General features: G+C 39.6%; 4 protein-coding genes across 10 annotated transcripts; 1 reads left to right on the top strand and 3 right to left on the bottom strand.

The window, feature by feature from the left end:
* The first annotated feature begins 50,420 nt into the window (after positions 1-50,420).
* On the top strand, positions 50,421-258,943 carry LOC309841348 (uncharacterized protein). Of its 3 annotated transcripts, none has more exons than XM_082684237.1 (9): positions 50,421-51,532; positions 150,633-150,776; positions 159,129-159,229; positions 195,477-195,585; positions 196,983-197,534; positions 201,887-201,940; positions 223,312-223,409; positions 242,745-242,815; positions 243,867-244,186. In XM_082684237.1, exons 5-8 carry the CDS (start codon positions 197,495-197,497, stop codon positions 242,811-242,813), a joined length of 261 nt encoding a protein of 86 aa, XP_082540363.1. In that variant the 5' UTR covers positions 50,421-51,532; positions 150,633-150,776; positions 159,129-159,229; positions 195,477-195,585; positions 196,983-197,494; the 3' UTR covers positions 242,814-242,815; positions 243,867-244,186. The 3 variants fall into 3 exon arrangements, with proteins under 3 accessions (XP_082540363.1, XP_082540362.1, XP_082540364.1); XM_082684236.1 differs by having other exon boundaries at positions 243,864-244,186; XM_082684238.1 differs by lacking the exons at positions 195,477-195,585; positions 196,983-197,534; positions 201,887-201,940; positions 242,745-242,815; positions 243,867-244,186 and adding exons at positions 211,896-211,949; positions 255,640-258,943.
* BBOX1 (gamma-butyrobetaine hydroxylase 1) lies at positions 138,458-199,188 on the bottom strand. 3 transcript variants are annotated; one of them, XM_082684226.1, is made up of 9 exons: positions 198,879-199,188; positions 198,361-198,623; positions 190,570-190,976; positions 189,267-189,381; positions 172,264-172,462; positions 152,277-152,382; positions 147,922-148,118; positions 140,700-140,866; positions 138,458-138,992 (listed from the first exon to the last, which is right to left on the bottom strand). In XM_082684226.1, the coding sequence occupies exons 3-9, from the start codon at positions 190,786-190,788 to the stop codon at positions 138,832-138,834; spliced, it is 1,164 nt and encodes a 387-aa protein (XP_082540352.1). In that variant the 5' UTR covers positions 190,789-190,976; positions 198,361-198,623; positions 198,879-199,188; the 3' UTR covers positions 138,458-138,831. The 3 variants fall into 3 exon arrangements, with proteins under 3 accessions (XP_082540352.1, XP_082540351.1, XP_082540353.1); XM_082684225.1 differs by lacking the exon at positions 198,879-199,188 and having other exon boundaries at positions 198,361-198,810; XM_082684227.1 differs by lacking the exons at positions 198,361-198,623; positions 198,879-199,188 and having other exon boundaries at positions 190,570-190,999.
* FIBIN (fin bud initiation factor homolog) lies at positions 240,615-242,719 on the bottom strand. Its single transcript, XM_082684234.1, has one exon. The coding sequence runs from the start codon at positions 242,254-242,256 to the stop codon at positions 241,621-241,623; it is 636 nt and encodes a 211-aa protein (XP_082540360.1). The 5' UTR covers positions 242,257-242,719; the 3' UTR covers positions 240,615-241,620.
* Positions 258,944-262,709: 3,766 nt separating the features above from the next.
* Positions 262,710-282,352, bottom strand: LOC309840547 (uncharacterized protein). 3 transcript variants are annotated; one of them, XR_014298659.1, is made up of 5 exons: positions 282,084-282,350; positions 271,644-271,722; positions 269,187-269,353; positions 266,981-267,144; positions 266,674-266,877 (listed from the first exon to the last, which is right to left on the bottom strand). XR_014298659.1 is itself a non-coding variant. In XM_082682714.1 (4 exons), the coding sequence occupies exons 1-4, from the start codon at positions 282,150-282,152 to the stop codon at positions 263,043-263,045; spliced, it is 342 nt and encodes a 113-aa protein (XP_082538840.1). In that variant the 5' UTR covers positions 282,153-282,352; the 3' UTR covers positions 262,710-263,042. The 3 variants fall into 3 exon arrangements, 2 of the variants coding, with proteins under 2 accessions (XP_082538840.1, XP_082538839.1); XM_082682714.1 differs by lacking the exons at positions 266,674-266,877; positions 266,981-267,144 and adding an exon at positions 262,710-263,069 and having other exon boundaries at positions 282,084-282,352; XM_082682713.1 differs by lacking the exon at positions 266,981-267,144.
* Positions 282,353-288,358: the final 6,006 nt, after the last annotated feature.

Here is a 288,358-nt window from a genome sequence, read left to right as displayed (position 1 = left end):
AACATGTTTAAGTCACATGGGCACAGGCACAATAATGAAAGACAAACAAGAAATGAGGATAGTGAAAAATGCTTTTGACAATAAATAAAGTCAAAATCATCACAAATAGAAACAAATAAATCTACAGCTCTTCTGTGTTCTTCTATCCTTCCCTTTTTTTTTTTTTAAATATTTTATTTGTTTATTTGACAGACAGAGATCACAAGTAGGCAGAGAGGCAGGCAGAGAGAGAGAGGAGGAAGCAGGCTCCCTGCTGAGCAGAGAGCCCGATGCGGGGCTCGATCCCAGGACCCTGGGATCATGACCCAAGCCAAAGGCAGAGGCTTTAACCCATTGAGCCACCCAGGCACCCCTATCCTTCACTTTTAATGTAGACCTCTAAACCAGAGCATAAACATTCTTCATAGGAAATGTCTCCTGGCTTAGACTGAGGACTGATGAACCATAGGTTTTGGTTCTTGACCTCATTTTCATCCCTGACACTTTGGGTGGCCTTGGGTGGGAAAATAACTTCCCATGTCTATAGTTTCTCTACCTCTAATATGGGTCTAATAATGCCTCCCTTTAAAGCAGTTCATGGAGGCTAATTATCATAAAGTCATTTTTCGGTGTGTGCTTCTGATCTACACTGGAAACCCAAAGGGCCACCCAGATTTCAGCCCTGTGGTAAAATCTTGGCTTCTCTTGGACAGAGACAAGAGTATTGCTTCTTGGTGGGCTTCCAAACTGTCTTGCTGTCTGCTCTTTGCACAGGGCAGTGCCGGATCTCTTTTTTTCACATCAGCGTTACTTGAAGTAGGTTACCATAAATACCCTGTGGTCAAGGAGTAAGTGATACCATTTATTATAAAGTTACTTGGGAAATATTTTCAACTAATAGGGATCATTAAGGCAGTGATTATGTCACCTGATATGCTCATGATCCAGTGGGGAGAATACTGTTTAACATAGGAAAAACTTACATAGGATTGACTTTCAGTGGAGAGACCGTGCTCCTGTAGATTGTAGGGCCTCCTTCTCCATGTGTGGTCCACAGTCTAGCATGTCACCTGGGAGCTTGTCAGAAATGCAGAATCTCAGGCCCCATGCCAACACTAACTGAATCAGATTCTGCATTCGAACACCATCCACATGTGGGTGGAAGGCCTGCGAAAGCACGAGAAGTACCACCTGCTTGGACCAGTAGCAGTGATGACACAGTGTGTTGTGGAGCTGGGAATCCAGCTGAGGTTTCAGATGCCACTGCTCACGTTCTATCCTCTCTGCTGCTCTGTGCCCTCTCAGGTCATGCAGGTAGGGTTTAGTTTATTGCTGAAATGCACTCTCACCTTCTGGTAAGAATTCTGACCATGGCTCCTACAGTGGGGTATGTACTCCTCAATTAAGAACATGTCTTGATAAAAGCAGCTTTTATCACAGTATTTGTAGTCTTGTTACATTTTTATTTGCTGCCTTTAGTTTTTAAAAATCTCAAGATATTTTCTTATCTGAAAAAACAAAAAGTAAGAGAGAGGTGGGGGGGAAGGAGGGTAGGAGGTTAATAGTAGAGGAAGGAAAAGAAAGAGAGATAAAAGAAGAGAAAGAAGAGGGTGCCGGGGTAGCTCAGTTGGTTAAGCGACTGCCTTTGGCTCAGGTCATGATCCTGGACTCCTGGGATCTAGTCCTGCGTTGGGCTCCCTGCTTGACAGGGAGTCTGCTTCTCCCTCTGACCCTCCGCCTTCTCACGTTCTCTCTCTCTCTCTCTCTCTCTCACACACACACACACACACACACACACACACTATCTCTCTCAAATAAATAAATAAAATCTTAAAAAAAGAGAAAGGAGAGAAGAAACAAGCATTTAAAGAAACCAAATATTTAATAGTACACATATCCATCCTAGTTGTGGGGTGTATTCATTTTTTTGGTTAATCTTCAAGGGTAGATGCTTTATGTTTTATTTCAAAAATTTTAAATGGAAATCTTTTTCTAGTAATTGAATAATATCAGTGAAAGTGTATGCCCAATTTTTCCTTTTATTTCTTCCCATTGAGTTTGTTTATTTTATTATGTATGTTAGTCACCATGCAGTACATCATTAGTTTTTGATGCAGTGTTACACAATTCATTGTTTTCATATAACACCCAGTACCCCATGCAATACTTGCCCTCCTTAATACCTATCATTGAGCTAAACCATCCCCCCTCTGAAACCCTCAGTCTGTTTCCTGTAGTCCATATAGTCTCTCATGGCTCGTCTCCTCCTCTGATTTCCCCCCTTTCATTTTTCCCTTCCTTCTCCTAATGTCCTTCATGCTCCACATATAAGTGAAACCATAAGCTTTACACCTTAAAGAACTGGAGAAAGAAAAACAAATAAAGCCTAAGCCAAGCAGAAGAGAAATAATTAAGATGAGAGGAGAGATCAATGAATTAGAAGCCAGAAATACAGTAGAGCTGATCAACGAAACTAGAAGCTATTTCTTTGAAAGAATTAATAAGACCGACAAGCTACTGGCCAGGCTTATCCAAAAGAAAAGAGAAAGAACCCAAATTAATAAAGTTACGAATTAATAAAGGGAAGAGATCACATTAACAACAAGGAAATAGAAATAATTATTAGAAATTATTATCAATAACTATACACCAATAAATTAATCATCCTGGGGAAGTGGATGCCTTCCTGGAAATCTGTAAACTACCAAGACTGAAGCAGAAAGAAACTGACAATCTGAATAGACCAATAACCAGTAATGAAAGTGAAGCAGTGATCAAAAACCTCCCACAAGGGATGCCTGGGTGGCTCAGTTGGTTAAGCAGCTGCCTTCAGCTCAGGTCATGATCCCAGCGTCCTGGGATCGAGTCCCACATCGGACTCCTTGTTCCGCAGGGAGCCTGCTTCTCCCTCTGACTCTGCCTGCCAATCTGTCTGCCTGTGCTGGCTCTCGCTTGCTCTCTCTCTGACAAATAAATAAATAAAATCTTAAAAAAAAAAAACAAACCAAAAAACCTCCCACAAAACAAGAGTCCAGGTCCTGATGGATTCCCAGGAGAATTCTACCAAACATTCAAAGAAGAAATAATACCTCTTTTCCTGAAGCTGTTTCAAAAAAATAGAAACAGAAGGAAAACTTCCAGACTCATTCTATATGAGGCCAGCATTACCTTGGTCCCCAAACCAGGCAGACACCTCATCAAAAAGGAGAATTATAGACCAATATTTTGACTAGCTCTTTTGTGCTCTTCTATCCTTCACTTTTAATGTAGACTTCCAAATCAGAGCATAAACATTCTTCAGAGAAACTGTCTCCTGGCTTAGACTGAGGGCTGATGAACCATAGGTTTTGGTTCTTGACCTCATTTTCATCCATGACACTTTGGGTGGCCTTGGATTGGAAAATAACTTCCCATGTCTATAGTTTCTCCACCTCTAATATGGGTCTAATAATGCCTCCCTTAAATCATGTCATGGAGGCTAATTATCATAAAGTCATCCATAAAATGATGCCAAAATTCTCAATAAGATCCTAGCTAAGAAGATCCAACAGTACATTAAAAGGGTTATCTATCATGACTAGGTGGGATTTACTCCTGGGATGTAAGGGTGGTTCAACACTTGCAAATCAATCAGTCTGATAGAACACATCAATCGGAGAAGAGACAAGAGCCATATGACCCTCTCAATTGATGCAGAAAAAGCATTTGACAAAATACAGTATCCTTTCGTGATTAAAACTCTTCAGAGTGTAAGGATAGAGGGACCATTCCTCAATTTCATGAAAACCATCTATGAAAAACCCACAGCAAATGTCATTCTTTTTTTTTTTAATTTTATTTATTTATTTGACAGAGAAATCACAAGTACACTGAGAGGCAGGCAGAGAGAGAGAGAGAAGGAAGCAGGCTCCCTTCTGAGCAGAGAGCCCTATGCGGGACTCGATCCCAGGACCCTGAGATCACGACCCGAGCTGAAGGCAGCGGCTTAACCCACTGAGCCACCCAGGTGCCCCACAAATGTCATTCTTAATGGGAAAAGATGAGAGCCTTTCCCTTCAGATCAGGAACATGACAAGGATGCCCATTCTCGCCACTCTTGTTCGACATAGTACTAGAAGTCCTAGCAAGAGCAATCAGACAACAAAAAGAAATAAAAGTTATTAAAATTAGCAAAAAAGAAGCCAAACTGTCTTTCTTCAAAGTTGACATGATAATTTAACCATGTCTTTAACTCAAAAGACTCCACCCTAAAATTACTATGACTGAACTAACTTATTTTTATAGACTATTAAGGTAAGCAAGCCATGATGAAGTACCCCAAAATCTTCCTGTCGTTCTGACTTGGTCTGGATTGTTAGACTCATGAAGCAGCACATAGCTGTTGCATTTATTCCTTTTAAAGATAACTTGCACTATAGCCAGAATGGTCTTTGAAGAATGCAAGTTTGAACTCTTGATAAATTATTTTTTCTAGGCATCAGTGACTATTATCATGAAATGCAAACAAGCAGGTATTATATCCCTCCTAATGGAACTGTCACCTGGAAAAAACTCTTGCCAAAAAGATAGAAGCTGAATTTCATCAAGATTCAGTACCTAATTACCAATGTACAGGTAATGTAGAAATCACTTAACTGTAAACTGGGTCTTTTTGGAATGTGTGTTCTTGGGTCAGTCTGTCTTGGAATCCAGCTGCCATGCATGTTATGAGAAGCTCAGATCACATGGAGAAGCTACATGTATTCACTTTGGTTGACAGCTCCAGCTGTGCTCCCAGCTGATGGTTGTCATCATCTGTCAGCATGCAAATGCACCATCTTGGACATCTAGCTAACACATGATTACAACTGCATGAGAGATCCCAAATAAGAACAACCTACCTGATCCTGATCCCTGTCAACTCATACAACCAAGAGAGTTAATAAGAAGTATTTTGAGGCACTAAGTTTCAGATGATTTTTTAAATAGTGTTATGGACTGACTATTGTCCACTCCCCATTCATTATGTTGAAGCCCTAATCCCCATATGATGGCATTAGGAGTGGGGTCTTTGGATAGTAATTAGGTTTAGATGAAGTAATGAAGACAAACCCCCATGATGAGTTTAGTGTCCTTAGAAGAAGGCGAGAGACCAGAGCTCATTCTGTCTCCCTATCTATGTGAAGACAAAGTGAGAAGGTAGCCTCCTCCAAGTCAGGAAATGGTTCTCACCAGGAACTGAATCTTCCTGCTCAGTGTGTGTGTGTGTGTGTGTGTGTGTGTGTGTGTGTGTGTGTGTGTGTATTTTCAGGTGAGCTATGATAAGAAGTTTGAAAGTTACTGGATTGGACTAGGAGACTCTGTTATAAGTCTGTGAGTGATTGTCCAACAGTTGTGAAAATAAAGGAATTAGGGATATTATTGCAGTGGAACACCTTTGGAATAGAAACAACCTTCTGGTGCTACAGGCAGTGGGGGTGGAGCTGCTTCTTCCCACTTATGCCAAATAAAGCAATTGAACCCATACTTATTTTCTTCTTCTCTAGCCTAACTTAACTTAATGCATTTTTCTTCTTCCCTTCTTATCTCTCTCTTCTTTTCTTTTTCCTCTTCCCTTTTCCCCTTCTACTTTCCTCTCAGTCTATCCCCTTATATTTTCTCCTCTATTCCCCCCTTTTTCTACTTTTCTTTACACCATGTTGCTTTTGGGGTACATATTTAATTGGAAAGCTTTCCTTCATGTCAGCATTAAAAATATCTAAGATATCCTTAAGCCTTTAAAATACATGCTATAGGCTTTTTGTACTCAAAATGTGTCCCATTGGCCAGCAGCCTCAGCGTCACTTGGGAGCTTTTTAGACTGTAGACTCTCAGGCCCTGTGCCAGACTTACTGCATGTTAACAAGACCCTATGTTCAAGTACGAGAAGCACTGCTATTGCATTCATCATCTTAAAACAACCCTTTGAAAATCTGTCACCAACATGGTCATGGAAGGTGCTCCTCTCTTTGGAAAATAGATGGGGTTAGAGGTGCGGCAGGTGTATATATGTGAGGGCTTGGATGCCTGGAATGGGAGGTGGTAGCTTTCCCTGGGACTCTGGACATAACATGTTTAGTCATAGAGGCAAATGTCTGGCCGTCCTGATAAATATCAGGTCTTTTCTTGTTTGTCAGGGAATGCTGGATGATTTGGTTTGTGGTTTCAGGACATGTTGTACGTTGTTAGAGACCAGCTGGAGGACATGTTGGTTGGTTTCAGTTGGCTCAGAAAGGGACGTCATTCCACTTGTTTTCTTTGGGAAAAATGGAGTGAGTTGGAGGTCATCCACAGAGAATGCATCTGTTATAAGAAGGATGGCAAGTTCTGGATTTTCTGGGACCATATCAAGTTAATACCTGCTACCCAGAAAAATTGATAGCATCTACTTTCACTAAATTGATAGTATCTACTTTCACTAAATTGATAGTATCTACTTTTACTTACCCCAGGGGGGAGCAGACCTTTCTTAAGGACTGGTTAAAAATGAATCTAACAAGCTGGAGAGATAAACACCTTAGATTCTATTTGTTGCCAAGGCACGAGGCCAGGAAAAAAACTTCCCCTCAGTCAATAGCCCAGACACTAGATATTTGGAGGCATTTTGGTCACCTGGAATGTTTTGAGCAATTCCCAGATTGGTGCTTGTTCCAAGATTATCCTTTGTCAGCTTGGTCTAAACTTTGACTTGTCCAGTCATGGTTGTCTTTCTTGTTATACTGCCTCAACCTGGGTCCAGATCATTTGTTTTTTACTTCTTTGACCTTCTCTTGCCACCCACAACACAATGAACAGTGCATTTTTGTGAATCTTAGGTGACTTCTTTGGCCTTAATGTCTCCTGACTCATACTTAGGATAGAGGAGATCGTGTTCCAAGTGGTTGAAATTCCTTGCACTCTGGATTGGAAATAGAAGGCTAATGTATTAGTGGTAGCAAGGAGGAAAAACATTTTTATACCAATTTATTTTATTGAAATTCTGAAACTAAAACTAGATTTGACACCAGATGGTTAAGAGTGGGAAGATGGAGAGCTATCAAGACATAAGCTTTCTAGAACTCCCCAACATATTAATTTTCAATTTTTCCCAATGCATTTCAAGGGCCATAAAGTAGGTCACATAAAGCAGATCCAAAGCTCTAGGCTCTGTAACTCTTCTTGCTCTTGGCTCCTGCATATTTAAGGTGGGGCTCAGAAAATGCTTTTTCTCCTCCTGTTCCATCCAGAAGCTACTAGGCAAACATTCTGGTGGTGCTAATGGAATTTCAGAGCTGAGTTTTGTTTGTCAGTCCTGGGGCAGGACCTAGCAGATCTGGGGTGAAGGAGCATAAACAGGTGGGCTCTGAGGGGTGTCCACACTTGGCTGGAATGTATTGTGATGCTGTCTTGGGGAACTGGTATTTGTTTTTCCAGTCGTGCTTAGTCCTGGGAGGTGTTAGATTTCTTTAAAGCCTTCATGACTCATGACCCCAGGAGAGCTCATTTTCCACTCCCTACCTCCTCAAATCTATTTGCCTTGCTCTTCAAAATGAACATAGCAAAATCTCTTAGAGTGGTCACTTATTGAAAGGATAACTTGGGGAAAGCTCTTTGTAAGCTCAAAAGCACCACACAGTTTGGAGGAGGGATTGTCATTCTGAGGAATTTGTGGAGGTTGATTTTCTACACATTTTCAAATGAAAAAACAGGGCTTATCTTTCAAAAAGGTCCCATTGGATGCTTTTTTCCTTCTTCCACATTTGCTACCAAAATGTTTGCAATTACTTTCTGAGCCAGTTTTGGAGACACTTTAGAGATTTGGTCTCTGTCAAGTTTCACTTCATTTTTGACCTTATCACCCCTGTTTGACTTGGTCTCCAGGCTCGTTCATCAGACTTGATACAAAATGCCAGTTGGCTTTTCCGACAATCAGAACTTCCCTCTGAAGGTTGTAGTTTTGCTGTTATTGAAGAGCTCCACTAGAACATACTGAGACTTTTCAGGCAAGTTCCAAAGAGGGGTTTTAGAAATTCACTGAATTATTGCTATGTCTTTGGGATAATGGTCCAGCTTGTAACAGGTTACTAGTATGGAAGGCAGTACTTACATGGAATATATACACGCAGAACAATAAATCTATACCAAAGATGTCAAGTCATTTCTCAACATTTTCCTAGTTTATTAATACACTGTTTTTTAAATTTGTTGTTTTTGTTTATTGGTTTTGGCAGGAGTAGTCAGTAAAGAACCAGGAGTTTGTTTGCTAACTCATTTATTAATAAATAAATCCATCCATTCATTCAGTTAAAATCCGGTTGGCATTTGACTTTCAATGGTAAAGAAGATGTGGTCACTACCCTCATTCAAATGGGAGATAGTTGATCATTAATCAAAGAACCACCCAAATAAATGTAAACAAAATGAAACCTAATATGCTAGGTGCTAAAGAGGAGAGGAATCTATATAGAGCTTAGAGTGAGGTTGAAGGACAACTCTCCTGCTCGGGAAAGGTCTGGAGTGGGAATAAAATTCATCTGGCAGAGGGGGGGGAAGTGCAGGAATTTTCCAGCTAGCAGGGCAGCTTATGTACACCTCCACAGCAGAAGAGATGCTGGAGGGGTGAAGGAACAGAAAGAAGTCCAGTGTGGCTGTATCTCAGAGCATGGCAAGAAATGAGGATGAAAAGAGCATATGGGGCCTTGTAGGTAGGGGGGAACACAGAATTTATTGTCCAAATGGAAGCACTGGTGAGAGTAAAATGAGGGGTTTTTGATAATAACCACAACAGTCATAAGTCCCAACTATCTTGGGCAAAGCAGGACATATGCTCCCCTTACTTCAAGACCATGCTAGGGATTTTGGTCTTCATCCTAAAAGGAATGCTAAGCAGCCTTTTAAGGTTGGGATGAAATGAGTACATGATCAGATCTGCATTTCGAAAAGCCCTTTCCAGGTACACTGTACAGACAGGAATGGCAGTCATTCCCTTAAATGCCAAGAGTCCTGGTTTAAGTCGGATAAATCATCTTTATGCTCCAACCTCCTTTCTCTGCTCCCATCCTAGTGCTCAGCCCACATCTGTGTAGCAGCTGCAGAACTGGGATTCCAGAGGCTCTGGCTAATTTGTAGAATTATGAGGACGGTGCCTGGCAAGGGAGTGTTCCCATTAGTGCTGCTCATGTTCACATTGTAAGCTTGATGCCTTCCACATGCTCATGTTTTATTCTGATCCTCCTAGGGCCAGGCCAGTAATTAACTCTTTGGAGGAATTGGGCCCAACCTAGGGTCTTTCATTGCTAAAATTTTTGTAAAAATGGGGCCTGCGCATGAAGAGCAATAGGAAGAAGGTCTTGGATCCACAAAGTGCTTTGTTCACATGCCAGTCTCTCTTCTAGAATCTGTCTCTTGAAGAGGTGCAGAGTTGGAAGGGGGTTTACGAGATTAGAATCCGATCAAGGAGTGGTCATCCCAGCAACGAAGGGATGCACCAGGCACCTCATGCACACTTCCTCCTAGGATGCGGCCTGGCTTTGCTCACTTCTCTCCATCTGCTTTTCTACCACAATGAGCTGAGCCCACATCTTCTCTCCCCTAGACCACTGCAGTAGTCTCCTAACGGGCCTGCTGCTTCTTGTTCGGCCTCTCTCTAACCCATGCTCCACACTCCATCAGAGTGCTCTTCTAATAGCAAAACTCAGTCAAGGCCGTCCCTGTTTAAGGCTCTCCAGCGACTTCTCATTGCCTTTTGGTTAAAACCTACTCTTCTTACCATGCCCACAAAGCCCGTTGGCTGCCTATTTCTCAAAGGTTCTCATTCACCATCTCCCTCCTTACACACTAGGTTCCAGCACCATTTGCCTTCTTTTGTTTTTTCCAGACACACACAGTTATGCCCCAGAGCAGTTGCCTGGAACACTCTTGCCATTACTGTTTACGTAACTGGCTTCTGCTCATGCTTTAGTCTCTGTTCAAGTGTCAAGTACATGGAAAGGTTTTTCTTGGCCATCTGTTTACAGTGCATCCCTCTTACTAATCTTTATCTCAGGCCCTTTAATTGTTTATAACACAGAGTTTGTAAAAAAAATTTTTTTAGCTTATTTGATTGTTTTGTTTTGTTTCATCTTCCCTCTTTGGAGCCCTTAGGGCCACCCTGAGGTGGGCATCATGCTCACCTCTTTTACCACCATATCCTCAGTGCCTTGCAAGACACTCACACCTAGTAGGTGTGCTCAATAAATATTTATGGAGGGGCGCCTGGGTGGCTCAGTGGGTTAAGCCTCTGCCTTTGGCTCAGGTCATGATCTCCGGGTCCTGGGATCTAACCCTGCACTGGGCTCCCTAATGAGTAAGGAGTCTGCTTCTCTGTCTGCCTCTACCCCTCCCCCTGACTCATGCTTTCTCACTCTCAAATAAATAAATAAAAGATTAAAAAGTACATATTTATGGAAAGAATTAACAAATGACAGTGGATTATTTTTGTTTGACAGATTTGTTTTTATTCTATGTGTTGTGAGGTAATTTTTTAAAATTTGGGCCTTAGAGTCCTGGTTATCTTTTATGATAGTTCTATTTGAAATTCCCTTTCCATAATAAAGACCCTCAGCCCCCAGTCTGGCCCCAGATATTTCATACCATGATCTTGTTTATTCTAAAGCTTCTTTTCTCTAGTAGAAACACTCTTAGTCATTTTAACTCTCACTCTGTGAAATGCTGTCCTGTTTGAGTCATCCTATCATTCTTTCACCCTATCAGATTTTTTTTGGATTCAGAATTGGTCATCTACCATAGTTGTTATGCCTCCATCTCATGGGCCACTTACACATTTGATAAATATGCTAGCTATGTCCTTTTCCAACTCACAAGCAAATGTGTTGATTGTCCCTAGAGAGGGTCCTTTTCTTTAGGCACTGATAACTTAATGAGCCCATGGAAAAAATTAGCGACCCTTGTATTAAATAGAAAGTAAAGAGCTGAATGCTTCAACCAAGAAACACATTTTTCTGTAGCTGTCTAAATGACATTCCAACTGGATGTGTTGCTGCCTTCCTATACTCAACCTATTTGAAAGATTTGTAAATTATGATATATGATACTTGGCCACTTACATGGTGGTTTTGAAGGCTATGAGAAACATAAGATGATTCAGTTATGTGATATACAGCAAATGGAAAAAGGACAATGCAAAGTTATATTATGAGCAAATTTTCTTCTCTTTCGAAATATGTGGTTTTACATTTATAATGAAAAACATACATTTATAAAAAGACTTTACTACATCACTGTTCTAAAAATCAGTGCTTTCTATTAAGGAACCTTCTATTCTGACAGAAATAGGGATTAGGAGATGTCCTGTAAGTAACTGAAGGCATACAGTCTTTGGGGGTTTGGAATAATCAACCCTTGTCTGTCTTGATCACCCAAAGGGCTTAAAAATATGTTTGCATCTCATTTTCTAAGTTTGTGGCTTTCTTTTAAATGATACTGATAATGTTTTTTTATGAAGTTTATTTTTAGGAAAAAATATGAAATAAAGTTTTTTAAAATTCCTCTTTTCTGTTACCTTTCCTCTGTCCTTTGATAATGACATCATAGTGTCCTTATGACAGCCACCTCTTTAAGTTCAGACCCTGGCTTCAGCTCTCCTGACCTACGCTGAAGCTTACTTTACTTATCTTGAATACTATTTACTTATATATCCCATCGCTATGCTATTATGGTTATATCCTTGACTCCAAAAGTAATATTAATTATTATCCTAATCTATAAAGGTCAGAAAAATATAAAGAAGACCATCACCCACTGCTCAAACACCCAGAGAAAGCCCCTCTATTTAATAAAAATCATATATTAGAAACCCATTTGGTTTATGGAGTTTATGGGTGGTAATACCTTAGTTCCTTCTTCCCCTGTGGTTACTCTTTTTCATTCTAAACTAAGTAGTCTTTATATTCCTGAATTTCAAGGAGTGGCTATTAGTGGACATTTTATTTACTGTCACGGAGCTGCCAGAGCATTTTCTTAGCTTTCTTCAAATGAAACCAGCAAGGCAGGCACTTACTCTACCTTCTTGGAAATGCATCCCTTCTCAAGATCCCATGTGGAGAAGATGCAACTTAATACTCTTCCCCTATTTCTTCATTCATTTACTCATCCCAGTCCTCATTTCCCACTCCTAGGCAGCTCTCCAGCTCCCAATGATGTTTATTAGGGACAGGCCACCCAGCTAGTCTCAGTCTTCTCTGATGAATTCCTATTATATTTTATCATCTCTTCTACTTGCCTTTTTCCAGCCTTGTATTTTTCTTTAGTTTTTCTTATAAAGAAGGCCTGCCTTTCATCCAGACATGACTCCAAGGGCCAGATCTATGGCTTACACAGGAAAATTTCATTTAATCAGAATGCTTAAGTACCTCAGAGCTAGTATGTTTTACTGTAAATGTATTACTCAAGATTAACCGGAATCCCCCCTCAACCCGCAGAATACATCTAAAGCAACTTCAGTCTTCTTTCATGTTCTATAATAAAGACTAGAGAATATCTGAGATTTTCCAGTACTTTTTGAAGTACATGCAGTTTCAGCACTCGGGAAAGGGTTCTTATGGCCAAAATTGAACTTTTTTTTTTTTTTTTAAGATTTTATTTGTTTATTTGACAGACAGAGATTACAAGTAGACAGAGAGGCAGGCAGAGAGAGAGAGAGAGAGGGAAGCAGGCTCCCTGCTGAGCAGAGAGCCCTATGCGGGACTCGATTCCAGGACCCTGGGATCATGACCTGAGCCGAAGGCAGCGGCTTAACCCACTGAGCCACCCAGGCGCCCAAAATTGAACTCTTGAAGCAAGAATATAGGATTCAGGCGCCTGGGTGGCTCAGTGGGTTAAGCCTCTGCCTTTAGCTTAGGTCATGGCCTCAGGGTCCTGGGATCGAGGCCCACATCGGGCTCTCTGCTCAGCAGGGAGCCTGTTTCCCCCCACCTCTCTCTGCCTGCCTCTCTGCCTACTTCTGATCTCTCCCTCTGTCAAATAAATAAAATCTTAAAAAAAAAAAAAGAATATGGGATTCAAGTTTGCATCATTTCTCTCATTCTTTATTCCCAAGACTTGACCTTTGGTCATCAGCCACATCTGAGGTATCTAAGTCGACAATGAAAGTGATGATGAAAGACGATGGCAGTGAGGCAGAGCATCTCAAAGTCATGGCAGGAACTCCTCCTGTGATTAGGAGGGATATTAGGACAGCAGCTCTATATCAAGAAGGCCGATGCACTGAGCTTCCAAGGAAGAGAGTAAATCATGTTCAACCTTTCATAACACCCAGTTGATGTGAGGCATTATAGTGCTGCATCCCAGAGACTCAATTATTTTATTTATTCATTTATTTATTTTATTGATTTATTTTTTTATTTGACAGAGAGAGATCACAAGTAGGCAGAGAGGCAAGCAGAGAGAGAGAGGAGGAAGCAGGCTCCCCGCCGAGCAGAGAGCCCGATGTGGGACTCGATCCCAGGACCCTGAGATCACGACCTGTGCCAAAGGCAGCGGCTTAACCCACTGAGCCACCCAGGCGCCCTAAGATTTTATGTATTTATTTGACAGAGATCACAAGTAGGCAGAGAGGCAGGCAGAGAGAGATAGGGGGAAGCAGGCTCCCTGCTGAGTAGAGAGCCTGATGCGGGGGCTCAGTGCCAGGACCCTGGATTATGACCTGAGCCGAGGGCGGAGGTTTAACCCACTGAGCCGCCCAGGAACCCCCAGAGAATCAATTCTTAAACTAAGGAGAAACTCATCTCACTGATTTTTTTTTTTCTTTCTCCCTGCTGTCCCCCCAACATCTATTCATTCATTCTCTTTTCAACTCCTTTGGGCATATGATTGAGAAGCTATTGTTGAACATGTAATGGGTGAAAATGTAGAATAAAGATTCAGAGTCTGGCACAGAGGAAGAATTCAATAAATGTTTGGTGGCTAGATGAATTAGCACACAGATTTGAATCCTGCCTTTGCCTCTAATTTCTTGAGTGACCTTGGAAAACTTCTTGGCCTCCCTAAACCAAGTTTTGCCATCTCTAAAATGGGGGTGCTTGTTTATAGAATTGTTGTGTGGATTTAGTGAACTAACGCAAGTAAGAACATAGTAATTTTTAAAAAGTAGAATTGGAATAGCAGCAGTAATCCCCATAATAATCATTATTGTTGTTTTTAGAATCCAGTGCATAGATTAACTCTCCTTCTAGTTATATTTTGGTCTATTAAAGTTTTTTTTTAAGTTTTTAAAATTTTTTTTATCATACTTCTCCTCTATTGTCACAATCTCATTGCTCAGTACATGTCTGAATATATTTCAAGGCCTCACTAAATGTTTGTTGTTGTACCCTTCCAAAGGCAAAATTAAAATCTATTCCTTTCATTCCTCTAGCCCTTCAGCCCATACAGCCTCCCTCATTATTCACTGGATTACTGAATGAATCTGATTAATGGTGGCAAAAATGTTTCATATATGATGAATGCCAGACAAGTCCTGTCATGCTGAAATTGCCATTATGTCATGGGTGGATTTCTGCGGAGAAAATCTTTCATGATTTTTAAGAGGTTGGTCTGCCCCAGCCAAAAGCAATGACCTCCAGTGACTTGATGGGATTTAGGGAACAAGGAAACAGGTTTCTTGAGAGAAAGTGGTTAAGTTCTGCAGAAATATTTTAATCTACAAATTCCTGTCTCCATTTTGTACTTCTTTTTCTTACCATGAGCCATACTTCCTGGCGTTCATACTCTCGTGTAGTCCCTATCCTCCACCTAGATTCTGGGCTTGGCCAAGTGACTTTCTTTGGCCGTTGGGATATTAATAAATGTGATGCAAGCAGAGGCTTGATAAATGCTGCCCATGGGAGCGTGTCCTCTAGGAATACTTCCTTTTAGAATCTAGGCTATGTGTTGTAAAGAAGCTCAGGCTAGGCCGCTGGATGATAAGAGGCCATTTGGAAAGACCCTGAAGGATAAGAGCCAATTTAGACATTCCCATCTCAGCTGAATGCAGCACTGGAGTGATCTCTGCAACACTATAAAGAGTGTTTATCTAAACCTTCCACTTCAGCCCAGTTAACCCACAGACTTGTAAAAGGTAAGAATACATTGTTATTTTAATCTATTAAATTTGGGTGGCTCCTTTATGTAACAATAGATAATGGGTACATAGTCTTTTTCCTCCCTTCCTCCAGGACCCATGGGCAGACTAAATGGAAACATCCCTTGATATATCTCTAAAAAATAAATTGGTGTGTTCACAATGATCAGCCCTTGTATAGCCTGGGAAGAGATTTTTTTTTTAATCCACTCAGATGTGTTCATTTTACAAACGCAATATTGAGGCTCAGAAGTATAAGTTACTTATCTAGGTCTCCTGATTCAGCATGTGATATTCCTTCCATGAAGAGCCATTGTAATATTTTTAGTTTCAAAGGGAGTTTTTAAAAATTTTAATTCCAATGTAGTTAACACACAGTATTATATTAGTTTCAGGTGTACAAGATAGTGAGACCACAATTCCATACATTAGCTGGTGTTCATCACAATTGCCCTCCTTAATCCCCATTGCCAGTTTAACTCACCTCCCCACCTCCCCTCTGGGGACTGTCTGTTTTTTCTCTATACTTAAAAGTCTATTTCTTGGTGCCCCCCTCTTTTTTCCTTTGCTCATTTGTTTTGTTTCTTAAATTCCACATATGAGTGACATCATATGGTATTTGTCTTTCTCTGACTCCCTTATTTCACTTAACATTATATTCTCTAGCTCCATCTGTGTTGTTGCAAATGGCAAGATTTCATTCATTTTTATATCTGAATAATATTCCACTGTATGTGTATACCACATCTTCTTTACCCATTCACCTCTCTCTCTCTCTCTCTTTTTTACAGAGAGCACAAACACATGCACGTTCAAGGGGGGAAGGGCTGGGGGCAGGGGAAGAGAGAGAATCTTAGGTAGGTTCCACACCCAGTGCAGAGCCTGGCATGGGTTCGATCTCACAACCTGAGATCATGATATCAAGAGTTGGACACTTAACTAACTGAGCCACCCAAGCACCCCCATCCGATCATCTCTTGATGAGCACTTGGGTTGATTCCATACTTTGGCTATTGTAGATAATGCTGCTATATGTATAGGAGTACATGTATCCCTTTAATTAGTCTTTTTGTATTTTGGGGGGTGGATTCCTAGTGGTGCAATTACCAGATTATAGGGTAGTTCTATATTTAATGTTTTGGAATCTCCAGATTTGTTGTTTTGTTTTTCAGAGTGTGTACCACTTTGTATTCACACCACTCATGTAAGAGGGTTTGTTTTTCTCCACATCCCACCAACACTTGTTGTTTCTTGTATTTTGATTTTAGCCATTCTGACAGGTATGAGGTGACATCTCGTTGTAATTTTGATTTGCATTTCCCTGATGATGAGTGATATTGAGCATTTTTCATGTGTCTGTTGGCCACCTGGATGTCTTCTTCAGAGAAATGTCTGTTCATGTCTTCTGCTTAAAGGGAATTTTCAACCAAAATCATGTCATTTGTCCAACTTATATATAACACTTTTTATCTACTTACACAATAATCTCTATTGACTAGACATGATTATTTTCTAGTTCAAAATGATAATCTAGATACCTCATGAGAGTGATGTCCATGGAAATTTGTAGCTAATTTAGCTCAGGGAGTAAGGTGCTGGCAAAAATACAAATGAATATCTTCGGAAGGAATAGAGGCATAATTAATACTAATTCTTGCTAAAAGTTACATGAGGCCTTTAAGAGTACAGATTATGCCTCGCCTAGTTCTGCAGACTTACTCATTCAGTTCTTATCTATTGGGTACTTCCTCTGTGTGCCATGTGTGAGGTGGATACCAGGATCTATCCTGAATGATACAGTATCTGCCCTCAACAGCATTTGACGTATAGGTTAAGTGATTTATTCAGGCTCACATCATTAGATAAGTATTAAATCTGGGGCTATTCCTGAGGGCTGGTCACCCTAGTGGCTGCCAACCAAATGCCAGATTGACTTCTAGAGTTGTCAGCCATGTTTAATTTTAGTAATTATGGTTTTATAGGTAATATTTTCTTTGGGTGCCTATCTCCTTTTAAGATCATAGTTGTGACTTCTGAGGGCTTCGCCATAAGATTCCCCTTTACGTGTGAAGGAAAGCTTTCTTAAGGATTATATTTAGCTTTTTCTGTCTTCATTGGGAGCAGGGATAAGATCTGTGCTATAGTATTATAGTTGCATTCCTAAGAAGTCACTTTTTATTAAAAAAATCACTTAAAAAGAATTATTTCAGAAAGCAAATATGGGATTTGGGTCTGGTGCATTCAGACTCACAATAATAGAGTAATTTTGCCTGAAGGCATTTCAATAATACTGGTGTTTTTATAGCTTTAAGTCTATACTTATAAAGCTAAACATCCCTGGGAAAATCCAGCCTTGATTACGTCTAGCTTTTGATCAAGAGTAATGGCCTTTGTTTTTCAATCCTCCCCAAGACTATCAATGGCACAAGTCTTCTTAGCCATTTTTATCACATTTTCACCCATTGTTGGATAAATATATCCTGAAGTCACTCAAACAAAGCAGCTGATAGCAAGTTCTTTTTTTCTCTTTGTCTGAGATAATGTTAGTTCTAGCATTACAACTATGTGCATAATGAAAATCATGTGTTGCATTATTTATTCAACAAGTATTTTTTGATACCTACATGGTGAGGCACTGGGGATGTAGTAGTAAGCAAGAGAGACAAGTCCCTGTTGCCATGGAGTTTGCATTCCAATACCTTCCAATTCCAATTTCCATAAATCGATAAATACACAATATAATATCATGTGGTGTAAGTGATATGGAGAAAAATAAAAGAGTGAGAGAGGGACCAGTGGTTGGATCATGCTGAGCCCTGGGAGACATTGAAAGGACTTTGGATTTTATTCTGAGTGTGATGGAAACCATTACAACTTTTTGAGCAGAGGGATGACATAGGATGCTTGATATTTTAGGAGACCTGCTCTGGCTGCTGTAGAACAGATTATTGACCGTTAAAGGGGATTGTTGGGAAAAATTAGGAGACTGTCGCATGGTCTGGTTTCCTCTATAAATCTGAGTCTGAGGCAAGGGCTTGCGTGTTGGTAGTTTGTCTTGGAAAATGATCCAAGGAACATAAGTGGAAGACTAGGAAGTGTGAAATGACAAAGAGGGCAAAATGAATCCACTTAAACAGAAGATGTTGATAAATTCTATAGAAAACTGGATGTATATGTCACCGGGGACCTCTAAAAGGCCAGGTGGGAATATACCTCTGAATTGTTCAGCTCTGACCCCATTGATCCAGGGTTGCCCATTGAAGTGTTAACTCCCCTGCATACCAGGTTTTTGCGCGAGGCAGAATGACTAGTAGTTCCTGCCGTCATCCCAAACATTCCAAGTCAGAGTTCCCTCAGGAGCGAGAGTTCTGTGGAGCAGCTGAGGCATAATGAAGACAGGTATACTCCAGAGGTACCTGATACAAAAGCTTGTGCAGTAGAGATGATGGGAACTTGGATTTGGAAGGCAGTAGCAAGGTGGTGACATGTGGACAGATCCATGGATTATATCCAAATTACTTAGTGAAACTTTGCATCAGAAGAGAAACACCTGTATCTTCGCAGTGAAACAGACTGCTAATCTCACTCCATCTTGTATCCATGACGTTATATTTCCATTTTGTAGTCCTACTCTTATTCCCACTCACACAGCTACCCATTTTGTAAGCATCAACATTTACCATTTAACACAAAGAAATTGATGAATGAAGATTTAATAGCATGCAAACAATATGTCTTTCACCTTATATATCTTCTGTGTTTAACACATTTGATAGATTGTAGAGGCAAACAAAAGTGATGTAATTGGAACAAACTTGAACTTGCTGTATGTTTGGACAGAAAAATGCACTTTGCTTTAGACACATATCTAAAAGGGTAGAAGACTTATGGGCAATTTAAAAAAATGTCTATTTAAAGATTGAAAAACAAAAGATTATTCCTCCACTGGTCATGGTTATTTAAGTTTCTTATATCATGCTAACCCAAGGCCAGGAATAAAATGTTCATGGCATGAAACTCAACATTTTGAAAAATAATATGCAATGGAGTGTTTTTAAGGAAAAGAAAAAACATCTGTCACTTGTTTTGAAAAAAATCTCCTTGCAGATGAAGGTGCCTAGGAGAGTGATTCTGGAGTAGAATAGTGCAAAGAATGTTGCCAAAAGCCATAATGAAAAGGTTGAGTAGAAATGCATTATGGTGTGAGAGGTTGCTGTATATTGTCTGGGAAGCATCTCAGAGTGCTCTCACGGAAGCTTTGTCTTCTTTGCCTAGAACTTGGCTCTTTGCATTTTTACCATTCTCTACAGTCACTGTAAACTTTCTATTTAAACTCATTTGGGCAAAGTGACAATACTACTACCACTGCTACTGCTATTACCACGTGCTATGGTAGGAGTCCTCTTTCCTGCCAAGCCCTATACATATGTATGCAGTGATAAAAAACACATGTTTTCTTAGTAGTTGATGTAAGAATGTTTTGTGAAGAGAGACATCTTTAGCATAAAATTTCTTCAATCCACTGAAATATGGAAGGAAGCCTCTGGGGTTGGGGGTGGTGGTGCCAGGCTTAAAAATAAGGAGAGATTTTGGTGTTAACACATGGGGATAAAAGGGAGAAGATGGAAGGTCCAAAAACTGCTGTATGGAGAGGAAGAGGGAAGGCTGCCAGGCTGTGGTTTGGGGGTGATGGGGTTTCACTATCTATCACCATCTCTCCCACATGCACAGCTCTCACCTGGTTTTAACCACATCAGTCTCTTCCCCTGTCCCGTTAGGCCTAGAGGTGATAATGACTTTCTCTTGGGTAGTCCCTGGATCCATCATTATACTAGTTCCCTTAATTCTGCCTTCACCTTTATTAAACATTCTGTTTCCCCTTTGCATATGCTTACCTCTCTGATTAATTATTACCATGAGTGGCTTTATGCAATTTACTTAACTGTTTTGGGCCTCCGTTTTCCTATCTGTAAAATGGGGCTAGTATTGGTATATAGAACATGGAATTGACTGTTGAGGGGTTAAGCAAATTGTTATATCTAAAGTACTTTGCATATAATAAGTAATATAGTAATAATAAGTATATTTCTTATTATAGTAATGATAAGAAAGTAAAATTTCTCATTGAATCCTTCAAATAACTCTATAGTATAAGTATTATTTTCCCTATTTTATATAGGGAGAAACTAAGACCTAGAGAAGTTTAGATAATATAGAGTTGTGATTCAAAAATCAAGTCAGATGTAAAGCTGTTTTTCATTTCATTGCACAAAATGAGATTTCCCACTTAGTTAAAGGGGAGAGAATAAATAGTAAAATTAGTAGCTAGCAGAAAGCATGCTGTCCTACTCACAGATTTTTTTTATTTTTATTTTTTCAAAGATTTATTATTTGACAGAGGGAGACACAGCGAGAGAGGGAACACAAGCAGGAGGAGTGAGAGAGAGAGAAGCAGGCTTCCTGTTGAGCAGGGAGCCCAAAGGGGAGCTTGATCCCAGGACCCTGGGATCGTGACCTGAGCAGAAGGCAGATGCTAATGACTGAGCCATCCAGGCGCCTCTCATAGATTTGTTTTTAAAGAAACCAATCCCCTAGAAGTGATTTTGGACAGTAAAAATGACATTTATCTATGTTATACCAACCATGCCACGAAATATGGCTTTTTTATTTTAATTTTTAAAAAATTTTTATTTTTTGCATCAAACAAGGTTTGTCACTTTCATTTTTAGTTTTTTGAGCCAATTGACTTTTCTCCCCCTATGGCTGCAAGAAACTTTCCCTTTTAGTATCCTTTTGTGTTTTCAAGCCTTGACTGCTAAAATAACTATTTTTCATCTTTTTTATTGCCCCACTGAAAAGATCTGAAATCTCATGATTAATGAGACAATTCTCACTCTCATTTTCAAAGGTAGGTCTTTTGTACTGAAAGTAGTGTGGAAAAGTGAAACTGGAAAGACTCAATTTCACATTAAACCCTCATTTAAAACCCTGACTATTGTGTAAGGGGAGACAAGGAGACAAAGAATGTAATCAAACTAGCTTTGTCTAAGCCACTGATACAGCATCTCCTAAAACTCCTTTTGGAGGAAATAAATTCCTTTTGGCTTCTACAGCTTGGGGGAGGTATTATCTTTCAGACTGAAAAAAAATCATGGGCCCCAGACAAAGATAACCAGTAAACTGTGTACCAAGTTTTATTCAACAATCTCTGCCAGAGCAGCTGGACCAGAGGAAGAAGTGCAGTGTGTGTATGTCAGGGAGGAGACTGGCCAGAGGTCCAGAATGATGGCTCTGTGTGTCAGCAAATGTCCTTCATTCATATGCCCCCTCAACAATTTGTCATCAATCCACAGAAAGCACCAAGAAACCCGGGAAAAGTGTCACCTACCCATGCATTGGGTAATAGGCATACAGAAGTCAGTCCCATCTGTAGCTCATGCAGTGTCCCATGAACTGACTCCATTCCCTATTGGTCATGGTCTAGAGCCCTGGAAGACACTTTCTTAGACTCAAGGACAAGAGAGTCTTTGTGGATACTTAGGAGTCCAGTGGAGAAATTCCAGCACACCACTAGAGCAAAAAATATATATGAGTTTGGATGTATTGGAGAGGGTAAGAAGAATAGTTCAACTTGACTCGTGTCACCTTTCTTTCAAGGTAGCACAGCTCAGTGCCAAGAAAGACTTTCTCAATTATAACTTCTCCTTTGGGAGAAAAAGAGAGCATGTAAATGAGCACCCTTCTTCCCCAGCTATGCAGAACTCTACCAAAAAGGCTCATTTCTCTCTCATCCAATACAGGAGGATTAATATCATTGAAATATCCATACTACCCAAAGCCATCCATAGATTTAATGCAATACCTGTCAAAATTCAATGTCATTTTTCACAGAAATAGAAAAAAAATCCTAAAATTCATATGGAATCACAAAAGATCCTGAATAGCTAAAGGAATACTGAGAAAGAAGAACAATGCTGGAAGCATCATACTTCTTATTTCGAACTATATTACAAAGTTATAGGAATCAAAACTGTATGGTCCTGGCATCCTGTTCCAGTGGAGCTATTGTGAACTAATTATTTGACAAGGAAGCCAAGAATATTCAATGGGGAAGGGATAGTGTCTTTTTTTTTTTTTTAAAGATTTTATTTATTTATTTGACAGAGATCACAAGTAGGCAGAGAAGCAGGCAGAGAGAGAGAGAGGAGGAAGCAGGCTCCCCGCTGAGCAGAGAGCCCGATGCGGGATTCGATCCCAGGACCCTGAGATCATGACCTGAGCCGAAGGCAGCGGCTTAACCCACTGAGCCACCCAGGCACCCGGGATAGTGTCTTTAATAAATCGTTTTGGGAGAATGATAATCATGTGAAGATGAATGAAATTGAGACCCTTATCTTACACCATTCATAAAAATTAACTCAAAATGAGTAAAATACATCAATGTAAGAAATCAAACCAAAAACTCTTAGAAGAAAACATAGGGAGAAGTCTTATTGACAACATGTTTTAAATGTGACACCAAAAGCACAAGGAACAAAAGCAAAATAAATAAGCAAGACCATATTAAAAAAAAAAAAAACTTCTGCACAGCAAAGTAAATGATGAACAAAATAAAAATGGAATCAACTGAATGGGAGAAAATATATACAAACCATTTATCTGATAAGAGGTTAGTATCCAAAATATGTAAGGAACACATACAAGTCAATAGCAAAAAAAACCCAATCTGGTTTAAAAAATGGGCACAGGAACTGAATTGACTTTCCCAGCCAGGAGGTACACGAAAAGGTATTCAGTGTCACTAATCATCAGGAAAATGCAAATCAAAACTAAAATATCACCTCACACCTGTTACAATGACTGTTATCAAAAAGACAAGAGTTAACAAGTGTTGGTGAACATGTAGAGGAAAAGGAACCCGGGTGTACTGTTGGTGGGAATGTAAATTGGTGTAGTCATTTTGGAAACAGTGTAGACGTTTCTCAAAAAATTAAAACTACAACTAACATAAGATCTAGCAACCTCACTTCTGGGTATATATATCTAAGGAAATGAAGTCAGGATCTTGGATGTATATCAGCATTCCCATGTTCATTGCAGCATTATTTATAATAGTCAAGATATGGAAACAACCTGAGTGTTTATCAATGAATAAATGGATAAAGAAGGTGAAGTGTGTGTGTGTGTGGTATTATTTAGCAATGAGAAAGAAGGAAATCCTGCAGTTTGTGACATGGATGAATCTTGAGGGCATAATGCTAAGTGAAATAAGACTGACGGAAAGACAAATACTGTGAGATGTTACTTATATGTGGAATCTAAAAAAACTGAGCTCATTGAAACAGTAGAATTGTGGGAGGAGGTTTAGGGAAATGAGGAGATACTGGTCAAAGGATACAAACTTTCAGCTAGAAGATGGATAAATTCTGAGAATATAGTGCACAGCATGGCTGATTATAATTAACAATACCACATTATATACTTGAAAGTTAGAGAAAGTAGATCTTAAATGTTCTCATCACTAAAAAGAAATGGTAATTTTGTGAGGTATGGAGGTGCTAACTGTACTGTGGTGGTAATTTTCAATCTTTGTGTGTCAAGTCATCATACTGTATACCTTAATCTTACACAGATTATTTCTCACTTATTTCTCAATAAAGGTTGAAAAAATTATGCTTCTATCCAAAAAAGTCTGTTAAGTGTAGAAAATTAGAAATTACCTAAATGCAAATTGGGAAAAAGACTATATAAATGTGTGTGTGTGTGTGAGTGTACTATAAACATATACTATATATATGCTATATAGATGTATGTATATGCTATATATAATATATAATATACCAGATATATTATATAATATGTATATTATTATATATCTCCCCAGGAGAAAAACAAGAAAAACTTGGGTCCTCATAGTTATGGAAAATATCAGATAACATGAAGAAAAGGCCAAGTGTAATACATTTGATCTGATAAGACTTTGCACAGAGGTCATCATTCACTTGTCTCTTTGTATAAATTCATACCCAACTCACCAACATCTTTCCTTTTAAGATTCCCACCAAACTTGGCTAGTGTGGAATGGTGCCTGCATTAGCACATATAGACTAGTTCAATAAGAAACAATCTTCCCATCTCAATGACAAGCATAATAAAGTTTATTTCCTGTTCACTTCATGGTCCAATGACAACCACTAGACCATATTCACAAGATTTATTTTTTTTTGTTTAAAAAATCTACTTAGCCAGACTTTTTCCTCTTCCCCTAACTGGAGGAGCTCTACAGTCAGGAACAGTCATTGTCAGTGTGGTCTTCCCAAATTCCACATTTTTCTTCTAATATGTAGGACCATTCAGTTTTCTTCCACTTCAAACTCTGCTTCATGTTCACCTTTATGAATCCGAATCCATCAAGATGCTCAGAAGAGCAAGAGGACTATATTACAAATTCTAGCTTTCTTAGAAGACAGATGGTAGAAATTTCCTCTCTAGGACCACTCCCATGGAGAGACTGGGCTCATTCCTGCAAGGACCTAGCAGAGCCTTATATCAATGCTAATTGTAGTCCAGCATCACACACCTCTCCTAGTAGACTGAACCAAGCAGATTCCCTGGAGACTAATTTTGCTGGTCTAGGTCCGGGTCTCTGCCTTCTGCTACTTCTGGACTAGGCTGGAGTTTCTGGAATCCAGGGGACTGCGGGCTTCTGGGCTCCTTAAAGGGTACTTGGCACCCTGTAAAAATGGCTAATTAAAGGAAATGGTAGGACTGCTTCCCTTTTTATAGTCTAGCCATGGAAAGTTTGACCCACTGGGGGAGGTTAGAGGTAGAAATTGTAGACTTTGAGACAGTAGGTTGAGCATGTTTGGCAAGGCAGTAGCAAGGTCTCAGAGAGAAAACATGGGCCCTCCAGCCCTGAGGCTAAGTTCCTGGTGGTCAGGAAAGCCCAGTGAGGGCTCTACAAAAAATAACGACAGCAGTTAAGACATTCAAAGGTTGAGCTTTGAGCTGAAATTCCATATTTTGCTTATTTCCCCCCCCTTCTTCACTCTTGAGGTTTGGCTCACCACTTTTTCCCCCTCTCCTGAGACATATGAGTGTTATTAAGGCATCTGGAGGGTGGAGTGAATGGTGACCATGTCACAAAGGGAGGCTAATTGGCTGGAACTCCCCCCTCCCCCTTCTCTGGCCGGCCTGAATCTCTCTGGTTTTTAGTACTTCTTAAAGTGTCTTGGCAGGGGTGGCCTGGTTCTATTTTCAAAGTAATTAAAACCCAAAGAATTAAAATTACGTCCTTTCTTGCTGCTAATGCTGTTTTGCCATAGTTTGTGAGGTGGGGACAGGGTGCCATTGAGACATTTTGGTTTCCTACCTGGACCTGTACCCAATCAACTTCTCCTGCAGAGTATGCCCAGGCTGCAGTATCCCCTAAAACATGAATGGCAAATTCTTGGCACATGTGACGCTCTTTCTATTCCCAAACTTGTGGCAGAAATTACTAATGAACCAAGACTTTTTTTTCCCTGTCAGCTGAGCCTAGGTAATCCCATGATCCTCCTTAGTACAACTTCCCCAGCATTTACTAACAGTACTTGAGGTTGGCTTAGTGACTGGAATCCACTTAGCATTCTTATCCTTACCCTAAATTGCTCTGAGGCCCAGAGGCATGGTCTTCTCCATAGGCGCTCAGCTAAAGGCAAGTGTAGTTGGATAAATTGTAGGTTTGATTCTGCATGCCAAAGAAGCTCCTTCTCAAGCCTTCAGATATCTTGCACCTTCTCCCCGCCCCCACCCTGTCTACTTCCATGCTTCCTCTTCTCAGAATGCACTCTGGCCTCCCAGGAAAGACTCTCTGCTTGCTATCAGTGCTTGGTACTTGCTATCAGTGCTGAAAGGGCCCACCTAATTCAACTGAGACTCTCTTAGCCATAAATTTACAACACTTTTAGCAATTCTTTTGGGTTAGGCCTTCAGTTAAAATGAGAAATATGTTACCTAGAAGAAACTGAGCTGTCTGGAGTTTCTGGAATGTTGAGTGGGTGGCAGTTGGTTGACAGAATGGTTGACTCAGGGTACTAGGGTAGATAGAGCTGAACTCAAATTGCTGCTAGACCACTTACTTGCCAGGTGACCTTTGGACAGTTAATTGAACCTCTTTGAACATCCATTTCCTCATCAGTAAAACAATAAATTCTTATCTGATGTTGCATTGGGAGGATAAAATAAGTTCATGCCTGTAAGGCACCTGGCACAGTTTGGCAAGTTCTGAGTACACTTGAGGTCCCTCCCATCCCCACCCTGGTGGCAACTAACATTAATGGACCAACACACTCAATATATTTGTGCTGATTTTATCCTCTGTTTATTGACCACTTGACAAAGAGATGACATTAGTTGTCCAAGGTCACACAGCTTGTAAATATCAGAACTGGTTTTTGATTCTAGGTCTACAGGAAACTACTTTGATGTTTTTTAACTACTGGTTGACCTTAGGCAAGTTACTCTAATCTTCAGTTTCCTGGAGGAAGAAATCATTTTCTCACTTGTAAAATGGAGACAATATAACCTATCTTACTGAGTTACTGTAGGATCAAATCAGTTGGTGCTTATAGCATAAGACTTGATCTGTTATTAATGTGTGCTTTCACAAATCTGTTATCAGTGTTGTCCTTCTTGTCCTCATTACTGTTACGTTTTTTTCAGAATCTGATCCCTCCTCCCCTGAATCCAGTACTGTAGCTAGCATGTGACAGGTGTTTAGTATGTGAGCAGCTCTGTGAGGGTAACATATGGTATTGTTACTCTAGGAAGGGAGGAGAAATGAATGACTTTTGGGACTGAGAACTCTGGCTGACCTCCTGGCATCCTAGTAAACAATTCCAGGAAACCTCTCTCTAGCTACCTTGGGAAAAGCCTGAAGAAGGATCTTGGCTGTTTGTGGGTATCCTGCGGGGGTTGGCCTTCTAAATGGCCAGTAAGATAAGACCTGCTCTTCTTAAGTTCATGAGGGAATATCTCCTGGGTCTCCTGTGTGTGGAAGGAGCAGATGACTGGATCACGTAGGAAAAGAGAGCTTATTAATAGCTGTTTTTCTCATTTTTAACACCAATGCCTGAAATAGACCACTCTTGTTGAGATTGTTAAGAGAGGTGTTTTTGTCACCAAGAGTTCTAAGAAAATCAGAATTCCCTGAGCTTTGGCCTGAACTATCCCCAGACAAATGCTAACATAAGATTAATTCTCCAGAGTGTCATACTTCCCCATCCCCAGTAGGGAATCACTGATTCAGGCAGCCTTCCGTAAGCTCTTAGTGATCATTTCCTTCTTGAAAACATGTGAGTTCCAGTGATCACAACTTTATATCTCTACTGGCCAATTGAAAGTGGTATACCATGCTTTTAATCCACATATATCTGTTTTTCCTCATGGTTCACCAATTAAAAAAAAACAAAACAGAAAAAAGTTACAAAGATAGTACAGATGGTTCTTATACACCTTCACCCAACTTTCCCTAACATCTTACACAATCATGGTACATTTGTCAAAACTAAGAAATTAACATTAGTACCATGGTATTAACAAAGCCATAGCTGTGTTGGGGGGAGGGGAGTGTGGGGGTGGATTTTACGGGTGTTTTCAGTAGTATCTTCTTCTTCTTTTTTTTAAGTTCCATGATCCAACCCAGGATTTCACATTGTTTTAAATTGTTGTGTTTCTTAGTCTCCTCTGATGTGTGGCAGTTTCAGAGTTTTTCTTTGTTTTTCATGACATTGACAAATATTTTACAGAATTTATTTCTATTTGGGCTTGTCTGATACACCTATTTATTTAAATAACTTTTAAATTTTGTGGTAGTTTAAGATTTACAAAAATCAAAAAGATAGAACAATTCCACATATCCCACACTCAATTTTTCTTATTATTAATATATTACATTATTATGGTATATTTTCATAGTTAATGAACTGATATTAATATATTACTTCTAACTGAGCTCCATTGTTTATTCAGATTTCCTTATCTTTGATCTACTGTCATTTTTCTGTTCCGGGATCCTATCCAGGATACCAAATTACATTTAGCTGTCATGTCTCCTTAAGCTCCTCTGCTCTGTGGCAGTTTCTTAGACTTTCCTTATTGTTATTGTTTTAAAGATTTTATTTATTTATTTATTTATTCATTTATTCATTTATTTATTAGAGAGAGAGAGAGCATGAGTAGGGGAAGGGCAAAGGGAGAAGCAGATGCCCCATTGAGCAGGGAGCCTGATGCAGGGCTCAGTCCTGGGACCCCAGGATCATGACTTAAGCTGAAGGCTGGTGCTTAAGCAACTGAGCCATGCAAGTGCCCTTTCTTTGTTTTTCATGACTTTGATACTTTTGAGGAGTACTTGTCAGACATTTTGTAGACTGTTGTTCAGTTGGGATTTGTCTGACATTTTTTTTTTATAATTAGGCTGGGGTTATGCCTTTTTGGGCAAAGACTATAGAGGTAAAGTGCCATTCTTATTATATCATATAAAGGATGTGTACTATCACATAATTTATGACTGTTGGTATTATTGACTTTGTTACCTTGCTAAAGTAGTGTTTGTCAGGTTTCTACACCATAAAGTTACTCCCCCCATCCATACTGTACTCTTCTTAAAAAACTCACTATGGACAGTCCATCTTTTTTTTTTTTTTTTTAAAGATTTTATTTATTTATTTGACAGACAGAGATCACAAGTACGCAGAGAGGCAGGCAGAGAGAGAGAGAGAGAGAGAGGGAAGCAGGCTTCCTGCGGAGCAGAGAGCCCGATGCGGGGCTCGATCCCAGGACCCTGAGATCATGACCTGAGCCGAAGGCAGCAGCCCAAACCACTGAGCCACCCAGGCGCTCCTGGACAGTCCCTCTTTAAGGAGTGGGGAGTTATGCTCCACCTCCTTGAGGGTGATGTGTCTGCATGCATTATGTAGAATTTTTCTGCATGTAGAATTTGTCTTCTCTCTCCCATTTATATGTTTAAGCATTTATTTGTGTTAGTATGGACTTGATATTTATTTTATATTTTGACTAATCATCCACTATTACTTATTTTTTTGCTCAAGTCATTCCAACTTTAGTGTTTGGGAGCTCTGTCACTTGGCTCCTGTATCCCCAAATTTGACATAGTTCTATCATTTTGTTTTATTTATTTTTTAAAAACATTTATTTATTTATTTTAGAGAAAGAGAATATGAGCGGGGGTAGGGGGATGGAGGGAGCGGGAGAAGGAGAGAATTTCAAGCACCCTCCCCGCTGAGTGTGGGGTCTGGAGCAGGGCTCAATCTCATGACCCTTATATCACGACCTGAGCCAAAACCAAGAGTCAGAGGCCTACCCAACTGAGCCACCCAGGTGCCCCTTATTTTGTTTTATTTACTTATTTTGGTGAACACTACAAGATGCTTCAGGTTTATTTTACATAATTCTTGCCCCAACTCTAAAGTCAGCCATTTCTCCAAGAAGCACTGTTCCTTTTATTCCTCTAATGATATTAGAAACCAAGATATTGGGGTTAAATGTGCTCCTCGCTATGAAGTGTTGTTCCTATGTCCTCTTATCTGACTGAACAAGGAAATATATGTTTATGATAACCCATGTTTTTAAAAGTATTTCTATATTAAACCATCTGTATCTATATTAAGCCAAACATGAATTCATACTGATACCTTTAATTCTAATGCAGTTTCCTCTTTGCTAATTTATAAACTCTTTCTCTAACAGTAAGAAACCTGGATCCTACCATCTGCCATTCATTTACTTAACTGTGAATTCCAGTAAACATGTATAATGATTGGAGATTTGTTGACCTATAACCTTATAGGAAAAAAGTTTACCAACTAGAGTACAATACTAGTTACAATTACCTTTTCCCTCAGTTATACAGAGTCTACTTGCTTCCAAAGTCCCTTAGTCAGCACCTTTTCCCTATCCCTTTTAGTGAGGTTTGTTTCATGCATTCCCAGCTTAGTTAGAGTCTTTTGTCACATTCTGTATTTCGTCTGGGATTTCCCAAGACCTCCTAAGTAATTTATTTTTAATTTGCACATATTAAGTTCACTCTTTCTTCTGAAAAGCTCTACAGATTTTTGACATATATGTAGTTCTATCCATTTGTTGTTTTCTACTTACTGCTAAGATATAGTTTTAAAGAATTTTTAAATTACTTTTATACAAATATAAGATGTATCAAAGATTATATTTAACTCATTAATCACTGAAAAAACTGTAAAATATTTAAACCAGTCCAAAGAGCATTTTAAAATTTTTTTTATTTTTAAAGATTTATTTATTTATTTAGAGAGAGAGAGAGTGCATGTAAGCAAGGTGTAATACTATTAGAATCTTCAAGTAGACTCCCCACTAAGTGTGGAGCCTGTTTTATTTTGGGGGCTTGAATCTAGGACTCCAAAATCACGATCTGAGCTGAAATCAAGAGTTGGCCACTTAACCAACTGAGCCACCCAGGTGCCCCCAGAGTATTTTAGAATCTAAGTATCCAATATTAGATTAAACATATTAATTAGATATGCTACTGTTTTTTTTTAAAGGTTTTATTTATTTATTTGACAGACAGAGATCACAAGTAGGCAGAAAGGTAGGCAGAGAGAGAGGGGGAAGCAGGCTCCCTGCTGAGCAGAGAGCCCAATGTGGGGATTGATCGCAGGACCCTGGGATCATGACCTGAGTCGAAGGTTGAAGCTTTAAAACACTGAGCCACCCAAGTGCCCCAGGGCCATAAACCATAAATTCTGAGATTATGTGTTCCACTGGAAGGGAATTATTTCCATCTCAACCAGACACAAAGGTACAAGGCACCCTCTGCCCAGCAGAGCTGTAAACTAAATAGTTCAGACAATAGATTGTCAAGAGGAACACTGTACTGGGAGAACATCCAGCAGTTCCTTTGCAAGTCTTAGATAATTTTTCTGATATTGAGTTGTTGAAAAATGAATTTGAGGTATCTAACAAAGCTACATAGTTGGAAAAAGTGCACAAAATTGTTAATGAGGCAAATTTAAGAGAGAAAAGTAAGGCTAGTGTTAATCCAGGGGCAAAGTTCAACTTGGAAATTCGTACCTGAAGATCTTATACAGCTTCTAAGAAAGGCTAGCAGATTTGACTATGTGCTTTCTAGCTCTTGAAGCAAAGAGGGAACCAGGGGACTCTTAAAATTTGTCATGTTCAGAGATAATTCTGAAACAGACTTTGGGTCTCTTTTTTAATTGGGGAAAGAAGACCCTGAAACATATTAGTTAAATTATTGGCAGTTAAATTGTTGGCTACAGTGCCACCTGAAGCTATAGCTTCACATGCTGAGAAATTTATGGGATTAGGGTTCTATGTGACCAAAGACTCTCACGCTTTTTTGCCAAACTGCATTTTCTCTTGGGTTGTTCTAGCCAGAGCCCTTTTCTAATTAGACCAAGGCCATGGGTCTAAACCTGCTTATAAGCCAAACAAAGAAGAGATTGCTCTCTGATCTTGCTCTATATAATGTGTTTGGCTGGGTTAATTTTCTATAAATATCATTTAAAGAGGTGATAAGGTTGTACTAATGGTGGTAGAATGTTAAATACCCGCAAAACTGCCTTTCCCTAGAGCTGATACTCCCAATTTCCTGAATGATACACACCCAAGAGCCATAGAACTAAGAATTTCTAAGCCTTAAAAGCAAGCAACAGGGCTCAGAACAGAACAAGTCAAACACGGAGGAATCAGAAGGCAGCTGTCAGCCTGATGGTGCTTCTACATTGTTTTAACATTTTCTTGATTAATCTTCCTATTGTGTTTCAGCATTTTAGGCAGAGGTCCTTTCAAAATGTCCATACCTTTGTTCCTTTTGTCTTCATTTAAGCCTCAAACACAGGGACACACTTAGTCTCTGTAGGTGGCAATGGAAGTATCACGAGAGAAATCCTATGAGGGAGGAAAATACTAGAGGCCAAAAGTTGAGGTTACTTGTGTGGCTGAATCCTCTCTAATGCTGAATTGCCAAGGAGCAAATTTCTGCCCTAGTTTTAAAAGGAAAACTTTGTAATTGGTCTTTTAAGGGTAAGGGTGATTCTCTCACTGTGTCTTTATGTAGAGTTAGAGTCAAGCTCATTTTTGCCTGAATCATCATCTCTCAGTCAAGAAGAGGTACTGTAGGATTTCTTCCCTATACAGAATTAATGGAAAATGGCTTTTCTTTTTGAAAGTGTGTTGGAAATACAATCCCTTCACTGGTCTCAAGTTCAGGCAGATCATTCCAAGATAAGTATTTTTTATTGAACTGTTTTCATTTTCCCAGTGAGGTCACCACTCTGTCTCCCCGGGGGGCCTCCCACACAGAGAACATCACACCATCTCACTCAGCCTTAGAGATCCTGTCTGGCTGCCCTGGCACGTGTCCCAAGCCTGAGACATGGTGAGAGCAGATATGGCTCCTCCTTGTCTCAACCACAAAGATGTAAATCTCAGCACTATGAGTGACAGTTTTGTGGTTTACAGATGGTGAGAAGTACTCATGGAACTGAAGGAGCACTCATTTAATCTGAAGGTGCTGTTTAAACCCTAAATATTGGGTTTAATGCTACAAAAACTTTGAGTAACTTTCCATTTTCATCAGTATTTATTTATTATAAATTTCAATAATTATTAGCTTCTGGAGGTCAGGTAACCATGACTTTCTTGACCTTCAGTTCTGAAGGCCTTTCCAAGGAGAGAAAATTCAAGCATGTTGTTTAGCTTCCACATGTTTGTGTTTTTTCTAGTTTTTTTTTTTTCTCATTATTAATTTCTAGTTCCATACCTTTGTGTCAGAAAAGTTGGTTCAATCTTCTTAAATTTATTGAGACTTGTTATGTGGCGTAACATGTGATCTATCCTGGAGAATGTTCCTGTGCACTTGAAAAGAATGTGTATTCTGTTGCTTTTGGATGGAATGTTCTGTATGTATCTGTTATGTCCATCTGGAAAAGGAGAGAAAATTCTACACACCACGGAAGTCCACTGTCATCTGTAAGCCCAGAAACTTATTTTTTCATTATTTACATCATCACCACCACCACCACCACCAAACCAACAAAACAAAACTGCCTGTAGCACCTAAAAATGTCTCCTTTATATTTCCTGGGATTTGACTTTTAAAAGATATTCTGAGTTGAGAAATCTTTTCTCTACTGTTAGATATTATCCTTTAAATTGATGCACATAAAACATCATTCATGCTTCAATGTTGTTTAATTCTAATTCTGTAACTTCCTTTTTTCCTGATGTCCTTCTGGTCAGCACGTAGAGAAATGGAAATTTTGGGGTGCCTGTGTGGCTCAGGGGTTAAGTGTCCAACTCTTGATTTTGGCTCAGGTCATGCTCTCAGGATTGTGAGATTAAGCCCTGCATTGGGCTCTGCGCTAGGCATGGAACCTGCTTAAGATTTTCTTTCTCCCTCCCCCTCTGCCCTTCCTAAAAGAAAAAGGAAAATGAGAATGACAAGGAGAAGGAGAAGAAGAAAGAAAAAAGAAGAAGACAAAGGGGAAGAAGAAGGGGAGATTTAATTGGAAAGTAGTAGTGTAGAGATGGGAAGGACTTAGAGTGGGGAACACTAGACCATATCTAAGACTCCTATCAACCTTAAGACTATTTTTTTTAAAGATTTTATTTATTTATTTGACAGACAGAGATCACAAGTAGGCAGAGAGGCAGGCAGAGAGAGAGGGAGAAGCGGGCTCCCCACTGAGCAGAGACCCTGATATGGGGCTCCATCCCAGGACCCTGGAATCATGACCTGAGCTGAAGGCAGAGACCTTAACCCACTGAGCTACCCAGGAGCCCCACGACTTGACTTTAGTTTGAGATATCTTTTCTTTAAAACATTATATGTCTGATATTTAAGCCCATCCAGGATATAACAGGTGGCTATATTAATACACAACTGCAGATAGTCACCTAACAAACACTCAGCCAATTCAGTTTAGGTAGTGACAAGAGAGCAGTTCCCAGTGAATGGCTTATTGTTCCAGGTCTAACTTTTAAAGAGATTTCAAAGAGATTTTAAAGAGATTGGTGGCTCTGACCATAGGGTGAGTTAGGAAGGTGGAAAGGAAAGTGATATCCTAATTTCTGGGGTGCTCACAGGCAACAAGTATAAAGTATACTCTGCAATTCCTTTAGCTCTATGACTGTCACTTTTCTACACCCCCTTCATCAACTCTCCCTGAATAAAAGTTTGACCCATTATAACACTTCCTCTCCTTCATTTCCAAGCAGTTATAAGTTACATTTTTTTTTTTTAAGCACAAGCAACAGAAGCTGACTTTGACTAAGTTTATTTAAAAAGGGCTATATTGGAAGATTAAAAGGGTACTAAATAACAAAGTTGTGGTAGTTTGCACATATGACCACTTTTTTGTACCCCTCTCTGTATCCACACCCTTCACAATGTGACTTTGCCACTCCTCCCACCAAGGAGTAGGTCTTAGTTCCCACTCTCTTGAATTTGGTCCTGTGGGTTGCTTTGCCTGATGGAATGCAGTGAAAGTGATGGTGTGCCTTGTCTGAGCCTAGGCCTCAGGATGTCTTGTATGCTTCTACTCTCTCTCCTGGATTCTGTGCAGCTGCATGTGAATAAATTCAATGGAAGATGAGACACCATGTAGGACAGAGATAATTCCACCTGAAGTTACCCTAGATCAGCCAGCTTCCAGTTCACTAATGCTGATTGTAGATGATGTATGAATCCTTCCAAGACTAGGAGAGAGGCCCAGTTTAGCCAAGTACAAATTACTGACCTCCAGAATTTTGAGATAAATAAATGGATATTATTTTATGCTACTAATTTTGGAGATTATTTGTTATACAGCAAAAGCTCACTGATACGAAAGCCTTGAGAAGAATAGAATCCAGGACCTGGGTCCCATGAGTCTACTCTGCAGAGCTGCCAGAAGATGACATAGTTTCAGTTGCCTTTATTATTTTGGGGCTCTGCCCATTCCTGGGTAAAAGAATTTGCTAGGTTCATCTTGGGTCATGAGCCCTCCTAGGACAGTGGTGGAGTCCTCTGGTTTAATAGCTTTGCCTGAACCATAAGGAGTAGAGAAGGCGAAGTTCCTTGAAAAGGAGGGTAGTACCCATTTCCAAGAACAGGAAGAGGAGGTCCTAGGTAGATAAAATGCATGTCTATTATATGCATTTATTTTGTGTACTTACTCAAGGAGGTGAAAGACATTCTCTTTTCATCAAAGAGGTCTTGGTATAATGGAGGAGTCTGGGAAGCAGCAGTGTCAGGCAGGTAGTGGTGTGGTTACTACTGTCACTGAGCGACCAGAGGTAACCTGGAGCCCAGAGGATGGACATCTAACTCCGACTCACTACCAGGAAAAGATTCTTGGAGGAATCAGCATTGGAACTGAGTTCTATGAGATATATACTGAGCTACATGAGGAGGCAGGAGTGGCAAGCAGCACTGAGGTCCTTCCAGGCACTAGGAGTGGCATGAGGGAAAACCTCTAGAGTCAGAATTTTAAACTTGTCACCATAGACCAAAAGTACATAATGCTTATGCCTAGTGTGGCTCAGCTTCCACTGAGAGAAAAAAAGAGTTCTTAAAACAAAACAACAACAACAACAAAAACAAAACTTTTCACAAGTTTCTATTGTTTTATCTCCCTGTCCTTAGACATGCTTGTTAAGGAATGTATGTTTTCTTCCATAAGCAGCGAGGAGCTATTGCAAGTACTTGAGCAAGGAGGGTGGTTGGGCTCTTATTTGTGTTTGAAACAAGTTGTGCTTACAGCAGAGAGAAGATGGCAAAGATCAAGAGAGGAGGCAGGGAGACCAACCATGAAGCTGTTGTTTTCTAGACAAGAAGTAATGGCTCCCATTAAGGGAGTGGAATGAGGAAGTGGCAAGGATGGGATGGACCTTTTATAATATCCTCAATGGATATATGAAGACCCCAGTTGCTTCTATCTTTAAAAGTACTGTTGTTCCCTTAAAGTTATAATGAAAAAGGCCTTTGTGTTTGATAACAGGTCTTCCTTTATGTCAAATAAGACACACCTGCTGTGAAGAAATTGGTGATAAGCTTACATCCACATGGTGCAAAAAATCCCTCCTTGTTCTTGCTTAGGAAAAACAACCAGGTCTCCTTGGATCCATTCAGCCTGCAAGAGAGCCAAGCAGTCTCCACACCCTCCTAGAGCCATGGTGTGAGACGAAGGGCCGTCAAAGGCCAGCCCTGAACTAGAACCAGATGGGAGAAGATTCAAGCCAGAGACCATCATCCAAAACTCTTAATTTTCAGTGATCAGGAGTTGAATTTTCAGAGAAAGTGCATTTGATGGCTTAGTCACAATTGGATCAACTGAAATAACAATGCAAGGAGGTATCTGCCCATGGAGGGATGAAAAGAACAGCTGCCAAGAGATCTTTGCTAGCCTTCCACAGAGGGGAGGTGGAAGAAGGGGTGCTATCCTTGCTTAAAAGGGTTGGACAGAAAGCTAAAAAAAAAAGGTGATTTGAGCTTTCCTCTTTTAATATGATAGAGTAGACTTGGAGAGTTGATGCAGATCTCCAGGGTATGTGCAAGTTGGAAGATAAAAAAATATATGCATTTATAGTGGAAAGTGTATTTCTGTTAGCACTTTAAAAAACTTGACATTTAAAAAGTATCAGTAATTCAACTGGTAGGTTACATGTTTGTTATGAGCATGAAAAGTCACAGCAGACTATATGACCTTTTCCCTTCCGTTGGGAAGTTCAGACATTTGCATTGAAAAATGCCAATATCAATACGAGGAATAAAGGCTAATGGCAATCATTAGCCTTTATTTAAAGGGAGGAGGTACCCAAGGAAAGCAATTTGGCAATGAAACCCAATTTTAGACTTGTTTTTATCTCTAAATGATACCATTGACTTGCAGAGCTTCACTGACATGACTGAAAGACTTTGTACATGGAGAGCTTGACAGCATAGTCTCCTTTCCAGGCCACTTTGCCTACACAATGTATGCGCCATACATAATTTGTTTTTCATAAATCTTGATCTATATCATCAATTGCATGATTTTATTGTATTGTGGTTTTACATGTGTATATGTGTTTAAAACCTTGATTTGTTAAGTGAAACTTTTCAAATATATCATGTTTTGTAATTCTGTTTTTCCATTTTTCTATTTTTATCTTACTTTTTTATTAAACTAGGCAGCTCCAGAAAATGGAAGTCATCTTGACAGTGGAGAACTCCTGCTTTCGATGCAGGAAATGTTAGGGAACTCCCTGGTTAATTCCCAAATAACAGTGATTCTCTTTATCAAAGCCCTATTATAAGCCAGTTGCTTTACCCATATCCTTTAAAGTTAAAAAAAAAAATTTAAAGCAAATGCATTATAGCAGACACTATAAAAAGTCAAATGAGGAAGAAAATAAGTTACTTGCAATACTGCAGGAAATCCCATCACTGGAGATCCATGTTAAGAGACAACCATATTGTCTCAGAGTCATGATATCTCAAAGTTGGATGAAGGGCCAACACTGCCTTCCTCCAGGTGATGGAGATTAGCATGGCAGAAAGGTAAGGAGGACACTTTTTAAGGGACTGAAGTTGAGAGACATCTCTGCAGTACTGGGCATGGCTCCTTTTTTTTTTTTTTTAAAGTAGATGGGGCTTGAGCTCATGACCCTGAGATTGAGACATGAACTGAGATGAAGAGTTGGGTGCTTAACTGCTTGAGCCACCTAAGTGCCCCTCAACACTGCTCCTCGACAAGGGAATGTAATTCTGAGGTGCCAGTGAGGGGGCAAGGGCCTCATGGACCAGAAGTGGGGGCTGTCATTGGGTGACTTCTTGCCTCAAGGGGGCTGCCCTTAGCCTTTGCTTTCAGATGCAGTCCTTTTCTGGTGAGATGTCGCAGGACTCTTCTAAACCATCAGCCCCGCCTTGCTCACACCTAATGATGAAAGTCTGGGTGTGAGGGCAGTGTAAGCCCTGCCCAGAATTCAGAGGGCTGGCCAGCTGTGCCATTGCTCAGACCCAAACGAAAGACCACGTGGTCGCTCTTTTCCCTGTGATTTTGCTCCTCTGTGGACCTGTTTAGTGTATTTTCATTATGTCTCTCTTTCTCCCATTCCTGCCAAAGGTCAAGGGGAGTTATTTCACTTGGTGAAGATCTCTCCTTTACCTGGTGAAGATATCTCCTAGCACTGAAATGTTTCAGGATAGCTATAATTTACAGGTAGTTCAATGCTGTGTTTAGAGCAGGACCTTCATGAGCCCTGCATGTTCTGACTTTTAGGGTCCCCACCACACAAAATATCAAATATACCAGCTACACCCGCATCCCACATTAAATATACTTTTTTGTTTTAAGAATCTTTGTAGTGTTTTTATATTTGTGCTTTAGAAATTATTAGGCTCCATGTTATACATTTAATTTATGATTGGTTATGAGTTCCCAACAATTACCGTGGACACTATGAATAGGGGAATTTGTGAAGTGAGAAAACTGAACCTATAAGTTGTATTTGATGGAATTAAATCCTTAGGAATGCTGAATTTAATGGTGAATGAAGCTGGCATGTTGGTACATTTTGTAGACATTTAATTAAACATTTATTAATTTTTACATTTATTGTTTTCTTTTGTAGACTTGAAGCCAACAACTGTTTTTCTACCTGGGTCTCGTACATTTTTCTAGGCTTCTAGAAGCTCTTAGCTCAGGGATCTCATTGCATTGGTAAGATTCTTACAGAGTAGTAACTCGCAAACACTTTGGCTTCAGGACCCTTTTATACTCTTAAATATTATCAAGGGCCCCAAAGAACCTTTTTATTTTTAAGTGTGGGTTATAGCTACTAATTAATTATTATATTAGAAATTACAACTAAGAAATTTAAAAATCAATTATCTACTAATTTATTTTAAAATAATAATGAACTGATTAAAACTTACATAATTCACATTTTTTGGTGATAATTATATTTTCCAAAAAAAAAAATTCAGTGGGGACAGTGACATTTTTGCAAAACTCTTTAATGTGTGACTTAATGGAAGACAGAGTATCATAACTTCTTCTGTATTCAATGTGTTGCCATAAACATATGTTTTGCTGGTGTTGTTAAAAAAAAATTTAGCCACTTGCAGATATGTAGTTATAAAAGGGAAAGGTACTTTAATGGGCTTCTTTTTAAAAAGATTTTATTTATTTATTCATGAGAGACAAAGAGGCTGATTCCGAGGGAGAAGCAGGCTCCCTGCTGAGCAGGGAGCCAGATGTGGGACTTGGTTCCAGGACACTGGGATCATGACCTGAGCTGAAGGCAGAAGCTTAACCATCTGAGCCAACCAGGCGCCCATTTAGTAGACTTTTTTGGTACTAAATCAAAACTTGACTGCCGGTTTCTTAAAGTTGGTTATAATGTGGAATCTGAGACCATATCAATTAAATTTTCATATTATGTTACTTTAGAATCCATTGGCTATTTTGCACTGAAGTCAGTGTTTTGCCTGTGTATAATTTTGCAACATGATGTATTGGGCATTTGGAAAATGGTGATTAACTGAATTATGCAGATCATCCAGGTGTTAACATATTTCTTTATATGACATCAAAATATCACTTTCATTAATGCCACCACAAATCCCATCAGAAAAGGCTTTACGTATTGGAAAGCTGGAAAGTTAATGATGGCATATATATTTTCCAAAATCCTATTTTCCATGCGAAAGCTTGAATGTTACTATTGGCAACATATACTGTCAGTTGCTTTCCTTTACATAACAGACTCATTTACTTAATTTTTGAGAACATGCCTGCCCATTACTCAAGTCTGAATGCCCATAGTTTTCCATTTGCTCTTTCATGTACAAATGGTAATCTGTGAAAAAAGTTTAGTTTGCATTGCAACTCCAACAATTGAGCTGATGCCTTTCCTTAAGACAACCATGGTACTTGGACATGTGTAGAAGTACACTGATCTTCCCATTTCCCCATGTAGAGTCTTTATTATTATTATTATTATTTTGAAAGAGAGTAGATATACGTTTGAGTGGGGGAGGGGCAAAAGGAGAGGGAGAAGGAGAATCTCAAGCAGGCTCCAAGCCCAGGGTGGAGCTCAGTGTGGGGCTCGACTCACAACCCTGAAAGAACGACCAGAAGATCAAAACCTGAGCCCAAATCAAGAGTCAGTTGCTTAACTGAGCCACCCCATTGCCCCTCATGCAGAATCTTAAAAAGACATGTGTTCAAGGGCTGAAATTTAATAAAATTAATAATTTTTCTGCTTCCTCAAAGACATGCTTAAGTGAAATGACATTTTTTTTTTCTCCTGTGAGTGGGTGACATTGGAGAATGCAATGGCCACTAGCATGGTTTGGTGGCAGCTTTGTGCACCTTTTCTTTTGCACCAATGTGTAAATACATTGGAAGAAAAAAAGAAAGTCTTGGTGTTATTATGAATACTGTTTTGACTTTGTGGGTCCTCTGTAAAGTTCTGGGATCCAGAGTTCCACCAACCTTACTTTGACAGCTGCTGTGATACACAGCCCTGATGTATGTACCAGACAGTGGCGGGTACATAATACATGTTCAATCACTTGTAGCTAAAGCCATGTTTTCTTTGCCTTACTAAGCATCATTTTGATATTTTTTCTTAAAAGATTTTATTTATTTATTTATTTGAAATCATGAGCCAGGGAGAGGGACAGAGAGAGGGAGAGGGACACACAGACTCCTTGATGAGCAGGGAGCCCAATGCAGGGCTTGATCTCAGGACTCCCAAGATCATGACCTGAGCGGAGGTCAGATGCTTAACCAACTGAGCCATGGAAGCGCCCCTTCATTTTGCTCTTTTAAAAACAAGGCTACAGGGCACCTGGGTAACTCAGTGGGTTAAGCTGCTGCCTTCTGCTCAGGTCATGGTCTCAGAGTGGGATCGAGCCTTACCTTGGGCTCCCTGCTCAGTGAGGAGCCTGCTTCCCCTGCTCTCTCTGCCTGCCTCTCTGCCTACTTGTGATCTCTCTCTCTGTCAAATGAATAAATAAAATCTTTAAAAAAATAAATAAAATAAAATAAAAACAGGGTTAATATTACTCACCTCAATAGGTAGTTGGTTGTGGAGCTTAGAGGAATCAAAGTCTAAGCAAAGATGCCTAGAACAGTGTCCAGTACATAAAATATGTGTGATAAATGCAAAATATTCTTATTAATATTGCCAGTAATAGGTCATATAAAACTTTTCCTAGAGAGTACCAGTAGGATCCCTTCATATTTCTACGGCCAGTGCTTGACTGGACTCTCTTTCCTTTTATTATTTATTTATTTATTTATTTATTTGAGAGAGATAGAGGGAGCCCAGAGGATGGACATTTAACTCAGACTAACTATCAGGAAAAGATTCATGGAGGAATCAGCATTGGAATCGAGTACTATGAGATATATACTGAGCTACATGAGGAGTATACTTGAGTGCTACATGAGGTGTGTACTCATGTGCACATGCACTTTGAGGGGAGGGAAGAGGGCAGAGAGAGAATCAGAGAATTCTAAGCAGGCTCCACTCCCGGCACTTGATCTCATGACCCTGAGATCATGACCTGAGTGGAAATCAAGGGTCAAATGCTTAACCAACTGAACCACCCAGGCATACCAAGGACTCTCTTTCCTACTGAGACTTGTACATGAGTACCTCTTTTTCCTTTTTATATTCATCCTTCAGGCCAAGGCTCCTGCTGCTTCTGGGATTTGCTCCTGTGTGCTCTAGGACAGGGCCTCTACCAGGAATTCCCACTTGTTCGAGGGCCAGCTCTCGAAATCTAGTCTAGACACCCTAACGAGGTGGAGGATGTAATTACACCTTGAAACACTCTGTGTACCAGTAACCCAGCTCCTCAACGTGTGTGATTCAAGCTCCAAGAGGTCAGTGAAATCTAATGATTCAGATAAAGTGAAAATAGAAACCTTGAGGTCCAGGGTCCAGTTGCTTTTAGGACACAGTATTTTTTTTTTTCCTCAAAACCAATTTCTCCATCAGTTCAGTTGAGTTTAGAGCAACAAATGTGTCTTGTGAAAATCCTAGACACACACGCTGTATATGCTTCTCCGTGTACCACACCGTGGCAGCTGCTGGGCGGATTATTCTCTGGGCTGCCTCATACTCATCCCTGCCTTCCCCTGCCCTGCCCTGTGCCTGGGAGGCCATCTTTATGGCCAGCATCCCCATTCTCTTCCCCTCTGGCCTCCTGTTGGATTCCATCTATGGCAGGGACTAGCAGGACAGAGATTAGACAGAGGAGAAACAGGTCACTGCTCCCTACTCCTAGCTGGTTCTCCTTTGACCCTAGTTTCTGTCTGGTGACTCCTCTTCCACCATTGCAGTTGGCGATCTCTCTCACGTAATCTGGTAAGGCCATTTTCTGCTCTTGTCCCTTCCAGGGGGTTACAGCCTCCCTCCCTAGCTAGTCCCTGGCACATTACTACCCTCTGCCATTCTCTTGTTCCTGCCTGCCCACATCCCTGAGCCCTCCTTCCTGATGCTCTTTCCAGTGAAGTCTTTGTGCGTGCCTTTTGTTCTCTGGCTGGACCCTGACTGACACCAATAGGATCCTGCCCCCCAGAAGCTCACCTTCTTTGTTTGTTACCCCAAATCTCAGTCAATTGTATGCCATGTCCGCAGCTGTTCCATCTAAGAACTGGCTCCCCTGCTAGTGCACAACTGTATCCTACTTTGTTTCAGGTAAAAAAGAGGCTTTTATCACCAGCTAAATAGAAAATGAATATACTTCCAAAATATAAGACAAGGATAAAAGAACAATTTTGTGAAAATCAGCCCCAGGATTATTGTAGTTAAGAGCCCATGTACAGATGCTCTGTTTAGGCTGGAAACTTCCCAGCTATATGACTGTGATGAAGTCACGTAACTTCTTTGTGCCTCAGTTTCTTCATCTTAAAAATGAACACCATGATTCTATCTACTTCCTAGGGTGGTGAGGCTTCACTGGATTAATTTATGTAAGCATATGTAAAGCTTAGAACACTGGCAGGCACACAGAAAGCGCTGCATGCATTTAAGCCACCACTGTTGGATGACGACGATGATGGTATGGTGATGGAGTTATCTGACTCAGGTTCTGAGCTGGAGGGTTATTAGCAAGGGGGTGAGACTCATCAGCCCCAGACTGTGGCTCTCTCCCTGACATAATAGGAGTTTGGAAAGGACTGTCTTATTTTGTGGCTCCATGTTTTTTGTTTCTTTCTGTACCATCTGAAATTATTGATATACCGCAACAATTTGTCCCGGGGACCAGCAGCTGAAATGCCAATTGAATATTACCCCCTATTTATCGTTTTATGGCAGTCAGGGGTGCCTGAGGAATGCTACACATATGGAGGGGAGCGGGTGAAGGGGGGGGTGCAAGGCGCCAGCTTTTGCTTTGTCCTCAGCCAGCCTCCTGCTCCTTCACAGCGGATCATCTCCTTACACTTTAGGAAACACGGTCAGGGAAACTAATAACCGTTATGTCACAGCAAACAAAGAATAAGCAAAATGTAAGAGACAGCACAGAGGGATGAGTGACAAACATGGGGTGGAGATCTGAGGGGGAAGCCACTGGCCAGGCCTATCAGAGTCTGATTTGGGGTTGGAAAATGCAGAGAAAGTTTTCTCAGGGATAGAGAGAATAGCCTCTTTTCAGGAAGGTGCATAACTTAGCAAGGTATGTTAAAAAAAGGACAGTATTCATAAAGAAGTAATGACTCCTTAACAAAAAGGGGCAGCAATGGCGGAAGAAGAACTATCTAGAGCAGCGGTTCTTAGTATGTGGTTCCCAGAGCTGCAGCATCAACAAGACTTAGGAACTTGTTGGAATGCACATTGCCAGGCTCCCAAACTTCCTGAATTAGGAACTCTGGGGATAGGACCCTCCGGGCAGACTGGGAGTCTAAATGTGTGCTAGAGTTTGAGAACCACTGGCCTAGAGGAAGATGGGAGAGTACTGGCAGTAACGGAGCCCGAGATTTTGCACCCAATACCAGTGAGTGCCCCCTTTGATGAGCACTTTTTCTGTGGCAAGTTTTGTGCTAGTCACTCTACCCGTTCTGCCTCCTGTAATCCTCACAACAACCCTGACAAGTAGATATACTCTTATGCCTATTTTATGAATGAGCACACGGTATCTTGGGTTGGAATTTGATGACCATTTCTAGGCAATAGAACCTAGAAATAATAAGGCCATTGGGTGGTTGAATGAAAGCCAGAGGATGACTTCAAAGTGATTGTCAAAAGATTGCCTAAGGGGGCACCTCGGTGGCTCAGTGGGTTAAGCCTCTGCCTTGGGTTCAGGTCATGATCTCAGGATCCTGGGATCGAGCCCCACTTTGGGCTCTCTGCTTAATGGAGAGCCTGCTTCCTCCTCTCTCTGCCTGCCTCTCTGTCTACTTGTGATCTCTATCTGTCAAATAAATAAATAAAATCTTTAAAAAAATGGCCTATATGTGGAATTTGAGAAACAACAAAAATGATCATAGGAGAAAAGAGAGAGGCAAAGCAAGAAGCAGACTCTTATAGAGAACAAACCAAACTGATGGCTAGCAGAGGGGAGCTGGGTCGGGGAGATGGCTGAAATAAGTGATGGGGATTAAGGAATGCACTGGTGCTGGGTACCTGGTATTCTATGTAAGTGTTAAATCACTAAATTGTATACCTGAAACTAATATTGCACTGTATATTAACTAACTAACTTTAACTCATTAAATAAGCTCCCCCACCCCCCAGAAAAGATTACCTATAGCAGCATTGTCTCATGAACTTCTGTGATGGTGGTAAAGTTCCACATCTGTGCAATCTGATATGATAGCCACAAGCCACGTGTAGTTAGTGAGTTGACTAATGACTGCTAGTGTGACTACTGTCACCAAGGAACTGAATTTTACATTTTATTTAATTTTAATGAATTTAAATACAAATAGCCAGATGGGGCCAGTGGCTACCATCTCAGACAGTATGGATCTAAAATCATAGAGCAAGTAAGTTCAAGGGCAGGACTTGACCTTAGGTCTGACTCCCAAAGTCATGGGTTTGTCTGCTATTGCTCCTAATAACATAGAGCATCTCTTGCTCATTGTCTGAGAAGCCCTGGGATCTTTTCCTGGTGAAGGCCCCAGGAAATTACCTCCCTGACCTGGGGTGGCTCTTTGAGTACCATATCCTTAGCTGATTAGTGTTTGCTCCATGGTTGCAAGTAAAGCATAGAAACTAGTCACACAAGCTAACCCCAAAATGTTCCCCATGTTATGGGAGACCACTGACTGGTGGCTGTCAGATCAAAGAGGTTGCATACTGACATTGTCCCTTCCTGAGATTTTTTACTGTGCTTCCCACCCCAGCCCTTAGTTCAATATTCGACATTGGGTGGCCCAACTAGAGACTCTAGGAGGTCTTCTGGAAAAGATATTTCTTAAACTGAATTCCAGAACTCGAGCACATTTTATTTTTGACTTTCTTGGTTCTCCGTGGAGCTGATGGAACGTTGCAAACTCCTGCTCCCAGGAATTCTTGGCCTCCTCAGCCCTACAAACTGTCCAGATCCACTCCCTGCCTTTCTCTCCACCATCCAATGACCTCATTATTCTAGGCCAGGAGTTGGCAGAAGTTTTCTGTAATGAGCCAGGTAGTAAATATGTCAGACTTTGGGAGCCATGGAAGGCCTGTTTCATATTCTTCTTTGCTTGAGTTTATTTTTCCCCCATTTTTTTTTTTTTTGTTTGTTTGTTTGTTTTAAAGGCAACCTTTTAAAAATGTAAAAACCATTCTTAACTCTCAGGCAGAATTTGGCTCAGCAGCCATAGTTTAATCCCTGTCCTATGCTCTCTTGGGAACAAATATTTTTCAGACTTCAGCAGGCACCAAGGATATTCTAGGCAAGCTCATTGACACCATAGATCCCTGTGTTCCTCAGAGATCATGGTTTAGTGGCATTGAGCTAGAGTGCAGGAACTGTATGGTCGGTAAAACGAACATTGTAAACAACAGTTCTAATACAAATGGCCCACGGTCCACCTTTTGAGAAAACCAGTCAGAGGTGCAAGGGCTGTTTGAGCTCATTCAGTGATCAGCCCCATCAATGGACAGATCAGGGAATCAAGGTTCAAGCCAGGGAAGGGAAGGGACCTGGCCTGAGACTTCCTGCTTTGGGGCCCCAAAGAGAGTGAGCTATAGGAGGAAGATGGCGCCGCCAAAGGCAGAACAAGAAAATGGAGAGAAACTTGGATCTTTGGTGATTTAATTTAGCTGCCAGGAGCAAGCCTCCCCTGAAGGTCGCCATACCGAGGCGCTTTCAACAAAACCTCCTTTATTGCTTAAGCCACTTTGAGTCCAATTCTCTGTTGCTGGCAGTTGAAAGCTCCCTAACGGATACAGACCCCTCTTTCCACCCGTCTTCTTTGATCCACCTCTTTTGAGAGAACCGTCTTTGAAGGAAGACTCCCAAGGGATCATCCAAATGTTTAATCCTTTAAATGTCAAGGCCTTTGTAATAGGCTGGGTAGGTCACACATACCTCCCTGCACCTGAAGGCAGAGTGCGCAGAGTTGAATTGAAAGTGGGCCAGGGCTGGAATTGGGAACATTTGGCTTGTAATCTTGCTTCTATCATCACTGTGAGTGTTTGAAATGGGCAAATCACTGAATTCTCCGGGCCTGGCTTTCTCATCTGGAAAGTGAGAAGGGGTGGAAGGAATAGTTTTTGAGGCCCCTTTTGTTCTAAATATTCCCGTTGCATCCTAATTGTCAACACTCTCTCCTTGATGTTTCTAAACTCACTCCTTCCCTCTCCCTCTTCCTCCCCATCCATTCTTTGTATTATTTCTCTTCCACCCTCTCTCTCTCTCTCCCCCTTCCTTCCTCCTTTCCTCTCTTTTTCCTTCCCTTCTTTATTCCTCCCTCCTTCCTTTCTTCCTTTTTTCTTTCCATCTCTTTCTTTCTCTCTCCTTCTCTTCCCCTCTTTTTTTTTTTCTTTTTCTTCCCAGAGAAGAAACACAAGAAGCCCCCAGAACATTGACTTTGGCCCATTCTATTCTTTCCGGACAGAAATTATATCCCTGAGGGGCTCATATGTATTTGCATTTGAATCAACAACCCTCAAAGGTTTCTCTAGGGAATTTGAACATTTCCTTCCTAGTTTGAAGAATGGAGCTAATGGACAAAACATGAATTTTGATCAGGTGGAAACACATTTTTTTTCCATTTGGTAAAAAAAAAAAAAAAAAAAAAAAATCAGACAAGTCCATAGCACAGCAACAATGATGAAAAAAAAAAAAGAGAGAGAGAGGCGTTCACAGTTCAGTGTGGCAGTGGTGGTGGAGTCCCAGACCCTGAGAGAGTAACCACCCCCTTCTTGGCCGCTTTTTCTCTTTGCTGAGGGAGGAGGACTTTACCTCGTTCCACCTTCAACATGTTGTGACAGGAGCCAGGGAAGCCTGCATGGTTGGAGCTCACACTCACGTGAAATCATTCTCGTTTGAGTTTTAATAACGTTTATTCTTTTTTCCTTTAAATCCTAAAGTATTACACATTCAAAGCAGAAAATGAAGCAAAAACACACAAAAGAAAGAAGAAGAAACACAAATCACCAGTAATCCCACAACCCAGAGATGACCACATGTGGTTTTTCACTATTTTGTTTCAACAGTTTCTTTTCCAATCACTAAAGCAATATACGCTCAATGCTCAAGCAAATGCTAAAAGGAAAAATTAATCACAGCTAATCCCATGGCCAATGACAGTTGCTTGGAGTCTCTGAATGCCCCACCCTGCCCAGCCCTCCCAGCCGGGCCCCATGCGCCCGGATTTCATGTTCTGAGAACTCAGTGGGCATTGGCCCTGGCAGAGGGGCATAGCATATTTGTTTCAGTGCTTTGGAATGATGTCCCCCCGAGGACTGGACCCAGGGGAGGGTCTGTGCACATGAAAACCAGCTCTGCAGAAACACACAACCACCAGGGCTCCCCTCCCCGCATCAGAATTTAAACAGTGTCTGGAACTCTCCCACAAGAGCTTTTTCTAACTGATTGGAATGCCGCTTGTACTCCTAGGCGGCAGTACGGCCTAAAACAGTTTTGTTGTTGTTGTTGTTTTAGTTTGCAGAGTTAGCTTCTGATGTCATAATATAATTGACTCTCTTTCTCTTCAAACCGTTCCTTTTTCTGTCTTTGTTGCTAAAAATGAACCATCAATGTATCTAACACCCAGACTCTCATTTGGCCGCATCCTTTCTGCCCAGAGAAAGTCCTAACTCTTTTCCTGCTCGGTATATGATAAAGCGTAGTGGGATAAGCATTCCACTGGCTCTGGAATCAGTTTGACTTGGATTTGAATTCTGCTCCTGCACTCGGCAGCATGTGAGCTTGCGTGAATTAATTAACCTTCTTGAACCTCTTTTTCAGGTTCTCTAGAAGGTTTACAGCAGTCATGAGTAAAAGGTTACTATGTGCCTAACACTTTTCTTACTGCATTGCATATATTAACTCATTTAGTCCTCATGACTACCTTATAGGTATCACTATTCTCATTTTACTGGATAGAGAAATTGGCCCAGGGAGGTTAAACCACTCACCTCAGTTCACACAGCTAAGTGGCCAAGTCAGAGTTCAGACTCAGATAGTCTGTTATGAACTATTCCTCTACTTACCCCTCCAGTTTACTCCAAAAGGTATCACAAGAGTTGAGGAAGACGGTATATATAATGCCTAAAGCCTGCCCAATCCACATGCTTCACTTCTTTAAAAAACCTTAGAGAAAATTTTCCTTACTAAATACTATTATCCTGTCATTCCCCGCCCCCTGACCACTTTTTTTTTTTTTTGGTTAGAGTGGCAAAATGGGAATTTTAGGAATGCAGATGGTCTATAAATTTTTAATGGCCAGGTCATAAAAACACGATTGTATATTCTGCATTTACTGGGTTCCAAGTACTGTGCTAAATATTTTAAATAAATGATCTCAAGGAGTCGTCTTGGTGACCCTGTGAGGTTTGCACTGGACGGTCCTCATCTCACAGATGGCATGACTCTACTTGGTATGGTTACGTAACCTGGCCAGGTCACACAGGTGAGGGACATAGCCAAGATTCAAACCGAGGCTGCTTCACCTCAGATCTTGAAATCTTCATCAGTTTGGCTAAACGAACACTGTTCTTTGTGGTGATAAAGCTTTTCTCCAATGGGGGTAGAGTTGGGAAGAAAGAGAAGGATTCTTTCTGAACGTATGTGAAATGGTCCTCCCAGGAGGGATGTTGGTAGATATTACGGCATCCGAGGATGGGGGCATCACTGCAGGGCCCAGTCATGCAGACAGCTGATGGAGCAAGGGTGTGTACGTGTGGCTGAAAGCACTGGGGGGACTTGTCAGTGTACCCCCCGCCGCCAGCCTTCTCCTTGCCTCACCTCTGAGCGGTCCTGATAGACATAGGGGAGGATTGGACTTCCAGATATTTTCTTAGCATGGGGACCCAAGTGTGGGGGGTGTCGGGCTCAGGGAGTGAGATTAGGAAATGAAGGTAAAATCACAGTCAACCTTGAAGGGAGTGTGGCTTAAACTGCAAGGATTTTCTTCCTCTTTCCTTCCTTCCATCTTTCTTTTCTTTTTAAATATTTTATTAATCGTATTTCCTTTGCCTAGTGTGAGGAGTAAGGGGGAAAGATTCAAATTTATAGAGCACCTTCTGTGTGCCAGATGCTCTCTACAGACATTATCTCTTTTCAGCCTTACGAGGATTTTTCAAGATGGATAGCCCTAGCCCCACTTCGGAGATGGGAAAACCAAGGCCAGGAAGCCTAGGTTAGGACAACAAGGAAATAAAATGGTGGAACTGGAATTTGAAATCTGACACTTGTGACTCCAAAGCCTGCTCTCTCTCTTTCTCTCTCTGGAGCCTAGGAATGAAACGACACGAGTGTGACTGCAGGCCAACAGACACGGACCAAGTGCTGTTGTCATGCAGCGAAGCAAGCCCTTGGAGACCAGCTCAGCCAAAACACACAGTCTGGGGTCAAGACTTGTCCTCCCCTGGGCAAGAAATGGAGTTCTTGCCATGTCCACACTGTTTGCTCAAGTGGTTTTTTCCCCAGAGATGACTGCTTGCTTGTTTTCAATTTCCACTGTGACACAATAAAGAAAGCTCTAAATGAATGTTAGAAAATGTTTTCAGGAAGCAGAACACAGTCAGTGCAACGTGGTGATCTTGGTGGTAGTGAGTGACCTCACAGGAAGCCATTCTTTCTTTCTTTCTTTTTTTTTTTTTAAAGAGAGAGAGGGAGTGTGCGCAAGTACTGTGAGTGAGGGGGCAGGGAGAGGGAGGGAATCCCAAGCAGACTCCCGCTGCGGGCGGAGCTTGAAGCACCTCGATCCCCAGCCCTGAGATCAGGACCTGAACCGAAATTGAGAGTTGGACCTTTAACCGACTGAGCCACCCTGGTGCTCCTCACAGGAACGCATTCTTATTGGAAATTTCTTCAGTTCCAACTCTTCCAGCTTCTGGATGACTCCTCCAAGAACGGCACCTCAGCGGCCCTCCTGATGAAGTCCTGCCGGATACCTTTCCTCTGATTGGGAGGAACCCCATCTTGGCTCCTGCCTGCAGACAGTTGGGGCAGTACAACCCAAGGGACTAGTGGGATTTGTGCCCAAGCCAGAGCCATCTGCCCCCAGCGTGCAGGTGTGCGACTTCTGAATGACCCACTGCCCTGAGACAGACAGCCCCTGGGCCTCTGCACCCTCCCCTCCGTCTTCCCGAGAAGCCAGCTCCCTCAGGCCTGGACTACTTCCTAGAGTCTCTCTGCTTACTTGGTTTGGTGGGGGAGAGCCGGGGGCAGCCTGCAAGTTCTCCTGGGGAGAAGGAACGCTAGGCCACACAGCCCTTCCGCCGCAGGCAACCGCACGTGGAATTTTCCCCGACGTCTGTGCTGTTCTCAAGTTTCCCGACCTGCTCACCAGTGCTTGGAGTTTGTTTTCCAGCTCAGAGAAAATACTCAGAGCTGCTGGGCCACCAGTTTAGCCTTGAGGCTGTGACTAAATAAATAAGAAGGACAGCACCCCCCCCCCAAACTGGATCAGTTTATTTTCAAAGAAAGGGCTTTCCGCACATGTCCCCACGGAGCCAACAGGAAGGACTGTGGGCAGCGGACTGCCGTAGCCACACACGGGCAGCTGCAGGACCCTCTCCCTGACCTGTTTAAGTCATGCCGTGATTGATGATGGCAATGGAAAAATAGCAACTGCAGATGTACAGGCAGCGGGATAAGCAAAAAACAATAGTGCTGCTGCTGGCACCTGTCCCTGGCTGAGGTGGACGAGGCACTCTAAGTCGTCTGGTGATGAAAAACGTGGGTTTGGGAGGCGGACAGTTTGAGTTCCAATCCCACCCGCATCCCTGCCAGGCTGGGTGAGTCGGGGTGGGCTTGTATCACTGTTCCTAGTCTCCGCTTCCTGGGGCCGGAAGGGGAGCTGGGGGGTGGGGTGGGGTGGGTTGTGGATTGTCATGCCCATCTCAGGGCTGTTCTGAGGATTGAATGAGCTAAGACCAGGGAAGGTACTGACAGCAGAGCCCGGCAAATAGCTGCGATTGTTTTCTGGTTGTATATAATACTCAGCCCAGTGCCTGGCACCACGGAAAACCACCTCAGTACGTGGGATCCTGGAATGCCAGTGTTGGGAGGGAACTTGTCTGAAGCCAGATTAATTTCATCTGCTGCTTGGATAGGTGAGGGTCCAGAAGACCAGAGAGGGACAGTGGCAGGTCCAGCATCCCACTCCTCACCGAGGGCAGAGAGAGGGTGGACCGCATCACACTCCCTGCCTTCTCTCCCTTTGCTCATCAAACTTAGTCTGGGGTTTGACAAGTTAGGTCTGCCGGGAGAAATTCTGTTCTGCTGTGTTGCTGTGAAAGGGTCCAGCCTGCCAGTTTCTTTTGGTTTGGGAATCAGTGGCTTGGTGGGAAAACAAAAGACACTAGACTTGGCAGCTGCAGAAATGGGTTTAAATCTTACCTGCAACACATCAATTCTATGGCCACAGGCCAGCCCTTGAGCCCTCTGAGACAGTTTCCACAGCCCTTCCCAACAGGTCTGTCTGCCTATTTTTGGTTGCACAGGTGGGTGAGAGTCCTCCTGAGTCCCTTGGCGTATGGTGCTGGTTCCCACAACTCACTGAAACATCTTTGTTTGCAAACGGATGTTTAACTTGCTGTGAAAAAGGGGGAGAGAATGGAGGAATGTCTCCTGTGGCCATAGTGCTGATATCGCTCCCCCTGAGACTCAGTTTCCTCTTTTGTAAAATGGAGATTAAAAACTGTACCTACTTCAAACTCTGTTGGTGAAGAGGAAATGAGTTAATACAAAGAGCTTAGAACAGTGTCGGGCACATTTTCTTCAGTCAGAGTCGCTGCTATTATAATTAAGGGTCAGGTTGCAGGGTTAGGGACTTGCAAACTCTTTCCCTGCCCCTCTCCCCACCAATTTAGTGCCTCAGTGGCTGGATTGGTGGCCTTTGTCATGAGAGAAGGGGGTGGCAGAGCTGCTGCTGGGTGGAGTGGTGGCATGGGAGTTACCCTGGATTCGTGGGAACAAGAGAGCGCTGATTTGCAATCCTGGCATGAATTTGGGGTAGAGATCTGGAAGTCTGGACTTTCTCCATGGCTGGTGGCTGTGAGAGCCACATATTACGTCATTCCTGTAAATTTGTGTGTGTGTGTGACTGGAACAGAGCAGAGGCTTTTGGTTCCAACAGGAGTCACGGGCAAGGCCAGGCAAAGAAGCAGGGCAGCTGTTGGGAGAATTCAGGCAGGAGAGGGCTCAGCGCCCGGGTCAGCAGCCTGTGACTGGGAGGAATGTAGTGAAACGTGACATCTGCTGCCCAACCGCATCCCCGCACAGCCTGCCCTTGTCCAGCTGCTTCGGAGAAGGAAGGAAACCAGCCTTTCCCACTGCTATTGTGTACCTGACAGGTTCATCAATCTTACTCAGCTCATCCTTGTGACCTCTCACGCTGGTCATTCTTTCTCTTCTATGGATGAGGAAGAGGAAGAGGAGATTCAGAAGTGTCCCAGGGTGCAGGGAGGGGGCAGAGCCAGCGTACAGGCCTTATTCCCGAGTCCATGCTCCTTCCCCCGCTCCACATCGGGCTTATCTCTCATCAGAGCCAGTGCTGCTAGAGGAGACCCAAAGACGTGAGGCACCCAGCTCCTGGCTTCAATGGCCTGAAGACAAGAGAAGCTTGAGCCCAAGACCCCTTCCTGGCTCAAGTACTAACCCCTGCCTTTCACCTTCCTGCCCCAGTGCCCTAGGCAGACCTTTGGCCTGGAGGGGCACCCTGTCCCAGTGCCAGCCCAGCAGGCTCGGCCTGAACAACAATAGCCGGAAGGGCCTCTTAGAGCAAGTACTTCCTGAAGTGCCCAGAACAGCCACTGTCCCTGCAGCTCAGGAACAATCACAGGTCAGGCAGCTTCCTCACTCCTTGTGGGCCCTCAGCCACTCAGGGCAGAGCCCCTGGGGCTGCTGCTTTCGGGAGGGACAGGCAGATGGCAACAGCAAGGCTCTAGAGTCCAGAACACACCTTGGGATACATACATATTTTTTCCCACATTGAAGCTGGAGGAAAAATTCCGGATTCTCACTTTATCCTTCCTGTTAACCAACAACCTCATCCTTGATCTCTGTAGAACTGTTATGGTTTTTTTGACCTTTTTTTTTTTTTTTTAAGATTTTTATTTATTTGGCAGAGAGAGAGAGAGACCACAAGTAGGCAGAGAGGCAGGCACAGAGAGAGAGGGAGAAGCAGGCTCCCTGCTGAGCAGGAAGCCCAACGTGGGACTCGATCCCAGGACCCTAAGATCATGACCTGACCCAAAGGCAGAGGCTTAACTCACTGAGACACCCAGGCGCCCCTCTTTGGGATTTTTAAACAAACAAGGAGAAAGAGGCCAGGGAAGCCAAAGGGAAAAATAAGTTCTGGAATCAGACTATACAGTCACTTGTTCATTCAGCAATATTGAATGAGGCCTACTATGTGCTGTGCACAATTGGGTACAGAAAAGAATCATTCAGCATTCACTCATTAACTCATGTATTTATCTGCTCATTTCATAATAATGATAGAGCTGTTGCCAAGTCCCAAGCATTGTGGATGTATCTGGGACTTGGCAGCGTGGGCCCTGCCCCATGTGGGAGGTGTCGGGGAGACCAGTTGACTACCCGGCTTATTTGGTGAGTGCTGAGAAGTTGAGGGCTGTCAGGGGCAAGAGCAGCAGGGCCAGTGGATCCTGACCAAGAGTCCTGGAGGAGAGACAGGACAGAGCCTAAGGGAAGATGAAGTCAGGCTATGGGCTGAGAGAGCCTATAGGAAGAGGTATTAGCATCTCTGAAGACTGGAGGCAAGAGAATGCACATTTCCCAAGAAATGTCAAGGAGGTCCTAATGGCTGGAGAGTGGGAGGAAGAATCCCCTCTAGTGGTCGTACTTGGTGCGCTCTAGCTTGCCTGCCTGTGCCGCTTATTAACGTGGGTCCTCTGCCCAAGCTGCTCACCTTGCCGTGACTCACTTTTCTTGTCCACGAAATGCAGAGGATGAAAATGATAGTACCCACTTCATAGGTTGGGATAAAAATGAAAACGAGCCAACATCCATCAAGTGTGCCCGGTGTGTGGTCAGCGTTACAGAAGTGTCAGCGGTGATTAGGTGGGGATAGGCGGGAAGTGGGGCGGGGAGTGAACTGTCCCACCCGCCTGCAGTGAGCTCTGGGGGTGGACCAGCACGGGGCCGGCACTAACAAACCAAGCAGAATCAGAAAGACTCAGCTCCTGCCTGCAGGGAACTTGCAATATTCCCTGCTGTTAAAAACTTGGACCTGGCGTCAGAGAGAACCAGATTCCAATGTCATCTCATCTCATCTCATCTGTGTGACCTTGGGCAAATGATTTGCCCTTTTGGAACCTCACTTTTCTTATCTGTAAAATGGGCATAATGATAGTCCATTCCTTATAGCTTAAGGTTAGGGTTAACAGAGATAATATATGTAACGTAAATAGCATAGAAAGTACAGGGTTAGAAAAATTATAGCTATTAACACAGTATAAAATGAAAGAGAAATAATAGATGGGAAAATATCTTCTAATACCCCAGATGGTGATGCCCTTGGGTATAGTGGCTCTAGCTTCTCAGCGTCTTCCCATTGCTCTAGAACAAAGATGTGCTTAATTCACAGGCTTCTTTCCTGTCTTCATCTTTCCTGCTCTCTCTCCACGTCATCTATCCTGCATGTGTGTGCTCTGTCTAGAGGTTCCACTCACAAACCTTCAGATCACATGTGACAGAAACTCCTTTAATAGGGGAAGCCTTCCCCGACACAGATGTGCTCAGGTATGTGCCCCTCCCCCGTCTCATACCGCTCTTCGTTTTGGTTAGTGCCTGTCGCCCCATTTAGAGCATAAGATCCATGAAACCAGAGGTCATATCTGCTTTACTTATTCTCGGATCTCTGGCACTTAGTCTGGTTTCCATAATAGAAACCAATAAATATGTACTAAATGAATAAACAAGAATGCAGTGCAGGATTAAACTCTTAAAAAGGGAGAAGCTGGAACCTCTTCGGAAAGCTCAGTCACCCCTCACAGAGCCCATTTTCCAAGGCCCCTCTGCATGCTCTAAATCAGAACAGCAGACTCAGAGACCCTGTTTCTTCTCCCGCACAGCGGTGTAATCGAGACATCACCCAGTAATGAACTGGAGGGCTGATTAAGAGCTTATGTGAATGTTGAAACCTCTGGCTGCAGTCACTTCCCCCCAAGTTTGCTGTGACTCAAAGCACGGGAATTTTTCAAAAGAGAGAGCTTTCAGAGAATATCCACACCCAACGGTGGAAACTTTAGAAGAAGGGAGTGTGGGGGAACGTCCCTCGGTGAGGGATTAGGGGTCTCTGAACAGGTTTTAAAGGCATATGGAGACAAGATGTCAGTGTGAGCTTGTTTCTCTGACAGAATCTGAAATGCTTTTAACCAGCCAGTTTCCAAGAGGCTTTTAAGTGAAGAGGTTAACGTTGTAGGTTTATAAATAAATGGATGTTTGTGGTGACTTCACCGTGGTTCATGTGACAGGGCGACCTGCAGGGAGAGATTACGCCTTGGATCAACAGCTTAATCGCTTCTTCTGCCTCTCTGTCCAGTGAGCAGAAGGAGCCCTGGATGAACAATTGGGAGACCTTCCTTTCTCATCCTGGCCTTGCCTCCAATGAGCGATGTGACCATGGGCATGATAGTAACGTTTGCCTGCCTCAGTTCCTTCATCTGTGCAATGAAATTAAATGAGACCTCAGTGAAGCGTTGTCACATTGACTTGTATTAACAGTCCCTAGAACTTATTGTGCCCTTACTATGTGTTCAGTGCTTGTATGAGCTCCGCAACAGCCTGTGAGATGGGTTACTATCATTGCTGCTTTTTTTGCACGAGGACACTGAAGTACAGGAAAGCTAAACACCTCCCTCAGGGTCACACAGAGGGTAAGTGACGGAGCCAGGATTCGAATGCAGGCTGCCTGGCTCTGGAATCGGTGTTAATGACTATGCTATAGTATAATTTCTTTCTAGGTAGGGAGTGTGTGGCTTGGGGAGGGCTTTAAGAAGAAAAACACCCCGTTGCTTGTTAGCTGGCCAGGATGTCAAGAGTCTTCAGTGGGGAAGGAGGAGAGTGGAATGACTGCCACAGGGAGACATGAGGTCTCTGTGGTAACTGTATGGTGGGAAGGTGAGCTTTCCATGTTTATGGCTAGTACCAGGGAGGGGAAGTGCAGAGATCCTAGGCTTGAACACAGATACGGATTTGAATCCAGACCTATTACTTGATGTGTGACTGTCAGGGTAAATTATTCGTAGCTCCTGGGGAAAATGGCACTATCAAGGTTATAGAGGGTTATGTGGGTTACTTGAGAAAATGTCTGGCACATAGCAGGCACTCAGTGAATTCTTCCCTCCCCTTTTTTATTATGGTCCCAAGAAGATGAATTTATTTAATCAATAACTTAATCAACTTTAATCAATTCACTTGATTGAATTTATTAGTTCAATCAAATCCTAGAGTTGGCTTGGGTTATGTTTTTATTCTCTGGGTTCTTCAGATAAGCTGCATTATTTGTTGAAAGTCTTTTTCAGGTCAGGTTAATTGATAGTTTTCAGATTCACTTCCACACTCATATTTGTCCATCAAAGAGCAATTTCCTTGTGCTTTGATGTGAGGCTATAGCCATTTTTTATGAGGTTTTAGCCATGTTGCAGGTAGAGTCTCAGACCCATTCCAGTGATGAGCTATAAATGAACATGAATGAGACCATTGGATTCTCTATACTTGGTTTCTGTATACCTGGGTGTCATTTCTATGCCAGCTTTTGAACCCAGGGCTTTGGCTGTTCAACCAGGAAGCCAGCTGCATGGTTGGCTGTGGCCTTGGTTTGGGAACTTGAGGACCTGATAAGGCTTGCTATTAAGGAAGCAGGAAACCAGAAGAACTGGTGAGATAAGCCCAAGCCAGAGTCTATGATGGCTACTTGGAATCATTCGCCAGAAAGTCCAGAAGCAAAGTCCAGTGAGGTCAGGACAGATAGGAATTATACATAAAAATTGAAAAGGTGTATTGAATCTGGAGAAGGTCAAGATCTGATTGAGGAATGTTCCAGATAAGCCCAGGTAGAGATATATGACCTGAATTTATCAAAAAGAAGGTACATGGTGTGAAAGAACGTACAGGTGTTAAAGACAGAGGGTGGAGATGAGGTGTAGGTGGTACATTCAGCACTGGAAGGCAGCCAAATAAAATCTGGAATTCCCTGGCCACACCAGCCTGGGGGCAAACATTCAGGTGGGGGTGGGGTGGGGTGGAAAACATTGTAACAGGGAGGAAAACTGACTTGGGTTCTCAGACTCTGCATAGGTGATGATAATAATGTTTGTATATATTGAACACCTACTGTGGGTCAGGAGCTGTGAACATATATTCTCTTTTAATTGAACGCCTACTGTGGGTCAGGAGCTGTGAACATATAATCTCTTTTAATGTCTACTGTAAGCCCATTATGTTAGGACTTATTTTCTCCATTTTTTAAGATGAAGAATACTGGTTTCAAGAAAATGGAGTAACTAACTAGTTGGTCAAATAGAAAACAGGAGGCTGGACCAGTGATTTCTGATTCCTTAGCTTTCCCTTGGTTTTCTGGGCTCCTGAGCTTTTTCTTCCACATCCCTTCCCTGGCAGGGTCCTGGAAGGTTCTTATGGTCTGATTGGTAACCAGAAAATTTTGCTGTCTATTTTCATTTCTCCCACTTAGGGGTTCTTATCAAAGAATTGGTATAGCTTCTCTTCCTCCACTAACTTTGGCCACCTCCTCCTGAGGAGAGCTTCCCTGACAAGCATTGGGATTTCAAGGGAGGTGCAGGCAAGATATTAGGTTTAAGGACGCTTGAGTAGCACCATGCAGGGTCCCTCACAAATATGACCAATCCATTGAGAATTAATGGCATTTCGGGACAGAACCTTGAAGCTTTTAATTTATGTTCCCATTGAATGATATCCTTATCCATTGAGAAGTCTTTCCTGGGGGTTGCCTGTTCATCTATGTTCTACAGCATTCGTCCCAGGGCTCTGGAAGAAGTCTGTCTGTCCTGGTGTCCTTGTAGCATTTTACTCAAGGTTGTTATGCAAATAGAACACCTCAAGCAATGCTCTAATCACCACTTAGAGGTGGGAGGGAAGATTGGAAACCCCTTTTTTGGACAAAAAGCTTAAGTGTTGATAAAGAGTGAAACATTCTATGAATTGTGTCATTAAGGCTTGAGCATCTCCTTACTCCAAAAGGGATAGTCAAATTCACTGTACTAGTGGGGACTGAGCAGAAGTTCAAAACAAAGATGAAAAATTCTAACTGAAGACTCGTGTCTAAAATTTAAAAAGGTGAGAGCTCCTCTCTTCCATCTTCCTCACACTCAGCACTGGGAAGACCTACTTGGGTCTGGTTAAATTCTTCAAATCCTGATTGACACTGACAAACAAGAGGGTATCTAAAAGAGGGGGTCACCAAAAGGTGGAGAGACTTGAATTGTTGTCATATAAGGCATGCGTTGTATTTTCAAGGGGATACAATTAGCCAGAGGCATGACCATAAGAAGACTCATATCTTGCCCAGGACAGAGTAGACCTCTATCCTCCTCTGACTTTTCCACACACATTCCAGATGGAATGCTCTAAATTATGACTCAGAGTCATTAATAACATGACCACTTGTGCAGCCCACAGATTAGACAGCCAAAAGCCTAGAGTCTGTTGTGTTGAAGTGGCACTGGGTGGGAAGCACTCTCTCCAGAGACTGGGGCAGGGTATGACTTGCCAGAGGAGGGTTCATAGAATGTTTAGACTGTGACTCATGAAGGTCTTAGATGAATAAATAGCTCTCTTTCTGCTGTGACTGTTGACAGGGCTGGTGACAGCTTACCTTTGCAGTTGCCAAGGAGAATCTGACTCTGATTTTTGACAAGTTCAACTTTCCTAACCAGCCAGACCCTTCAGAGGGACCACCTTGAGCACAGACCTAGCCAAATGAAAATAGCAATGAAGCAAAGGGTACTATTTGGAGGCATAAAATCAGAAGAGCAAATATCTCATCCCAGCCAAGGAAGAGTAATCATTGGGAGGGGAGGAGTGGAAGAAGGAAGTTTTCTGCTTCTAGGATTGGAGAAGTGTTAACTTACATCTTCATGTAGCTACTTGGTCATAGACTATCACTTTGTTAATAGTGATATTATCAGGGCTTCATAATTCTGGTGAGAAGAAAGGTGGTCCTCTTTCTGGAAACATCCTTATAATTTAGGATATATTTGACAACAAACAACAAGAAATCTGACTGATAGTGGACTTAGCCATAAAGATGTATGATTATCTCACATTGTAGGAAGTCTAGAGGTAAGTAGTCTAAAATGAGAATAGAAGCTCAGTAGGGCCATCAGGATGCCAGGCACTTCTCTATCCTCTTGAGGTATGTAGGTCACTGATTCTTCTCCTGGCTGCCTCATGGCTACAGGATGGCTGCCATACCTCCAAGCATTACAACCATATCAAAGTTATAAAAGCAATAGGGGTAAAAAAAAAAAAAAAAGTGATAGGGGTAAGGATGTGCTATGGCAAAGTGTTTTTGTCCTAGAGTGACTGTGTCATTTCATCAGTGAAGAAACAAAAATATCTCAGAAGTTTTCCCAGCTGACTTACACTAAGGGTAATTCACCACAATATTATTAATCAGCACTGGGTCACATTAGCTGTGAGGGAGTATAGAAAAGTGAGTGGCTGGCAAATGTTGATGGAATAGCAATGTCTGACTTAGACCCATTATGATTCAACCCCCTCATGTCTGGTCATGAATAAAACGGATGTTCTGCTGGCCATGGAGAAGTTTATTGGAAGCAGGGAATGGTTTCTTCCATATACACTTAGAATGTTAGTTAAGCATTACACTATGAAGGCTCACCATTAATACAAAATGAATACCCCAGAGATAGAGGTGTGGATTTGCAGAATTTTCAAGGCAGGAAAGTCTATTGGAATCTGGAAGAATCCAAAGACTGTAAGTGGATGTCGAAAGAAAATACTCATCCTTCAAGTCCCAGGTCTTCACTGGCTCTGTAACCCTCCCATCCCCCACAGGTAGAGCTAGGTCGTCCTTCCTCCTTGCTCCCTTTGCACACACCTTGATTATAAGAACGAATCACCACACTGCATTCAGAGTCAGTAGATATTTACTGCATCCCACTTTGTCCTGGCCCTGTGCTCGGTGTCCTGTGCATCAAGGAGACCTTCCATGGCTTCCCATTATTGACTGGTAATGAGTGTCCATAGAAGGTAAACTCAGGTGAATTTTTAACTTAGCTCACAAGACCCTTTGGATTCACCCTCACTTTCTTCTCCAGTCTCACCTCTCCCCATCTCCTACTCTTCGAATCCCACTTTCATACATTCTCAAAGTGTAGAGGCTGCCATTTCTTCTCTCCCTACCTTTGCACTGCTATCCTTCTGCACAGAACACTCTTCTTTGCCTTCGGTGCTTGGCCAAATTTTACTTACCCTTTAGGCTTAGGTGTCATTTCGTCTGAAACGCTTTTCTGGCCCCCAGGACTGGGCAAGGCAGCATTTCTCTGTGCTTTTTCACACTCTACTTATCACAGAGTGATAGTCACTTCCTGTAACTCCTGCACTTCCTAGCGGGGGACCCAGGGTGTGTGCACCCCTTCGGTGCCAATGCCGCTGCAGTACCTGATCCATCCTGGTAGATTCCTATTGAATGGCTGAGTGACAAATGTGCATCATTGCATATTTCGTGCTGGGTCATGTGGCAGAGCCCACAGTTGCAGCCCTGTCCAGAGAAGGAGGTCTCTGAGCACTGCTTGAGGGGGCTGGGCCAGTTGCCCTATCACTGTGTGATTGAGGACAAAATGAGTCTCTCTCTCTGGGAACTGACATTTTACCTCTAAAACAAAACAAAAGTAAGAGATGAAGAATTAGTTTTCAACTTATTTTTCTTTTAACAGGAAAATAGAAAATCACAAAAAATGTAATAGTGGAGGGACTGACTGAAGCAGGGATAGTCTAGATTTCTGTTGCCACTATAGCAAATTACCATAAAGTTAGTGGCCTAAAGCAACATGAATCTATTCTCTCATAGTTCCACGAGTTAGAAGTCCAAGGGGTCTCACTGGGCAAAAATCAAATTGTTGGTGGAATGCATTCCTTCGTGGAGGCTCTAGGGGAACATCCATTTTATTGCCTCTTCCTGCTTTGAGAGGTCACAGGTCTTGGCTCACAGCCCTTCCTCCATCTTCAAAGCTAGCAGCGTTTCATCTATCTGACCATTGTTCTGTAAGCACCATTCCCTCAGAACACAGCTGGGAATGGTTCTTCATTTTTAGAGCCCTGTGTAATTGGATTGGACCCTCTTGGATAATCCTGGGTAATCTCCTTGTCTCAGGGTCCTTAACTTAATCAACATGTAAAGTCCCTTTGCTCATGTAAGGCTACATACAACAGGCTCTGGGGGTTAGAGCATTGACATCTTAGGGGCATTATTCTACCTGCCATGAAAAGGAGAGAAAAGCAAGGGGGTAGGAGCTTTTCTCTCTATCTCTCCTTTCTTGGTCAGCTCTTTCCCCCACAGTTGTCCCTGGAGACCCAGAGCTGAATTTAAGACCGCCCTGGTCTTCGAGATCTTTTCTGGCTTTAACGGTGTGGCTGAATAGCTCTGTGATCTTGAAAAGTTACTACTTCTCTGTCCCTTCATCTTCCCATCCGCAAAATAGAGATAATAAGTCTATCACCCTGATCGCGTTGTACTGAGGTTAAAGGAGACAGTCTATGCAAAGTGCTTAGTCCTGTGCCTGGCACGTGGTCAATGTTCGGCAAATGTTAACTATTTTCATTATTAGGTGCCTAAGGTTCCATTCCATTCCACTATCTGGTTCATCACCTCAATTCAAAACATGTCTGCAGCAGCAGATGGGATGAAAAACTGGTTTCCCGGGTAATTTAGCCACCATACCGAAGTTTGTTTTTGTTTTTTAAATTTTGGTTATTTTACCTCAACAATGAAGCATATATTTGTGTTTCTGGAGTTACAGACATTTTGTTCTTTTGAACATCTGGAAAAAATGGGAAATGTGGTGGGTGTCAGTGAGAATGAAAAGGCTGGGAGTTGCGGTGGTCTGCTCACTAGGGAGGCAGTATGCGGGCCCTGGTGTTTATTAGGAACATACAGAAAGGGCTGAGATTGTGGCCACAAGACAGTTTATGAACACAAACACCAGGGAAGTTTACCAAATATCAGACTTGAATTTTATAGCTTCTGGATGAGGCCTTCATTCTTGATGACAATGAAAATCTGGTCTTCTAAAGGTAACTAACCCCTCATATCACTTTTGAAGAAACTAACCCACAGGAATGTTCAAGGGAGGGGCCGTTCCTACTCAAGAGACATGTTTCCCTTCTCTTATTTCCAGAGTCTCACAGTGGCATCTTTGAGCTAGAGCCAACTGGGCACAGAGTGTCAGTAGCCTTAAGTGTCTTCATCCTTTCTGATTCGGTCACACTACTTGGAGGATTCTACTCCAAACACAAAATATGGAAAAAACTTTATGCACAAAGATACTAACTGAAGCTTTATTCATAATATTCCCAAGTGGAAAGCTTTTCAAATTGTCTGTATTAGGAGAAGGAAAGACTTAGTAAATGATGGCACATCCAGATAATGGAATATGAGGCAGCCTATGCTCACAAGGAGCTTTGAATAGCATGAGAACTGTGACTAGTATGTTAACTAAAATAAGAATTCGGGATACATCCTTATTTGTATTATGTAGTCTAATCTCTGTGCTATTAGGAAAGAGATTTAAAAAAATTATTCATATTTGTTCCCAGGCATCTGGAGAATGGAAAAATTGTTCCTCCCCTTCTACTACTATTTTTCTCTCTTTCCCATCTTTTGCAAATGAATGACTAGCAAAGTGTTTAAGCATGCTGGGTATGGAGCCAGATTGCCTACTGACCTATCTTAACCTCTCCAAATCTCAGTGTTCTCATCTGTCATGTGGGAGTAATAATCATTCCTAGCTTGTAGGATGGCTGTGAGCACAAAGAGGTAATTTGGGTGAAAGGCTCGACATAACACTTTGTACATAGAAAGTGCTCAAGGGGGGATGCCAGTTGGTACTGTTATTTTCCAAGTACAAAACTACCACCAACAAAACTAAAAGTTGTAAAAAGAGGACTATATCGTTTGTTCTCCCACCTTCAGTTCAGTCAAATACTTATCCCAAAGGGTTATTTAACAAATGTTCTTTTTTCTAGTCCTTAATCACTGTGATACTTTGAAAAGCAGCAATATAGTCAGCAGCTAAAAAAAAAAAAAAAGCCTTTTAAATGAGAAGACTTAGTTCTATTTGAAGAATAGTCTAGGACCTTGCTTTCTCTTCCTTGGCCAATAATCCCTGCTCTTCAGCCTCTAAAAATCAATGCCCATCTCTCAACACCTTCAGAAGGTGTCCCTAAATGCTCCTCTGTGTCTCCAACAGCTGTATCTGCATGTAACGGAAAGCTGACCCAAACAGAAAAAAATGACAGTATTTGTGATTTATTGCTGCATAACAAACTGTCACAGATATATGCATTTATTATTTCAGGTTTTCTGAATCAAGAACCTTGGCAAGGCTTGGCTAGATCCTCTGCTTAGGAACTCACAAGGCTGCAGTGAAGGTGTTAGGTGGGCTGCATTCTCATCTGATGGCTTGACTGGGGAAGAATCTACTTCCCAGCTCATTCAGGTTGTCGACAGAGTATATTTCCTTGTAGCTGGATTGAGGATTGAGGGCCCTGGCTTTTGCTGCCTGTGGGCGACCATCAGCTCCTAAAGGCTACTCAGACTTCCTAGAAGCCTTCTGCTGTTCATAGGCATTTCCCACAGTTCTTAGAAGCTACATGTAGCTCTGCCAAATGGGCTTTTCCAACATGGCTGCCGACTTTACTAATTCAGCAAGGAGAGTCTCTAGAGCAAGTCTGCTAACAAGATGAAGACTTACATAACCTTATGGAATTACGGGATTGACATGTGATCACCATGGCTAAAAGCAAGTCACACTCATATTCAAAGGGAGAAGATCACACAAAGACAGGTCCGCCAGTAGATGGGGGTCATGGGACTACTTTCGAGTCTGTCCAACACCACAAGGAAGGGGTCTAATTCTTCACGGTAACAAGAAGCCTGAGCCCCACAGATGGGGGATGAGGGAGCATACCCATGTTGCCATCCATATCCCAGGCTCTTTACTTCTGTTTTATCATCTTTCATCTTTTTGATTATAAGAGAGGTGCTGCTTCTCTAAGTTTCACCTCCCCATTCAAGGAAGGAAGAGTGAGAACGGGCAAAAGGCACATACCAGCTAAGTGTGAGTCTTTTTATCAGTGAGAGAGTAGCTTTCCAAAAACCTACCCATACACATGTCCACTGCCCCCCCGCCACTGACCTCATCGGAGTCACCCGGCTGCTTCTATAGCATAGGGCATTGGAAAATAAATATATTTTATTAAACAGTAGCCAAGTGACCCCCACAAAATGAGCAATGTCTGCCACAAACATCTTCAGTATGTGGGCACATGGGTCCAGCTTTCAGTGACAGAAAGCGTACAAATAAGTTATAAAGCTTGAATGGGGAAATCCTTTGCACAGTGCCCGGCACAGGACTGCTTCTCAGTCAGTGTTGCTTCTTTTCTCCCTTCTCCCTCTTTTCTTTCTGTGTTGCCCCCACCTCTGGGTTTGACTACTTCAAGTGCCACAGCACCTCCAGAGTTAAACACCCTACTGAGCAGACAAGTCTGCATTTGGAGCTCCAAGGAAAACTGATGAGGGAGGAATGTAATAGCCCCAGCTGGAACTCTGCCAGGGGACTAGCAACTGCAACACCCTTATTTGCTCCAGGGAGGAGCAGCTTGGAAACTTTTTATGAGATTCCAGAAGCAGCAAGGTCATCAGTTTTATGGCCATTCCGCTCCGTTTGTAAATACAGCCTTTGAATGAGAATGTTTGGGCTCCTTGACAAGAACAAGGCTGATGTTAGCTCCTTTGGAAGAGGGGACAATAAAATAAATAGAAGATTTTTTTTTTTTCCACGTGACTGCAAGGCATTCTGAGTGACTGTGGACCCCCAGCAAACACCAGCACTGAACTAGCATACACTCAGAGAGCTGGGTTTCCAGGTGGCCTCATAGTAGAGTCCTTGGGTGTGTGTGTGAGACAGGTAATCTGATTTGTCAGGTCATGGGCGAAGCAATATGTGTTTACTATCACACTCATTTTCCAGGCCGGAGGAAAGCTCTAGGTTGGGCCTGTTTGCTGGGATAAAGTCAAAGCCGAGGAAGAAGGCTGTGTCCTAGCCAGACTCTGTAGGTTCTTGTAAATGGGAACCTGCTCCTCCAGGCCTCTTTCTCTAATTGCTCACTGGACTGTGCATTTATTGTGGCTGAATATTTACTAGGCTGGGCCCAGGAAACACTGGGCCCCTATTGTCTGGCCAGCTGCCAGGGCCAGTACTGATTGCAGTTGGCCATGGGGACAGGGTCACCCTATCTTTGGGTTTCTTTTTTTTGGGCCGCAAGGCACAAAGGCAGAGCCAGCCCATGTGTGTGTCTTTTTGTGGGGGTCGCGGGAGAGTATGGCAGAAAGTGGTAGAGAAGCAAGGAGACATTTTTCATAAATGGATCCAATTCTCCTTTACAGGCACCACTTCTGGCCCCTAACTCACTTTTATTTTATTTCTTTCTTTCTTTCTTTTTTTTTAATAATTTATTTATTTTTTAATTAATTATTTATTTTTTATAAACATATATTTTTATCCCCAGGGGTACAGGTCTGTGAATCACCAGGTTTACACTTCACAGCACTCACCAAAGCACATACTCTCCCCAATGTCCATAATCCCACCCCCTTCGCCCAAACCCCCTCCCCCCAGCAACCCTCTGTTTGTTTTGTGAGATTAAGAGTCACTTATGGTTTGTCTCCCTCCCAATCCCATCTTGTTTCATTTATTCTTCTCCTACCCACTTAAGCCCCCATGTTGCATCACCACTTCCTCATATCAGGGAGATCATATGATAGTTGTCTTTCTCTGCTTGACTTATTTCGCTAAGCATGATACGCTCTAGTTCCATCCATGGTGTCGCAAATGGCAAGATTTCATTTCTTTTGATGGCTGCATAGTATTCCATTGTGTATATATACCACATCTTCTTGATCCATTCATCTGTTGATGGACATCTAGGTTCTTTCCATAGTTTGGCGATTGTGGACATGGCTGCTATAAACATTCGGGTGCACGTGCCCCTTTGGATCACTACGTTTGTATCTTTAGGGTAAATACCCAATAGTGCAATTGCTGGGTCATAGGGCAGTTCTATTTTCAACATTTTGAGGAACCTCCATGCTGTTTTCCAGAGTGGCTGCACCAGCTTGCATTCCCACCAACGGTGTAGGAGGGTTCCCCTTTCTCCGCATCCTCGCCAGCATCTGTCATTTCCAGGCAGTAACCTCTTCGACCTCTGCCGCAGCAACATCTTTCTAGGAACAATGCAAAAGGCAAGGGAAGCAAGGGCAAAAATGAACTATTGGGATTTCATCAAGATCAAAAGCTTTTGCACAGCAAAGGAAACAGTTAACAAAATCAAAAGACAACTGACAGACTGGGAGAAGATATTTGCAAACGACATATCAGATAAAGGACTAGTGTCCAGAATCTATAAAGAACTTAGCAAACTCAACACCCAAAGAACAAATAATCCAATCAAGAAATGGGCAGAGGGCATGAACAGACATTTCTGCAAAGAAGACATCCAGATGGCCAACAGACACATGAAAAAGTGCTCCATATCACTCGGCATCAGGGAAATACAAATCAAAACCACAATGAGATATCACCTCACACCAGTCAGAATGGCTAAAATCAACAAGTCAGGATATTTATTTCTTTTTTGAAGATTTTATTTATTTATTTGAGAGTGAGAGTAAGAGAGCATGAGCGGGATGGAGGGCAGAGGGAGCTGGATGCAGGACTCAATCCCAGAACTCCAGCATCATAACCTGAGCCAAAGTCAGTTCCTTAACGGACTGAGCCACCCTGACATGCTTTTAATGAACATTTGCTGTGCAAAGAAATGAGTGATTTTATTCATTTAACTATATTTACTGAATGCCAATTGTTTGCCAGGGACCTAAAATCTGATGACACAATTCAAAATTTAACAGGCAAGATATGAGTTCTCCTGGAATTGAATTCTGGTGAGGGATAAAGACAGCAATAAATAAATGAGCGAGGTAATTATAGAGAGTGATAAATGCTATATGAAGACTAGAAGGCAGAGGGACAAGGAGGGGCTGGTGTTGGAGAGCTACCTGAGACAGGGGGCTTTCCTTCCCCAGGAGGTGATATCTGAGCTAAGAGCTGAATGCTGAGAGCACACTAGTCATGAAATCATCTGGAAATGTGCATTCCTGGTGAGGCGGAACACGTCTCTGGAAGGTGGAAGACAGACTGAAGACACAAAAGAAAGGGAACTGTAGTTCAGGCACCTCAACTGAGGAAGGCGGCTCATCTATCTTCTAGAACCTGGGCAAAGATGAGGAAGTAAACAAGAAGTTTAAGGAGAAGGAGTAGGAGGTTGTGATGGATAACAAGACATTTAATGGCAAGTCTGCTGTATTCAGAATGGGCAGCTCTTCATGCTTATGCCAGGACCCTTGGCAGTCCATCCCTAAGGCCAGTAAGTTAAAGTGGTGTTCTCTGAAGACTTTGGATGGCCCTAGACAAATGACTTTCCTCTTGAGGAATTTAGGGGATCCCTCATCATGACGGTAGGCTCCCTGCTTGATGACCACAGAGGGAAGCCTGCTAGCTGGTCCCAGACTCACTAGGGTACGCAGAGCTCCCAAGGAGCTGTTGATCACCTTCTTTTAGAATATGGAAGCCAACTAAGCTTCACTAAACACATGAACAATGCTTGCAACATATGCACATTAAATAACATTTCTGCTTATTAAATTCCTGGGCTGTGAAGGTTTTGCTTAGGGTTTATCAGAGTTGGGGGGCTGTCCTTGGGAGCTAGGGAGGTCATTTAGCTTTAAGCATCATGGAACCTGGAAGCTTTCAAAGTTGGGTATTTACACTATCTAGAAATGCCCACATAGGATTGAAAGAGGAAGATGTTCCGTATGTATCTTTAAGCTTATGTTTACTTATGTTAGACTGAACCACAGTAACTGTATACTATGAATTAATAGATGAATCCTAGAATTAATGTTGGAAGAACATAGTGATATCATATTTTTTTTAAAAGATTTTATTTATTTGGCACAGAGAGTGAGAGAGAGAACAGGCAAAGGGAAAAGGAGAGGGAAAAACAGACACCCTGCTGAGCAGGGAGCCCAATGTGGGGCTTGATCCCAGAATCCTGAGATTGTAACCTGAGCCAAAGACTGAGGCTTAACCAATTGAGCCCCATCATGGTGCCCCATGATATCATATTTGATTTAATTTTTATTTTTTAGCTAACTCTAGGCCAAACATGGGGCTTGAATTCACAACCCTAAGAGCAAGCATCACATGCTCCACTGACTGAGCACTAAAAACCTAACTTTGTTAAGTATAAATATTTTATGCATAGAATAATTTTTAAAAACTGTTTTGGCATTTCTTTTTTAAAATTGACTATGAGCCTCAAGACATGGAAAGGGCCTGGATACTTAAATCATCTGGATGGGAGTTTGAGTGTTCCCAAAAGCATCATTACACATTTACAGCAGTTGCTTGGAGGATTTGCACATATGACTAGTTCTACTTGCATATGAATTTTATCAGCTTATTACCCAAAAGAAGTCCTTATATTTGAGGTCATGGGAAACCCTCATGTTGGCCAGAGCTAATGATTTGGATATTATCAGCCTACTCAGGAGAGAGCACTGGGCCTCCCTCAGCATTCTCCTGGAGCATGTTTGACATGGTAAGAGCAGTTTTAAGTAATGAAGACATAGAATTAAAATTGCATTCAAGTGTAGAAAATGAGAAGTCTAGGAGGATCAGAGCTGGAAGAATATTGCAGGCCAAGAGAAGCCTTGACTCTTTCCTGAAACTCAGTGCTAGCTTTATGCTATTCAACATAATCTTTATCTTTTGTAAAGATTGCCAAATGGACTTTGCAGGCTTCCCCATCATTATGCCAGTCAGTTAAAATCCTATCCATTTGGGGGCACCTGGGTGGCTCAGTTAGTTAAGCGTCTGCCTTCTGCTCAGGTCATGACCTCAGGGTCCTGGGATGGAGCCCTTCATGGAGCCTTGCATCAGGCTTCCCACTGAGTGGGGAGCCAGCCTGTTTCTCTCTCTCCCCACCCTTCGCTCATGCTCTCTCTTGCTGTCTCTCTCTCTGTCAAATGAATAAATAAAATCTTAAAAAAAAAAAAAAAGGTCCATCTCAATTCTTCATTGAGAGCTGTGAAGCTCTCCTTGAATGTCTGGTTGGGAGTATCACTCCTTTCTCCATATACTCATGTTAGACTTAATTCATTCTCTCTCTCTCTGTCATTTATCTATCATTCATCTATCTATCTATCTATCTATCTAGCATCATCATCATCATCATCTATCCTGTGCTTTGATCTCTCCTGGGCACTAATATTTCTTCAGTGCTTTATGGATCACAAAGTGACATTCATGAGCATTTAGTCATCTAATTCTTTGCAACTCTATGATACCAAGAACAGAAACACAGAGGCCAGAGACATGAGGGCATTAGTAGATTAGCTTCATGAATTGTGACAGCAAGTCAGAGAAAATCTTGTGAGATCTCTGAAATTCAGTAGCCAAAGAATGCAGCATTCTGTTAAGAGTTAGAAAAAGACATTCACTTAACTTTGGATTCTATTACATTCAAAAGTCCATAAGATTCAATGGAAGAGACATGCAGGGAGGTTAAAAGCCAAAGAAAATGCCTAGTGTATTCAAGAGTCAGGATGAGTTGAGTTGGAGACATTTGTGAGGTAGAATCACTGTGTGCATATCATTTAAGTCCCAGGATGTGACCATGCTCCACTTTGAAGTTCCAGAATCATTGACATAACCTTTAAAAATGGAGTTCAGGATGTCACATCAAGGTTACCAAAATCTCTGATCACTAGTAATCCCAGGAATGCTGAGATGGCAACTCTCCCTACTTCTTGAGATGATTTAATAGTTTTTTTAGTTTTTGTAAAAAGTGCCACCCAGGAAGCCTGAATTTCCAGATCATATTTCCAGCCAAATAGCTCTGTGTAAGGTAATTTCAGTTAGCAGGGATGATTGTCTTTTTTACTGGGTAAGCATCTTTCATTTCCTGCAAGTTTTAGATTACATATATGCACATCTAAAATAATCAAAACCATAGTATAAATATTTTTGTATTAAGAAAGAGGCCATATTTCATATATCTATATGCTCATAATGTTTTAAAAATTTTGGACTATTTAAATGATACTCATAATTCTAATTTAAAATGTATAACTAACAAATTATTGAGACTCACAACTTTAAGTGGAAATTCATGTCAGTCACATTTAGAAGCAGATTTCATTAGATTAATGTTTGGGAACGTTTGTTGATCAGACAGTTGATGTGCTTAAAAATGAAAATTGAATTTATAAATGTAATTTAAACTGTTTGAAAAGATTTGGTGACTTATGTTTGCAATCTTAACCAAACATTGGTCAAAGGCTCTTTAGAAGTGACTAAAGAAAGGCAGCTCTTCCTGCCCCTGGGCCCTGTCCCTGTGCTTTAATAAAATCACCTTTATGAAAAGACTAAAAAACGTAGGAGAAAATTTGCTCCACTTCTAAATAGAAAAATTAAATTTGTAAGTGGAATGTAAACCCAAGAAGAAAATTCATGTATAACTTTAATGACTTAATTAACTTAAAAATTTAAGATAACTTTCTCAATAGCCTTCTCACTACACAGAACTCACTCTCAAAATAACTTAGATTTATAGAGGTGACCTGTCCGGGGTCACCGGGCTCATAAATGGCACACTCACAACTTGGACCCAGAGTCTAGATCCTACATCTTTTGGTTCAACTCTACTTGCCTTATTGACTCTATTTCAGTACCCCTTTATAATACCTGTACTATTTTGCCTTGGGTTTGGGATATTTGTCTGTGCCTTAATTTGACTACTTGCCTCTCCCCAGCTGCCAACACAGGGAGGTCAGGGGAAATTCAGTAAGGGTGTCAGATTCAAATGATCGTAGGCCACAAATGGCCTTGGAGAAATGGTGGCTGCCATGGGGAATTCAAATAGAATGTTATCTCTCTGTGACACTGGTTAGCTTTCAGGGCTAACTCTACAGCCTTGGACTCCAGAGGTCTAAACTGTGATGAAGTGGATAAAATTGGTTATATGCTCACTGCCTTATTTTAAGATATAATTCCATGGATATCCTTCAGTGTTTTCCCCCTGCTCAGGATAAGGACCAATCCTATGTATCTGAGAGAGAGAGAGAGAGCGCGCACGAGAGAACACAAGAGGAGGTAGGGGCAGAGAGAAAAGCAGACTCCCTGTTGACGAGGGCTTGATCCTGGGACTCTGGGGTCATGAACTGAGTCGAATGCAGGTGCTTTGCTGACTGAGACTCCCAGGTGTCCCAAGACCAATCTGTTCTATGCTTCATAAGGCCAATATGGTCAACCTCCTGTCCTCCTCTCTGGACTCTTGACCCACTTGCTCCGAGTATACAACCAGTTCCCTGAACAAACCAAGGTATTCTACAGATGAAGTTCATTCTCTACCTTGGGCACTCTTAGAACTCTTTGAACCTTTCCTTCACAGCTCTTGCTAGAGATTGTAATTACAAAGTTTTACTTGTAGTTATTTCTTTAATATCATCCTCCTATGGAAGGCCTCTAGCTCTGTGCACTTTGCCTGTTTTTCTCACCATTATTCTTGATGCATAGTAAGGGCTTAACAAATGTAGGCTTTTATGATTATTATTAGCGTTTAATATAGTTCTATTGTTGGGTATCTATTGTTGGGAAAGAATGAATGTGAGAGGATCGAGTTTATGGTGATCTATAAGACTAGCCTGATCTCCATTCAGCCAGGAAGGATTTGAGATGAAATCTTATCAGACAGATACGGGACGTGATGTCTGAGATTCCTTCCAGGCCAGTGAGCCTTTTGCTCCAGGAAGGCTATTTGTCACTTTACTTTAGCCATTGCTTTTATCATTCTCATTGAGAACTCTTTTTCTCTCTCTCTCTCTGTGTGTGTGTGTATGAGACAGACAGAGACAGAGATAGAGAGACAGAGTGACAGAAAGAGGGAGAGACAGAGAGAGTAAGAGACACAGGGAGAGAGACACAGAGACAGACAGACAGACAGAAAGAGATTGTGCTGGCATGCAAAGTGATGGGAATGATCCAGGGAGGGCCCTGGCAATGACCTTGGACTCTCGTCTTGCCTCATTCAAACAAGTGAGACCTCATTTGGCAGAGAGTAGGCAAGCTGCAAAATGTCAGGCCCCTGAACATCAATGAGTTTTGCATTTCCAAATGATGGGTTTATGATTAAACTCCAATAACTCAAATGCACCATCCGTGAAGAATGCCATTTGCAACTGGTAGTTCTTGTTCTGTTGAATCCTTTCGCCCCGCTTTGTTTTTTTAAACTGTGCCTCAAAATCCCTCAAAGCACAGCCATGGGTTGGAGGTTTGATTAAATTTTCTGATGACATGGAGACACTTATTGATGATGGTGAACCCATCCTGAAAATTGTAGGAAAAGACATCAAGGAGCGTGAGGCTGGAAAGGCAGACAGATTCTCTAAACAAGCTGTAGTGTCCTTGCTTTTTTCCTCAGGGAGACTGGAGTAACACTGACCTCTAGCTGAATGGAATTGAGTGAGTTCAGCTGGTGCCTTCTACTCTATATAGGCTGATCTGAAATTAAAAGGGAATATTTGGAAATCTTCTCTTCCTCCCAAATGTTTCCTGTATCTTTCTTGGCTTCTCTTCCCCTTCTCAAGCAATCACATCAGCCATTTATTTAGTATTCACTACGTGCCTGGTATTAGGAGTTCCTATGTTAGCTCTAATTATTCTCAAAAGCCCTATGAGGGGGTTTTGCACCCATTTTCCTGGCAGGAAAACTGAGGCTCTGAGCGTTTTGTGACTTGCCCAGCACATACAATTGTGAGGTGGCTGAACCAGGATTCTGAATTGGTTTGGTCAACTCCAAAGCCTGTCCTCCTTTCCCTAACTCTGAATCTGACAGAAACCTTAGGGAAAATTTGGGTGTCTGGCCCTCTTCCCTCCTTCACAGGGGCCTGCTCTTTGGAAAAGGTCTCTCAATCACTGTGCTTATTTGTTCTGCTTCTACCTTACTAATTCCTGTTTACATTCGGAAGCCAGGCTGAGTCTCCTTCCAGATACTTCAGTTCCTGTAAAGGCAACCAGCTGTCTCCTAAGCCCTTCACTTTCTTGGTGATAACATCTTCATTCTTGCAGACTGAGAGCTCTGTTTTAAGCCATCAGGGTGACTGGTTAGTAGTGAATCAATGCAGCTACCCAATAATGACCTAGAATGGAATTTGAAAACCCACTGGAGGGTTGAAATGTCCAGGAAAGTATAATTGGGTTTTCTGTTTATCTTTCTCTGTGTGTTTTTAGGATGTTCTGGCTGAGATTTTTCAGGGTGATGAATGGGATTCAAGCTAACCCGATTAAGAAGGGACTGGCGGGTAGTGGGATGTAGGAAAACGGTTTCATTCCTGCTTTGATGAAGTAGATTGAGGTGAGCATGTGGGCGGTGAAATGGATGCAACAATAAAAGGAGGAGTTGTGGGGGGAAAAGGCAATAAAATTCTTAGTTCTTTTAAATGCATGAGCCTATAGCAAGACTTATTGCTTCTGTAATGGGGGTGTCATCGCTTTCCCCTGTGGGGAGTCTTCTAGCACATATCCGTGCTGTCCCACTGACACGGCTAAGACTTTTCCGTGGCTTGCAAGCTGGCAGATGTTATGCTAATGGCCTTTTTCTGTGTTGCTTCATTGGGATGGAAGCTTGCATGGAGCGCTTTGACATGTTCCTATTAAGGTGCAGGGTTTACCTAACGTCACCGTATCTTTATTTTTTCATTTAATATGCTCCTAGCTACCGAACTAATTAAAAATAATCCTATGTTGTTCTTTTAAACATTTTCCGTGGATAAACTCTATTTCTTTGTTTAAAAAATTTGAGGACAACATGCAGACTACATTTTTTAAATTTCTTAATAGAACATTGCCATCGATTCAAAGCTGCAAATGCTTCCTTTGTGTTCACCTTTCGCTGCCCCATCCTCTTTGCACATACAGTCTTCCTGAGGCTAGATTCTGTTCCATTCCGCAGTCTGAGCGAGCCATGGCTCAGTTCATGAATCTCTCATTGCTGGACACTTTGATTTCTCATGACATTTTGATCTTAATACACATTCCTGTGATAGACTTGCTTGTAGGTATACAGGATTACTCCTGAGAATACAAATTCAGAAGTGGCATTGCAAGGCCAGGAGTGACAGCGCCACTTCTGAAAATATAGGCTTCAATTCCTCTTTTTTTTTTTTTTTTAAAGATTTTATTTATTTATTTGACAGAGAGAAATTACAAGTACACTGAGAGGCAGGCAGAGAGAGAGAGAGAAGGAAGCAGGCTCCCTGCTGAGCAGAGAGCCCAATGTGGGACTCGATCCCAGGACCCTGAGATCATGACCTGAGCCGAAGGCAGCGGCTTAACCCACTGAGCCACCCAGGCGCCCCTTCAATTCCTCTTCTGAAGAGTTATACTAACTTGCATTTCATCCTTGACTGTGCATTTCCCCAAGGCTTCAGCCCATACAGCGTGATTCCTCAACCCACTAACAAGTAGTGTGAAGATTTAAAAAAAAAAACAACCCTGACAAATTTGGAGATTTCAATTTAGTAAGTCCTCATGGACAATAACATGAGTGAGGCATTCTGCAAGCTGGCAAGAATACAGATACTACGAGACTAGCCATTGTCTGTGGGACCCCACGGTATGGTGGGGGGATTGGCATGAAAGAGTGAAGTGTGCGTGGAGAAATGCGGGCAGACTGGAGTGGCTGCAGCCAAGCATAGCATGGGAGAGGAGACAGGGAAGGGGTGAGAGTGGGGCTCCTGAATGTCTCTCTAAGGGGCTGGGCTCTTCTGTTGGCTGTAGGTAGACATTCAGGCTTTTGAGAAAGGGAATGTTCTGGGGTAGAATTGATTTTTTTTTTTTAAGATTTTATTTATTTATCAGAGAGAGAGTCTGAGAGAGCAAGCACAGGCAGACAGAGTGGGAGGCAGAGGCAGAGGGAGAAGCAGGGTCCCCGCCGAGCAAGGAGCCCGATGCGGGGCTCGATCCCAGGACGCTGGGATCATGACCTGAGCCGAAGGCAGCTGCTTAACCAACTGAGCCACCCAGGTGTCCCTAGAATTTTTTGAAAGCCATTCTGATCCTCTCTCCTCTTCGCTCCTCTGGCCTTGATCAACCTTGTGTCCCTGCTTTCTTTAGGAAGCAAGAAGAGAGAGATGAGATAGTACATGGATGTTTGTGTCTGTATGCATTATTTATTTGTTAAAATTAAAAGCTGTAGGTAGAGAGGGACTTTCTTGTTGTGCTGGTGTTCATATAGAAACCTGGGGGGAGCTTGAGGATAAAACACAGGGCCAGCCAGAAGTGTTGTTGACCTCATCATGCAAACTTAAATGCTAATTCCACCTTTCTTTCTAACTAACTTTCTTTCTTTCTTTCTTTCTTTCTTTCTTTCTTTCTTTCTTTCTTTCTTTCTTTCTTTCTTTCTTTTTTTTTCCTCCCTGCTCTGGTCCATTAAAAAAAAATGGAGACTGATTCTGGAAAAAAATTTACTCATTTAGATTTTTTTAAAAATAAAAACACTCACATTTTTCTATTTTCATTTTAAATTCATCAGTTTAAAATATTAAAAAATGGGACACCTGGGTGGCTCAGTTGGTTAAGCAGCTGCCTTCGGCTCAGGTCATGATCCCAGCGTCCTGGGATCGAGTCCCACATCGGGCTACTTGCTCAGCAGGGAGCCTGCTTCTCCCTCTGCCTCTGCCTGCCATTCTGTCTGCCTATGCTCGCTCTCTCCCCCTCTTTCTCTCTGATAAATAAATAAAATCTTTAAAAAATATATTAAATAATAATAGTCTGACTTTGTTTTGGGAAATTAAATATGCATTGCATTCTGGTTAAAGATAAATTAACATGGTCAGTTGTGTTCTGCAAAGGATGCTATATTTGAAAATTTAACAAGTTAAAGATATGGATATTCATGGAGAAAGGACAAATGAAGGGAAGGAAAGAAGGGGAAGTGGTGATGGGAGAAAGAAGGGAAATCAAAAGCTTGAGTGTGGTTTTTCAAGGCTGTCTCTGAAGCAAAGGCTGCTTTGAGTATTTTCTTCACCTTTCTACATGAACTGTTAGAAACAAAATGATAATTATAGCAATCCCAGAATTATCTTAAATTCTGGCCTCTGTATCTTTGTACTGCATTCTTTGGCATCATATAGAAGGCAACTCAAGGAGCCTTAAAACTCTGACCTCTGACATGACATGTGACCAGAGTGGGTCCTCTAAAACCTGGAGTCTTACTCTTTCAGCTCACAGGCAGGTCTCTGCCTAGACCCTGGAAGGAAGGGGACAGAAAATAACAGATATAGAAGTTTTCTAAAAGGGAAAAAGAACATTCCTTATAAACAAACCTTTTAAAAAATTGTTCTATTTCAGATCACTTTACCATAACAAAATGAGACACACACACAAGACCCAGGGTCCTAGTAATCTCTTGTCAGGACAGAAATCTCCCGATGACATATCACATCACTTTCACATTGCCACCAATTCAAAGTGAACCGCAGAGTGGTATGTATCATAGAAGTGTTGCTACACAGTCGACAACTGGTTTTCTTTAAATATCTCTGTTTCCATTCTTCTAGGGCTACAGACTATACTTTTTTTTGTTTCACATGGGTGCATTCTCTCCCTTAATACTGAAACCGAGTACAACCCTTCTGGTACATACAATTTTTACTAATTGATCTTATAATGTCTTACACATTGACCAGGAGTTTTATTGACATTTTTGTTTAAAAATGAATACTGATAAAAACAAGAGTGTCATAGTCGTTATATTCAAGAATTTCTGAAGTAGTCAGCATTGTGTTTTGTCAGTGACCTCTAATTTGGTAGCATATATCTTTCATTTGAAGAAATAAAGGACCAGTTTTTACATTTTGTGGTTTTATAACCAAATTGTTTACAAAGATTTGCAGTATAGCTTCTTTATGGAGCTTAAAGGAATATCCATACGATCTTTTCCTCCTGCATTAGACATTTGAATCCCTATACCCTCACTCCTTAAAAATGTTCAGTAAGGGCTCCTGAGTCTCCTGAGTGGCTCAGCTGATTAAGTGTCCAACTCTTGATTTTGACTCAGGTCATGATCTCCGTTTGTGAGATTGAGCCCCATATCGGGCTCCACACTCAGTGGGGTCCACTTGAGATTCTCTCTCTTTCCCTCTGCCCCTCCTGCCAGCACTCTTTCTTTCTCTTGAATAAATAAATAAATAAATAAATAAATAAATAAATAAATAAACATGTTCAGTAAGTTTTCTCAAAGAGATCTACCTCTCCCCTGCATTTTTATCTCCCATACTGTGATGGTGTTGTTTTCTATGCGCAGTTGGAAACTCCCCAACTTTCTTTAAATTTTGCTGGCTTTGGATAGGCCCATGATGTTCTGTTTGAGGCTAATCTACTAAGTGGAAAAGTGTTAGATTATACAGGGCCATTAGCTCAGCCTCAAGTAGAGTGATCATAGGTCTTGGTTGAGATGAATGGAATTGATGATCCTGTCCTGGCTGGAATTATTGATGGAGGACTTAAGTTGCCCAAGCTGACCCTTTGGCCTTCAACTCTGGTGTAACATAGAAAACCACTCCCAGAGCCATCGTTCTTCATGGCAGTGTCAGGAGCCTTCTGTTTGAACATCTGACTTGTTTGGAGCCCTACAAGAGAGACAAGGCATACTTTGAGAGAGTTGATGTTTACCATGAGCAAGAAAGAAGATTGATGGAAAGTCCCAGCTTATCTAAAACACAGGGGCAAGGCCTTGAGATAACAACAGACTGTTTCAAAAGCATCTATGTCCAGAAAGAGGAATTTGCAAGGCGCCAAAGCACGGCCATTGTGGCACAAATAGGGTCTTCCTAACCACTGCCTAACCCTGGAGTGTCTATTTTAGAAAGTATAAAGATATTGCTGGGAAGCGAAATTATATAGTACTTATGAGCCTAACATCTTAACAACTCGTAATAGCAAAGTGATACAGTCTTGGTTTGGGAGAAAATGAGGTAAAATATAAAAAGGGAGATTTACTTATGCATATTCCCCCTCCACACTTGCCAATAATAGCCTTCAGCTTAGGGGTTATGGTTCAAAATGCTTTTATATAGACTTAGTAACAGCCATGATTGTATCATCCCCTTTCACAAATAAAGAAACTGAGGGTTGGAAAATTTAAATAACTTTCCTATGACCGAGAGCTGCACATGCAAGCGCTCATACATACACAGATGAAGGTGCTCTTGACCGAGTGGGGTTGATAAACAATGTATGTTAACTGAGAATCTCTCTCTCTACTGTTGAGGGCAAGAGGCCAATTAGTAGACTGCTAGGTAAGTAGCATAATTTCCCTCAAAAATGCAATATCACTAATAGCAGGGAGCCAGTCCTGCTGATTTTGTGAAAACAGTAAAGATTCATTTCTATAAATTTTTCATCTTCGCCCACTCCACTGAAGGGTAACTGGGGGAGTTATTACTGGTGAAAAACAATGCCAATGCTCTGTCAGATTTTCAGTTTACAAAGAACATTACTGTCATTTTGGCCAACTTTGACTTCCAGACAGAGCACCACAGTAGATCCATATTTTCTGGAAGGACTCTCTTTCTTTTTCTTTTCCTTTTCTTTTCTTTTCTTTTCTTTTCTTTTCTTTTCTTTTCTTTTCTTTTCTCTTCTCTTCTCTTTTTTCTTTCCTTTCCTTTTCTTTCTTTCTTTAAGATTTTATTTATTTATTTGACAGTGAGACACAGTGAGAGAGGGAACACAAGCAGGGGAAGTGGGAAAGGGAGAAGCATGCTTCTCGCCGATCAGGGAGCCAGATGCAGGCCTTGGGATAACAACCTGAGCTGAAGGCCGATGCTCAATAACTGAGCCACCCAGGGGCCCCTTGGAAAGATTCTCAACCTAAAATAGAAGAAACACAAAACTGGTTTTTCTTATTCCTCAATTAACCCTGGGCACTCCAGTTCATTAAGTTTTCTCTGTATTGATTTCATACATTTCAAGGAATAGAAAGGACAATGTGGCGGGCAAAGTGAGGTCAGGAGAGGAGTCATGACCAGATCATACTGTGCTTTGTGAGACCTGCAAAGGATCTGGGGTTTTATTACAGTCCAAAGAGATTAGAGCTAGAGAGTGACAAGAACCAATGTATAATTTTAAGGGATAATCCTGGCTGCTTTTTGTAATTAATATTTGTGTAGTTAATGCATTGGGAGGAGACAGAAGAGGCCATGGCATCTTAGACTTGGGTGGGTAACAATGGTGATGGAGAGAAGTGAATAGATTTTAGAAATATTTTAGAAGTAGGGCTTATGGGATCTGGCAATGGATTGGATGTGGGATGGTGAGGGAAAAAGAAGAGTCAAGGATGACTCAGGTTTCCTGGCTTGAGCAATTGGATAGATAATGGTGATGTTTGTTGAAATGGAGAAGACTACCACAGTAAAAGCCTGAAGGAGATAATCAAGTGTTTAATATGGATACATTTAGTGGATATCCAAGCACAGGCATGCAATAAACAGCTAGAGGAATGGATTGGGAGGTCAAAGGAGCTATAAATATGAGAATCGTTGGCAAATGGATGGTCTTTGAAGCCTTGGAAATGAATAAAAACCCTTATTTTTCATTTTTTTTTTAATATTTTAGTGAGGGAGAGAGTGGGGGTTGCAGAAGGAGAGAGAATCCCAAGCAGGCTCCACACCCAGCACAGAGCCCAAGGCAGGGCTCAATTTGAAGACCCTGAGATAATGACCTGAGCCGAAATCAAGAGTCAGACACTTACTGACTAAGCCACCCAGGCAGCCCAGATAAAAAACCCTTGTGATTAAAATGTCAAATGAGAAGAAAACCTCAGCATTGTGCTTTGTGGACTCCAATACTACCTGTTGGTGAAGGAGTTAGAACCAGTAAAGGAGCTGAAAAGCTACCAGAATGGAAACTAAAGGAAGAATATTTCAAGGATGGAGTGGTCAGTTGTATCATTTGGGATCAAGTAAAATGAGTATTGCATTATGAGGTTAAATATACATTTACCAGGGAAAAACACATGCCATGCGTAATCATAATCTCAAAATTAGAGATTTGTAAAGGTCTCAGGACATATGTTGGGCAAATTATTAAGAGCTTACTGTTAGCCCATAGAGTATAAAAGTTGTTTTATTTTTATTTTTATAAAGATTTTATGTATTTATTTGCCAGAGAGAGAGAGAGAGAGATTGTAAGTACGCAGAGGGGCAGGCAGACAGAGAGGGAAGCCCACTGAGCAGGAAGCCCAATGCAGGGCTTGATCCCAGGACGCTGAGATCATGACCTGAGCCAAAGGCAGAGGCTCTACCCACTGAGCCAACCAGGAGCTCCTAAAAGTTGTTTTAAATTATTTTTCAAAATAGCTAGGTTTTTAATAAGGTGGGGGCAGGACTTGAGGAAAAGTCAGAACTTCTTAACCAATTGAAACCTCCTAATGAACAACTTGTATAGCAACATTTGTCATAATTAAGGAAGGGAGTGAATTCAGGGAACGTTCTTTGCAAAACCTAGAGCAATGAGCACAGGGCAGAGTATATTTTCTTTATGGTCCTAACAGAATTGTTAGTCACTTTTTAAATCTTCAGTTAATAGGCTCTTTTGAAAGCACATACAACAGCGGGAATCTTGAGAAAACCAGAAGTTGTATTAAGCTTTAAAGGCCAGATCTTGCTTTTGGGGTCCAGACTACGGGCTGGGATTCTTTTTAGAACAAGAATAATGTCATCTTCTTATGTGACTGGTACCAAGATTTCCCTTCAGGCGAATTTGAAGATAAGCTGGGCAAACCTGCTTTGCCCAATTTAGGCTTCCTTTGAGTTTGGAAAAAAAAAAAAAAGGAAAACAAAAACCTGAAGACTAAAATAACAAAGGAGATTAAGAGATATTTGGTAATCACTGCAGAGAATCAGAGGGACACATATGCATAGCTGGAGAGACAGAATAGGGTACAGCTCACAGAGAGAGTGCGTATGTAGCAGGGGAGTGGTAGAATGAGACCATATGCTGGAATTCTCCCTGTAGAGTAGCTTTAATTTGGAGAAGCAAATAGTTCTCTCATTAGTCCAGACCTTCTCCCAGTATCCTTCAAGTCAAGAAAATATGTATGTGGGAAGGAAAAGAGTTGAGTTAAGAACATGGCTGGTTTTATTTGTAGTGAAGAACACGGAAGTTTCATTGAATTTCTGGTCAGTTCAGGGGGAAGTTAATATCTCCCTTAGGGGATAGGAATATAAGTACTAAGCAGAACCCTCCCATTGGATCATAAGAACAATGAGAAATGTAGCTTTTATGAGCGTCCAAGACAGGTCTGGTTGGATTCTGTTGCCACCACTTACATCAAGATACTGAACAACATTAAATTAATTCATTTGTTCAACAAGTATTTATTGATCATCTACCATGTGCCATGTACCCTTACGCTGGATTCTAGAGTCACAAGTTAGAGTGAAGCAGTTAGGGCGACCTCATGGTGCTTACATCCTGGAAGAAAACACAAAAAAGGGAACAAGCAAACAGTAAACAACATAACTTTACTTAGTGATAAGGGATGGGAAGAGAACAAAACAGAATGTTGTGAGGGAGAATGCCTTGTTGGGGGAGGATAACTGTGTGTGGAACGGATGGAATTTTACTGTGTGATCAAGGAAGACCTGAAAAGATGACATTTGTACTGAGATAAGAAGGAGGCAGCAGCCACATACAGATCTGGGGAGGGAACATACCAGGCTCATAAAGCTGCAACTGCAAAGACCTCAATAAGTTTGAAGAAGGAAAAGACAGTCCATGTGGCTGGAGCTTAGTGAGGGGGAGGGGAATGGTAGACAACACATTTGGAGAAAAAGGCAGGGGATACATTGATCAGGGACTTGAGGACCAATTATAAGGGTTTTGGATTTTGTTCCAAGTACAATGGGAAGCCCTTATTTAAGGGTCTGAACGAGGGAGTATTATGGTTTAGCTTAAAAGAACATAATGAGGAGAATGAGGAAAATGGACTGAGATACAGAGCATGGAGATGGAGATCTATTAGGAAATTGTTGCTGCAGAAGTCCAGGCAAGAAAGAAGCTATGGTAGCTTGAACTAGAGAGGAACTCAAATAGAGCATGTGAGCTGGGGAAGACTTAGAGTCCGGTCTTTTCAACATAGCATATGTAAAACCACGAGCTTCAGATGGAGGACAGAATGGCTGGTCAGGGCCAGCAGAGGACTGGAAAGGTGGAGGTCCATACCTCTCTGGCCTTCCTTTCAACCAGGGCTTGATCAACGTCTGAGGCATCCTAGATAGACTGATAATGTTGCATTCCTTTAAAGAGAGTATTTTTACATTTTTGTTGACCATTTAGAGATGAGAGAGAGCCTTGTCTTTTAGGTGATATAGGAGGTTACAATGTTTAGCTCCTTTGCTGTTATCAAAAGCAATTCACTCTGGCCCCAAACCTACAAAGTGGTTCAGTCAAAGAAAGCTGTATCTCACAGGCCCTTTACAGTTTAGGAAATAGTTTGGCAACTTTAAACCCTTAATTTAAAGGAAGTACACCTAGTGGTGGGGGAGGGAGAGCTCACTCCTATATCATGCGTTTACCATACTGATTTTTCTAATAAGATGCTATATTGTCAGAAAGCATTCTGGAAAACAGTTTTTGCATCTTGTTACATTTCCAGTGTTCACAATCATCCTTTTAGATTCCCTTTATTCTCCCAAGTGGAACACCCTTTAACTCAATTTTACCTTTAGCCATGGCATCCCCCACTCATCTCTCTTATATATTGCAATCAGGCCCAAGGTTGCATTTCATAAAAAGGTTCCAATGCCAAAAATCATTGGGAAACCATTAATCTAATCTAATCTAAACACACTTGACAGCTAAAAAAATTGAGGCTCAATGACAGAAAGAGACTTCCTCAAGGTTGTAAAGGGAGCAACAGGCTAAGCCAGAGAACCTTCTTTGTCCTAGATATTTTTTCTGCCAATATACAGAAATTTGAATAAGGTCCCTTCAAAGCAAGCAAGGAAACAAACAAATATACCCCTGCTGGAGTATGGCCCAGATTTATTTTGGGACGAGTACAGGAATTTCACAGGTAACCACTTCCTCTTCTGAGGCAATAATTCCAAGCTCCTAGGCGTAATTCTTTATGGTATCCAAGAGCTAAAGGAGGCAAGGCCCAGGGCAGGATTCCATTTAAGGCCCCTCCTTGCAAGTAGAAACACACACACAAAAAACACAAAGCTTGAGAGCTGGGTGTTACTTGCTCAAGAGAAAAATATAATTCTACTTTATTCCCTGAAGGGACTAAGTTTGAATAGAGACTCACACACTAACTTGGACTTGGGGTTGTCCCAGGGACAGAGATAATCACTGGAGATTTGGTAACCTAGGGCCACAACTGGTTGCAGCACTTTCAGTGTTGTCCTGGTAAATCATTAACACTTGGTGTTGGGTGGGAGGGAGAAGCCTAGAGTTTAATGTTCACCAATTGTATGCTGCAAATTTTCCTACAGTTGTCAATTTCAAGCTGCTGAATTTAATGTCTCTGAATGCAAATGGGGAAAAGTTGTGTTCAGTTGGCTCTTTGAGTCTGTGCTACAAACTCCAGCATGCCACTGAGCATTTTCCTCAGTGGCTTCTGGCTAACTACTAAGAACTGGGCAGCTGGAGCCATTGGTTCAGTTGTCACAGCCTCTTCTTCAGTCATGAGAAGTGTGGAGAGAAACATCTCCCTCCTTACAAGTAGGCAGCTGCCTCTACTCTTTCTGGAGTAGGCCTATGTGACCCCTCCTGAAACATCTCCAGTGTGTCCTTCCATGCCTGGGGTTCTGACATTTATAAATAATTTTTTCCCTTTTCTTCCTGGAGTCCTCCAAGAAAGCAGGATTTCTTGGGTTAGGAGTGGTGAGTCTCTAGCACTTTGATATGAGCACATTTGCCAGAATGGAGAGAGGGGCCCTGAAGGGTATAGAGAGGAAGGGTATAGAGAGAAACCAAAGCATTAAAAAGGCCATGGAAAGGGGCACCTGGGTATCTCAGTGGGTTAAATCCTCTGCCTTCGGCTCAGGTCATGATCCCAGGGTCCTGGGATTGAGTCCTGCATTGGGCTTTCTACTCAGCAGGGAGCCTGCTTCCTCCCTCTCTCTCTGCCTGCCTCTCTGCCTACTTGTGATCTCTGTCTGTCAAATAAATAAAATCTTAAAAAAAAAAAAAAAGGCCATGGGAAGATTGCAGAGATGGTCTCATTCCTCACAGTCTGCTGATTTAGTGAGGCCACCAACTGAGTAGGGAGGGCTTTTATTCTTACCCTGAAGTCCTTAGGTAAAGCCCACAGTTAAAAGACTTTGTCCTAAGGGAAGGGAAAGCACTTTTGATTGGCCTGAAAAAAAGGAAGTTCTAGGACGTGCTAAAAGATTCCATACTACTTTATATTAGAGCTGAAATAAATTCCAGATGACATTAAATGTATAAAGCAAAATTTTCAAATGTTTCAAAGAAAACATAGGAGAACACCCATATGACCTAGGGGAGAAAAGGATTTATTAAATAAATAAAACTCAAAAAGTACTGTAAGTAATAGACAAGAGGTAAATTCAACCACATTAAAATTAACTTACATTCCTCAGAGACCCCAATTAAAAAAGACAGACTTCTAAGTGGGAGAAGATATTTGGGATGTAGTAAGCTACCAAAGAATTGATATAAAAAATAGCCCCCTGAAAAGTTATATGGCAGATGAGAATAAATAGTTAAGGGAGATATGGGCAAATTACATGAACAGGAAATTCACCAGAGAGGAAACATAAATGGCCAACGTCATGCTCAGTCTCATTTGTAGTCAATACTGTATGCTATCCATTGTATTCCAACCAGATTGGCCAATATTTAAAAAATCTAACCACCAAGTGTTGCATAAGATGTAGAGTAATGAGGCACAGAAACTGCTGACTGGTGTAGAGACTGGTACAATTGCTTTAGCAAAGAATATGATGCTATCTTGAAAATTTGAAGATGAGTACACTTATAATTCAGCAATTTCACTCTAAGTATATCCTCTAGTACAGAGTTTTTCAACCTCGATACTATTGACATTTGGGACTAGGTAATTCTTTTTTGTGCAGAGCTGTACTATGCATTTTAAGCTATTTATAAGCAGTCTTAGTTCCTATCCACTAGGCAGTACCAGCTTTCTGCCACCACTTCCTCCACCCATTCCCCTGGTTGTGACAACATAAAATGTATCCAGACATTGCCAAATGTCCCGTGAGAGGCAAACCTGCCCTGATTGAGAATAACTGCTCTAGAGAAATTGTTGTACGCTTGTATCAGGAAACATCCAAAATATGTTCATGATAGAATTATTCTCAACAACAATAACAATGAAAATCTGGAAATCATTCAAGTATTAATCAACAGTAGAATGGATAAATAAATTGTGGTAGATTTATACAATGGAATAATGTATAGTAGTGAAAATGAATGGACTACACCTTTGGAAATCCTTAAAATATAATTTGGAGCAAAAATTCAAACGGTAGAAGAATGCAAACTGGACAATTCCATTTGCATAGCATTTAAAAACAAGTGAAGCAACAAAAAAAATTGCAATGTCTAAGAATATATACATACATAGTAAAGCCCTGAAGATAAACTAAGGGAATGAGTGGGAAAAAGCAAAGTTGAAGATAATAGATTTCTCTCGACAAGGAGACAGAGAGGCATCACGAGAGAGGGGCACATAAGTAACCCCTATTTCTTAAATTAAGTGGTAGCTTATGAATGTTTATTATATTTTATGCTTTATTGATTGTATGTGTGAAATATCTTATTTTATAGGTACCAAAATTCCACAAGAAAAAAACTGAGAAAGGAAGAAGTCCTGGGATATTTTTAGAGGAAGAAACCAGATTTTCTAGGAATAGCTAGATGAGGGAGGAGACCCAACCAGGGCTTTCAGAACACAAAGCATGTGGATATTTCTCTTCCATCCACTCTCCACTCCTGGACTGATCTGTCTTAGGGTTTTCAGGATTTGAAAACTTACTTCTTCTCACTTAGCTGAATGACCTTGGCCATCTTTCTTTCTTTCTCCGGGTTTTAGTTTCCCCAAGCGGAGGGGGGGGGTGGGAAAGTGAGCCCTGGATTGTAAATCAGAGTTGGTGATTACGAGCATATCCTACTCTATTCTGTGCCCATGGTAGATATGAATAATTGATCACAAGTCTCATTTTAAGTCAGGAAGAGACCTCCCAATTGTTTTCAGTATAACTTCAGTCTATTGGTCACATGTAGCAATAGAGAAGAAAACTCTACTTCTAATATTTTATTCTGAGAGTTCCTTCAAGTTTTGTCATTCCTCATGTCTCTTCCTTCCCATTCCATATATTATCCTGGTTAGTTTGGGAGCTTTTTAAAGGATGGGACTATGTCTCATTTTCCTGGTACTTCCCATGCCTTGTGTTTGTTTAGTGGACACTAGGGTTTTAGTAAAAACTGGCTGGCTGGACAGCACCCTTCTTCCATCTTTTGCACCATTAGTATCCCAGATCAAGAACGAAGCAAATCATTTAGAGCCCATTGAATGGATTCTGACTGTCTTTCAACTAAATCCATTTAACATACTACCCGTGTATTCAAATGGACCAGGATCTAGTTTCTATTGGAAATTTGTGAAAAAGACAAGAGAAGTTGGAGAAGCCTTGTGCAGGGATAAGGAACTGAAGGGATAGGCTCAAAACTGAGCTGAGAGGTGTGGTGTGAGGTTCTGTTGGGGGCTAATATTAAAGGGGGAAAAAGGAAATAGAAATGGCACCAGGTTGATTAAGTAAAGTTTTCTCTCTGTTGACTTTGACAATTCACATAATCTCTTCGAGTTGCCCTTCATCTGTTAACTCTGTCAAATGAAGGAGGCGATTTCTTTGATTCTCTGATTCCTATTTGATTGTTGTGAGCCAGAGAGCTAAAAAACCTGGGAGGACATTTTACAACCAAGCCCTGCACGCCCTCAAGTGGTAGAAAACCAGTAAACTCAGTGAAAGTGGAGAATGGACGTTTTCCCTAAAATAGATTTTGGGAGTATTATATAATGCTGTTCTTTTTGCTCTCAACTAGATACTTAGGATTCTTTACAGGTTTTTAAAATGCTACAGTGCTGTGAAGGAATGTGATTGTAATGTTATCAATATTCGGAATGTCAGAGCTGAAATCAATCAAAAAAAGTAATGTATCCAATTTTCATTATACCCAAGAACGAAGTTCAAGAGGTAAAGGGACAGGTGTGTATTGTGGCCTCTTACCTTCTGGCTCCCAGTTCAGAGCTCCTGTCACTCTCCAACTTGGGTTCCCTATAGCGGTCATTTTTGAACATTTGCCTTGGTCATGACCCTGTGTTGGACATTTTTGGGGAAAATGATAACAGTTTTCAATTACCGAGCCCTGCTCTTTGCAGAGCAGTATTCTAAGTGCTTCACATCGTTTTCTTATCAATTCTCACAGCAACCTCATGAGATCGCATAATTATCCTTATTTTGTAGATGAAGAAACTGCGGCTCAAAGGATATTAAGGGCGTTACTAAAAGAAGTAAATGATTGGTCTCTGCCCTCAGGCCATTCACAGCCTAGGTGGAAAGACAGGCTTGCTTATCTCGGCTGGAAGGAAAGATATATCTATAATTAACTGTGGCTAATTTGTCCAGGACACAGATTTTGGAGCTAGGGCACTAAGGCCCAGAGACAGGAGGTGGGTTTTCTAAGCGGATTTCTTTGTAATGTTGATGGATGGGACTCGAGTCAGCACTTTTAAGCTCCAGGGTGGCCAGTAGGCTTCTCTCACATAATTATTCCTATGGAGTAGCATCTGTATTGAGTGGTCAGACCTAGGCTCAGCAGGAAAATGCGTTTGAACAGTTAGTGATCTTCACTGTGGGTAAAGGACGGGGGTGGTTGGTGTGATGACATATAATTGCCATAATTGCTCCAACTGAGCTGAATTCTCCAAAGTGTACACGCTCAACAGTGCTGTCTGCAGACGAAGAAGCAAGGGCATCCCTCGGGAGCTTCATAGAAATGCAGAAACTCAGGCCCCATTCCAGACCTACGGAAGGAGAATCTTCATTGTAATTGAAGTCTGAAGTGATCTGTGTGCCCTTTAATGTTAGAAGGGTGCTGCTATAAAGCTTATTTACAAATACATTTCCAAATGTGACATTTCAGAGGACAGGGCCTGCATTCTGCTGCATTGATTAGATGATGTGACTTTTTTTTTTCTTTTCTTTCCTTTTAAACATTTTATTTTCAAATGATACAGTAAAATTAGCTTATTTTTGCTGTACAGTTCTATGAATTTTAATGCATGTACAGATTGATGAACAACCATCACAGTCAGGCTTCAATACCATTCAATCATCATGAAAAACTTGCTCATGCTAGTTCTCTACAAGCCTACTTTGACCCCATACTGAATCCCTGGTGACCACTGATCTATCATCACCATACAGATTGGTCCCCAACTTACGTGGCTTCGACTTGGGATTCTTTTTGACTTTATGATAGTGGGAAAGCAAGACATTCAGTAGAAACTGTACTTCAAATTTTGAATTTGGATCTTTTCCTAGACTAGTGATTCACATGTGGTCTTCTCTGGTGATACTGGCCAGGGCAGGGAGTATCAGCTTCCAGTCAGCCAGGTGATCAAGAGGGTAAACTATCAATGCACTTAAAACCATCCTGTACTCAGGCAGCCATTCTGTTTTCCATTTTCAGTAGGGTATCCAATCAATTACCCGAGATCATTCACACTTTGTTACAAATTGGGCTTCGTATTAGATGACTGCGCCCAACTGTAGGCTAATATAAGTGTTCTGAGCACATTAAAGTTAGGCTAGTCAAAGCTATGGTGGTCTGGTAGGTTAGGTGCCTTAGGAGGGGATTTTTGACCTATGATATCTTCAACTTACAATGGGTTTATTGGGAAGTAACCCCATCCTAAGTTGAGGAAGATGTGTAGTTTGTCTTTTTGAGAATGTTACATAAATGGAACCATACTGTCTATAACTTTTTTTAAAAAATATTTTGTTTATTTGTTTGAGAGAGAGTAAACGAGCAGGGGGAGGAGCAGAGGGACAAGCAGACTCCCTGCTGAGCACAGAGCCTGATGTGGGGCTCGATCTCATGATCCTGAGATCATGACCTGGGTTGAAACCAAGAGTCAGATGATGAACCGACTGAGCCCCCCAGGTGCCCCCATGTGTAACTTTTGAGACGTTTCTTGCACTCACCATGCCTTTACTAACTGGGTTTTAGTAGCTTTTTTCTTTCTTTGTTTCCCAGCTATATAGACATTATGAAACTCTGTGACTCCATAGTGAAAGATGATTTCTCATTATAAAGGTTAAGATTCTCAATTATTCTAGGAATGTATAAATATATCAATGTATATGCTTTTTCAAGTGTGACATGGTGTACTGAGTTTACTTCCTAGACACTTAGCTTGATGGTCTTGAGTTAAATTATCATTTGGTATTTGTTCTACTTCATAAAATGCTTATTCATTTTCCTTTTATTAGGCTAATATTTCCTTTATTTTTCTTCTTAAAATAATATTTTTAAAGGATGGCATTCCTTAACTATCTTTATAAATCATGTTTTGGATGGAACCCTTAATTACATATCTGCTCCATCCCACCAAACATTACAATGTAGAACAAAATCAAACAATTGCTTCAAAAAAATGTGTTTTGAAACAAAAAAAAATATGTTTTGAAACAAGGAGCTCTAAAGGCTTCTTAAAAGGAGGAAAACACAATAACAACAACAATGAAACTTTTGAAACTCTGGCCTAGAGCAGAATGTTCCACCACCACACTCATGCTTTGTGTTTGCAAACGAGTTTTCCACCCACCTCCTGTTAGAAATCACCGGCCTTGGGAGATGAAGGAGTCCGTCCGGGTGTTGTTATCTTTTTGTGGATGAAGAGGGTGAAGACTGGACAGAGAGAGGAGTAGTTCAAGGGTACACAGCTGGGTGAGCTAGTGCCAGAGCCAGAATGCAAAACTTTGGGTTCTACTATGCTCATTAGGCATCTAGGATGGCGGGTTTTTGTTCTATTAGGTACTCACAAGGACTTCTTTAGTTCCAAACAACAGGAACAATCTCTTTTCTTATGAAAATCAAGGGTTTTTCTGTTTATGTTAATCCTTTATAAACTTGATAAAATTATATATATTCATTTAAGCCAGTTAATTTTTTTTAATTAAAAAAATTTTTTTTGTTTCTTGTAGAAAATTTATTTTGTCTGTGTGTGGAATTCCATTTATTTATTTATTATTTTGCTCAGTTAGCCAGCATATAGCAATAGTACATTATTAGTTTCTGATGTAGTTAGTGTTCAACGATTCATTAGTTGCGTATAACACCAAGTACTTGTTTTCCTCCATCTGTTTTTGACTCTAATCACACAGAGCAACCTGGTTTGCAGATGTTATTCATTTGCCATCACAATCACACAAATAGATATTCAGAGAGGAAAGCTATGAAGACGGGGTCATTTTCTAGTTCAGTTCTCCTGCTTCCCATTTTAGTGCTTTCCAAGGATGGTCTTTTATGAAACAAGACATTTAGAAAATGAGATAACCTTCTTTTCTCCCTTGGAATGGCTATGGGATCTGGTAGCTGCTTCTTTACACTGTTCTAATCAGGTTTATTGGGACATCATACAATCCGGGGAAGATATGTTATTTCAGTGGAAGTAGGACATTTTGTATGGCATTTGATCTGAAATGTGCTGCACATTTATAATGAGGGAGCCAATGTTTTCCAAGTCATGGAAACGGAAGCTGAGGGCCTCTTTGAACTTGATGAGCACGTACAGAATGGGAGAAGCCAATGGTTAGCTCTCATGCACAGAACTTGCTTTCCATTTTCTCAGCCCCCTTTTTACCCTTCTCCACAACACTGCCCCCAAGAACAGTGCCCAAATGCTGTGTGGCATTCCTGCAGAGATAACCTGCCACCATCTCATGCCACAGAAATCTATTCGAGGTGAGCAACAGGCTCAGAATTCCTTAATTAATGAAGCTGATGTGAGGTTGTAAACACAGCTGTGGGCTATTGGCTCCACAGACCTGCCTGCAGATAACAAGTGAGGAAATGTTAGGTGGTAACACAGCTTCATTGTCCTGGGCTGCCTCAGCTGAACTTGATGGAAGATCCTTGGCAGTGGAGCCAAAGGCAACATGCCAGTCTTTCCAGAGGTGCCCAGGCGCAGGGCTCCTTTTTCCTGGGAGTCTTTATCCTTAGAGTCAATCTAACAATGGGAGAGAGTCTTGGAGAAGAGGGGGAAGGAAACAGCAGCTTATTTACAAAAGGGTGTATTTTCCAGTCTCTAAGCACTTGTGTTTTTGTTGAGTTCCCTAAGGAGACTTAGTATCCAACCTCTTCTTCCCAGTTGTCTTTTTGTGGTGATTACTTACCCTTCATCCCAAACTGGGCTCTGACAACTCTCTCTGTGGGGGAGACACATTCATCACTTTAGTAGACACAGCTGTTTGGCACGTGAGAAAGAGAGCACCTTGTTTTCCAGAGAGCCAGTCTACAAAACATTCCCGAACTTGGCTTTGCAGAAAAACTCATTTAAGTCTCACCAGTCTCAGTTTACACATGAAAAAACCAAGGTTCGGGCATGGCTGGGTGGCTCAGTCGGTTAAGCGTCTGAGTTCTACTCAGGTCATGATCTCTGGCTCCTGAGATGGAGCTAGCCCCATATCAGGCTTCCTGCTCAGCGGGGAGTCTGCTTCTCTCTCTCTCTGTCTCTTCCTCTGCCTCTCTCCCTGCTCATTCTCTTTCTCAAATAAATAAATAAATAAATAAATAAAATCTTTAAAAGAAAGAAAGAGAATGAAAGAAAGGAAGAAAGAAAGAAAAAAGGAAAGGGGAAGAGAAGAGAAGAGAAGAGAAGAGAGAAAAGGTAAAGAAAGGGAAGGGAAGGGAAGGGGAGGGACGAGGAGGGGAGGGAAGGGTAGAGGAGATTGAGGTTTGGAGAAGTTAAGCAACTTGCACAAGGTTGTGTAAAAAGCTGGGGACCCAGATAAAACTGGATTGGACACTTCAGTCTCCACACTCTCTGCTCTTTCCACTGCCCTCAGAGAAGCAGGAACTCATAATGAGATTTGACTGTTGGCCCAAGGGGTCAGAATCCTTCAGCATGACTGGGGAATCAAGGCCCAGCCTTGATGGCTAGCACTGCCTGTGTCAGCGTTCTGACCGACACACAAAGCTCGTGGACAGCACATTCTGGTAGCAGAAGAGGGAAACACGTGAAGCAGCTTGTTCACAATTAAAAATGAGAAAAAACAGGAAAACAAGTGAATGCACAAGTAGGCCAAAGATGAGTTCCTTCCCGATGAGTTCCTTCCTGCTCCTGGCAAAATGGTTTCCATTCATGCTTCAGAGGACCACAAGATGTCCAATGCCCCTGGAATTTCTAACACTGGGTTCTTTAACAATTCAACCTGATCACCAACATACGTACTGGTCAAGCAGTATACACACACACACACACACACACAATTGTTCTTTACAAACAACAGATGCATTATATATAACATGTATTATTATATTATATATATATAGTAATATAAATAAAGGTTCCGATTGTGGGTTTATTGGGACGTTATTGGGCTCCTACATGCGATGTGTTATTGTGCTGTAGTGGTTTGCAAAGCACAGCGGTAGAGGCTGACTGGTATCAGGAATGACTAAACCGGGCTCCATGCTTTTGAATTGCTTCCAGTCTCGTGGGAAAGACTGAACTGCTGTAAACAATTTTTTGGAATATGAGGCCGAATGAAGTAAGTGCTATAGCCAAATGAAAAATTAAGTGTTGTGTGAGCCAGAGGAGGGAGAACTTTTTCCAACAGGATAATGGAAGACTTCAGGTAGAGGAGGGATTTGTGGTTAGCCTTGAAGGATAGTAAAATTTAGACAGAAAAAAGCCAGAAAAGACATTCTGGGTTCAGGGCCAGGAGGAGGATAGGCTGGGATGTCTAAAATGTTCTGTTTCACCAGATGATGGCTATATGGTGAGGGACCTGTGAATGGCTGAGAGCAGAGCAAAGGGGCCAGGCATAAGAAAGGAAGGTCATGGGGCACCTAGGTAGCTCAGTGGGTTAAAGCCTCTGCCTTCAGCTTAGGTCATGGTCTCAGGATCCTGGGATCGAGCCCTGCTCGGCAGGGAGCCTACTTCCCCTTCTTTCTCTGCCTTCCTTTCTGCCTACTTGTGATCTCTGTCTGTCAAATAAATAAATAAATAAATTCTTTTTTTAAAAGAAAAGGATGGTCATAGAGGTGTTAGGAGTTAAGGTGGGCTTTTTAATAGTTTCATGTCCAGGGAGCTGGAAAGGTTTAGATCTACTCTACCGTCACTTCTCCCAGTTGATTTTCCAGTGGAGACAGAGTCAAGAAATAACAGTTAAGTAGGAATCTAATTAGTCCTGGGAGTACCCAGTAACCTTCAATGTGGAAGTCTTAGAAGAGTACCGACTTTAGCCTGAAGACTAAGTTTTAGTCTCATAGAGTTGAGTCTGGATCTTTCTGACCAGCTCAATTATATAGAGAGACAAGGGCCAGCATGCTTAGGCATGCATATGGAGATACAGTTGGTCTGCCTGGATCTATGCTTCCAACCACGTGGAGGAGGTAATGGGTTTGTACCTTTAACGTACAGTAATCTGATCTCAAAAAAACATGTGACATGAAAAAATGATCTAGAATTTTGATCAGATTAGTAACTCTTCCTCTCTTGACAGGTGAGAGAAGGAGCTAGAAAGGGATGGCAGAAGTTTGCATGGCATGAGGAGGGGGACAGAAACATTCCCCCTTTTATAGGCAGAGAGGAGGATGAATCTCCATGACAGGCAGACACAAATTCTGGTTGGCAGAACATAACGGGAAGGGGTCTGGTCCTAGCAAACAGTCGGAACTGGAAGAATTGATGGAGTTCATGAGCCAGAAAAAGGTGATGGTCAAAGGACCAAGGGAAATAGGAAATGAGGAGCAGGGCAAGACCAATAGGAAGAGGCAAAAATGATACTAACAAGGCAAATGGAAACATTATTGTCCAAATGCCCTTTTCACTCTTTGAGATCAAGTCCCTGGTGAACTCAAGGGATGATGACTGCAAGCAGCCCACTTGGTAGTAATGGAGTGGGGTTAGGGAGAAATCTCTGTGTGGCAGGCAGTAGAGACTTCAGCCCTTGTCCCCCTCCCAACTCCTGAAAGAGCTGTTCTGCTATACTAAATGCTCACATGCCTATTTTCTGAAAGGGGTATTTCCATGCTTTGCCATGTTGGAAACTATTGTACAGCATAAATATTAGATTGGCATTCAGCAAACAAGGGTTTTAGACCTAATTCTGCTATTTCAGCTACATGGCTTTGAGGAACAACAACAACAACAAGAAACAAAACTATAATAAGACCATGATGATCTCTAACGGACAGTGTGTTAAGCTGTGTGTTAGGGACTGTGTGTAATAAATACCTGACCATGTTCTACTTCACTGAATCCTCACGGCAATTCTAGGAGGTAGGTACATTATTCCCATTTCACAGAGGAGGAAATGAGATGCAAAAAGATAACTTGCTCAAGGAGATACACAGCTGGTAACAGACCCAGGCCTCAAACCCAGGTCTGTCTGATACTGAAGTCTCTGATCTTATAGGACTCCTGCTAGTGTTCTCTATGATTTTTCACTCCCACCTATAAGAGGTAAACAAGGATCCCCATCTACTCCCACAGAATATGATCAAGGATCAAACAAAAGAATCTTGGTGAAAAAAAAAAAAAGTTAAAAGTGCTTTAAAAAGAAGTAATTATTACCCTACTCAAAGACTGGTGCCTTTAAATGCTTATTGAATGGAATACATCCTTAACTGGGAATGTAATTTCTCTGTATCTTTATCCCACTATTGAAAAATTTTTGGTTCTAATTGTGTCAACATGAGGTATTTCCTAAGTCACAAGAAAATAATCTTTTAGAAAATCTAATAGAAGAGCTTCCTTTCTCCCAAAATTTGATTGGTTTTGGAGGATCAAAAACTGATTGACCTGAGGGTGCTCCTTCATGAAAGGAATCACAAGAGAGCTCATCTTCTTGAGTGCACTACATGCTAGGTGTACTTGTTATCTCATGGAATCTTCGAACATGGACACTATTATTTTCATCTTATAGGTGAGGGACCTCAACTTTTAAGAAGTTGAGAGATTCATCCGAATTGATCCTAGCTCGAAGTGAGATCATGAAGCCTGAAAACACTGGATGCCTTGGATTAGAAATATGGCCTTGGAGCTTTCCAAAGCCAAAGGAAAAAAAGAAAACAAGAGAAAGAAGATGGGAACCACTGCCTGTCAAAAAAGCACTTCCCAAAGGTTTGGATGATTATGAATATGGTATCAGCAGCCCTGTGACCTTGAAGAGTGTGGATTGGTTCCTCCCCGGAGCCCTGGCAAGTGTCTCCAGGTCTTCTCAGTAGCCTTGGCGAACACCCATCTGGCAAGGATCTTGTTTTCCTCCCCAGGATAGCTGGGCTGGAGTGTTTCTGATAGTGTTTAACTTCAGCAAGTCTCTGCCTGTGCCTCTGATCTAGTGCTGGAACAAAGCGACGGTGAGGGAGGCCTCGTTTAGAATGAGTCAGTCTGATGCCCTGTTTCTTGTCAAGCACTATTCCCCCTCCAGGTATGTACTTTTCCCCACCAGTCGAACTCTGTCCACACAAGTCTGGGCTTCCCTCTCCTCACGAAGGCAAACACTGTCAATAGCAGGAAAGGAAAAGAAGTCCGTGGCTGGAATTAAAGAACCGTGCTTTTAGGAGGAGGATCAAGAGCCCTTCACCTTGCCAAACATTATTTGAATTTTGTAGAGCAAACACTGGAGTTTAAGTTACATCCTCGGATTCAATATTTGGCATAGGGTACTAATCACTCCTGATTGTTTCCACTTGGTGTACAGTTAATTGCTTTGAGATAAAGTGACAGACCCTATCAGAGGATTTTAAGCATTTATTTTCATTGAATCACCTTTTTTTTTTTTTTTAAACTAGTGAAAAGAAACTGTTTAATTTCTTCATCCAGGACTTCATAGCTACTTGAAGAGTTGGCTCTGTCAAACTGAGGGCACCTTTTCAACTATGTTAGACTTAATTGTTTTTGTTGGTATCAATATCCACTGAAATAAAACTATTTGTTTTGGACCAGCTTGAAAACACATTCTTAAGAACTGATCTGCTAGTAACTAATAGTGTTTACTATTGCTACATATTCTGATTCCATTTACCAGCACCTCTAATACTGTGGAAAGTCTTCTGGAGTCGGTTTGGGTTTATATCTGGGTTGTGCCATTTTTAGCTCTATTATCGGAGGAAATTTCACTGATGACTCTGCACCTCAGTTTCCCTCTCCATAAAATAAGGATATTAATCACTCCCACCTAACAGAGTTTTTGAGAGACAGAGGTCAGAACAGTGCCAGGCACATAGTAAATGCCAAGTAAACATCAGGTGTCGCTATAACATGGGGCTTTAGGAAATTTTAGTTTTGGTTCCAGCATTAGCCTCTTACTCTCTCTGCCTCAGTTTCCTTATCGGTGAGATAAAATCTTTGTTGCTTTACCGTTCAAGACTGAATGAATTGACTTGTGTGCTATGGAAGGGAGGTACTTATTCATTTGCTAATTTATTCCCTGATTAATGAATATTCATCGAGTGCCAACTATGCCAGGCAAAGTGAGCCAAGACAGAGGAGTTCCCTGTTTCCAAGGACTTTTTAGCCTGTGGGGGAGACAGAAAATTGTACGAGCCATGAAAGTAAGGGCGATAACTGCTGGGAGAGTTGCAGTATCAATGCTGGAGACCCCTGTGTAGCAGGTGGTAGTGCAGTCGTTGGAGGGTGGGGGTGGGGAGGTTAAGGAAGACTTCATGGAAATGATAAACTAAAACCCAGAGGATGAGTAGGAGTTAACCAAGTAAAGAGAGAGTGTTCTAGAAAGTAAGAGCAGAACACATGAGAGTCCAGAGAACAGAGAAAGCGACAGAATAAAGTGGTTCCACTGCATCTCATCTACTTTGAGACACCATTGATTTTAAGATGTGTCCTTACTTTATATATCCCCGAGAAAGAGAAAAATACTGCCAATTAACTATAGCATAAAGTTTTCTTATAACTTAGGTTTTAAATACTATTTGAAAGAGCATTTTTTTTTTTTAATTTTTAGGACCCTCCTAGTCCACCATCTTCTCAGGCTCCACATTTTTAAAGTTCTTAATTGGATATACATTTTATCAAATAACATTCTATCAAATATAGCAAAATAATATATATGTAAAATACTTTGCTCTCAGTATTCCTAAAACTTCACTTTTAGAGTCAGATTCTTTTGAAAGGTGTTTTTCTTTTTTTTAAATTTAATTTTATTTTTTCAGTGTTCACTGGTTTCAAGGTTCACTGTTTATATACCACATTCAGGGCTCCATGAAAGGTGTTTTGCATTCCAAAGCATTGACTGCAAGCTTTTTGCGCACAATATGGTGAAAAGCATTGGTGATAGAGCATTGGTGATAACAGCATTTCTTGAAAGAATTCATGGAAGAACTGAGCCATTGGGGCTGAGCCCTTAAGCTGGGTTTGCATATTTGAAAGTAGCCTCCTTTTAATTCCTCCTTGGATAATGTTGCTAAATGTGTCTGATTCACTACCTCCCCCACAACCTCCTCATAACAGTTAGTACTTATGTGTTAAAAGGGTGGTCCACTGATGTTTCTGGGATTTTCTTCCAAGCTAACACCCATTCTGATGGTTTTGAAACTGGTGCTTTTCATGCTTGTCCATGCAAAGCCAGAACTATGAACTTTTCCTGCTTTACTATGATTTTCAGATGCGTCCCAACCTCAGGGGTATTATGATGTGAAAAAAAAATGTGCATCTCCAAGGATGATGAAATAGGGCTGAGGCAGTCTCGTGTGTGTGTGCGTGTGTGTGTGTGTGTGTGTGTGTGTGCACGGGTGCGCATGTGCTTGTGTGCGTGCATGTACGTGTTGCAGGGAGCAGAGTGAGATGAGCAAGTGGTAGCCTGTGGTCAGACCAAGGCATTTTGACTTAGTCTTAAAAGTCTTAGTTCAGGGACGCCTGGGTGGCTCAGTGGGTTAAGCCGCTGCCTTCGGCTCAGGTCATGATCTCAGGGTCCTGGGATCGAGTCCCGCATCGGGCTCTCTGCTCGGCAGGGAGCCTGCTTCTCTCTCTCTCTCTCTCTCTCTGCCTGCCTCTCCATCTACTTGTGATTTCTCTCTGTCAAATAAATAAATAAAATCTTAAAAAAAAAAAAGTCTTAGTTCATAAGGATGTCAAGCAGAAGAAGGATAACCCTTGCTGCCAAGTGTAGAGCACAATGGACAGGAGCAGATCCAGGGAAAAGGCTGCCTATAGAGGACTCCTGCTTTGTAGGTTACTGTAATAAAAAGAGTAAGAATGAAACTCATCTTCTTGGAATCTTCTGGTGGGGGCTTCAGATTACTAATTTATCATAGCCAGCAAGTCCCCAATTCCCCAGAAAAGGAGGCATCCCAGGGAAAGGATCAAACACAGAAAGACTCTTAGCTTTTCACCTTGAATGAATAGCCCAGATAACAGAAACTTATCTGCTTAAGAAATAAATTCTCTTTTAGATGAGACTCTCTTTCAATTCAATACAAATTTAGGTGCTTTCTTACATGGGGATTATTTAATCTAATCTTTTTAAGCTGAGTGCTATCACTAAGAATATCAATATTTTTTGAACAACAACAAAAAGAATATCAATATTAATAAATGAATGAAGCAGTGATGCAATGAGTTCTAAAATGCTATTGATTGTATAAAGAAAATTGCCCCTGAATTTCTTTTTTTAAGTGATAATACCTAATACTTAGTCTTCTTGCTATGGTTTTCAAAGGCTATTTGCATCCATGATCTCACTGGTCCTCACAATATTCTGTGTATCAAGGCAGGTCCTCCTGGGAGCAGAGGGAAAGATGAAATTAGAAGTGTAAAGAATTTACTGAGGGGAATGCCTGCAAACAATGAAGGCGAGAGAGAACAGGGGTAGAGCCTTCAAGTGCAATGCAGGTCTGATAGCCCTGGAAGGACCAGAGGAGGAAGGAGAGAAGTAGGAAGAGGTTCAGACAGTAATGTAGTTTTGGGTATGTCTCTACTGGGCTGATGGGGAGCTCCTGAACAGAATGCTTGCTAGAGAATCCTGTGACAAAGCAGAAATCGTCTGGTTCTAGCTCTACTGCCATACTCAGTCATTGGCTAGGAAGAGCCAGGGGAGGGTGTGGTCCCAGCATGAATACAATCACAGACGACCAAAATACAGCATCTGGAAGTTGCTAGCTAACTGTACTCTCCCTGGCCGTTTTTCCTCTTTAAAAGGGAGTTCTTCCCAGCAATCATCCATGGCTACCACACCCTGTGAAGTACACAAAGCAGCTGCCAGTAATCCTATTTTGAAGAAATTTCAGATAATTAGAAATGTTCAGTATGAGAGTGACAGATTCCCAGGATTCATGGTTGTCTTGTTAAGTAGATTTTTATAAAGTATTTCTGAAAACCCAGTTGTGGTAGATGGTCTTCAAAATAGCCACCATCTGTTACTTCCCTTCCTGTAGGTCAGTCCTGCTCCTCACATTCGGAGGTGGACTCTCTTGCCCCTCCCCTTGAACCTCACTGGCTCTCTATCTTGCCTTGACCAATAGAAGCTTTGATGTGGCTCTGCGGGCTTTCAGAGGACAAGCAGTTTCCTCTTTTCCCTCCTTGAAGCCAGACACCATGTAAGCAGTTTGACCACAGCCTCATTCCAGTTACAGAACTGGAGAAAACACCATACAGAACAAAACTGAGAAGTGTTTTATCAAATAACTAAAAATAAAAATAACTTGTCAAAAGTGTCAAGACCGGGGCACCTGGGTGGCTCAGTGGGTTAAGCCTCTGCCTTCGGCTCAGGTCATGGTCCCAGGGTCCTGGGATCGAGCCCCACATAGGCTCTCTGCTCAGCAGGAAGCCTGCTTCCTCCCTCTCTCTCTGCCTGCTTCTCTGACTACTTGTGATCTCTTGTCTATCAAAAAAATAAATAAAACCTTAAAAAAAAAGTATCAAGACCATGAAAAGATAAGGCTGATGAAGTGTTACAGATTAGAAGAGAGTAAGGGGAAACAAGTAAATACAATACAGGATCCTGGATAGGATCTTGGGTAGAATAAGATCATTAGTAGATCACCCAGTAAAGTTTAGTAGTGTCTGCAATTTAGTTAAGAGTATAATACCATGTTAACTTGGCTTTGATGATGTATTAAGGTTATGTAGGAATTAAATATTGGTGGAACCTGGGTAATAAGTATATAGGAATTCTCCATACTGTTTGTGTAACACAGTTTCAGGATGATTCGTGGTGTATCAGTAGATACCTGGAACATCAGAACAGAGGCAGCAGCTCAGATATTCCCAACAGGATTTTCCCAGATATTTCCTGTTGGAAAAAAGGTCTGATCTGAAGACTGAGGAGCTGGTGTCTTTATCTGTGATGTGATCTGAAGGGGCCAAATGAACTTCGGTTTCCAAACAACCTCTTCCTTCACCTATCTTGAAGCTGAAATTCCCATTCTTCTGGTAATTCATTAATTTAAGGCAAGTACCATAAAAGGTATCTTGTGTAACAGTAATTCTTAGAGAGCAACCTCAAAAGAAGAACATTTGGCTAAATATTTGAGAAATAATTGCACAGTTTATCTACTTCTTGAAGATTATCTATGAACCTTAGTAAATGAAAGACTCTGAGAAATTATCCAGGAAAGAAATCTATGTACTTTATTTAACCTAGCGTTTATTCTCCACATTTATTCAACCACCGAATCCTAAATGTTTGCATGCACAAATTTCCAGCAAAAGACCCTTTAGGGAATGCCAGATGAAGTCATCATTAACTTCAAAGGATTTTAAGTGGTAAAGATAAATCCCCTTTCCCTAGATGGAAAAAAAAAAAAAAGGAGGCTCAATGTCAAAATTACTGTTAAAAGTTCTCTCACATTAGGAGGTAGTTCAAACTCAAGAACCTCTATTCTCTCCCACTTCGAAAGTCTGTCAGGTAGTGGAAGGGTGTGTATTAGCCAAGATTCTTTTTTTTTTAAATTTTTTATTTTTTATAAACATATAATATATTTTTATCCCCCAGGGTACAGGTGTGTGAATCACCAGGTTTACACACTTCACAGCACTCACCATAGCACATACCCTCCCCAATGTCCATAACCCAAACAAGATTCTTAATGGTAAATAACAGAATCCACTTTAGGAAAGGGATTTATTATACAGCATTAATAAGTTTATTAGATTTAAATGAGGACCAGGGAGCTTGTATTGATGCTTCACAGCTAGAGGAACATAGCGAGTGGAAACACCCAGCTACTATAGAAAGTCATCAAGAAGAAATTTTGTTGCCAGAGATGCCAGAAACTTAATCATAGCTACCCAGAAGAGCCAAGGACCCCAGAAGATCCTGTCTTGTGGAGTGTGACCACTATGTTATGTTGTGTCTTGTGTCATCTTGTCATCTGTGTCACTTCTGCTTCCCAAGGATTGAGAGAAGCTATTTCTTCATGAGAGAAGCTATTTCTTCTTCAAATAATGAGTATTCCAGCCACAGAAGATTCTGGGAAATGCAGTTTCCCCCCATTTCCTAGCCTTTATGGTACAGGAAGGCACACAAAAAAAGGTTTTTGAACAGGTGATGGGTAAATCAATTTGCAGCATTAACTACAAGGTGCTGCATTTTCTCATTTTTTTCACTTGACATATGAAACCATGAGATTCTTTTAATATCATGATTTACATTTTTTCCATCTCTACCCAGACCATTAAACTATTACTAAAACACTAAACATGGCAGCAATGATAAAATCTACAACTGTAATAATGATTAAATCATCACCGTAAAACCCAGTACTAAAATAATACATGCAATATAGTATTAATGACCAGCCAACTATTGTAGTTAAACTAAACTTTAAAACTACAGTAATGAAATTCAATGCTAATAATATTCATTATCAAAGTAAAGTAAAATTCAGTATTATAAAGGCAATAATACTTAATATTCTAAATAGATTAATTAATATGGGTAGAACTTCAGGATTTGAACTTTGTTCTTTTCCTTTTAGTGGTTAAGAAAGTGGGTTCTAGAATCAGAGTGTCTGGCTCTACCTTGACTTTCTGACATTAGTTTAGTTGGTTAAATAATTTAGTTTTCAGTTTCTCATTATGATTTAGAAGTAATGATGGTATCTCCTTCATAGAGATGATGTGAGAATTAAATGAGAACAAACAGGACAGTATCCTGCCCAGCAATCTATAAATGTTAGGTTGTAATCAGGGAGAATGTGGGGAATGTCAATGAAACTCATTCTCTGCTTTCCCAGAGATAGGAAGCCTGCCTCTGTAATCTAGCCTTCTATGACAGATTCCCTGACATTTCCCTATTTAGCTATTTCCTGACGAGTTATCCGTCACTACCATACTAGTGGGATGGCCACCCACTTCCAGGTGTGGATTGATCCCTCCTTGCAAACATGGAGTTTGGGACCTACATTATGTCTAGAGCCATGAGGCACTTTCTGTGTCTCTAGCTTTAGGGAGTAGCCTTCCCTAGAGCTCAGGGTTCTGCATATATAAGGGCTTTGGAGCCGTTCATAGTTGGACTCAAATACTATATTCATCTCTTATTAATTGTGCGTCCTTAAGCAAATTATTTCACCTCTCTGAACCTTGTGTTCACATGTGAAATGATGTTAATAATACTTTCCTCAAAGGTTTGCTATGAACAACCAATTAAGGGATGGTGCCTGGTATAGTTCTTAGCACATAGCAGGTGCTTTGTAGTAAATATTCCACTCCCTGTGCACTGTATTGTCTGCTCTGTCCCACAGTGCCATTATTCTTTGTTTTAATAATGCATGTGTGGTGGTAGGGGCTGGATGCTGGACCTTGAATTTGTTATGACCCCAGAAAACACCTAGATGTTGTTGTGATTTTTCTTCTAGTTCAAGAAAAAAATTCCCCAGAAGTGGAACTCAGCTGAAATTCTGGGAACAGAGAGTTCAGGTTGACTGGGTTCTGCTTGAGAGGTTTTGCTGTGTCTTTCCATTGAGCAGGTCATTCCAGATCTCTTGCTTGGTTGGGCAAGTACTTTACTTACTTTTTACTTAATAGGTTAATGACTACATTTTCCTTAGGGCCCACAGAGACTTTGTACAACTTCTGAGACTATACGATGAAGTTTGGTATAATGGTACGATCTTGGTATAATCTCAGTATAATTATTATTACAGTGCTGACATTTACTATTTTGATTGTGAGGCAGAGAACAGAGATTGTAGAGTATTAGATCTAGGCTTAAGTCCTAGGCTGTAGGACACAGAGCAAATTATAGCCGAGCCTCTTGGTATGCCTTGGAGAACAGTGCCCCCAGCTTTTGGGTGGCTAGACAGGGCCTATGGTGGCTAGTCTCCCAAAGATAATTTTTTATGGTTGCCAAAGCCTGCAATGTGCTATACAAATGGTATCCTTTTCTATTTGTGGTTTGACATGAAAAACTTTGAGTTCTTCATTTGTAAAATGGTTTCAATGATATAATCTATCTCAGAGGAGGCTGTGAGGATTAAAATAATATTTACAAAATGTTTTGAACAGGACCCATGACATAGTAAGTAATATATGTAAACAATTATTATATGTATTATAGATAATGTAACTATTATCTGTAAAAGGGGATTAATAAATATTTATTTTGTACTTCAGATAATGATCAGATACAGGCGTATCTCAAACTTATTGAGGGTTTGATTCCAGACCATCACAATAAAGCAAATATTGCAATAAAACAAGTCAAATGAACTTTTTGGTTTCTCAGTGCATGTAAAAGTTATGTTTATGCTATACTGTAGTTTATTAAGTATGTATAGCATTATGTCTTTAAAAACTATGTATATACCTCAATTTAAAAATTTTATTTCTAAAAAATGATAACCATCATCTGAGCTTTTAGGCAATCCTAATTACCAATCACAGATCACCATAACAAATATAATAAAAATGAAAAAACTTGAAATATTGCAAAAATTACCAAAATGTGACACAGAGACACAAAGTGAGCATTTTGTTGGAAAAATGGCACAGAGGGGCCACACACCTTCAATATGTGAAAAAGACAATATACTGTCAAACACAAAAGTGAAGGGCAGTAAAATGAGGTATGCTGTGCTATGTTACTTTGTTACTCAAATTTTTCTGGCTCCACTGGGAACTTTTTCAAGTTGACTTCTGTTTACCTTTGGTGTGCCTCCATTCTTTAGTTTGAGCCCTTCTTTACTTTTTGGCTTTGCAAGATTCTCCAGACTTAACTTTGTATTTACCCTGTACTAGCTCTTGAATTGTCCATTCCACCAAGGAATGCTAGTTTCTTTTATTGAAGAATGGTATTAGAAACCAACAAACATTCACAATTGCACCCCAAACCATAACATAACAAAGAATAAATCTAACCAAAGAAGCAAAGAATCTGTACTCAGAAAACTATAGAACACTCATAAAAGAAATTGAGGAAGATGCAAAGAAATGGAAAAACTTTTTATGCTCATGGATTGGAAGAACAAGTACTGTGAAAATGTCTGTGCTACCTAGAACCATCTACACATTTAATGCAATTCCTATCAAAGTACCATCAGCTTTTTTCAAAGAAATGGAGCAAATAATCCTGAAATTTGTATGGAACCAGAAAAGACCCCAAATAGCCAGAAGAATGTTGAAAAAGAAAACCAAAGTTGGTGGCATAATAATTCTGGACTTCACCTATACAAAAGAATAATCATCAAGACAGTATGGTACTGGCACAAAAACACACAGATCAATGGAACAGAATAGAGAGCTGAGAAATGGACCCTCAACTCTATGGTCAACTAATCTTTGACAAAGCAGGTAAGAAAGAAAAAAGGAAAAAAGACAGTCTCTTCAACAAATGGTGTTGGGAAAAGTGCACAGCCACATGCAGAAGAATGAAACTGGATCATTTCCTTATATCACACACACAAATAGACTCACAATGGATGAAAGACCTCAATGTGAGAAAGGAATCCATCAAAATCCTTGAGAACACAGGCAGCAACCTCAACCACAGCCACAGCAACTTCTTCCTAGAAACATTGCCAGAGGCAAGGGAAGCAAGGGCAGAAAAACCAAACAAACAAACAAACAAACAAACAAAAAAAAACTACTGGGACTTCTTCAAGATAAAAGCTTTTGCACAGCAAGGGAAACAGTCAACAAAACCAAAAGACAATCAACAGAATGGGAGAAGATACTTGCAAATGACATATCAGATAAAGGGCTAGTATCCAAAATCTATAAAGAACTTATTGAACTCAACTCCCAAAGAACAAATAATCCAATCAAGAAATGGACAGAAGATATAAACAGACATTTCTGCAAAGAAGACATCCAAATGGTCAACAGACACATGAAAAAGTGCTTGACATCACTTGGCATGAGGGAAATACAAATCAAAACCTCAATGAGATACCACCACACACCAATTAGAATGGCTAAAATTAACAAGTCAGGAAATGACAGATGTTGGTGAGGATGCAGAGAAAGGGGAACCTTCCTACACTGTCAGTGGGAACGCAAGTTGGTGCAGCCACTCTGGAAAACAGTATAGAGATTCTTCAAAAAGTTGAAAATAGAGCTACCCTATGACTCAGCAATTGCGCTACTGGGTATTTACCCCAAAGATACAGATGTAGTGATTGGAAGGGGCACATGCACCCCAATGCTTAAGCAGCAATGTCCACAATAGTCAAACTATGGAAAGAGTCTAGATGTCCATCAACAGATGAATGGATAAAAAAGATGTGGCATATACACAATGGAATATTATGCAGCCATCAAAAATGTGAAATCTTGCCATTTGCAACATGAATGGAACTAGAGGGCATTATGCTAAGAGAAATAAGTCAATTAGAGAAAGACAATTATCAAATGATCTCACTGATATGAGGAATTTGAGAAAAAAGATAGAGGAAGGAAGGAAAAAAATGAAAGAAGATGAAATAAGAGAGGGGGATAAACCATACGAGACTCTTAATCTCAGGAAACAAACTGAGGATCGCTGGAGTGGAGGGGGGTGGGAGGGATGGGGTGGCAGGGTGTTGGACATTGGGGAAGGTATGTGTTATGGTAATCGCTGTGAATTGTGTAAGACTGATGAATTACAGACCTGTACCCCTGAAACAAATAATACATTATATGTTATTTAAAAAAAAATAAATAGAAAAACAAACAAACCAATAAATACTTGCCAAGAGAAGACATACGGATGGCCAACAGGACATGAGAAGATGCTTAACATCACTCATCAGCAGGAAAATGCAAATCAAAACCACAATGAGATGTCATCTCATGCTTATTAAAATGGATACAATCAAGAAGACAAGAAACAATCAGTACTGGCAAGGATGTGGAGAAAAAGGAACCCTCCTGCACTATTTGTGGGAATGTAAATTGGAACAGCCACTGTGGAAGACAGTATGGAGGCTTCTCGAAAAATTGAAAATAGAAATATCGTATTATCCAATAATTCCACTACCGGGTATTTACCTAGGGAAAATGAAAACACTAACTTGAAAAGATGTCTGCACCTCTCTGTTTATTGGAGTATTATTTACAGTATCCAAACACATGAAAACAACCTAAATTTCCATCAATAGAAGGATGGATAAGAAAAATGTGAGATGTGTGTGCATGTATGTGTGTGTGTATATATAAATATATATGGCATATATATTATATAGAAAAGGATGTGTGTATGTTATACATAATACATATTATACATACAAAATACATATTTAAAATACACATTTTAAATACATAATATATATATTATGTATTATGTATTTTTGTTATAACTTGTATAAGCCACATGACTACATTAACTTTAATAGAAAATTTGAGAAGGAAGGTATTTTAAGAAAAAGGAAGAAGAAGAAACTAAGGTGGGGATGATGGGTGAGCCACTACATTTTGATTCAAATACTTCTGGTGTTATGTTAATGTCTATTAAATATAACAGAATTGAGTTGGTGAGGGAGGCCCTGTAGGCCAGGGTATAGGATCATAATATCAAGTCAGGGTCAAAGAAAAGAGAGTGTTTCCTGGAGCTTGAGAAGACCCCAAAGGGAGCCCCGCTTCGGGGAGCTGGTAGAAGAAAGTGAGCATGTGTTTATTGACTGCATGAGATGTGGCGATTCTGCAGTTGCGCTCCCATTTGAATGATTCCTGGCTTGTTCTGTATTGTTTTAAGCCTTTCATTCTGTTACACTTTCTACTGCTATGCGACAAATTCCTCCAAAACTCAGTGGTTCAAAGGGACAATTATTTTATTATCATTTTTGGTTTCTGTGGGTTAATGATTTGGGGAAATGCTCTGACGGATGGTTCTGGAGTCTTGAATTCACTTTTAATCAATTGGTGGCAGCAGCTAGAGCAGTAGGTGTCTATAGAATCTGGGGGCCAGCCAGATCTCTCTCTTTTTATAACCTCAGGGCTTCTCCGTGTGAACTAGTTTGGCTTCCTCACAGCATGGTGGCCTCTGAACTGGTGTGCTGCTTACATGGCCACTGAGGGCTCCAGGGAAGGCACTTCAGGGCACAAGGCAGAGGGAACCTCCCCCTTTCTGATCTAGCTTTGGAATTTCCTTGCACTCCATTCTGTTGGTGCTAAGTGAGTCCTAGACCACTCAGATTCAAGGAAAGGGACACAGACCCACCTTTCAATGGGTGGAGAGCCAAAGTCATATTTAAGAAGAGTCTGTGGAATGAGAGAGATTGTTTTGGTCATCTTCGGGGAAAGAATCTTGCCACACAATCACCACAGCTACACTACCAAGATTTCTAGCATTTGGAAATGTGTCATAAGCCCACAAAAATTGGAATCTGCTGCCTTAAAACTGGCGGGCCTTTAACTGGTGTTTTTCCGAATCTCTCTCCATCCATTTTCACACTCTTGTGACTTCTTAGAACTCCGTTGCCACCCACTATCCTTCATTGGCTTTCCTGGGTCATGTTTCCTGATGCTCTCCTGAGGGGCATAAAGATTTCCTTTAAAAATACCGTTTGCTCTCAGTGAGGCTGAAAGGAAACATGTCAAGTGAAAGAAGCTTGTAGAGGGAAAAGATACCAGTGAATAATGGAAATACCAGTGGGAATGAACAATGATGAGGAAGCAGAGTCAGTGGCATGGCGAGATGTGTGGGCGCATGCAAAGAGGGGACTGGAAGACTCTGAAGAGTGCATGTGAGGAAATTTTAAAGAATGGGGAAGACCCTACCAGTGCTAAGAATTGTCATAGGCCTAGTATATATGGAATAATGAACTTAGAGATCAGGGATGGGTTTTGGGGACATCCTAAACCACCAAAATTGTGGGGGCACCTGGGTGGCTCAGTCATTAAGTGGCTGCCTTCCGCTCGGGTCATGAACCCAGGGTCCTAGATTAAGCCCCGCATCAGGCTCCCTGCTCAGCGGGAAGCCTACTTCTCCCTTTCCCACTCCCCCTACTCGTGCTCCCTCTCTTGCTGTGTCTCTCTCTCTGTCAAATAAATAAAATCTTAAAAAATAAAAAAAATTGAGAATAAAAAGAAGAAGTTCCACAGCACTTATCAGAACAACAAAGAGGTATGGGGGCAAAGAAGCTTTAAAATACCTTAGTAATGATGTCAGAAGCTCATATGGAGAGGTACTTAATCAAAGTCACATGCTGATAAGAGCAGCGGAACTCTGGCCACCTGAGGTCGCTTGTTGAGGGCCAGAAACGAAATGTCCTCATTGATAATGTGTCTCATTTTGGTGACACTCTACCTCCCAGTCCCATGAGACACTATGCTTGCAAGTTTATATATTGTTGTTCTCGCTGTGCATCCATTCATTCTCCTGTTGTCTAACTGACTTGTATCCCATTATCTCCAATTTTAGCAAATGCCTTTGCCTACTCTATTCCACAACTGGGCTCTTTCTCAGCATACCCGAACCCAACACACATACACTGTACACTACACAACACACACTCATTCCCTTCTCCCACACAGACAGCTTTGTTCCTTTTGGTCATCAGGAACAATTTTTTTCTGTATGCAACTGGATAAACTAGATGTAAGACCTTCATGAGTGGAGAGGACCCAGCAAAATCTGGGGGCTAAGACATCTACAGTTCTTGGTGACAAAGGCACGGGGTTCCGTGGGCTCAGAGAAAACCTTGCCAGGCAACAAGAGAAAACGGTTTCTCTATCTTCATGGAGTCCGTGAAAGGAAATTGTGTGTGTGTGTGTGTGTGTGTGTGTGTGTGTGTATGATGTATCACACACGCATGCCCACCCACGCCCATAATAAAGGCTGGGGGGTAATTTCTAGTGCAAACCACTAGATGGAGTTCCTGCCTAAAGAACACACTTGGATCCAGGACTCCAATTTGCGCATTTTCTCCTCTAGATGAAAACATGAATTAGGGGCACCAGGTGAAACCCCAATCTGTCTGAAGGGCTCTGTAATCTTGTTTTGTTGTGGAACACGCTGTCTCTCAAACTGCTTTCTTCATTTCTTCTCAAGAATTGCCCCAAATATGGGTCATTCCGTGCCACATGGCTTATTAAGCTTAGACCACTACTGTAGTGTTTACTTTCCCAGTGGTTCTTTCCCTTTGAATGCCTGAACAGCCAGTTTTGTCTTTTTTCCCCTCCATTTCATGAGCCATAAGGGCTGCCTGTCCTGTGAAGAGCTCTTGGTTCCTTGAAAGGTAACCCTGCAAACACAGGTAATTCTCCCAGTATGGCTTTTGCGCGCAAACAGCACAGTAAATAAACTCGGATCTGGGGCTAGCCAGCTTCTCTTTCTGGGGGTTGAGTTGAGTTTTTCTGACTGATACCGATTATCCCATAGCTAAGGAACTTGGGACAGACTTTATTTTTATTACAAGGATTACTAGAAGCAAGTGTGCATTTATTCTGCAAATAAAACTCCATTAATTTAAATACACGATAGATCGATTTAATGAGCTATGAACTCACAAATATTTGACATTTTTGCCAACAAAAAGCTTCACGCCTTAGATTTATAAGTGAACTGACAATTCTCAGGGTTTGCCTGTTTCCCATTTGTGGGTAAGAAAGCAACAACTTCACACTTGACAAAGAATGATTTGTTTTCTAGCTAAAGCAGATGGAGAATTAGGTTACATGATGTTAGCCTTGGGAAATCTTGATACCAAGTAGCCTCTGAATCCCTCTTGGCTAGGCTGACCAAGGTCAAGGTGGCTGAAGGAAAACTGGGGGCTGAAGATGTTTCTCTCCAATGTCTTTGATGCTTAGTTTGCACCTCGTCCTTTACCTCTGCATTTCTTGCAGTTTGTAGCAGGCACCATGTTTATCGCTCTGACTTGCTTCTACGCCTTGGTGAGGACTGGGAAGGGGGCAACATTACCCTCCCATTCCAAACGACTAGACCAGGTGATTCCTGCAGGATCTCCCAGGATAGCCTCAAGTACTCTGAGTATTTACAAAACAGGAAATTTAATGTGCATAATTGGTTATACAAGTGAGAGCCTGGCTGCAAACACTAAGAGGGCAGGAAGGCAACCCAGTATGAACAACAGCAGAAGTCATTACTGCCTCTGGGCTTGAAGGGACAAGGGAAGGAGGTGTGACCTGAACCCAAGGGCTAGGATCACCAGTCAGAGCTTGGAACTGTAGAAGCCCCCACAGCAGGCCTTGGAGCCATGGGGAAGATGCATTCCCTACCTAGGATGCCACCCTGGCGGAGTAATCGGGGGAAATACTCTGGCTTTCCAGTCTTTCCAGAAAGGCTTCCATTGTCTAAACTCACCAGAAGCCAGCTGACAGGGATCTTGGGAAATACTTTCTACAGGGACCAGGCCCCTGGCTATCGAGCAAAGCAGAGGAAGGGCCAATGGTTCCAGGAAAAGTGCAAAAGGCAAACATCCATACCAAGTAAGACCAAGCCGACATTTTCATCCGGGTATTACGAGGGGCTCTGGAAACTAGCGTCGGTTGCTTTTGAGTATTGTAGCTAGGAGGTCCTACAGGCTGGACTGTGGTCTCCTATTATGTTTATGTTTTTGCTAAAAGGGAGAAAACTAGCATGGGTAGAGTAAAGTAGAGAAGGGGAGAGGGCCGAGTGAGGGGGACGTAATAGAAAGGTGTATCTAAGAGGATGAGTAGAAACAGAGCCGTTGGTGGTCTTAAGGTACCTGGACATAAACCTGCCAAAGGACTAAATACTTAAAATAAAAGACAAAGCACAGGAGGAAGTAAATAATGCTTGGACTATCTCTATCGCAGAGAAGGGTCTTTTGATGGGACTTCTAATTTGAATTGGGTATGGTTATATTCTATTCTAAAATGGAGTGAAAACAAGAAGCCCAACAATTTTGTAGTATCTAAATCTGGTGACACATTTCAAAGAATTATGCAATTTTTTGATCACTGTTGCCTTCTAATAAAATACTTATTAAATCAAGATATTTTAAATAAGAGCAAAAAGGGAGTTTCTTTGGACACATTTGGCTGAATTTTTGTCCATTTAATCAAAAAAAATATAGAAAAAAGCTAATATCTTCTATTCAACAGATTTTGTTCTGAGTTTTCTAGAAAACTCAGCACCTGTAGAGGCAGTATTTTTTAATTCAATGTATGAGTCTACTGAGAAAAGTCAATTAAAGGTGTCAAGTTATTAACTACAAAATGCAATTGTGACGTTTCCAGACAATTTTATGGATAAATTAAAGATAACATTACATAACACAAAGCACTCAGTAGCACTCCAGTAACACAGTATTAGATACAGGTATATGTTCCAAAAATATTCTGCTCATTTTTCTAATATTCATATTGTCAACTTAAGGAAGCTTTAAAAATTACTCAATGTACATAGACATATGTCATCTTGACTTTTTTAAAATGAATTAAAAATAGTTTTAAAATGAATCTATTCTATAGATCCAGTAATGCAACAAAAGGAGTTTATTGATCAGTAAATAAGTATTGAAATAAATAATCAGACCCACTTTTGTCAAGGGGCTGTCAGGCTCGGAGTGCTCTTTGTGGACTCTGAGCTCCCCAGCAGCACCTCTGAGGGGGAGGACAGAGCCTCTCACCCCCTACTCCCCTTAATACATCCTTACCGACACTTTATCTTCCTGGTAGGAGGGCTTAAACTCCTATTTCTCATTGAGACTCTATATTGTACTTCATGTTCATTCTTCACCCTGACAGCAACCGCTGATAGTTCTTTTTAAAGTTTCAGAAATTACCCATAGAACAAATTGCTTGGTCCCCGGAGGAGAAAATACTGTATTCTTTCTTGCTTGGATTACAGGTTATTCCTACAGATGATATCCTTATGCTTTCCAATTATATGTTAGATAACCAGAACAGATAAAACAAACAAATAAAATAACTCCAGGTAGGAAAAAAAAAAAAAAGAATGTGAAAGCATGAAAATTATAATAAAAACAGCAAGGATTAAACAATCAAATAAAATAAAACCATGATCAGGCCCTAAAAAGAATGGAGACAAGAGAGCTGTATAAATAATAACAAAAACACAGAGTAGACCAAGGACCATGAAAATACAATAAAGAGTAAAAATGAAAGGAACACAAGATTCAAAGGATAAATCGAGCCAAAAAAGAGATGAAAGTAAGTTCAGGTTTTGATTTATAAAAACTAAATCAGTTGAAGACTGGGTGAAGCATCGGCAGCATTAAGAGTTCTTTGTCTCATCCTGTCACGCGAAAATAATCTTGGTCTTATTGGCTAAACCAGACCTGGAAATTCTAGAGCAAGATTGCAGATAGAATGCTAATGCAGAGGGCCTTCAGTGCTACGGGGCGAATTCCAGAATGCAGTTTAAATCTCTAAAGAAAAACCTCTGAAGTTTTGATCAAAAGAGACATAGGGGACCTTTCTTGGCAATACCATCTGATTAGCAAGCCTGTCCAATTGAAGATCCTACTTTCAGCACCCTTTCAAATAATCCTTTTTCTTGCATCTGAAATTTTTGGAATTGACACAAGTTAGCTTGATATACCTGATGGTTCATCAGCCTACTTGACATCCATTCCCTGGGCCTGACTAGACTAGGGAGCTGAGCAGCATAGCTGAGATGTGTCCAAGAACAGTGGTTTCCCATCAAGGGCACAGAAAGCCCTGCTGACCTTGGTGAGTCAAGGCTGATGCAGAGGAAGGGGGTAGAGGAGGATAGCCCTGCAGAAGCCTTGGCTGGGTTTGGTGGAGCAGATGGAGAAAGCTTGGAAAAGGGGAAAAGGTTGCAGAGGAGACTGTGATCCTGGGCCAGACCCAGCTTGACTCAGCCACTCAGGTTGCGCCAGGGCTCTCTGCACAGCTGCCTCTGGTTAAGGGGCCCCAAACACAGACCCGGTGGGGTCAGAACATCTACAGTAAGACCCAGCTCTTACTTGCACCCGTTCTGGAGTGAGGGGCTGTATTCATTCCCTATTACTGCTGCGACGAATCACCACACACTGAGTGGCTTAAGACAACACATACTTGTGCTCTTACAGTTCTGGAGGTCGCAAGTGTGAAATGAATCTTATAGGTCTAAATTCAAGGTGCTGGCAGGGTGAATTCTTTTTGGAGATTCTAGGGGAAAATACGTTTTTTGCCTTTTCTAGCTTCTAGAGACTGCCTGCCTTTCTTGGTTTCTGGCTCTGTTCTCCATCTTCCAGCATGGCCATGTTTTCAAAGCACCCCCCAACAGGTTCCCCTGCTTCTCCTTTTCCATTTCCCATGAGGACTTCCTACTCTTACCCCCCTACTTTCCTCTTATTAGGGCCTTGGTGATTACACTGGGCCAACTTGGACAATCCAGAATAATCTCCTTAACTCAAAATCCTTAACTTATCAGAGCTAAATCTGGAAAATCCCCTTTGACATGCAAGATAACACATGCACAGAGTCAGGGGTTTAAGATGTGGATGTTTTTAGGGAGTCATTATTCAATCACGAGAACTTCTATCCCTCATCATGTCAGGAGATGGCACAGTGTTTTTGCAGAAACACCCACACTGAAGATGCCTGGTGGTCTGCTCCTGGTCCTCACCACTCTCCTGGTGGGAGCTGAAAGCAGACAGTACCTCAAGACTTGAGAAAATGGTAAGTGATTGAGCCAGCTGTTTAAGAACTAGCCTAGGATTCCACTTTTTCTTGCAGTTCTCTGCAGTTTAGGCCTCTGGTTGTTTTGAAGAACAGAGCTAAAGGTTGGCTGCAAAGACACATTCATTGAGCAGCTCTATACTCAGTACTTATTGGGTACTGAACAGTAGGCTAGAGAACAGAACTGGTGAATAAGACCAATTGCTCTCAGATTTTATTGATTTTGCTTATTGTCTCCACACGTGCTACAATCTAAGCTACAATGGGCACAGATTTTGTATTATTTACCACTAAATGCTGATGCCAACTTTTCAGGGGTTTTGATGGCAAATTCTCAACAGATCTTTGCTGAATTAAGGAAAGATATGATTTTGACCTTAGTGGATGTATAATTCAATATACTGGACAAGAGGTTGGCCAGTTTCAGCCCTTCTGTTTGTACTTCTGTTTGTAAATAAGATTGTATTGAATCACTGCCATACCCATTTATTCAGATATTGTCTTTGACTGTTTTGTGCTACAATGGTGGAGTTGAAAGGCTACAACAGACTGCATAGTTTGCAACTTGGGGCTGAAATATTTACTAACTTGCCCTCTACAAATCAAGTTTGCCATCCCCTGGGCTGACAGGTAAATGGTTACTGTGTTGAGTATAAGATCCATGATGGTAGATATACTATAGGATGCCTTTGGTTATTTTGGAGTGTCTCATGTTCCCAAGATTGTGTCTTTAGAGAGGCCCTTTAGGGTATCAGTCATCTGTCCATGGTGGTTGTCATGAAAAACCCATTGCTTCAGTCTTCATGGTCCCTGCGGGTTTGTGATTTCATTAATCATGAGAATCTTTGTTGAGGTGGGAACCCTAACACTTAGAACCTACATTCCCTGGATAGGCCATTCTCCCTTCCTGTCCAAGGTGTCTCCACCTTCCTGCTATAAGGTGGGGGAGTAGGGCTTGGATTATTACTGTTCACAAACTTTTCCCTTTCCTGAAATGTCTTACGATTTTTTTTTGCTATGACCTCATCATTTCTCTCCCTTACCTTCCAGAGAGTCTAACATAATCTAATGTCTTCAAAAGGTTTAGATATTTACAGAAAACTTAAGCTTCTCATTTTTTTTCTCATCAGAATTCCCAAGGCAAAACATTACAAAGTTTGGTTACTGGCCTGGAAAAGGTATTAGGTGGATATGGTGATAACAAACAAATACTGCTATTTTGCGGAATTATCCTGCCTTATTTGCATTGTTAAGTGGTTGGACTATACCCTGAAGGCAATACATTTTAAAGAGAATCAAAAGAGAATGGTTTTAAGGAAGAGAATGACAGATGAGCAAAAGGAATGATGCTCAATATTTAATAAGTGGTGTATGTAATAACTATTCCCACAACTCAACTACTATGGCAAGATGGGTACATAATGGCTGAGGATCAGCTGGATTTGTATGTTGGAAATTAATTTAGCTGTCAAGGGCAGAGTAGATGGGCAGCATCCCTCCAAGATTAGAGAGAGGCTAGGGAGGACTGTATTACAGTAGTGTAGGAAGCAGGTGATGAGGCTTCTACTTGGAAGAGTTGCAATGGGAATGGAGGGGGAGTGTACAACATCTAACTTGATTTTAGATGTGGAAGCAAGGGGCTTAGGTGAGATAGATGCTGAGACTGAGGGAGGGGGAAAGGCATGGATTGCTCATAGGGCTTGGGTGAGGGAAAGGCATGGATTGCTCATAGGGCTTGGGTGAGGGAACGGGTGATGGAGGGGAATATGTGAACATACCATATACGTAGGACACAGGGTAGAGAAGCAAGTGTGAATGGAGGGGAAAGATGCGAAATTAACTTGCCTGGGGGATCACACCTTCTGGCTGACCTCTGGAGTCCTTCCTTTAAATGCTTAGTGAATGACTTAGGCATCCCAGGAAAGAGAAGACCCCTTACGCAGGAATGGCAGACATCTCTTCGTCAAGGGAACCATTTTGTTCTGGGCAAGCCCAGGCCAAGGGGCTGGAAGGAACATAAATGTTTACTAAGTCTTTTTTCTTTTTTTTTTTTTTTTTGCCTTACTGCCAGAATTTCTGTATATAGAGTTTATTTTATTAAATATGGAGTCCTCCATTCTGATCTCTTTCTTCTCTATTTTAGGTCCACATAGTGCTATGTAGCATTTCAGATCACATGAAATCACACACACACACACACACACACACACACACACACACACACACAAAACCCTTTTTCATTCTGATTCTATTAGCAACTATATTTCCTTTATTTTTTCCCCCCTTCAAAATAAGTTTTGCAAACCCCATAAAGTATAACACACAATACAAAATGGTTTCATTTACTGTGATTCTACAGAAAGATCTCCTGGCAGGACAATGCAGATAAGGCACATAGCAAAATTGACATTTGGCCTGTATTATATTCTAGACCTAAACATCATGAATAATCTCTCTCCCATAAGAGAGGATCTGACAATAGTAAAATGGCCGTTTTTAGGCTATCAAAGTATGACCTGCCGTAGAAGCAGAGGGCAGAGTAATAAAAAGGGAATATTTGAAAGTACTTTCTCCTCCCTCCGTTCTCCCACTTCCCCATTCTGTCCTTCTCTTCTTCCTTCTGTTCCTCCTCCTCCTCCTCTTCCTTCTTCTTATGGGAGTAAGCACTGATGACCATACAGTAGCCTAAACACCCTTCTTGGCCTGCCGTTCCCAAAATAGAAAATAAGGAGAGGTTAAGGGTTTCATTGATGATGGAAACTATTCAAAAATTTTCCAAGTAAAATTTAGTTTTTCATTCAGTCCAAATTCTTTTTCACTTAAGTGGTTGGATCCAACTTAGGATCACTTCAGAGAGTAAAGTAAAATATTAAAAAGTAAAATACTTCTGGTGATTTAGCAATACTAGAGCCTGCAATCTTTGTCTTTCTATTAGATCCATGGCCAGTGGATAGATGTGCTGAACATGTAAATGTGCTTTTATAGACCACTTATTTTCATTTTTTATTTTTTAAATCAATAGCCTAATTTTTTAAAGAGAAGTTTTAGGTTCACAGAAAAATGGAGCTGAAAGTACATAGAATTATTGTCATGTCAGGTACTTAACACGTGAACAACCTCTGAAACCATCCATGAGTGGTACATTTGTTGTAATCCATGAATTGACATGGACTCATCATCCCCCAAAGTCTGTAACAGATTCCAGGAGCATTCACTCCTGGTGTTGTACATTCTGTGGATCTGACAAATGTATAAGGATGTGTATCCACCACTGGACTATCACACAGAACATTTTGCTGCCCCGAAAATCTTCTTCCAGAAACACCTTCACAAACTCACCTAGAAATGATATTTTACTAGTTGTCTGGAGATCCCGAGCCCAGTCAAGTTGAGAAATAAAATCTATGATCACGACAATATTTGTTTTAAACATTTATGTGTGTTTTAAAGACATTAAGAAAAGAAGCTTATTTTTAGTTTACTCTTTTTACAATTTTGGATACTTTTTGCTCATTCTTAAATACCTGTGTTTACCTATGCTACAAAATCCTTTCAGTCTGAAGAACTTTAGTATTCTTTGTATAGATTTGCTGGCAATCTATTCCCTCTATCTTTTTTTTTTTTTAAATGTTCAGTTAGCCAGCATATAGTAGTACATCATAAGTTTCTGTTGTAGTGTTCAACGATTCATTAGTTGTGTATAAGCCCCAGTGCTCATTCCAACACGCACCTTCCTTAGTACCCATCACCCCTCCCTTCCATAACCCTAAGTTTGTTTCCTGAAGTCCAGAGTCTCTCATGGTTTGACTGCCTCTCTGATTTCTTTCCATTCAGTTTTCCCTCCCTTCCCCTGTGGTACTCCACACTAAGTGAAATAAGTCAGGCAATCTATTCTCTTAGTTTATTTTACATGAAAGCAGCTTTTTTCACTTTCATTCTTGAAGATAATTTCAGTGGATATAGTGTTCTAGGTCGATGGTTTAAGCAATTGAAAGATGTGTTTCTACTGTTTTTTTTTGGTCCCTATAATTCTTGATAAGAACTTCATGGTTATTTGAGTCCTTGTGTCCCTCTATGTACTATGTTTATCTCTGGTTGCTTTCAGTGTTTTCTCTTCATCTTTGGTTTCTGCAGTTTGATTATAGTATGCCAAGATATTATTTTTATTCATGCTTTTCCTGTTTAGTGTTTGCTGAGGTTCTTCTGCCTGTGGATGGATCAATCTATCTATCTATATCTATCTATCTATCTCTTCTACTATATTTAGGAATTTTTCAGTATTCTTTCTCCAAATAGATCTTTCTTTCCATTCTTTCTTTTTTCCTTTTGGACTTAAATGACCCATATGCTATCCATTTCCTTGTTCTTCACATTTGAATGATTTTGGATTGTGAGTTTATGTTTCAGGACTCTGTATACAATTTTAATGCTTCAAAGAGCATTGATATTTTTGTTCTAGTGGGCAGATACCTTGGTGAAACTCAAACTGGAAAGTCTGTCTTAGCTGTGGTGGAAGTTTAAATCTCAGACTAATTCTCTTGGTTATAGGTGAGTTGTCTGAATGTGTCCAGCACATAAAGTTCAGTGTTTTTATGCAAAACTTGGGGCCCCTCTTTCTTTAGACTTCTCCCATCTGAGATCTCCTCTTCCCTTTCTGGTGCCTGTGGTTTCTCTGGGCTCCACTACTTAGTTTGTCCAGGGATCAGGATAGAGGGGTTTCTATGAGTGGGCTAGTCACCCTGCATCATGTTGTGACTGCAGCTGGTCCACAGGCCAGAGAAGCAAAAATGGAAACACTCATCCTATTCCAGTCTCTCCTCCCAGGCTCTGATATCCCTTCAAAATTTGCCTGTCTTTTTCCTTCTGCAGACATCTCTGGTAGGCTTTCCTTTTCTTCCTTCCTTCCTTCCTTTCTTTCTTTCTTTCTTTCTTTCTTTCTTTCTTTCTTTCTTTCTTTCTTTCTTTCTTTCTTTCTTTCTTTTTTTGATTTTATTTATTTATTTGACAGAGAGAGATCACAGGTAGGCAGAGAGGCAGGTAGAGAGAGAGGGGGAAGCAGGCTGCCTGCTGAGCAGAGAGCCCGATGTGGGACTCGATCCCAGGACCCTGGGATCATGACCTGAGCGTAAGGCAGAGGCTGAACCCACTGAGCCACTCAGGTGCCCGGTTTTCTTTTTGACTCCTGTATTTTCCCATGTTTATGGTCATCTGTTAGAGAACTGTTTTATTAGGGGCTTACTCTACCATAGAGAAATGTCTCTTCCCTCCATTTGACTACATTATGTTTTTCATTTCTTCCAGGATTCACTAAATCCTGTAGCAGTTTCTTAGAGCACTAAGAATCAAAAGGCATAGGAATTAAAATACAGACTTCAGAGTAGAAAGACTAGATTTGTACAGTGACTCTCCACCTTAGTCACCCAATGACCTTGGGCAAGATATTTACCATCTGTTTCTTAACCACATTTTCCATTAATAATTTCCATTAATTTCCATTCCAAATAATTTCCATTAATAATGGAAAAACAGTGTGGAATGCTAAGCAGTGCCTTTCACATTGGAGGTACTCAGTAAATGCTAGTGTCTCTCAGTTTGTGTTAACTCCATCAACTAGAGGAGATTACATATATCAGATAAATTTAACGCAAAGTGAAATAACTTTAGATAGAGGGCTGTATAGAGGAGCTATACAGGGGACCATCTCCCATAGCATGAAAAGAAATGGGAGAGCTTTCTGAAGCTAAGTTATAATTTAAAAACTAATTTGTAGCTTTTTATTTTTTCTCTGTAATATCATTTGTTAAATATTTTTACAAATATTTTCTTTCAGTCCATCATTTAACTTTTGTCTTTATTTACGTTGCTGTTTGTTGTATAGAAGTTTTACATTTTTGTGAGGTCCAGTCCTCCCCTTATCTTCTAGGCTTTATATCTTGTCTATGAAGTCTTCCCTACTCCTTGATTATAAAACATTCTCTGATAGTTCTTATTTGTACATTTATAATAACTCCAAAATCTGTTTGAAGGGCTTTTCTCTGTGTGTGTGTGTGTGTGTGTGTGTGCATGTGTGTGTGTGTGTGTAGAGAGTGAGGTCTTGTGATAGAGATGGTCTGAATTTAATGCTTTCAAAATGGATGGCCAATAGTTTTCCAATATTGGAAAGAACATCTTTCTGTACTGACATAAAATATCACTTTTATAATAAATAAAACTGTGGATATGTTTCTGGACTCTACATTATACCATGAAAGAGTCTTCTATTCTTGTGCCAACATCATGGTTTCTGTTATTACAACATAGTTCTCTTTGACATCTGGTAGGGTAGAAGACCCTTGTTCTTCCTTTACTCTGTTTTTAATGTTCTTTGTTATTCTTACACATTTTATCTTTTATGTGAATTTTAGAATAGCTTGTCAGAGTTCATAAATGATCCAGATGGAGGGGCGCCTGGGTGGCTCAGTTGGTCAAGAGTCTGCCTGTGGCTCAGTGCCTGTTCCCAGTGTCCTGGGATCAGCCCTACATGGGGCCCCCTGCTTAGCAGGGAGTCTGCTTTTCCCCTCTCTCCTTCTGCCCCCACCCCCGGCTCATGGGCGTGCTCTCTCTCAAATAAATAAATAAAACAAATAAAAATGAATTCTGGAATTATGGCTCTAACTTCATTTTATTATGAATTAATTGACTGAAACAGAACTGACGTATTTACCACATGAAACTTTTATACCAAGGACCATGGTTTATCTCTATACTCTTTAGGTTTTTCAAAGTATGTTAGTAAGGTTAACATTGCTTTTTGTTTGAATCTTTAACATTTGTTGCTGAATTTATTTATTCCTATATATTCCAGGTTTCCTTTTAAATTGCTTCCTCTAATCAGTATTGCCAATCTTGTTTTGGCAAGATTTATTTGTCTCAGACAAACTGATTTGAGTCATATAAGATTCTGTTGTGTTGAATAATATGGTAATATTAATTCTAACTAGAAAAAAATGTACTAGATTTACAATCACAAAAAGTGGGATTGTGCCCCACTATTTATTGTATATAAATCATTGAACATTTTTATTGTTCTCTGTTCTCATCTGTAAAATGGAAGTAATCATTTTAACTTCATACAGGGTGATCATAAGAATCCAATAAGTATCCATTTGGGAACATGCTTTATAATTAATGTAGGTTATCAGTAGAATTCTTACTTTTACTAAAATCCTAAGATAAAAGGTAAGCGTCAACACATTTATGGATTTCAGAAGCTCTGGGAGATTCCTATAACTGAAATATCCCTACATGCTACAGTATCCTTGTAAGTTAAAGAGTAATAAAAAATTGTCTGAAAACTTTTTCAAAAAACCCATTAGAACCACTGCAGAGATATATTTTGAGAGCTCTAGGTTGTGAATAGCTCTCCTTTATTGGACACCTTCTATGCTTGAGTTACAGCCTTAAATGCTTTACACATATTATTTAAATCTATAAGGTAGACATTATTACCTCCATTTTAAAGATTCTTTCCTTTCTCCTTTAAACTTACTGAAAAGTTGCAAGAATAGTAAAAAGGATTTTTATATAATCTTAACTCAGATTCTCTAAAAGTTAAAATTATATATTTATATAAATATTTTATTATATTTGCCTTTTCATTCTTCCCCTCCACATACTTAATCTATAATTGTTATAATTGTATTATTATTTCTCAAACTTTACAGAAAGAACAAACTGAAGATAAAATGCCTTATCGCTCTTTAGTACTTGAAGAACCCTCTCCTGCAAAATCACTGGACAGCTATTAGAGGCAAATAATATCGATATAATACCACTTTTCAAACCCAGAGCCCACTTAAATTTTGGCCCATTTTCTCAATAATGCCCTTGTAAACATACCCATTTCTTTTTCTCTAGGATCTAGGATCACCTGTTGCATTAAATTGTCATATCTTTTTAGTCTCCTTAAATCAGGAAGAGTTTTTCATTTTTTCTCTTTGTTGTTCATGACCTTGACATTTTTGAGAAGTACAGGCAAGCTGCTTTGTAGAATGTTCTTCAGTTTGGATTATCTGATGTTTTCTCATGTTTGAATTAATGTTATACACTTTCTTCCTTTGACAAGAACAGCACGATGATACTGTGTTCTTCCTAGTTCTTTCTAAGGAAGCAGATGGTGTCTGTTTGAACCATCACTTCGGATGCTGCCTTTCATTACTTAGTTAAGATGGTGTCTGCAAGATGTCTCTGCATTAAAGTCCACTCACTGTGTTTTGTACTTTTGTACTCGATAATACATAATTATATTAATAAGTAATTAATGTGTTTTATGGGCAACTACTTTGAGACTATGCAAATATTCTTTTCCTCAACAAATTTTCACCTACTAGTTTCTTTCTGTTTTTTTTTTTTTTTAACCATAAAGATTTTATTTATTTTTTTGACAGAGAGAAATCACAAGTAGGCAGCGAGGCAGGCAGCGACAGAGGAGGAAGCAGGCTCCCTGCTGAGCAGAGAGCCTGATGCAGGACCCTATCCTAGGACCCTGGGATCATGACCTGAGCCCAAGGCAGAGGCTTTAAACTCCTGAGCTACCCAGGCACCCCTATCATGGCATTTTAATTCCATTATCTCTTCCACACGATTAATGGGCATTCTATTGAAAGGTGGAGCTTTTCATTCACCTCCATTGATTTATTTATGTTAGTATGGACTCTGGAATGACTATGCAATCTGTAGCCATAGTCATTTATTTGAGGTTCAAATTGTCCCACATTTGGCCAGTCGAATACCTTCAAGGTGGCTCTCATTTATTTATAGAATATCAGTTATATTGGGATTATTTTTGCCATCCTATTTTATTTTAAAAAATTTACTGTATTGTCTTTTTAGCTTGCTCTAATCTCCCTAATGATGAATTTCCTAATCCATTCTTTGCTGAACTCATCCTGCTATTTGTCTCATATATTTTACTCTTTATTTCAACATTTTTTATATGTTATTTTCCCTAACTTTTTAAATAAATATTTATTGTTGCTTCGTATTACTATTGTCTTTTCTTATCTCCTTAACAATATGTTTTCATGTTTATTCTAAGTTATTGGCCCCTCTGGTTCTTTAGTTGTTTCTTTGCTTCTCTTTCACAGTGGTCATATCCTTAGGTGTATTGTTATTTTGTCTTGTGAGATCACATTGCCCTAAAGGTAACAATTACTCTGGAAATGAGTGTTAATTAAGGGCCAAGGCCAGGCCTTCATTTCTGTCTACCTCAGTGAGTTTGAGGAGGAAAGAATTAGAATTTGTACCACTTTTAACTCTTAAGAAAAAATAGCATCATGAAGAGGTGAAGGCTATAGGTTGTAATATTGCCAATCTTGGGGATTTTGGAAGTAGAGGGTAGGATCTGGGCAGTGGTACCCATGCTCAATTATTCTTTACCTTGTTAAGGCTTTTTAGCTGACGCCTTTTGCTCTATCATTGATTTGGGTGCTGAAGGAACAAGCCATGACTTCCCCAGGGTTAACAAGTCTGAGACAAGAAGAAAATTAAAAAAGATTTTCCCCAGTGGACCTCCTCACTGCCTTCCAGACCATTTCCAGTGCATGCTGCACTTACCCATTTCTTACCCAACCCTGCACCAAGATAATCATTTTTCTCTCCAGGGCTTCTTACGTTTTGTTGATGGTTCTGGGAACCCATATATCCCCACTTATGTCTATGGTTTCATCAGGATTGACATTTGGCAGGGAGCCAGCAGCAGCCCCTGCTGGTTTGTACTCAGACGAAAAAGTTGCAAAAATTTGTTTCATATAGTCTAATGGCTATAATTTCTATTTTACAACTTCAAATTTTCAATGCAGATTGTACATGCATCTCCTAGGTATATCTTTAGGATTTTATTCTTTAAAAAAAAATTGAAATCATTCATCTCTCTATAAGTTATTTTTGTGGGTGGTGTAAGATTGTGATGGGGAAATTTCTTTTTCTTTTCTGGGATGGGGAAACTTCTGTTTATTTTTCCAGAAAGATAGTCTGCTATGTCATTCTCAATAAATAACCCATCCTTTTACTTAAGAATTGAACTACAGTATTTGTCAATACAATAAGGTCTTTTACATGGTAGGTTTTATTTCTGGATTCCCTATTACATTTTACTGATCAGTTTGGCTATTTCAGTACCAATACCATAACGAATAGATTAAAGAGGATTTGTTATTAAGGTCTTGAACCACTAGTGGTGCAACTGTAGTTACTTTCAGGACTCATTCTGTCACAAAAAATGAGACACATATCCAGAGTCACCAATGATGGCTATGGCTCCCTATCTTAATTGGAAATATTTGTTGAATCACTTTTTGTGTGTGCCAAAATATAGAGGGTAAAATTTGCCAAAAATTAGCATTCAGTGTAGGGGCTGTCTGGTTTGGTTGGTTTATTAAATAAGTAAATCATATTTTTTCCTATTTTTTTGTAAATACCGCACCATTTTTTAAATTTATTTTAAAAGGCTACATGGGGTTATGTACATTGGGGAGGGAATGTGCTTTGGTGAGTGCTGTGAAGTGTGTAAACCTGGCGATTCACAGACCTGTACTCCTAGGGATAAAAATATATGTTTATAAAAAATTAAAAAATTTAAAAAAAAACGGCTACATAACTGGTGGTTGCTGCTTAAGGAAAGCGAATGGCATCTTAGTCTTCCTTACGAGGCTTCCACTTGGATCTTGGTTCAGTTTCTTCAGCAGATAATGCCAGGGGGAAACAATTTGGTGGTGGTTTCAGATGTAGTCTTCAGACTTGTGATCAGGTCTTCCTTTCATTCCTAGGAAAGAAGGTACATTATTCCTCACCAATACTTCCCATTGTGCCCAAGAAAAAAATAACAAGACTTTCTGCGGATTGTTAAATGTTAGCTTTCACCAGAGTTTCATTTGAATTTTTGTTGAATTCAGCATTTCAAAGACCTTGCTTAAAATTTAAAAGCAAATTGTATAGGGGAAAAATAGAAACCACTAAATGAGATTATTTTAATATGCATAGCTATATTCATTGCTTCTTTTTTTCCCCCCATCTGGTCCTGCCCCACCACTGATCCAAGAATTAGGTCTCTCTCTGCATGACTTAACTCAAAACAACTAGGATTGCAATTTTGCCCCAGTGTATTAGAAAGGAAATGCTGTGATTTATGTCTCACAATAAAACCACATATCTATATGCATTGCATCTTCTTTACCCTGCTTCCCCACCACGAGCCGAAGGATTAGGTCTCTCTATGTATGATTTAACCCAGGACAGCTCTGGTGGTAAGATCTGTAATTTTGCATAAATTAAAAGGGAAACCTTGTGATTTATGTCTTTAAATATATAATGGACACTATGCAGCTGGGTCAGCATTCTGTTATTTCTTGGAGAGAAATCATAGCAGTGTTTGGGTTTATCAAGCATCGTTGACAGTGATTGTTTCCATATGGCTTCCTGAGAATGTAAAGCTTAGGCAGGGCCACTGCTTACATCATACAAAAATAAGCCAAAAACACCCTTTATGCACTCAGTGGAAGTGTTTTCTCATTATATTCATTTCAGTAATTTGAGAACATTTACCACCAGCATCTTCCTGGGCACATTACAGTATGACCATTGGAAAAGCCACTTTCTCCAAAAATAAGAGGAAGGAAAACATTTCTTCTACCAGATGTAAAAGAAAAAAAATATTTATGCCCAAAGGTGATACTTTGCCTCTTTAATCAGCAACTATTCATGGAGTATGTCCTGGCTCCCAAGTGTACTGCATAGTGTGAATCTAACAATGTCCAGGGCAAAAAAGAGACCCTGGTTAATTAACTACCCAAATAAGCCTTTGATTTCAGTTTGTAGGGATGTTCCGTTTGCAGGGAGAGTTGGTGACCCCTAATAATATGCAGTAGTGGAAGGAGACCCTCTCTAGGGTGTCTCCCTTTGCTACTCCTGTACCAAAAGAAAAGAAGGGATGTCTTGAGCAAGATCATACAATACATGGCTTAAAGGTTCCAGAGGCTTTTTTTGGTCAGGACTGGAATGCTTCTTTGGGATCATGTGATCAGAACACTGTTTCTGAAAGTGTGGTCCGTAGGCCACCTACATCCCTATCCCTGGGATACCTATTAAATGTCAAGATTTGTAGACCAAGCCTGCTGGAACCAAAAGGAGCTATATCGGGAGTCTGCATTTTAAACAAGCTTCCAAAGTTCTTCTTCTACACTCCATAATTTGGTCACTTTTGCACTGATTTAGAGCCCATGTTTATTAAATCCTCAAATGACCTTTGTCACTTTTGTCTCTGAATCATTTCTGGGATGACTTTAGAGGGTCAGAAATTTAGAAATACCAAATAGACAACCTAATTCCACAGGAAATTGAAATACTCATAGTGTAGAAAAGTGGAAAGAGGACTGAACTGGAAATCCATACTTGTGTTTGAATTGTTCATATAACAATATATGAACAATAACACATGTTGTTATATATGGTCATGAAAAGTAATTTCTTTTTTCCATTCTGCTTGCTTGTTCATAAAATGATCAGCATTTTCCAAACTTTGGCCAATGTGCTACCACCTTCAAAACAGTACCACCTATAATATTAGAAATATTTTTCTTTTAATAGTTACTTAAGGTTCATTTTCTAAAAAGCTTTATCCTATTGCCACAAATGGAAAACAATCATCACTTACTATAATTAGAAAATCATAACTATAAAATATAGAACAATTAAAGAATTTTAAAAGTCTATCCCTGGAGCTCTAAAACAATTGTACCTAGTGTTAATGATATTGGCATACTTTGGAAACAATAAATTAAATACTATTTAAGACTAGTTTTTGCTTTATAAATCTACATGTTTATTAGATGATCATGCAAATGATTATTTCATTACTTCTGGGATAAAAGAAGTCCAAATTTATAAAGCAACCTCTGAAAAATCAACCATAGGTGACTATCGGACAAAAATTCTATAATAAAAGCTGAGAAAAAATTATCTTTTTTCCTCAAAAGAAATGGCCCTTAATGTTACTCAAATATTTAATTAAATGATTATATCAGGTACATAGTATTTAAGCAAGAATATTACATTTGCTAATTCCATCTGTTTCTTTTTTCAAATCATTAAAACTATAACGGAGTTATAAAAAATATTACACTTTGGGCGCCTGGGTGGCTCAGTGGGTTAAGCCGCTGCCTTCCGCTCAGGTCATGATCTCAGGGTCCTGGGATCGAGTCCCGCATCGGGCTTTCTGCTTAGCAGGCAGTCTGCTTCCTCCTCTCTCTCTCTGCCTGCCTCTCTGCCTACTTGTGATTTCTCTCTGTCAAATAAATAAATAAAATCTTTAAAAAAAATATTACACTTTAAGCAGAAATGAAATTCCAAATCTGTTCATGGTATACTTAGAGTATAACATTTTTTCTTAACTTTATTGAGATATAATTGACATATAACATTGTATAAATTTAAGATATTTGATGTTTTGATTTCATGCATTTATATTTTGTAATATGATTACTACCATACTATTAACTAACACTTTTATAATGTCACATAACTACTATTTCTTTTTGTGGTGAGAATATTTTTTTAAAAATTTTTTATTTTTTATAAACATATATTTTTATCCCCAGGGGTACAGGTCTGTGAATCGCCAGGTTTACACACTTCACAGCACTCTTTGTCGTGAGAATATTTAAGATAGAATCTCCCAGCAAATTTCATGTATACAGTATAGTATTATTATCTCTAACATACAGTGTTTGTCTTTCTTTTCTGACTTATTTCACTTAGCATAATGCCCTCAAGGTGCCTTCATGCTGTTGTAAATGGCAATATTTCCTTCTTTCTTAAGGCTAAATAATATTCTGTTGTATATATACAAATAATACAGATATATATGTAGCATATATGTAGATACATAGTATATGAATGCAATAGAGTATTATCTGTATTGTTTTTATACATTACTATATATTACGTATGTGTGTGTATATCTGTATATCTATATCTATATCTACATAAAATCATCTTTATCTGTTCATCCACTGATGGACTTATGTTGTTTCCATATCTTGGCTATTATAAATAATGATGCAATAGACATGGGGGTGGAGATGTATCTTTGATATCCTGCTTTTATTTTCTTTGCATATATAGCCATAAGTGGAATTATTGAACCATATGGTATTTTTATTTTTAATTTTTTGAGAAACCTCCACACTGTTTTCCATAGTGGCTGCACCAGTTTGCATTTCCACCAACAGTGCACAAGGGGTCCCTTTTTTCCATGTCCTTGCAACACTTATCTCTTGTCTTTGGGTGATAGCTATTCTAAGATGTGAGCTTATATCTCATTGTGGTTTGATTGCATTTCCCTGATAATTAATGATGAGCATCTATTAATGGACCTGTCAATCATTTTCATATGTCTTCTCTAGAAAAATGTCTATTTAGTTCCTCTGCCCATTTTTCAAATGGATTGGTGGTAGTGGTGGTTATTGAGTTGTCTGAGTTTTTTTATATATTTTGGATATGAACCCCTTATATGAATCACAGCACCTAGATACACCAAGAAGATACTAAAAGCTCTGAAACAAGAGATAGACAATAATATAATAACAGTAGGGGACTTCAGTATCCTACTTCTAGCAGTGCATAGGCCATCTAGATAGAAAATCAAATCAATTATATTCAAGTTATAGCTGTCCCACAGTCCTTGGATGTTCTGGTCTATTTTTTTTTTTTTTTCAGTTTTAGAAATTTCTACTTTCACATCCTCAAGTTCACATATTCTTTCCTCATCTGGGTCTACTTCACTTATGAGCCCATCAAAGTTATTCTTCATTTCTGTTGAGTTTTTTTGATCTCTAACATTTCTTTTTGATTATTTCTTAGAATTTCCACCTCCCTGATTATACTACCCATGTGTTATTGTGTGTTGTCTGTTTTTCTATTAAATATCTTAATGTATTAATCACAGTTTTTTTTTTGTTTGTTTGTTTGTTTTTGTTTTTTTTTAGAATTACTGGTCTGGTAATTCCAACATGCCTACCATATCTGACTTTGGTTCTGAGATTTACTCAGTCTCTTCAGGCTCTGTTTTTTGTTGTTTTTTTTTTTTTAATCTTTTAGTAAGCCTTATAATTTTTTGTTGAAAGGTGGACATGATATATGAGGTAAAAGGATTGGTGATAAATAGTCCTTTAATAAGGTAGTGATAAGATGTGATTGGGGAAGGGAAGTACTCTGTAATCCTATGTTTAAGTTTCAGTCTTTTGGTGAGTCTGTGCTTCTGGACCATGAACTTCAATGCTTCTCAATTTGTTCCCCTCTTTAGGTGGCTCAGGATGGCTAAAGAAGTCTAGAATTGTGTATTTTATATCTTTTAGGTAGGTTAAGCTCTGATATAGTCTGATAAGTTTTTTCTCTTAGACTTGTCCATATTGAGCCTTCAGCAGTTTACCAATTATAATTCAGGTCTTCCTACCCTAGCACTGGTTCCTACTGAAGTTTCTATTCTGGTATGTTGTGATTCTCTGTTTGCCTTCTGTCTGTGCAATTTTCAGGGCAGTGATTTCCCCTATAACCTCACTTATCTGACAGAGCTAAGAAGAGTTGTTAATTTTGTAGTGTGTTCAGCATTTTTACTTGCTGTGAGGATGGAGCAAGGACTGGAAACTGGAAACTATCAGAGTATTTTAAATTGGTGAATGGACTGATTCTGGGAAAGAGTGGGAAAAATTGGGAAAGCTTTTGAGGCTAAAATTTGGTATGTGTATAGATAAAATGTGTTACCCAGTGAAGGCAGGGAAAGAAATGAGGTCCTGCCTGGCACAAAAATTGAGACATTTTTTTTGGATGAGATCCTGGGGATGGAACTTGATTCATTGAGGATGTAAAATAGAGAATTCCAAGAAACAACTACCTTAGTTCCCCTCATTAATGCCACAAACATTTAGGTACTGGAGAGACACAAATGAAAATATCTCTGCCTAAAGAGTTCACAATATATTAGAGACTGTTGGTTGCCTACCTGGCTTCTGGACTTATGGCCTTCCTTTTTTTCTTCAAGGCACCATGCTGCCTTCCATATCAGAGTCCTTACTCAGTCTTGCTTTCGCTGGCATGCTCTCCCTGCCTGCTTCCCCTTCCTCTAGACAAGTGTCTCCTATCTAGCACACACACTGGTGATTGCCCACATGTGATCTAACCTTCATGTTCAGCTCAACTTTTTAGTTATTCACTCCTTCTCCACTCAACCTTGTGTACTAGAGATAGAAACCACCTCCTCAGCCCAAGGGCAGGTCCTGGCTTATTTAAGTTTGTCATGGAAATCCCATTTCCTTCTACCAGTAGTTAGTTTAGGAGAGTGTATTTGACCTAACTCTGATTGAGATGGCACGAGGAGAAGCCTGTCACAGGGGTTCTGGGAAAATATTTTATGCTTCAAACAGGGAGACATAAGAAAAGCCCGTTTCTTTCTTTCTCTTCCTGCAGTTGTGTCTGAATGTGAGACCTGGAACTTCAGTAGCCCTTTTGCCAGCTTTACCAGAGGATGAAGCACACACTTGAAGTAAGATAGAGCCAAGATAGTTACACAGAGGTAGGAATGGAGATATACAGGACGGGGAAGTTTGTGGACTTCATGTTTTGTGAGGTAAAAATTTCTGTACTGGGGCATCTGTGTGGCTCAAATGGTGAAACATCTGACTCTTGATTTCAGCTCAGGTCAGGACTCAGGGTTGTAAGATTGAGCCCTGTGTTGTGTTCTGAGCTCAGTGGGTAGTCTGCCTGAGATTCTCTCTATCCCTCTGTCCCTTCCCCCACTCGCTCTCTCTCTCTAAATAAATAAACAAAATAAAATCTTTTTTAAAAATTTCCTTATTCTTAGGTTTAGAGTTTCTGCTAATTGAGGCAAAGCATCATCATTGTATATCATTCTTCATCAAACAGCTCAAAAGCTGCTTCCTCAGGGAAGACTTTCCTCAGGCCCACTTTCTTTTTATTAGTCCTATCCTCTTATTCTATGCTCCTGTAGCTTCTTGGGCTTTCCATCCATAGCATTTGCCATCATTCAAAATTTTTAATTTCTAATGATCATTAGAAATTAATGATCATTAATTTCTAATGATCATTTGATCAATGCCTGATATTCCCACTAGACCACTAGCTCTAAGAGAGCCCTTACGTCTGCCTTGCTCACCATGGTATTACCAGTGCACCAAACAGTGTCTGGTACACAGTACAGCATGCTCAAAAATATTGCTAGAATAAATGGATAGATATACAAACATGTATGTAAGGCTCAATGGAAGCCAGAGGAGAGGGGTACTTAAGCCATACTAGAAAAATTAGGAAGGGTCTCACAGGGGAGATGAAACTTAAACTGAATTTTGAAGGAGGAAGGAGAACTTTCTAGGCTTAAAAGATATTAGGGAAGAGTATTCCAGGCAGCTGTGCAGAGACAGAAAGGTATGTTCCAAGCCATTAAGTCCAACCAAATTACATTTTCATTGCAAGATATTTCAGTTCAAATGTGTCCTCAAAATGATATTTAACATAAAGGGGTACTTTTGTTTATAAAATGTTTCCTATTTCCCAGTTTAAATTCCCGAACAGTGAAATTACCCTCAGTGACACTTGGTTTCTCCATGGAATTCCTTTTTTTGTATAAATTCCCTGTACCAGTATTCACTTACTCACCTTTTAGTGGCTGGCTAGAGGGAGAAATAGAGACCAGTGAAGATACTCTGTGACATGTCATTCTCGTGACCTGTGGAGTTATTCCGATTCACCAGCCAAGCAGCTAATATTCTCCAAGTCAAATCAGAGCAATGGAACAGACAGTAAGAATCCATGCTGCCAAATATGGGTAAATTCCATTCCAAGTTACCTCAGATCTATTATGAGTTTGGGGGAAAGTCAAATCTTTAGACCATTATATCCAGGAAACCCAATCATCTTTAGTCGACACCAGCTGCCGTAGCCCATAATATGTCATGTCCTATATAACACTTTAGAAATTGTTGAAACTGCATCCAATCTTTCTATCCCTCCTTTCCAGGGCAGAAATAATTCCTGACAGAGAAGGAAACAGCCAGGCCATGGGGTGCTGGCTTGGAATGCTGTATTCTAACAACAAAATACAGTATGTAAGAGGTCTAGCTGAGTTTGAATATAAGCCACTGCAGATTCTTTATGTTCAAAGTGTAACTGATTCCACAAACTAGGCCAATATCATTAGCTTATCATCCTACCATGAGGCTTGTGACCTTGGTCACAATCACTAAATGTCTCCAGGAAAGCAAGTGATGATTTCATCCACCATCTATATACTTTCCAAATGGAGCACTCCATTCCAGGTGTCTGTCCCGAGCTCTGTGTGTGTCTATACATCCAGCTGCCAAGTGGACTAACTCGGGGGCAATTCAAATTCAGTCTGTTCAAAAGTGGATTTGTTTTCTTGCCCACAAGCTTGTTTCTGTTGTTGTGGTTTCTCTCCTTGTACTTGGAATTACTGTTAATGTATCTTTCCCAAGTAGAAACCCAGGAGACATCTTAAACATCTTCCTCCTTCTTTATATAGGTCCTCTAGATTTGGCTTCTAAATATCTCTCCTCTCCTTTGCCATCATCCAAGCATTCTCATTCAATCCTTCCTAATTTCTCATCCAACTTCTTGCAGTAAGTAGATTCAGTCTCACAAGTGGACTTATGGCCTCTAGTCTTGCTCATTTACAATTCTATCCACAACATAGCCAAATGCATCTTTAAATAATGGGTATCTGGTCAAGGCACTTTAATGCTTAAAAACTTTTAAATGGCTCCTCATTGCTTTCAAGATAAAAATATCAGCTCTTTAGTGCAACATACATTTCAACATTTCTTTTTTTTTTTTTTTAAGATTTTATTTATTTATTTATTTATTTGACAGACACGGATCACAAGTAGGCAGAGAGGGAAGGCAAGAGAGAGAGGAGGAGGCAGGCTCACCGCTGAGCAGAGAGCCCGATGTGGGGCTCGATCCCAGGACCCTGGGATCATGACCTAAGCTGAAGGCAGAGGCTTTAACCCACTGAGCCACCCAGGTGCCCACATTTCAACATTTCATGACTTTGCCCCATCTCTGTCTCCATCTTCATATATCTCTTTTTATCCTAATCTATCCTCTTCCTCTACAACCTCTGTTATTATAACTAATAATAGTTAACATCCATTGAGTATTTACTTTCACCTAGAAATGATACTAAATGCTTTTACATCAGTATTTTTCAGACTTTTCTGATTAGGTATATTACCTGAAAACTTTGATAAAAATACAGTTCCTGGTCCTTATCCTAGACCCCCTGAATTATAATTCTTACGGAATGAGACTAGGAAGTTGTATTAAAACATGCACATTTGGGCATCTGGGTGGCTCAATGGGTTAAGCCACTGCCTTCAGCTTGGGTCATGATCTCAGGGTCCTGGGATTTAGCCCCACATCGGGCTCTCTGCTCAGCATGGATTCTGCTTTCCCCCACCCCCCCATGCTTGCTTCTCTGCCTACTTGTGATTTCTCTCTCTGTCAAATAAATAAATAAATAAAATCTTTAAAAAAATGCACATTCACAGAACTAGAACAAATTCTTAAATTTGTATGGAATCACAAAAGATCCTGAAGAGCCAAAGCAATCTTGAATAGCAAAGCAAAACTGGAGGCATCACAGTTCCAGACTTCACGTTATGTTACAAAGCTGCAGTAATCAAAACAGTATGGTACTGGTGTAAAAATAGACACATAGATCAATGGAAAAGCATAGAAAGGCCAGATAAGAACCTACAAGTATATGGTCAATTAATCTTTGACAAAGCAAGAAAGAATATGCAATGGGAAAAAGTCTCTTCAACAAATGGAGTTGGGAAAACTGGTCAGCAACATGCAAAAAAAAAAAAAAAGAAACTGGACCACTTTCTTACACCATACACAAAAATAAATTCATAATATGGGGCACCTGGGTGGCTCAGTGGGTTAAGCTGCTGCCTTCGGCTCAGGTCATGATCTCAGGGTCCTGGGATCGAGAGCCCTGCATCGGCTCTCTGCTCAGCGGGGAGCCTGCTTCCTCCCCCCTCTCTCTCTGCCTACTTGTGATCTCTCTCTGTCAAATAAATAAATAAAATCTTAAAAAAATAAATTCATTATAGATTAAAGATCAAAATATAAGACCTGGAATCATAAAAATTGTAGAAGAGAACACAGGCAGTAGTTTTTTTTGACATCAGCCATAGCAACTTCTTTCTAGATATATCTCCTGAGGCAAGAGAAACTAAAGCAAAAATAAATGATTTGGATTTCATTAAAATAGAACCTTCTACACAGAGAAGGAAACAGTCAACAAAACTAAAAGCCAGCCTATGGAATGGGAGAAGATATTTACAAATGACATACCTGATAAAGAACTAGTTCCCAGAATCTATGAAGAACTTCTAAAACTCAACACCCCAAAGCCAAATAATCCAATTAAAAGATGGGCAGAATACATGAATAGACGTTTTTTTCAAAGAAGATATCCAGATGGCCAACAGACACATGAAAAGATGCTCAACATCACTCATTATCAGGGAAATGCAAATCAACACTACAATGAGAGATCTCTTCACACTTGTCAGAATGGCTAAAATTAATAACACAAGAGATAACAGGTGTTGACAAGGATGTGGAGAAAAAGGAGCTTTCATACACTATTGGTGGGAACATAAAGTTGTACAGCCACTGTGAAAAACAGTATGGAGTTTCCTTAAAAAGTTGAAAATAGAATTACCTATGATCCAACAATCACCCCAGTGGGTATTTACCCAAAGAATACAAAAACACTAATTTGAAGGGATACATGCTCCCCTCTGTTTATAGCAGCATTATTTACAATAGCCTAGATATGGAATCAGTCCAAGTATACAAAGAAGATGTGATGTGTGTGTGTGTGTGTGTGTGTATGGAATTTTATTCAGCCATAAAAAGTAAAATATGGCCATTTACAATGACATAGAAGCAGCTAGAGCATATAATGCTAAGTGAAATAAGTCAGTCAGAGAAAGACAAATACCATATGATTACACTCATATGTGGAATTTAAGGAAACAAATGAGAAAGGTAAAAAGAGAGACAAATCAAGAAACAGACTCTTAATTATAGAGAACAAACTAATGGTATGTTAACTGGAATTAAAATAAAAACTTAAAAAGCCAAAAAAAGATGTGTGTGCATGCACATAAACTTTACTTAAAAAACTTAAAAACAACACACACACACACACACACACACACACACACACATCAACGTCTGACTCATCATTTGAGACGTTTGGGAAAACATTGCTTTACATGAATTTTCATTTAATGCTTATAAAAATTTAATGAGATAAGAACTGTTACTAGTCTCACTTATAGATAAAAAAACTGAGGGCTCAGGGGAGATGATTATATGTCCAAGCACACAGTTAACTGTCATCATTAGAGTTTGAACCTAGGCATCCAGTCCCAGAGTTTACACCACTGCTATTCCATGGTTTTTCACTTTAACACATGCACTCTCAGTTCTCTGTGCCTCATCTGCCCTTTGACTTGGACAGTCACGTTCCCTTCTTTGCCTGAAAAACTACGACTGACATCCATTCAACTGAGACTGAAGCTTCGATCAATCTTCCTAGTCTGGCTTCGTTGTGTTCCTGTGAACCAGATCATCATCTATATCCTTATCTGTTCCCCTACCAGACTATAAGCAGGCACATCTCAAGTCCTTCTATGTCCTTAGTCTAGCAGAGTGTATGACATATACCAGCTATATGATACATATCTGCTGAATGAAGGAAATTATGGTAAGTCATTTTAGCCTGGCAAGTGCCTAGGGTTTAGATGCTGTAAATGGATAGAGCTAGGTCACTCTGGAAAATTATTTTTAGGTATTGGATGCTGCCTGTTAGAATCAAGCCATGCCTCTATTGAAATCACCTGTTCCATAAGAGTGCCTTATGGGAGATGAGATTGAGAACCCAACCCATTCCTTTCAAAGTTCAAAGACATTAATCATACATGATATATTACCATAACCTTGATCAAGACCAGATGATAGGAAAGGACAATGAAGGCCCAGAAAAAGGCAGTGTTGTCAGAGAAAGTGGAGTCTGAACTGGTGATGTGGACTCAATACCAGAGTTTAGAGAATCAGAAGGGTGTGCTGGCGTGGGCTCATAGCACCTGTGATCTAGCCTCCCAGTGCCATGGACACCCAGTGGGGTGCGAAGTAGAAGTAACACATGAACAGAAGTAGAGTTTTTCAGTTGGTCTTATGGCAACAGGTAGAGCTCTGCAGTGGTCATAGTCATTAACACTTTAAAATAAGAGGACTTGTTAGGTCCTCTTATTGACTAAAAATCTATGTATTACCAGGATTTCAGCAAATGGTAATTTGCTCCCAGCAGGGGTAGCAAGGGGAGTGGGCTCAACAGGAGCAGGACTTCCATGGCTGACAGTGACATCTGTGTTCCACCATTGGAGATAAGGAGTGGCCATAGAGTAAGGCAAGATCAGCAGGTGAAGCTGTCCCGAGGTTAGTTAGTTATTGTGTCTGTGTATGGAGGGTTACATGCACCTTGCTTGTGTGTTCTTAGTTGAAAGAAAGGTTTTTAGTTTTTAGTTGAAGGCAAGGAATGAGAACTGATTCACAGACAGGTATAAGCTATTCTGGCAATCCTTAGAGTGTTTACTTAAAGCAAGAGAAATTTAGGGAGACTAGGTTTTTTTCTTAATTTGACATGTTTGGGTTTGGTGTCATAATTTAACTGTTAAAGTAAATGTTGAGATCACATGTTGTTGAGTTCTGAAAATTTGGATAATAAATATCTATAATAAAAGTGAATAAAACAGGTCTTTGAAAATACAAAGCCTTTTTCCAATCATGCCAAGGACAGTCACATGCAGTCATGAAAACTGAGACTCTACAGACAACAGAGCAGAAACATGTTTTATGTGAGACAAGTTTTATTTGAAACACAAGCTTTATTTGAAACAAAATCTTTTTTAAAAAAGGGTTTATTTGAAAAAGTTTTATTTGATACAACTATTTGTAGGCATTCTGGAGACTCATATATAGGCAAAAGAAATTAGATCCTACATACAATAGAGCAGAAGAAATGCTTTGTATATAGAAAGAACACTGCTAAAACATCTAAAAAGTTGGCATTATATATGATTACAAAGAAAAGAAAACCCGTCCAAGAAAGGTGACATGTTCAATGTGAAAGAAATTAATATGGAAATGACATGGATCATGGTCTGTGAAGACAACCTTGTCATGTCTTATAGTTGGAATCTTACTGAAATTATAGACGGGAGATTCAGTTTCTATTCTGGATACTCTGCCTTAAGATACGAAGCCTTGACATGACCACATCCCAGTCGGCATAAGCTCCTTCTAGATGGCGGGATATCTCAGTTCCCGCTTCGTAGCTACGTCGGCCATGAAGTAAACGCCAGTTATCAAAAGTAATCACATCACCTAGACAAAAGATTTTTTTCAATGTGAACAATCATGAGTTTAAATGATTTATGAAGCTAGAGAATGTAAAATGTAAGATAACATTGCTACTTTGTTCACATCAAGCAACAGTGTGCACAGACCTGTACTCCAGGGGCTAATAATACAGTATATGTTTATCAAAAAAATTTAAAAAAATATAAAAAAAAGAAAAAAGAAACTGTGTTTCTTTGTCTCATTTTTTGGTTTGTTTCAAGTTTTTATCTAAATTCTAGTTCATTAACATATAGTGTAATATTAGTTGCAGGAGTGGAATCTAGTGATTCATCACTTACATAGGGCTCACCACAACAATTGCCCCCCTCCCCACCCATTTAGCCCAACACCCGCCCACCTCCTTCCATCAGCCCCCAGTTTGTTCTCTATAGTTAAGAGTCTGTTTTATGGTTTGCTTCCTCCCCTTTCTTTCTCCCCTCTAGATTCATCTGTTTTGTTTCTTAAATTCCACAGATGAGTGAAATCATATGGTATTTGTCTTTCTCTGACTGAAAACTGTACATTTATTTTTTCACAGAAATCAGACCATTGGACGCAAACTGCTTTAGACCTTTTGACTTTTAAAGTATAGGCATCTGTATACATTTTTATAATTTCTACTTAAAATATTATCTTTGTGTAAAACTTTGAATTGTTCTTCCTGGTCATTATTTTGCTCTTACTTAGATATATTTATTTCCAATTAAGCAGCTTCAGATAATTATAAGGATAATCACTTGGTTTGTCTTGTGTGTTCCTAATATTTTGTGTACATTATTTCTAAGCCTCATAAAAGTCCTGAAAAGAGTGTTAGCTCATCTTTTTGTGTGAGAAAAGAGAGGCTCCAGGAAGCTGAGGGATTTAACCGAAGCTACACTACCATTACATAGTGGAGTTTAGATTCCAACTTCTATTTTTTGTTATTTTTCTTTCCTGGTATTTCAATTTTAAATGTTACTGCTCTTAAAGTCAGCCTGTGGTGACTGCATGTCAGTGGATTTATAAAGATTTCTAGTATCACTTTATCATGCCAAAGATCAATTCAAAAAGTAATCAGAAGTTAAGAATATCTTTCACTTGGCCACATCAGTAATAGAGAGAAATTCTGCTTTTTACTATAGATAGGGAAAGCCTCAAGTTTGAGGTCACTTCACTGAGTAGACATGGTCCAGAACAAATGCAATGCTTTCTGTTCCTGTATTTCAAGTAGCTGGACTACTTCAAATACTGCTTTATTTCAGGTAGTACTGTCTCTTCCAGATCAGATAAGCTAAATGAGTAAACATGACCCATGTACTTCATGAGTGAGAATCATGGGGATAATTTTACTTGTTTACTGGGATAGAAGAATTAAGTAGAATCTGCAGTTCATATTGTCTGGTTATCAGGGCAGAAAGTATAAGTCATCAGCCTTAACCTCAGACATGAGATTTCATTTGGCTTGTAGCTTGTCTTTCACATATTTCTTCTTTAGGTTGGAGGTTATTGAATTTTGGTGTGCTTAAAGGTTACCTAGGAGTTTGCTAAGAATTAATATTTTTATGTCTGGAGAGGCAACAGAGCAGAGGCGGGGACTGCTCACAAAATTCTGTGTTTCACATGCCGTATTTGAGAAAAACTGCTCGAGATCTTGCTCTACATGGTTAAACTTGAAGAACATCCAGTTGTTTAAGAAAATGTGTTTCCACTGACCTGGATTCATCTTGAAAGTAAACTTGGAGTCTTTACAGTTCATGAGGTCAACAAACTCCTTCAGAGCAGCATAGAAAGGCTGAACTCTTTCGACGGGTGCATCAAATACCGTGTCTCTGGTTGCATTATTGAAGTTGATGCGAACCACTTGGCCTTTATCATCTAATCTGTTTTTTTAAAGAGAAAAACAGTTAAAAAGCCATAAGGTACTTATTTACATTTCTGAGGGTCAATTTGTCTTGGAAGATGTGTCTGAAATACAGTATTAAAGAATCCAAAAACATGTACAAAAGGTAGAAAGGCTATCTATGGGATGATATATTCATTTGTTCTTTATTCATTTAGCAGTTTTTAAAAGGTTTCCAATTCAGTATAGTTAACATACAGTGTTATATTAAGCTTCACGTGTATAATATAGGGATATAGCAATTCTATCCATCATCCAGTGCTCATCAAGAAAAGTGTGCTTTTACTGGGTATAGTGCAAAAACAATGAATTCTGGTACACTGAGAAGAAATTAAAAAAATTAAAAAATTAAAATAAAAAAAAAGAAAAGTGAGCTTTTAATCCCCTTTACTCTTTCCCCAATTTCTCTACCCCCTTCCCCTCTGGCAACCATCAGTTTGTTCTCTGTAGCTAAAAGTTTGTTTCTTCGTTTGTCTCTCTTTCTCTCTCTTTTTCTTTGTCTTGATTCTTAAATTCTACATTGTGGAGTAATTCTATTTTTAACTTTTTGAGGAATCTCTGTACTGTTTTCCACAGTGACTGTACCAGTTTGCTTTCTCACCAGCAGTGCACAAAGATGCCTTTTCTCCACATCCTCATCAACAATTGTTGTTTCTTGTGTGTTTAATTTTAGCCATTCTGACAGATGTGAGGTGACAGCTCATTGTGGTGTTGCTCATTGTGGTGATAGCTCAATTGTGGTGTTGCTCAATGATGTGATAGTTCATTGTGGTGGCATTTCTCTGATGATTAATGATGTTGAGTATCTTTTCATGTTTTCCATCCATTTAGCAGGTATTTTTTGAAGACTTACTACGTAAGTGCTAGAGTGATTCAAATTAATTAAAAAAAAAAAAGTTGTTGAAAGATTCCAGTTAATTTTTTTTTTTTTTGTATTTCAGGAAATGAATTCATTCTTCACTCTTTAAAATAGTAGCTTTTATGTATCGAAGTACTTTTAATGTTACAAGTTCATGGGTCAACCCTTTATGAGGGTTTTAAGTATAATTTTTTTTGAAGCATGATTGGGAAGAAAAATCCATTTTCTAAAGTTTGAAATTCACTGTTCTAATTCAATCCCTAGTTTACAGGTAGGGAAACCAAGACATGGACAAAAGAAGAATCTAGCCTGAGATATGTTCTTCATATCTCTCTATCTATACTCTGTATCTCAGTATATAGGCTTTTAGAAGACCAATACTCTATCTCATTTAATGTTGTATTCTCAGCACTTAACATAGAGCCTGCACATAATAAGCAGTAAATATTCATTGCATATGTGACTCTCTAAACTTTTTTTAGTTCCTTGGAAGAATACCAAGGTCTTTCTAGTACTTTTGAGGTAGTATATTGTGATCTCTCTATCCTTCCTTAGAATATGCATCATGATCATGACAATGTAAGGTAATATTATTTTTGATGTAAAAACACACCATTATGTTTTAATTTAATCTATGCTTATTATCATTAGCACAGCATGAGCACTCTTTACACACAAAGCAAAAGGAAGATATATTTTTAAGCTTATTGGGAAGGTAAACTAGTGCCAGTCCTAAAACATCTACTAACTCCAATAGAAAGGGTAGATAAAAACTGAAAGTGGACGAAGATGGTGGCAAAGTGTCTAGAGTTGTTCCTGGGCCAGCCCAGGAGGTGGTACTATGACCCTACAGCTGTAGGGGACCAGACCTGATGGGTCAAACCAAAGAGACAATCACATGTACCCAAGGGCTTGGTGACACTGATTTTGGGTCTGGATCACACTTAGCTGACCAAAGACACAGAGTAAACCATTATCAACAAGTCAGGGTATAGGAGAAAAATGTGATTGCCTGTGGTATATAAACTGTGGCTCTCTGGGTCCCTGTGCTTTGTCACTCAGATTAATACTCAATCCTCAGAGCCTAAGGCAATTGTAATGGTGAACTCTAAGAACTGGTCATTAGCTCTAACTCTTTGCTTTTTGATAGTGATGGAAAACTACCTATTGAACCCACACTGGGGAAAGAAAGTGAAAGAAAGGAACAGGTTTTGAATAGGGTTCTTGGATTCTTAAAATCAGAATTTATATATATATTGATTAAAAAGCAAATATGTCTGAGTAGGCAAGGAGTGCTCTCCCTCCTTCCCCTCCACATAGATAAAGAATGCTCTGTGACCTGTAGGTTGTGGCTTGATGAACAAAGAGTCAAGGAAAAGGTCAGTCAGCAGAAGAGATTGTGGGCCTCTGATTTGAGTGGCATAAGGGACAGTGTCTGACATTTCATTTGCTCTGTTAGCATTTACACTGCGGGTTTCAGACTCTTTCAGTTTGAGGTGATTTTGTCTTCTAATCTTAAGATTCTAGCCTTACTGCTCTTGGATCATTTTCCTTCCTCTCTTCCTATGCTATTTGCTATACATCTAATGATCACACCCTTTGTGCCATCCTCTGTGTCACTGACAAGGTTGTCATGACTTTGAAACTTCTTGGAGATCTACACAAGCCATGCTGGCGATCTGTTTCTTTTTTCATTAACACTCTAATTCCTTGATGGAAATGGTTATGCTAATAATGAGCTCTTTCTTTTAGAGTCCATGTGTATATCCTTACATATGAAAGGAATATGGTGAAAGGAATTTTGGGACTCAACTGTTTAAGGAAAATCAGAACTGTGTCCCATGGACCATTGTATTACACTTTCATTTCTAAAGAGTTCAGATATATAGATAATAATAATCAATATTTTCTCTTTCTTTTTCTCACAGTGAAAGAGAGAGAGAGAGAGAGATCAAGAGAGAGAGACATTCTCTGTCTCCTTTTCCTGGTGTTTACTTTCTATTTGAGAAAAAAATAAGATATAAATTCATAATTTAGTATTTTCAGAAATGATATTGGGGAAATAGAAAAATTTAGTTTTGAGGTTTAGGGAAGACATTCTAAGGATTGAACAGTGTTAGAGAAGAAGATTGGTTGACATCTCAAAGATCAACCTAAAATGCAAAATTGAGTCTCTGTAAGCATTCTGTGTGCAGCCAAAGAATGAAAGGGAGGTCCCAATGCAGAGTTACATGCTAAGGAAGGGTAAAATGCCTCCGAAGACAAGGAGTAACTGGTTACATTATAGCAATGCATTAAGGGCAAATGTTTAAACCTAAATGAGCATCCTAATGACTGCAAATCAGCAAAAGCAAAATGTTATCAGTAATGCCAACAAAAGAACCCAGTAAAAGGACTGTAGTATCCTTTCCTGAAATCAGAGTTGGTGCCATGAATACTCCTTGTCTCATTGAGAGATGTGATATTTGATGGGACCACTTGAATTTGTTGTGGAGCTATATGTATCACTGTGGCATTGCCTACCACATCACATTTTACTGGGATCTGCAGGAGAAATTTATTTCACACTTTAGATGTGTTTGCAAATTGATTATGTCTGTGCTTTGGTCTATCGAAGCTCAGAACTGAAACTGAAGTCTATCACTAGTAGTTGTGTTGGAGTTTATAGAATTAGCAATTTATTCTGCTCTTTCAAAACCAGACACTGTGGTAGGGGAGACTATCTATTGTCTCTATAACTCCCACTTTGGTTGTATGTGGTAGGCACTAATATACTCTGTTTGTACTGGCAAAGAGGCAGTAGCTTAGCAAGCCTGAGTTATTAGACCATGACTGCACTGCTAATGAGGCAAGGAGTAGGAATGGTATTCATAGGATTGAACTTGTAACCATGAGGATGCACTGCTGTAGCTTACTCTCACCATTATTATTTTTTCCTAGTTTCTTTATCTGTTTGTTTTTCATTTTACTTCATTGTACCCTAACTCTGCCAGCAGATCTTTTTGTGCTAGATAGAACATAAACATCTCAAAGGAGTTAAAAATTTAACCATGAGGAATATTAAATTAACCCAAACACACAGGCGACCCAAATCCCTCAATTAATTGAAAACCCTATTCATTTCACCCCCGTTGTTAAAAATACATTTTTGAGTGGATTAACATACCCTTGATATACCCTTGAGTGGATTAACAACCCCTTGATAATCTCTGGGCATATCCCCAAGACCTGAACACTTGACAATGGTCAATTCTGGAATTCTACTACAAAAAATAACAAACACATATTATGATTCAGATGAGGAGCATTCAATTAATCTCACTCAGTAACTCAGGGTTTATTTGCTTTGCCTCCATTTGCTAGCCTTGCAGAATCTGCAATTATATTCTGCCACAACAAAATTATGCAATCTGTTGTGAATTTTTAAGTAATTTTTGAACAGTTAAAACTAGGAATCCAAGAGTTATTTTTTTTCTTCTCCACCTTGGTGACTGACCTCTCAAGAGAACATTATTCTGAACTAGAATTTATTTCTGAAGGCTGTCTTTCTCTCATACCCTTCATCCCATCTGTCAGGAAAATATGCTGTCTCAACCTGCAAAACACATCCTCAAACACTTCTCCACACTGCCCCTGTCACCACGTGAACTACTCACGTTCTGGTTACCCTCTCCTCCAGCCCGTCATCCTGCGGTGGCTTCCGGGCTGGTCTTCCTGTTCCTGCCCTTGCCCTTCTTCCCTATATTCAGCACAACAGCCAGGGTGGCCCACTTGACATGTAAATAAATTTATGTAAATACAAATGTTTCTCTTCTGCTCAAAATCTCACAGCACCTCCCCATTTCCCTACGAGTAAAAGGCAATGTAAGTTTTTAAACAATGCATAACGAGGGTCGCATGATCCTACTCCCATCTGGCCTCCTCTCTTAAATGAATAGTGCAAGTTCCATCTCCCCTAAGTCTGTGGTTCTACAGATTCCCCTTATTCTGCCCTACTTCTTCTCCTTTTTTCTTAAATACTTAATTTGAAGTATTTTTTCTTTTTAAAATTTTTATTATGTTTTATTATATATAATATTTATTTTATTTTTTTCTTAAATACTTAATTTTAAGTATTTTAAATGCTTAAAATACTTAAATACTTAAACAAAATTAACAGTCAGTGTAATCTACTCATTTGTTTTAAAATCTCTGATTTCTTCCTCCCTCACTAAACTTTAAGGCTCATAAGGGCAGGAATCCTTGTTTTGTCCATGGATGTATCCCAACCACCAAGACGAGTGGCTGCTTTCAATAAGAACTTGTTGAATGAATAAATGAAAGCCATATGATATAAAGAAAGATGAGTTTGCATGTTGGAGATTTCATAATTTGTTAAGTGAGTTAATTTTCATATCATTTGGCTGTTTCCACTAAAAGAAGAATACAAACTCAACTTTAAAATTAGAAAACCCCTTTTGACCCAGCACTTACACTAACAGGTTTTTACCCAAAGGATAAAAAAAATACAATTTAAAGGAGGGTAAATGCATTATTATCAACAATAGCCAAACTTCAGAGAGAGCCCAAAAGTCCATTGACGAATGAATGGATAAAGAAGGTGTGGTCTATATACACAATGGAGTATTTCTCAACCATCAAAAATAATGAAATCTTGCCATCTGCAACAACGTTGATAGAGCTAGAGTGTATTATGCTGAGTGAAATAAGTCTGAGAAAGGCAAATACCATATGATCTCACTCATATGTGGAATTTAAGAAAGAAAAAAGATGAACATATGGGAAGGGCTGGGGATCAGGAAAAGAGGGAAATAAACCATAAAATACTCTTAAAGATAGAGAATAAACAGAGGGTGATGGAGGTAGGTCAATGGGGGATGGGCTAGATGGATGATGTGTATTAAGGAGGGCACTTTTTCAGATTAGCACTGGGTATTGTATATAAGTGATGAATTACTGAATTCTACTCTAGAAATCAGTATTATGCTGTATGTTAACTAACTAACTAAATAAATAAATAAGATAAATAAAAATGAGAAACACCCCAAAATTCATGAGCTGAGGTCTGATTAAATAAATCATGTCCAAGAAAGACAAGGTAAGATAATTCTCAAATAAAAGGATAAATTTGTGGCCTTCGTAGGTACTTCAAAAACGTATGATAAAATAATATTAAATGAAAAAATAATAAAATGTTCTATGCAGGGAAATATGATTTTTGTTGGCTTCAAGTTAGGCAGACATTCCTGTTTCATTCTCAGTCCATGTGGTTCAAATGAGACTGAGTTTGTTCCAGAGATGAACATGTAATCCAGGATTGGCCAATCGGAATTCACTGACTTCCTGGCCATGGTGATTGCTTCAAGGATGGACTCAAATACAGATCGGACAGTGAGTCATCTAGTTTTGTTATAACTATTGGGAAATAAGGGTTTTCTGTGTATGTGATTCCTAGCTCTGAGGACACTGCAAATGCAGAGCTTCTATTGACATCTTAGAAAAGGAAGCCAACACAGAGGATGACAAAGCTAAGAGATGTAGAAAAAAGGGATCAATATCATATGACGTTGTTTGTCTATCAGATTTACCTGATTTGAGTTAGAATCTTTTCCCCTTCCTGCTGAAAGGATTCTGACTACTACAATCATACTGATTATAATTCTGTAGAATTTGTATGTAAAAAAAGAAAATCAAGTGTATCTTAAAAAAAAAAAAGTGTATCTTAAGTCTTAATTATTTCTCTTATACTAAGTAAGAAGAGAGAGTAGAGAGAGTTCATGGGATTTGATAATGATTTTTTTATGGTGAAAATATTTCTTTTTCCCTCTAAAATTGGGTTAAACTGTTAATAAAAAGTAAGTTCTGTAGTTAATTGAAGCTTTCTTCTGTTTAAGCTTTAGGTTTAGGGAAATGAAGCTTTTTTTTTTTTTAAATATTTTATTTATTTATTTGACAGAGGGAGATCACAAGTAGGCAGAGAGGCAGGCAGAGAGAGAGGAGGAAGCAGGCTCCCTGCTGAGCAGAGAGCCCGATGTGGGACTCGATCCCAGGACCCTGAGATCATGACCTGAGCCGAAGGCAGTGGCTTAACCCACTGAGCCACCCAGGCGCCCCAGGAAATGGAGCTTTTGCAGTCAGCTATTTAATTGATTGAGAAATGTATAGATGGTACTTACTCTATAATTTTGTGTTTGGATTGCACAGAGAAATCACAGTAATCCACTCCAATGTCTGTAAAGTCCACAAACGTGGAGGACAAAATCTGGAATGCTCGAGGATTTTTTTCCCTGAGCTTTCGGCATACGTTAAACCCATCTACGATTTCTGAATCACCCCCAGTGACTGTTTGCTTTATGCAGTGCAGAAACTGAACCTGTAAAAAGAAATAGAGAAATCTGTTTTAAAATGGTAAACATTTACATTTTTGACATCATTAAAGATTCAGAAAGTTCTGAATGCACTAAAGTCAACAAACCTCTTAAATCTCTTTTGTGTCAGCAGGGAAAGGGATTGGAGAGAGAAAGTTGCTTTAGACACTATTTCAGTGTGAGACATGAACATAGGCACGATAATGTCTGTTAGTAAACAAAAGGCACAGATCAAAATAGCTGCAGGGAGCGAACACTTCATATTGGAGTATTTACTCACTTCATGTTGACTTTACAGAGGAGGTGGGATTTAAACTGGGCAAAGGAGGATGGGTAAGATTTTGGATATGCAGAGCAGAATGGAGAGAGCAAATCAGGTGCAGTCATAATGGATGTGCAAAAATGCACACCTCACTATGTATCAAAAAGTTTGGTCGCGATAGAGGTTCATGACTGAAAAGGATGGATCCAGTGGGAAAGGTTATTGAAGTACTTATTATAGAGTCTTGAATGTCAGATGAAGAATATTGGATTTTCTCTTCTGCACAGAGGGGAACTGTTGAAGGGTTTTACATTACAGTTGTAATGTAGCCAAGACTGAGTTGAAGAATATTAGCCCAGTGGTGTTACGTAGGACATATTTTTTTAAAGGAGGTGAGAAAGTAACTACTCGAGAGTTAAATGAGATAGTTAAGGTATGAGGATAAGAAGGGAATGGAGGTTGGGTGGGGCTATGAGGATGTATAAACCTAAGAAGCACCGGAAATAAGAAACCAAAAGGATAGTTATTTTTACTAAGATTTAGGGGGAAATGTTCAGCATTATTTCATTTTGAAAAGCAAAAAAAAGTAAAATCTGTTTATATCTTTCTTGACTATTTTTTAAAAGCTTTTATTTCTTTATCTGTCAGCGAAAGACAGTGTATGTGTGCGACATAGCACAAATATGGGGGAGCAGCAGGCAGAGGGAAAAAGAGGCTCCTCACTGAGCAAGGAGCCCAGTGTAAGACTTGATCCCAGGACTCTGGGATCATGACCCAAACCGAAGGCAGACACTTAACCAATTGAGGCACCTACACGTCCCCCAAATAGTAAAATTTAGAAATATATTTTTTGGATGGGGTTTCTGTGACTCCTTTAGTTAGCATGAGTGAGTGATTTTGAATAAGTTTGAATTTGTTGAATAAGCTTGAATAAGTTTAGACCCAGATTTTCTACTTAGAGAAATGAACACTATCCAGCCGTGAAAACTTTATTCTCAGTTAAACAAAAATAAGAAAGAGAAAAACATTACAACATTATCAAACATCCAGAATAGGGGGAATATGAGTGGAAAAAATATCCACTTGGTTATTTCCATAAATGGTCTAGAACCGTGTTATCCGTTCGAACTTTCTGCGGTGACAGAAATGTCCTCCTCTGCTGCCCAGTACAGTAGACACTAGTTCCACATGGCTATTGTGAGCTTGAAATGTGGTCAATGTGACCAAAGAACTGCATTTTAAATTTTATTTAAATATAATTAATTTAATTTAAAATTTAAATGATCGTATATGGCTAGTGACAATATATTGGGTAATGGGGATCTAGAACACAAATCCTGCCTTCTTCCTCAAACTGCTTACATTTTCTCAATATTTTAAATCTCACACATACTTGTTCTCAAGTTATGATTGTACATTTATCACTTCCTTACAACAGTCCTTAGAATGTCAGACTTTCCTCTCCATTTTATGGTGGAAGAACCCAGACCCAGAAACGAAAAAGTTGGCCAGCTGGTAAGAACTCGGCTACACATGGTGAAGCTGTCATTCAAACCTTTGTCTATTTGCCTCAAAATCATCATACAGCAAGTTCTTTTCCTTTTAAAGGGAGGAAATTCTTTAATGGGACTCTTAATAGTTTAGTATCATGAGTTGTGTATATATATGTGCTTTGTAAACTTCAATTCCTGTTTCAGGTTGATTATGCCTTATTTTCTGATGTTAGGAGAGAATTGGTCTCCATTATTAATGGTTCCAACCTTAAACTGATGTCAGTTTTTTACGCTCAAAAAAAAAAAAAAATGTGCATAAGCTGACCAAGTCGCTGTAGAAAACCATCTCATCACCAGGGCTGTGAAAGGTGAAGCAGCATGATTAACAAGAGGATGAAATGGAAACATCAACCTCCAGTCTGCCAGACTCCAAGAAGGCAAAACAATGGCCCAACTCTGTCTTTGAGAGAATCAGTGTTCTTTAAATCCTCTTAGATTTTGCCATAATGAAGTCACAGAATATTTCAAATAAGAATCTTCAAAAAATGTCAGTTGATGTCTTTTACATATATATATGGCAAGGCCAAGTAATAATCTTCTTTTATGTATTTATATTTTAATGCAATCTTATGAAAGAAAAAAAGATGATGGTGGCAAACAACACTTCTATCACCTAATTCAAACAGTACATATGCACCTGATGTGTATAAAATCAAATTCTATTTCATGTCATTCATTAAGAACCAAAACTATTTCCTTCCTAGATGTTACTTCATCTACCCATCCCAAGCAGCACGAGGCTTTTGGCCCAAAGACAGTGAGCAAAGGAACATCTGTGCTTCTTTAAAGATGTGTCCCCTCATCCCCGCTCCACATGATCCAAACTGATGAAATTCAACTCTCAACAGGTAACTCATTATTTAGATCATTTCATCTGCATTGAAAAGAAACTTGTCTTATTCTGTTTGTTATAAACAAGCTCAAGCTTTGTTACAAAGACCCCTGAACTATTCCAAATGGAAACTTGGCCAATAGCAGAAACAGCTGCCTACATTCTAATTATTCTCTTACACCAATCTAGACATTTTAGGAATCATCTGTCACTTAAAAAGCTTCTGTCAGGTCATTTATCTTTGAATGTGTCTTTTGCTGATGGAGACAGGCACAACTTTGTGATATTTCTTTGCCTTTTTCATATCATATCTGTGACGTCCCTATGACATGAAATGTGCTGAGCTAAGCCTTAGTTTGTAATGTCTGATGATGTCTATGCTCATCGCATTATATAAATCATGGTAATTAGAAAGTCTAACTCAAGGCCAGCACGGTATGGTGAAAAACCTGACTAGACAGAGGCCTGGGCTCTGTTTTAAGTGTCCTATTATTCGGATGTCACTCAGTGAAAGCATTTAACGTTGCCATGTGTCATTTTGTCATCTAACATAAAAAGGCATGATCAATCACCTGCTTTACAGGAATGTTAAGAGGGATCAGACAAAGTAATATATATAGCATACTTCGAAAAAGTATAAAATGCTATGAAAATGTCAAGCATTATATTATACTTAAAGAATATTTACAAAGCCACGTAATCACTTTTCCTTAGGCTTTCAATTTTAACCCAGAAACAAAACCTAACCTCACTTAAAAACAGCAGATAATTAAAATATTAAATTAGAATTTTTAGTTTTCTAGTCTAATTTTTTCGAAAGATTTTATTTATTTTTTTGAGAGAGAGAGAGAGAGAGAGCAGAAGTAGGGGGGGGGCAGCAGAGGGAGAAGCAGGCTTCCGGCTGACCAAGGAACCTAATGCAGAACTTGATCCCAGGACCCGAAGTTCATGACCCCAGCCAAAGGCAGACCCCACCCAGGCACCCTAGTGGTATTCTTTCAATCCACTAAGTTAGGAAGTGGTTTTTATGCAGGGATAGCTAACTGATATGAATGGTAGTCATGTGACTTTATAGGAAAACCCTACAGATGAGATCGGGCGCGTTCAGGGTGGTATGGCCGTAGACTGGGAAAACCCTACATTGTGTTCCCTGGTTTCATTTTCTCTTTTAACTCTTTTGGGAATGGTAAATATGCAAAAGGACCTGAAGATGTACTGCTATCATAAAATTTGTCTAAGCAAAGCAAAAAGTGTCAATAGTTATTTCCAAAAGGAAACAAAAGAAGTTTTTTTGTTTTTTGTTTTTTTTTTTTTAAATACACAAAAATCTTCTATCCCTTGGAAATCTCAGGCTATTCAGGATTTAGGTACAGAGATTTCATGTTTGGATTATGCTTGAAGAAGGATCTATGTAGGACAAGTTTGCTAGTGAAACATAGAGTCACTTAGACTCAAAATACAGGAGGACACTGGTCCTTGGCCTGTCTTGTGGAAAATATGTTGAGGCTCACCTTACCCCAGGTGGATGATGGAGAGCTGGATAATCAGTGTGAAAGCTTAGCTTCCCAGTTGTGTAAGCCACATTGTTTGCGTCAATTTTGTCTTGCACTTGCCAAGTATGTCTGTAAAATACAAGAAGCATATGTTTAAACGGTCTGTCAGTATTCCAGAGGAAATGTGTTAGAATGAACTGGATACATGGGGGAAATGGAAACTTTTCATTTTATGAAATAATTACTGTACTGATGTGAGCCAAGAAGAGAGCCTGGCTTTTCCTTGTCCAAAGTTACCATTTGAGAGTATGTACCTCCTCCTTTCTCCTCTCTTCTCCAGAGAAAAGTACATTTACGCATTTGTCTATCCCACAGAGCTTATAAAGAGGTATGTGTGGGATTGTAGGTTAGGTTTTTTTTTTAATAGCTTAGTACATTTAAAATCATTTATTGAGGTGAAATTCACATAACACAAAATGAACAATTTAGTGGACAGTTCGGTGGACTTTCACAGTGTTGGTAAGCATCGCCTCTATCTATCTAGGTGCAAAATATTTCCAATCACTCCACACGGAACCTCTTACCCATGAAGCATTTTCTTCCCATCCTGCCCTCCTCCCAGTCCCTGGCAAACACCAAAATGCATTCTGTCTCTAGGGATTTACCTACTTGGGGTATTTAATATAAATGGAATCATACAAGGTGTAACCTCCTGTGTCTGGCTTATTCTACTTAACAGAATATTTCTGAGATTCCTCTGTGATGGACCATGTATCATTACTTCATTCCTTTTTATGGTCAAATAATATTCTATTGTATGGATATTCCACAATTCGTTTATTGACTCATCAACTGATGGACATTTGCACTATTTCTACTCCTTGGGAGATGTGATTAGTGTTGGCATAACCATGGGTGTGCATGTACTTATTTGAGCACCTGTTTTCAATTCTTTTGGGTAATGCCTAGAGTGCAAAGATGGAATCATATCCTAATTCTACCTTTAACTTTTTGAGGAGGTGCCAAGCCATTTTCCATAGTAGTTGGACCACTTGATATTCCCACCAGGATTTTTGAGACTTCCAATTTTTTCACATCCTCATCAACGTTTGTTATTTTCTGGTTTGTTATTGTTGCTGCTGTTGTTGGTTTTAACCATCCTGGTGGGTGTAAGGTGGTATATCATAGTTTTAAGCATTTTTATGATTTAAGATTTTATTTATTTATTTGAGAGAGAGAGCATGAGAGGAGAGAGGTCAGCAGGAGAAGCAGACTCCCTGCCAAGCAGGGAGCCCAATGTGGGACTTGATCCTGGGACTCCTGGATCACAACCCGAGCCGAAGGCAGTCGCTTAACGAACTGAATGACCCAGGTGCCCCAAAACTCTTTTTTTTTTTTTAAGATTTTATTTATGTTTTTGTTAGATAGAGATCACAAGTAAGCGGAGAGGCAGGCAGAGAGAGAGGGGGAGGCAGGATCCCTGCCTGATGCGGGGCTTGATCCCAGGACCCTGGGATCATGACCTGAGCTGAAGGCAGAGGCCCAACTCACTGAGCCACCCAGGTACCCCCAAGGTATATCATAGTTTTGATGTGCATTTTCCCAGTGGTTAATGATGTTGAGTATCTTTTTATATGCTTGCTGGCCATCTGTATATTTACTTTGGACATATGTCAATTAAAGTCCTTTGCTCATTTTAAATTGAGTGGTTTGTCCCTTTTTAATTTCTATGAGCACTTTAGATAGCCTGACATGTGATCTGTAACTATTTTTTTTACCCCTTTTGTGGGGCTGTCCTTTCATTTTCTTAGTAATGATATTTGATGGCCAAAAGTTTAAAATTTGATGAAGCTCTATTCATCTATTTTTGTGTTTGTTTGTGTTTTTGGTGTTAGACCTAAGGATCCATTGCCCAATCTAAGGTCATGAAGCTTTACACCTATGTTTTCTCCAAAGAATCTTACACTTTTATATATAGATCCTTGATCCATTTGAGCTAATTTTGAATAATATGTGAGGAACGGGTCCAACTTTATTCTTTTTGCATGTGCATATACAGTTGTCCCAGCACTGTTTGTTGAAGAGACTGTTCTTTCCTCATTGAAAGGTTTCAACACCCTTGTTAAATATCAGTTAGCCATAGATGCATGGGCTTCCTTCTGAACTTTGAGTTCTGTTCCATTAATCTGCATGTTTATCTTGATCCCAGTACCACAGTATTTTGATTACTATAGATTTGTAATAAGTTTTGAAATCAGGAATTATGAGTCCTCCAACTTTGTTCTTGTTTGTTATTATTATTTTGGCTCTTCAGAACCCTTTGCAATTTCATATGAATTTGAGCATTGCTTTTCTATTTCTACAAGAAAACCACTGGAATTTTGGTAAGCATTGTACTGAATCTGTGGACTGCTTCAGGTAGTGATCATATCTTAACAATATTCTGTCTTGCAATCCACGAATGCAGGATATCCTTCCATTTATTAGGTCTTCTTTAATTTCCTTCACAATGTTTTATACTTTTCATTTTATAAGTTTTTCATCTCCTTGGTTAAATTTATTCCCAGGTATTTTATTCTTCTGGATGCTATTGTAAATGGAGTTTTTTAAAAAAAATTCCTTTTCAGATCATGCATTGCTAGTATGTATAAGCACAACTCATTTCTCTGTATTGCTCTTATATCCTGCAAATTTGCTGAATTTACTTACTAACTATATTAGCTTTTTTTGCGTGCATTCTGTGGGGTTTTCTATATATAGGATCATGTTATCTATGAATAGAGATACAATTGCCTCTTCCTTTCTTATTTGGATGCCTTTTTTTCTATATCTTGCCCAACTGCCCTGGGCAGAGCTTCTAATACAATGTTGAATTGCAGTGGTGAAAACAAGCACTCTTATCTTTTTCCTGATCTTAGAGGGAACTCAATGCATATTTATTTTATTTTATTTGAACTTAATGAATTTTTAATTACACTCATAACTATTACTCAAATCAGAAAATATAACTTTAAGGTTATATGTCCTGTCTCAGCCACAACCTCATCTCTCTCCTCTCCAAAGTAACCATACCATGACTTCTGTATTTATAATTTCTTTGCATTTCTTTATATTTTTACCCTTGAATCTGCATCCTTAGACACTTTGTTTAATATTAGCAACAGTTGTTATGTATTTTAAGTGTCTTCATCTACAGGTTTCCCTTTCAGCCTGTTTTTCCTACAATTTATTGTTTGAAGAACACAGGGAATTTGACCTCCAGAGTTCCTCACAGTCTGGACTTTGCTGATTGCATATCGAGGTGTGGTTCAACATGTTTCTCTGTCTTCTGTGTTTCTAGAAAATTGGCAACTAAATGCAGAGGCTTGGACAAACTCTATTTTCTTTCTTTGGCAAAACGATAGATGGCATTGTGCTCTTCTATTAGAAGACACAAAATGTCAAGATGTCTTTGTTTTTGTGATATTTGTACATACTTATGCTCAGTGGCTAGATCCACTAATTCATTGGGAGTCCCAAATAGTAAAGTGCCAAATTAATAATTTCTTTTAATTCTTTTTCATTTGTCAGTGCTTTTAAAAATATCTACTTTCCTTCATCTAGTATTTGGTTACCCCATGTAAGAGCTACATAGGGATACTGAGATAAGAACCTGATTCTTTCCCTTTATTTACCATTTTATTATGTAATGGATTAGTTTTCTACCATTCCAAGATGAATAATTAGTTTTCAAAAAATAATAGTTTTGATGAAAATTCATTAAAACAAGATAGCAGTAATGGTTTCACATTGTCAATGTACTAAATAACACAAAAGTGTATGCTTTAAAATTGTTAATTTTATGTCAATTTTACCTCCAGTACCAAAAGAAAAAGCCTGCCTTTATATTTAAAAAAAATTAATAAACGAACTAGGGATTACTTGCAACTCTGTGTCAGGAAAATAAACCAGTATTCAGATTTTGTAAGACTTTTCCCTGAGAAGATTGAGACAATAGGTAATTGGAAGAAAGTTGTGTTTAAAATAAGGCAAATCTGGTTTGAAAAATGTATTACTATAAATGCATGTCATTTTATTGCTGTCATAATGTCTATTTATTAATTTATATTTGTATTCATCAAATCATTTGTCAATAAATCTATATTGAGCCCCTATTCTATGTCAGGCATTGTTTTAGCATTAGAGATATAGCAGCGAACAAGAGAAACAAATGAACAAGTAATTACCAAATGTAATAACAGAAAAAAGTGCTACAAAGAAAATAAAGCAAGGCAAGGAGATAAGGATTGGGGGCTAGGAGAATATCATGGCAGAGATAATGTTTTGAGAAGTGTTCCAGAAGACCTGGAAGAAAAGGAGAAATATGAATTTCTGGGGGTGTATTTTAGGGAGAGGAATCTGAAGTGAGAGATAGGGTGTCTTCCCCATTCTCTGGGATTGAGGATGAAACTAGCTATTTGGCTCTGTTTTTTGGTCTTGTTTTGTATTGTCTTTCATCTAAGTGTAAAATGGAGAGGCTCTAGGGTGGCTCAGTCGATTAAGCATCTGCCTTCAGCTAAGGTCATAATTGCAGTGTCCTGGGATAGAGCCCCACATCAGGCTCTCTGCTCAGTGGGGAGTCTGCTTCTCTCTCTGCCTCTGCCTGTTGCTCCCTCTACTTGTGTTCTCTCTCTGTGACAAAAATATAAAAAAACGATAGGGACACCTAGGTGGCTTGGTCATTAAGTGACTGCCTTTGGTTCAGGTCCTGATCTCAGGGTCCTGGGATCAAGACCTGCATCCAGCTCCCTGCTCAGCGTGGAGCCTGCTTTTCCCTCTTTTTCTTCCTGCTGCTCCCTCTGCTTGTGCTCTCTCTTTCTCAAATAAATAGATAAATAAATCTAAAATAAATAAGTAAATAAATAAATAAATAAAATATGGAAAGCCTGGTAAATCTTCCACCAAAGTTTAAGGACCCATCTCTAGGTGGCTATAAGCTGGAGAGAGAACCTGTGAAGGAAAAAGAGTGTATGTAGCCTGCCCCAACTAATTTCAAATATGAATCCAACAATCCATTATACTGTAGTGACTGTACGCAGGAAATACATGTCACTCCATGACCCAAACCTAATGAAGATTCTGCCTGCTGTCACCATCAGCATTCCAACAATAATCAACATGTAGAAAAGGATGTAAGGACAGGAAAAAAGTAATTTCATCAAGGTGTAGAATCTATAGCATCTTCTTTTTTTTTTTTTTTTTTAAACTTTTTATTTTTTATAAACATATATTTTTATCCCCAGGGGTACAGGTCTGTGAATCACCAGGTTTACACACTTCACAGCACTCACCAAAGCAAATACCTCCCCAATGTCCATAATCCCACCCCCTTTATAGCATCTTCTAAGAAGATGATGCTTTTGACATTGTGAATAGGACATGATTATATTTAGATTTTTCTTTTCAAGAGTGATGATGGTTTTGTATTGATTCACCACCTACCTTCCCTTTCGTGGTGTCTCCTATGATCAGGGGTAAGCTCACTGAATTTTCATCAGCCAAGAGCTGGCTGAGATTCAAGGTGCAGGTTTTAGCCGGGGAACGGATCTTTCCTTCGTTTGACATTAACTGGCTTCTACAGGGATGGGGCCTGTGACTTGGCATCATCAGAGCAGTTCTCCGCCCTCTGCGCTAACTGGCAGGGGATGATAAACATTTTTCAGCCCTAAAGTGTCTCAGGCACGGTGTGGGATACGTAGCCTAAAAGTCTATGCTCGCACATAATGATAAATCCCAGGAAAGGGGCTTGCCAATTCCAATCATAAAACATTCTCATAACAGTCATAGTGTAAGTCTGGAAAAATCCTAGAAATGTCATTTGGTCTACCTTTCTACCTCCTTATAGAAATGAATCATGCCAAGAAGGCTGCTGCTGATTGTTTGTGACCCTAAGCTTTCATGCATCCTTCTCAAATCCAAAGGAAAACACACCAGAAATAAATGCAAATGTGGAGAAAGTGTTTTTTAAAAGCCCACTGTGGGGCCTTAGTGAGATGAGGGTGTATTTACAGGCATCTTTCATTAGAAACAGATTCTAACACTCCTCCAAGTAAAGCAACTCAAGCAGACTGTCAGAAAGTATCACAACCAAAGCAGAGGTGCAGGACCCAGGTTCTTCTAAAACTCAAGAGGCAGGCTCAGCATAGCATCTTAACCCACTGGTATAGACCTGCCTGGTGTTGTGCTGGGACAGGCGATTGGAACTGTGCACATAATCCTGCTTTTGCCAGCGATGCTATTTTAAACAAATCTAGGGATTTCCACTGAGCTACTTGTGTCATTCTCAAAATTGGATAAACCAAAACACAGACTCTTAACTCTAGAGAACAAACTGGTGGTTACCAGTGGGGAGGTGGGTGGGGAGTGGGTGAAACAGGTCAAGGGATCAAGAGTCCGCTTACCATGATGCACACTGAGTGATGTATAGAATTGTTAAATCACTATACTGTATACCTAAAACGAATACAGCAGTACATGTTAATTCTACTGGAATTAAAATTTTAAAAAGAAATGTCTTTTATATTTTCCACTTAAGGATTTTGTCAAAAGCTCCCATACATTAAAATCATGATTTTTAGAGACTATTTTGTGGGCTTGATTTGAATACTTATTCACTAGATCCACCCCAGTCTAGATGGCCAATCATAGATACTCATGATATTTCATGAAATTAATAGTGTTTTGTGACAAATTTGAATCCTTTAGTGTTTGTGGAGTGTTTAAGCATTGTTTTTTGCTAGATTTGTTCTTATACCCTTGGTGATAGATTTTATAATCTTTTGATCACACCTGGAAAGTTATGCTGGATTTATTTTTAATCTTTTTCTTTTTTGAAGTACAACTTATATGAAAAGATGTTCTACAACTGCAACCTAGATTTCTTATCACCAACAGCTACACTCTCAAATCTCAGCCTACTGCAAGCCGCTCTCATCAGGTAACAGAAGGATGCCTTCTTTTGACTATTGTCACTTGTCATGTTGGACCTAAAACATAATGCTCATATGTCATTTTTATTTTTTAAGTTTTAACATAGACAATTATCTTCTAGGGGTGCCCAGGTAGCTCAGTTGGTTAAGTGTGACTCTTGATTTGGGCTCAGGTCATGATCTCAGGGTCATTGAGATTGAGATTGAGATTGAGATTGAGCCTGTGTTGGGCTCCATGCTGAGTGGAGACTCAGATTCTTTCTCTCCCTCAATTTCTGTCTTTCCCCTCTCCTGCTCTCACACACACATACATGTGAGCACATGCTTGCTCTCTCTCTCTCAAATAAATAAATCTTTTTTTTTTAAAAAAGACTTCATTTATTTATTTGACAGAGAGAGACACAGAGAGAGAGAGGGAACACAAGCAAGGAGAGTGGGGGAGGGAGAAGCAGGTTTCCCACTGAGCAGGGAGTCCCATGTGGGCCTCCATCCCAGGACCCTGGGATCATGACCTGAGCCGAAGGCAGCCGCCTAATGACTGAGCCACCCAGGTGCCCTCAAATAAATAAACTTTTTTAAAAAAGAAAATTATCTCTTAGCTAAAATAAACAAAAACATTAATAATCATCCAAAGGAATATTATGCTGTATATCATTTGTTTTCTATTTCTTTTTTATTTTTTGAAGATTTTATTTATTTATTTAAGGTCGAAAGAGAGAGCAAGAGCAGGGGGGAGGGAGAAGCAGGCTCCCAGCTAAGCAGGGAACCCGATGCGGGTTTTGATCTCAGGACCCTGGGATCACAACCTGAGCTGAAGGCAGATGCTTAACCAACTGGGCCACCCAGGGGCCCCTATCATTTCTAACCGTAGTTGTAACACATCCACCTATAACTTCCCAGATGCAGTCCCCCTTCTGAGCTTCAGATATTTAATTTTCCATCATCACTTATTAGACACACAATGGGCCAGGAACTGAGGATACAGACATGAACAGAACTGACGCGGTACTTGCATCTCATGGAACATACAGTCTCTGGGGAAGAAAAATCAGTGTGACTTCAAAGCTAAAGTACAAGACGTTATGAGAATAAGAGAGTAAAGATTAGGTGGAGACCTGAAGACTGAGTAGGATTTACCTAGAAGGGTAAAGGTCACTATGGGCAGAAGGCCCAGTGGAGGGAGAGAACATAGCCTCTCAGGGGAAGAGAGAGAAGTCCAATACGGGCTGCAGTGGGGACTGTTTGCTCTGTGGCTATTCTTGGTTTTGTTTCAAATATCTGTTTCCCTTATTGTACGGTAAAGTCGTACCAAAAAAAATCTCATTACATGAGGGAACTGAGCTGAAACATACTCTTTATCTCATAGCATTTAACCCACTGCCAAAAATATTTGTTGAATGAAGGCATGGACTGTAAAACAGTAAATTGTGTTATGTTCCTGATTGGCTAGCTATTAACTTTAATCCCGGCCAAAGCTATATGTTTTAGATATATTTAAATTATGAATAATTTGGCCACTAATCATTTCTGTTGTCTGATTCCTAGGGGAAGTGTTACAGTTGTTTGCAAACAATACTTGGCAGAACTGCTAGGCTGTGTTTTAAAAAGCCATTATCTTTTCAGTTCTAACTTATATTATGGGCTCTCACTGACATTGCATTTATTCCTGGAAATGAGAAACTCCATTCCATTTTTGATAAGAATATCCCCACTATCAAGTAGGAAAATGAAAGTAACCTGTCCGATATCTAGCATTGCTCTCACTCCATCCATTAAACTCACATGGAAATCTCCATGAAGCATGAAGATACAAAGCAAGCAAGGAGGGTCCTGGGATAATCATGGTGACATAGTTCTTAATCTCTCTGAATCTTCTTCATGGGACATCTAGTGTGCAAACCCCAAAACTCAGGGAAAACATCTAAACCAAAATTAGGTGACTGGATATATCCATGAGGCCCAAAATACGAGTGGGTATAGAGATAGACTTTCCAAAGCCACAGCATGCCATATCAGAAATGGTGCAGAGGAGGAAGCAGAGGGAAGCAACTAGGTATTGGATGGATCCGAAAAATTCCCAGATCATGAAGGGACAGTGTACTGGCTCCTGGGAGGGTATGTTCACATTTCAACGTAGCTGCCTATGAGGGGTCTGTGGTAAGGGACTAGATTAGTCTGGGTTCGGGAGCTCTAAACACTCAATAGACGAAACTCTCATCCATGATGAGACCCCAAATTGAGCAGTCCAGGAGCAGTAAGGACAAAGGAAAAAGAAGTTCCAGATAAAAGTAAAGGAGAAAAACCAGGAGGTCTGATAACCAGAAGGTTATCACCCATAGTTTTGAAATACAGCTTAAAACTATAACAAAGTTTCTGAGTCCTAGCTCCTTTTAATAATCAAGAAAAAAGTTCACATAAACATTAGAAATATCACATGGTTAAGGTTTAGTTTTCTAAAGTTATTTTAAGAAAGAGAATGAATAGCAAAATAACATACCTATAGATAATACATGCCACAGGGATATGCCCCCAAAGATGAAAAATATTCTAGTTTCTCTAACTTCTATTTTTCTGCTTATACCTACTGTTATTGAGTCTAGAAGATATTAATCAAATGATACAATATATGAAAGAATAACTTACATCAGAGATAGAAACCCAGAAATGGAGTGATATACTCAGAAAGGAAAAATTTTAAAAATCATTAAAAATGAAGACTAAGCTAGAAGGGATGCAATATTGAATAAGTACAACAGATAACACCTTTGGATAATGAGAAGATAAAAAGGAGAAAAACTTAAATATCAAAAAAGACAGATAAAAGGGATTTGAGAGAAAGTAATAAATTTTAATGAATTTTAATTAACAGATGATTTAATATACACATAATAGAAGTCCTCAAAAGAAGAAATCCAGAATATAAAGAACAAATATTAAGAACTATAATTTTTAAAAAATTCCTGAAATTAAGAAAAAAACAAAAGATTTGAAACACTGAAAGACCAAGCCATATGGTCCCTGAAAAAGTTGCTCCAGAATAACCAACACCAACATAGCCTGTAAAGTTACTGATCTTTAAAAAGAAAAATCTTTTGGGCATCCAAGTAAAAATATCAAATTATTTATAAGGGAAGGAAAATTAGATTACTAATAAAACTGTAGAGACATATTAAAGATGTTGTAAGCCAAGAATTTTATATTTAGCCAAATTGATTTTTCAAGTATAAAGATCTTAAATTGCTGTCAACATGCAAGAATTTAGAGAATACTGTTCTCATGGGGCCTTTCTGAGGAATTTACAAGAGAATAAGATTCAGACAATCAAAATGAATAGAGATGATGTTCACAAAGCAATGGTGCTAAGTAGTAAATTTTATTTACTAATAGAATTAGTAATAGGGGAGGAAAAGAAGATAAATAAAACGAAAAAATTGAGAAACCAAACCACCATTAAGCAATGCACATTTTGGTGCTAATACTCTAAATCAGGAAAACCAGATAGTGAATACCAAAAAATTCAGGAGAGCTGTTACATTTGGGGAGAAAAGAGAGGTTTGTGATTGCTTAGAGTATGTGGATGGGTTCCAGAGTAGTCACTGTTCTATTTCTTGACCTGGATGGTGTTTCAAGAGCATGTGTCTTACAAAAATTCATTAAGTTATATATTTGTCTTTGTGATTCTTCTGTGTCTGGATTGTATTTTACCACAAGAAGTGGCTTTTTAAAATTTATTTTGAAAGTTTAATAATGCTCCCAATAATAAAAATAAAGATGGGTAGTAATGGAAAGATGGCAACCACCTCTAAAAACACAAAGAAAAAAGTTACAGCAATTTCCTCCAAAGTTCCAAAGTCTTTCATTACAAAAATCTAAGAATAAAGTGCATTGCAAAAAAAAAAGAAAAGCTTTGGAGAATTCCAAAGTAAGCATATTGTTTTTGGATGGTGGTAGGTCAAATTGTGCTTGATTTATCTCAACAGAACAGGAGCTAGATGCTGGTTTAGATTTTTGATGTGCAAGGTTAAAATATAAACTTCATTTTCTGTTGTCACAAGTTTTCTGATTCCTTGTCGATCGTCATTTTCCCTTTGCATAAACAATTGGCTATAATTTGAATTTAATAGATGAGATGGTAATGAATATTCTGGTGCTGTTGTTATGACTTAGTTTGAGAAATCTCTCTATAATCCTATTAAGTTGTTCCCTTGCATCTGAGCTATAAATATGAGTGGAAGCCCCATTTGGTAGTTAATAATTCCTACGGCATTAGGAACTAGGGGGGGGGAGTGCTCGATAAACCACCATTCAAGCACAGTGCCAAGGAAAGACTGCAGACTGTTGAGTCAAGTAAACCTGGGTTTGAAGGCTGATTTTTCTGCCTCAGTTTCTTTATCTCTAAAATGGGAATAATGGCTCTTATTAGAATTATGAAGATTCAAGATAATCACTGTAAAGCATTGAGTTCAATACTTAGCACGTCAAAGGTGCTTAACAGAAAATTATTTTGTCCCATCCCAATGCTCAGAGGAAAACTGAGGAGGTAATAAGGAGTCAGGGCTTGTGGAGAAACAAATGGTTTACTAGGGTCTCAAAAATTTCCTCCAGTGATTTCTAGGAAAGCACGAGACAGAGAAATTATTTTTCCTTTCATTCACGAGATGACCTCATACTCAAGTGGTTTTGCTGGCCACAACTTTAATTACTGCAAAACTGAGTATTACAAAGGGAACACCAGGGATGGTCTCTTGGCTGATAACATAAGCTGGGGTTCACAATGGCTGAAAGAACACAGCTTGTTACTCTGCCTGGGAACCTCTAAAACAAGAATACACATTTTAAAGGTTCTCTTCCCCCTCACTGAAACACTTGGGTCAGTACTGAATCTAAAACAACTCATTAAGAAATCCCAGTGTGAATTTTTTACAAAGTAGGATGGAATTACAACTAGATTCAGAACTCAGAAAGGTTTTCTTTGTTTTCTTCCCAAGTCTAAATTGCTTTTAGGTTGGTTTTTCATAACTCAGAGCCATTTTTGTTCAAGAAGGGCTATTTGGTTTTCTCAAGCAATTTCTTGTCTAGAAACTTCACCAAAATGGATAAACTTGTTTTTTCTTTCCCTGTTAAGTTTCCACACTTCACAAATGTTTTCTGGTAACCCGTATATCAAACAAGTAGCTCTTTCAAAGTCAGGTTTGGAGGCAGTGCTAATGGTCGGAGCAATTTCTAAAGGGCCAGAAGCCAAGGAATAATAATATTTTTCGCTCATATACCCTCAATCTCTAATACAACCAAATGTGTGAAATGCTGCTGGGCTGGCTTACAGAAATGCTAGCAGAAATCCAGTGAATGCTGGAAAGGATATATTCTTGTACTCCCCAGAGGCCATTTCAATATTGTTAATTCTTAACTGGCCTGGCTGGTGTATTTGACAAACCGCCCACTAGAAACCTTTTTGGTTTGACATGATTTTATTCCTCTGACGAAGCCCGCATGCAAGGCGCTCATGCAGATGCAAAACTGGGCAGCAGTAGTCACCTCTTACATTTTCCAGCAACCTTTCATCTAAAGGTTTCACAGGACATGCCAGGTATTAAAACAGTTCCTGTAGAAAGAGAGAAGCAAGTCCTCAGTAGAGGAGAATCCTAGAGTTCCAGGAAATTACACAAAAAGCTTAGATCCCCTTCTCACCTACAAACAGCGAGTGTGGAGCCGTGATTCAGCCGTGTTTCTCTGTTGGTCCTACGGGCAGCTCTGTGGGCAGTAATGAAGTGCAGATGTTCTGGGATACTGGGTTCTCCACTCTCCCCCCAGTTTTTAGGAATGAAGTGTTCCAAAGTATTTATTTAAATTTTCCCACTACAATTTGTAACCTTGTGAGTTTTATTCCGTAATTGTACAACTTCCATGCTTGTCTCTACAAGATAAAATTTGACTACTACCAAGATCCACCAAGTTCCTTTCATCCCTTTTCCTTGTTGCCACTGCCTATTTTACTCCTCATGTTGCTGTTTCAGAGAAACATATTTTTCATTTTCACCTCATTATTCTTATTAGTCTAATCCCTGCTACATGTGTTAATGCAACTTGCTTATGCCAGCAAATAAAACATTCTTAGAAAGAAGAAAATCTGAAACTACTCAACTGTGTTCTGGAAAGAAGACAGTCTTGCTAGCTAAGGTTGAAATTTGTATCTTCTTCTGCTTGACCTTCTGATGAAGAAGGGTCCCTCAGAGTTGCTCACAAGGTTAATATTCTCACTAAAGAGCTTACCAATGTCAACAATGCTAAGAGAGAATTTTTGACCAAATGAGGCCTCAATATCTTAGCATATATGCCCTTTTATTAAAATTCCCTGAGTGCTCACTGTGTGTCAGACTCTGAGCTAGTACTGAAGACATCATCCTGATGAGGCCACCATTTCAGCCTTTAAGGAGATCAATGTGACACCGATGATAGCAGTGAGATATGCATGCCTTATCCTGTTACATGCAGAGCAGCTAGTTACTACACAATACTGGTGGTTAATACTTTAAAAAATCGACACTGAATCTCTTCTTTCTCTCTGTGTCACACATGTACACACACACACACACCTTTACATGAGCTTACGTAAATAACAAAACCCTGACCCAGCCAATTTATTTAGTTGTCCAACCAGTTGGAAAAGGAGTATTTTCAGAGTATGATTTTGTCCTTTTAGGGAAGAACATCTGATCTCAGTGTTTCCTTATCAGAATTATGGTTTCAAAAGCCCATGACCAGTAAGCTTTACTGTCACCCAGCAAATAGACAGTAGGGATATTATACAGCAGGGTGGTTGGTTTTCTTCCACACTGTGTGCATCTCTGCTAAAAGAAGAATCTTAAAAAAAGAAAGAAAGAGAAGAAATGCCCTTACTAGATGTTATGAATATGCAGAAGAGAGGAGAATTTCTACTTCACTTTTTTGAATAGGTAATTCAGAATGCAAAACAGGCTCAGTTGGGTGAGGAGTAAAATGCTTACTTTGTTTTATTTATTTGCCTGGGCTTGGAGATGAGGTGCTGTCAGCTCACAGAGCAGAGGCTGGGAGAGAGTTGTCTTTCCTAGAGCTACAGAGACTACCAGATGAAGGGAGGCTGTCACAGAGGTGGTGTTGGGAGGGAGGGGGAAAATGCTAGTACATCAAGTGAGAAGAGCAAGAAAGACCAAAAAGTAGCCAAAAACAGAGGAGGATTTGGGACAGGATATGCTGTCTGTAGGCAGAATAAAGGCCAGGAGAAGGAAAAGCAAGGGTGATGCATGCAGGAAAGGAGTGAGGAACGCAGGATGAGAGGAACGCAGTCTTGGACAATCAGCGGAGAGAGTGATGGTGCTGTCGTTGTCCCTCACCAGCTCTCTCTGGTGGGATAGCCAGGAAGGAGGAAGAATAGCCTAAAAAAAAGAAGTCTTTCACCTGAACTGAATTAGTATGGGGATGGGAAGAGGGACTGTCCAGCTTTATGAAGTCTTAATTAAATATATATTTATTCCTGCTACACCTACTTACACTATGGTAGCCTGTGAACATTTTGAGGAGCCTGGTTCATTTTCTCAAGCAGCCATGTTTGCCCATCTTTACTGTACTTTCGCATGTTGGAGACCATCACCCTTCACTACCTTTTAACTGCCACTGGCATGTATTGACTACCGCGTTTCCTCATTTGGAATGCCAGAAGTCTGGGGTTGCTTTCCAGTCTATTCCTTGATTTTATGGAGTTTTTATTGGCTCCAATTATTTAGATGAAGTCAACCCAAGTATTGGTATTTGCCCACTTACAACAGTGACAAAAGATACTTTTCCATAAAGTAGAAACCCAAATCTAGGTCAGAACAAAATGCCTAACACAGTGCCTTGCACAATGTAGCATACAGAAGGGTAAAACAATAATACCGCCAATCAAGATGTTCAGTGTGATCTATAGTGATTGTACTTCCTTTCAGATTTGTTCTGCTGGTTGCATTCTTGAAAACATTCTAACTTGGTATAATCATTGAATATGGCAGTATATAGAAAAAGTATAGTTTATAATGACTCTTTCCTATTGGGCTAGATTGTGTCATAAATTCAGATAATTTCTTCAATTAAGAAATTATTATCAACACTGCAAGGAGATATCATCTCACACCTGTCAGAATGGCTAAAATCAAAAGCATGAGAAACAACAAGTGTTGGTGAGGATGTAGAGAAAAAGGAATTATGCACTCTTGGTGGGAACCCAAGTGGGAACGCAAACTGATGGTAGGAATGCAAATAGATGAAGCCACCATGGAAAACAGTATGGAAGTTTCTCAAAAAATTAAAAATAGAACTAACATACAATCCAGTAATTCCTCTACTGGGTATTAACCCAAAGAAAACAGAAACATTAATTTGAAAAAATACATGCACCCCTATGTTTATTATAGCATTATTTATAATAGCCAAGCTATGAAAGCAGCCCGTGTCCATCCATAGGTGAATGGATAAAGAAGATGTAGTGTATACACTATGCTATAAAAGAATGAGATCTTTCCACTTACAGCAGCATGGATGAATCTAGAGGGTAAAATGCTAAGCAAAATAAGTGAGTCCAAGAAAGACACATATCATATCACATGTGAAATTTAAGGAACAAAACAAATGAACAAAAAAAAAAGGAAGAGACAAGGAAACAGACTCTTAAATACAAAGAATAAATTGGTGGTTGCCAGAGGGAAGTGGATGGGGAGAGCATGAACCAGATGAAGGGGTTCAAGAATACACTTATTGTGAGGCGCACTGAGTAACATATAGAATTGCTGAGTATTATATTGCACACCTGGATTGAGTATAAGTCTGTAAATTAATTATACATAAATTTAAAAAAATAAAAATTTAAAAGAGAAATTATTCAGAAAGATATTTTTATTGATTTTTGAGGGGAGGAAGTTAAGGGGCATGAGATGAAGCTCTTGACCCTATCCTGTAAAAACTATATGGATCCAACTTTAAGGTCTAAATCCTTCTGAAATTGTTATCTTGTTCCATAGTGCTGTAATTATCTCTTACCAGCTATCTCTGGTGGGACAAAATGGACAATGAGGGCTTCTTTACCAAGTCTTATTCTTTTCTCCCAGGTAAGCTTTCATCATCAAGCAGTAAGGTTGCTGAGCATTTCACAGAGTTGCATGAAAAAAATATTGTCTAGATGATGCACTGACAAAATAATGATAATCATCTGAGAAAATATAGACATGGAAATTACATCTACTTTTGTCCTCAAAGCTATTATCATTTTGATTTAGTATTTTAATCTAATTTTATGATTGTTACATGCTCTAATAATTTTTGTATTCACTTGCTGCTTTATAGTTTTTTGAAAACATCTAGGTGTGTATCTATCATTAAACATTTATTCCTTACCTACTGTATGCTAAGGCTAGGCAAAATGCTGGGATCCACTGTTTTTGTTTATCCAATCAATGCTTTAACAATTGAGATGACAGCCAAGAACCAAAAATAGATATTATAATTCTCAGTTTAGACCCATGCATTCAAATTCTCCAAACTAGTAATTCTACTTGAATGGGAAAGTGCTAGGTGGATATTTGTTTCCCAAAGGAGACATGTGTAAAGTAGCACCAAGCTATTTATATTTTTGGGGCATCTACACAAAAGTAGAAACCAGGCTTCTTGAAAAATCTACATGGGACGCAAAATTAGCCTTTAGCCTTCTTCTTCCCACTTTCCTTTCTCCATCCTTCTATCTATGGCAATCCCTGCTCTCCATTATTTATTGCCTTCATTTATTCATTGCATTCTCTCACTCACCTGCCAATTATTTGGGGCAATAGTAAGGCTCTTTGCCAGGGGAGAAACAAAGCTATGAAAGAAAGGACCACATTGAAGGCAGCTACTGAGTCTCTTATAAAGATGAGTCATGTCCAGGCATTACCACACCACAAAGAAGAGCATGAAAAATGACACTTGGTGTACCTAACTATGAGAGCTGAGAGAGTGTAAAGCACCCAAATTCTACACCAACTGAGACCTGCCTTCTCTTGAAATAATCCTCTTCTCAACTAGAGGTTTGTAACCTTAGCTACACACAAGAATCACCTGCAGGGTTTTTAAAATGCCTGAGACTCAGGTAAAATCCAAATCCTGTTTTGAAAAATCCATGGAGAATGGACACAGATGTCAGCATTTTAAAAATTGGCTATTCTGATGGGTAACCTCAGTGGAGAACTATTGCTCTAAATATCCCTCCTTTGAATCATCTGTCATAGAAATTTCAACATCATTTTCCACATTACCGTGGGAGGAGGCAGAAAGGGGAAATCACTTCAGGAAAATATTCGTTTTTCTCATTCTCTTAAAAAACACATAAGCAAACAAATAAAAACAAAGCAACCACAGCAAAACTGCCCTCTTCTGTAAGTTCTTGAGGTAAAGAATTAAAAATTAAAATTGAAAACAAACAAATAAACCTGCAGAGATCTTGATAATATGTTGTAGAAGTAGCTGTAAGGTTGTCAGAAAGGCCTTTCTTGGCCTGAGGTATAGTTTGAGAGATTCAGGAAAGAAATGTGATCCTCTGCATGGAAGATGAGACTGAGTAGGTTAAACCTATCCAGTTAGATGCAAAGATCTTGGACAAAGAAATGCAACCGTATTAGGAGGTCTGATTTGTTTTTGACAACAAACCTTGAGTATTTATTCCAATAAACTTCACAAGATAAGATCAGTTAGCTCAGTGGCAAAATTACAATAAAACAAAACAAAATTCAAGTAATAAATCAGGACTAAGAAGCCGACCCTAAATGTGACGGGTTAGGGTGAGCATTAGGATACTATAACAAAGAGACCCGCCCCAATTTGGCTGCTGTTGTGAAATTGTGACATGTGTTGCATAGATACAAAAATCTCATTGTCAGCCAATAAAACTAAGTAGAAAAATATAGAAGAGATTTACTGTGAAGTATTCTGTTTACTTCCGGTGACTAAAAGCATCCTCCCATGTTCCTCCTTAATATCATTGATAGTGAGGTGGATTAGGAAGCCCATGGATAAAGCAGCCCCAGATTCTAACTCTGGTTCCTTTTCTATTACCTGTGAAAATTTGGGTTATAGTTTAATTCTCTGGAATTCAGATTCCTTATCAGTGAACTGGAGGAAATTACCCATTTCAGAAAATTGTAAACGATAAGTAAAGACCAAATAATTAGATGGAGGCTCTTAATAATTTCAAGACTATCTCCAGGTCTTTATCACTTGTTACCGATACAATCTGTAAAACAGCTTAAATTTTTTAAAAAAGTTATGTATTTTAGAGAGAGAAAGAGTGCGAGTGCAGTGCACATGAGTGGGGGAAGGGCAGAGGGATAGAGAGGATCTCAAGCTGACTCCCATGATCCTGAGATCGTCACCTGGGTCAAAATCAAGAGTTGGCTGCTTGACCAACTGAACCACACCAGTGCCCCAAACAGCTTAAATTCTTGTAGATGTAGGGAAGATAAAAATTAGGTAGTTCACAGTGTGCTTAGTGGTAGCAGTAAGTTCTTGGGGTGGGGGGTGGGGTGGGGTCATCTAAGTCTACACACGATAGAGTCTTCTGCCATGAATAAACTTGATCAAATCATTGGGGGCAAGTGATTAGTTATTTTTGATTCCTTGTTTATCTATAGACAGGGTCTTATTCTAGATTGGGGGTGGCAAACTCAAAGGCAGGCAGGGCTCCTGCAGGTCTGAGTAGGGGTGGGGGGCCCACACACAATTTGTGCAACTGGAGTGTGAGCACATGCTCTCTTCAAGGGGCAGCCTCCACTTACACCAAGCAGGCTCCTGGCATGCGGTGATTGAGTCTCAGTTGTTGCCAGATTTGATTTTTCAAGAAAAGTCAGATCCATATTTAATGTAAAATCTCCCAGTTTTTAAGTGTTGACAACTAATTCTTTTCTTTCAACTTCCTATGGGCCAACCAAAACATATCTGAATACAGCCTGTGTGCTACCAGTTTTGCAACCTTTGGATTTTAAAGGTTTTTTTCACTCCCAGTGCCCTCTGCTCCGTGAGCCCAAGAATAATTGTGTGCATCCCGCACGAGGGTTCACCCTATGGTTTAAAAATACACTCATACCCCCCACTTCCAAATAAGTGTTTCCTGTTGTTAGAGTTTCATTATCCATAATGAATGTTACTCCCAGGCAATTCTTATGCAAACAGCTTCTTGTTCCAAAGTTAAAAATCAAATACATTTCCTGTTCCTTGCCGAAGTGCATAGACCTAATTTTCTGCACATTAGTTTTATCTTTTTAAACACAGCTGGTGGCTGGTTTCAGTTCCCCAGGGCCCTATTTTTTTTTTTTTTTTGCACCAAGTCTTGGGCAGTAAAACTTTAATGAATTTTGCATTTATAAAAGTCTTGGAGAAACATGGTCTTCAATGCTATCTCCTCTGAACTGAAGGGCGTTCTCCCCAAAATCAAATGTTGAAGCCCTGACCAACAATGTGACTGGATTTGGAGATGGAGTCTTTAAGAAGGTGATTAGGTTAAATGAAGTCTTAAGGTTGGGGCCCTTCTCCAACAGGACTGCTGTCCTTATAAGAAGAGGAAGAGATACCAGCAGTGCAGGGACAGACAGGAAAGGCCATGTGAGAACCCAGTGAGAGTGGCCATCTCCACGTCAGGAAGAGAGCTCTCACTGAAATAAAACCTGCAGCCACCTTCCTCTTGGACATCTGGCTTTCAGAAGTCTGAGGAAATGACTTTCTGTTGTTTAAGCCACTGAGTCTATAGTATTCTGTTATGGCAACCCTAGAAAACAAACCTGCCATCTATAACTAGCCTGGCTTTGATGTCTGATGTCTTTTGGATTTTAGGATCCTTTAAAATCCCAGTTATTCTCAGAGAAATCCCACTTTTAGACATGTCTTCTCATCTGACTTCCTGCTCAGGGAATTATGCAAATTTTGTTTTCTCCAATCAAAAGAGTCTCTTCCTTCTGGGAAATATACTAGACTTTATACTTAGTGGCAGAATACAAACTCTTTGGTAACTCACCCATAAAATGTGAGATAAAGGAAACCGATCCTTTTCCCAAGTTTTAAAACTTGTCCTCGTTTGTCAGATGCTCCTGTGAGTCGTACTATGCCTATTTTCTTGAGGGTGGAGAGCCACTTGCAGGCATGTTCATCATTTTTTAAAACATCTTCAAAATCCAGTGTGGGTAGCTGGAGCTCGGCGCCCCAGTACTGACATTCTGTGAATAAGAAAAAGAAGAAACCAGATGAGATTACATTGTTTCTGTATAAAATGAGAACCTCAGAGGAGGGACTAGTTCATTGAAGTTGAGCTTTCATTTCTCGTGGGATTTACAAAATTTCAGTCATATTCGAATTGCTCAAGCTACTAACTTTTCTTCCCTGGGGCCATGCCAGTTTACTATATACCTCCTGCCTACCACTGCCGACCCATGACAGGCATACATTCACTAAGCCCGTTTGTCGATAGAATGTTTAGCTCATGGATAGCTCTTGAGATGTACATCCGTAGGGCTTCTTTGCCTGGATTCTGCTTAGAAACGTCTCTACTGAGATACTGTGTATTTTAATGGCCATGTCACATTATTCAACTCCAAATAGATGATAAAATCTGAATGACGGACTGAGAACACTATATGCACATTCCTAGAGGGGGGAGGAGTGTTTGCCTTGGTGGGTACAGCTCCGTCTTCCTCTTATTTCACCTGAGCAGAAGCTTTCTCTGAGGTCAAATCATTCTTTGGCGTAAAAACGAAACAAAACATAAAACCTATCCATGGGGAAGAAAAGATGTGCTCCTGGGATGCATAGAAATGCATTTTGCATAGATCCTTTGATGACGACATGATTGTAGATGAAGTCAAGTGCTTTCATTAGCTTTCTCATTCCTCATGATCAAATGCTCATGAGAAAAGTTTACTTGGAGAAACAGAAAGGAAATGAAATGGAAGAAATAATTTGTTTTGCAAACCGGGCTCTCCCCAAAGGAGGCAGAACACAGAGATGTCATTTTGCCAAGGGAAATAATTCAGGTATTAGCAACTGCATTCAGGAGAGACCTAGCTCAAGATAATCCCTTTGATTTTTTTCAGTTTTAGAAGAAAGAATCTGCCTTAGGAAGGCAAATCTTCCGAACAAGTGACAGAATGAGATCTTATGATCTCAGTGTCATCCTAAGCAAGCCTCACTTCTCAAACTGGGGAATATACATCGTGTTATGGAAAACAGCCCCAAGCTCCCAGTTTAAGAATATGGAATGGATCAGTGTTCCTGTGTAGTTGTTGTAGACTGGAAGTCATTCCCTTCTCTTTGATGTCCAACAGGGATTTCTTAGGAGTCAGATAGTAGCAATAGATAGTGAAAAGATGCCTGCAGGTTCAGGAGGCCACCTCCTGCTCTCCCATCAGCTAGTTAGCCACCAGCAAAACAGCCACATGCAGCTGGTACCATATGGACCAGGATATCAATAAGGTCAAGAACGGAGGCAGAGGGGCCTGGATTTGAATCATTGTCCTGCATCTTACCACATAGTTTCTTCGTGTCCTTTATGAGCCTCCATCTCTTAATTTGTAAAAGAGCCAAACTCTATTTACTGTGCAGGCCATTTGTTGACCAGGCAAAGAGCCTAGTACAGTGCCTGGTACATAGTAGAAAACCACTATTCTGACCACCTATAATAATAGTCGGTATTTACTGACTCCTTTCTAGATGTTAGGCACAGTGCTAGGTGCTTTCCATATGTTATTTCTTTTAATGTCCACAATTAAAATACCCACTGGATGCTTTCAGCATTCCCAAGTTATAAAGAAGGGAACAGCCATCCAAATCACGCAGAGCTAATGATTTGCAGGGCAAGTTAGTCAAATCCAGACAACCGATTCCAAAGTCTATAATTTTAACAACTACATATAAAATAAAGAAGTGGTGCCTTGAAATACTGTTGTCACATGTATTTTTATGCCTTATGTCTGCAGGTCCATTATTTATTCTGTCCCTTACAAAGGAAATCTACTAGATAAGAAAGAAAGCAAAGCAAGTTACACTTAGGACCACTTTGTCTGAACTTGCTCAGGTATGGGTATTTAAAGATAAACCTTGAATATAACACTGTGTGTTAATTATACTGGAATTAAGAAAAAAATACCACACTTGATCTGAGTGAAAAAGCCAAGAAATGATGGAATTTAAAAAAATGAAAAATAAAGCTTGGCTTCTAGTCCGGATTTTAGATGCAGAAAAAACACGGTGAGTAGGTTTCATTGTACAATGACATTGCTGTCCACCTTTTGTGTAATGAACCAAGGCTGAAAAATCAGCTAGCTTCACTTCTTTAATTTATGCCAGTGTATTTCAGAACTCCAAGCTGGTGTGGTTTTACTTAAGGCCATTATCACTTTCCAGAGAGTGTCAGTGACTATGAGTCAGGGAAATAGAATATACAGATTGAAAAAACATTTTCTAAAATGGGAACGTTTTAAAAACTTTGAGTTCATATTTTGACTACTTTGTGGATTCAAGGAGGGTCTCCTTAGGACACACACTACATACATCTATAACATTTTTTTTTCAAAGATTGTATGTATTTGAAAGAGACAGCGAGAGAGAGAACACAAGCAGGGGGAGTGAGAGAGGGAGAAGCAGGCTTCCCTGCTCCATGCCAGACTCGATCTCAGGACTCTGGGATCATGACCTGAGCCAAAGGCAGATGCTTAACGACTGAGCCACCCAGGCACCCCCACTTATAGCATGTTTTAATGAGTTTTTGTTTCTATATGATTTGTTTTCCCATTATAGAACAACACACACGGGCATGCACATGTGCACACACAGTATTTTTTGTTTTAAAATCACAGAATGACTTATGTTCTTTCAATAAACATATTACTCTTTCCATGTATAAAATTAACCATATTCACACTGAGACTCCAATATAAAGCAAGGCTCTCAGGGCGACACACAGCGTAGTCTCTACCGTAAGTAATTTCAGATTTATAGGATTTTACTATCAGAGGGTGGTTACAATGCCTTTTACATTCTGCAAAAGTTCACCATTTTCCAGCTCTAGCTCTCATTCTGGCATGCCCTGGCAAGGACTTTCCAGAAATCAGCACACAAGGGCCACAGCTCATTATAGAACCTGTGTCCTAATACCAACACTCCTATGTTCAGTCATGCTAAACGTGATTTTCCAAGATGGTACTATGACTACCCAGTTTCTAAACTCAGCTTAGCATCCACCATATAAAATATTTTAATTTTCAGGGAGAAATAAACTATGTTTCAATAAATCCACCAGTAAAACCATTTCATGTACCCGCACAGAAAATTTAACATTGAAAAAGTGATTTTGGAGCACCTCCCCAGTTCTCCCCCAACCACAGAACAGAACTACTGTGGACTCAAGAGAAAACACATTTGAGAAGAGTAAATCATTTGTCAGGTGAACACATTAAAAGCAAATTTAAATTTCACACTTGGGTCTGGATACATAAACAGTATGGAAAATGACGGAATATTTAAGGCATGAACCACCCTTTCTGATTTAACTTATGGCCTACTAATAAATACTTCCTTGAACATGTGCTTCACACATCATAAAATTTATGAACATTCTACATGCTGGCTTTCAAGGAACGGTTTGTACAAGGTTTCCTTTTCAGCATTAGGCATCACATTCCTGGCTCTTGACTTGTATTTCAAAAAGGGAAAGAAAAGACACAAAGACGCTCTTTGCTTAAAGATTCCTGAAGGCACCAGGCTGAGTTGCAATGTGTTATTTTGGATTTAGAACCTTCAGTCCACCTGCACTGAACTGTGCTCTGGACTCTGAAGTAGCAAGCCTAATATGCTGAGGCCAGCCAATCACCTACTATCTATTTCTGTGAGTACTTTGCAGGGGTCCAGCCAAAACCCAAATCTGACCCTCGAGGAAGGAAGCATGCCTGGCTGGTAGAAGGGCTTTGAGTCTCTTCCCTGGGCTAAGAGGATCCTGTCTCTTCAAATATTCTTTTACTTCTCATCTAATGAACTTGGCATATCTCAAGAATCTGATCACTTGTTCTCTTCTAGATTGAGATATTCCAGAAGCTGACCGGAGATGAGGATCTGAATGCAAGCAATGTATAAGGGAGGGATCCCTGGAAGAACTAATAGGAGGTGGGGAACAAAGACAAGAAAGGAAGCTTCTGGCAATCATTTTAATGAATGGTGAATTGAACGGCTGGGCCTTCTGGCAATACTGAAGGCTGTATTTCAGAGTTGTCCCACCCAGGGGCAAGGGAGCTGGGATGCCCAGGCTACCTAAACCAACCCCACTTCTCTGGGCACCTTTGGACACCTTCTCCATGTGCTAGCCAAAGCAGAGAAGCCCCTCCAGCCCAGTGGCAGTCCGTGCTAGAAAGCGATGGCATGCACAGGAAGAGTACTGGGTCTGGGCGGGGGGAGCTTTGGGGAGGCACAGCCAGCCTCTGCGACGCCCTCCTTTAGGCTCTGTAAGAATGAATTAGATGGCTGTCTTCTGTGGCCCCCCAGCGCTGAAACACAACTCCATTCCAATGCTCGCCACGTTGTGTTGAAATGATCTTGTACTTATTCCACACATACTTAGAGAAAGTCTTGCGATTCTGGTAACAAATTATAGAAATGATCCCTGAAAGTATAGTCTTGAAAGCCTTGCTATTCCAAAGAGATCACATTAGTGAATACAATTGATGTGATTGCACATCCATTTTGTGAAGGGAAAAGTGAGTAAGCAAGGAAACAAACAAACAAATAAATACATAAAAACAAACTTGTAGCAAGCACCGAGTTACTGCCAGCGGGTTGGGGAACCTGTAGACATGGCAGTCAAGAACTGTCTAGCTAAAGAGATGCCTCTTAAGCCAGAGGCCAGGGTGTGGGGAGAGGGCATTCATGCAAAGGGCAGGGACAGTAGTGTGTTGGTGGGAGGGACAGTAGGAAGAGGGGAATCTCTTATCTTGCTGGGGGAACTCAGCGTCTCTAGGGCTAGAACCCAGGCAAAGAGAAGAGTGGCAGATAAAGTGGATAAATAAACAGGGTCCATCAGACAGGACTTCATCTCTCTTTCTTGCCCTAGACCACAAGTTCTTTTTTGCAAGGGACGGAGAGCATGTCTTGTATATTTAATTCCTCACATCTACTGCTCCCTTCTCCCGCCATCCTCTAGCACAGAGCCGAAGGCTGGTACACAGCAGATTTCTAGAAAACTATTATGTTCTGTATCATAAACAAATCTTTGCTTATTTTCTTATGGGGTCTAGAGACTGGAGGCAATCCTTGAAAGGTGTGATTGTGTCTGAACACTCTCTAGTATTTTAAAAGATAGAGAAATCCATAAAACCTTTGCCCTGGGTGATAATCCCACCAAACTCAAAAGGTCTCCTCAAGGTTGTATAAAACACACTTCTAGGGGCGCCTGGGTGGCTCAGTGGGTTAAAGCCTCTGCCTTTGGCTCAGATCATGATCCCAGGGTCCTGGGATCGAGCCCCACATCGGTTTTCTGCTCAGCAGGGAGCCTGCTTCCTCCTCTCTCTCTGCCTACTTCTCTGACTACTTGTGATCTTTGTCAAATAAATAAGTAAAAAATCTTTAAAACACACACACACGCGCGCGTGCACACACACACACACACACTTCTACACAAGTTTATATTGCTTGAAAGGAGAGAAATATATTTTTATTCTGGACTATTAGGTACTTGGCATATTCTATATGCTTAGCCCTATGACAACAGTGGCTTTCTCGGAGAATCCAAGAACACATGAGAAAATGAGACAGGGACTCTAAAAGTGATGAGTATTTATTTATGGAGCCGCTAGGATTCTGGGTGCTCTTCTGAGCACCTGAGATGGATTAATTAATGTAATTGTCACAATAGCCCTGTAATAGAGGTCCTAGTATTGTTCCCATTTTATAGACAAGGTGACATAGGCATAACGATCTTAGATAATTTATAAAGAATTACACAGCTCCTGCTCCTCAGAGCTGGGGAACCACACAAATAATTTGATTACAGTTTTTAGAAGAAAGGAAAGCAGTCACTTAAGGTGCCAGGAAGGGAGATGATAATCTCAGACTTCCTTAGAGTTTCAGGGCAAACAGAAAATTCAGTTTTACCTTCCGTTCTTATTGTGTGTCCTCTATGACATCCATGTAAAGGTTATGGAAAACACCCTCTTGGTCACTTTCAATTATGTACACTGCACACATCTTCCTATGGAGTGGCCCTTGCTGGTTCAAGAAAGCTCTGGTTGTCACAAGCTTCCTCCTTATGCTAAAACACAATCTACCTCTGTCACCTTTCTTTTAGGCCCTAATTCTGTGCGCCATAATCCCACAGAATAGGACAGTCTTGGAGATGTATATAAGGAACTGTGCTCTTTTTCTTTCTGAGTCCAAATAGCCTTTTAATTCCCCATGTTTTTCATGTCTTATGGCTTCCAAGCTCTGCCCTCGGCTCTGCTCTCTGCTCTCCATTGTACGATGCGTTCAAGTCTGCTGACACTCTGCAACAGCACTGATGTCTTGAACCAGACAGAGTACTATAGATGTGGTCTGGCCCATGCCTGCATGGTGGGCTCCTCGCTACCACATTTTCACTTATGCAACCTGAATCTCAATCTTTTTTGGCTGACTCGACTCTGTTGACTCAGATTGACTTTTCAGTCAATGAAAATGTGTAAAAATTGTCTGTCACGTCTTCATTTCCGAAGCTAGTTCATTGAGAATGTGTGGAGCATGTGTAGAGATGGGGATAGAGGTTTGATAGGAACAATGTGTCAGAGTTAGTAACTCGAGGTTTGAAAGTGACTCAAACCTGAATTCTGAAACTTCCCATCTGCAAGAACGTCAGAAAGTGATACAGTCTCTCAGTTCAGCTACGGAAAATGCAGGATGAAAATGACTTTGCAGGGTTGTTATGAAATTTAAATGATATGCTATCTATAAACAACTTAACACAGTGTATCTGATAAAATCTGCCCATGAACCAGAGCAGCTGAACCTGACTGAAGGAAAACACACCATGATGACTGGTCTCATTACATGTCTACTATTGTCTGCCTGATTCTTTCTTACCGGCTGACCATTTCTCATGTTCTCTATCCTCAACCCTTCTACCTCCTCCTCCTCCTTATGCTCAGCTGACAGCTTTGCCTCTTATTTCAGTGGAAAAATAGAAAGACTCAGAAGAGAATTTCTATACATTTCCTCCACCACATCCACCAATCTGCCCGTGTCTGTCTCCTTCCTTATGGCTCTTGATGTGTTGTAGACGTACTTGTAAATTTATATATTATACATTATACATGTTGTGTGCATATATATGTATTTTTTAAAATTATTAATCTCTTTCTCTAACAGAATGTAAGCTCCCTATAGATAGTCTTTCTCTGTTTTGTTCAATACAGCATCCCCGACACCTAGAACAGTATCTGTTCTAGAACATAGAAGACACCAGAATATTTGCTGAATAAATTCAAAGTGCATGGGAGGTGTTCAACAAATGACACCTTTACTAATGTTAATTATTTCCCTGGATTAGTTATTCCTCAGACTGGGGAAGAGAGTCAAATACACAATGACTCTTCAGTGTAATAATTGCAGTGACACAGAGAGTGAAGCTCACAGAAACTGCAGCAAGCAGATGAGAGCCATGGAATGGCGTTTACTAGAACAGATACTCTTTAGTCAAATCTTGGCTTCGCTACATTGTCTTCGCTATATTGTCTCTTTGACTTTGGATGACTTACTTAATTTCTATCATGTGTAAAATAGTTATAATATGGTGCCCCTATTATGAAGTTGTTGTTAGGATTAAATAGAACAATAAATATTAGGTGTTGAGCTCAGTGCCCAACATAGAGCAATGTTTTTAAAATGTGAGGAAGAAGATCAGCGAGTGAAGCCAGTAGTTCAGACAGAGGTTGGTGGTGGGGATAGTAAGATGGGGATGGATTCTAGATTAGTTTGCTGATAGGGCTAGTAGATTTTGTTGATACACTGGATGTGTAGTAAAAGAGATAAAGAGGAGTCACACATGATGCTGCTGCCAGAGAGATGGAGTTGTATCAACTAAGATGGGAAAGAGCGGGTCAGGGTTCTCTAAAATCATCTGGTCCTCAGGGTGGCTTTCTTTTCTCTGCTTTCCTCATTTTTTAAAAAAATTGTTTCAAGCAAATCACTTTATAAATCCCCTTTTGGTTGTCCATTGTATATTTGGCTTGATGAATATATTCTTTTTTTAATAATCAGATTTTAGGAAGGACACATCTCATCATAAATACACATATTTTAGTCAATGAACTTGGAAAAGAACAGATTTTGATACAGCAAACCAAACTTAGGAAATGAAATTTAGCTAAGTCACCAAAGACTGGTCTAAGTTTAGCTACATCCCATAATTCTTGTATAAATTGGCAGGGGCTAATGTCAGAGAAAGAAATTTTTATTTTCTTTTTGATGAATTTATTCTGGTCTAGAAACTTCTATTATGCTCTATTAAAGTTAGAGCTTAGAGACTGTGCTTCCTTCTTGCATGAGCACACTGTTCTCTTTAGGGACCATCCCTTTATCTTTGATTATTGAGATTATCTGCTTTTGTACGATCATGAGATTGTAGCTACTTTGGGCCAAGGATTTTTTTCATTGAAGTATTTAGCTCGTACATGGAAAATATGTCCGCTGATGGTTGGTATACTCATCTGTAGCAATTCTTAGCTAATAGATAACACAGCCATTTTCCCCAAAGTTTGCTGATCACCCCAGCCTCTGCAAACATTTCTACATCCCTGATGGGAATTACGTTCATAGCTGATCAGTCCTTTTATGGACTTCCTTAAATTTATTTAAGGAAACTATCTGTCACATAGGTAAAATTTTGGCCCGGACTTCAAACCAATGTCTGAGCTCTTAATATCCTTTTCATGACAACAATTCACCTCTAAGCCACTCTCATGTTTTTAGTCAGGAACAGAACATGATTATTCTCCATGTAAGGGAAACTCAACGTAAGGTGTTGTCATGTCACTGCTGTTTATTTCTTCTTCCATTCTTTCCCAAACACTATTTGCTATACCTCTGCTCCTATGTTTATTTATGTTCCTGGTTGTCTAAATTGGAGGCAAAAGGGAGCAAGTACTTAGGTTTTATCATTTACTCTTCAAATTCCCAAACTGAGAGGATGGAAAAGTGAGGTACAGGTCATTTATGAAACAGTCAAGTTCACAGGGCAAAGTCAAAGCCAGCTGTGCTGATTCCAAAGCCTGCTCTCATTCCATAACACAATGCTGTTTCACAGGTGAAGAGTTTTCTTGACATACCACACTTCGCTTTCTCTCCTAACACATTCTAACAACATTCCTTCTGAAAGATGCGTGTACTTCCGCTGTTATGGTACAGCCTTGCACTTTAGTATTACCAGCGAAATGAGGTCTGTTTTGGGGGCTTTCTTTCTTATCTTTGTCATTTGGCTTAAGGATAATATAAAAGTAAGGTAGAAATGTTGGTAAAGGGTTTCACTGGGATGTGACGTGGGCCTTGCAGAATGGATAGGTGAAGTCTGGCCAGACAGAAAGAATGGAATAAGTGATCCAGAAAATAGGCAGAGTTTGAACAAAATCTACATGGTCATGGAGGGGGCACCAGATTCTGGATGACTGGAAAGCTCCGGTGAAGACTTAAGACTTTATCGTGCTGCAGTGAGATAGCAGAGCAAAGGGGAAGAGAGAGGAAGGTGGGCATCAGGAAGATTACCCTGCAGGGTGTGAACCGAGGCCATGTTATTTCAATAATCTAGATATGAGACTATAAAAAGCTCCAGCTAGGCTGTTGGAAAGAGGGACAGCCCAAGCATTTCTTCCTATAACGGAGACCACGTTATTTCAGTAATCTAGATATGAGACTATAAAAAGCTCCAGCTAGGCTGTTGGAAAGAGGGACAACCCAAGCATTTCTTCCTATAACCTGCTGAATATCAGTCTTCTCTGGACAATGTTCATAGGAACAGGCCATGTCCATAGAAGCCTGATAGCCAGTGGGAGTAAAGGAGAAAGAATTTCACTAATAGAATTCTGCATTTTTCATTTTAAGTTTAATTTTTCTGTAAACTGATACACTGTTCAAGAGCATCAGGCCCCTCTCAGGACTGTTCTCTTGTCTTTTATATTGCTTTCGAGGGAGTGGTGTAAAGATGAAGGGAGTTTATATGAAAAGTGTGACAGTCTTTTTCACCCAACCTGGCACTACTTAGAGGTAATTAGATGGTATCTCTATCATACACATGAAGATTCTGGGGTATAGAAAAGTAAGTTGCTCAAAATTACAAACCTAACAAGGCCTAGGTTCAAGAGCACTCTGATTTTAGCGCTGTATTGCTCTTTTGATTAAGAGCAAAGCTGCAGATTGAGAAAAATATAAAATTTTGAGAAAAATAAAAAGTTAGAATAATGAATAATAAATAATAACATAAATAATAATAAAGTTAGTTTGAATGGAGTAGAGCTTAATAATTCTATTTTTTGATTTACTAAGTTAGAAATTAGACAAATGAACAGAATGTATAAATAGCACATCACTTTTTGAAACTTTGTGTTCCCTTACAGGATAGAAACATTGAAAAAATTTTTAATTTTTTCCATGGCCACATATGGAAGTTTGGGATTAGAATGTCAAGGAAGAAATTTAAGTGTAATGAAAGATCTATTATCCTGGAACTGAAGTTGTGTATTTCAGTGGTCTGTCATCTTGAAGAAACAAAGTAGAATCAGAAGTGAGAATTAATGGTTTTTTAATCAGTTGTCCTCTTTTTTTTTTTTTTTTTTTTTTGACTGGTGAATTTCCTGATGTGTAGGTACTAGCAAAGCTGACAGGTTAAATATATAACTTGTGTAGGTTTGGTAAAAATGAAGCCAGCATATAAAGTAATCCAATTTTACTCCTTGAAATTGCCACCCTTTGGAATTTTCTAAATTTATAAATTAAAAATTTGCTGTCCAGCTGCCTTATGCTATAAAGTCCATTCCTGAGCTATAAGAAAAAGCAAGTTAAGTTTGTGAGAAACTGAAGTTTTTCACTCGTTGAAGAAAGCCCACTCTACTTTTATTGTCTTTGGAAAAGAAAAGAGAAGAAGAGAAAGAAAAAGAAAGAAAAGGAAAAAGGAAAAGAAAGGAAGGGAAAGGAAAACAATAAATTTACTTTAGTATAATAATAGAAAATTACTTTTCCAAAAGTAAAATCTTTAGTATATTTTCCTTAATTTTGGATGAGGTAAGTATACTAAGAAGACCTGAAAAAGAAACATCCTGCAATAATTCTTCCTTAACATACATTTGCTTTGGGCTTTCAAATATCCTCAGCACCAGCTTTTCAAGGTCCTGTTTAGCATTAACTTTGGATGATGCAATGATAGTTTGTTTTAGGAAGTTGTTAAGTAATTAAGAAATCATCTTTTGATTTCTTCAAAAGAATGTAATTAATGTTTCTTATTTTAAGAATTCTTAAAAGGAATAAGGATATACAGGCTTTTTTTTTTCCTTTCATTTCTGTCATGTAGCCAGTTGTAAAATAGATTTCTCTTGAGTATTTATCTCTGAGAATGTGGTTATGTGTCTTCTTGCTGGAAGTATGGTTGGAGATAAGGGTGAAAGGAAGAGGTTTTTACTTAATGTTTAGAAGTGATCCCAAACTAGGCAGAGGGCTGTGGGAACAGCCTCCACGTCCGTGGCGTCTACTGCTTGGAGGGCCCTGCAGGGCTTTTCTCAAGCTACTAGTCTTCCACCTCGGATTCACTGATGGGACAATCCATGTAGGGGCCTTACACTCTTTAACCATTAGGCCCGTTTGTCAAGCACGATGCAGACATTGAGTGGGCTAATCAATGACAGGTAATTCAGAAAAAAAAAAAAAAAAAAGAAACACATTGGAATACATATGGCACAGAAGAATAATGAAGCAAAAATACCCATTTGTAAACTCACAGACATTGAAGATACCTGTATTCATTTCATCAACACCCCAAAGATATTTCTCTGGAACTCAGTAACTCCATTTCAGAGAGAACAGGCAAAACAGAACAGAGATTTGCTTCTGAAACACACGAAGACTCGAAGCTAGTCTCCCACCTGTGCATCAGAGTGTGAGCCTGGATAATGGCAGGTAGGGGATGTTGACTAGGTCTTTCTTGGGAAGGGAATGCATGTGAGTACATGACATGGTGGCTTGATTGCTCTGATGCAGCAGGTTTTGTTTTGTTTGTTTTTAAATATGTATTTATTTATGAGATTGAGAGAGAGAGGGAGCATATGAGCCAGGGAAGGGGCAGAGGGGAGATTCTCCAGCAGACTCCGCACTAAATGAGAGTCCCACACGTGCTCAATCCCACAACCCCAAGACCATGACCTGAGCCAAACCCAACCGACTAAGCCACCCAGGCGCCCCCGATGTAACTGTTTTCACAGAGCCGTTCCAAAGTCGTAAGGACCTGGCAGCCCTGATCCAGTTGGAGCAGGCTGAGGCATCCTGAAAAAAACAAGCTCCCAGCCCTTTTTATAATTACCAAGTAATATATGAAGCAAATACCTTCCTCGCTCCATCCCTGACTTGCACGGCAAACTCCCACCTCTGGGGGTTCAAGGATGGGTCAAGTGTGGAGCAAGGTTTAGCAACATGGGTGAATGAGCAGTTGGAGTTAGACATACTGTGCTCGTAACTTGCTAATTTAAAAAAAATAGTGATTTTGTTTTTGTTTTTGGTTTTTTTTTTTTTTTTGCACAAATTTCTATAAAAAGAGTCTCTGCACCAGACCAGCTCTGTTCTTTGTGCCATGGGGTGGCTGGGTGATGGACAAAAATAAATAAATAAATAAATGAAATTGAAAAAAATCTTTATTTTCAAGGAAATGCATAGCAAGAAAGGGGGAGCTCTGCTATTCCCTTACTCCCTCTGCCATGTGAGAGACACAGAGATTTTTAGAGGGCCCTAACAGTCCCAGGAGAGTTCTGACTCCCTCTGTGGTACATTCCTCTTGTGAGGCAAACATGATAACCACTACACTACGGAAATGGCACATTCCTCTTGAAACAAAAGAGGGGTTTATAGCTATGGACCGATGGGAGGTAATCCAATTAAATGCGAGGGTTAAGATTTGCTTTGCTATATCAAATTGAGGGGAAATGTTCTTTTCTGACTATGTAGTATACTCAATCCCTGGACTGCTGAGAAAAGTGAGTAGACTGTTTCCATGGGAAAAAGATTTTCTTTGAATTATAATCTTTTAAACCTCAAGTTGAAATTACAAGTATTATTAAAGTCAGAAAACAGTACATAAATATTTTAGTACCAACTCAAAAAGATAGGAAAACAAGCATTCATTCTGACACTGAATGTTAGTAAAAAGGACAAATATTTAGGTTCCTATGTATAAGATCATACGACATATGGATTTATCCCATTTTTAGTTCTATCAATTATATTTTGAGAATTTTGCATCTCAAAGTAAAGCACAAAAATGAGTGTATAATCATTTCAATTTGACATGGAAGCTAAAATACAACTACATTAATAAAATTTTTCATATTTCCAATGTCTTAAGTTTTCAGTTTTCATTCATATGTTTGGAAACATTTACATGCTAGGTTTCAATATTTAGCTTTTAAATTGGTGGAGAATATAGAACAAAGCCAGCAATCTCCTATCCTACTGGTTAATAGATATTTCTCTTGAATACAAATTCTTCCCCATCATCTCTGCTCCTCCCCTAGCTTAAATTCTCTTGTAGTGCCTCTTGTAAGACTATTTCTAGGCCATGCTATGGTCACCGTGTTCCCTGTCCTGCTCTCCACATCAGCCCATCCAATACAGATGACCATGACCAAGAAATTGCAACACGGATCTGATTGTTCCACTCTTTTTTGGAAGATAAATACAAACCTAGAACCAAATGGACCTACTGGGGGAGGGGAGAATGCAACCAGAGAATAGAGGAAGCAAAGAAGATATTCACAAGTGTGTAAGCATTTGAGAAATTATATACATCTGGTCAAAATCAGAACGATATACTGAAGATAAAAAGTGCATTTGAAAGAAAATGAAACAATCTTCTTAAACTTATAAAGATACTGAGCTCATTTCTCTGGCCCTATAGGAAGAGAATCAGCCTGGAAAATGAATGGAAAGAAATATACCTGAGTTCTACGTTGAGAAAAGGTCTTTGCAGGGTTTTGGACTGAACTCCTTAGTAGGGCATGAAGCTGCTTCATGGTTTGGCCCCTTCCTTCTTCTCTGCTGCCTTAACAATTTTAACTTCACCCATATTAAATAAATTGCAGTTTCCAAGCATACTCTCCTATTTTACACATCCATGATTTTCTTCATGCCCTTTTCTTTGCCAAGAATTTCCTCACTATCTTTGCCTGACAAACTGATTCTTCAAAATCCAGCTCACGTGTCACCTGCCTATTTTCTTGTCTCTTCCAATTCCTTCCTCTTTGTTATAATTAACCTTCTCTGCAGGCTTTCATGCACTTAAAATAAAATATTATATATATCTGTTTTCATGGCTTGGATCCCCCTCTTCGACATGATAAATGCTCGAGGACAGAATCTGTGCCTTTTTTAACTTGGTATTTCCTTAGAGTTTCCAGCACGAAATAGATGCCCAATATATGTGCAACTTAATAGAAATTTATGAGGGAATGAGTGTTATCCATGTCTTTCCTTCCAGCTGTGGCTGTCCATTGACAAGAGTTTTTTTCTGGCTGATCATCACGGTCTTTTCACTTTTGAGTTCGACAGCTAGTGCCAAGGGAAGATCAAGGAAAAGTGGTCTGCATTTCAATGCCAGATTTTGAAAGTCTTTCTTCACTCTAAGGAAAGAGCAGTAGGGGCAACATGGCCACTGAGTACAAAGAACAAAACCCCTTCACAAACGTCACTGAGTTTGTTCTCATGTTCTGGAGTATAAATGTTTGGAAAATATGCAATGGTAGGACAATAAGGTGTCAAATTCTACAGGCAAAAAGCCATAGAAGCAATATTCCAAAAATGGCTCCCTTGCTTTCTCCTTGACGCCACCAACTGCACAGCTTGAGAATATATTTTAAAAATCTGATCTTGTTTTAAATCATTAAAGTATTTTCCAGTGTCTAAATAGCAGCCAGGTCTCCTTATATTATTCATGACTGCAGCCCGTGACTGGTTTTTTCCACTACTTAACTGAGTGTAGCATCATTTCCATTTTGCTACTGCCTGATAGTACAGAGAAAGCTAAGCTACAAAGCTGCATTCATCAAGAAATATTAATGGTGGAGGGTGGCTGTAGCTTTTTACAATGCTTAAGAACTTAAGCTGTAATAATAAAAAGTTGGCTTTTGTTCCCTGAAATAATCAAAAGAAGAACTTGAAGGAAATGAAAGCAAAATCCAACAGGATTACAAAATTAGGGCAGAGTTAAGGAAAAATATTTTGAGTACCAGAAGAAGTCTAAAATAAATAAAAAATAGCAATACATTCATGAAACAGCTATTTGACCCAGATAATTGCTACTCAGTTATGTAACTGGAGACTCCTTGAAGACTCTAACAATTCCCTCTCTGGGGAAAGGCAGGATAGACGTCTTTCCTGGGGTGCCCATCTGGATTCCACCAGCTAGCTAGATAAAGAAGGTGGATTCCTGGCAGTTTAGACAGAAATCACTAGAGCAAAAACTTGTCCGTTGTCGGAATGATGAGATAAAGTTATGGAGGAACCTAGTTCTTGCCAACACTGGCGTGTGTCTGAACAAGAAGGGGACAATATCATGCCCTATTGATAACTGTAGGACAAGGCAGAGCTGTGTGGTTCAAGCTAATTAATTAGTAATATCTCCATGCCCAGGAAACTCAAATTTAAAACCACTCACTATATGTATTTGAGAATTTCAGTTCTGAAAGCAGTAGGCAAGGTCTCTGTCTTGGTGCATGACCCAGAATCCTCAGAAGGGATATTATAGAATTCAATAAGGCTGGTCCAATAATCTGGTTAACAATGGAAAGGAAAGTTGAGGGGCTTTTGCCTTGTTAGTGTGTTTGTAGAAGTCCAAATTCTGGTAAATACATAAGAATCATGGCATTTATAGAATTGCTTTTGACCTACATAGTCTTATGATACCACTGTTCAAATTACAGAGGGTAAATAATTAACTTTTTACTTGTATTAAGTGTTTTTTTTTTATTCTGTCTCTCAGCTCAAGAATAAAGACTTTTTCCAATGAATCTAACTACTGCAGCTTTTTAAAAAAATATATTTTTGTGGTCACAGATTTTCTTGCGACCCATTCATCTCTCCCCGCACAGACCTGCTATGCACACACATGCACACTTGCGCTCACACACACACTCCTGTGCTCACTCAGTGCCGTGTATACCATTCCATGGGGTTCAGGGATCACGTAATTTTCTCTGTGAATAGCAGGTCAGGAACTCTGCTTTGTTGATTTTGTGTTGTTGTGGCTTTAGATAAAATTAAGAAGCCTTCCTCGTTCACCCTACTCCTTTGCAGCAGTCCCGTAAGGAGTATCTGGTGTTCCAGGATTCACGGTAGATGACAAGGATACAAGTTTGTTGCACTTTTTTTCTCTTCCTTAAGAATGTGTATATTTCCTTTCATCTCTACCCAAACGATTGGTGCTGGTAAATCATTAAACATCCTGCATAAATTATAACAATGCTTTAACCAAAGCACAAGGGTTTGAATTTGCTTCTGAGCAAATTTCTTACCATACAAGTTTTTTTTTTTTTAAGATTTTGTTTATTTATTTGACAGACAGAGATCACAAGTAGGCAGAGAGGCAGACAGAGAGAGAGGGGGAAGCAGGCTCCCCGCTGAGCAGAGAGCCCGATGTGGGGCTCGATCCCAGGACCCTGAGATCATGACCTGAGCGAAAGGCAGAGGCTTTAACCCACTGAGCCACCCAGGTGCCCCTCTTACCATACAAGTTTTAAGAGACATTGACGACCACAGCAAGGTTACCTGGCAAAAATAATTCTCTTTGGAGTTTTTCTCTGGCCTGCTGTGAAAAACATCTTTTCTTCAGCCAGTCAGCTTCAAATTCACTGTAATGCTCATTTGGCCACGTGATACAAACCTTGTAACACAGAAAGAAAATATCATATGTATATGAATATGTATATTACGTATCTGTTTATCATGTTTCTATGTACTTTGGTTTACTATTGCTCTGCTTTTGAAAGTCAATGTAAGATATTCAGGGGACCCAATTAGCCCTTAGTATTTTATTTTTTATTTTATCTTATTTTCACTTACGTACATATAGGCATAGAATACACTTTTGGAAAACAAGAAAACTGAAAGCCAAGGGGATACATCTGCGGTTTGAATTCCCTTAAATACCGCACAAGAAATAAAAACTGGTCTGAAGTTCTTTTTCTTATTCTATGTCCTCTAAACCTGTTGTTTCCAAACTTTCTATGATGACTTAAAGTCAGGTATCATTGAATATAATATTCCTTTCAAGAGTATCCAGAACTAGGAATGAGGATGATGAGACAGACTATCATCACCATAAGTAACAATGTCAACAGCATCATGGGTAATGAGCTCTGTAGACATAAGTCATCTAGCCTGCATACAACTCTAGAAAGAGGATACTGCTAGCATTCACATTTTTCAAGTGAGGGACGTAAGAGTAAGTAACAATGCTAAAGTCACACAGTTCGCAAGCAATGAACCCTGGGAGTAAAGTCCTTGAGTCCAGATGAAGCAAGAGGGAAGAGAGACCCAGCTGTTCACACCTGCTCCTCTGAAAACTATCCTAGTGAATGGGGAAGGCAGAAACACAGGCTGGTGGCCGCATCTAGTTTGCAGTTTTGAGAGCTCTGTTTTTGGGAATCCTACAGCAAGGCCAGATATCATTTTGAACTTTTTTACCCATATTATCTGTTTGCATCCTCATGTCATCTGTACAAACAAGTTGCTAGTATCCCTATTTTGCAGGTGAGTAAACTGAGGCCCAGAAACGTTCTTTTAATTATAGAAATCGTCTGATTGTGTCTTCAAGGCTGTCCATGTATTGAAGGAATAATGAGCAACACTGCAATTTTTCTTCAAAATAGTAGTAATACAAATAGCAATAACAGTAACAGAAGCTCCCACTGATTGAGCGTGCTGATTTTGCACCAAGCACAACACACACGTGGTTCTAGCTGTAGTTATGCATATGATCAAATGAAAAACAATTCATTATTGAGGTTATCGATGACTAATCCTTCATTGAACTTGGGAGAGAAAGGAGAGATCATTTAGAATGGATTACCTTTTTCCTGTCAAACGTCAAGCCTTGAATCCCGATGTTCACATCAAGAGCTTCGATGAGGAGCTTCCGTGCTTTTGCAGAATCCAGGTAGCAGTCGGGGCACTGGCAATTGTCTCGCAGCCATACAGCTGGGTAGAGAGACTCTGAGCCATCCTGCCAGAAGACCTGCATCAAATGAGCCCCGTCCAGCACAGCTGCGTTTTGGATGGCACAGTGCATGTTGCTGGTCCTTGCAGGGAAATCTCGTCAGCTACCTGCTATGACAGATCCTGGGCAAAAGGAATCTGATGCAGATCAAGCCTGCACTTGACTTCCACGCTTGTGAACAAGGCAGGTGGACTCTGGCTCCTGTTCTTGGCTCAGCTGCCCAAGCTTGAGATTTGCCTATCAGCACTGGGACCTTTGTTCTCGTAAGAGTGTTTCATATGCTGTAAACAGAAACACAGTGACTAAAAGTAAATAAGATAAACATGCTGAATCAAGATCCAGATGAAAAGAATTCTTTGTTTTTTGGGTTTTTTCCCCCAGAAATTTTAGATAATGAGTTTGGAACCAGTGACACAGGCACTTTATAATTATGTTTGCATAAAAGGCTCTGAAAAATTTTTAAGGGAGAAAAATGCTCCACAGATTGAAAGTGTCACTAATGATATCTGTGCTATTTTAACACAAATAAGTGCACCTGTCTTTTGGGGAAAAACATGTTTTTATGACACTAAATTAGTAAATTTGTTCTACGAGGGAAATTTTAGTGCTATTTATTTATTTTAAGAGGTACTATAATCCAGTACATTGTGCTATTTCTATTCCATCATTTATTTTCTTACTTACACAATTCATTTTCTAAATGCAGTATAAAAGTTCCCAGGCTCAGCAAGGTCCCATTCTTGTCTCGCTTGATTCGTTCTCTGGGATTTTCTGTTTTAATAGAGTGTGCCTCGATAATGCACATCTAATCTAAACCTTTACAGAGTATTTTCATGAAATTTCACCTTACTTGGGAATACATACATTCTTTTTTTTTTTTTTTTTTAAGAAACACACCAAATTTTGAGGGCATGAAGTATTTATAGGAAAGGAAATCAAGTGAAAAAAGAAGTACAAGGTATTACAGACTGAACACTTCAGTGTTGATTATGATTCTATTAATGACTACATAGGGGGCCTTCTGAAATTCTGTCAATGTTCTAAATCTCACTTTCTTCCTATATAACTTGCCAGGACTCTAAACATAGATGGAAGAAATAGAACTTAGCTGGAAAAGGTAGAATTTATATGGAAGAAATAGAACTTCTTAACCTGTTCCATATAATGATTAGCTCATTAAGAGAAGGTGACATGTGACGATAGAAACAAGACTTCACTGTCTTGGGATGAAGGGGAGGCGTGCACACATGGGCATGTACATACACACACGTACACACACGCACACGCACACACACACACAGAGTGACTGTTAACCACCTTCCGTGTATCGGGCAGTGCAGTAGACACTGGAGGGTTCAATGACAAGAAGGACAAAACAGCTCCCCGTCTTTCTTAAACTTACAGAGAGGAAGACTTTATGTACCATGAACATAACTTTAAAAAATATACTACATTAAAATAAAACAACTTTTAGGTGTTGATTTTATATATACTTCCTCAAATCATTAACTTGTATGATTTAGTCAGGCTATGAAGCCGGCCAGGACGAGAAAAGATTGCTTTCTCCAGTTAGGTCAACCACACTGAAGTTACCTAATGATAAAAGAGAAACACAATTCACAGGGCCCCATGCCGATGCCTACTCAGGAACTCTCATCCGTTTTTTTTCTTAATAATTTATATAGCAACAGGGCAGCACTACTTAGAAAAATCATCGAAAGTATTATTTAGTTCAAACTCGGGTGTTTACCTCATAGATTTTGAGTAAGGGGACTTCACAAAGTTCAAACATAAGTTCCTATGTGGAATGGGTAGGATGTTTAATTTCCCTGATAGGAGGGGAGGAAAGAAAATAATAATAATAATAATAATAATAATAATAATAATAATAATTTCCCTGATAGGAGAAGGGAAGGCTGGCAAGTCTTTTCTATATGTGGTTTCAGGGACAGTGATGGTTCCAGTAAACATAGTATAATCCAAGCAGATCCTTAAATAACATATGATATATAAGGACAAAAAGGAGAAATGTAGTAACTCTTTAAGTCAGGGTTGACAAATATTTTCTGTAAAAGGGCAGATGGTATTTATTTTTGGCTTTCCAGGCTATCTATAGTCCTTAGCACATATTCTTGTTTTATTTTTTAAAACTTTTGTAAGACTGTAAAAATTAGTCTTACCACATAGGTTAGAAAAAGCAGGCTGTAGGCCATACTTGGCCCACAGGCAAGAATTTGCCTGGCCATGGGGCACCTGGGTGGCTCTCCTTGACCGAGTTGTGTAAAGCATGCTTTTATTACAGTGGTAGACAATCATACTTAAATACGGAAAATAGTTCACTTCTCCTTATACATAAGGTTAAACCTATTCGAATAATACTAAGCATATTTTTTGTTTTTGCCTGAAATGCTGTATCAGAAAGTTCAAATTTCACCATGAAGCTCCAGAGTTCAAGAAAAAAAGTAAGACAATTATTAAAGTAAACAAGTAAATAAGGCTGGAGACAAATGGCACAGAGAGTCATCTGAGAAGCTCCTGGACACCTGCTTAGAGAGGATGTCTATTTGAGGAAGTCTTAACAGGATGTGATCAATGCTTCTGAATGCATACGAATTCCTTGTTCCCATAGATAGCCATGTGGAGATATGGATATGTTTACCAGAATGAAGCTATAACAAGTCGTCTTAGTACAAGGCTATGGTTTTTCAGTGGGTGGCAAGCTGATGAGAGACAGAAAAAGTTATGGTTTCACAGCAAATAAATATCAACATGGACAATGGAGAGCCCACAGGCAAATAGAAGCAGGAAAAAAATACATGCATATATCCTAATTTGTTTATTTTGGTATTTATTCGTTTTGATACTTAACCTGATCTACTTATAAAGTGATGGATTACTCACTTGCTAAAATTACCTGCCAAGAATCAAAGGCAAAAATACCTCAGAATATTTACACACACAAGATAAACGTATATAGTTTTCAAGCTCACTCTTTTTATATTGAGAACATAGTTACATGTTTGGGGGGAAGGCAGAGGGAGAGGGAAAGGGAGAGAATCTCAAGCAAGTTCCACCCCCAGCACAGAGCCAGATGCAGGGCTCAGTCCCACAATGCTGAGATCATGACCTGAGCCAAAATCAAGAGTCAGGACACTTAAACCACTGAGTCACCCAGGCACCCCAACCTAGCTACATTTTAAAATACATTTGACATATTGGCCCTGGTCTGATTTCAAAACGGTATAGGATGTACTTATTCCATGGTAATAGTCCTTCAGATATAGTGAACTGAAATCACATGTCTCCTTCATTCCCTATTCTCTAAATCTACTCCATTTTTCAGGCTATTCTTTATAACATATGATCTCTTAATTCTATACCTTTCAGGATGCATGGTTACTTTCCAGTTTTAAGTGTCTTTCAAAATGTGGTGCTTCAAATTATACAGTATAGAAGAGATATAACATTTCTAGTATAAGGAAAAGGAATTAGTACCTTAATGAGGAAAGAAATGTTTTAACTTTTATTTATTTATTTATTTTTACCCTGGGAGTTTGGAAGAATAATGGTAACTGTTTATAGGTCTTAAGAAAGAATAACTAGCTTGGTTGTATAATAAGAATACTGGTGTTGATTATATTGACGGTAAGATTACAATACTAGTAATAATAGTAAAATTTTACATTTACCAAATGCCTCCTCATGCCAATCATATGCTAAGGGCTTCACAAACAAGCTAAGGGCTTCAGATACAATGACCTATTGAATCTTCATCAAAACCCAATGAAAAATACACTGCAATTACCTGAATAAGCAGCAGAAGAAAGAGGCTACGGAATATCAGCATACAGATGGTAGTAGAATCCATCATAAGTTCTCCAAGGGAGTAAGACAATTAAAAGGAAAGATTCTTTTCATTTATTTTTTATCACCACAATTCCATGTATGTCAGTGTATATTTCAGACTCCACTCATTTCCTATTTGTTCATTAGTGGGTTTGAAAAGGTTTTGGTTGAAAGGATTTTTTTTAATAAAACTTGAAACTTGACACATATATAGGTAATGGATACATTGTTTTCCCCTATAATATACATTGTCTCTGTACTTAAAGATGGCATTGTGTCCATGTCCTGCTTACCATTGAAGTGATCAACCTTAGAGACATCTGTACCAACCGACACTGATTATATTCCAGCCTGCATCAGAAGCTTTCCATTTCTCTCTCTCTCTTTTTCTTTCTTTCCTTGTTCTATCTAACATGTTTGAACTGGAAAGGAAAAAGCGTACTTCCAGTTATAGGGGAACCTGACTCTTTCCCCCAGCCTGCCTGGCCAAACGGAGATCCATTGGAGGCTATTTCAAGAGAGGAGGTGCCGTCAGGACCAGAGCCGGATGGAAGCTGCCCCAGGCACCAGGGAGAGTGTGGAAGAACTGGAAAGACTTGGGTGTTGCTCAGGTTAAATTGTTTGGGTATCTATCAAGGAGCTTGTCGGGTCATTTCTATTCTTCACAATTCCTTTCTCAGTTTATGATAAATGTGAATAGTAATCCAAAAAAAAAAAAAAAAGTAGAGAGAAATGGGAATATGGTTCCCTCTTTAACTTAGCCTTGTTTTACTTAAAGCTCTACTGGGAAAAATGTAATGAACATTCAAAAAGAAAGAATAATCAAGAATCATCAGTATTTAAAGACAAATTCTTTCTGAAAGTTTATAGGTTTGACATAAGTGTGACTTGTTAAAATCCATTTTTCCATTTAGTCCAAATGACCTGTTAAAATTGAGCCCTGTTGAAGCATCATAGACTTGTACCTATCTGATAAATCACTGTGTTTCTTTGAAGAAGAGAAAAAAAAAGAAAAAGAAAAAAGTAGGTATTCCTAGGTCTGTGTGTGTGTGTGTGTGTGTGTGTATATATAGAGAGAAATCTCTCTCTCTCTATATATATGTATAATATATATTTTACCAGTGGGTCCTCTTTGCTAAATTAAAGGGACCTATAAAACAAAAGTGCTCATTTATTTTAGGACTTAATTATTATTTGGCTTCTCCTTACTCACAACTATAATTTTGTTTTTAAAATATCAGATTAGTTTGGGTAGAAGGGAGTAGATTTCCTTGTCCTGGAAAACAAATCTTGGGTTAGGGGGATTCTAATCTGATAGGATAGATTTCTTTTAATTTAATCCCATCACGTGTGTGTGTGTGTGTGTATGTGTGTGTGTGTGTGTTCCTTCCTAACTGACTCACTGTATTTTTCCCCTTCAGAGTTACGGAAGTTTATTTGGGACTTCTATTTGGCACAACTAAATTGTCTGTTTTAGAGATTATCCTACTTCGGCAATGGGTGTGGTTTTGTCTTTTTAAAATTTTTATCAATTCAACTTCTTTCAGCTGGTTTTCTCTAGCACTGTTTGGAAACTCAAGGAAGTAGTTCTGAAAGTTGTTTCATGCATTGATCTTGGAAATAAAAGAACTTAGAACGAGAACTCTCAGAGCCCGAAAGAAACAACTCATGATATCACTGGGCTCAGTGCCCTCATCAGATATGCAAGGATAATGGAAGCTCAGAGATGTTGGGTGTGATTTGTCCAAGCCCGCAATGCTGGCTTGGCTAGTAGGAGAGGTTGCTCCAAACTTAGGTTTGCCAGTTCACTGTGCATATATAAAGTAAACATTTCCTAGTTCTAATAAAAGAGAGCACAAAATTTCCTCAAACACTAATTAATTGCACTAATTTGTACCATGGGTTTTGGATGGGATTCTCAAGAAGTTAATGTAGAAGCTCCACAACTACTATATATAAAAATTAAATCGAATGGAAATTAATAATGTACATCCAAGAAGCCTGATTCATCTACTGGATTACTGACCCCTAAAACAAAAGGATATCATTTTTTACTTTTTTTTTTTTTGTAAGAGAAGGAAAGAATAGAGTAGACTCATGTTATCAAATGTCAGTATCTGTTAATTGTTAATTTCCATCTCCTCTTCCTTAGGTAAGAGGTAAGTCATCAGACCTGCTATCAGACCACAGGATTCTCTTAATGTGTCCGTCCTCTTGCTTCTAGGTGGTAGGATCAGAAAATGATCACAATGCAAAAAACATGCAGAATGTATGGGAATGTGTTTGTGTGTGTGATGTATGTATAAAATCATTTATTTAATGCTTATTATGTTCTGGCCCCTCTGCTAATGCTTTTGATTATACTAATTATTTAATCCTCCAGAAACACTGAGTTCAGTGCTGTCACTGCTGTTTTACAGGTGATCTTGAACTTGGACAGGTGAAATACCTGACTTGAAAGCAGAGGAAATAGGAACCCCACTACACTGAACTACATCATGGAGAATCTGTGGTTAAGTAATTTCCCAGACAATAATTTTAATTTACCAAAAATGTACTATTAAAATAGTAGCCAGATCTCAAGTCTGTTGCTTGTTAGTTGACCTCACCATCCGACCACTGGAAGAACAGGACAGGATGTTTTCTGGACATTCCACCATGAAGGCTTAGAAAGAATTACTATTCTTTTATATATCAACCTTTAAATCATAAAACTCAACTCATTTCCATTTGGTAAGGTAAAGGTTGACCAGGCTGTATTTGAGTGTTTGTGTGTCTGAACTTTAGAATTATTTGAATATATGCATACTCTACTCATTACATCTGCTACCTAAAGGCCTTCAACTTAGAAACTGTTGTTTTTTATTTTTTAAATCTTGATTTAGTAAGTGGCTGAGCTTCTTAATAATTCACGAATATACTCCTGTGGACAATGAATTCTACAAAGCCATTAGAAAAAACTCTCCATTCTCGTGAGTACATTTAACATTCTGCCTGCTACCTTGTTTAAAGTATCAAATTTTGTGTAAACACTTCCTTCATAAATTATAAAAAAGAAAACTTTTTATAAAAAGCCTCATTCTGGTAGAATTACCACCTTCAGCTTGAAGCTCCTATATCAAAGTATTTGTTGACTAGTATAATGAAGCATACTGAGTCTAGATTTTAAGATTTCTAAATCTTTGAACCAGGACATATATTCATTATGGGAAATCCTATGTTTTATAATAAAATCAATTCAAAATATCTGTTATGTCTCTTCTTGAGCTACATATGGGGAATAAAACAACTGAAAATGCACACCAATGTCAGTCTTACTCGACCAGTATTCTTGAGAAGCATTTTCATTAAGTCTTTGGACTTAACAGAGGGCCAAGGTATAATATGCAGTCCCTTTCTTTGGTCTGGATTGTGGCTTATTCGGTGAATGTTTCCAATCCAGCCAGAGCCCTCCCTTTCCCACCACCAAGTCTGCTTTTGAGACAGTATCCTTTCTGTCCCCTCTGTAGGCTTTCTGGATCAGCTTAGGGACTGTAAAGTAACTTGACTACTAGACTAAGCCAAACATAATTGGGAAAGGAAAGCTGCCAAGAAGCAATCAGATCCACTGCATTCCAAAATCAAGCCTACTCCAAATGTCTGATGGACGATCCCCTTCGCAGCCCACATGGCTGTGAGACACATGTGCCTGGATTTCCAATTAGATGCCCCCCCCACCCCCAATCCACAGACCTGAAGTTCTTCCAACAAGGCAAAGTTGAGCTCAGTCCTACCTGTTCTCAGATGTGCTTCAGACACCAAACCATGCAAAACTTACCAAGGACAGAAAATGTCAGCTTTGATCCTCACGTCCTTTGGGGAGGGAGCCTTCTGGTAACCAGCACATCCCAGTTGATCTGCCCGCAGTTTCCCTACATCTGACTTGTGATGTAGCACTATTACTTGGGAGCCTTTCTTTCTGCTCCTGGCAGCTCCACAGAAGCCCTGCCCCCAGACACAGCTGAGGTTTGCAAATGAGGAAGGATGTCCCAATCTGAAGGTGTAGCAACTCCTGAAGGGAGCTTGGAGGTAGAGAGAGAGAGAGAGAGAGTGAGGTGGTGGGGCAAGAGAGAGAGAATGGGAAGAAGGAAGGATATCAGGAAGGAAGGTAGAGGAAGGGAAAGGAAAAAGAGTTTTTATGGCCTAGAGGAGAAGCAGTTAGAAAGAGAAAACATTTGATTTCCAATTAGTGCCTGAAGCCACAGAACCCCAGGACTCCGTGCAAAGCACTGCCTTAGTTCAGAGTCTTTCCTGGTAGAAGGTAGAGCAGTTCTTACCTGTTTGTTCTCCTGACCCCGAGCCAGCAGCAGCAGTGGAGGCCAGTGAAGGAGACTCCTGTCTGATTGGTTCACAGTGACAATCCTTTCAAGGTCAAGCTCACTTGGAGAAAAGACACTGAGATGCACGGTTAACAGGGAGGACTCACCGGCTCCCACCTCAGCAGAGGTGAGGTGGTATTAGCTTGCCCATAGAGTATTCCATTCGAGCCTCTCTGAAGGATGCTGGACTACTTCTGGGACTGGGAGGAAGGTTGGGATGAGTCCCCTTAAGCCTGATGCCCTCCTTTCTTGGCAGCAATAACTGAAATGAACAGTAGCTGCCCGAGAACACGGGGTTTTTCTGAAGGCACCCGATTGCCCAGTGACTTGACTCACAATTACACAGGCCTGAAGACAACAAAAGGGAAAGGCGGAGGTGGGCGGTGGGCCAGGGACCCAAAGCCTGGCTGCCAGACATTCAGATGGAGAGTGCCCAGTGCAGAGGGGGGCTAGAAGACAAGTCTCAAGTCGTAGTTCCTAACAGAGTGGGAGATTCCACTAAAAGAAAATCTGCAGGTGGCAACTGAGGTCCAGGAGAGAGCCACACGAGCCCTCTGCCCTTCTCCCACAAAACCACCCTACCCACAAGACACTGAAGCAGTCTCAGCCAGCAACTTGTTGCTTCTTGCCTGAAGGACTCTCACAGCTGCGAGACAGGCAGGAACAAAAGAGCTAACCCAGGAGAGAGAAAATTCAGCCCAACTCTCCCATAGCTTCTGCTGTGGGTTCCTGTTCAGGACAACTGCACCTCCCAGAACTGCAGGGTCCCCTTCCTCCATGATGCCCTGTCGGTTCCTTTCACAGTAAAAGTTAAACCGTGTCTCTTAATCACGTGGTTTCCTCCTCCATCTTCCTCCTTCCTTTCCTCAAGTCCCCAGGCCAAATTACTGATACCGCTGGGTATCCAGTGAAAATGATAGCAGTTTTCTTTTATTTGTTTGTTTTTATGTTTTTTTCCCCCAAGGACAGAAGGAGGGTAAGTGCAAGTGAAGTGCCCCCATACATGTTGTCAACATTTTAAAACCCACGGTAACGGAGGCTATAGGTGCGCCAGAAGCAGTGGGGTTAATTACGTTCTAAACATTCAGATGACATCATAGAAACACATTGCACTAATTTTTCTTCCACACTTTGTGCTTTCGTAACCATCACTGGAATAAATTAGGTAAACTCAGCTCCAGCTTTAAGAAAGTTGTTGAAAAAAATGTGTTGCACGTACATAGCTTCTAATAGAAGAGTAAAACCAAACAAAACAACAAACACACCTGTCAACAGTTCTAGTTTTAAATCCTGCACCTAAAGAATGAATTCCCGCACCGAAAACGAACAATGAACAAACAAATCGTACTCTTGACTGCGAGAAGCCTCTTTAAGATTAACAAATAAATAAATAAATGAACATTTCTTGAGGGCTCTCTCCTATCTGTGTCCCTCCTTCAGAGTCTTCCGCTTGCTTTCACGTATGGCTGTTCAGGGTTCTATCCGGGAAGAAGCAAACCATAGCACAAGGCCGGATTTTAGATGGAGGAAACGAGACCACAGAGGTTCATGAACCACAAATGGTGACCAAATGTGCAAGAGGTAGCGTTGGTTCCAGAACCAGAACTGTTGACACTTTGCCCATCTGTTTCTTTTCTTCTTTCTCTTTTAAGATTTAAGATTATTCTTTAAAAAAAATTTTTTTTTTTATTTTTTATTAACATGTAATGTATTGTTAGTCCCAGGGGTACAGGTCTGTGAATCGTCAGGCTTACACACTTCACAGCACTCACCATAGCACATACCCTCCCCAATGTCTAACCCAACCACCCTCTCCCTACCCCCCTCCTCTTGGCAACCCTCAGTTTGTTTTGTGAGATTGAGAGTCTAAGATTATTCTTAAAATTAAGTGCATGTCGAGTGCAGTGAGTTGAACTTAAGTACAGCCATTGTGTTACACAGGAGAAACATGGAAATATATGATGAGTGTGCACCAACAAAAGCGGCTCAGGATTTCTTGAAAGCTTTCTTCAGTATTGCCCCTGCAGAAACACTGGATGGGACTGAGCACGATCCCACTGAGAGATCTGAAGGTGAATGCTGTTTCTGGGGGAGAAAGCCTGGTGACTTCAGCGGCAGCAGACGTACATCTTGTTATATTTAACATATGGTGATACTCAGGGAGTTGTCCTGGGCTTAAGAAGCTACTACAGATGGCAGGACTCGTTAGCGTCAGTGAAATCTAGGACCTATGGAAAAATTCTGCAGCTTACTCAATTTCCTATTTGGAAGAATGAAAAACAGCAGGATTTATGAAAAATAATTACAGTATAATAATAATAATAATTACAGTTTATATATAGCATCATTCTTTTCGTTTAAATTTTAGTTATTTTCAAAAGGTTTACAAAGCTCAAAAAGTGTTTTAACGATATGAAAAAGACTGGGGCGCCAGGGTGGTTCAGTCAGTTAAGCGTTTGTTTGCAGCTCAGGTTATGATCCCAAGGTCCTAGAATCAAGCCCGACATTGGGTTCCCGCTCAGTGGGGAGTCTGCTTCTGTTTCTCCCTTTCCTTCTATCCCTGCCCCCTGCCCCTGCTCCTGTTCTCTCTCTTTCTGGCTCCGCACTCTCTCACCAATAAATAAATAAGATGTTTTTAAAAAAAAAACTGTAATGATTTATAATTTTATATAAAGAAGGAAACCAAGGCCCATAATCCAATTGTCCTCACATTATTGAGATAAATATAGAAAAATTAAATGAAAATTAAGTCTGTCTTCTCCTTCTTTTGGTTTCCTTTTCCCAAATATAATTACTGTTTTGTTTTTTTTTTTTTTTTTTTGTATTTGGCCTATACTAAGGTGTTTACTATAAAAAAGGGAAACTGAGCAGTGTGCTGTTAAACAATGAATAACCAGTTCTTGGTGCCCACATGGTCTTAAACCTCAGATAAATAACAAAAGTGTTTTTATCACCCATGCTGATAGGTCCCATGAGTAAAGAGCAAGCCCAGTCTGGAATTTGCAAAAGGATTCACCCAGGTAGGTTATAAGAACATTTGCCTTGAGTAGGAAGCTGTCCCAAGTCTTTCCCATAACAAATACTGTGATGCTAAATAAATATTAGGAATCATTTTGCTAACTAACATCAATAACTAGAAGATGGCAGAGGAGTAGGAGTCTTGGGTTTCTTTTGGTCCCAGGAATTCAGCTAGATAGCTATCAAGTCCTTCTGAACACCTGGGAACTCGACCAGATTGAAAAAAAGATTAAGTGCAACTCCACAAATAGAAAAATGACCACTTTGTGCAAGGTAGGAGGTGGGAGAAGTGAATCCAAGGTGATATATGGGAAGACAAACTGTGAGGGGAGGGAGCCTCCACAAGCCGGTTACCAGAAAGTGATAGAGCAGTGGAGCACAAAATAAAAACTTATAGTTAGAAGTCTGCTCCAGTGAGGGACACCCCTACCTGAAAGGTGTTTAGGTGACAAAGCAGGGGCGGAATCATGGGTGGGACAGTGTGGTCTCAGGATCCTTTGGGTCACAGGCAGACTGGGGGTGGCTGTGTACAGCAGAGCTTCCAGGCATCAAAATGGGGAGCTGGCTGCAGAGTGAGCCCAGGAATGGGCTCTCAGCTCGGTCCTCAAACCACAGCACAGTTGGGTGACTGCTCTTTGAGCAGGGGCCCAAAAAACACTGAACCAGTGAGACCCCTTCTTTTTCCCCAGGAGGAGCGGTGCTCTTGTTCTTCTTGTTCATCTATTCTTCTCTAGACAGAATGACAAGATGGAAAAACTCACTCAAAAGAGAGAACAAGAGGACATAGTGACTGCCAGGGACCTGAAGAGTATGGACATTAGTAAGATGTCAGAGCTAAATTTCCAAATGATTTTAAAGATACTAGCTGGTTTTGAAAAAGCATAGAAAACACTAGAGAATCCTTTCTGAAGAAATAAAAAAATTAATATCTAACCAAGTTGAAATAAAGAAGGCTATTAATGAAATGCAATAAAAAATGGAGACTCTAACTTCTGAGATAAGTGAGACAGAAGAGAGAATTAGTAACATAGAAGGCCAAATTATAGAAAATAAAGAAGCTGATGAAAAGATATAAAAAACTACTGGATCATGAGCGGAGGACTTGAGAGATAAGTGATACCATAAAGCAAAACAATATTATAATAATTGGGATCTCAGAAGAAGAGGAAAGAGACACACAGAGAGAGACAAAGACAGAAGGTATATTGGAGCAAATTATAGCAGAGAACTTCCCTGATCTGGGGAAGGAAATAGGCTTAAAAGTCCAGGAGGCACAGAGAATTCCCCCCCAAATCAATAAAAATAGATCAACACCCTGGCATATAATATTAAACTTGCAAATCTCAAAGAAAGAGAAAATCCTTAAAGCAGCTCAGGACTAGAGGTCTGTAACTCAAGGGTAGAAATGTTAGAATGACAGAAGACTTATCCATAGAGACCCGGCAGGCCAGAAAGGACTGGCATGATATATTCAGGGTGCTAAATGAGAAAAATATGCAGTTAAAGAATGCTTTAACCAGCTAGGATGTCATTGAAAATAGAAGGAGAGATAAAAAGCTTCCAGGACAAACAGAAACTAAGGATTTGTGATCACCAAACCGGCCCTACAAGAAATAATAAAAGGGATCCTCTAAGCAAAGGGAGAGTCCAAAGGTAACATAGACCAGAAAGGAACAGAGACAATATACTGAAATGGACACTTTACAGATAATACAATGGCACTAAATCAAAAGACACAGGGTATCAGACTGGGTTAAAAAAAAGCTCAAGATATTCATTTTAGACCCAAAGACATCTCCAGATTTAAAGTGAAGGTGCTAGAAAAACATTTTTCATTCTAGTAGACATCAAAAGAAAGTTTGCCAAATTAGATTTTAAACCAAAGACTGTATTAAGAGATGAGGAAGGATACTATATCATACTTAAACGGTTAGCCAACAAGAAAATATAACAATTATAAGTATTTATGACCCTGACATGGAAGCAACAAATTATATAAACCAATTCATAACATAATTAAAGAAACATACTGATAATAAGAAAATAATAGTGGGGGACTTTAACATCCCTTCACTGCAATGGACAGATCATATAAGCAGGAGATCAACAAGGAAATAAGGACTTTAAATGACACACTGAACCAGATGGACAGATATATTCCATCCCAGATACATTCCATACCAGAGCAATAGAAAACACATTCTTCTTGAGTGCACATGAGTCATTCTCTAGAAGTTCACATCCTGGGTCACAAATCAGGTCTCGACTAGTACCAAAAGATTGGGATCATTCCCTGTATATTTTTGGACCACAATGCTTTGAAACTGGAACTCAACCACAAGAGGAAATTTGGAAAGAACTAAAAAACATGGAGGCTAAAGAGCATCCTACTAAAGATTGGATAGGTCAATCAGAAAATTAAAGAAGAATTTTAAAAAATAATGGAAACAAATGAAAATGAAAACACAATTGCTCAAAACATTTAGGATACAGCAAAGACAGTCTTAAGAGGGAAGTATATAGCAATACAATTGTTTCTTAAGAAACAAGTCTCTCAAATATACGAGCTAATCTAACACCAAAAGGAGCTCAATAAAGAGCAGCAAATAATGCCTAAACTCAGCAAGAGAAGAGAAATTATAAAGCTTAGATAATCAAAAATATGAAATCATCAATGAAAGAGGAGAGATCACAACCAACACTGAAGAAATACAAACAAGTATTAATTAGAACACATTATGAGAACTGCCAACAAATCTGACAATCTGGAAGAAATGGATGCATCCCTAGAGATGTAAACTACCAAAACCAAACCAGGAAGAAATAGAAAACCTGAACAGACCCATAACCAGCAAAGAAATTGAAGCAGTAATCAAAAACCTCCCAAAAAATAGGAGCTCAGGGCCAGATGGCTGCCTGGGTGAATTTTACCAAATATTTAAGAAGAATTAATACCAATTCTTCTGAAACTATTTCAAAAAATAGAAATGGAAGGAAAACTTCCAAACTCTTTCTATGAGGCCAACATTACCTTAATCCCCAAACAAGACAAAGACCCCACCAGAAAGAAGAATTACAGACCAATATCCCTGATGAACACAGATGCAAAATTTTTCATCAAAATACTAGTCAATAGGATCCAACAATTATGTTAAGTAACTGAATTTAAATTTAAAAAAATTTTTAAAATCTACATTAAGAATAAATAAATGAATAAATAAAATTTTAAAAAATAAAAGCAATAACTAGGCTCTGAGTTTTTAGTCATTCAGTTTCCAAGAATTTATTAATTTCTGAGTAAATAATAAACTGTCAACAAATGATAAATAATAATTTGTTTTCACTTGGGCTGAAAAACAGTGGTGGTAATATAGCCAATTTGATCTTGGACATAATTTGTTTTAAATACTTAAACTGTTATATTTCCTCTTAGTGGAACATGAACTCCACGAGGGCTTTGGGACTTTTGTATTTTGTACCATTCTTAGAATAGGCAATAGTGCTCTGTGTTTTAGGGGTTTCTACTTTGGCACTCCTTCATCTGTACCCTGTGAGACCAAGACATCTGTGAGACCAAGGGATCCACCCAGAACCGTCATCATCCCTACATCCTAGATAATGCTCTGAAGCCCAGGCCCTTAAATTTTAGACCTGCAAAGACTTGGGTCTTCTTCTAGGCTCTGTGAGTGACTTCTTCTCTTTCTCTAGGCCATGGAGGTCGTACTACTGCCCTGGTATATACACACTGAGGCCAGTGGGATGAGCCAGGGGTGGTGGTGTATGTGTGTAGGATGTATGGACAGATGAAGCGTGGATGTGTATTCTGGAGTATCCACCCTGCCTCCCTCCCTGTGCAGGGTGAAACTGGGATAGAATGAAAAGTGGAGGGGTCTGTGGCTCTTGGGCTACAGGCTGAGAGCTACAGCCTAGAGACTAGCTTTCCCTCCCTTCCCAAATTCTGGTATGGAACAACAAGATATCTGGGAATTCTATTTGTGTGTGTGTGTGTGTGTGTGTGTGTGTGTGTGGTCATTGCTTCAAGTTTTTAGTTAAATTCTAGTTGGTTAGCATATAGTATAATATAGTGTCTGGGAATCCTAAGTTCAAACTTGGACTTCTAGGTATACTTTTCAAGGTTGGAGGATAAAACATTTTACTCAACAATCAGACTGTTATAGGCAGTGGTCTTCAAGGTATATTTTTCAAGGTTGGAAGATAAAACACTTTATTCAACAGTCAGATTATTATAAGCAGTGGTATCCTGGTAAGAGTTTAACAAGATGCTCCCTGAAAACACCACCCATCACCACCCAATTTGTAGCATTTGCCATTTGTTTTGGTGTATAAATGCTCCTGCTGTGACCAATTTCAAGGTACAATGCAACATTACTGAATGTGAATTTGGGAAGAGATAAATATAGTTGTCTCTTCTGAGCTGAGAAAAGCTGGATCCAGCAAATCACTGTTTATAATTTTAAATATATAGACATATGATATAGGGGTTTCAATTTGTACTCTCATCCTTGGCCCTGCAAAAGTTAATGACACACCTCAGGGCATGGAAAATTGTTGACCTGTAGTAGACCCTTAATAAATACTTCTTGAATAAAATAAGCCCTATTAGTTGGGTGACTTTTCAGATAAGCCGTTTATCTATAAGGTAATCTATACTCCACAGTTCCTGACCAAATTATGCAGTTTATGTGAAAGCATCTGGCATAGTTCTTGGCACCTTATACACAATCAATAAATGTTGTTGAAAGAATGAATAATTGGCATTCAATAAATTTTAATATCTTTTTTATTATCACATTTGGGAAAAATTCAAGGTTTTCAGTTTAAGCTATTCTTAGGTGTTTGTAATTTTCTGCAGTTGTCTCTAGGTCAAGACAAATGCCCATTTCTTTTAGGGTTTTTCTTGGAGAACACTTTGAGATAGACATCTCATTTTTACACAGTTCCCAAGGGAACAGTGCTCACACAATGTTACTCATTTTAGAAAGTTTGGTAAAATTCCATTTGGCTACAAGTCTGTTATCTGAGCCTAGGAGAGAAAGGCTATGTTTTTTATGCTCTGACTTTGTTCTCAGCTGTCTTTTGTATCCTGGGATAGTGGAGAGAAAAAAAAATGGCTTAGAATTAATACTAAAGATTTAGTCATCCCATATGTTACTCTCAGCGAGGAATATATTGAGTTTTCAGGATGAATACATGAGAAATTGGAAGGCTAAAGGGTTCAGCAGTGGCATTCTCTCTCACTTGCTCAGTTAATTAACTGATAATTCCTGATAATAATTTCTACTTGAGAATGCTGTCACCCATGAACATATTCCATTGGCTGGTAATTGATATATTTAGTATAAGAATTGTTTCTTTTCAGTAATTCCTAAATAGCAGGTATTTTATTTCACCTGAGGATGTTTTCTTCCTCCCCAAATATTTCAGTGTTGCTACCGTATGCTCAATGAGCCATTTTCCCCTTTCCTCAACACATTTTTAGAATTCGATAGACATCTTTTCCCCTTCACAGGGTCACAAGTAGTCTTTTGTTTTACCTACCAATTCCTACCAAAATGTTGCTTAGTTGAGCTCTGTTTCTATGAACTCAAAACTTTGGAAAGAAATCGCTTGTAAACATAGAAAAGATCTTGTCTGAGAATCTTCCCTTACACTATTAAAAAAGGATCTTCAAAAAGGAGTATTCTATGTCAGACCCCAAAAGAATGGAAAAACACATCTGAAATGCAGTTAATGAAAACACAGATTTATCGATTTGACATCAGCTTAAAGACAGAGCTCAGGAAAATCAGTTAAATGTAGAGCCCAATTTCCCAATTGGAAGAATCTTAGACATCTTCTGATCTAATAAACTTATTTTACAAATGGCAAATCTGAAGCATTTCTAAGCTGAAACAAAAACAAAAACAAAAACAAAAGCATAAAACCAAGATAATCATCAGGAGATACTCCAGAGATTTTCACATTTTTATTAGTGAGAATAGGTTAGGTTATTATGCATAAATAAATAACTACAGAAGCTCGGTAACTTAAGACAATAGAGGGATTGGTATTTCTTACATGTGACATGCCCATCACAGGTGGGTGGTGAGGTGTACTGCATGAGCTCAAGGATCTGGATTGATGTTCTGGAACATCACCAGATGCTATGGTAGAGGGAAAGTAAGAATGGCTAATCATGCCTAAAATTTAAAGGTTCCCACCTGTAAGTGTCATATATCATTTCCACTCATTTCATCAGCTAAGCAAATCAACAGTCATGTATCCCCCCTCAAGGAGGTAGGGAACTGCAATCCAGCTATGTTAGTGGAAGGAGGAAACTGGAATATTTGTGAACAGCCCCAATGTGTACAAATCATTATTACTCCTATAGTCATTGATAATTTTCAAATGTGTGGACTCAGTTATGTGTATGAACTCAGTTATTCCATAAACGTGGAATATACTAGAGTATAATAAGATCTTTAAAAAGGTGATTAGAGAATGCAATTATAGAAAATTAATTCTAGAGAATTACAATGGAATTTAATGTTTAATTGGCTGAAAGTTTCTTCCATCTCTCACCTACCTAAATTAGTAAGACAATGAGTTGCAGGAAATTGTTGTAAAGATATCTAAGGAAGGGATCAGTTGAAAGGTGAGGGAATATTAAAAAAAACAGAAATTAGAAGAGGAAAACTGACATCGTCCCTCCAACACCATCAATGGGTCTGGCAATACAGATGGGTACATTAGTGTCCGGTAGCACATTCTCGATAACATTTGACATGCACGAATAGTTTTCTTGCTCACCAAGCCATTTTTACATCAAAACTTGATTCTCTTGGATTTTTTTCTTAGAGGGACTTCTCAGGCTAATGTGAATATTTGACATTTTGAACTTAAGAGTTCTTATTCTTTTTTTCTTTTTTAGATTTTGTTTATTTATGTAAGAGAGAGTGTGTAGGCATATGAGTGGAGGGAGGGTCAGAGAGAGGGAGAGAGGGAGAGAGAATCTCAAGCAGACTTCACCCTGAGCAGGAGACCCAAGACTGGTTGGATCCCACCACCCTGAGATCATGATGTAAGCCAAGAGGATGCTCAAGCAACTGAGCCATCCAGATGCCCCAAGATTCTTATTCTAATTCAACAAGTTGGCCTCCAGTTTATATGCTTTAGTTTGGATATTGCAAGCCTGCCTCACTGAGTCTTATCAACTCTTGGAGATTGACATTTCTGGATCTACAGGGCTAATAACTGATTGCAGGAAATTCACTCAGGAAACGCTATTGGATACGACTTTCTACTCACCAGTCAGGTAGTCTGGCAGCATCTGACCTTCTCTCTCAGTCTTCCAAAGACAGTTCTTGCCCTTTCCATTGACAATGTTCTCTTCAAAGTATGATGTGAAAGATGCTAGCTAACTCATCTTCTTCATATGATCTTTTTTGCCCAAAGAAAGTCAAGTTGTGGTGTGACCAGGTAGTGAATTGTACAACTCCTCTGTCCTTGACTTCTTCAAGGATAGAATCCAGTGATGAGACTTGATAGAGAGTTAAAGAGAGTTAAAATGGTGAAGGTTTTATTTAGCAATGTGAAAATACTCTCCAGTCGTAGGAGCAGCCTGACTGGGAGGGTGTGTTAGCAGCCTGTTGAATTCCACATCAGGTTATTTTTATGGGGGCCTATTGGGTCTTCTTCCTATCTTGTCACTGTCATGCCACCCTATGGATCTGCCCATGTTTTCTCGCCTCCAACCTTTGATGCAGGCTCATGTACACTCTCTCCCCATGAGCACCTAAGCAAAACCACTGGGGGGTGGGAGGTGGTGGCTAAAACTGCAAGGTATACGATTTTATGATATTAACACAGCACTTGGGTTACAAGCACACATGGTTTTCCTTAAGTGTACGTGCTCCAAAGTTGGGCCACTCCCTGCGGCCCTATCTCCTACTTACCAAGCTGTGATAAATTGCAAAAGGGGTTGGTCTAAGGGAGACAGGGCAGTCCCTGGGCTGAGACTGGGTGTTCCCAGGCAATCTCCCATCTGTCATCTGGCTTTCTTCCCTCCTGCTCAGGTCTAACTGCCTACTCTAACAGTGGATGGTGTCCTACTGTCGGCAGAAAGATTGTTAAGATTGAGTCTCTTCCTGATCTTTTCAAATAGGCATGTCCTTTGAGAGAAACCGACGTTGTCACTAATGTTTATTGAGCAATTTTTACAGAGCGGAAACTTTGGTATGTGTTTGTGCTTTATTTTGTTTAATCTTCATAAAACTCAGTGAAGTAAATGCTATTATTCCCACTTTACAGATGAGTAAAGTGAAGCTTAAAGAAACTTGGTTAAGTGGTCCAATTACTAAGCTGATAATTAGCAAGAGTAGGATTCGAATGTAGTTATGAGTTCAAAACCTCAGTTTCTTGGGGTGCCTGGGTGGCTCAGTCATTAAGTGTCTACCTTCCACTCAGGATATGATCTCAGGGTCCCGGGATGGAGCCCCGCATCGGGCTCCCTGCTCAGCGGGAAGCCTGTTTCTCCCTCTCTCACTCCCCCTGCTTGTGTTCCCTCTCTCACTGTGTCTCTCTCTGTCAAATAAATAAATAAAGTCTTAAAAACCAAAACAAAACTGAGCTTCTCATTACTATGTAGCAATGGAGAGACTAAAAGCAACTTCAATAATCATTTACCCATTTATTTAACAAGCATGTTTAAGAGCCCACTATGAACTCTTCAAGATGCTCCGCAAGGAGCTGTTATTCCATTGAGGAACACATGCAATAGCAAATAAGTTAATGAGATGATATCAGTTAGTGGTAAGTGGTATAAAAATACTAAACAGGATGGAGAGAAATTTGAGCGAAAGGATATTAGTGTGCTGGTCCAGGGAAGCTTTTTTTTTTTTTTAATTTTTATGGAGAAAATGCTTAAGCTGAGACCCGAGTAATGAAACAGAGTCAGCTTTTTGGGAAAGGGTGAAAAACCTTCCAGGCAGAAAGAACCGAAGGATAGAGACAGTGTGAGAACATTCCAGTCAGGGGGCGGGCAATGCGCAAATGTTTGAGATAGAGGGGAAGATGGTGCACTTGAGGAACAGACAGACCCTTGCAGATGCACAGATAAAGGGAAAGTAGAAATAATCAAAGTTAGACAGATGGGCAGGAGAAGAGGGGAACAACATCCACTCTTGGATGTAACTAAAAGGCTCAAGAGGGAAAAGGTGAAGAGTCTTGGAAGGCAGAAGTTTTTATATATACATGTATTTCTTTCCAGGGGTTAGCCCTGCTGCTAGGAATGCTTAACTTTTATCCCCCAAGGCCTAGAGGTATATAACACAGTTTTGGCTTTAGATATGCAAACCATTGTATTCCTTCAAACACCTATTGAACACAAGACAGGAGATTATGTTTAGTACTGACAGTAGTTGGGTCCAGCAAACATTTTCTTTTTTTAATTTATTTTTTAGAAGATTTTACTTACTTATTTGAGGGAGGAAGAGAGAGAGTGCGTGAGCATGTGCATGAGAATGGGGAAAGGGCAGTCTTCGTGCTGAAAAGGGAGCCCTACGTGACCTGAGCAGAAGGCAGGTGGTTAACTGAGCCACAGAGGGGCTCCTCCAGCAAACATTCTTACAAACATCTGGACCTCAGCCACCTCCTCCTCTCTGGAAGTTAGTGCTTAGAATTTTTACATTTAGAAGGATGTGTAACACACTGATGGTGGCTGAGGTTAACTCAAAAAGCTGGAAATAAGACTAAATGAACGTTACCTGTGGATTTGAGTACAGTAGCTGATACACTGTTGCCTTCCCAAGGTTATCAAATGGCTCTCAAACCAATATCGTAACTTTGGTAATATTGGCCTGAATCTTATTGGCCTACCTTGAAATTAATGGATTGCTTTTAAGTCTTTGTACAAAGTTTCAAGTGATCTTAATGATGGATCATGCTTTTATTCTTTAGCTCAATTTTAGGAGTGCCAGTGGGACCCAAGGAAACTTTCCATGCTGTTTTCCTGTAAGTGTATCTCCTGCTTGAACCTTTTCTGGAAACCAGCAATCAAATTACTTCAACAAAGTAAAAAATAATTCTGTTTGCTGAGTTGTTGTTTAGCAAATGAAGTACTCTCCAGGGTGTTTGAATATCTCAACAAAACACTTCAACATATGCCTGGGAAAATGGATTTAGGATTTGATAATATGTTGTGGAAGATGAATTTAGAATGTGACTGGGGAAAAATGCTACATTGAAATCTCTTCAAGAACATTGTCCAAATGTGTGTAATTCATGGGCAAACTAGCATTTGGGAAAGCATATTAATGTCTTTTGCACACTTGAAACTAGATCCTAAATTTTATATTCTTAGCCAGATGTATTTACAATATGTTTTATTTGTTCTTAACTTTATAGGGTTCTTTGTTTTTCTTTCATGATCATTTTTCCAATTAGCTCACAAGGCTCTGATTGCATTTTTGGCTTATAAGAGTGTAACTCCTTACTCACTGAATGACTGAAACAACAGGAGAAGAGGATACACTGTTTATATAAAACATTTGAGAAACAATGATTTGTATGTTCATTATTTGTCTAGCCAAATATCAATTTCTCAAAATATTTTATTTTTTTCCTACTTCAGAGAATATGTTATCTCGAGTATCAAAAGCCACTAAAAAATGCTTCATCTAGACATGTGTATTTGATTTGCAAATATATGAGTAAATTTCAATTTTGAGATGCTTTTAGGTAGATAAATTAGAGTTATAAAAACATCTCAAAGGAGAAATTATTTTAACTAGAGGAATAAGTTGGCCCATTAACAACTTCAAAAAAAAAAAATAAGTATAAACACAGAGCTCGGAGACTGAAAACCTCCTGAAATACAAGTGGAAATCTGGACTCATTTTAAAAAAAAGATTTTATTTATTTATTTATTTATTTATTTATTTATTTGAGAGAGAGAGAGAGAGAGTGAGCACATGATTCGGGATAGTGGCAGAGGGAGAGTGAGACACAGGCTTCCTGCTAAGCAGGGAGCCCAACTCAGAGCTGGATCCCAGGACCCCAGAATCATGACCTGAGCTGAAGGCAGATGCTTAACTGACTGAACCACCCAGGCATCCCTGGACTTATTTGTTTTAGAGTATGTTAGCACTACTTTGTTACTCCCATGTGCCTAGTTTAGTGATATATTTATCACTAATTAATTAATTAAAATTGATTAAAATTGAAATTAAAAATTTTTAAATTTTCTTAAAAACTAAAAAAATCAATCACTAATTAACATCACTAACTAATCACTAAATAATTTATCACTAATTAATCACTTGATTAAAAAAATCAAGATTTTAAAAATTTTGTCCCTCTGTAATTAGTAAGAGGATTATTACTACTGACTGTCTTAACAATAAATAATTTTACATAAAATAAAAATATTATTTAAAATAAAAACTTAAAATAACTAAATTTAAGTTTAAATAAATAAATTCAATTAAATAAATAATGTAATTAAAATTTAAAATAAAATAAAAAATTTTTAACTTACTATATTTGATATATTACTAAGTTGAATAATATTAATGTAAATGTCAAGCATACAAGAATTGTGACATATCACATAACTCAGCTAAGTTATTTCTCAGTGAAGATGAAAAAAAAAGAAATCATTAAATGGAGATTATAGTTGCATAATTCGGGAAAATGAAGATTTTTGTTTTATAGTCAAAGAAACACTTTTATCTGTATCATTTCTTCTGTTATAAAATTTTTTAAATTTAATTAATTTATTTGACAAACAGAGATCACAAGTAGGAAGAGAGGCAGGCAGAGACCGAGGGGGAAGCGGGCTCTCTGCTGAGCAGAGAGCCCAATGCAGGGCTCAATCCCAGGACCCTGAGATCATGACCTGAGCTGAAGGCAGAGGCTTAACCATTGAGCCACCCAGGTGCCCCTCTTCTGTTATAAAATCTTACATGATCATAAAATTTTAAACAACGTGGAACTAATGAAGTGCACAGATTCAAGTTTTCTCTTTATTCCCTTGTCCACAAACCACTTTGTAAAAGAAAATCATGGTAAGAGTTTGGAAAATGTTTTTCCATATTTAAATGTCTATATAGACTTACATAAAGATATGCCCACACATGCACACGTACATGTGCACACATTTATACTTTATACATGAGGCATGTAAATAGAAGAAATGAGATCATATTACATATTGTTTTGCAACTTGATCTTATGTTGTAGAAACCCTACCATGTGTGCACACATAGTAATGCTTTGTTATTTTCAACTGATGATATTGAAACAATGAGATCCACCCCCCACCCCCGTATGGTAAAATTGGAAAAGATTGTTAAGGCCTGTTCTTAGGAGGGCATGGAAAAGTAGGTCCTCTATTGACATGCCAGTGGGAGGGCATGTCAATAGTGATAATATGAATAGTTATAACAGCTTACCAGGTAATTTTGGCAATGTATAACAAAGTCTTAGTGTGCAATACCTTTGAGCAGAAATTCCTCTGCCAGTTCTCTAGCTTATAGAAATAATCCCTCATATGCACAATGATATATGGAAAGATGTGTTCATTGAAGCAAATTCTGAATTTTAAAAAAATGAAAAGAAAAAACCTAATGCTTATCAATACTGTAGAATGGCTAAATTAACTCATATCTACCCAATTATTTTTTACATTGCATCAGTTGGCTGGGCTCCAGCTGTATAAGACAGGGTTTGCTGTAGCTCCTGAGTTGTGTTCATGTCCTTTTCATGCGTCTTCCACCCTTTTCGGACCAGTGACCAACTGAGGCATGTTCCTCTCATGGTGAAAGGCAGGACTGAAAAGGGGCTAGCCTCCACATGAGCACTGTTTAAGTTCTTGCTTATACCAAGTCTGCCAATATCCCATTTCCCATATACCAAAGCAAGCGCCATAGCCATGACCTAATGAATGGGCAGGATTCATGGAATTCTCCTCCAGCCTATGGCGGAAGTCAAGGGGAAGGGAGTGACCATTTGCAAATAACCTAATGACAGCTATTATGCTAATAATCTAAACTACTCTAGACAGATCTGAGAGGTTTCCAGCAAACTTTAAACACAAAGAAGGGCAATCCAATCTAGTTGAATTTAAGGACTCAATGTCATAACCAATTTGTTGCTTTTGTCCTGCTCTTTTGCATCCAACTTCAGATTGACTGGGGACAAAGGTCTTTCACTTTTCTGTCTTCCTTTTCTTGTTCTCTCTAGTATGGAAGAAGGTGGACTAGGACAAGTGTCTAACTTAGCAGGTCACTTCAATTCTTCATGTCTCTTGGCAGTCTCTGAGTCTCTGGCTAAGACCGGCTGGCTGCTGATGCAAACATTCAATGTTGGCTCTATTCTGGGATGTGAGAGGGCCTTGGAGATTTCCTTATTGCATAGTTCTCTAATATGAGATTATTTCTAGTTTAACTTTCTTGAAATCATTCAATTTGTACTCCTGGCACTTTATCCCACAGCTTCTTGATGCTCTTGGTATTTACTGAGTGCCCAGCCCTCTTCGACATATGTGTTACCAGCAAGGGTATTTCCATTTAACTACTTTTGTAATGTCCAAGTAACCTTGCTATTTTCACATGCCTTTGGAATTCTCACCATCGATGTGCCTATCTGCTTGCTGCCATCTTTCCTTAGTCCCTTTCCCATGCTGAAGTAGGTAGATTCGCATGTGTATTCCTTAAGAAAGTCCAACTGAGGGATGAGATGACAATTTCATACTGCTGTAGGTACCCCCAAGTTCTAATGTGGTTCCCCAAGTGCCCTTATGATTTGGTTTGTGGTGAAGTTAAGGCGCACCGTCTCCCAGCTCAATGACTCCTTACTCCCACGCACCTCTGCTCTAACATTTTTTTTATTTGGGCTGGAGGTTGGAGGGAATGGGGAGAGGAAGATGAATTCACGTAGCTGAGACATAGCTGGATTTGGAGGAGCCAGGTCTATTGCTTCTAAGTAAGTCTTAGAGTCTGGCTCTACTTTTTCTTTCCTTTTTTAAAAATTTTAATTTAATTTAATTTAATTTAATTTAATTTAATTTAATTTTGTGTGTGTGTGTTCCAAAATTCATTGTTTATGCACCGCACCTAGTGCTCCATGCCCTCCTTAATATCCACCACAAGGCTTGCCCAACCTCCACCTCCTTCACCTCCAAAACCCTCAGTTTGCTTCTCAGAGTCCACAGTCTCTCATGGTTTGTCTACCCATCTGATTTCCCCCAACTCACTTCTCCTCTCCTTCTCTCAATGTCCTCCATGAATTTGTTATGCTCCACAAGTAAGTGAAACCATATGATAATTTTCATTCATTTAAAAATGTCACGTTTTCACCATCAGCACTTAGTCAATTCTAAGGAAATGAGAACAATCCATTCAATTTCATATTACACACTATATGTAAAACGGATTTCCTGTCAAGAGCAGCCATGCTACTAAGGAAATTATTCATCCTGAAGGATATAACTTGAGTGTCATCATGGATGGAACTAGAGCGTATCATGCTTAGCGAAATAAGTCAAGCAGAGAAAGACAACTATCATATGATCTCCCTGATACGAGGAAGTGGTGATGCAACATGGGGGCTTAAGTGGGTACGAGAAGAATAAATGAAACAAGATGGGATTGGGAGGGAGACAAACCATAAGTGACTCTTAATCTCACAAAACAAACTGAGGGTTGCTGGGGGGAGGGGGTTTGGGAGAAGGGGGTGGGATTATGGACATTGGGGAGGGTATGTGCTTTGGTGAGTGCTGTGAAGTGTGTAAACCTGGTGATTCACAGACCTGTGCCCCTGGGGATAAAAATATATGTTTATAAAAAATAAAAAAGAAAAAAAAAAAAGAAAATATCCTATATTATTAGAAACACATACTCTTCGGGGTGCCTAGGTGGTTCAGTTGGTTGAGTGTCTGATTCTTTTTTTTTTTTTTTTAATATTTTATTTATTTGACACAGAGAGAGAGAGAGATCACAAGTAGGCAGAGAGGCAGGCAGGGGAGGCAGGGGGGTAGAGAAAGCAGGATCCCCGCAAAGCAGGGACCCCAAAGCAGGGCTCCATCCCAGGACCCCAAGATCATGACCTGAGAGCTGAAGGCAGAGGCTTAGCCCACTGGGCCACCCAGGTGCTCCGAGTGTTTGATTCTTGATCTCAGCCCAGGTCTGGATCTCAGGGTCAGTGAGTTCAAGTCCCATGTTGAGAAAAATACATTTAAAATTCTAAACTGATGGAGCCTAGGGATAAACGGCTGTTTCCATAAGGACTAAACCAAGAGAATATCTCAATCTTTTCTATTTTCAATGCAGCTGTCAGGGCCCCTGTTTCTTGGGTGGGCCAGAACTGGGTAGATAATTAGAACAATCTTGAGATACAAAATGCAAGGATATTATCTATACTCACCATATATAGTACCAGCTTAGCCTTCCCAGTAGAAAAACTTGCATCAAGATAAGGAAACTGTTATTCTTTCCAATACACTGTGGATAACATTACAGACTCAGAGCTAGACTTTTGGCTGCTTATCATGATGGGGAGGAATAAAAGGGGGCTGGAATGAGAGACATCTGCATTATAGTCCTGATGTACTTCTTCCTAACTCTGTGATTTCAGGGAGTTAACCTTTCTAAATTCAGTGTCTGCATCTGAAAATTACAAATCCTAATACTACCAGATGACATCATTATGGTTAAATGGTGCAGTGTATATAAAGCTCTTAGCATACAATTTTTGCTTAACAAATAGTTACTATTATTATTTAGAACAGTAAGAAAGCAGATAACTCATTGGGTTAGTAGGACATGTACATGCTTAGCTGGACAATATCTGCTACTGTCTCCCAGCAACTTAGGCTGCAGAAATTGTTTGAGAAGCCTTCTCTTTTTAGAAGTCTTAATTTTTAAGAACTTATTTAATATTGATAATTCTTGAATGCATTAGACTCTAATTGACTATCTGGCCAAAACTAAAAAAAAAAAAAAAAAAAAAAAAAAAAAGAAAAGAAAAGAAAAATTCTATATTTGGTGAAGCAATTCCCAGGAAAGGTGGTCTTAGATGACAATCAACATATACTGATTTTCAATGTTATGATTATTTCTGTTTCTCATTATCTCCCTCTATTCATTCCAATGCTCACACACATACCACATCAGTGTAGTTTCTTCTACAAGTTACTAATTCCAGGGTGACTAGTTCTCTGCATAATGCAGCTGGTTAGTGGGCATCCATGGATTCAAGCATAATAAGGAAGCACCTCACAGCTTTTCTTAGGTTATGTTTTCTATTCTCTAGCAAACTCGGTCCCCAGGGAGTACATGCTCCCAAACATCACAGAACTTGTTGCTCATGGCCTGCCATTATCAAGTGATTGTCCAAAGTCATTTTTGATCTTCAGCATTTACCTTTACAGGAAACAACTTATAATACTTTGGGAAGACCATGAGATTTGGACACTGTAGTGGAAGTCACTGGCTGTCCATTCAAATTTACTCTTCCCACATTGGCCAGCCTCCCCCACAGTTAAATGTGCTCATGTGACACTTACTGTAATGCAACTTCAGTGGGTAATGACTATCACTCTAAACCTGGCCTGTACATCTCCCTAGAGTGTTCTTTCATGTTCTTTCCCACATATAATGGTAAGGATCTAGAGGGTTATGGAGCCACAGGGGGAAGGAGTTTAGGCCACGGGATGACCACATACAGAAGAGCTACTCCAGTAACTCAAATGATGAACCTGAGACCCTCATGTGTATGAAAAGTGAATATCTATTGTGTTAAGCCACCTAAAGTTGGGAGTTAGTGTCACTGCAGCTTAGTCAAACCAATACATAATCAGAGTTACATCCAAATCTGATATTTAATTTTTATTAGATGCTGGGCCGTTATTAGATGTTGGACTGTTACTTATCCTCTATGAGTCTGTTATTTTGTGTAAAATATGGATATAAAAGTAGCTACATGGGGTATCTGGGTGGCTCAGTTGGTTGGGCGTCTGCCTTCCCCTCAGGTCATGGTCTAGAGGTCCTGGGATCGAACCCCACATCAGCAGGGTTGCTTCTCCCTCTCCTACTCCCCTACTTGTGTTCCCTATCTTGCTGTGTCTCTCTCTGTCAAATAAATAAATAAATAAATAAATAAATAAATAAATAATTTTCTAAAAAAGTAGATACATCACAAATTATTATTGGAATTTTAGATAGGTTATATAAACCACCTAAGTTAAAAGTATATAAAGTCAATTTTCCTTTTGTGTTGCACCCAGGGGCACAGCATTGAATTAATCATCGTCTTTGGCCATGAAGCACCCTCATCATGACTCATGAACTTGTTTAGTTGTTTGCTTATTGTTCATAGTTACTTATTTGTACAGCAATCACTTAAGGATTCACCACTCAATATGAGAACCAGAATTTGACTTGCAAAGTCCACTTTGGCCACTCCATATGGGGTAGGTCACAGTAATCTAGCATAGTTGATGTCAGACCACAGAAGATTCTGGTTCTTGGGTTATAGGAATTTAATCTCTACAGTTGATGTTAATCTGCCCCTCTCCCAATGTGATGAGAGTCCAAAGTAAAATAGTGACATAGCAAAGTGACATAGCAGAACTTTTAGTCCAGCCCTGTCTTACTGGTTGTGTCTTCTTAGTAGATTGTACCATCAACCTCTCTCCTGCAGTGATCAGGAGGTTAAGTTCCCCATCTATCCCCTGTAGCTGTAGGATGATGTGAGTGAATGGCAGAATTTGCTGCCTAACATGAGTATTCATGTTTTCAGAATCACCAGTCCATCATGGGGCATAATCAGGGATCATGACCTGAGCCGAAGGCAGAGGCCCAACCCAGTGAGCCACCCAGGTGCCCCTGATACTAAAATCTTTAATCTCTCTGGTAGAAATCAAATTTTATTTTTTCTTTTATGGATAACCAGTTTTTGGTGGTTTATCTATTACATCATTGGTACTCTTTGGAATATTGGTTAACCTATATCTTATGGGTTAAACTTATGCATGGGACAGAAGAGATCACCACATCTTTTCTTCCTTGAGACAAAGTCCCTATTATTACTCTAACCAAAAGAGGGAAGGTTGTCTCCTCACCAAGGCTTTTGTTTTTTCTATAGCAAACCCAGTTAGACTTTGTTTCTTACATTTTTCTTAGTGGTGAAATTATTTGATGTGTTTTGCTTTAAGCCATTTTTCTTAAAGAAGTTCTTCTAGGGTGATTTTCCTGGACCTGGTAGGTCTTGGACCCCCACAACCTCCGTCCCTAATAGTCATTGGTGACTAAAGATGAAGCATGTGTGCCTTGGGTGTCTTAGTTGATCATACTCCCTCCATGGAGGTTTCATCAATGACATTCCAGGGTCTTTTGACACTTCAAGGCTTGAGTGTTCTGCAAAGTTGGGGAAGGATGCACTGGGTTGGGAATGAAAAACTGCTGAGATGGTACTGTTTCCATGGCCTCAGTGTGCCTGATAGAAGCATGGGGTGGTGTCTAGTGAGTTCTGTGTCCTTACTGATGAAGCTCAGATCTCTGTAGATAGCAAGGACTGGTGGTTTTCAATGGCAGTTCTCTTCAGGGAGAGAGGTTCATAGTCAGGAAGAAGTAAACATACTACTTGACAAAGTTAGAGCATAGTCTTATTTTGGTAAACCTTTGAGTCACATAAATTCTTACCTTTTTTTTTTTTTTTTTTTTTAATCAAAGTTGATTCTTGGGTGCCTGGGTAGCTCAGTGGGTTTAGTGTCTGTCTTTAGCTAAGATCATGATCTCAGGTCCTGGGATAGAACCCCACATTGGGCTCCCTGCTCAGCCAGGAGCTTACTTCTCTCTTCCTCTCTGCCCCTCCTCCCTGCACTTTCTCTCTCTCAGATAAATAAATAAGATCCTTTTTTAAAAAAGTCAATTATTAATATTTTTAAAATTTATTTTTACTGAATAAGTCGCTTAAGAAGAAGTTTCCCAGGAACACGACTGCGATCTCTCATTTTTATTAAACAGACTTGCACAACTGCCAAGTAGAGTTGATATAATGCTGGATAAGGGAGATACTATAGAAATCCTGTAACAGAGGGAGAAAACAATTTTTCTCTGTGCTTCAGAAGGGAAAAACCAACCCACACTATTTTCTGAAATTCTGATTCAGCATACATTCTTCCATCTGATTCTGCAAACCAATGTCACTGTTGAATCACTGTCTGTGGTGAAACCAGAGGCCCAGACTAACTGCAGAGCCCCTTACAGCCACTTCACAATGACACACTGCCGGCAAATACACACAGTTGCTTTGGAACAACATGACTTGTAGATAGATCCTTGCCAGAACTCCTAGTAACAGTGCAACACATAATTTGTCTAAGAAGTGTTTAAATAAAGAGTTGCTGAAATTTTATTTGTCAGGATTCCAGAATGTAATCTTGTGAGCAGTTTTCTCAATGGTGGTGAAATATTCTAGTTTCGTTGTTGCTATGGGTCTGAGAAAAGCCTGTTCAATTCATTTCAGTTCAATTCAATTCAACTCTAGTTGCTGAATATCTAATACACAATAGGTCAATTACACAGACTTTATTGAGCACCTATTATGTAAAAGGTACTGTGCTGGGGAGATGATGAGAAGCCATTTTGCTGCTTTCATAAGGAGACTAAACATTTCTTGGCAGCTAGCAACAAAAGCCCAATACTTGAAGAAAATGAATTTAGTAGAAGAATTTTAAGAGATCATAGAATCAGAATTATTTTCTCTTATCATTTATAATGCTCATATGAGCAAATAGCCATATAAACAAAATTCATATAACCATTAATGACTTAAATGTACATTTGTCATTGTACATCTGTCCTCCTCTCCATATATTCATTTTTGTAAGATGTAGGACAAAATAAACATCAAAAGTTTACAAAAACAATTTTGACTATAGGCATCTTTGTTTCTACTTTGTAGAAGCCAGACAAAAAAATTTGAGAAAAGGTGAGTAATGGTATGTAAGTGTTATTATCTTTGAAATAACCTGTGTAATATTACTGAAAATCTAATGAGCAGGGGACATGGTGTAGAAAATTAGTCTTTTGTTGTTTTCTTCTGTGAAAAATCTATTGATTTGTACTGTATATTAAATATTTATATTTGATTTGTTTCAGTGCAAATGAGATTGTTAGATATGAACAACCAAATAAAGTGTGGAAGGGATTTATAGTTTTGATAAATACCATAGCTGGCAATGGAGTTGTTATAGAGAACTCTGATTTCTAGTGCAAAAAGATTACCTAGCCAAGGCTTCAAACTCAAGATACTTATTCAAAATGTCCTCAAATGTGGGGCCCCTGGGTGGCTCAGTGGGTTAAGCCTCTGCCTTCAGCTCAGGTCATGATCTCAGGGTCCTGGGATCGAGTCTCGTATCAGGCTCTCTGCTCGGTGGGGAGCCTGCTTCACCCTCTCTCTCTGTTTGTCTCTCTGCCCACTTGTGATCTCTGTATGTCAATTAGATAAATCTTAAAAAAAAAAATCTTAAAAAAAAAAGAAAAAGAAAATGTCCTCAAATGTAATGAAAGTGTTAAAATATTTAAAAAAATATATAGTAGAAAGACAAGGTTTAGAAATGGTAGAAACCAATGTGTAATATATTGTGACATAACCTAATGTAACATGTATTATAATAGATATAATACATAATATATAGTTTGTATATTATATACTTTGCATTTATTATATAAATATATATGTATGTTTATATTATACATATTATATATATGTGTACATACAAATATCAATCCAGAAACCCAAAATGCAGTAAACTATTTGGCAAATATCTGCAGCATTCTGTATGACATTGTAGTGACTGCTATTCTATCCTCCCCTACTATAAGAATGCCCCTGAAAATCTTAAAAGCCTCTGATTGATTGCGATTTGACCACATTCCTAAACTGACTGAACATGAGTCTGGTCCATAGTTGGAGGTAGGCATTTGCAAGGCAGGAATTAACCTGTGCCATCAAATCTGGAGATGAATTAGAAGACTATTACTGTTGGTGAAAGATGAGATAACGAAGAGGGACCCTCTAAGAACACAAAGAAATTGAAATAGGATGGCCACGGAGAGTGAAGCCATAAAACAAGGACTTAAGGTTTGATGGATCAGGGAAAAGCAGGGTTACATAAGAGACAGTTGCTGCCCAGGCCAGTTAGACAGGACTGAAACCTGATTGAAGGCATTACCTTATCAAAGGAAAGAATGTGTCATTCAGAAGGATGTTGGCCAACAAGAGAGAAGCAGACAGACACAAGCCAGAGAAATGAGTGCCCTGATTAGACAGTATAAACATCCTTTTTTTTTTTTTTTTTTTTCCACAGGCAGATGCCTCCTTATCCTGGAAGCAGACACCCTGGAGTCATTAAACATTCCGATCACTGGAGTTGACTACAAGAGATCTAGTTCTTTGCCTACTAAGGTACCTTCTGATAAACTGGCTTCCATGTGACTTTTCTACTGGGAAAGAACATGCCAAAGAAATAGTTTGTTCTATTTCTCTTTTTACACATATACCCTGGGTTCTATATCCAAATCAGCATGAGTCATCATCACAAATGTAATCAACCTCGAGAAACTAATAAGACCAAGTTTATGAGTAACTTTGAAGAGAGGAGTCTCAGAGAAATGATGGCCGGGTAAAGCCAAACTTCAGGGGGTTAAACCATGAAAATATCTTAATAAAACTTCCTGTATGCGTTCCTGGTATCTTAAAAGTTTTCAGAACACTTTCGCTTACATTATCTCATTTGACTATTTTGTGAGGGAAGAATTTCAAAACCCATTTGAAAGTAAGGATTCTGGCCTTTAGAGATGATATAATTTTCAGGTGAGAAGTGTGGATAGAGAGCTATTTCTCCTACTATTTTAGTGTTTTCCCTTTGGTCTACACTTCCCATAATTTCTTAAGTATTGCGGTGATCACCGTGGGATTGTAAAAAGTGGGTGAGACAGTTTCTGGCCCACGAAGAGCAGGCAGTACTACAAAGTTACGTGTTACGTAGTTTATTTTGTATTTAAACCTGAAGAGGGATCAATTCAGTCATCTAGCAATCCAATCTAAGCACCAGAACTGTCATGGAGAATACGCAGGTAAGAACTAGCCTTCATCAACTCTTCAAACATGGAAGGTATGGGGTTTCTACTTCCTACTTGCTTTGGAGCTGAGGAGCTTAGAACTCTAAAGTATTGAATGTGTATGACTAGGCACAGTTCTAGTGACATTGTATGAATTATTTTACAAAATTCTCTTAACCACTTTATAAGGGAAATTTCCCAAATAAAAATCTTTTGAGGGGATTCTCTGCTCACTTATCATCTTCTTTGTAAATGTCTCTCTCCCCAGACAAACTATGAACTCCATGAGGGCAGTGGCTAGCTGTCCTGCCCACAGCTGTAGTCTCAGAAGCTAGCAAAGAAGGTACTCCATAATATTTCTTGAATTGAATGTAAAGAACTTGCCTTTCAGAGATAAATAGCTTAATAAATTTCCCAGTTTCTAGAGATTGCAAGTGGTGAATCAAAGCTTCAAACAAAAATCCAAATGAATCCAAAGTCTGTTTACTTGTTGATCTGAATCTTATCTCTCTGTTCATCAAGTGACAGTATTTTTTGCTCAGACTCAACTCAGAGTCATATAAGTATGAATATCCATCCCATTTATGCTAAACAATTTACCTAATCTTCTGTTAAGACAGACAAAACTAAGCTTTGAGTCAAGATCAAAACAGTGATTTATTAACATATAATGTATTATTAGCCCCAGGGGTACAGGTCTGTGAATCCCTAGGCTTACACTTCACAGCGCTCACCACAGCACATACCCTCCCCAATGCCCATAACCCAAACACCCAATCCCTACCCTCCACCCCCAGCAGCCCTCAATTTGTTTTGTGAGATCAAGAGTCTCTTACGGTTTGTCTCCCTCCCAATCCCACCTTGTTTCATTTATTCTTTTCGTACCCCCTAAACCCCCCACGTTGCTTCTCAATTTTCTCATATCAGGGAGATCATAGGATAATTGTCTTTCTTTGACTTATTTCGCTAAGCATAATACCCTCTAGTTTCATCCACGTTGTCGCAAATGGCAACATTTCATTTTTTGATGGCTGCATAGTATTCCATTGTGTATATATACCACATCTTTATTATCCATTCATCTAAAACAGTGATTTAAAGAAAAATTTTAAGACAAATAGAGACCCAAGATGCATATATGTTTATATTCATAGATATTACATATATGCATATATATTTATATATATATGTTCACATGTATTTTATTTGTATAAATATATATGTATAGGTAAGTATGTATATATTTGTATGTACATGTATATATATTTATATATATTTATTATATGTATGTGTGTATGTATATAAAACCAACATTGATGGGGCACCTGAATAGCTCAGTCTGTTAAGTGTCTGACTCTTGGTTTCAGCTTAGGTCATGAACTCATGGTTGCAGGACTGAGTCCTGCATTGGGCTCTGTGCTCCGCATAGAGTCAGCTTGAGATTATCTCTCTCTCTCTGTCCCTCCACCTGCTCACACACTCTCTCTAAAACAAACAACTATATCTTTAAAAAAATTATAAAATACATAAAAGTGTAAGGAAGAAAATAGACTTATTTAATTTTACCACCATCCTGATATATATTTTATACACACATCAAAAGTGACATTAGCTGTATTATTTCCTTTTCACTTTAATTCTTTTTCTCTTTTTGATCTTCATTTTCCTATCGTCATTGTTTGGCTTTAAAGGAAGGGTCTTAGCTGCTTACTCAACATCTCATTCACAGCCCTGAGACAATGTGTCCACGGCACTTTGGTGTTTGGATCTCTTAACTTTGGACCTCTTCTGCTTTCCTCTTTCCCAGCAAGTATTTTCTAGGAAGAAGGAGGGAAGATATTCCCATGTTTCTCTCTTGCTGACTTCCTCTTTTAAGAACTCTTTCTTTGGGGCACCTGGGTGGCTCAGTTGTTAAGCATCTGCCTTCAGCTCAGGTCATGATCCCAGGACCCTGGGACTGAGCCCCACATTGTCCTTCCTGCTCAGCAGGAAGCCTGCCTCTCCCTCTCCTATTCCCCCTGCTTGTGTTCCCTCTCTCCCTGTCTCTGTCTCTGTCTGTCTCTCTCTCTCTCTGTGCCAAATAAATAAATAAAATATTAAAAAAGCAAAAAAACCAACAACCCTTTCTTTATGTAAAGAAATTCCCAAATGAACTCTGCTTTGGAAACAAAATGTTCTTTTAAAAACTTTCCTCACACTTAGAAAAAAGTATTGCTTCAAATTGAGCAAAAATTTTCTCTTTAATTTCAATTTCTAGTGGAGTAATAGAGCAGATTCTTCATCTTCTTTTCCTGAGCAATTTTTGTAACATGAATTTCTGATACCTCAGGGAATTCTTTACCTACTTAATTAATTAGTAGCTGTATCCTTAGAAAGTGCTTTAAATATAGTTTTAAAAATACTCTAGGTGGCACCTGGGTGGCTCAGTGGGTTAAAGCCTCTGCCTTTGGCTTGGGTCATGATCCCAGGGTCCTGGGATCGAGCCCTGCATCGGGCTCTCTGCTCAGCAGGGAGCCTGCTTCTTCCTCTCTCTCTGCCTGCATCTCTGCCTACTTGTGATCTCTCTCTGTCAAATAAATAAATAAAATCTTTAAAAAAAATTTTATATTCTGCCTCAATAGAAAGTTTAAAGTGATAATATCCTTTATGAGATAACAGTTAATCGAACAATAAACTAGGAAGAAAACAATCCCCACTCTCCTGCTGGACATGATCATGTGAAGATTTTATCAAAACAAGTCATATCTTCTCTGATTTCCCTCAGCAGTTCTAATCCATTTGTTTGTTTATTTCCTTAATAAGTTTTAAAGATTTTATTTATTTATTTGAGAAAGAGAGAGAGAGAATGAGCAAGAGGAAGGGCAGATGCAGAGGGACAAGTAGACTCCCACTGAGTGGAGAGCCCAATGCGGGCTCCATCACAGGACTCTGGGATCATGACCAGAACAGAAGGCAGACGCTTAACCAACTGAGCCACCCAGGTGCCCTTCTAATTTCCTCATGTAGAAACTGTTCCAGCAACATCTTCTTCTTAGTTAACTTCATCTATCCTAGTTGCAACTGTCCATCTATAGTAAATTTAATGTAAATATTTAATATTGTAATATAAATATTTACAAATATTTATTGAGCATTCAGTTCTATGCCGGGCATTGCTCCAGGCACAAGCATTACAGCAAGAAGCAGTACAGGCGAAGTCCCTGTTGTCAGAGTTTTTCTTGGTGTTGTGGGAGACAACAGAAAAATAAAAAAATAATTTTAGGTAGCAATTTGAACTTTAAAGAAAATTAAAAAAGGTAGTGTGATAGAAAGAGAATGTGGTAGAGGTCTACCTTAGATATGATGTATTTTTGCTATCACCGTGCAGCAAATGACCTGCATACTTTGTGGTTTAAACCAATGGCAATTTAAATTTCTCACAAGTCTTTGGGTTGACTGGGTAGTTTTCCTGTTCCACATTGTGAGATGTGTTTGCTGATGTGGCTACATTCAGTGGGGAGATCTTTCGGCCCTGCCATGATCAACAAGGCTTTTCACCTTCCCCGGTCTCTCTCCATGTGGGCTCCGTTATTCAACGGTCTAGACAAATATTCCTCACCCCTTGATGGCTAACTTCCAGGAACAAGGGTGGAAGCTGACAGGCTTTTTACAGTTTGAATCCAGACCTGGCTCAGTGTCACTTTCAACACATTCTGTGGATAACAGTAAGTCACAAGGCCATCCAGATTGAAAGGGAGAGAAGTAAAACACCACTTTCTGATGAATGAAGTAGTAAAGAAATGGGACTGTTTTTAGTTCATCAGAAGTTATATGATTATTTGATTACTAATTTGTTTTACTAGACTTTAGGTTCTAAGAACACAGAGATAATATCTATTGTTGTTCACTGTTGCTACACAGGCATGTACCACTGATACCAAAAATGAATGACAATGTCAATAAGTGTCAGGAAAGGTAAGGAAAGCAGATATTGGAGTCAGGTTACCTCCTCCCCATCTTGTAATCATGAAAGGCACTACATTATGAACCATAGAATTTTTTCTCCTCTAACTTTAACAAGACTCTGATGCAGTGATCGTAGTAGCTTTTACCAATCAAAGTTTTTATGCATTATATATAACATTATTCACAGGATCATCAGAGAAACTTTTATGAAGGCTTTTATGCGTTGCACAAACTTCCCATGAGTATAAGGAAACTGAGAGCGTATTTGGATAGGAGCAGTTACAGGGAAACATAAATGAAGGTTATTCTTGAGTCCATCATTCTCAATTCTAGAGCTCCCCTTTCTTATAAGCAATGGTCTTTCAGGTTGAAGATTCGTACCTGTGATTCTTTATTTTAGGACCAGTTCATTCTACCCTGTTATCATCTGGGTTTACAATGATGACTAGCAAGTATCCAACAATGATTATGATTCCTTCATGTCAAAACCACCAAGTGAAGAATGAAAGCACCAATCAACCAGATGTTTCGTCTACATTATGCCAAACTATTAGTTAGACTAAATCAACACCTCTCATCCCCTTTAATTGTCTTGCCAACGTGTAGAGGAAGCCCTTTCCATTGGTTAAAATGGAAAGAACAGAAATCTAGCCTTTTTGTCTATAGAAGCCAAGGAGATAAATTTAGCCCGTTGAAGGATGCTTTCACTTTTCAGCTAGGTGTTGGGGCATTATAACCATAATACTATGTAAAATATATGAATTTGCATCAGGATATTTAGAACTCTCTGGTGTCTCCGTGCCCTAACATATTAGACAAAACTTTGTAATACACATCTTGCTAAAATTCTATTTTCTTCATACCTTGAATCCTGTAATACACCCATTACCTTTGGGAAGGATTTTAGTCTGATATTCAAGATCTTCGGTCTAACTAGTACCCCCCTCCCAGCCCCTGATCCCACTATATCCTTAGGTTCTACATGTTATAGGTCAGGGTTTCTCAACCTGGACTAGATAATCGTTTGCTGTGGGGATTGTTCCATGCCCTGTAAGATGCTTATCAGACTCTTTGGTCTCTTCCCCCACTTTTTTCCTGTGTCACATTTTATCCCTCAATGCATGTGGTTCTTTCACTTTTTTTTTTTTTTTTAAAGATTTTATTTATTTATTTGACAGAGAGAAATCACAAGTAGATGGAGAGGCAGGCAGAGAGAGAGAGAGGGAAGCAGGCTCCCTGCTGAGCAGAGAGCCTGATGCGGGACTCGATCCCAGGACCCTGAGATCATGACCTGAGCCGAAGGCAGCGGCTTAACCCACTGAGCCACCCAGGCGCCCTGGTTCTTTCACTTTGATACAATTTTGTTGGGAAGTGGGGTGGATAATGTGTCAGTGCCGTGTTTACTACCAAGAGCCTGGAGAGAGAGAGGAGGAGGGGGAGGAGAGGCCAAACAGCCAAGGAACAGAAGAAAGAGTATGGATTCCAGGTATTAATTATTTCAAGCTCATGATACTAATAGGACAAAGATTGATCGCAGTATGTCACTTTACATCTCATGAAATGGTATAACACCTGTGTCGCACCATATACCAAGCTGGATTCTTTTATTTGATCTTCTTCAAAATCTCAGGAAGTGTCAGTCATTTACCACAGATAGCCCTGGTAATCAAAGGATGAGCCATGACCAGTGCAAATCCGGTTGCCTGTTGGTCTCTCCTCGATGCTATGCTAAACTTTATAGTGATTTAGGAGATATCATCCTTGAGATACTTTGCTTCGGTTTCATCTTCCTGTTATTGCGAGACGGATCACCTGGAAGAAAAAGCCAATTGAATTCCCATCTTCCCTGTGTATTTCCATTCCAGGCTTTCATTTGCTTTTAATGGCTTTCTCAGGCCTTCCTCCTGAGAGTGAGGACTTCCAGGGCTGAGCTCAGCCCAAACATGAAACTTTTGGGAAAGGGTTAGGAAAGTCTGTTCAGCTGTTTTTGTAGAAGGGGGGGAAAAAAAAGACATAAAGTACCTTTTCTCCCATTCCCAAAATAACTTCGTGTTTGGGCTTTCAAATTAGTATGTGGTCAGACCTTTATAGAACGTCCAGAATCAGTTTAAAAAGACTTGAATTTAAGACTCTTCCCTCTTCTCCCCTTAATGAGCAGAGTCAGGAGCATGAAACACACCGCTCGTTAGATGGCTGATGAACTTGTCAAAGAGTGGCCCCCACAGAGAAGCTTGTCACCTGTGGCCCCTTTGGGTTCTCATTTGGATCCTTCTCTTTTATATTTCCTTTGGCACTCTCCTCCACAGGGAGTTCAGCAGGTCTGCTATTCATTCTATAAACCTTCTTTATTAGCCCCCAACCAGGAGTTCATTCATTTATTTAAATAGATTTTGAATTCCTATGACGTGTTAGATACGATGCTTGGAGTTTCATGTATAGCCTTTCATTGATTCACCCCAACAGCACTTTGAGGTGCATATTGCCATCACCGATTTGCATCAAAGGAACCCGTGGTGTGGTTATAGGAAGTAAACTATCCTTAGACACTAATGTACATATAGAACAGATTCAGTCCACAGCTTTATGTTTGTAAAGCTCATGCTTTAAACCATTGTAAATCCTTGTTTCTTGTAAAGCTAGGAGAACTTGGTTATTGTTTAAATTACAAAAGGAAGGGTTGGAGGAACTTGGGGTATTGAGCCTGGCCAAAGGAGCTGCCAGGTCTTTGATTAACTTGACATGGAAAAGGGATAAATGGAAGCTGTGGGTCCCTGAATGAAGGAAGCCGCATGGGGAGAGATTGCAGGTCAAAATATGGAAGGACTTCATAAGAGTTGGGACTATCCGACATATGAATGCACTCCTCCAGAGATAAGAGAGTGCCGCATAATTTGAAAAGTGCAAGTGTGGGCTCTATAATCACTTGGCAAGGCTGTAATATTGTAGGGAAGATTCAGGCAGTCGATGACTTGGTGAATATTGAGCTTGGCTCTCTGGGTTGTAATTCTGTGTTACCCTGGCCTTAAGACCATGAATTTATCTGACCCAGAATATGTATCTTTACCTGTTTAGACTTCAGATTCTCCATGTGTGAAGGTTATTTCTAGTTCTGAAGTTTTCAGCTCTCGGGGCCAAAACTATATATAGGGATATAGTTACAAGTACAGTTTTATTACTCTTTTAACCTGACAGAGGTTAACATAATGTTGAAATCTTGGGTTTCATTCTCAGGTTGGCCGGCTCAGTCCTGGAAACTTGAGCCTGGGGTCAAGGTTCTCTTTTGCTAATTTCCTCTCATTTTGTTCTCAGTTAAATCCAAAGTTTGTTTTATTTAGCTCCCTGGGTCACTGAGGAACAACTTTCTCCAAATATTCCTGAGCTCCACTGCGAATGGTGATTGATTTAAAGACTTCTTGGTACTTCCAGAATAAGGGTTCCATTAGAGGACAAGATGGTCCAGAAGAGACCATCTTGGTGGTCAGCAAAGGGACTGTGGGAAGGCTGACAACAAGGGTTGGCACAGGCATCAGGTGACATTCTAGAAAGGTCGCTGAGCAGTTTACAAGAAATACTTGTGAAGGTTGTTACAAAGATTACCTGTGTTATATATATGTGATATGTTCAGAATAGTGTGCTGGGCACATGGTAAATAGCATAAAAATACTGTATGGGTTTTAATGTTATTGTTATTGTCTTGCTTTATTGCCATTACCATTATTATTACAATTATCACCCTCTGAATCTAGTCCAGTAATTGTACATAGTAGGTACTCAAGAAACATTTGTTGAATGAATAGGAAAAGGAATGAATAGCTTTGAAAAACATGAAAAAAAAATGAAGGAATAGCTTTGAAAAGCAACGGTTGAAAGGCAAAGTGGTGACTGCATGTTTTGGTAATGGTAAGGCTTTTACAGAGGAAATGGGAAAGCCCTGTAAACTCTGACATCCTGTTAATATTATGTCGTTATTGTGAACTGTCAGTCCAGATTTTTCTCTGTGATTCTTTTTAAGGTAAAACTCTTGGAAATTAGAGGGTCTATGGAAAATGTGATTTAGGATAAGTATTTATCATTAGTCTGCCCTTTGCCAATTTCTAAGCCTGAATGAGTTTTTGTTCAAGCCAAACAGTGAAAAATTGTTCTGCTTCTGAAGTTTTCCAAGGGACCAAAATGCCTCTAATTGGAAAAGAAATACTGCTTATTCCACCCCTGTATTTATTGCTCAATATATGCATATATTAGTGTTCACTGAGCCAACATGTCTGCTTTCTTATTGAAGAAGATGTAGGTTCAAGTCTCTTCCGGGCCCGAGTTGCAGGGGTCAGCGTGCCTTATCCTGAGTCTGTGTTCAGCTGAGTCAAGGCCTCTTCCCCTGCAGACCGGGGAGAGATTGCCCAGGAACAGGAGCAGGTGAGTTACAGAATTATGAAGCTGCCTCCTTACTTCAGAAAGTCAGCAAAACTATAAATGTCCCCAGGTACTCCCAGTGAAACCCAGTTGGATCATTCCATTCTATCACTGCTGGCGAGCTCACTACCTGGAGATGTCAGAAGCCTATCAGGCAGCTGGGGACAACAAACCATACAGAGAGAGTCTGGTTTTCTAAAGAGACTCATGTTTTCACCCAACTGCTTTCCATATTGAGACCACTGCGAATAGTGTCTGACCTTCAGTCTTAGAGACCTAACAACTGAATTTTTCAAGGTACCCAGAACCAAATATGTAATTGGTGCTCAATAAATATCAGGAATTGATATTCTTATTCTTTCTCACCTGGTGGACCCATTGACAAGTTTTGAGAGTTCTCTCACGGTAGCCACCTACATGCTGAGCTTCCCGTCTCATGTGCCTTCCCCTCATGCTAGAGGCAGAGAGCAGAGGCACTGTTAACATTTGGAAAGGAGGGGTAAGCAAGATGCCTAACTTATTTTCTGCTGCAGAATTCATTCTCTTGGCATAAATAGCGAGGAATGTTTGTAATGTAAACACCTGCATAGAGCATCTCTTATATGGATGGGAACAAATGCATCTTTGGCTTCTGAGGTACCTGCCTAGGATGGGAAGGAAGCCCAATACTGGTCCAGGGGGCATACATAGAATGTGCAAGGTTTATTTGAAATACATTTAAAAAAAATTCAACTTTCTTAAAAAATTGTTCCTTCTCAAGAGATTGTCCCTTCTCAAAAGAGGATTTTCAATGAGATCTGCATGGTCAAACAGTATGGGATGAGTGGCACTTGCTATTGTGCAGGATTATGGTAACTCCTTTCCATGCATGGGCTCATCAAATCTTCACAAAGGCCATGCAAACTATGTGTCATAATCTCTACTGTAGAGCAGAAAGAACGGAGGCTCCCAGAAGTTACACAATTTGCTTTGGTCCTGCAGTTAATAAGTTGCAGAGGCATTATGGGAAACAGAGTTTGCTGCCTCAACTTCCCATACTCCTAACACCAAGAAGAGGGGAAGAGAGACCAAAGGAGGAAACAGGAGAAGAAGAGCTTGGCTATGGCAAGGAGGAGGGGGAAACCAGGACAGAGAAAACTGACACTTGAGGGGTAGAGAGAAATATAATTCAGAGCAAAGCAAACCCACTAGGTTTTCTGTTCTTTATAATTTAATTCGTAGTAGCATCATGTGGAAAATGTTAGTGGTTGACTCAGTGGGACTGCCAGCAAAGCATATATTTTGAAAGTTGAGTGGAGCGCCCACATTTGCTTGGTCTTGGAATGAACGCTGGGCAAAGATCAAAGCAAGAGAAGACGTTAAGAAAACACATTTCTTTCACTGCCTGCAGGAGGAAACTTTTCACAACTGGAAAATGCATGCCATTACTGCCAATCTTGGAGCATGGAGGTTTTACTTGATTAATCATAACTGCTAGGTTCCTCTCTGTAAACAGCAAGCTGTTGACATACAAAATATCTTTTGGTGGCTTTTTGGGTTGTGTGTGTGTGTGTGTGTGTGTGTGTGTGTGTGTGTGGAATAGCAAAAAACAGGAAATGGTGCATTGTACAAGCCTTCTGAGAAAACGCTTCCTAGAGTCAAAATAGGATACTCTGTATCCTAATGTACTGAATATAGGGTAATACAAAATTCTGAAGTCATCAGAAAGCCTCAAGAGAAAAGTTCTATCTTTAGATATAGGTTATCTACTTAAAGTGTCTGAGGGGAAAAATGCAGAAATACAATGATGCTGCTTGACATCATTAGTAAAGGGAAGATAGATTTTTAAGCTTTAGTGCAATCATAGTTATTTTTGTGTACTTGTCAGTCATGTGAGGCATTCTCGTGGTTGAGTGCAAATCTCCACCTGCAGAGTGCTGTTAACCCAGGCCATCAAGTAGGTTAGACGGGGCTTGGGCTGGTGGGTCTGAGTTGGGGCTTTGAGTTAGAGGGGTCCGCTGGGGTCCGAATATATCTTGATGCAGTTAGGAAAGCAGCTGAATTCAGTTCAGACATATCCAACTACCTTGGTGGGGAAGGGGAAGGTGATCAAGAATCTGAGGGGTCAGTGCTGTCAAATCCAAAGTTGGGGGAAGAGAAGAAATGAAGTTAAGAGTTAGGGATTTGGAATAATATATAAGAAGATTGAGAAGAATGATGCACATTCTTCTGGGATAAAAATCAACAATGGGACATGTGGAAGATTGAAGTACATTTCTGTCACCTTCACCACCCTAACCTTAGAGCAAACCTCCATCATCTCTTTTCAGATGACCTTTAACCAAACCACATGGTCTTCCTGCTTCTGTTCTTGCTTCTCTATGGAGAATCTTTCCCAGACTATATGTAAATGTCTGGGGAAAATGACTATCTTTTTTGGTTATCAAAGTGATCAAATCACTCCTCTCCTTAGACCTCCATGTATTGAAATTCAAATGGAAATGAGATCGCTGAAATTTGAATAATATCCAAGTATCATTCATTAGTACTCAAATATATTAGTTACATATATTATATAAAATATGTTAATTAGTATTCAAATATGTCTTCTCCTTAGATCTTCAGTGTATTAAAATTAGAATTATATCCAAATTTCTTATGATGGCCATCTAGTTCCTTTATTACCTAGCCCAGATATCCTCTCTGACTTCAAGTTTACTAATTCTTTCCTTGATTTGCTCTGCTATAGGCCCACTGTTTTTTTGCCTTCTCTTCTCAAACATAAAATTGTCTCTGTCTGAAGGAATTTGAATTTGTCTTCTGTCTGAAGAATTTATTATTCTTTTACCAGGAATACTCTTTCCTCTAACATTTACTTTCTTGGTCTTCTACACAACATTTGAGGCTCTGTTCTAATATCTCTTATTTACTCAGAGGGGTCTTCCTTAACACCATCTTAACTAAAATAGTATGTATCACTGCCTAATATCCCATTCTACAGATATTTTCATTTATTTGTTATCTCCCCACAAGAGGAGTCCTAATGATTCATTTAACTGCTGTGAAGTGTGTAAACCTGGTGATTCACAGACCTGTACCCCTGGGGATAAAAATATATGTTTATAAAAAATAAAAAGTTAAAAAAAAAAAAAAAAAGAAAAAAAAAAAAAAAACTTGCATGTTTCAATATAAGATCGAGGAGAACATGGATTTTGTCTGACTGCTGTATCCTGAACAGGGCCTGATACCCAGGAAGGATTCAATGGCTGTATTTTTTTCCATTTTTAGTATACATGTTAGCAAGCACTCAGTGAGTGTATTTTGAATGGAAGAATGGATGCATGAAAGGCAGACCTATAAGGTACATGGAGCCCAGACAAGGAATCTTTCCATCTGCTGACTGAGTAACTTGTCTCAGTCTTCTGAGTATTTACTTGTCTAGGTATGAACACTGGGCTCCCATCACCAAATGCTAAACATCACAAACTGTCCTGGCCAGTTCAGCATCAATAATCATTTGTTGTCAATTGTGATAATATGGGTGAAAGTGCTTGGAAAATACAAGATTTAGCAAGAAGCCGGTTGCTCTTACGCAAAGAATCATGGAGCGACAGGAGATTCTTCATCCAACATAAAATTAAGCAGAGAAATAAGTTCTTTGAGAGAAACTGGATTTGCATTTTTTTTTCATATTAGGAAAATGTTCATTTCATAGGCCATTTAGAATAGGTAGGGAGGGGGCGCCTGGGTGGCTCAGTGGTTTGGGCTGCTGCCTTTGGCTCGGGTCATGATCTCAGGGTCCTGGGATCGAGCCCCGCATCGGGCTCCCTGCTCCGCAGGAAGCCTGCTTCCCTCTCTCTCTCTCTCTGCCTGCCTCTCTGCCTACTTGTGATCTCCATCTTTCAAATAAATAAATAAAATCTTTAAAAAAAAAAAAAAATAATAGGTAGGGAGTTAAGAAATCACGTGTCTCGTCTCCCACCTTTAGAACGGAAAAGACTTTCATCACTAGTGGTTAGTAGAGGAGACAACCCGCCTGCTTTGGAATCTTGACTCCATTCCTGTCTGGCTATGAGACCTTGGGTAAGTCACTTAACTTACTCTTTGTGTCTCAGTCTCTTTATTCAAAATTTTAGAAAATATAACAGCTACCTGAAATATAACCCTAGAAGATTATGTCAGATAATGCATCAGAAATACTTTGAGCGGTGCTCGTTTAATAAATATTGGCTATTATCTGCATTTTGCAAACAAAAGGTTGGAATTTCAGATCACTTAAGGGATTTATTCAAAACTGTACAACTAATACATAGTAAGACAAGATCTAGAAACCGGAACCTCTGCTTCCTGAAGTACCGTGGGGGAGATTTAAGCATTTTTTAAAAATCTATGCTACTGAACATAATGAATATCTAAAATAGATACATGCTACAAACCAATGTATTACTAGGATATCATTTTTTTCCCAAAGGAAAATATAGTTACATAGGTATTCATTAAAAAATACTAAAAAAGTAAGTACACTAAAATGCAAATAGTAGGTGTATACTGGGGGACTAGGAATGATTTTGTTTTCTTTGTGTTTTGCTGTTTACATGTCATTAGAATACAACAGCTATGGCTTGTATAGTTGGAAAAAAATGTTATTTAAGAGCAGAACAACAATAATACCAACAACAATAAAAACCTTATATCTTTTGAATGTATGATTACACCAAATCCTTATTTTATTTACACTGCTTTACATTTCCCAAATAATTCTAGCTTACATTCTTGCTAAGCTCCCACAGAAGCCTGTACTTTGACAGTCCTACATGGTACTATGATCTTTAGTCTAGCTCTCCTTTTTCTCACATGTCTACATGCCATTTTCTATTGTGGGTACCTTAATGGTGGCTTTTTAAAAATGCTGGATGAATGACATACCCATCGGGATCTTGACTCTGGAGATAGTATTCCTAAGGATAACCCCAACTCCAAAATTGCTAAGATGATGTACAGAATCTCATTCTCTAGATCAGCAAATTGTGCTTCTGCATTTCTGTATTCTATTTCTAACCAAGACTTGTCTCCAGTTGTTCTTTACGAAAACACTGATTTTGTATGAAAACACTGATAAACCACAGTTAGCATTTATATTTCACAACCGATTATTGTTTCTTATCAAAAAGATTTTATTAACATCCTCGGAAAAATGTCCCAAGGGAAGTTTGAGCATGCTAACCATTTAGAATGATTTCCTATCTTTAGTGGTTTTCATGGATATTTTTATTACTTGCTAAAATAGTTTATAATCTATGTTTCAAGGCTTCTCTCAGAAAGCTTTGAGCCTATTTCCTTAGCAGAGTTATAAGAAAGAATTTAAAAGACAATGAAAAGTATGTGAGCTGTGGCACAGCCTCTCCCTGCTGCCTTTCATAACACATCTCCACCAGCAGGCTTCTGCCAGCTTCTAGGCGTGTGGCCTGGTGGTTGCAGAGGCTAACAAGGCCTGGTGTTTTTTATCAACAGACTCTAGACAGACAGACACCTATGGAATGCTTCAAAGTAAGGATATGGAAATTTTCACATGATCAGATTGGGAGAGTGGGGAGTAGTGGTATTTAACAATGCATCACACAGAGAAAGTAGCAGTGAGAAATTCTGTAAACACAGGAGCCACTCAGCTTCTGACTGACAGAGGTCAGACATCTGAACTGTTATGGGATGTCAGCTGACAGACCTATAGGAACAACATTTGCAGTAGACAGCTGGTGGCCCCAGGGGACCCCGACCCTCCACATTCTTCTTTTATTTGATCTATACTCTACTAGATAACCATCAGTTTAAAAGGGGAGTACATAGTGAAGTATATAAGACACAGTTCTCATCTTGAGAAAATTCTCTAGGCTTTCTGGGCTCAATTACCAAAATAATCATTAAACATTTATCGAGGATTCACTCTGTGTCAGGTGTCAAGTGTTTGAAGCACTTGGCATAATTCCCTTTCTATGATACTTTCTTTACACAGTTTGTTGCTAGAAGTGAGAGAAGTATTTCAGGCAATATTCTTAGCACAGGCCCTGAGTTCTCAAAAAAGTTAGCAGTTTTGTTGTTAAAACGAACCAAAACTTAGGGTTCCTGGGTGGCTCAGTCAATTAAACATCTGCCTTCAGGTCATTGGTCCCAGGGTCCTGGGTCCAGTCCTGTATCAAGCCCTGCACTGGGCTCCCCACTCAGTGGGGAGTCTGCCCCCATCCCCTGCTTGTGCTCTCTTTCTTTCTCTCTCTCTTTCAAATAGGTCAATAAAACATTAAAAATAAGCTAACTGAAAACTATAACAATAACAAAAATGTCTCTTACTCAAATAAAACTCCAAGAGGCTTTTTAAAACTTTTAGTTAGATTAAGTCCCATAGCTTTGTGGTATCCCAGAATTACCCACAACCTAACTCCTGATGCATGCTAAGGGATACGTGCATCCCATCCTTAAGGGATGCAACCTACCTGATGCAAGTTTAAGGGATTGGTATTTATAAAAATAAAGCATATCCTAAATTGTATGGATATTTTTGTCAGATTTCTCAGGGAAGAAAGTATGTAGTCTTCTTTCAGATTCTCAAAATATTATTTCATGGTCTGAGAAATAAAGAAGCACTATTGAAAAGAATCTTGTTAGCATAACAAGGTAGTCAGGAGGAAAGAGGTGAGTGGGTCTGTTCCCCGCCTCCCCTCCCCCCATAAGAGGATTTGAAAAGACTTGAGATGTTAGTCTCTGGGTTGGTATCTAGGGCGGCTCACTCCCCAACCTGGAAATTCTCATTTGCTCTCTAAGGCCATTTACATAAGACGCTGTGGGATTACTGGCTGTACATCTAGCTTTGAATGGATGATTCAATGTCAGATAATTTCGTTCTGGTTTTGCAGGACTCATAGAATGTTGGCCCTGGAAAGAACCTCATACATCATCTGTTTCAGGGTTTTCAAATTTGTAGCAGATGTGCCCCTGCGCCTCTTTCTGCACCCATGGAAGGCTTCTCTAACTGGGGACAGCCTTCTTTACATCTGTGCCTTCTAAATCCTTTTTAGCCCAATAGTGTATGCAGCCGTTTACGGGTTGATTGAAATTAGCATGCACAGTGAAGCCAGTTTTCTAACCGTGTCATGTGCTTAATATTCTCCTATTACAGATGGGGAGACTGAAGAGATGACATTTAATATGTCCATGGATTAGACTTGAGTCCTGTGAAGTGAGTGATAGGAAAATTTTGAGATATTAAATGTTGTAACTACAAACTACAATCATTTAAGTGCCAAACGTCATCTCCTTTGCCTCTGCTGTTTTTCCCTCGTCTTTCATAGCATAAAGAAGTAAACACTTTTCAACAATCATTTATGTTCTCCCCACACACCCGTATAAAGGCAGCTAAAAGCAGTCTCCTGAGTGCTGCAAAAAGATTACAAACGATTATTTTAAGTATTATTGCATGCATTGTTCTTTTATATTTTAAACAATGCAGTAGCTATGCGAAGTTACAGGCCTCAACATCCTTGCAAGGAGCACATTAAGAGTCCTCAAGCTGTTGCAACAAGGGTCAGCCATTCTGGGTGTTAGTATCCCCTACAGTAATATACTGGACACATTATAAACATAGAAAACTGGATTCTTCGTGCATGGGAGAGAAAAAAATGCTTCAATGTTTGAAGAGTAGATTATGAACATTTATTTTTTTTCCTCTGTGTGTGTGTATGTGTGTGTGTGTGTATAAAAGGAAAACATATTTAAGGTGAGAGGGAAAGCCCAGGGGAAAGACATGAAATAAAGGGCATTTCCACCTTTTGAAATCATTAGTCAATAACACAGACCCGGCTTCAAAATTATTTAACATCATTATAGTTCCTGTAACTTAGCATGGGCCCTCCATCTGCATTACGAGGGCATATAACTTTTGAGCCTTGTCATAAATTTTCCAGTTGTTTCTATGGGAAAAAGTGGGGGGAAATGGAGTTTTTAGGCAGACCAGCAGAGATCAACTTCTGGCAAGACCTAGATTTTTTCTTTTGGGGATGGTAAGGGTGGCCAGGGAAGGGTTGATTGCCAAATGCGTAGCCATCCCTCTGCCTTCTTGATCAGATACGCTGAGTAAACTGGCTCAAATCCCACCCATCTCTTTCCTCCTGCACTGTACTCCTCTTCGCACTTTGAAAGTTATGGGTATCAATTAGAAAATAAGCCAGTGTTATACGAGAACATATTTATTGGCTGAATAATAAAACTAAGTGAAGGAATTATTAGAATTAGAATCCCCCCCGCCTTACTTGAAGTACAAGTTTCCAATACTCAAACAGAAGCAAAAGCCCAAACCCAGAACGAATACATTGGTAACCTGCATCATCGGCATTCAGACGTGGGTTCAAACAATCTATCTACTTTTTTGTAACGGACTGTAGCTCTGAGGACACAGGCATACAATGAGAGACACAACAAATCAGCTTAGCAACATTGAGTCTGTACCCACCACATAGCTTGCACTTCTTAAATGTGGTCACTTCAACTTAATACTCACAGAGGCCCCTCAGACTTGCCCTGCAAAGGACGATTTGCGTACAAATTCTAGGCGATACTCTTACGAATAACAAAAAAACAAAACAAAACAAAACAAAAACAAAGAGTGAACAAAAAACCCCCCAAACAAAAAACAAAACCTTGGAGACCATGGTTAATAAATAAGAGAGAAAAAGAGAACAAGAAACTGGCAAATTCCATCAGCTGGTAGGAAGGCTGAGCAGCACCTCAGACCTCATCTGAAAAACAGACAGCTGACAAGTTTCAGAGCCCAAGAGTGAAGGCTGAAGGCGAAAAGGAGCTCTGCACTATCCTCTCTGAGTATTTTCACATAATCTCCAGGGTGGGGAATTTTAATCGCTCCCTACTGCACAAACTGCGTCCTTCTAGATGTGGCTGAAACAGGTGTCTCTGCAGAGTTATAAAGTCCTTTAGCAAAGGCAGGAGGCATGGCTTTAAGTTGTTCTTTCCAAGTAAATCAATAGCAATCCCATAAATAATGTACAAAAATGAAACAACTTGACTCTCACTTATTCAAAGATCACTTCAGATCATTCTCCAAGTGCAAATCCAGATATAAAAAATAAGAAGCACAAAAGAAATGTTAGCCCCGTCTTCTGTCCCCGCCCTCCACAACCGGGCTCACTTGCTGTCCTCTCCCCGGCAGTTTGCCCTTCCACCTACACCTTAAGATAATCATTTTTCAGCCGACCTAGCCGGGTCCCATGGCTCCTGATGGTGAGGGCCAGCAGCTCGTATTTGTCCCTGAGCCCCACAGAGATGTCAAGCGTTTCCTTCAGCAGGGACCTGGTGTGGACCAGCATCCCCAGGAAGTCCTCGTTGAGCCTGCTTTCTTGCCGGCTGTCCTGTTCCTGGCCCTGCTTAAACTTGCTTTCCAGCTCAGTGAGGGACTTGTCCGAGTTGGAGTAGGCATCCCCGATCTGGTGGGACTCCCGCCGCAGGTACTTGCCATAGCTTTCTTCCCCGTCCAGGTCGTAGGAGATGCTCTTACTGATGCCCTCCAGGACACGCCCAGCATCTTCCACTTGGCGGCCCAGCACAGTGAACTCTTCCCGAAGCGTGAGGCTCAGCAGACTGCTGGCCTGGCTCCCCTCCCCCTGGGAGCAGCGCCGGTGGTCACTCACCCTGAAGAGCAGCTGGCATTTCTCAGGGTCATCATTCTCTTCATAGTCCCCATCCGGCACGAAGTAGTGGTGCAGAGTCCCATTGGACATCTCCGGGTAAAGAGGGCCATCGAAGTAGCCCTGACACAGGTGGCAGAAGAAACCCATCCAGAGGAACTTCAGGAACACCATCCTGGAGAGTCAGGGTGACTGGGGACCCCGGGAGAAGACCGTCCGTCCAGGCACGAAGAAGGGGGGGGGTCCCCCTGGGAGTCAGTGCCTTTCCAAGACGGTGACAGCCTCAGTTCCCGCAGGCTTGCTGCACCCTGGCCCCCCCTCCCCAGCAGGCTTCATGTGGCTGTGTCACCGGTGCCTGGGGAGCACAGCCACACAGCACAGGGTGCACCCAGGCTCTTGCTCCTGTGCTCTGGACTGGAATGCTGCCTGCTCCTTCCAGGCGGTGGTGGCGGGATCACAGGCAGGAGAGGGAACCCCAGCTCCAGGGCTCTGGTGCCCCACTGTCCCTCAGAGTTCCCCCTTGCTCCTAAGAGATGGAGCGTGTAGCTGGAGAGAAAGGCTCTTGCCTTCTGATACGATTTCAACTTCTGGACTGGGTGGGAATGTGGAGCTTTTCCTTTGGCTAATGATATCCTGAGGATCTCTCTGCTCTCAAATTACAGCTGGTTTCGTCACTTGGAAGCCAGGGAACAAGTTTGGAAAGAAACCTCTCACCAGGTCTCTGTTATTAAAGGTACAGGATCTTTTTTTTTAAGACTGGAAAGGGGACCGTGCAAAATAGAATTTAGCTTGAAGGAGAAAATGAGAACAGAGTAAATAGAAATCCCACGACAGAAAGACTGATTTGCTATTAATGTCTTAGGGGAAGCGTGATTACCCTGGAGAAATACTATTTCACATTTTAAATAAGTACCCGTTTGATTAGATTTGTTAAGTATCTCTATTTTTATCATTAAAAATTCAACATTAAAAGGTTTGTGACTTCGAAGGCAAATTTGCAGTGTTGGATGTGGCAGTTTTGTTTGGAAATGGTTAGAGATGTTAGTAACAATACTTTGGAAGCAATAGCAATATAGAAAATGATTAATGCACGGTTGCTAGCATGTACAGGAATAAAAACTGAAAATGGGATTTTGCCAGTTTAATAAGTAAGTGGATGACTGAGATAATTGTTTAATCCTATGAAAATGCATTTGTGCTAAGCTTTGGCAATGTATCTTTAGCCTAACGCCTTTGCAGTTACTGTCTCTTTTGAGATACTTCAAAGTTTTTGAAGAATGTAGGGCTGGCACTATTATCTCCATTTTCCGGATGGAGAAACCAAGGGACAGGATGGGAAACAAATCATTTGTAGTCACAATGTTAGACTGTATTAGAGCCAACACAGGGTCTTTTCATTTAATTAAAAAAAAAAAAAAGTATTTTTTTTTTCCACCAGGCCATTTTAGTTTCTGATCTTTGAGTTAATTAACAAATTGGCATCCATCGGGCCAACTCATCTGTCCAAGAAATGTTTATTGAGCATTTACTCTATGCTAGAGTTTATTTTAGATATGGCTACCAGAGCTGTGGAAGCCGAGACTCGTGGATAGAGGAGAAGTCTGGCTAAGTAACTGGATATTTCGTCACCGTGGTGCCACGGGCCTAGATTTTTTGAGACATGTTGACTGCACATTTTAATTCTTAGCCAGATATTTGGCATCATGAAAACATGATCAAAAGGAATTTTCTTAGTGATTACGGTAACCAAAAGATGATGACTTCTTTTCACTGCATTCCAGCAGAAAACTACCACCTTCTCCATTGGAGAGACTGGACTGTTGGACTCAAGAGCCATATTACTTCATTCTTTTTTTTTTCCTGGGACATTCACAAATGACAACAGATGGATTCAAATTGGCCGCTGGGCCAAAGAAGGGAAGAGGAATTTACTCGGATTCACTCCACTTCTTGCACAATCCCTCCCTGACTTACGAACCGAATCGGTTAAGCAGACCTAAGTTAAGTACTTATTACTACTTGCTCCCTACTCTGTGCAGGGCACAGTGTTGAGTTAACAGTGATGTGAAACAGTGATGTGCAATAAAAAGTTTCAGCCTACAAAGAGTTTGCTCCCTGGTTAAAGAGTCAGGCATATCTACACAAATAATCTTGATACGAATGACTGAGAGTATTTACTTTTTCCTACAATGACCCCATCTAAAGATATAAACTCCATGTCATGTATCAGGAAGGCATCACTTTGGTACAAGTAACTGAAAGTCAAATTCAATCATGGTGAAGTAAAAAAGGAATTCACTGACTTACAGAAAGTCTATAATTAGATTTTCAGTCTGCGCCTGGGCCAGAATCTAGTTTCTCTCTCACCATTTTTGGGTTCTATTTCCTCAGCTTAAATGCATTCTTGGGTAGTCCTTTTCATTTGTGGTTCCAAGATAGCTATCAGTGTCTTCCGCAGTTACAAACTTCCTTGATCCTGTATAGTAGGAATGACAGGTTATGAATGGCAGGTCCTTCAAAATCAGCCTCAGTGGCCATGTTGGTTCAATTTGGACCATTAATTCATCCTTGAACCAGACTGACAGTAGTCAGAGGCTGGGGACTGGCCACTGTGCTTGAGACAATAATGGTCCCTCACCCGAAGGCAAGGGACCATGCAAACTACATAAATGAAAATGTAAGGTCTTATTTAGGAAGGGGACATTATGAGAATGGATTTTGGGGGAAGTAACTACAAATATTCTCCCTATGCCATGCATCTGTCTTTATTAACCACTTCTGAAAGACACCAGCACTCTTCTAGTTAACAGCTGGCCTATGGGAGAGAAAAGCTCTTGTAACATTTGCTGATTTCCATGGTGTGAATACACTCACCGTGCCTGGGTCACTGAATGCAGTTAGGAAGATGTGTGCAATGACACACCATTATATAGCATTTCCATCATACGATAAATTCAATCCAGATAATCCCAAGAACATAGGACATAGTAAAGCAATTACAAAGTGATAAGTTTTACATATGCATTCCCTTTATTTTAATATAACTTATTTAACTACATATTTAAGTACCATAATTTTCAATAATGACTCTGTTTAACAACTGACTTGCTAAATTCCTAAAAACCTAAGAGTTGGTTCTCATGAGCCAGTGCTAGTTAGCTTCAGCATGCCATAGCTTTTTGTACTAAAACTTCATCTTGCTCATTTTTAAGTTATTTATTTATAAGGTCTTTATAAATGTACGATCACGTCTCGGGCTGATCTACCAGAGTCAGAGTTAAGGTGGGCTTCTAATGATTGGCCTGAAGTAAATAGGGCCAGAGGAAATGTCCAAACCCAGATATACAAGATGAAGTCAAAAGGCAGGAATTGGGTAAATTTAAGAATAAAAGAGGACTCCAGGAGCAGTGGCCTGGAAGCACCTTCACCCAGTACCAGCTGTTTATTTGCAACACTTGCCATGCAGCACCAGCAGGGTTGGCTAGTTTACAGCTTGGTATCCTTTCTTCTTTTTGGTGCACTTTAAAATCTTGTTGTTCCTTTGGTCCAGTCCACTTCAGTGAAGGAAGCAGGAAATCAGGCTGACACCATGAGCCTAAAGACCTATAAGATTTCCTAAGCTCCATGATTTCCCCTTGCCAAAGATTTTTATGATCCCCTGTCTGTTTCTGATTATGATAATAATGGAATTTTTATAGAGAAAGAGACTTGTATTAGATGAGGTCCCACTACGCAGTCTAGACATTCAAATGGTGTCTCTGGGAAGTGGAAGCTCTCACTCTCAAAAGCTCCCCTCTCCCAAACTATCAGGCTGAATCCCTAAACCATGTCAGAGAAGGCAAAAATCAAGGGAGTTAGCTTGGACCAGAGTAGGGGTTCTGGGGTGGGACAAGAGAGAAAAGGAAGACAAAGGGGAGAAGATAAGAAAGCCCCAGTATTTAGCATGTTGGGTATTATTTTATCAATTAACAGGTAATCACTAGTATTTATTGAGCAGCCATTTTTTTTTTTTTTTTTTTTTACAGTGGGTGGGAAGGAGAAAGGAAGTGAAATGGTTGAGTAGGAAAGAAAAGAAGAAAGGAAGAAGGTAGAACGTAAAGGGATGGAAGAAAGGAAGCAAGTAAAGAAGGAAGAAAAGGGAGAGAGTGGAATAAATTTTGATGATATAATCTTTTATGTGTCACATTAACTCAGTGAAGAGGTTATTATTATTTGCTATAGGAACATTGGTTAGGGGTAATTCTTAACCAAAGCAATCACAAAGTTCCCAGGAAATGGAGGCAATAAAACACACCCATGCAAACGTAATAAGAATGCTTACAAGGAAGTAAGTATAATGTGGGAAGAGAGTCTGTTCCGTTCTCCCAGTCTGTCTCCATTAGTGAGAACAGGCTATGATATGCTGAGGTAACAAATGTCACCAACATGCTAACACCAAATTCAAGTCCACTGCAAGTCAGGGTGACTCAGTAACTCTCCTCCATGACTTAGCTATAATGGCATTTCCTCTAAAAACCCTTCCTTGATTCCCTAATTTTAATTAGTTCTCCCTATCGGTTCCTTTTATACCACTCTGTTTCTTCCCTCATGTTGCTTTCTATTGTTTATAATTGTACTTTAATTTATGTACTGATCTGTTCTAGTTTGTCTTTTCAGCGTAACTTACACTACCGAGAGACAGGAGGGGTGTTCCCTTCTATCTCTCACGTGCCTAATACAGTCATAGGAAGTGCTTAATGAATATATGTTAGCACCCTAGGTGAAGTTGGTCACTTCCTACTTAGTGTTTCTGCAAGATGTTTTTTGCAACTAATGTTTCTTTTTTTTTTCTTTTCTTTAAATTTAAATTCAATTAATTATCATATAGTTTATATTAAAGTCTCAGAGGTAGAGTTTATATAGAGCATTTATAACATATAGTGTATATTGGTAGTTTCAGAGGTAGAGTTTAGTGGTTCATCAGTTGCAATGGGATTAGTGTTTCAATGGTACTTTTTCTTTGTTCTTCTATTAAGTGTGCTGCATTATATTGGATTATCTATGAACTAGTCTGTCTTCCCCACTTGACTGTGAATTCCTCAAGGGTAGGGGTGTATTTTATTTACCTTTATATTCTCTGTGATTAGCACAGAGCCAAGGATATAGCAAGAGCCAAATATTTGTTGTTGTGATAGTTAAACTGTAGAATTTAAGGAATTCCATTATTTAATGACGGTCAGATAATCTATCTATTTGAATACACATTTTGTCTGGCCAACAGTCAACCAGTGATGTCTCACACTTAATCTGGCAGGAGAGAAGGAGAAAAGTCCTGCGAGTTCCAATATTTAGAACATTCAAATGGGAGTATCACCCATAAGGGCGACTTTTGACCCGTCCTGAGTAAACTATGCAACAGGCTGTACATATGGTCCCAGAGTATTCTGGTCTGTAAACTACAGAAGCATCAGACCACTCTGCAGGGTACTTTGCTATTTACCTGGTGAAGATTTTCACTTTACTGTTATTTGAAGTACATGTCCTGGGTTATAATTCAGCTAATTTAGAGAAGAATCAAACTTCATTTTTTCCCCCTCTCTGGGCAATGTTTTCTTTTTCCTCATCATTTCAACCATAAAGACCAATAGAACTGGGGGAGATGAGAAAAGGCAGAGAGCTAGAATAAGAGAGAGGATATACCAGTTTCACTTTGATTCTGCAAGCCCTTTGTTCAGCAACCACATGGGAAAATAAGGAGAAGCAGAAGCAGCTGTATAACCCACTGACAGTGCAGGGGGCATGGGGTGCAAAGAGCCTGCACGTGGAAGTGTCTGATGAGGATCTGTGAGAGGGGCCTGCAAGGAGTGTGATGATTTAACAGAATGAAAGCTCACATCTGAGCTTGGATACAGGACATGTGTCATGAAATTTTTAGTCCAAGAGCCACTGACTGAGATTACTGAGGAACAACGGGACTGAGTCAGTCCCCTTATTCGAGGACCTCTGTTGGTTCTGGTCTTAATAAAACTTATAAAGGAGTCCACAGAATGGCTGAACAGATGCCCGTCAGAAATCAGTTAGGGTGGAGAGTGGAGGGATGTGGCAGGACTAGTAATAGCATTTCACTTTCTGTGTCAGAAAACAAGAACAGCTTCCATGCTTGTATTTCTTGGTCCTTGGCTGCCTTTTTTCAAGATCTTGGAGATTTAGAAATTGTCTTGCAGTGAGAAAGTCCTTGATTATGTTTTGAATCCAAATCCAAATCCAGTTTTTAATTCTAAAGAAATGTAGTTGGAAGAGGATGATAGGGCTATTTTGAAGGTGAGTCAAAATGGGCCTGTCGATATTGCCTTTGGGAGGAAAAGTCTGAATGCACTTCAGAAAGCTTATTAGCAGATCCTGGTTCCAGGCTAGACCCAATTTCGTCCACTTCTTATTTTGCAGCTTTGTTTATGCTGCTTAATGAACGCCGACACTTAATTTCTCCCTCCCGTTAACTACTCCTCATTTGGCCCTTAGTGCTGATGACCCTAAATGTTGAACAGATGAATAGACTCACAGAGACATTTGAGATATAGCAATTTACTTAAATATGGTCTTTAGGTATTTTATCTGTTTAGGGCATGCTCTTGGTTAAACCTGGGATGTTTTTCAATCTGACCTAGGTCAGAGTAGGTGCTCTGCAAATATTTGTTGTTGGAGTTTATTAAGCCAGCGATTATAAGTGAGGTTACCAATTTAATACCGACCATATGTTTTGAACCACGGACATGAGAGGGCTCAATGGGACAGACTTAAGACACAATTCATTAGAGTGATTAAGACTCTTCCATAGGATCTAAGGATCCCATAACGAAAAATTCTTTGGACTGGGGAAACATACTCATTTGCTGACAACCTTTTCTGGCAAAGCTTTTGTTCATAATAAACTACTCTTAATTTGTCAAGAGTGAGTCTGGGTCACAGCCTGCCTTGCCTTTAGTCTTTAGTTTGTCTTTAGTTTTTCTTATTTTCACCAAAGAACAAAAGGAAAATAAAACAATGTAAAAATCTATAAAAAGAAAGTATGGTAGACTTGATTACATACAAAAGCATATGTGAAATTTGTTTTTGTCACAATTGTGCATTGGGACAATTACAACACATTTTTTTAAAGATTTTATTTATTTATTTGATAGACAGCGATCACAAGTAGGCAGAGAGACAGGCAGAGAGAGAGAGAGAGAGGGAAGCAGCCTCCCCGCTGAGCAGAGAGCCCAATGTGGGACTCAATCCCAGCACCCTGAGATCATGACCCGAGCCGAAGGCAGCGGCTTAACCCACTGAGCCATCCAGGTGCCCCTACAACACATTTTGATAAGAAAGGTTTAATATTCTTAGTATATATTGAGTTCATAAAATCCAATAAGAAAAACACTAGAATCTCAGAAGATAAATGATCAAGTGACACAAGTTGGCAATTTTCAGTAGAGAAAATTACATTCCTGTTTAACATATAAGGTAGGTAGCCTTGTAAATAATGAAAAACCAGAAATGAAAGTAACAGTGAGATAGTATTTGTTCTAATATTAGTGTAAAATAGTTATACTTCTTAATGGTATAATGACATAGAAAGATAAGTGTTCTTATGTATTGAAGATGGAAATATTAATGGGTCTGACCTTTCTACAAAGCAATGTGGTTATTTGTATTGAGAGAGTTAAAATTTTTCATATGCTTGGACCTGATATATTTTTTTTAGAATATATGCCAGAAACATAAATATGTACAAATACATAGAAAGGGGCACCTGGATGGTGCAGTCGGTTGAGTAGCTGCCTTTGGCTCAGGTCATGGTCCCAGGGTCCTGGAATCAAGTCCTGCATTAGGCTTCTTGCTCAGCGGGGAGCCTGCTTCTCTCTCTGCCTCTGCCTGCCACACTGCCTGTTGTGTGTTCTTTCTCTCTGTCTCTCTCTCTCACTGATAAAATCTTGTAAAAAAAAGAAAAAAGAAAAACATAGAAAGATTTATAAACAAAGACATCCACTACTGCATTGTTTTTGTAATAGAAAGGTAAAAATAAACAAAATGTCCCAAAGAAGAAAGAAAAAGAAAAAGAAAAACTAAACTAAATACCTAGTGTATCCTTATGTCGGAAAGATTTTACATCTTTTGAAAATCAAATTTTTTGTTAAGATTTATTTATTTGAGAGAGACTGAGAGAGAGCCATGGGTAGGGACAGAGGGAGAAGGAAAGAGAAACCTAAGCAAACACCATGCTGAGTGTAGAGCTTAACGTGGGTTGCAATCTCATGAGTGTGAGGTCATGACCTGAGCTAAAACCAAGCCTTAGAGGCTTAGCTGACTGCACCATCCAGGCACCCCTGAAAGTTAAATTTAAGATATTTTTAATAAAATGAGAAAGTGTTGTGATACAATACTATATAAAAAATGATTACTAAAGAAAACAGTAAAAACAATACAAGTCCAAGATGGTAATATGACAAAAGGTAACATGCTTATTTCTATGGAGGTTTTATGTATGTTATTCTTTAATTTGGTCTGCCTTTCTTGCATTTTCCATAATAGGATATGGTATGACATTTAGGAAGAAAAAGAGAAACAAAGGAAGGAAAATAGTACTGAGAGACAGAAAATCTTACATTCTGAAAGCACCCACCTCACAAAGCTCCTGACTTTACATTCTTTAGGCAGAAAGCTTCTCTGTTATCCTGATCCTGGGACTGCAGACAGCAGACACTCATTTGCATTAGTCTCCTAAACCACTTGGCCCTGGAGCCGGATACCTAAACACTTCGGATTTGGTAACCTCTAGTAGATTCATTTCACTGTCAAAATAAAAGCACATTCTATTACTGTGGACTTTGAGGTTAAATTCCTAGATTTTTTGGTCTGGGATTTTCATTGCCACTATTAAGATTTGGGCTAGAGGGCAAGGTAAGGGGGCATGCAATCTGCAAGTGTTGGAGAGTGTTATTTTGTGATAAAGCGTCTCTACTCTTGGGTAGGATTTCTAACCAGAAATCCTAAAATCCAGGGATTACAGTCAAGCTAAATAAGCCAAGACGACTAGATTTTAATTTTTTTTTCCTTTCTCATGTCCAAGTGCCTTGTATATTTATTAAGACTGCTGCTTCCCAGATTTTGCCTCATACCACCACCTAAATGAAGGAATTTCTATTATGTAGCTTCAGAGGCTAAATTATATCCTGTAATGTCCATGAGAAAATTTTAAAAAATCTACATCATTAGATACTTACTATATTTTTTCCTCTTTCATTTCTTTTAATGTAAATGATGTCTTCCTTCAGGGATCGTTAAACCAAGTTTGAAGATGTGTGGTTGTCTACATGCAAATATTATAAGGAAAATGGGAGGAAAAGCATAATTTCCCATTCTCAATGATGAAAAATAAAAAAAGGGCAGGCTTTAATAAGATGTAAGAAAAAAAAATCTGTCTTGGCCCTAAAACAATTCAATGAAAATATCTTTTGAAGTGTTTTTTTAAAAGCTGTATAGAAATTTAAAAATGAAGTTTGGATATTAAGAAAGTTTAAAAATAGAGCATATGCTACCAGGGAGGTCTGTCAAGTAACCAAGTAACTGATGATGTTTAAAAAGTCTCTGAACTGGATTTTAAAAAACAGAGAATCCTTTTTTTTCCCCCAAAGTAGGCCAGTGCCTGGTATAAACTGACAGCAAACTATAATTTACGAATAGTGGAAAGACTTGTGACTTAGAATAACACTGTTGTGACAGCACAGTAACATAATAGGATTGAGTATTTAATGTAGAGAGAACACAAAATAAAAACATTCTCAGTCCTAGAGAATTTAGTTAGTATCAGGTATACTGAGCCATTTCCCTGTGGGGTGTGTCACTGGGTCCATGTATGTTTAGATACGATGAGCATGGGGCTTTCTGCCTAGGATAAGCCATCTTTCTTTTTTGTCCTCCCAAATGGTTTATTGATAATGGCTTTATCTCAAAAGTAAAAGCCAAATGGAAAAGGACAAAATGATCCCCAGAGAAGAAAAATATTTCTGTCAGGAAGAATATAAACAAGTTTAAAAATAACTGAAAGTGATTTGTCATTAAAATGCCATTAAAATTACTAAATTCTAAACTCTAATTCGAAAAATTAGAATGATTTTTACACTCTCTAATTAGAAAAAAAAATGTTTCTTATTTTTAACCTCCTGGACCCTCCTTGGTTCAGTATGGCTACATTCCAAAGCTGTTTGAAGAGAAGAAAGGGATTAACATTGGAATGGTAGTTTGCACTCATGGGTACTGGGCTCCAACAGCTGACAGGAAGGAGGAAAAACTAAGCATCCAGATATTAGGTCTATATGAAATCAAACATCAGACTACTTGGATACATCCAGATTTTAGGTACTTGGCAATGTGTAAGCAAAATGTTTTTGTGGTTTGCTTTTACTCTAGATATTTTATTTTATTTTTAATTTATTTTTTTAAAAGATTTTCTTTATTTAACAGACAGAGACCACAAGTAGGCAGAGAGGCAGGCAGAGAGAGAGAGGGGGAAGCAGGTTCCCTGTTGAGCAGAGAGCGGGACACGGGGCTCAATTCCAGGACCCTGAGATCACAACCTGAGCCAAAGGCAGAAACTTAACCCACTGAACCACTCAGGCTCCCCTCTAGATATTTTAATACATTGGGATCTTAGCTCTAGAATCCTAAACATGAAGATGTTTATAGACATTTTAATTTGAGGAAGAAGGACTATTGTTTGAAAAGGACCATCCTAAACCATCCCAGAGTATCATCAGAATATATGAACTCAAATAAGACCAGTCAATTTAAGACACTAGAAAAAAAAAATTACACTATTTTGTGATTTTGTGCTTCTTGCTAAGATGAGATGACAGAAGATGAATATACCCTCCAACCTGAAATGACTACAACACCTGACATGGTACATTAAATAAGAATTTTCAAGGGCCACCTGGGTGGCTCAGTCAGTTAAATGTCTGACTTCAGCTCAGGTCATGATCTCAGGGTCCTGGGATCAAGCCCTGCATTGTCAGGCTTTAGACTCAGTGGGGAGTCTGCTTTTCCCTCTCTCTCTCCCTCTGCCCCTCCCTCGGCTCGTGGCCTCACTTTCTTTCTCTCAAATAAATAATTAAAATCTTTGAAAAAGTTTTCAAAACATTAGGCAGCAGGCAAGGAAGACAATGGCCCCAGAAATTTGGGAAACCTGAGATAGTATAAGGAAGGGAGTATCAGGTGGCGAAGGGGGGTGGACGTCCAGGGAGACTAGGTTGACTAGAGCAGGGTCGTGGAGAGGCTAGAACCACACAGAGAAGGACCTCCAGAAATCTGTAGAGGGTCTTCTTCAAGTCTTCAGCTGAGTAGTGATCAGCACATGCATAAAAGGAAAATATCAGAAGTGGAGAAAGAGCCACTGAAAGGATTAGAGGGAACAGTCTCTAGTGCTCACACAGGGCTCTTGCCATGATGGAATAAATCATGGACCCACCAGACATACCACATTACGGTAAATCCAGCAGTAGGATGATAGCAGGATGAGAAGACAGACATGGTAAGGACACTAGAAGATCAGCATAAAACTGGCCATTTACCTAGCCATCTTTCCTCCCCTTTATATGCTCTGGTAGCATGGGAGATTAGGAAGCTCTTGCTGGCCTTCAATACCTCCAGATGCAATGGGCTCCCTACCACAGCTACTACTGCTGTCCCGCCAAGTGTGAGATATTTCTTCAAGGTGCTTTTCATTTTTCGAGGCTGCACCCAAGAAAAAAAGGCCCTCAGGAGTTTTCTACTCTTGGATTTGAGCTTATATTAGGGGTTCTATTATTTTCCCTTACTCCTACTTTAGGACTCTATTCTTGGAGTCAAAAATATGCTGGCTTACCAAATTCTTTCTACCTCTTTTACTTTCTCTGAAAATCTTCTTCCTATTTCCTCCAGCCCATACAACTTTTGTGGATTTTCTCTGCAGTAGGAAACACTGGTTAGCTTCCTGCAAATTCATTGTGTATGCCAGAATTGGAACTATTGGGAGCTTAAAACTTTCAAGTTGGGTTATTTTATTTTTATCTGCATTTCATCCACTGCATCCCTTCACAAATAGACTGTAGGAGACCAAAAACCAACACCAAAACCAAACCAAAACAAACAAACAAAAAGAAACCACATGTATTCAGGTTATCATTCTGTTAGAATTGCACATGTTTTCTCCTGGCATATTGCCCTTGTTTAGTTTTATTCTGTTGTTTCATAGCCAGTGGAGAGTCAGAAGAGTACTCGGAAATGCATGAACATGTGTGCATACCTACAATGAGCTATTAAGGGCAAAGAGGATAACATGCGAGATAAATTTAGACGATGGGCAACATTCTTCGAGGGCTATCCCTGGTTATGATCTTGAGAAACCTCTCTAATACCGGCTTTGGTCTGTAGACTATTACTCAGATGGGGAGCTTACAGCCGTGACATCCAAAATCTATTGAATCATTTCTTAGATTAAACAGGCACATCCGTCCTGTGTCTGAGCTGAGAAGTGTTATCAAAAGTTCCCCAGGAGAAAAGTCACAGGAGACTACCCAATCTTACAAGATATGGAAGAAATAGGTAAATGACTGAATATCTAAGTTTTGTCTAATTTCTTGGTCATTGTTGTACCTATTGTAAAATGGACTCTGAAAATTATGGAGCAACTTTCAAAGTGCAAAGTGACACTGTCTTCTATCAATAAATATTTTTTATAAAAAAGAAGACTTTTGAGAGAAATCTTGCTAAGGTTGCAGAGATATGGCTGTAACAATAGCTAACTCTTATCATATTTCATCCAGTCTAAGATGTTATCAGCTTTAAGATGTACCATCATTTTGTGTACCAAAAAAAAAAAAAAATAAAAGACAATCAATAAAACTATAACAGAATTCTATCTTAGAGTATTTTTTAAACTATTTATTTATTTATTTATTTATTTATTTATATTTGCCAGAGAGAAACATAGCAAGAGAGGGAACATAAGGAGGGGGAGTGGGAAAGGGAGAAGCAGGCTTCCCACTGAGCAGGGAGTCCAATGTGGGGTTCATCCTAGGACCCTGGGATCATGACCAAAGCCGAAGGCAGATGCTTAAGTACTGAGCCACTCAGAAGCCCCGAAATAATTTATTGATAAAGTCCTTTTCGACTTATTTAAACATAAACTTTTACGATTTATTCCTTTGGGCATATATTAAAAGGAAAGTACAAGAGAAATTAACTCTTTCCTTCCTTCCTTCCTTCCTTCCTTCCTTCCATCCTTCCTTCCTCTCTTGTTTTAGTCTTCATGATCCCACAGATTGGAACTTGAGCTCAAAGTTGGAAGGATATTTCTTTCTTACAAATTCTTGTTTAACACCCCATTACTTGTGCTATGTAAAATATGAATTGGTCTTATCAGTTTGTCATTTCCGTAAGATTCCTTTTACCTCTTCCCGGTATCAGTTTATCTTGTCTTCATTTCTACTGCTTGGTGTGTGATAGATGATCTTTGTGTAGATACTTAAGTAAGAAAATGTTAACGGTCTCATTTACTTGCAGGTATTGATGTGATTTGGAATTCTGGGGTCCAGAGCTGATGGCCAAGAAAGAATTCTTGGGATGTCTTTGGTGCAAAAAGGTGACTTTATTGAAGCATGGGGTCAGGACACTTGGGCGAATAGAACTGCTGCCCCAGGACTGTAAGAAGCAACTGATTTTATACTTTGCGGCTGGAGGAAGGAAAGATAAAGGGAAGTTTCCACAAGGATTTTCAAATGCTAAAGAACACTCACAGGATCCCAGAGGCCTAGCTAGTGTCCAGCCAGTGTTGTTTTTCCCTCTAGGAAAGCATCAACAGACAGCTGGGAGCTTCCTGGAGGAATGTTAAACTCCACCTGCCTCAGTGGGTGGCAGGTTATAAGGAAATTTAATTTTATCCGCATTTCTTTCTGCCTTTGTTTTCCCCATCAGGTATCTTTCTTAGGTCTTGATTTTTTTGCTTGCAAGAAAATACGGAATTTTGTGATTTTTCAACAATGATATTTGTGTCTTTAATATCAATGTCACAATATTCCTTTTCTGTCACCTCAAACATACATTTTAACTTTTGTTTCAATTGGAATCACAGTGCTACCTTTTTAAAAGATACTGGAGGAAGCCAAGGACACTCAGCACATATACAAACAACTAAGCACATTGTCAGTTGAAGTGACAATAATGTGGGCATCCGCAGTTGAATTCACACAAGAACAAAGAACAACATTTACCTCACAGATGCTCCCTGGTCAATAGGGACTACAAATTGTTCTCTTGTTTTGGGTTGCTCTGAGCCTCTTGAAAATGATGCAGTCAAGGTTGAAATGCTAGGGGAACACTCGCCTGGCTCATACTCATTTGAGCCCTCACAGGCATGTCCCAATTGGAGATAATTCTCTTCCTGGACTGACCCTTGTAGTTCTTACGATTGCAGAACACACCTCAACAACACGCATCAGGGCGCTTTGAAACAAGGTTCATTACTCACAAGTCGTAGAAGGTGGATAGCACACCCGCAGAGTAAGGTAGCACTAAGAGAGAGAGAGGTAAAGAGAGAAAGAATGAGACAGAGAGACGGACCTAGGGTTTCCCAGGTTCACTATTAATTGGTGAATTTAAAACACAAGAGTGGGAAGTAAGCCTGGAGAAGGGAAAGCAGGGTTACTCTGAGCTTTTTAAAAGGGGAAACTCGGTGGGTGGGGAGGCCTGGCCCTTTATCGAGTTGTGTAGCTGCCAATGTGTTTATTTGAGATGAAGGTCTTCGAAATAGATGTCTTGTCAACGAAAGCTTAATGTCAAGCACTGACATTACAATAAAAAAAAGCTAATGGTCAGACATTCACGCTACACATCTATTGTAAGACACTTCCTAACTTCAGAGCTGTGAAAGCATTACAGAAAACGTGTTTTGGAACTAAAGAAATGCAAGATTTTATCACTGGCTGAGTGCTTTACACAACACTTATGTAATCATCGCACATCAGGATTACCACTTTTCATCTCTGTTTTGCAGATGAGGGATTTTGAAGCTCATGGAGACATATAACTTGCCCTTGGTCATAAAACTGGCAGATTAAGGAACTGAGATTTTAACACACTCTGCCTGATAGAAAAACCCAAGCTCCTTGCCACTGTGCTAACCTTGCACGGGGGACAGGAATGAGGGAGTCCAAGGCTGCTTTAAAGCTAGTGTGGCTCTCCAAAATCACATTGACATTATTTTTTGTTCCAAATTATTTGCTTGCTCTCAAAGCAAACTTCATTGTATGATTTAGAGTAAGTATTCACTATACACTTGTATACACTATACACTTCCGAGTATTGAATGTCCATAATATGACAAAGTTATGTTATGGGAAAATACATTTGTTGAGAAAAAATTTGTAATGGGGACTTTCATAACGATGCATGCAAAAGTCCAGATGGTTTGGATAACTCCAGGGTCCAAAAGTGTTATCCATTACTGCTATATTAAAATGTATTAAATACCACTTAAAAGGTATTACTTGCCAGTCAACAAATAACAGACTGTTTTGTGATCATCCTTATTTCAAGGATATTTTTTTCTGTTTTTCAAACTTATTTTCATACCTATTTTCAAATACATATTCAAATTCTTAATAGCTATTATACCAAAGGCAATGAGCGTAGATTCTCATGCTTAAGAGGGAGTGAGTTGGGTAAAAGCGAAGAGCAGAATGAAAGGGAGAGCCATATTCACCTGTCGGAGCATATCCATTTCTAGTAGGCCAGGTCCAGGTGTGGTGCTAGAAACTTCTGTTCTTGGACTCAGTACTAAAGAAAAGAGGTGTTAGCTGCTCTCTAACACAAATCTTGGCATTGAGAATCACATGCTCTCTCCAGCCACATCCCCACCCACCAGCAGAACCGAGGAATGTAACTGCAAACAAGTAACATCTTATAGTAGTACCAAGGCCCCTTTTTATCATCTTTCACATCTTCCTTAGGGTTCAAGTAAATAGGGTCTGTTCTGGGGTTTGCACAGTGCAGATTGGGTTAAAATCTGGGGAGATTTTTTTTTACTATAAAGACATGGTAAATTACTTGTGTTTTATATGTGATATAATACTAATCAAATTGATTTCTCTTATGTTATTCTATGGAGTCAATGAATCATGGACTCTTGGCCAGGAGGTTTCTTCGATATCACCTAATCTAACTCTCAGTGCAACAGAGGAATATTCTTAATCTTATCACTAGCAAGCAGTCCCTGATGACACTTGTTGGAATTTCTCCAGTGATGGAGAAAAAAGCACTTTACTCCATTATCAGAAAGTGCTTATTTATGCTGAGCTAAGCTTTATATTCTGCCATGATCATCTGTTGGTATCAGTGCTCCCCTCTATTTTATCATGTTTTCTTCTTGTTTAGACATATTTGTACTGGACGTGGCAGTTAATTTTTCTTTTTAGTTTTACCCTCCTGCCTACTGGGCAACAGATGGTTGAGTTAAGAGCAAACAGTTGACCCAGAAAGAATATGAACCGAGGGATGTTGAGACCATGCCTGATCATAGAACCCTTCACAGTGGATGCCCCAGGATTTAGAATGTTAACGTCAGTGGGGACGACCTTAAAGTAAACACCACCCAAATGGAAGGACTAACTGTATCTCGAATCATCATGAACAAAAGGTAGAATTGATTGATATAGAGAAAAGAGGCCTAGTTCCTTTCTATTATTTTAAATGAATCTTTCAGCATAAGTCTATCTCAAGAGTATCAGCAAAGTATCTATGATATGTGATAAAAGAATGAATTTTTTGCTTTGATGGACATCAAATAAAGCAGAATATAAATAACATCCTTTATCCGGTCCTTTTGCTACAGTAAATATTGGAATATAATTGTCAGAATTGTCATGCCCAGGTCTTACTTGACAGGGGCCAAGGACTGAACCTCACAGAATATGATCTTTTTTTTTTTTTTTTAATTAACATATAATATATTATTTGCTTCAGGGGTATGGTACAGGTCTGTAAAGAATATGATCTTAAGAGGCAATATATTGATCTTTGGGAGAGAGTTTTTTTTTTTAAGGATTTTATTTATTTATTTCACAGAGGGAAAGAGACCACAAGCAGGCAGAGAGGGTGGGGGAGGAAGCAGGCTCCCTGCTGAGCAGAGAGCCCAATGTGGGGCTCAATCAAAGTACCCTGAGATCATGACCTGAGCTGAAGGCACCCCATGGGAGAGAACTCTTGAAGAGCTCATTGGTCCTGGAAGTTCACATTGAAAGCCATCCCTTCAAGCTGCTAAAGTGACTATGGAAGACTGTATTAAGATGGAGCCTCTATCAGCCTGTTTCTTCCCGTGATGCAATGAGCCAAAGCCACAGCTAAACCAAGTAGACCCTGGGCCTAAGTGACAGATGGAGTTCTGGTCTGGTTGCTGCTGCATTTTGCAGTTATTTTTTACCAGACCATAACCTGGCCTATCCTTAATGACCTGAGAGAGGTCAATTTCCGCCTCAACCTTTGTCTTTGTTCAGTGTTCTATATAAGAATGTGAAATGACTAGAGTATTCCAAGAAGACTACATACTCAGATACTCTAGTTAGCACATCCCAAGTACAAGGTAAGTTAGCTGTCAATATTTTGAATGTTTAACTTTACCAGGTGAACTTGAACTGAGACGTTCATCTCCTCATGGGGATTTACCTGCCATAAGAGGACTGGTTGAAGTCTCATCTTTAACCACTGCACCATCTTCCCTGAATTGTCTTTAGTTGGCACAGTTAAGAACTGCCACTCTGACTCTCTCTTTTTCCATATTTGTTGTGGACAAACCCTCAATCTTCTACCTCTTCTGTGTTTGAACATTCAGGTTGTGACTATGAGTAACCAGCCAGCCCTTTTACATTTCAATCTCTAATCTCCTATTGCGTCTTTATTTTGGAATTAGACTCTTAGAGGCCAATCTATTTTTACCTATTTCCCCATGTTTTTTAACCTCATTTTCTCCCATGTCTTGCCTGTACTACTAAGCCAGGGATTTAAGGCTAAATTAATTTTGCCCCCCACGACCGAGGTACTACTACAAAGATGGAAGTTACATTTCTCAGGCTGTGCCATAGCCATCAAAAACATCACAGATCTATCACAGCATACCTTCTATCTTAGCCTTACATCTTTCTCAGCAGGGCTGTAGGCAATTACTACCAATAAATCAATTCGTTCATTTGTGTGTTCATTACCTCAGCAAGAATTTTTGTTGTTGTTATTCAAAGATGTTATAATTTTTGAATGTCAGCAAGTATTTATTGAACCTTATGATATGCCAGGTCCTGCTTCAGGCATCAGACATGAACTAAAAATTATAATACTGAATTTGATTTCCTGAGATGAAATAAGACAATGCATATAAAACCCCTGTGAACTTTAAAGCTCTTTTCAAAGAGATTAGAAAGAAGTTTCCATATTCTTCAATATCAGATTTTCTCTTTTGGTAACATTTTTGTAAAGTATGGTACCTAATTTATTATTGATATTTTACTTGGTTGAAAACCACAGGCAGAAAGTTGCACAGGCTCAAAAGTCTGACAGACTTCTTTTAAAACAATCTGGCTGTAATATTTACACAGTTAAGTCATTTAACTTCTTTGGGTCTCTGGTTTTTTATTGTGGAGCTACATAACACAGTAATAGGTACATAAGGACTCTTTACAAATATCTATAAAGCATTTGGCATTGCAATTAGCCCATGGTAAGATCTCAATAATAGTGCTGGCTGTTGTTAATACCCTAAAGTCTAATAAACACAAAATTTTCTCCATGAAATTCAATAAAGCTACAGAATTTTGAAGGAAAAAAAAGTAGCTTATAAACCTTTTTATTTTCCTTGAATTAACCCTTATGCAAAATAAAAAACAAAAAAACAAAACTTACCGTGTTTAAGCATTGTTATCACCTGGCGATTGCTACAAAAAAAGAATTTCAGAACCTTCCCTAGGCTCACTAAGTCAAACTCTGCATTTTATTAAGTTCTCTGATTCACTGAGATACACATTAGCTTTGAAGAACTTTTCATTGAGTAAAGGTATACATAGAAGTTGCTCATGACTGATCAGATTCATGTTCATTCCTGTTCAAGCTTCCAGTTTTGGCATAAAAATTTGCTATCCCATTCAGCTTTTCAGTTTTCTGTAATTAATGTCCAGAAACAAACAAACAAAAACAAACAAAACAAACGAAATGAAAACAAAGAAGAGCAGAGTATAGAATGAATTTCAAGTTGTCATCCATTTCACTTGGTGTTAAGTTCAACCATGACTCTGCATAAAGAATGCTTTATCAAAAGTCTGTTTAGTCCCTGTAAAAATTATCCAAGGAAGGCATTGTTATCTTCATGACATAAGAAATGAAAGTGAGTCTCAGTGAGATTACAAATGCTTTAAAAGGACACAGAGCCCATAGGCGGAAAAGCTGGTTTTGAATCCAGGTTTGTTTTCTCTCCAAGTTATATATTCCATTTTGTTTTCCAGTAAGCCAATGTGCCATTACATCAGTTGCCTTACATTTCTGCTCTGGAGGTAATTGATCAAGGAGGAGGCTTTCCTCCTTTCCAACAGACTGGAAACACAGTAACTCCATCTATCCAAGAGTATTTATCTTGCTACATTAGTTCCCTCCCCTCCATTTTTATTGGGACTTAAAACGGTACACATTTTGCAAATGTGAATTATTGAGCCAACATATGGTTTCAATTGAACAATTCCAATATATCATTGTTTAAAAAAAAAAAAAAAGAAGAAGAAAGAAAAAGAAAACACAAACTAACCCTTGGACTTCTGCAAATGTGTTTTAATAAAAATCTATAAAGTGAAAGTTCCAGAGTTAAGTAAAGGCACATCTATATTTGCTTATTTTTAGCTTTACTGTTGATCATGCCTAACAGCCAGAGCACTTTAGACACAGCTTTCATTCATCCTGCTTTTATGATTTCCTTGAAGTTCGGGGCACTATTTATTTACCAGAATTCAGACTATAGCTTACTGAGTCTGTCTATGGCCTTGTGGTGTCTCCGGAGCGGCCAACTTGTTTCAGAAAGATTGTAAGGATTTAACACACTGCTCCCATTTTACTGAAAGAGAGATTCATATCCTTGGGTAGGTCTTGCCTCGGAAATGTTTTAGATTAGGAATCACTGAATTTCAATTAGACTGTGGTTATCCACACCCGAACCAGTTTGGTAAAACCTGATGTGGCAAGGTGGAGGCAATGGTTAAGTAGGTTATGGGAGAATTCTCTTTCTTCCAGCAGATTTGGCACAAAGTAGAGGAGTCTTTGCATGTGACTATAATGATAACTATTACTGTCCTCGTTGGTGTAAGGCTCACAGTACTTTCATATCCACTTTGCATTTCATCTATGTAATGGATCTTATGAGGTAGATACTATCAATATATTAATATACAGGTGTGGGAAATATAGTTCAGTGAAGTTGTGACTTGCCTTAGTTACAGTTGGTAACTGATGCCACAGGTCATACATGACCTCTTACTTTGCATTTTTTTAAAAGATTTTATTTATTTATTTATTTGAGAGAGAGAGAGAGAGAGCACAAGTTGGGAGAGGGGCAGAAGAAGACAGACAAGCTGACTCCCCACAGGGAAGGGAGCCCATAGTGGGGCTCGACATGGGGCTCTATCCCAGGACCCTGAGATCATGACCTGAGTCCAAGTCAGACACTTAACTGACTGAATCACCCAGGCACCTCCTCACTTTGCATTTTGAGACTTTTCTTAGCTTTTGTGACATGAAACTCTTCTAGTTTTCTTCCTCTTCTATGGCCTTCTCATATTTTCCTCTGGTTGACTGGGGCTGTATCCATTGACGTTCCTTGGGGCACATTCCTTGCCCCTTCTCACTCTATTTTCCCATAGATGTTCACATTCCTTCTCATGTCTTTAAAGACCATCTATGTTGTGATGACTCTAAAATCAAGCAGAAGGGATTTGTCACTTCTGTTCCATGGCAGACAGTTGTGAATTCCCCATGTTCCTTCTCTTTCTCACAGTTTTGAGAATGAAGAAATTCACAATGACAAAGTCATGAGCAGACAAAACTCACCATTGCATCTACTGGTCTGATATCAAATATCTAATAATATTGTGATCAATAATGTGATGAATAACCATAGGCTACAGAAACTGTACTTTTCATGAATTTTGTAAATTTATTCAATTATGTCTTTTTCTACTACATCTCTATTTTTATCATGATTAGTTGTAACACATCTTAGCAGATTCCACTTTATTTTTTTTTTTATTCCACTTCATTTTATATTGAATTACATTTTCTCAGCTTTGAAATTATTCCTGCCTTTAGGTCACTCAGGCTCACACTTCAGTCTCTTCAAACTCGGTATTAATTCCTTGAATAAACAATAAATGAACAGTACTGAGAACAACTGTTGACACATTAAGAACCATGAAAAGCATATAAAAGCATTTGCCTTGTTTTTGTTTACAGATGTTGTTCCCTGTGTTCACAACTATTTGAGCAGTGGTTTTAGTTAAAGGGGTAGTAGTCTTAAACAAGTGTTCCCTGCACACATTTCTTGGGCTGCTGCAATTAAACATGGTTTAATTAGGTCAGCATCAGTTACTTTCCCCATTTGGCTAGTTAACAAATGAGCCACTTGGAAATTTACTTTGGTTGTAGACTTACTTTTATTTATATGTGTGAAGAAATCCTTCTGTGATGAGATATTAAGTTTAAAACTTTCTGATTCTTTGGACTATTGCTTTTTTGTGAACTGGGAACATTTTGGTGAATGCTTGGTACAGTAATATCATCACATAATATATATTCTATAGCTGTAGTGTCATTGCATAAGGAACACACTGATTTGCTGTCTAATTCAATAATAAAATAATCCATACTCCATTGTGTCTGAAAAGCATACCATCTGAAGTCCACTTTGTCTTTCCTTTTTTTGATTTGGTGGGTATTCACTGGTGATAAAAATTACATAGAATATCACATCATGATAATACATGTGACACACAGTACTGCTGAGTAGTAACTATGCACTGTGATTTATAGTGCACTGAGACGTGTGAGATTAGTGCCAGATGTGGTTTCTGTCACAAATGCTCAACCCTGTCACTGCAGAGTAAAAGACAATGTGTAAATGGATGAGTGCAGCTGTGGTCCAATAAGCTTCCTTAGTAACACTGAAACTTGGATTTTACATAATTTTCCCATCTCACAAATATCTTTCTATTGATTTTCAGTCATTCATGAATGTAAAAACCATTCTTAGCTTATAGGCCATGCAAAAACAGGAGGCCAGCTGGATTTGGCCCCAAGTTCATAGTTTAATTCCTGATCTTGACTAATACACTGTCTCTTAACTGAATTATTGTTTACACTTCCTAAACCTGTTATTCTCACATCCTTTTCAGCTCTCTGAATAACATCACTACACAAGATGCTTGAGGTAAAACTTCAATTCTTAAATTCTCCTTTTTTTTTTTTACATACAAATATTGACTATATTTTATCATTTACTTTTATCTGTTTATATGTAAAAGAAATTTCTCAAAAATAGCTTTTTTTTTCTTTTCAATCTGACAACTTTGCCTTTTAATTGAGATGATTGAGACCATTTACATTGTATGAAATTATTGATATAATTGGACATAAACCTACCATTTTGTTATTTATTCTTTAATCTCATTTGCTTTTTGTTTTGCTTTTCTCTTCTAAAAAAACTATTTTAAAATTTTATTTCCACAACTTTTCATTACATCTTTCTAAATATTTGCTTTAGGGTTTTCAATATATATATTTAAATCATAATCCTCTACCTTCAAGGAATACTATACCCCTGCACATTTAGAAAAGGAACCTTAACACATATATTTCCCATTCTTTCTTCTTATCATTTATATTGCTGTTGGCGTGCCTTTTACTCCTACATATGTGACATATTCCAAGATACATTCTTACTGTTTTTCATTTGTCCATTGAAGATCTCTGAAAGCCATTAAAATCAAGAAAAAAATGTATTTTAATATTTACTCTCTTTAGGACTCTTTGGCACTCTTCATTTCTTTGGGTAAATCCAAATATTCCTTTGGTATCTTAATTCTTCTATTTATGAATTTTCTTGACTATTTCTTGTAGTGCAGGTGTGCTGGTAATAAATGGTCTAGCTCTTGATTGTCTGAAAGACATTTCTGCTTGATATAAAATTCTGGCTTGACAAATCTTTTGTGAGTACTTGAAAGATGCTATTTTCGTTTTTGCATGAATGTCTGTGTAGATTTTCTCTGCCCCTATGTAACATATATTTTTTCTAATTGCTGTCAATATTTTTTCTCTCTCTCTTTCTTTTTCAACAGTATAACTCCAATGTATCTAGAGGGGTGTGTGTGTGTGTGTGTGTGCATGCGCACGTGCATGTGTAATTATCCAGCTTATAGTTCTCTGAGCTTCTTGAATCTGTGGGTTATTGACTTTCATTATTTTTGGAAATTCTCAGCCATATCTCTTCATATATTTCTTGTGCCCTCTTTTCTTCAGAGATTCCAGCTATGTCTGTGCTAGACAGCTATCTATAGTTTGGATGCCCCGTTCTGCTCATTTCTCATCCACTCTCTTTCCTTCCTTTCTTTTCCTTCCTTCTTTTTCTCCCCTTATCCCCCCTTCTTCTTCTACTTTGCTGCTTTTATTTACAATGAGAATAAAATTTCAGGTTATCAAAGTTAGCCACAGGATTTCCACACACTCTTTATTTCCCTATTAAATACAATGGTCAAGCATTATTACATACTGTCTTTATTGCTTTAGCTTTTGGAATGCAGGACACTTTCCTCTTTCCAAGTACCCTTTGTCCCAGAATAAGTATGTGTTTGGGGTGAATGAACACAGATTAAATTCTGGACTATGTACTGGAGATTCTGTAGGCTTCTGGCCTTTTCTCTAGCACTTGCTTTTTCATAATTCTTTGGAGAGGGTGGGGGTTTGTGATCTCTAATGCTAGCACACAATGGACATTGTATAAGCAACTGAGTTAGCTCACAAAGAAACAAGCCTCTTCCCAAATGTATTTGGAAGGGTGAGCAAACAAAACGAGCAAGCGGTTATGCAGTTTGTAAACATTATATTTTTCTCAGTGCAAAAATGTAGACATCATACATGAAAATATGTAGCTCACTTTGGCACAACTTGTGTAACAACAATAGCCAATGACATCAATGTTTAATGATATCATGCTCACACAAAATCATCATACACATGGTTTGTGCCAGAAGAACTTAGAAAGTTATCTTTTCCTGTGACTCTAATATACCTACAGTTTTCTGTGATTATCTAAACAACCAACATGTCATAATTCATCTTTTACCTCTAATATATAGTTTTAATCTATTTTGAAAGATTGAATCACTCTTATATTTGTTCCTTAAATGTACCATAAACACACACATTTCATTTCTGTGATTCTAGCACAGAGCCTAGACACTAGCATGTGGTCAGCAAATTCTCATCTGTCCAGAGAATGAATCAATGCCAGACATCTGAGCCTTTCAAGTAGTTTAATTCGGAAGTGGTTTTTCCTCTTTGCACAAAGCTGATTTTACATCTTGGGCCCCTGGATCTGGGGCTTCTCTGGTCTGCATATACTGGAGCTGAATCCTCTATGTATTCTTCCTAGCCATTAAATCCTTCCCAGGGAGAACAGGAAGTCTGGCACTGCTTTTGATGACACATCAATGACGTGATGTCTAGTTTCTATTAAAAATCGAAAAGCAAAATATTTAATGCCAGAAACAAAAAGTGTAGACAATGTCATATGTAAACATTAGTATATTGCTTAATATACAACGCTACTCACCTTGAGGGCTGCTAGGAAGTCCTGGACCAAAGTGGACGGCGGTATGAGAGGCCTAGGCAAAGACAGCTGATCCCTAGTAGCATAGGCACATAGCACAGGCAATCACAGCCTTCTTCTATCCTGGTCTTTTTGAATTCTCTGTTCAGTAGTCCTAGTTAAGTTAGCTAGAACAATGGTAACCATCCTATTAGAGGCAAAGTAGTTTCCTGGTAGAGCGTCTTGCATCTTTTGAGTTCAGAGTTTTAAAGTGAAGTAGATTCTTTGGCACACATGTATAATATGTTCAAATCTGCCACCTGTAGGGAGTATATAGACTCAGGACTTAGCTATATTTGTGCTGTGATTTGAACTAGATTCTAAGGCCGCCTCCATCTAGAAATGAAAATGAGTACATTGTCTAACAAACAACTGAGTATTTACTCCATGCCAGGATCTGCGTGAGGTTCAAGAAGAAACAGATAAACAAGATTTGTTTGCTCTCTCGGAGCACACAATAAAAAGGGAGAGGTAGATATGCAATTTGAAAAAGCAACTCAGTATAAGCAGAGTCCTGATGGGGGATGTACAAGACAGGACACCGAAGAAACCAGGGAAACAGTCTCAGGCATTTACAGGAGATGATGGCTGTCTGATGCCAGCTGTTTGCCATGAGTTATTATTCATTCTTCTTTGGCCTAGGAACCGGAAATGTGTAAAATGAAATAGCATGTGGGCAGGTGTTATGGACTGAATGTTTGTATCCCCCACCCCAATTCATAGGTTGAAATCCCACCTTGCATTGTGATGGTGTTAGGAAGTGAGGCCTTTGGGAGGCCTCTTAGGGCATGAGGGTAGAGCCCTCATTAGTGGGAATAGTGTCCTATAACAGAGACCACACAGAGCTCTCTTGCCTTCTTTCTGCCACATGAGGTCACAGTGAGAAGTCGCCCATATGTGAACCAGGAAGAGTACCCTTACCAGACACCAGATATTTACAATGAGAATAAAATTTCAGGTTATCAAAGTTAGCCACAGGATTTCCACACACTCTTTATTTCCCTATTAAATACAATGGTCAAGCATTATTACATACTGTCTTTATTGCTTTAGCTTTTGGAATGCAGGACACTTTCCTCTTTCCAAGTACCCTTTGTCCCAGAATAAGTATGTTACATGCTGCTTATTAGAGATCATATAGTTCCAGGATAGGTATACTTAAAATGATACAAGCCCAGGGGCGCCTGGGTGGCTCAGTGGGTTAAGCCGCTGCCTTCGGCTCAGGTCATGATCTCAGGGTCCTGGGATCAAGTCCCACATCGGGCTCTCTGCTCAGCAGGGGGCCTGCTTCCCTTCCTCTCTCTGCCTGCCTCTCTGCCTACTTGTAATCTCTCTCTGTCAAATAAATAAATAAAATCTTTAAAAAAAAAAAAAAAGAAGACTCATTGAAAGAGATCATGGCCACTGGAAGCCCAGGTGGTAGTTATTTTTTCTAAAGTTTATTCCAAAAGTTGGCCCTCAACAGTTTGATAAGTGTTCTAGTCTTAGATTTTTACTTTCTTGGGAAGATAGCTACCTTTCCCTTTCTCATGGATTAAAAAACAATAGTAATTGGTGTTTTTAAGAGGGTTTCCTATGTGCCAAGAGCCATGTCAAGCATTGAGCCTACATTATTTCATGAACTCAAAGTAATGACTGTATGAAGAAAGCAGTCTAATCACTCCCTTTTGATAGATGAAAAAAAAAAGAGATTTAGGGAGGTTAGGTAACCTACCCCCGGTTCACATCCTTTAGCAAGTGAGGGAGCCAACAGTAAACACTGGGGCAGTCTGACTTCTAGAGGCTACGCTGGAAACTGAGGAAAATGTTAGATTATAAGTCAAGGCAAAACATTTCAGCTGTGGTGGGAAAACCGAAGAAGTAAATGGTAGCAAGATGTGTCCTTTCAAAATTAAAATACAGTTTAAGTGTTTAAAGATTTTTTGCTGGGAGGCATCACAGGCGACTGATGAATGTGCGCTGTCTCAAGCAGGGTTGGGAAGCACCATGGTGATAGGTTTTAGCCGTCACCCTGCGGTTTCCTGCTGCTGTGATTTTCCACAGATTGCAGTTTTGCGCTCCCTCATCTCTAGCTTCTTGATGCCCAAGCCTTCAGAAGGCCGAGGTTCCCCTCTGTTTCTGCCTTTATTTCCCTGAGGCCTCACCCATCTCTAAATCACCTGATTCTTACCTGTCTCCAGCGCCTGGTTGTGTTAGGACCTTGCTCTGGAAGCTTGTTTCTCCTTATTTCAGTTGTCTCCTGCTTTTCCAAAATCATTTTCATCCCGAGGGGGTGGGTAAAATGTCTGTCTTTTGATGATCTGGTTGATTTTTCATTGGGAGAAACCTGCAAAATTTCTTTTCAAAAACATTTTAAATGGCAGCAAACAGCCTGGGAGGGGTTTAAATGCAACGGAAAAATAAGGGATTCATGAGGAAAGGATTTTCAGGAAATTTGCACAGAAAAAAAATTCAGGCTGTTTAAAATGCTGCGTTGTCTGCCAAAATGACCTTACACATGACTGTTCCTTCCCAGGAGCTCAGGCTCCATTGATTTTGAGTTGACAGGGGTAGGCAAATGCAGAATAATCCAGGCAACAGAGCAGAGCCAGTGGGAGTGGGGCTTCAGCCGCCAGCCGCCCGCCCTTTGCTGAAATTCCCAAGTTGGGAGACCTTGGCAACCGAGTTTCTGTGCTTTGTCTCTGCTAGCCTGTTTTCTCATCTGTAAATTGGGGATAATGGTAATGAGGACCCCATAGTTGTAAAGATTAAATGATATGTATAAAGCTATTCTGAAAGTAATTGGTACACATTAAAAACTGAATACCAGGGCGCCTGGGTGGCTCAGTGGGTTAAGCCGCTGCCTTCGGCTCAGGTCATGATCCCAGGGTCCTGGGATCGAGTCCCGCATCGGGCTCTCTGCTCAGCAGGGAGCCTGCTTCCTCCTCTCTCTCTCTCTGCCTGCCTCTCTGCCTACTCGTGATCTGTCTGTCAAATAAATGAATAAAATCTTAAAAAAAAAATTAAAAAAAAAACTGAATACCAGTGATCTTATTATTAATATATTATTATTTTATAAGTATCTTTTTTTTTCTCCCAAATTGACATTAAAATGGCAACTGTAAAAATATCTGTGTTGATATTGACTCTTTCTTCACGAAAAAGATCCTAGAAGGCTTGAGCCTTCATCAAGCCCAGCCTTCTACCAGACTGGGGGATCCTGCCTCTTTCTCCCACAGGCATCACATTGGGCTCCTTACTGCCACAGAGGAGTAACTCACTCTTTTGGACGATAGCATGTTGCCTTGTTGGAGAACTAGCTCGGGCTCTCCGTCCCTGTTCTAAGTACTGTTTTCTAAGCGTTTCTACCCATTGTTCTCAGTTTGGCTCCCTGGGCCTACCTGAGAGGGTCTGTTCTGTTCTAACAGACCATTTCCATATGATAGGCCCTCAAATAATAAAGATACTGAGCAAGTTACTTAACAGCTCTGGGTCTCAGTTTACTGATAACGTAAAATGGAGATTGTCATTTCACACTCATGGGGATTTCCTGAGGATTAAAAACATATATGTTTGAAAAAAACTCAGCATCTAGTAGGTGCTCAATAAGTTCTAGTGTGCCAAGACCAGTCTGTTTCCCCAGATTCTAAGAGTTTTTGTCTATGTGACTAATGACTCTTGAGGAAGATTGCCTGGCATCAGTTGCTTTCCTGCAGGACACAGATGGGGAGGTTTTGGTCTTCACTGAACATATGACAGCTTCCATGGTTTGGGCCATGCCAGACCCACTGTGTGGACTTTTCTGGGTCCCCTGTGTCCCTGGCCTTCATGACCTGTCAGTGTCTGGTCTCACCTCCGACCTCTATCCTAGGGCTTCCCTGCTTCCCTGGGGCTCAGCCGACTCTGAAACTCACATGGTGCCTACACATGGGCACTTGGGCAGGCCAATGAGACTGCTGATTATAGGCTACAGCTGAGGCCTATAGTCACCAACAGGATGGCTCCTCAAGCTGTGGCTTGTGCTGTAAACGTCTCCACTGCTATCTTGGTTTCCAGCTTCTTCAGGCCAGGAGAGACAATCTGGAGGTGTGGTGGATCCATCCCATGGGACACCCTTTGGGTAACCAGGGCTAGGAGTTATCCTTCCTTTTCAGTCCTTGACAGCCAGTTTTGGAGAGCGTAATTCCAGGCATCTCTGAAGTTGCCTCACAACCGAGCACTCAGCAGTGCTCGTTGGGGACATGCTATAAAAATTGTTCTCCTTCCTTCCCTGCCCTACCCCTCTGTTTCCTTCACTCCCATTTTCCCAGGGATGGTGATCCCATTACTTCTGGGGGGAGTTAGTAAGTAAACTTTTGTCTTCGTTTTTGTATTTTGGGGAACGTTGGCAAAGAAGTAATGTGATTATCATTGCCACTACCCTTCCTCTCATTCAGATCTAATTTGATTATCAGCTCTCTACTCTCCTACTCGGAAAGTCGAGTTTATTTCTCTCCTTCATGAGTCAATGCCTTTGGCCCAGATTATTCTCCTTCTTTATCCCTGCCAAAGAGTTCTTTCTTCTGTTCTCACTCCCTGCTTCCAAACCTCATGTGATCTGATCTACGATAATATGGTGAAAGGACAAGTGGCTTGATGTGTCACTTACTGGACGCAGCATGTGGAGTTTTCACAAGGGTTTTCTGACAAAAAAGAGAGCCTTCACTGGAAACAAGAAGTTGGCAAACCTAAAGGGTGAGAAAAAGTGCCAATATTTTAGGCTTTGCTAGCTATGGCCATATGTTGGCTATTGCCACTATTCAACTCTACATGTCTAATGAAGAAGATACCATAGCAATTATGTAAATGAATGGGCATGGTTGTGTTCCAATAAAACTTTATTTATGAAAACATGTTTGGGGGCAGATTGAACCCGTGGGCTGTAGTTGTAGACCCTTGTTCTAAATGATGGAGTTACAAGAAAAGAAGTAAAGCCAAATTTTGAGAAAATACAGGCTATTTAATATCTCTCAATTTCAATTTCTTCCATTTCAATTCATTTTACTTCAGTAAAAACACATCAGGAGAAGGAAAGTGAACAAACTATTATGGAATGAACCAGAGCCAGGCTAGGTGTTCCCATCTAATGTAACATTTATTGTTCTTAGCAATCCTATTAGAATCTTTATTAGTTTTTTGATGAGATGAGAAAACTGAGAAATGTCTCTTCATCAAAAAGCAGTGTCAAGATTCACAAGTGGGCTACCTCTATCTACCTGAAGACCTATATTCTAATTAAGTCTCTTCTATGTGCAAATTTCTGTACTATTTCTTCATAAAAATTCAGAGATAAGCCATTTCTCTTTTTTTAGTCTAGAACAGGAAAAAATAACGCCTTCTGGGGAGGTGCACACCATCAAAGATAAGTCTTTGCATATTCATAAGTTGGCCAAAGATTTTTTTTTTTTTTTTGCTGCCTATGCTTAAAGACCTCTTCTGAGTCTAGCTTTAGCCTGGGGCTGGCAATTACTTAAATGAAGTCAACCCTTTCTAATCTCTTGGATGGGTGTCTCATTGAGTACTCAAGATGAAGAAAGAATTTCGATCAATAGGAACAAAAAGGCACAGAGCAGCTAGTGGGCCAGAGGTTGGGTAGATACTAGAGAAAAAGAATGCAGAAAACAGTCACAGGTGGGACCAAAGATAGGGAGACTAAGGAAATCTCATTTAAAAAAAAAAAAAAGGCAGCCTAAGACTTATTATTTTCATGTCATTTACTCTCCCTACAGTGTGAGGTCTATGAGGGCAGGGACCCTGTCTGTCCTTGTCAAAATATAGTCCCCTGCATTTAGTTTATCACCTTGCACATTGTATGTGCTCAATAAATATTTGCCAATTGCTTGATCAAATGAATGATTGAAATTAGCTAGGTTCCCTTCCCAGTTACAGCACTTGAGCCCAAATCTTGTTCCAGCCACCTTCAGCAGGAACTGTCTCTTCCATAGAAAGAGCCCTATAATCCACTGGTGCTTCCCACATGCTCCTCCCAGTCTGTGAAGGCTCAAAGCCAGGAGGAAGTGCTCAAACCACCTAGAGTAACCACGAGTCTTGCATCATCCACAGAGCGAGGGAGACTTTCCAAGTTCTTGTTGCTGTGGAAAGATGAGGTCAAACTGTAAGAGGTCAGCGGTGTTCTTAACACTGCCTTTGTGTTGTTTTCATATAAATATTTTTACTGGGACATTTTTTGGCAACCAAGGCTAGCTCCCAGGACTGTGGAGAGAAGGGAAGCTTTGCTCACCACATGCCAATGGTATGCACTTGAGTCAACTTAGGGCCAGTGTGATTTGATATCATGTCCTTTTTCACTTTTGTCTTGATGTTTTCCCACTGACTCAGTGTCTACCCTTTATCCTTTCTTCAAATGGGAAACAGCTGGGCTAAAGTTAAGTTCATGTCCAAATTCCCCACCCCCTCTCCCCTCAACGTCCCCACCTCCTTCCCTGGCCAAGAAAGCAGCAACTGTTTCTGAGACACTAATCCTATTACAGATGTTTTGCTAATTATCAAATAGCTCACTTGGGAAACTTGTTGATGGGCTAGTTATCAGATTTACACATTTAAACACTTTCTGCCTCTCACCTAAAGTTCTGTTTCAGGACTATAATATAATTTAGTTGGAGTAGCTCTGAGAGGGTGGCTCTTTACTGAGGTAGGGGAGTTTCTTTAAGGAAATTCAAGCAATAACCTCTTGATCCTTTCAGTGGGTGTGGAGGATTCATGTCTGTGTCCTTCTCACTCTGCAGTGCCTAATCCCTATTGGTGTTAAGGATGTTGGAGGTGCAAATACATTCAAAACTATATGTTACATTTTTCTCTTTGTCATGGTCGTACTTTGTCCACAATGCATTTGACTTGCTAAAGACTAAACCGAAATACTATCTAGCAATAAGATCTTGTGAAAATAAAAATACCTTACATATTGAAGAGTTTTACATCTTTTTTTTTTTTTCAGGTACTTTCTTAGCCATAAACTTAGTTCATTTTTAGTGCTCAATAGGGTAAGTGAGGTGCATTATTTTTATTTCTGGGTCTTTCCTCTCCTTCAGTATCTATATTCAATAGAAACCCAAGCCATCGATTCTACCTCTGTAGTGGTTCCCAAGTCAGTGCTTCATATGATCCTACAGTGTTATCAGCTTAACACAGACTGTCATTTTTCTCTCCTATAGACCATTGCAATTGTATCCAAACTGGTTGCCTTAAATTCTGATTCTCCTGTTCACAATATTGTCATGATTTTGGCAAAGTATGGATTTGATCTTGCCACTCTTCTTCTGGCATACCAGTAAGTCCCCACTGTCTCCTGGGGCAAGTCCAAATCCATTGGTGTGATGCATAAGATCCCTCCTCAGGCCCTTGCCCACCTCTGCTTACTTTCCAAACAAGTTGTGATATTTGAGACATCTCATGCTCCTTCATTTCTCTGTGCCTTAGTGGACTACAGCAAAGAAAGTGTTAACCCATTTTTGGCATTCTCACTTCCTTTCCAGAAGGCCTGTTTAGGAAAAAGTTGGAGCTCTTGGGGAATCCTTTATATTTTTAGAAAGTAGGTTATATCAGAACATTTTCTGATCTTTAATTAAATTAATTTTCCTTTTTTGTTTCTGTACATAGTAAGTGTAAAAATAAATACTTGTGGAGTGAATGAGTTCTTAGGTTTCTCTCTGGCCAGGAGTTTCATTGCCAAACACCATGTTCTCTCTGGAATGATCACCTCCTCATGCTAGCATACATAGCATCTTCCTTCTGTGAGCTGCCTTAGCTCTTTGACTTTGGAAACAGTTGGCTCTGGGGTGTAATTAGATACATTTGAACACAAATGTGAGTCTTTAATAGCCCCTGAGTCCCTAAGGCAGGACAGCCCCTTATTTCTCTTTGATCTGTTACAAGGCCTATTGCAGTAGTCATCATTCGTAGCTACTCAGCAGCCATGGTAAGGTAGTCTCTAAGATGAGAATACGGGGTGCCTGGGTGGCTCAGTTGGTTAAGCAACTGCCTTAGGCTCAGGTTATGATCCTGGAATCCCAGGATTGAGTATTACATTGGGCTCTCAGATTGGCAGGGAGTCTGCTTCTCCCTCTGACCTTCTTCCATCTCAAGTTCTCTCTCTCTTTCTCTCTCAAATAAATAAATAAATAAATAAAATCTTTAAAAAAAAATGAGAATACCAAGGCAAAAGAGGGAGGCTTATAATGGTATTGGGGTTATATACATGTAAACTGTACAAACAGAATTATAATCTCAAGAATACAGGATGAGGCAGTCCCTGCATTGGTGAGATATATTATATTTAGTTCTAGCCACTGTCTTCTCAGAGGAAAGAGATGAGGTTGGAGATTGACTGGGAAGCATGTTATGCCAAGACTCTGGAGGTACTGGCTCAGGGAAGAGAGGGATTAGAGCTGGCATGATAGCTCCCTAAGAATTCTTGAAGGCTGCCCTGAAACAGCAGGATTAAGCTTACTGGATGTGTCTACATGGAGTAAAACTGAGATTGGTGGGTGGAAAATACAGGCAAGTGTGGAGATGGGATCCATCTTCAGCATGCTCAGACCAGAGCCTGCTCATCTCTTATGGGTATGTTTCTAAAATCACAAAATCCCCAAACTGGAATACATTGACCAGGCTCAAGGATGTACATCAGTTACACAGGATTTCTTTTTGGATGAGATATAGGGTCACGTACGGCTGCACAGGGACAAATGTTCGGTGCCTATCTCCTGCTTGGAAATCTTCCCCCAAATAATAAATTTGGGAGAGGAAGCAGAGTATTTAGCAAACAAGTTGATATAATCACTTAAAATCTAGACTCTAAGACTTGGGCCTTCAATCCCAGAAGATCCATAGTACCATCCTGTGAAGCCTCTGAACTATTTTAGTAACTAGAGCATCAAATATATTCAAGGTGTGAAAACCATTTGATTGATTCCCTCCATCATTATTGATTTCTAACAGAGGTAACAGTGGTAGTTCACTCTTGAAGTTATGGAAAGAACCTGAGCCTCACTGATTTGCTAGTAGATATAGGGCTGAATTTATTACAACCTTCTATTGAGAGTTAGAGTTCAGCTGAATAAAAAGGATGTCTTTCTAGAAGCTGCAGTTGTCAGAAGATATGTCCTGCCTTGATACAAGGCAAGCTTTCTTGAGGACTTGAAGCATGAACTAAAGCAACAGTCTTCTGACTGTTTCTGACACTAGAAAGAGCAGAATAGTTAAATGCATAAGATTTCCAGGGTTTCAGTTCTACCTATGTTAGTCAACCACTTCTGAGCCCCAAACACAACCATCAGGAAGCCATAGCCCAAACTCTTGCCATTTTCCATCTTTGTTCTCATCCACTTTTCTTTAATCATTCCTCATATCTAATCCCTTCTGACTTCTCTCCTGCCAGCAATGCATTTTACTGTTAATTCTCCAAAAGCCATCCCTATATTACCCCGAAGACTTGATGTTTTGTCCTGTGACTCTGACTCTCACATTGCTTCTCCTAAACCCAGCTATGTTGCCTCTGAGTGACTAAAATAAGCACAGCTCCTGGTTTCCTTGAACTGGGACCTTCTCTTCTGAGATCTCCTTCCCCTGGTCCTCCTTTTTCAGGTTGCCTTTAACTCCCATGAACACACATTTCTAATGCAAAGTCAGCTGGTTCTCTATGTTGTAGAGACATGCACCTATGAAGGAAGTCAGATGCTCTGTCCTTTTACCCAACCACTGAGTTCCTCCATCTGGCCCTAATTCTATGGTTTCCAAGTACAGAAAAGAGCTGTTGCTAAAAAAGCAATACAATTAGGTATGCTTCTGTCCCTCAACATCTGTATTTCCCTCACTGAACCATGTTGTGTACCACATAGCCTAATTAAGGCACTTTTATACACAGTAACATATTAGATTTAATATTTTTTCAAGGGAAAAGTGAAACTGAGCAATAAAGGAAAATGAGCTGTTTCAATAAAAAGCATCTGAGCTATTTTTCAACTTTACTAATTTAGGCTCACTAGTTGGTAAAACAATTGTATTCTTAAATTTTCTTCACTAACTTGCCTTTCAAGCCCACACTGATGGCATAACATAATGACTGTCTGGATATAATTTTTTTTAAACTTTCCATTTTTTAAAACTCATTTCATATGACATCCTGGATTGCTCATGCATCCTTGACTCTCAGAAAGCTGGTCTTAGATATGTCAGTGCAATTAACAGAAATATTCCAGCTCCAAAATGTTTTTAAGGATACTTTTTCATAATTAAATATGAACTGCTAGAGCATTTAAAAAAATTCTCTAGCACAGTGGATCATAGTGGAAGGGAGGAAAAACTGAAGGGGAAGAGATCAGAGAGGGAGTCAAACCATGAGAGACACTTAACTCTGGGAAACAAACTGAGGGTTATGGAAAGGGTGGTGAGTGGAGGGTTGGGGTAACTGAGTGATGGACATTAAGGAGGGCACATGATGTGATGAGAATTGGTGTTATACAAAATTCATGTATCATTGAACACTACATCAAAAACTAATATTGTAATATATGTTGGCTAATTGAATTAAAATTAGAAAAATAATTCAAGATTCTATTAAATATAAAAATAAAAAATCCTTTAAAAATTGTATTTCCCTTTGGATAGTAACCAGTACAACCACAAACAAATCACCTGGAACCCAGAGCATGAGAGTGAAACTGAAATGTAAATACAGAAATGAAGAATGGTACCATGCACCAACAATGGGACCACAGCCTGTGTGTTTCTGTGCACTCCACCCAAGACAGACCTTCGGATAGAAGAAGAGAGTAAACAGGCTTGAACAACCCTCTGGTTTCTTTCATTCAACTGACATTGCTTAGATCAGTTGTTCTTAATGTTTTGGGGGTCACAGACTTCATTGAGAACATGATGGTGCTCCAGTACCCTCCTCAGAAAAAGATTCCTTCCCTCATGAATAATTTTGATAATGTAAAGATCAAACAAGAGCCTCAGGCAAGGAGGCTAGGGGGTTAGGAACTCAGTGTAAACCTGAGGTCTAATTTGAGCTCAGAATTCAGCTAGCACTACTTTTCATATGAATTTCCATCTCTGGTTCCTGAGTTTCAGACATAGAGTTTAACAACCTGCTAAACATTCCTGCTGAATATTCATTCATATGTGTCATCAGTATTTCAGATTTGATCTACCTAAAATTCAACACCCAAGCTCAAAATCTGAGTCATTTTGATGTCGTCTTCTGTGTTCTTCTCAGTAGTCAGTCAACATGTTCCCCTTCTTCCCAGGATCACTTACAGCTGCTCCCCCACTGTTGCTCTTTTTGCTAGCTAGGCAGGACCTTATCACCTTTAATGTGGTTTGGCAGGATATTTCCAGCTGTTCTTCTTGCCTTCATCAATAAGGCACACTTCAATTTGTTTCTTTTTTTTTAACCCTTTGACTCAAAAGCATTTAATTTTCTTTACTATCTCATAGATTATATCCAAAATTATTAGCATGAATTCAAGACTGACCAGCAAAATTTTGATTTCTCTTTTGATTAAAATGTTTCTGCCTCCCTGGTGACTTCATGTCTGCTTGCATATGTATATATACATACATAGCTTTATATATAGCAGTATTGAAGTCAATTTACATATCATAAAATTCAATCATTTTAAATGTGCAATTCAACAATTTTTAGTAAATTTTAGAGTTGTGCAAACATGCTAACAATCCAGTTCTGTATTTATTGTAAATTATTGCTTCTTGTGTCAGACATCCTAGTCAGCATGTTATTTTTATAATTATAACCATTCTGAAGGTAATAATTATTTCTAGTTTATGAATGAAGAACTGAAGACTTAGTGATAATAAGCAATTGTCTGAAGTTACACAACCATTACGAAGTTATGTGAAGATTGGAATCCAGATCTGTCTGATTGAAAATACCATATTTTTAGAATATATGACATAATGCTTCTCAAATAAGAAAAAAAATCCTACTTTAAGATTATAACTTACTAAGTAAAATTTGGATAAGTTTTATCCATGGTTGTATCTAAACTCCTAGTCCACATAGAAACAAGCAGTGGATGACTTTTGAATTTATACCCGTGTTTCTTAGTGGGGTTATTTTAGGATTATTCTTCTGTTATTTTGCTCAAATGATTGATTGAGGTGTTGGAATCATTGCTTCACTATGGCTGGGGGTAGGATAGGGTAAGGGCTTGTTCATCAACTTTTACATGAGGAAGATGAATAGGGTCAATAACTATGCCACCCTTGAACTAATAATCCCTCGGGGCTTTAGTTTTCTGATCTAAAACGTGGGTTAGCAATACTCTCGTACTCATCTTGGAAAATGGTTATCGTGAGAAAATTGTGAAGTGGAGGTAGGAAAAAATAAATAATAAGGAAGAAAGGAAGAAAGGGAGCTGCCTCTTTCTCTCTTGCTCATGTCTCAATGGCATATCTATCCCTTTCCCTCCTTGGCAAAAGTAAAGAATAGAGACTTTTAGTTCTCTTGATTATCCTGACCTGCTAGGATCTTCTGGTTAATAGGGATCTAGCACAGTCATGGTTGATTAAAGCACTGTCTGGGCTGCCTTTCACTTCATTTTCGAAACAAACTCTGCTGGAAATATGATGGAAGGAAAGAGGGAAGATGTAAACAAAGAAAAGGAAAAGAAGGTAAGGGAAGACACTGCCGACAATTTGATGACAGGGAAGGAAGAAAAGAATGGTCAGGAAGGAAGAGTAATTGAAAGAGAAAAGATAAAGAAAAAGGGACGAAAAGAAAGTAAAGAAAGAAACAGGAAAGAGAAGAGAGACGGGAATGATGAAGAGCAATACAACAAAATGTGGAAACGTTTGAAAGGCAGAGAAGAGACACTGAGCTCCAACGATTTCAGCCAGCTCGTGCATTTTGAAGCAATAGTTTCTGAATCTATGCTTCAACCACGAGTCTTGAAATGCAGTTTGAAGTGGAAACAGCCTCCACCCTGACATGTCTCCAAATATTTTTCTGCTGAAAAAGCTGCCTAATGCATGGGATCCTTTTGTATCCCAGTTTGTGTTCAAAAGCAAACCTGCGAGTCTTGTTCTTTCATTTCCACAAGGAGCGAAGGATTCTTCGCTTGTTAGCGAAGACAAGGAAATGCTCAGTGCACAAACACACACTGGCCAGGGGAGCGGAATTTGGGTTTTTACTTTGCTGCAGAAGGACTGGCTTGTTTCACATCTTTCCTGCTTCTGCTTCAGTGTCATTTCACATGATGACAAGGATTCTATCTCACTCAGTGAAGGTGGCCCTCATTAAGTGAGCCCTCAGAAGACTGGGAAAGCAGAATAAAGATGTCCTTGGCCTGTTTGGGGGACTCAGGAAGATGCTGCACTTACATCAAAATGTAAAAGTCCAATCCTCAAGATAATTCATGAATCACACAATCCTTCTAGATCTTGGAAATGGTTTGTATAATCTATTTATTTGAAAAAATGAACTTAGCCATTTCTGTCCAACTGCTGTGTTTTTCAAGACAGTGATTTGCTATCTGTTTTAGATTGAGGCAAAATGATAAAACACATACATAGCTCAGAGAGAAGGTTGTTTACAATGTTGACATTTCTACCATATCCTTCATCGTGTGCTGGAGACACTGATTGGGTCATTCATATTTGTCAGAGCTTAATTGTTTGTTAGATGAAGTTAAAGCCAACCACAGAAAATATTTATTTAACTATGATTCTACTCAGTCCATTATTAACTAGAAATTCCTAGCATTTTAGAGCACTTAAGAGAGAATCATGGGAGCATATACTTTTTATGGACTGAAAGTTTGTGTCTCTTCCCCCTACTCAAATTTATATCTTGAAGCTCTAACCCCAGTGTGGTTGTATTTGGAAATAAGACCCATACAGTAATAATTAAAGTTAAATGAAGTCAAAAGATTGGGGTCTTGATCCTATAGAATCAGCGTCCTTATATGAAGACACATCAGAGAACGATCTTGCTATCCCCTCCAACCTCCCTCTTTCTCTTTCTCCATGCACTGAAGAAATCTCATGTGAGGGTGTAGCAAGAAGGTGGTCCAGCTGCAAGCCAGAGAAACCTCACTAGGAACTGAGTGGGTTGGCACCTTGATCTTGGGCTTCCCAGCTTCTAAAACTGTGAGAAATAATTTTCTATTGTTTCAGACACCCGGTCTGTGGTATTTTGAAATGGAAGCTTGAGTAGACTAATACACTCTTTACTTTTTGCAAGGAGGAAATGGGATGCAGATGCAATCAAGACATGACCAAGTAAGAAGGATGTCCCCTTCCTAGTAGTCATTATTTCTGAAACCAACACTTTGAACCTCTTAAAATATCTGGGGTTAAGTAAATATTCCCAGAACATTCTGACACTGATTTCACAGAAATATGCAAACATATAAAATGAAATGCCCCAGATACCACATTTTTCTTCAAAGACATTGGTGGCTTCACAATGAATGATTGCCTTCAGAGCAGAAAAGAAAATCCTATGGAAAGGGAAGTTTCACATTCTCTTTAGCAGATAGATTCAATGTACCCATTCACAGAAACTCCAATACTCAGATGACTGTGATATCTGGTGAGCGTTTCAGACTTGGGCCAAAGTTTTCAGAGGAATTTTTAGACATTAAGCTCTAGGACACTTCAACTGACCTTCCCTTTTAGAAATTTACGACCTAAGCCTGGTGGGCCTGCATCTGCTTTGGGGATATGGCTTCCACCGAGGCCTTCCCTTCAACCCACCCACTTTTCTCTCTGGTTCCTTCTCGGCTCACATCCTTATCCCCCATTGTCCTAAACATACTAAGTGATCTCCAAGTCCCTGAAGGCTCTAGACTCCCTCTGTACTTCTTAATCTCTCTGTGATTCCCCACTGGGCTAATCCTATTATCTATTTTAATTGAATCTCTTCAATTCACAGTGAGAATTTACTACTGGACAGATATATTCTCAATGCTTCAAAGAAGTCAACTCATGTAGCCCTTATGATATTCTAAATATTCTTATTTCAAAGATTAGTATGGCAGAGGTTAAAAATAAGTTGTCTGCTTACTGTCTCTGGTGTGTAATGCTGGGATTTGAACCCATATAGATGGGCTTCAATCTGTGCCCTTAAAGGCATGTAGTAGTTCTCTACCAAATCACCCACAGATGTCACTTTCTCTGAGAAGAACTCTCTCTAAGGCTAGACTTACTGTTTTGTTTTGTTTTTCTCATGTGTTGCGATAGCCTCTTGTGTTCAATGTCCTTGTACTTGTCACTATGATGTCATCACTGATGACTTGATTTCTTTCCAATAATTATACGGTGAGCTTCTTGAGAAAAGGTGGTTTTTCTTCTTTATCTTTTCCCCCCAACCTAGTAGGCCCTCCATAAATGTTGCAACAATGAATGAAGTCGCTGTATCTACAGCAACTTCTGCTTATCTATATCAGTTGGTTTATGGTAAAAACTGTTAGGGGACTCTTGGTTTGGAAGTTCAACACTGTTTCTACAATTATCTTATTTTGTTCCTTGGCATTTGGCACCATGCAGATGAAGTTGTATATAATCATCAAGTATTTATTAGGAATTGATTATTTGCCAGAGACCATTCCAGGCACTGGGAACTGATGGATATCTGTGAGCAAGATAGCCGAAGATCGCTGCCCTTAAGAACTTCATGTTCTACTTATAAGTCACAGGTTGAGTTCTCTGGAAAGCACTGTCTGATAGAGAGTTTAGAGGCCAACACATTTATTATGAGGTGTTCTTGGTATCAAAATCTGTGGAAGGAAAAGAAAAAACAAATAAAACAAAACAAAAAAACCAAGGATTAGAAGGAGGGAAAAAGGAAGCTGCAATATCACCATGTCATTTTCTAAGGGACAGTCTTGACCACCCCATGGAGCATTTAGAGCTAAAACGGCCCATCAGGACTGTCCCTACTGAAATAAATGGCTTTATCCCTCACCTGATGAGTCATTGTATCTGAGCTCTCCCAGGAAAGGAATGACTTTGGGCAGGCTGGCTCCCTGCAGCTGAAACAATCCCTAAAAGGGGAAAAGATTGAAGGATCTCTGATGAGCAGGAGGGGTATCTGATAGCACCTTTCGTATCTATGGGATCTTATGTTACATGCTGCTTATTAGAGATCATATAGTTCCAGGATAGGTATACTTAAAATGATACAAGCCCAAATCCCAAATCCATGAGTTTTTGGTTTATTTTTTGGTTGATTATTAAAAACAAACTATTATAAAAATTAAAAAGTTGATCAAACTTATATACTTTGGGAAACAAGAGAACATTAGAATGCTAATTATTATATAAGGGACTGCAAATAGTATAGAAATATGATGATTCAGATTTCATAAAATTTTATTATTTTTAGCAGATGTTTAAAAAAATAAATGGATGTTTTAAATCCTTTTTATAAAAGTGGCTTGGAAAATACATGTGTACATGCTTATGTACATACACAAAAGAGAATGCTTAATGATTTAGTGCTTATAACCTTATGGACTTCAAAAAAATCAATTCACTAAGAAGAAAAGATGTCTGTGAAATTCCTGAACCAAACTTTGGTCTAGAACAATTGGTCACTGCACAATTTGGGTCTACTCTAATGTTTGGAGATGTGTAAATTAATGAAGATGTTGAGACCCATCAAAGAGAGACCTCTTCTTGCCACCTCTCTAATATGCTTCTGGGTTGCTCCTTAAGTTTGGCATTTGGCTAATTCTAGACACATATTTTTGGACACTTCTACTGTCTCTACTTTCCCTTCTTGAATCCCTATGATTCTAGGAAATAATTCCAGCTGTTGCCTGTGCAGCATAATGGATGCTTTTTACCCTAAATTTCAGAAGCTTCTCCACCTCCAACTTTGAGGGCTAGACCAGAATATAAGGGCATGCTCGCAGTCTTCATCAATAACATTTAGCTGTCTTCCAGGCCCTGTCAAGGTGATCAAGAGATATAGAAGTCGAATATCATTCTAGTTAACTACCAGGTACTTTCATTAAACATATCTGGTTAGAATTCCAAATGTATTCCTTCTTAACTGTTGGATCTTGGAAGAGTGACTTGACCTCTCTGAATTGGTCTCTTCTCTGTAATATGGGAAAAAATAGTAGCCACTAAAAGAACTCATTTAGTGGTGCATATAAAGTGCCTAATGTGGTGTGTCATGAATAATAAACACTTAATAAATTATCTCATTTAAAATCATTTACATTGTTATTATTTGTTAACACCACAGCATGAAGGAGTTGTAGTTGATGTAAATAAAATGGTAAGCCACACAACAAGGGTCCACAGGAGGACAGTATATTAAGAGAAAACCTGTAGCTAGTATGGTATATAAAATACAGGGAATCAAGGTGAAAAAAATATGCCAGTGTATCTCCAGTTTCTTCATGGGAGGGGCACAGTAGTTTCTAGGCACGGTCCTTTTGTCCCTGGAGAGAAGGATAATTTATGAGTCTCTTCCAGCTTGACAGAACCACTGTTTGAAAATATCCAATTTTCAAAACCTCTAGTCTACACTTGTCTTTCTTAAAATGAGAACTTGTAGATATTTCTTGAAATGACATTTTATGGTCAGGTACATTTGGAAAATGTTGTAAATGGTTTACTCCTCTGATAGTAATATTAGCATATTAAAACTCTAAGTAGGGAAACCTGGGTGGATGAGTAGTTAAGCTAGTGACCTTTGATCTTAGGTCAGGTCATGATCCCAGGGTCCTGGGACTGGCCCCCCGCCGTGGGGTTCTGCACTCAGTGCAGAGTCTGCTTGAGGATTCTCTCCTTCCCTGCCCCAACCTTCACTTACACTCACTCTCGGTCTCTCTATAAAAATAAATAAATAATTAATTTAAAAAAATGCTTCTAAATAATCTTAGGAAAAGGAGTCCCATTTAACTTTAAACTAGCATTTTATAAACATATTGGCCATATTCACATCACTTTAGATGTTTTGTCCTTAAACGAATACATCTCATTGGTTGGCTTGGCTTGGCTTGGCTTTGACATTCAAACCAGAAATGTGTGTTATCATCACCTGCCGACTACTTCTGCTAGTGAACAGAGCAGTGCCCTCCAGGCCTGTGACTCCCTGGGCACACACAGATGTAGGACAAATAGGGGTTGCCTGCCTCCTTCCTCCAAGCCATAGAGAAAGGCTTATTAAACTTCAGCCTCTACCTGTCCCAGCACATGCCAAGGGTCCAAAACAACTTGCCATTCCGACTTATGGCAAAGTAGACGTTGTCACAGCTAGGCCTGGGTGTCTCTCCCATTGAAGGAAATAGCCTTCCCAGCTCAAGATAAGACCAAGGGAAAAACTGGCCCTTCCACCAGGAACCTGAGATAGAGTAATGAATATGTAGTCGTCTTTTTTTTTTCTTTAAGACAATTATTTCTTATTGTAGAGAGGAAGGCAGGACCAAGGGAGGGAGAATCTCAAGCAGACTCCCCACTGAGAGCCTAACTTGGGGCTCAATCTTGTGACCCTGAGCTGAAATCGAGAATCGATGCTTAACCACATGAGCCATCTAGGTGCCCCAGTGAGTGTGCATTCTTACAGCAGGACTTAAGGCACCCTGGATCCCTCTTGGTCCCTGCTTCCAAGAAACAGCAAAGTGTTCAGTCAGGTTAGTACACTTTTTTACAGTAAGTGGAGAAACAAAGAGAAATGCAGGCATGCACGCGCACACACACAATCACACATGTTCTCTGTTTTGTGTTTTCCAGATAACTTCCGAGTCTCCTGGCCAGACAATTTTCCCTCACTGTAGAACCAGAGATTCCTTCTTCCCAACCCAGGTGAAGTTAGTTTTTTGTGAACAGTTTAGCAAATTCATCTGCCAGAACCCAATAATCTTTGAAGGGTTAAAAAAATCTAGTTTCTGAACCTGCAAAACCAAGCCCATTAACTGGACCCCGTGAGTAGCAGCTGTAATGAAGTAGACAGACAATGAGAAGATGAGGACTTGGGTCCTTGTTTTGCTATCAAGTAACTGTCCTTAGCAAGTGGTTTATTAAGCTCTCTGCTCTCCATTTTTCCCTTTCTTCAGGAAGGGGATGATCATGCCAGTATCACACTTAGTAGTTGAAAAGTACAATGCAGATATGTGGGTTTCATTATGATACAGAAACCCTGAAATCATTATTCTCATAGCTGGAAGGCATTTGATAGATTTTATCTTCTACACTCTGCCTTTAGAAAAGTGAATGTCTGAATCATCACTGAGAGAGCCCCTGATTAATTTAATTCCTAACTCAAAGCAAAAAATAAAAGAAAAGAAAAAAGAAAAAACAACAACAAAAACTGCACATGGGAAAAATATGGTTTTTCAGATATCCTAGCAGGCTCTCAACAAATGCTTGTCCAAATGAATTAAGGTGAGACATTTTACATAGCAAGAAGCTGATGTTAAAATTTGACGTATGCAAAAACAAACTGTATCTTTCCTGTAGTTGGTCTTTCTTTCCTGACCCCCTATTCCACTTGCCACAGGTCACTTGACTTAATGACTTTCAGGTGATCTTAGTCAACTCAGATGAAAACCTCAGGCCCATTCAGGATTTTCCTCTTCTTCTCTAATCCATTTCTCTGTTTCTGAGACTGATGTCTGTACAGTAGTCATAGCACTGGTATTTTCTGGGAGGAACATTTGTCTGGTTGCTCTTCAATCATCTGTTGAAAAGAATGAAACCTCCTTGACTTATGATGGGATTATATCCTGTTAAACCCATTTTAAGTTGAAAATATCCCAAATGGAAAATACATTTAATAGCTTAGCCTCGCCTACTTTAGACATGCTTAGAACACTTAAGTTAGTTAACAATTGGGCAAAGTCATCTAACACAAAGCCTATTTTATAAAAGAATGTGGAATATCTCTGGTAATTTACCAAGTACTGTACTAAAAGTGAAAAACAGAATGGTTGTGTGGGTCCAGGATGGTTGCGTGTGTATCACTGGTGACCCTCGTGATTGGAGGCTGATGGGGGGCTGGGGTTGCCACTGCCCAGCATCACAAGAGAGGATCATACTGCGCATTGCTGACCTGGGAAAAGACTGAAATTCAAAATTCCAGGCATGGTTTCTACTGAGTATGCTTTGCTTTCACACCATCCTAAAGTTGAAAAATCATTAAGTAGAACCCTTGTTAGGTAAGAGCATCTGCATTTACATCTATTGAGAGGTCTGCGCCCCACCTGGCTCCCATGGCCCATGGTCTATGTGCGATCTTCTTCATCCCTTTGTTTCTTTCCTCCTTTTCCCATATCCTTTTTGCCTGTTCCCTTTTTCCCTTCTCCTTCATTTGTTTGTTTCTGTCTATCTCATTTCCTGTCCCTCAACACACACACACACACACGGGCATGTGCACGCACACACAGACACGCACGCAGACACGCGTACACCATTTATTGCACACATAGTGTCAGCCCACAACAGTTGCTAAACTGTCATCCTTGGCCTAAAGGAGCTCCCAGAAAAAGAAACCTACATCCATAAGGTAAGGCCAAAAATGTGAACATCGAAAAAGCATTCATCTCCCAAAAGAACTTTTCCATGAAGGAGGCCAAATCTCAGAGAACCAAAGATACTGAACCCTAAAATCATCTCGCTTCTGAATCATCTAAGACCAAATCCTAACCATCACCTGCCTCACTGCCAGAAAAGAAAGCCCTGCAGGAGTCCACAAGCTCCCTTTGTTGGGGATAAGCAGGGAGACACTCATCTTCACCATCTCTTCTTAACCACCCTCACTTGACTGTGGTTACTGATGAGGTAAAGTCCCTCAGCAAGCTGAGGCAATATTTTCCAAAGGAAAGCAAGTTTTGTTTTGCATTCAGTCCTCCTCATCATCACAAGCCACGCTTAGGTTCCCAGCCTGGATCTGCCCACAAGCGACCATCTGGCCCACAGCTGCTGCATCCAAGTGGAAACTCTCCAACCTGAGGACTTCAAGGGCTCCTTTTACGTCTTGTAAATGGCAAAGTCTGCATTGTAGGTTACCCCTGTGTCCTCTTCACTGGAAAAGCAACTGTCATTTATTTTCTTTCTCTCTTTCTTTCTCTCTTTCTTTCTTTCTTTCTTTCTCTCTCTCTCTTTCTCTCTCTCTCTCTCTCTCTTTCTTTCTTTCTTTTTTTTTCCCCATACACAGTTGTTTATGGTGGGGGCACATATGTCAGGCATATGGCAGGGGTGTCGTTGGCTTGAAATAGAGGCATAACCAGTCGCATTTCATCAACTCGGTGAGAGCAGCTCTCCAGGAGAAGCTCAGAAACTGAACTTGTAAGGTTGGAATTGTGGAGTCCAGCCAAATGCATGTTC

The sequence above is a fragment of the Mustela nivalis genome (assembly GCF_964662115.1).
Source record: "Mustela nivalis genome assembly, chromosome: 9".
Classification (NCBI taxonomy): Eukaryota; Metazoa; Chordata; class Mammalia; order Carnivora; family Mustelidae; genus Mustela; species Mustela nivalis.
This window is presented reverse-complemented; position numbering and strand designations above follow the sequence as displayed.

Coding starts and splice junctions, on each gene's coding strand:
- BBOX1 (XM_082684226.1), bottom strand. CDS start 190,788: ATGCACTGTGCCATCCAAAACGCAGCTGTGCTGGACGGGGCTCATTTG. Junction 172,463..189,266: donor AAGAGAATTATTTTTGCCAG/GTAACCTTGCTG, acceptor TCTTATTCACAG/AATGTCAGTACTGGGGCGCC. Junction 140,867..147,921: donor TCCAAACACAAAATTATAGA/GTAAGTACCATC, acceptor TTAAAAAAACAG/ATTAGATGATAAAGGCCAAG.
- LOC309841348 (XM_082684237.1), top strand. CDS start 197,495: ATGAATTCTACAAAGCCATTAGAAAAAACTCTCCATTCTC. Junction 197,535..201,886: donor AGAAAAAACTCTCCATTCTC/GTGAGTACATTT, acceptor CCATGCTGATAG/GTCCCATGAGTAAAGAGCAA. Junction 223,410..242,744: donor CTAGTTCTTTGCCTACTAAG/GTACCTTCTGAT, acceptor CTCAAATTACAG/CTGGTTTCGTCACTTGGAAG.
- FIBIN (XM_082684234.1), bottom strand. CDS start 242,256: ATGGTGTTCCTGAAGTTCCTCTGGATGGGTTTCTTCTGCCACCTGTGT.
- LOC309840547 (XM_082682713.1), bottom strand. CDS start 282,152: ATGCCTTTAAGGGCACAGATTGAAGCCCATCTATATGGGTTCAAATCC. Junction 271,723..282,083: donor AGCATTACACACCAGAGACA/GTAAGCAGACAA, acceptor CTCACCCTTTAG/GTTTGCCAACTTCTTGTTTC. Junction 266,878..269,186: donor CAACCAGGCGCTGGAGACAG/GTAAGAATCAGG, acceptor GATTTTTAATAG/AAACTAGACATCACGTCATT.